We start from the raw sequence: 288,358 nt of genomic DNA on the forward strand, positions 1-288,358 counted from the left end.
ACTCACCACCAGCAGAGTCGCCCTTCTGACATTGCAAGATTGCATTGTCACTAATTAGCGACATGTCTGTGCCATGCAGATGGATTCTCTTTTAGCCCGTCACACATTTTAACCTTTATAAAATCAGAAACAAACTTGTTCTGGACAAATACACATATACATTGAAGTCATGATCATCATGCAAAAACCAATCTGAGTGTCCTCCAACACAACTCAGCTATTAAAATCCCCCAGAGGTTGTGATGTTCAACCCCTCTTGGAGGAAGGCAGTATCGCTCTTGGTCTGGCCCATCACCACAAGACCAGTAAAGCTGGGGTCCCCCACCAGAAACAAAGGTTCCAGCTGGCAGAGCTCCAAGGGTCATTTGGGCACGCAAGCCATTCCACCACGACAAGGTGGCGATACTAGCAGGAATGGAAAAAAATATGCAAGAGTATTGACTTAACTCTCTGTACTGTACTCTATTTCAGTAAAGGGCAACTGTAAAGAAGTTATGCTTGGAAAGATTGATACCATCACTGGTAGTTTTTTTCCTGATGCTCTAAAATCAAACCTGCACCTACCTACATCATTACACACATTGATGATTAAGGCAAACAGGTACTGTTTTCTGCATGCAGTAAATGGGTATACCATCTTTTTCCTTTTGCAGTCGTAATGCTTGAGCAATCTGCACAGGCAGCAGTGAAGAGTCTCACATCTGACATATTACAACAACCCTAAAGCTCATGTCACAAGGTAATAGTTGATGATGATGACAAACTCACCACCAGCAGAGTCGCCCTTGTGACATTGCAAGATTGCATTGTCACTAATTAGCGACATGTCTGTGCCATGCAGATGGATTCTCCTTTAGCCCGTCACACATTTTACCCTTTAGAAAATCAGAAACAAACTTGTTCTGGACAAATACACACATACATTGAAGTCATGATCATCATGCAAAAACCCAACTGAGTATCCTCCAACACAACTCAACTATTAAAATCCCCCAGAGGTTGTGATGTTCAACCTCTCTTGGAGGACGGCGGTATCGCTCTTGGTCTGGCCCATCACCACAAGACCAGTAAAGCTGGGGTCCCCCACCAGAAACAAAGGATCCAGCTGGCAGAGCTCCAAGGGTCATTTGGGCACGCAAGCCATTCCACCACGACAAGGTGGCGATAATATCAGGAATGGAAAAAAATATGCAAGAGTATTGCCTTAACTCTCTGTACTGTACTCTATTTCAGTAAAGGGCAACTGTAAAGAAGTTATGCTTGGAAAGATTGATACCATCACTGGTAGTTTTTATCCTGATGCTCTAAAATCAAACCTGCACCTACCTACATCATTACACACATTGATGATTAAGGCAAACAGGTACTGTTTTCTGCATGCAGTAAATGGGTATACCCTCTTTTTCCTTTTGCAGTCGTAATGCTTGAGCAATCTGCACAGGCAGCAGTGAAGAGTCTCACATCTGATATATTACAACAACCCTAAAGCTCATGTCACAAGGTAATAGTTGATGATGATGACAACTCACCACCAGCAGAGTCGCCCTTGTGACATTGCAAGATTGCATTGTCACTAATTACTGACAAGTCTGTGCCATGCAGATGGATTCTCTTTTAGCCCGTCACACATTTTACCCTTTAGAAAATCAGAAACAAACTTGTTCTGGATAAATAGACATATACATTTAAGTCATCATCATCATGCAAAAACCAAACTGAGTGTCCTTCAACACAACTCAGCTATTAAAATCCCCCAGAGGTTGTGATGTTCAACCCCTCTTGGAGGACGGCAGTATCGCTCTTGGTCTGGCCCATCACCACAAGACCAGTCAAACTGGGGTGCCCCACCAGAAACAAAGGTTCCAGCTGGCAGAGCTCCAAGGATCATTTGGGCACGCAAGCCATTCCACCACGACAAGGTGGCGATACTATCAGGAATGGAAAAAAATATGCAAGAGTATTGACTTAGCTCTCTGTCCTGTACTCTATTTCAGTAAAGGGCAACTGTAAAGAAGTTATGCTTGGAAAGATTGATACCATTACTGGTAGTTTTTTTCCTGATGCTCTAAAATCAAACCTGCACCTACCTACATCATTATACACATTAATGATTAAGGCAAACAGGTACTGTTTTCTGCATGCAGTAAATGGGTATACCCTCTTTTTCCTTTTGCAGTCGTAATGCTTGAGCAATCTGCACAGGCAGCAGTGAAGAGTCTCACATCTGACATATTACAACAACCCTAAAGCTCATGTCACAAGGTAATAGTTGATGATGATGACAACTCACCACCAGCAGAGTCGCCCTTGTGACATTGCAAGATTGCATTGTCACTAATTAGCGACATGTCTGTGCCATGCAGATGGATTCTCTTTTAGCCCGTCACACATTTTACCCTTTATAAAAGCAGAAACAAACTTGTTCTGGATAAATACACATATACAATGAAGTCATAATCATCATGCAAAAACTAAACTGAGTGTCCTCCAACACAACTCAGCTATTAAAGTCCCCCAGAGGTTGTGATGTTCAACCCCTCTTGGAGGACGGCAGTATCGCTCTTGGTCTGGCCCATCACCACAAGACCAGTCAAGCTGGGGTGCCCCCACCAGAAACAAAGGTTCAAGCTGGCAGAGCTCCAAGGATCATTTGGGCACGCAAGCCATTCCACCACGACAAGGTGGCGATACTATCAGGAATGGAAAAAAATATGCAAGAGTATTGACTTAACTCTCTGTACTGAACTCTATTTCAGTAAAGGGCAACTGTAAAGAAGTTATGCTTGGAAAGATTGATACCATCACTGGTAGTTTTTTTCCTGATGCTCTAAAATCAAACCAGCACCTACCTACATCATTACACACATTGATGATTAAGGCAAACAGGTACTGTTTTCTGCATGCAGTAAATGGGTATACCCTCTTTTTCCTTTTGCAGTCGTAATGCTTGAGCAATCTGCACAGGCAGCAATGAAGAGTCTCACATCTGACATATTACAACAACCCTAAAGCTCATGTCACAAGGTAATAGTTGATGATGATGACAACTCACCACCAGCAGAGTCGCCCTTGTGACATTGCAAGATTGCATTGTCACTAATTACTGACAAGTCTGTGCCATGCAGATGGATTCTCTTTTAGCCCGTCACACATTTTACCCTTTAGAAAATCAGAAACAAACTTGTTCTGGATAAATAAACATATACATTTAAGTCATCATCATCATGCAAAAACTAAACTGAGTGTCCTCCAACACAACTCAGCTATTAAAATCCCCCAGAGGTTGTGATGTTCAACCCCTCTTGGAGGACGGCAGTATCGCTCTTGGTCTGGCCCATCACCACAAGACCAGTCAAACTGGGGTGCCCCACCAGAAACAAAGGTTCCAGCTGGCAGAGCTCCAAGGATCATTTGGGCACGCAAGCCATTCCACCACGACAAGGTGGCGATACTATCAGGAATGGAAAAAAATATGCAAGAGTATTGACTTAGCTCTCTGTCCTGTACTCTATTTCAGTAAAGGGCAACTGTAAAGAAGTTATGCTTGGAAAGATTGATACCATTACTGGTAGTTTTTTTCCTGATGCTCTAAAATCAAACCTGCACCTACCTACATCATTATACACATTAATGATTAAGGCAAACAGGTACTGTTTTCTGCATGCAGTAAATGGGTATACCCTCTTTTTCCTTTTGCAGTCGTAATGCTTGAGCAATCTGCACAGGCAGCAGTGAAGAGTCTCACATCTGACATATTACAACAACCCTAAAGCTCATGTCACAAGGTAATAGTTGATGATGATGACAACTCACCACCAGCAGAGTCGCCCTTGTGACATTGCAAGATTGCATTGTCACTAATTAGCGACATGTCTGTGCCATGCAGATGGATTCTCTTTTAGCCCGTCACACATTTTACCCTTTATAAAAGCAGAAACAAACTTGTTCTGGATAAATACACATATACAATGAAGTCATAATCATCATGCAAAAACTAAACTGAGTGTCCTCCAACACAACTCAGCTATTAAAGTCCCCCAGAGGTTGTGATGTTCAACCCCTCTTGGAGGACGGCAGTATCGCTCTTGGTCTGGCCCATCACCACAAGACCAGTCAAGCTGGGGTGCCCCCACCAGAAACAAAGGTTCAAGCTGGCAGAGCTCCAAGGATCATTTGGGCACGCAAGCCATTCCACCACGACAAGGTGGCGATACTATCAGGAATGGAAAAAAATATGCAAGAGTATTGACTTAACTCTCTGTACTGAACTCTATTTCAGTAAAGGGCAACTGTAAAGAAGTTATGCTTGGAAAGATTGATACCATCACTGGTAGTTTTTTTCCTGATGCTCTAAAATCAAACCAGCACCTACCTACATCATTACACACATTGATGATTAAGGCAAACAGGTACTGTTTTCTGCATGCAGTAAATGGGTATACCCTCTTTTTCCTTTTGCAGTCGTAATGCTTGAGTAATCTGCACAGGCAGCAGTGAAGAGTCTCACATCTGACATATTAAAACAACCCTAAAGCTCATGTCACAAGGTAATAGTTGATGATGATGACAACTCACCACCAGCAGAGTCGCCCTTGTGACATTGCAAGATTGCATTGTCACTAATTAGCGACATGTCTGTGCCATGCAGATGGATTCTCTTTTAGCCCGTCACACATTTTAACCTTTATAAAATCAGAAACAAACTTGTTCTGGAAAAATACACATATACATTGAAGTCATGATCATCATGCAAAAACCAATCTGAGTGTCCTCCAACACAACTCAGTTATTAAAATCCCCCAGAGGTTGTGATGTTCAACCCCTCTTGGAGGACGGCAGTATCGCTCTTGGTCTGGCCCATCACCACAAGACCAGTCAAACTGGGGTGCCCCACCAGAAACAAAGGTTCCAGCTGGCAGAGCTCCAAGGGTCATTTGGGCACGCAAGCCATTCCACCACGACAAGGTGGCGATACTATCAGGAATGGAAAAAAATATGCAAGAGTATTGACTTAACTCTCTGTACTGTACTCTATTTCAGTAAAGGGCAACTGTAAAGAAGTTATGCTTGGAAAGATTGATACCATCACTGGTAGTTTTTATCCTGATGCTCTAAAATCAAACCTGCACCTACCTACATCATTACACACATTGATGATTAAGGCAAAAAGGTACTGTTTTCTGCATGCAGTAAATGGGTATACCCTCTTTTTCCTTTTGCAGTCGTAATGCTTGAGCAATCTGCACAGGCAGCAGTGAAGAGTCTCACATCTGACATATTACAACAACCCTAAAGCTCATGTCACAAGGTAATAGTTGATGATGATGACAACTCACCACCAGCAGAGTCGCCCTTGTGACATTGCAAGATTTCATTGTCACTAATTAGCGACATGTCTGTGCCATGCAGATGGATTCTCTTTTAGCCCGTCACACATTTTACCCTTTATAAAATCAGAAACAAACTTGTTCTGGACAAATACACATATACATTGAAGTCATGATCATCATGCAAATACCAATCTGAGTGTCCTCCAACACAACTCAGCTATTAAAATCCCCCAGAGGTTGTGATGTTCAACCCCTCTTGGAGGACGGCGGTATCGCTCTTGGTCTGGCCCATCACCACAAGACCAGTAAAGCTGGGGTCCCCCACCAGAAACAAAGGTTCCAGCTGGCAGAGCTCCAAGGGTCATTTGGGCACGCAAGCCATTCCACCACGACAAGGTGGCGATACTATCAGGAATGGAAAAAAATATGCAAGAGTATTGACTTAACTCTCTGTACTGTACTCTATTTCAGTAAAGGGCAACTGTAAAGAAGTTATGCTTGGAAAGATTGATACCATCACTGGTAGTTTTTTTCCTGATGCTCTAAAATCAAACCTGCACCTACCTACATCATTACACACATTGATGATTAAGGCAAACATGTACTGTTTTCTGCATGCAGTAAATGGGTATACCCTCTTTTTTCTTTTGCAGTCGTTATTCTTGATCAATCTGCACAGGCAGCAGTGAAGAGTCTCACATCTGACATATTACAACAACCCTAAAGCTCATGTCACAAGGTAATAGTTGATGATGATGACAACTCACCACCAGCAGAGTCGCCCTTGTGACATTGCAAGATTGCATTGTCACTAATTAGCGACATGTCTGTGCCATGCAGATGGATTCTCTTTTAGCCCATCACACATTTTACCCTTTATAAAATCAGAAACAAACTTGTTCTGGACAAATACACATATACATTGAAGTCATAATCATCATGCAAAAACCAAACTGAGTGTCCTCCAACACAACTCAGCTATTAAAATCCCCCAGAGGTTGTGATGTTCAACCCTTCTTGGAGGATGGCAGTATCGCTCTTGGTCTGGCCCATCACCACAAGACCAGTAAAGCTGGGGTCCCCCACCAGAAACAAAGGTTCCAGCTGGCAGAGCTCCAAGGGTCATTTGGGCACGCAAGCCATTCCACCACGACAAGGTGGCGATACTATCAGGAATGGAAAAAAATATGCAAGAGTATTGACTTAACTCTCTGTACTGTACTCTATTTCAGTAAAGGGCAACTGTAAAGAAGTTATGCTTGGAAAGATTGATACCATCACTGGTAGTTTTTTTCCTGATGCTCTAAAATCAAACCAGCACCTACCTACATCATTACACACATTGATGATTAAGGCAAACAGGTACTGTTTTCTGCATGCAGTAAATGGGTATACCCTCTTTTTCCTTTTGCAGTCGTAATGCTTGAGTAATCTGCACAGGCAGCAGTGAAGAGTCTCACATCTGACATATTACAACAACCCTAAAGCTCATGTCACAAGGTAATAGTTGATGATGATGACAACTCACCACCAGCAGAGTCGCCCTTGTGACATTGCAAGATTGCATTGTCACTAATTAGCGACATGTCTGTGCCATGCAGATGGATTCTCTTTTAGCCCGTCACACATTTTACCCTTTAGAAAATCAGAAACAAACTTGTTCTGGACAAATACACACATACATTGAAGTCATGATCATCATGCAAAAACCCAACTGAGTATCCTCCAACACAACTCAACTATTAAAATCCCACAGAGGTTGTGATGTTCAACCTCTCTTGGAGGACGGCGGTATCGCTCTTGGTCTGGCCCATCACCACAAGACCAGTAAAGCTGGGGTCTCCCACCAGAAACAAAGGTTCCAGCTGGCAGAGCTCCAAGGGTCATTTGGGCACGCAAGCCATTCCACCACGACAAGGTGGCGATAATATCAGGAATGGAAAAAAATATACAAGAGTATTGCCTTAACTCTCTGTACTGTACTCTATTTCAGTAAAGGGCAACTGTAAAGAAGTTATGCTTGGAAAGATTGATACCATCACTGGTAGTTTTTTTCCTGATGCTCTAAAATCAAACCTGCACCTACCTACATCATTACACACATTGATGATTAAGGCAAACAGGTACTGTTTTCTGCATGCAGTAAATGGGTATACCCTCTTTTTCCTTTTGCAGTCGTAATGCTTGAGCAACCTGCACAGGCAGCAGTGAAGAGTCTCACATCTGACATATTACAACAACCCTAAAGCTCATGTCACAAGGTAATAGTTGATGATGATGACAACTCACCACCACCAGAGTCGCCCTTGTGACATTGCAAGATTGCATTGTCACTAATTAGTGACATGTCTGTGCCATGCAGATGGATTCTCTTTTAGCCCGTCACACATTTTACCCTTTATAAAATCAGAAACAAACTTGTTCTGGATAAATAAACATATACATTGAAGTCATAATCATTATGCAAAAACCAAACTGAGTGTCCTCCAACACAACTCAGCTATTAAAATCCCCCAGAGGTTGTGATGTTCAACCCCTCTTGGAGGACGGCGGTATCGCTCTTGGTCTGACCCATCACCACAAGACCAGTCAAACTGGGGTCCCCCACCAGAAACAAAGGTTCCAGCTGGCAGAGCTCCAAGGATCATTTGGGCACGCAAGCCATTCCACCACGACAAGGTGGCGATACTATCAGGAATGGAAAAAAATATGCAAGAGTATTGACTTAGCTCTCTGTCCTGTACTCTATTTCAGTAAAGGGCAACTGTAAAGAAGTTATGCTTGGAAAGATTGATACCATTACTGGTAGTTTTTTTCCTGATGCTCTAAAATCAAACCTGCACCTACATACATCATTATACACATTAATGATTAAGGCAAACAGGTACTGTTTTCTGCATGCAGTAAATGGGTATACCCTCTTTTTCCTTTTGCAGTCGTAATGCTTGAGCAATCTGCACAGGCAGCAGTGAAGAGTCTCACATCTGACATATTACAACAACCCTAAAGCTCATGTCACAAGGAAATAGTTGATGATGATGACAACTCACCACCAGCAGAGTTGCCCTTGTGACATTGCAAGATTGCATTGTCACTAATTAGCGACATGTCTGTTCCATGCAGATGGATTCTCTTTTAGCCTGTCACACATTTTACCCTTTATTAAAGCAGAAACAAACTTGTTCTGGATAAATACACATATACAATGAAGTCATAATCATCATGCAAAAACTAAACTGAGTGTCCTCCAACACAACTCAGCTATTAAAGTCCCCCAGAGGTTGTGATGTTCAACCCCTCTTGGAGGACGGCAGTATCGCTCTTGGTCTGGCCCATCACCAGAAGACCAGTCAAGCTGGGGTGCCCCCACCAGAAACAAAGGTTCCAGCTGGCAGAGCTCCAAGGATCATTTGGGCACGCAAGCCATTCCACCACGACAAGGTGGCGATACTATCAGGAATGGAAAAAAATATGCAAGAGTATTGACTTAACTCTCTGTACTGTACTCTATTTCAGTAAAGGGCAACTGTAAAGAAGTTATGCTTGGAAAGATTGATACCATCACTGGTAGTTTTTTTCCTGATGCTCTAAAATCAAACCTGCACCTACCTACATCATTACACACATTGATGATTAAGGCAAACAGGTACTGTTTTCTGCATGCAGTAAATGGGTATACCCTCTTTTTCCTTTTGCAGTCGTAATGCTTGAGCAATCTGCACAGGCAGCAGTGAAGAGTCTCACATCTGACATATTACAACAACCCTAAAGCTCATGTCACAAGGTAATAGTTGATGATGATGACAACTCACCACCAGCAGAGTCGCCCTTGTGACATTGCAAGATTGCATTGTCACTAATTAGCGACATGTCTGTGCCATGCAGATGGATTCTATTTTAGCCGTCACACATTTTACCCTTTAGAAAATCAGAAACAAACTAGTTCTGGACAAATACACATATACATTGAAGTCATAATCATCATGCAAAAACCAAACTGAGTGCCCTCCAACACAACTCAGCTATTAAAATCCCCCAGAGGTTGTGATGTTCAACCCCTCTTGGAGGACGGCGGTATCGCTCTTGGTCTGGCCCATCACAAGTCCAGTCAAGCTGGGGTACCCCCACCAGAAACAAAGGTTCCAGCTGGCAGAGCTCCAAGGGTCATTTGGGCACGCAAGCCATTCCACCACGACAAGGTGGCAATACTATCAGGAATGGAAAAAATATGCAAGAGTATTGACTTAACTCTCTGTACTGTACTCTATTTCAGTAAAAGGCAAGTGTAAAGAAGTTATGCTTGGAAAGATTGATACCATCACTGGTAGTTTTTTTCCTGATGCTCTAAAATCAAACCTGCACCTACCTACATCATTACACACATTGATGATTAAGGCAAACAGGTACTGTTTTCTTCATGCAGTAAATGGGTATACCCTCTTTTTCCTTTTGCAGTCGTAATGCTTGAGCAATCTGCACAGGCAGCAGTGAAGAGTCTCACATCTGACATATTACAACAACCCTAAAGCTCATGTCACAAGGTAATAGTTGATGATGATGACAACTCACCACCAGCAGAGTCGCCCTTGTGACATTGCAAGATTGCATTGTCACTAATTAGCGACATGTCTGTGCCATGCAGATGGATTCTCTTTTAGCCCGTCACACATTTTACCCTTTATAAAATCAGAAACAAACTTGTTCTGGAAAATTACACATATAGATATAAATTGAACTCATAATCATCACAAACGTTGGTGTTTCAGGTTAACAAGTCCTGCTGACTGCCCGCCATAAAGAAGTATACCTTCTTCCCCCTTATACAGTCATCACACTTGCTTAATCAGCACAGGCAGCAGTGAAGAGACTCACACCTGATATATTACAACAACCCTAAAGCTCATGTCACAAGGTCACAGTAAGGGGCGAACTGACAACTCATGGGGCCCCTGGCCAATAGTAGATCATGGGGCCATATGTGTCCCCACCCACACTGAAGCCACACCTATACAAAGCTCAACCTACATATTGTAGTGTTTACATTATATGCATTTGTGGCAGCCATCCTCCACATATTGCACCCCAGCTGCATAGAAGGGCCCGTCAGCAAACTGCAGAGGCTGTTTGGCCCCCATGTTCAGGATTGAGTCAATGCCCAATTCTTGTTTGCAGCTCAGGCTCACAGAGATTCCCCTTGCTATTGCTGGGAAGCCACCAAAGATATGACAGGTTCAAAGTTGGCGGCCATCTGAGAACCTGTTAGGTGCCTGTAGGCTTCCCATCCATTTCTCCAGGAATCTCTGGGAGCCTGATCATTTGGTTATTAGCACAGTCTGCATAGAAGTTCCTAGCTTCATTTTGTAGAAGCTGATGGGCACTTTCAGGTATAAATTTGGACAATGTGCAGCAGCTATCTTTGTGACGCAACCAGGTGCATTTTATGAAACCAGTGGGTCTGTGTACAAGATCATAACTTGAGCCCTAAAACTAGATAAAAAGGTGTGGCTAAAAAATTGGGTGTGGTTTTCAGGGGTCTGTAGGTAGCACCTGCTGGCTTCGTAGTACAGTAAAGATTCCTGATGATTGAGGGTTTAATGTGATTGTAAAGGCTCAAGGTTTGTTACCTTTATGCATTGTATGTATGAAAGTAAAAAACCTTCTGTGTGCAGTAGATCTGGCTGTGAGTGATCCTTGTGGCCAGGCTGCAGAGGAGGGGGCGGGGCTTGCCATGCCTGCCCTCGACTGTCTCCGTTCTGTACTCAGGTTAGGGGATCTGTGTGTGTGTGAGGTGACCTTCACGTCACTGATCTATGGGGACTGACAGGAAGCTGCTGAGGAGCGCACCATGTACAGAGATCGCTCTATGACTGGTGCTCTGCAGCAATTAGAGGGGCAGTAAAAGAGACCCTCATGGGGCCCCCTACTGGCCATCGGGCAGTGCCCGAGTATTTGTATGGACAGTCCGCCCCTGGGTCATTGTATTAACATGTCCCTTCCATGCACTCTAGATACCACAGATCCTTTAGTAAAAATAGCCGAATGGGCTTCGGCAAGTGCCGCCCCTCCTCTGAATCCCCTAGCTACCGTTTCTTCCTCTCTCTGCAGGATGCCTGTGCTGTAGAAACACGTGAACGGTGGGTGTGGCTTGTGTCCTTGCAGAACAACCAAGTGCTGCTGCTCTCTTGACTGGTCAGCTGCTGAATGAGAGTACCTCATTGCAACACGCTGATAAACAAGCCTAGCCCCGCCCCTCACGGTCTGGCCCCTCCCACTCACTCTGTAGCCCCGCTCCTAAGCTCCACCTCTCTTTACAGCAGGCCCGCCCACTTGTTTCTTCTTTTTTTTCCCCTGGGTTATTCAAATGCAGGCACTCAGCCCCGCCCCTCATTCCCATCGCTCACCCTTGGCTGTATAATATATAATAATAGTGTGTCATGTATTCACCGTTTAATGTACCATAACATGGTCGTTGTATTAATATGTCCCTTCCATGCGCTCTAGTTCCCTCAGATCCTTTAGTAAAAATGGGCGAATGGGCTTCGGCAAGTGCCCGCCCCTCCTATGAATACCTTAGCTACAGTTTCTTCCTCTCTCTGCAGGATGGCTGTGCTGTAGAAACACGTGAACGGTGGGTGTGGCTTGTGTCCTTGCAGGAGAACAGCCAAGTGCTGCTGCTCTCTTGACTGGTCGGCTGCTGAATGAGAGTACCTCATTGCAACATGCTGATAAACTAGCCTGACCCCGCCCCCTCACTGTGTGACCCCGCCCCTCACTGTGTAGCTCGCCCCTAAGCTCCATCTCTCTTTACATCGGGCCCTGCCCCCTTGTTTCTCCTTTTTTTCCCCCAGGTTATTCAAATGCAAGCACTGAGCCCCGCCCCTCATTCCCATCGCTCACCCTTGGCTGTATAATATATAATAATAGTGTGTCATGTATTCACCGTTTGATGTACCATAACATGGTCGTTGTATTAATATGTCCCTTCCATGCGCTCTAGTTCCCTCAGATCCTTTAGTAAAAATGGGCGAATGGGCTTCGGCAAGTGCCCGCCCCTCCTATGAATATCTTAGCTACCATTTCTTCCTCTCTCTGCAGGATGCCTGTGCTGTAGAAACACGTGAACGGTGGGTGTGGCTTGTGTCCTTGCAGGAGAACAGCCAAGTGCTGCTGCTCTCTTGACTGGTGGGCTGCTGAATGAGAGTACATCATTGCTACACGCTGATAAACTAGCCTGACCCCGCCCCCTCACTGTGTAGCCAAGCCCCTAAGCTCCACCTCTCTTTACATCGGGCCCTGCCCCCTTGTTTCTCCTCCCGGGTTATTCAAATGCAAGCACTCAGCCCCGCCCCTCATTCCCATCGCTCACCCTTGGCTGTATGATATATAATAATAGCATGTCATGTATTCACCTTTTGATGTACCATAACATGGTCGTTGTATTAATATGTCCCTTCCATGCGCTCTCTGCAGGATGCCTGTGCTGTAGAAACACGTGAACAGTGGGTGTGGCTTGTGTCCTTGCAGGAGAACAGCCAAGTGCTGCTGCTCTCTTTACTGGTCAGCTGCCGAATGAGAGTACCTCATTGCTACACGCTGATAAACTAGCCTAGCCCCGCCCCTCACTGTGTGGCCACGCCCCTATGCTCCACCTCTCATCATAGCAGGCTCCAGCCCCTTGTTTCTCCTTTTTTTCCCCCAGGTTATTCAAATGCAAGCACTCAGCCCCGCCCCTCATTCCCATCGCTCACCCTTGGCTATATAATATATAATAATAGCATGTCATGTATTTACCGTTTGATGTACCATAATATGGTGACATGGTCATTGTATTAACCTCTTCAGCCCCAGCCACTGCATATGTACGTTTGCAGGGCGGCACGGCTGCGCAAAACCACGTTTTAAAACGTGGTTTCGGAAAACAGGTAGGGGGCGCACGTGAGGCACGCGCCCGCCCTACCTGTCCCGCGGGTGTCAGCAGCGGGTCTCCGCCGCCGCGTCACGGCCGGTCATTTCCCCACAATTCACGGTGATCGCTGACAGAGAGCAGGGCTGCATTGTTTACACACAGCCCTGCTCTGTGTCAGTTCCCTGACAGCTCGTGACAAGCTGAAGAGGGAGAGAAGAGTTTCTCTCTCTCGATCAGCCTATCCCCGTCCAGCACACACCCCCGCCCCCTAGTAAAACACAGAGTAAACCCTAAAAATGTTAACCCCTTCCTCCCCAGTGCCATTAGTACAGTGTCAGTGGTTTTTTTTTTTCACTGATCACTGTATTGGTGTCACTGGGGATGTCAGTGACCCCAAGTCAGTTCCCCCCCCAGTGTCAAAATGTCTGCTGCAGTCCCGCAGTCCTGCCATAAGTCGCTGATCGCCGCCATAAGTCGTTGATCGCCGCCATTATTAGTATAAAAAAAATAAAAATCCCAGTATCTTTCCCGCCATTTGTAAACGCTATAACTTTCATGTAAACCAATTAATTTACACGTATTGGGATTTATTTTAGCAGAGACATGTCGCAGAATGCATTTTGGATGAAATTTGTGACAAAATTAGATTTTTTAATTTTTTTTACTGGACATGTTTTATAGCAAAAAGTCCAAAATATTGTTTTTTTTCTCAAAATTGTCAGCTTTTTTTTATAGCGCAAAAAATTAAAAATGCACAGGCGATCAAATACCACCGAAAGAAAGCTCTATTTGTGGGAAAAAAAGGATGTAAATTTAATTTGGGTGCAGTGTTGCATGACCGCGCAATTGTCAGTTAAAGTAACGCAGCGCCATAACACAAACCTCTTCTGTAACCGCTTCCTGACCACACTACAGCAGAAATACTGCTACAGGGCGGCATGGGTACGCAAAATCACATATATATATATATATATGTATATATATATATATATGATTCGCGCTCCCATGGTTTTCACGCCCCTCCCAGATAGCGTCAGATTGCCCGTCAGTACACCAGTCATCACATTTAACCCCTTGATTGCCAGGAGCATGCTCATGTACAATAAACCTCCATTGCTAGTATAGTGTCTGAACGGGTCAATATCTTTGATCAGGTCAGCACTATACCAGCGTTCACATTAGTATAGCGTCCCCAAAAACGCAGCGTTAGCGGGATCAGCCCCGGCACCTGCCAACACCTGCGTGTAGCCCCTACGCTTGCCCCCCCTTCTCCCCCAGCAAGTGCAGTGTCAGTAGGTCACTGTCACTTGATACATTGCACACAAAACCGCAGTGTTCGCAGAATCAGGCCTGATCTCTGTTAGCACTTGCCGGTAAATTTTGATGACTCTCATATGCAGCAGAGTGCCAGTACTAGTGCCGCTCTACATTTTGGTGAACTGGCGAGTACCAGCGGTCTAGTACATTCTGGTCTTTCACATACCTCCTTGATTTTTGGAGCTGTTTTTCACGGAATATCTGTATGCATTGATTGTGGATCAAAGCAGTGTATATGCACAACAATTTATCACCGCCAACCCAAATTCAAACCTTGCCAGACCATTCGCATGGAAACTCATTACAGTTTTCAAATTTACATTTTTTTTGGGCCTAACCCTCAACATGGGCATTACTAAAAGTAATGAATTGCGGTTGTATTGGTCCGCAGACCCGATTCATCATATGCCCGTGTTCTCTGCTGCCATGGCCAGGCATAGATATGAGAGTATAATGTGTTTTATGCATTTCAGCGACAATACCCTCTGTCATCCTCGGGGTAACCCTGAATTTGACGGCTCCACAAAATTCAGCCCCTCACAAATCACCTTAACCTAAAATTTGCAGATGTCTATAAGGAGTCCCTTATAAAGTTTTCTGGCCGCCTTGCATTCAAACAATTTCTCCCCAGCAAGCGTGCCAGATATGGGGGCAAGATGTAGAAGACCTGTGAGAGGACAACAGGCTATACTTATAAGTTTCGGATTTACGAGGGAAAAGATAGTCACGTGGAGCCCCCCGGATGCCCAGACTACATGGGGAGCAGTGGCAAGATAGTTTGGGACTTGGTGTCATCATTTCTCCATATGGGGTACCACTTATATGTGGACAATTTTTATTCAAGCGTGCCACTATTTAGACATTTATTCAATCTTGGAACTGGCACTTGTGGCAAAGTGTGACCTAATGTGTGCCCACCATTAGAAGTGGGTGGATGCAGGGCGGTATATTCTAATGGTGGGCAGATATTTCTTCTCTTTTTTTCATTCAGTCCACTGGCTGCATACAAAAAAAAAAAAGAACATAGCATATATAACCAACAAGGACCAGCGATGTACTGGTACATCACTGGATTTGAATGGTTATACCAGGATGATGCCTACAGCTGCAGGCATCATCCTGGTGTTGTTTTTTTCAGCTGGCGATCGGTTTTCATGTAAAAGCAATCCTAGTGGCTAATTAGCTGCAAGATTGCTTTTACAAGCAGTGGGAGATGATGTCCCCCCTCCCCCACTGCCTTCCACGGCCTTCTCGGGCAGTCCCGTGCCATCAGGGGAACCTGAGAATGCAGCCGGTGTTTCTGCCAGCTGACCATAGAGCTGATTGGAGACCAGAGTGGTGACAATCATCTCTGTAGTCTAAGAATTCGGAAGCTACGAGCATTTCATCACTTCAGTTTCGCAGGATATAAACAGCACCATTTGTAAATTGGGAAAGCATCTGATCACACCGATTATGGTTTGATTAGATAATGTAAGGGCAGAGGAGATATCTAGAGTCTGATAGACCCCAGATTTCTCAAAAAAGAATATATGACAATGCCCATTGAAGTTATAGGGGTTATTTGCATTCCCTGTTATAGCATTAAAAGTGGTAATAAAAAAAAATTGAAAGGTACAATGTAAAAATAATTTTAAAAAAATCCAAATAACTAAAAAAAAAAAACAAATTGCCCCTCCTATGCACGCACACCTGTGTGCACAAGCCTTGACCCTGTGCCGTTATGTAAACAGCGGTTGCACCATGCATGTGAGGTATTGCCGTGAACATCAGATCAAGGGCAGTAATTCTAACACTAGACCTCCTCTGTAAATCTAAAATGGTGGCTTTTAAAGGCTTTTAAAGCGCTGCCTATGGATAATAAAAATGTTTGCACTTTGTCGCCATTGAACGGGGCATGCGCAGTTTTAAAGCATGTCATGTTTGGTAATTATTTACTCGGCACACCATTATCTTTTATATTTTACCAAACAATTGGCCAATATATTGTGTTTTTGTGCATTAAAAGTAAAAAAAGTGTATTTTTTTTTAAAAATTGCTTTTGAAAAATCGCTGCGCAACACTATGTGCCATAAAAAATTGTAGTACCCACCATTTTATTCACTAGGGTGTTTGCTTTAAAAAAATATATAATGTTTGGGGGTTTAAATTAATTTCCTAGCAAAAAATACTGATTTTTTTCATGTGAACAAAAAGGCTTGGTCTTCAGGTGGTTAGAAGAGTGAATGATGTGTGGCATAAACTTCTAATGCTGGGCATAAAACGCCCCCACCCTCCAAAATGCCCCCTTTTTGGAAAGTAGTCACCCCAAACTATTTGCTGAGAGGAATGTTGAATCAATAGAAGAATTTATTTTTTTTTACCACAAGTTATTGGAAAATGACAAAAATAAATATATTTTTTTTGTACACAAAATTGTCACTTAAATGATTTACTGCTCACACATGCCATGGTTATATGTGGAATTACTCCCCAAAATACATTTTGCTACTTCTCCAGAGTATGGGGGTACCACATGTGAGAGACGTTTTGGCAGTCTAGCCAAGTACAGGACCCCAAAATCCAACAAGCACCTTCAGGCTTTTAAAGGGCTTTGTTTCCTCATTACACTTCCAGACTACCTATCACAGTTTCGGAGGCCCTGAAATGCCAGTATAGCACCTAATCCACCCAAATTACCCCTTTTTGGAAAGTAGACGCCCCAAGGAATTTGATAAAAAGCACCGTAAGTATTTTGCAGATCTCATTTGTTGCCACAAGTTTTTGGAAAATGAAGAAAAAAAACAAAAACATATTTTTTCTATTTTTTTTATATTTCAAAACCTTGTGAGAAAAAATGAGATCTGCAAAATACTCACCATGCCTCTTTTTAAATTCCTTTGGGTGTCTACTTTCCAGAAAGGGGTCATTTGCGGGGGGGTTTGGGGCTATCCTGGCATGTCAGGGCCTTCGAAACTGTGATAGGTAGTGAGGAAGTGTAATGAGGAAGTTACGCACCTTCAGGCTTTCAAAGTGGTCATTGGATTTCAGGCTCCTGTATGTGTCTAGGCTCCCAAAAAGTCTCACACATGTGGTATCCCCATACTCAGTAGAAGTAGCAGAATGTATTTTGGGGTGTAATTCCACATATACCCATGGCTTGTGCGAGAAATAAATAATTTAAATGACAACTTTGTGTAAAAAAAAAAAAGTTTTTGTAATTTTCCAGAAACTTGTGGAAAAAAAATAAATCTTCCATGGACTCAATATGCCTCTCAGCAGATAGCTTAGGGTGTCTAATTTCCGAAAAGGGGTCATTTGAGGGTGTTTGTACTATTTTAGTATTTTAGCACCTCAAGAAATGTGATGGGCAGTCAGAAAGTAAAAGCTATGTAAATTCCATTATCTATACCATAGTTTGTAGATGCTATAACTTTCACAAAAAGCAATCAATATACACTTATTGGGATTTTTTTAACCAAAAACATGTAGCAGAATACATTTTGGCCTAAATTTATGACAAAATTTTAGTTTTTTTAGATATTTTTTATGACCAAAATGAGAAAATATTGTTTTTTTCAAAAAAAAATTTTTTCTTCAAAATTTTTCTGGTTATAGCGCCAAAAATAAAAAGTACACAGGTGATCAAATATCACCAAAAGAATGCTCTATTTGTGTTAAAAAGGGACATAAATTTCATTTATGTACCGTATTGCATGACCGTGCAATTGTCTGTTAAACTAGCTCAGCGCTGTATAGCAAAACAATTTCGTAAATTGCAGTATCTATACCATAGTTTGTAGACGCTATAACTTTCACACAAAGCAATCAATATACACTTATTGGGATTTTTTTTACCAAAAACATGTAGCAGAATACATTTTGGCCTAAATTTATAACTAACTTTGAGTTTACTATATATTTTTTATAGCTGAAAGTAAAAAATATCTTTTTCTTCAAAATATTTGGTCTTTTTTTGTTTATAGCATGAAAAATAAAAAGCGCACAGGTGATCAAATACCACCGAAAGAAAGCTCTATTTGTGTGAAAAAAAGGACGTAAATTTCGTTTAGGTGCAGCATTGCATGACCGCGCAATTATCAGTTGAATTAGTGCAGCGCTGAGTAGCAAAAAGAGGCCTGGTCATTAAGGGGGGTAAATCCTCAGGAGCTCAAGCGGTTAATATGTCCCTTCCATGCGCTCTAGTTCCCTCAGATCCTTTAGTAAAAATGGGCGAATGGGCTTCGGCAAGTGCCCGTCCCTCCTCTGAATCCTCCAGCTACCATTTCTTCCTCTCTCTGCAGGATGCCTGTGCTGTAGAAACACGTGAACGGTGGGTGTGGCTTTTGTCCTTGCAGGAGAACAGCCAAGCGCTGCTTTTTTGACTGGTCAGCTGCCGAATGAGAGTACCTCATTGCAACACGCTGAAGAACTATCCTAGCCCCGCCCCTCACTGTGTCGCCCCACCCCTTAGCTCCACCTCTCTTTACATCGGGCCCAGCCCCCATGTTTCTCCTTTTTTCCCTTGGGTTATTCAAATGCAAGCACTCAGCCCCGCCCCTCATTCCCATCGCTTACCCTTGGCTGTATAACGTTTCCTCCCACACTCCAAAGATATGCTGGTAGGATCATTGGCCCTAGTGTGTGTATGAATGTGAGTTAGGGCCCATAGATTGTAAGCTCCTTGAGGATTAGGGACTGATGTGAATGTACAATATATATATAAAGCGCTGCGTAAATTGATGGCGATATATAAGTGCCTGTAATAAATAAAAGTTGTTCTTTATTGCTCTTATGGTGCTCTTGATGTGCCAATATAAAATGAGAATCAAGAAAGAACATGTATCAGTGTTACTTTTGAGGTTGAGTGCCAACTGAGTGGTTTTTCCACTTATATAATATACATAATTTTCTCCTTGCCTCTTTGCTGTTTTTTGATGTCATATTTCTGTTATATGTACGAGTGTGGCGATCTGTCATTAGCGTATCATGTTTACAACATGATTCCTAATTGCTGACAGCTGAATGACTCGAATGCAGTGCATATTTAATGAGGGTAGGACGTCTCACATCTATCCGCTCCGTGAGAAGGTCGATGATGAAACGCGTAGGACGGGCTTTATTGGTGTGACGTCAGCACGTTCCCAGTGGTCGGTACAGGTTCGTTGTGATTACAGGCTGGGCTGGGTTCGTTGTGATTACATCTGATTATGCGGATTGTGCTGGTGTCAGCTGGGACACCGTTCTTTGTAAGTGTGATGAGCTTTTAATAAAGTAATGATTTTAGAGGTACTGCACCATGAGCTTTTGTTCTTTATATTTCCGAGTAGCTATCCTAATACCTAATGGAAGGTGTGTTGTTTGAATGAAGTGGATCTACAGTTTCTACTGTAGAGTATTGCTCCCAGGGTAGTGGAGATCGTTTTCCAAGCCAAGCTTTGTCTCAACAGTCTTCAGTTCATTGCTCCCAGAGCAGAAAGCGCTTATGTTGATTTATAATATTATCAGCATATTGCTCTGGTGAGTTTATTCATTTTATTTGGTGGTGGACACACTTCGTGGATTTCGTTTGAACACTTTTACATCAATAGCACAATTATTTGGGGCTTTATATATATATATATATATATATATATTTATTTCTCACGGATATTCAGTATATATATATTTTTGGACACTTTTCTTACTAGCGCAGTCTGTTTGTTTGTAATATTTATGCACCTACTATAGGGCGGATGTTGCAGCTGGTATATTTATTTAGTTATATATTTTTTTAGGATATTGTGTGTTAATCGTATATTCTTTTGTGGCGCCATCTATACTTACCTACCTATGACACCATTATAAAGTTAAAGCTCATATATCCATCTATGTGTTTCTTAAGTCCCAATATGGGTTAAACCCTCATTGAGGTGTTAGAAATCTGAAAAACCCTCTGCAGGAAACACAATAATTTCTCAGAGTATGTGACTGAACTCAATGCATTTTCCCAACACAAGGGGTCAAACTGACAAGGAGTGCGCATTGTATAGCACAGATCACAACATATTATTATGTTGTTGCATTGAATAACATTTGTATAGCTCTCTCTGTGAGATGAATAAAACACTAGATTTTTCATTAATTAGAAGGGACTCAATCCATCCTCCTTCAGCATATATTTTGCATCACATGTGCACACTCAAAATACCTTGAACAATAAAAGCAGTTGATCTCTGAACAGGAGACTAAATCTTATATAATACATTTTAAACCAACAGAGAGATTCCCAGTACACCTTTCTTACTTATCTACCCTCCCCCGCCCCACTATTCTCCCACCCTCTCCTTCCCACCCCAACCCATTTGACCCTCTTCCAAACCTTGGATCTGTTGTGGGTCTAACCCCACCCTTGATCCTTCTGTTTGGGGTTGGACTCTGTCCATAAACACCTCCTCACCTCTCCAACTCTACCCTGAGGGCATGTATTCTAGACCATGTTGTGCCCTCATTTGCCCCACCTTCAGGAAACCTTTTCCCTTACCAAAATGGTTTTATCAAAACCATTCACCCAACGCCCCCCCTCCCCCCCAAGGAAAGAAAAAAAAAAAAGACGGGGGGTGGAAGGGGGCAGGGAACAATCCAAAAAAAAAAAGGAGCCAGAAGCGGAAATGACTCTACCCAGACCCTCTCTTCTTCTCTCACCCCTATTAATGTCCTGTATGTTAATGTCTCACAATAGCTGGTTTCTTCATATTCCTTGCTCTTTCTTCTTCCTTTCCAAGTTTTCTAATTTTTGTTGCCCTCTTCTTCTTGGGGTTACTTGCTACCTCTCTTCTATCCCCAGTTCCTCCCTTATCCCATGAGTCCAGTTTGGGATTTCCCGGACTTGCAATTCTAGTTTCTCTCAGAACGCCCAGAGATCTTCTGGGAACCTTAATCTAGCTGAACGGCCATTTTTCCATCCCACCAGGCAAGCAGGAAAACCTCAATTATATTTAATGTTTCGTGATTGCATTTGCTCTAAGAGTGGTCTCAAAATCCTTCTTCTTGTTAATGTTTCTGGTGCCATATCTGCATACATTTGCACGTCCATCCTCTCATATGCTATTATGGGGATCCCTCAAATTTTCTCCCAGATTCTTGCTTTATTCTTAAAATAGTGAAACCTTACTAACATGTTTCTTGTGGTTTCCGTGGATACTCCAGGGGGTCTCCTTATCCTATGGACTCTGTCGATTTTCAATTGCTCGCATATACAGTTGTGTTCAAAATAATAGCAGTGTGTTGAAAAGAGTGACTAAAGTTCAAAATCCTTCTAATAGCTTTTATTTCCTTACACACAAATGCATTGGGAACACTACACATTCTATTCCAAATCAAAACATGAAGAGAAATATATCAAATTTGTGTTGTTCCTCTAAAAAAATTGAAGAAAAGTGAATATTAGACTGTTCAAAAAAATAGCAGTGTTTGTATTCTTCTTTACAAACTCAAACATTCACTATATAAACTGAAAAATGTTTGAAGATTTTGCTTAATGAATATTTAGCTGTATAACCACTGTGTCTGAGAACTGCTGTACATCTGTGTAGCATGGAGTCAACCCACTTCTGGCACCTGTGAACAGGTATTCCAGCCCAGGATGATTGGACTACATTCCACAGTTCTTCTCTATTTCTTGGTTTTGCCTCAGAAACTGCATTTTTGATGTCACCCCACAAGTTTTCTATTGGATTAAGATCCGTGGATTGGGCTGGCCACTCCATAACGTCAATCTTGTTGGTCTGGAACCAAGATGTTGCACGTTTACTGGTGTGTTTAAGGTCGTTGTCTTGTTGGAACACCCATTTCAAGGGCATTTCCTCTTCAGCATAAGGCAGCATGACCTCTTCAAGTATTCTGATGTATTCAAACTGATCCATGATCCCTGGTATGCGATAAATAGGCCCAACACCGTAGTATGAGAAACATCCCCATATCATGATGCTTGCGCAACCATACTTCACTGTCTTCACAGTGTACTGTGGCTTGAATTCAGTGTTTGGGAGTCATCTGACAAACTGTCTCCAGCCACTAGACCCAAAAAGAACAATCTTACTTTCATCAGTCCACAAAATGTTGCGCCATTTCTCTTTAGGCCAGTCAATGTGCTCTTTGGCAAATTGTAACCTCTTCAGCACGTCTTTTTTTCAACAATGGGACTTTGCGGGGGCTTCTTGCAGATAGCTTGGCTTCACATAGGCGTCTTCTAATTGTAACAGTACTCACAGGTAACTTTACACCTTCTTTGATCTTCCTGGAGCTGATTGTTGGCTGAGTCCTTGCCATTTTGGCTATTCTTCTATCCATTCGAATGGTAGTTTTTCGCTTTCTTCCACATCTTTCAGGTTTTGGTTACCATTTTAAAGCATTTGCGATCATTTTAGCTGAGCAGCCTATCATTTTCTGCACTTCTTTATATGTTTTCCCTCTCTCCAATCAACTTTTTAATAAAGGTACGCTGTTCTTCTGAACAATGTCTGGAACTACTCATTTTCCTCAGAATTTCAAAGAGAAATGCACTGTAACCAGCATGTACAACATTTGCTGCCTTCCTTCCTTAAATAAGGGCAATAATTGCCACCTGTTTTTCAGCGAATGAATGACCTCACTAATAGAACTCCACACTGCTATTATTTTGAACATGCCCCTTTCAATTAGTGATTCAATTACACAGAATCAGCAGCATACATGTCATGACTGTTGGGTCTGTTGGATTTCTATTACTCTACTACACCTGCTAGTAAATTATTTGCCATGTAGAAATATCATTTCTACCAAAAACAGTGATTGATCAGGTCAGTGATACTTGTCCCAAGTCCTTGTTGTATTATTTCCATATAAATTTTTAACGATTGTTCTAATTTTGCAAACATGCCAGCAATTTCCATTTTTGTCGGTAACTGAGCTACCACTTCTTGTTCTTCTGTGCTCCTTATAGCCAACTCACCGTCCATGTTTAACATTTCTTTACCCTGACTCAGATCTGTTGTTTCCACTGACAGGCTAGATTTATCTGCACTGTTATTTTCCCTTAATTAAGTGTTCTTGCATGGCAAGACCACTTCCTGTTATCTCACATATATATTCTTATTATTATAGCCAAATTTACCACCCTAACTCCTCCCACAGTTGTTACACTACATAGACAGTAATATACCAAAACGTGCGGATTATTCCCGATTGGTGTGCTATTATTTTGTGGAATGTTTCACCAAATGGTTCACGAAATATCAGCGTTTTTGGTGGTGAAAGTGGTCCCATAGGAATGAATGGCGGAATGTTCAAAACTAGAGTGGGAGCTGACAAAAGCTAGAGTGTGAGCTGAAAAATCAGGACGTGATTTCTAAACTGCCATCACTCCCTCATTTTCAAGCCTACCTACACAAATCTTATATCAAAACGTTCAGCTATCCCTGCTGCCACTAACAATGTCCACGTCTAAGCCATAGTCCTGATAGTTTTCACAATATCAACAAAAGTGCAGCGCTAAATAATAATTATTATTATTATACAGTATTTATAAAGCGCCAATAGTTCGCTCAGCATCCAGTCTGATATGTCGCTCAGCAGGTATGTGATTCGGGCGGAGACCGAGGGGGTTAGGTGGGGGGTTGAGAGATAGATTTGTGTGTCGTCGGCATAGAGGTGGTAGTTGAAGCCGTGAGAGTGTATGAGTTGGCCAAGGGAGGAGGTGTAGATGGAGAAGAGAAGGGGCCCGAGGACAGAGCCTTGAGGGACCCCAACAGAGAGGGGGAGTGAGAGGGAGGTGGTAGCATTATAGGTAACGCTGAAGGAGTGTTGTGACAGGTAGGATGAGAGCCAGGAGAGAGCAGAATCTCTGAGGCCGAGGGAGTGTAGTTTTTTGAGGAGGAGGGGCTGGTCGACTGTATCGAAGGCTGCAGTGAGGTCATTGTTAGTGGCAGCAGGGATAGCTGAACATTTTGATATAAGACATTCATTGAAACTGCACTCTAGTCACCTCAGATTTGAAGGGCAATTTCTAAACTGCGACTGTGCCTTCATTTTTAATATTTCAGAGACATACTATGCATCAAAATGTAGGTCTGGGTCTTTTGATTCTCACAATATAATGCTCTTCGCTGTAGGATTTTTATTTTTTAAAACTACGACCAATTGAAGATGCCAGTGAAGTGAGCAATTTGGAGCAGTTTGTTTTTTAACCGCTCTTCTCTGCCCTATTTGAAATCTAATTTTGAATTCGTGACACTTTGGCCGGCTTCTGGTTAAAGGTTTGGAAATAAGTTTCTACAGTAGAGAGTATTTGAGGTGATAATGCTGCTAATGTTTTTATAAATGTATGTTTTAATGTAACTGAGAAGCACTTTGGGCAACAACAATGCAATTAAATGTGCTATATAAATAATTAAAAGTTGAAATGCATTTCTCACTCTATCAAGCTTGCCATGTGCACTTTTTAATTTGATCAATTGGTTAGTGTATTGTTTACTATCTTTACTCCAAACACTCCACACAGTTACTCTGCCCACTCCATAAAGTTATTCTGTCCAGTCCAACCTTTTCACAGTTACTCCAGACACTCCAACCACACAACAGTTACTCCACCCAGTTACTCTGCCCACTCCAGTTGAAGACTACTGGTGGAGGTAAGAGCACTTCACACAATTTCCCCAGAAATTGTAACTTTTCTAGTTTGCCATTAGCTCCCCTTTGCCTCTCAGGGGCCTGGTTCCCGGGACTTTTCTCCTGTGGGGGCATGTATTTTTTAATTGTACTGGTATGTGTTTTAGGTGTTTTTACACCACCCCCTTTTGCAAGCTTACTCTTTATCTTACTCTCTTCAACTGTCCTTGTTGTCCCTTGGAATATATCTAATTTCACACCACTGTAGAGGGATTAGAGGTTATGGACCAGGTGAGACAGTACTGATGTTTCAGTTCTATACTCCACTGAGTAACCCCCTCACACCTCTTCCTAGCAACTTCTGCTTTTGGCTTTTCCAGGTTCATCTGTTTCCTCTAGTCAATTCATATACTCTACACAAATGCTTTTTGTAATTATGCTCTCACTGCTCCCTGGATCTGTGGGCTCACAGCTCTCTCCGGTTGGTCAGCTTCTTCCACTCTTCCTGGCTGTCCGTCCGTGGAGTGGGGTTTCCGGATGTGTCTGCCCGCAGCTATGATCCATCTCTGCTCGCTCTCTCCTTCTCTCAGAACGAAGCTGCGTTTCCCAGGGGGCTGCATGGTCTTCGTCTCGCTGCTTCCCCTGTCACTCGCTGACAGTCCTCCTCTCTCTGCAAGCCACTCACCCAGCGCAATGCCACATCCTCCGCCAGGCCAACAGAGCCACCGGAGCTGCCTGAACCACCATGCTGCGCCGAGGACCAGGTAATTCTGCTACCGCTCTGCCCCTTTCACTCAGGCGGGCACATGGAGATACCTCTACCTGTTCCTACTCAGCGCCATGGACAGGCTCCTCCCCCATCCCCCTCCTCCATTTCTAACCTCTCACGTTCCCCGTACCCCAACTCTTGCCCAATCCCTGCAATCCATTTATCCACACTTTCCCCCTGATACTACCACCCTTTTCCCAAAGTGATATTTAGTGTCCCTCCTAGAAGACCCCCCCCCCAGTTCATTGCACCACAAATTGGCCCTCCCACCTCAATTTGACCTCCTCAAAATTTGGCCATAAACTGCTACCTCCCCTTTCTCCTAATCCATCCCAATTGCTCACAATGGTTGACCTCTTGTACTACTTTATGTTCCTTATGTACATGTCTGATGCTAATATACCCCTTGTCTGCATATGCCTTGTTCATGGATTTCTACAATAACCTATAAAAACGTTTGTGAAAGAAAAATTGTATATTCAGAGACCCAATTACCGTTAATATATGTAGTGAATAGTATTCAGCACATTAATTATTATATGCAGATAAGCTGATCAGCAAAAGTGACAATGACACTTCCAAGGATGCTTAAGCAACTGTTATATTTTAAAGACATTAAGAGAATCAGTTCAGTCTGAATACTTAGTCTTAAATGATAAATGTGCAGGATTCAGAATACTTGATGTCTTTTTATTTAATGTACTCTGTCTGATGGTGACTCTTGGCCGCAGGTTAGATGTCAAAGTACACAGAAATGTGTTTATTATAGCTGGAGCCATTTAAATATGATGTGTATACAGCAAGTCCTGCACAGGGCAGATTTAAAGCCTTAACGCTGACACCTCCTGGCCCTTTAAAGGGTTTCTGAAGTGGTCACATGATCACAAAGCTCCCTATTGCAAGTAGAGATTATAAGCTTTCAGTTAGCCTCTAGCAACTGTGCCGGGAGTGCGCAGGGTGCACGCTCTCCACACACTTCTATTTACATTCTGGTACGCATATATGTGGCCTCTCATCGTTAAGGCCCACATGCCAAGAGGCCGCATATATGCGTACCACCAGCTTCAACAGGTTACATAACGTGAGTAGTCTACATACAAAAACTCTCACACTATATCCCGATTGGGCACTAACATATTTGTCCAACTTTTTTATTTGCTAATACAATCATATGTCACCAGAATATAGGAAGTCTTCTTACACAACAAACCCTTATTTCCCAAGGTCCTTGTCTAGGAATAACTGCTATGGTGAGACATTTCACTTTATATGCAGAACATAAATTTTGTGTTTCAGCTCTCTTGTTCTCACCACGTAAAGAGACCATTTATTAATTTAGACACAATGAGCAGTGTAATAACTAGGCATATAGATGGCCAGTTTCAGGCTAAGTGATGTACCTGTGCGTCACTTAGGATATGCATGCAGAGTGCAGCTCCTGCGACTTCTGTGTCCAACAGACACAGCGGATTGCGGTTGCCAGTACCTGGCTGCTTTAATCAGCCAGGGGATAATGTCATCACATAGCGATGACATGATCACAATGTCAACAAAGCTGTTATAAATGAACTTCATTCATAACAGCTGTCTTTCCTATAGTGAGCTGTGATTGGCCACAGCTATCACATGGTACCTAGGCCAATGACAGCATGTTGTACCTTTTGATAGGTGGTGGTCAATCACAGATCGCAATGGCAAAATCACAGCTGTTATGAATGTACCCCATTCATGGCAGTTCAAAACATTGCTGTTACAGTGAACTTCACTGTAACAACAATCAAAGAGTAAAAGAAAAATCCCTGATCATTCCCCCGGAGTAATACATTGATACTATGGTGACACTGAACTATTCTGATGAAAGTATGTACAAAAAAAGTATGTAAAATTGTTTGTTTTTTTTACATACTGACACCAGTTAGTGTCCCTATTCATCAACACATCAGTCATATGATGAGGCTGTACTGCACTAGTGACAGTATGTAAAAAAAAAAATCAGGGAAAAAAAACTGGAACAGCATTGTTCTAATAAGCCAAAAACACAGCGCCAAGTATAGCACCGATATGCCCAAGAAGGGGACCATGGGAGGTTCATGAAGTGGTCTGCTCCCACAGGGTCAAACACATAGAAACTGTCACTGAATATGGAATCATGCCAAGAGAGAAATACTGTTGCAAATGGAGCAAAACCTGTATCAGCATAATGCTCGTCAACAAATACTCCTGAAATAGCACCTGAAAAAGACGAGACCATGGGAAAAAAGATCATTGATGAAATCTTAAAGCCAAATCCAGGGAATCCTTGTCTTACACTAGCCAAATATTAGATAGGGCAATAACCCCAGCGGTATACCCAAAAAATAAGTATACTGCATATAAAAAAAAAGCAAGTAACTAGCAGAAAAAAATAAATAAGTCTCTGTAAAACAATAACAGATTAAAAACAGGTATGGTAAAGTAGGTTGTACAAAAACACAGGATCATTGTGTCACAGTTCACACAGTTAGGCAGCAGGAGCTGGAAGGTTAGGAGAGAAAAAAGGTAGAAATCCCTTCATCCAGTTAAAGGTTCAGTTATTGGGAGACTTGTGAGAAGATTTATGCGGTCGCTTCTTCTTAGGCTGACGTTGCCACTGAGGGGCCACAGGCAGCCCCAGGACAGTGGTCAATCGGGTATTGCAATGTTTGGAAGTTCAAAAGTCCCCAAGAAGTTTGGGAGATCATCCAGATGGCAAAAAAATCTCAGTTTTGTCATCCTGCAAAACTTTCAGATGGAAGAGGAACCCCCAATGGTATTTGATTTTGCACGAACGCAGTTCATCATGTTGCATATTCATCATATGGTGAGAAAGATCACGTAGTAGCTTGATGGGGCTTCATTAAACAGAACAGCATCCTGAATTCTAGCAGCTTGCATAATTTGATCCTTAATCTTGTAGAAATGGATCCGGCAGATGACATCTCTAGGAAAGGCAGAGTCAGGGTTCCTGGGAACCAGGGCGCAATGAATGTGTTCAATTGAAGAGATGAATCTTTTGGTTGTTACAAATGTTGACTAAAGGTCACAGTGGCAGCAAATAGCAAGGCTGCAGTAGCCACAGATTCTGGAAGACCATGAACGTGAGTATTGTTACGCCTTTTTCTATTCTCTATGTCGTCTTACTGATAAAATAGAAGCTGAAGCAGGACAGTGTGTTTTTTGAGGATTGTGTCATGTATTTTAAGTGCCATAGTAATGTCTTCTGTATGTTGTTCCAAATCTTCAAGTCTCACCCCAAATCTTCAAGTCAGAGATCTCCTGTTCATATGCTTTCTCCAATCTAGTGATAAGACTTCCAAAGTCCTTTTTTGTGGGGAGAGCCTTAACCTCTTCACACCATGTGCATATATGCAGCCTCTCGGCGGGTGTGCCTGAATGCCGAGAGGCCACATATACGCGTACCAAAATGTAAATAATGCTGTGCTGAGATGCTGAGAGCGCGCGCTCCCAGCACAGTTACAGGTAATGGAAAGCTCCCAATCACTACTTCCAAGATCATGTGACCGCTGTGACAGCTAAATATGGTAGATACTATAACTTTCACACAAACCAGCTAATAAACACTTCTTGGGATTTTTCTCAAATTCTTTATCAGTTTTCACATCATACAGGGATTATTGGAGCATGATACATATACAAAAATAAAAGTCGACAGCTAGAATCACCACAGATAGACCAGCAGAGATAAAGGCTATCAAAACAGCAGTCAGTCTTTTTGGGTATGAGTCTATCAGCATGGTATATCTTGACTTGGCAATATTTGCCCACTCTTCCTTGCAGAAACACTCCAAAAACTTTCATCTTCTGGTGTAGCCATTCCTATGTTGATTTGGATGTATACTTTGGGTCATTGCCATGCTGAAAGATGAAGCTCCTCTTCATGTTCAGCTTTCTAGCAGAAGCCTGAAGGTTTTGTGCCAATATTGACTGGTATTTGGAACTGTTCATAATTCCCTCTACCTTGACTAAGGCCCCAGTTCCAGCTGAAGAAAAACAGCCCCAAAGTATGATGCTGCTGCCACAATGCTTCACTGTGGGCAGGGGCGTATTTACCACGAGGCAAAGACCAGGGGTGTATTTACCACAAGGCAAACAAGGCATTTGTCTAGGGTGGCATTTTTTCAGGGGGGCAGCAGCATTTTTCAGGGGAGCAGCACAGCCCCCTGAAAAGAAGTGATGGAAGAAAGGACACACACATGGGGACCTGTGGCTGTGGGCTGCTTGATGGAGTATGCAGAGCCTGACTCTTGTTCCCGGGGATGTCCGGAGCTGTGAAGGTGAGTGTCCTCTCTCTCACTGGGGTGGGGGGTTGTGAGTGTATGAGGGGCGGTGGTAGTGGAAGGCTCTCTTGGGTGGGGGGCTGGGGTGGAGTGTTGTTGGTCAATATCAGGCTCTTATCGTGGGGGAGGGGGGTGTTTGTCCGTGTCAGGGCCTCTCTGTGATGGGGGGGATTTTTGTGTTGCCTAGGGCAGCACGAATCCTAAATACACCACTGGCAAAGACAGCGTTTGCCTAGGGCAGCATTTCACTTGTAATCCACTCGTCTCCCCCTGGGTGATCTGTGATTTTTTCCCCCATGCTCCAGCCCCACCCCACCTCCCTCTGGGTCTGCCTGCTGCGAGATCACCAAGTAGTACATACCAGAGCTCCTCCTGTTTTAAACAGTGAAGGTCCTCCCATTACAGATACAGCTGTAATAGGGGAAGCCACCTCCAGATAAAATGGTGGCCCCTTACCCCCCCCCCCCATCCTGCCAATTGTAGGTTGGGCTGAACATTACAATAATGATCCCCTAACGGCCACTCTAGGACGTTCAAGCTGCCTGTGTGCTTTATTGTGATCATCAGTCTGTCCTGCAAATAGCAGGACAAAGGGGGAAAAGCATTTTTTTTCTGCAGAGGCCCCTCCATTTACAACTGGAATGTGCTATTCGTTACAGAGGGAATTTTTGGAAAATCCTCCTGAAGGTGAAATTACTCTTACTGATCTCTGGAAGAATGTCCTACATCTAATGTGCTGTCCTCTAGTCTGAGTAGGAAGTACGGGTTTACCGAGGCAATAAACTGTAAAAATATCTTGGTCTATTCCAAGAGCGGTTTTATGTAAGTGCTTTGACCCACTATAGATTCCAGCTGTCATTCATTTTAATTGGGTGAAATGTTTTGTAACGATGGTGGGACAGTTGGTAGAGCCATTGACCTGCAGAAGTTTACAGTTAGGTGACCTTCACTGTTGCAATGCTGCCTTGTATCTCCCTGCAGGCATACTGAGTTCTAACTTTCTGAATGAAAGTTGTCACCATTACAGCTTGCTGTTGCTTTGAGTTATTGTGCTGTCCCAAGGATAACATCTCTTTTACTGCCAGCAAAGCACCAGTAGCCATAGCAAAGTGTTGTTTACCCCTTGCCTATCAATTTCATCCATTTACAGCTATAATAGTAGGCCAGAGTTGGTTTGAAGGATTGGTGAGACCAGCAGCAATTCTCAACAGCATATTTCCATGGTGACACTAACTGCTTTACCAGCTGATTACAGGGTCCTGAATAGTTTACAAGCCTGTGGTAGAGAAGAGGGTGGCTCAAAGGGGATTATTTGAAACTTCCCATTTCAGCAGGAAAGGTGATTATGAAAAGGGGTTTTTATGCTAATTAGGGTTAATTATGTTAAAATGCTGGTCTTCTCTGTCTCTGGAGGTCATGACTTCACCTTGCAGCCTTCCTTAGAGCGTTTTCAGCAGTTCATACAATAGTTTGTTTTTTTTCATTTAACATTGTAGGATCTGCAGGGCTGAGTCTTGGATTCTGACTCTTGGCAACGGCCGGAATACCGCAACGGTTCCTGCAAGGGCCGGAATACCGCAACGGTTCCTGCAAGGGCCGGAATACCGCAACGGTTCCTGCAAGGGCCGGAATACCGCAATGGTTCCTGCAAGGGCCGGAATACCGCAACGGTTCCTGCAAGGGCCGGAATACCGCAACGGTTCCTGCAAGGGCCGGAATGCCGCAACGGTTCCTGCAAGGGCCGGAATGCCGCAACGGTTCCTGCAAGGGCCGGAATGCCGCAACGGTTCCTGCAACGGCCGAAATGCCGCAACGGTTCCTGCAATGGCCGGAATGCCGCAACGGTTCCTGCAACGGCCGGAATGCCGCAACGGTTCCTGCAATGGCCGAAATGCCGCAACGGTTCCTGCAACGGCCGAAATGCCGCAACGGTTCCTGCAACGGCCGAAATGCCGCAACGGTTCCTGCAACGGCCGAAATGCCGCAACGGTTCCTGCAACGGCCGAAATGCCGCAACGGTTCCTGCAACGGCCGAAATGCCGCAACGGTTCCTGCAACGGCCGGAATACCGCAACGGTTCCTGCAACGGCCGGAATACCGCAAAGGTTCCTGCAACGGCCGGAATACCGCAAAGGTTCCTTCAACGGCCGGAATACCGCAGCGGTTCCTGCAAAGGACGGAATACCGCAGCGGTTCCTGCAACGGACGGAATACCGCAGCGGTTCCTGCAACGGACGGAATACCGCAACGGTTCCTGCAACGGACGGAATACCGCAACGGTTCCTGCAATGGACGGAATACCGCAACGGTTCCTGCAAAGGACGGAATACCGCAACGGTTCCTGCAACGGACGGAATACCTCAACGGTTCCTGCAACGGCCGGAATACCGCAACGGTTCCTGCAACGGCCGGCATACCGCAACGGTTCCTGCAACGGCCGGCATACCGCAACGGTTCCTGCAACGGCCGGAATACCGCAACGTTTCCTGCAACGGACGGAATACCGCAACGTTTCCTGCAACGGACGGAATACCGCAACGGTTCCTGCATCTGATTGGATGCAGCTGATGTTCAGCCAACAATTTTCTGCCCAAGTTCTTCACTTTTTCAATCAAGAACCATTTTAAATTTGCTCAGAGTATAGCCAGCTGCCTTGTTGCAGGGTTCTATTGTTTTCATTGAAGGGAATACAGCAGGAGGAGTAAAACAATTTCACTTAGCTGCATAGTGGCTGCAAGGGAATGAACCAGAAACTCGTAGTTCAATGACACATAAGATATAATGAACCAGCAGATGATTGTACTCATCAATAACCAAAAGGTACACTGTGATAACATCCACTTTTACCACGTTTTATCTCAATATAGGTAGTCCTAAAGCCTAGTTTGCGGTTGGGGGGGGACCTAAGCAGGTGTAAAAAAGCATTAAGAGTTGTGGTCTAGCTCTTACCAAAGAGAAACCAGGAGTGACTCAAAAAGATTTAAAAGATGTTGTTAGGATAACTTTAACATTTGCACATGTGAGTTATTGCATGCATTAAAGCTGAATGATAAATGGATGATATACACTCACCAGCCACTTTATTAGGTACACCTTGCTAGTACCGCTTTGGATCCCTATTTGCCTTCGGAACTGCCTTAATTCTTCCTGGCATAGATTCTAGTCCACAGAAATAAATGGGTGTCCGAAAAACGGACATACAGAACACCCGTGTGAAAGGGACCTCACAGTGTATGGCCAGCTAAACCCCTTGGCACCTGCAGGCTCTTTAAGGGGTACGTGACACTGGGAGGAGGGGCAGGGTTTAGGGTCATGTGACCACCGAGATTGGCTGTCATGGAGGTCACATGATTGGAAAGCTCCCGACAGCAAGTAGCAATTGGAACCTTTCTGTGAGGCGCCAGTAAATGTGCTATGAGCATGCAGGGCACGCGCTCTCAGCACATCTTTTGTTTGCACTGGGTACGCAAATATGCGGCTCCTCGGCGCCAAGGTCCAGCCGATGAGAACCTACATATTTACATGCACTCGGCGCCATGGAGTTAAATCTAGGACACCAAAGCTAAACCTGATGGAGGAATCTGTAGGCTAGTTTATGGCCAGCTTAAAGTGGCTGTAATCCTCTGACATGAAATATGAACAAAGCATATCCCTTTATAGTGTGTACTTGTCTCAATCCAGAGCACTGTGTCATTTGTCTTTGCTGCCTTGTTGCTCTGCTATCAGCATGAGTCACTTCTAACAAGTCTTCCTCACACCAAGAGGAAAAAGGAGACAGGGGAGGGGTCTCCAGCATACAGCCTGACAGTCTCAGCTTCGTTCCTATGTGCTGTGTGAAGGGGAATGTGCCCCTTCTCTACAATCAACTTTCACTTCTACAAAGTGAAACTTCAGCTTCCTGCCCCTGGAATCTCAGACAAGCTGTATATATTCTATACACATGTTCTGTCCCCCTTTGTAATGTACAGCGCTGAGCGAACTATTGGCGCTTTATAAATACTGTATAATAATAATAATAATAATACTTTGAATGTCTGTAGAAAAGAGAAGACTATAGATAAACAGGTGCAACTTATGCAGAAGGATTTGCATTATCACCATGCATCAGCTGAGGTCAGTCACTTTACTGGGTATTTACAACCACTTTAAGTTACTGCATTCATACAGGCATTTATTCACGGTGTGAACCCCAGTGGCAAGAATCGAATGATTCCCATGGTTGGGATTGACAGCTGTGTCCAGATAGCTGCAACTTCTGAGCCCATACAGTGCAATGACAGTCTTCGGTCACAGGTTAATAAAACACTGTCTTATATTTTTTTTGCTCAAACACACACACTAGGGTCTTATTTTCGGGGTAGGTCTTATTTTTTAATGTACAGGTATGGACAGGGGGTGCAGAGGTGAGCTGCAGGCAGTTGTGGATAAGTGTCAATATAGAGAGGGCTGGTTGATGACAGTTGTGAGCTGCAGTCAGGTGTTTCAGAGGTGAATTGACAGGTGAGCCACAGACAGGGTGCAGAGATGAGCCACAGACATGGTGCAGAGGTGAGCCACAGACAGTGCAGAGATGAGCCACAGACAGGGTGCAGAGATGAGCCACAGACTCGGTGCAGAGATGAGCCACAGACATGGTGCAGAGGAGAGCCACAGACAGTGCAGAGATGAGCCACAGACAGGGTGCAGAGATGAGCCACAGACTCGGTGCAGAGATGAGCCACAGACAGTGCAGAGATGAGCCACAAACAGGGTGCAGAGATGAGCCACAGACAGGGTGCAGAGATGAGCCACAGAGAGGGTGCAGAGGTGAGCCACAGAGAGGGTGCAGAGGTGAGCCACAGAGAGGGTGCAGAGGTGAGCCACAGAGAGGGTGCAGAGGTGAGCCACAGACAGGGTGCAGAGGTGAGCCACATACAGGGTGCAGAGGTGAGCCACAGAGAGGATGCAGAGGTGAGCCACAGAGAGGGTGCAGAGGTGAGCCACAGAGAGGGTGCAGAGGTGAGCCACAGACAGGGTGCAGAGGTGAGCCACAGACAGGGTGCAGAGGTGAGCCACAGACAGGGTGCAGAGATGAGCCACAGAGAGGGTGCAGAGGTGAGCCACAGACATGGTGCAGAGGTGAGCCACATAGAGGGTGCAGAGATGAGCCACAGAGAGGGTGCAGAGATGAGCCACAGACATGGTGCAGAGGTGAGCCACAGACAGGGTGCAGAGATGAGCCACAGACAGGGTGCAGAGATGTGCCACAGACATGGTGCAGAGATGAGCCACATACATGGTGCAGAGATGAGCCACAGACAGGGTGCAGAGATGAGCCACAGACAGGGTGCAGAGATGTGCCACAGACAGGGTGCAGAGATGTGCCACAGACAGGGTGCAGAGATGAGCCACAGACAGGGTGCAGAGCTGAGCCACAGACAGGGTGCAGAGCTGAGCCACAGACAGGGTGCAGAGCTGAGCCACAGACAGGGTGCAGAGCTGAGCCACAGACAGGGTGCAGAGCTGAGCCACAGACAGGGTGCAGAGCTGAGCCACAGACAGGGTGCAGAGGTGAGCCACAGACAGGGTGCAGAGGTGAACCACAGACAGGGTGCAGAGCCACTAGAAAATAAGTAAAGAATATTGGGCTACCCCAGCCCTTAGGGGGGCTGCACAGTACTGCCATATTGGTTTGAATACTAAGGTTTGAATACTAAGGTCTATGAAGATCCTTCCACAGATGCCATATCCAGTCCTTTGAGTGCAGGAGATTTATTATTCTTTTCTTCAGGGTGCAGAGGCAAGCTGTGGCCAGGGGGTGCAGAGCTGAGCTGTGGCCGGGGGGGGGGGATGTTGTGTTGCAAATCAGCTCACCTCTGCAACCCCCCAGCTGCAGCTCACCTATGCACCGTCTGTAACTCACCTGTCAATTTACCTTCCAGGTTCCAGGTCCTATATTCCCACACAGTGCACCAAGCACACTCACCTATCTGCCTCTTCCCCACTGGCCAGCAATCACCCCTGGGATATCAGCTTCCATGCATTAGGCTCCGGGACGGGATGCCCCACCCCCCACAATACACTGCACCCGCATATATCTGCTCCATCCCTGTCCCACAGTGAGTACAGAGGTAGGAGGGTTTTGTGGGAGTGGATGGTGCTGTTACTTACAAGAGGGACTGACACTTGCAAGCATAAAAGCTGTACTGATATTGGTGTGCACAGGGCCTGTGCCGGAGGTGGCGGAGCGGCGTTCCACCACGTTCTGGCTGAACAAAAGCCCTGATCACAACTAGGTCTTATACTTTAACAATTCCCCAAAATAGTACTAGGTCTTATTTTCGAGGTATGTCTTATTTTTGGGGAAACAGGGTATTTGTGACTGTCTGTACAGTCATGCAGGCCATACATGGTTCGAATTCCGAATTATTTTTCGTCCGAAAACGTCATTTGCTCGGTAATCCGATGGTGCCATCAATGATTTCGAAAATCAGCCAACCAAGTCATAACGTTCACCCCAAATAACCGGCGAAACTTCTGTTCCTTCCAAGTCACGGCTCATGCGCATATTCTTTTCGGAAAAACGATCGTACGATTTGACCATCATTGAGTAAAAAATCGGTAGTTTTTCACAAATTTTCCAACATGCCCGATCACTGAAAAGGGGAGGAACCACGAAAATCAGCCGGTGCCATTGACCCACTAACAAGAGCACAAAACGGCCAATTATCCTTAGGACTGATTTCCGGAAGAAAAATCAGTCGAATTTCGACCCATGTATGGCCAGCCTTAGCTATTATCTGCCTTGAACATGGCTGGACACACTTTGTAATTGCTGGCTGTGCCAACAGTCATGAATAGTTGCTGCGTCCAGCTATAATCACCACTGGTAATCTCTGACCGTGCACACAGTCACACATAACTGCTGTCACCAAAAGTCTGTCATTGCAGTGTACCGGCTGAGCAGCCACTGATATTTGGACACAATTGTCAATCCCAGATGAAGGAATCAGTAGATTCTTGCTGTTGGTATTCGCACCATGGTTAGTTTAGGGGTGACTGCTTCCATCCAGAAGAAACAACAGTTGGGAATGTTCATATCTCTGTATACTGATTGGCTTAGCAGTGAGTAAGTCGGTAAGAATGTGAAACAAGTAATGTCTCATTTATGATGGCACACTATAAAGGATCTTTTATTACTCATGAAATGCCAGAAGAAGGAGTTAGTTAATAATAAAACGAGTTCGGCAGAAATTCTGACGGAATAGTTTAAACAACAAATTGTGATGTGACACACTGGTCTATTTACTACGGCTTACAGCATTTAATCAGCCCACACATTCAGGTGATCTGTTGTTCCTGGTAAAGGTGTGTCTCTTTGAGGATGGTGGTAACATATTTAGTGCAGGTACATATACTAATCCCAGTGCTTCCCGAAATGAAATGATTTTCTTGTAACTGTCGTCAAAATTTTGTTTTAAATGTAATTTTAAAACTGTTTCTTTGTACCCGTTTGATGTATTATTGGGAAGAAAATGTTCTATTAAAGTGTACTTTTTAAAAGAATAATCTGCTCCATTATCTACCCTGTTCCCTAATCCCAAAAATGGAAGAAGAATGTGCAAAATGCAAATAGCTGTAAAGGCTCAAGGTGTTTTACCTTCATGCATTCTATGCATAAAGGTAAAAAAAACCTTCTGTGTGCCCCCCTAATACTTACCTGAGCCCCATCACAATCCAGCAATGTGCACGAGAGCCTTGGCTCTCTGGGGTCTCTCCCTTCTTATTGGCTGAGACAACAGCGAGAGTCATTGGCTCCCACTGCAGTCAATCACAGCCAGTGAGCCAATGAGGAGAGAGAGGGGGCAAGGCCAAGGCAGGGCTCTGTGTATGAATGGACACACAGAGCAGCGACTCAGGAGCGAGCTTCCTTAGGTGCCCCCATAGGAACTTGTTTGCTCTGGGGGCACTTGGCAGGAAGGAGGGGCAAGGAGCGCCAACGGGGGACCCAAGAAGAAGAGGATCAGGGCTTCTCTATGCAAAACTATTGCACAGAGCAGGTAAGTATTATATGTTTGTTATTTCAAAAAATGCCTTTAATAACTCTTTAAAGGATAAGTTCACCTTTTAGACAAAAATAATAAATGCACATTTTTTTGCAGGTAAAAAAAAACCTGCATACATTTATTAATTTTGCCTACAGGAGCCTGGAAAGCATTGCACCAGCATTCAGTAGATCGCTGATGCCATGCAGGTCTCCTGCAGACCTGTCAGAATATCTTTAAAGTGCAACTAAACCCAAAAACAAAAATGTAATCTAGTGTAACTCACCAATTCCTAGATGTGACGGCTGCATTCATTTTTAAGGCTTTTTTGCTTTATTTCATCAGGTGATCTAGCCAGTAAGTGTTATTTTTTAGCCTCCCTTATTCAAGCTGTATAGAAAAAGTGGCAGATCGCTGGGACAGACTATTTGACATTGATGGGGGTACTTACAGTGATCAGCCTTCATTCATTTATGTAAAAACAAAAATTTCATACAAGTTGTTTTCGCAGCTGCAGCTCTTATTTTTATTATTATTATTATACAGTATTTATAAAGCGCCAATAGTTCGCTCAGCGCTGTACATTACAAAGGGGGACAGAACATGTGACAGAACAATACCAATACAATGCAAAACATGAGGGGATCGAGGGCCCTGCTCTTTCGAGCTTACAATCTAGGATTATCTATTAAAAGACTCCTTGGTGATTCTGCCATATATGTCTATGTTTAGCCACTTCAAGTTTTAGGGCAAGACTGTCTCCCATTGTGATCTGACCTTGTCACCCTGTCACACTGGGTAGGCATGATATACAGTTGTCACTGTTAGGAAGCTAGTCCAAAGCAATGTGGTGCAGCTGAAGATGGAGTTCATGTCCAGTATGTAGGCAGGAAGTGGCTGAAAAAGTCTGGAGGAGAGCAAAAGAATTGAGATGTAAAAAAAAAATAAAAAATAAAAAAAAGGTGACAACGGTATTTCATAAAATGAAAAAAAGTCATGAGTTAAGGATGGAGCCATGGAGAATAATGTCAATCTCCTCAACCTGTATCCCAAGGTAAAGCTTGGTATGGTATGGTATTATCATCTATGGCAGGATCCTGTCTTGAGCTTGACTAATACACCAAATTTTACTGATATAGAAAAACACCCAATGAGTAAACAGGTACTCAGTTATTAGAACTCTGCTAACCACTTGCCTACCCCTTCCTGCCCAGACCAATTTTCAGCTTTCAGTGCTCTCATACTTTGAATGACAATTGCGTGGTCATGCAATGCTGTACCCAAATTAAATTTTTAACACTTTTTGAGACAAATAGAGCTTTCTTTTGGTGGTATTTGATCACACCTGGGGTTTTTATTTTTTGCTAAACAAACAAAAAAGAGGACCAAAAATTTTTAAATACAAAAGGTTTTTCTTAGTTTCTGTTATAAAGTTTTGTAAATAAGTAATTTTTCTCCTTCACTGATGGGCACTGATAGGCTGCACTGATGGTCACTGTCGGGCAGCACTGATGGACAGCACTGATGGGCACTGTTAGGCGGCATTGATAGGTGGCACTGATGGGTACTGATTGCCAGCACACATGGGCACTGATGGGCAGTATTGGCCGCAATGATGGGGCTACACTGATCACCAGGACACTGCCCTCATGATCAGTGTAGATGTCCCCTTGAAAAATGCCGCTTACCGGCTCTCCTCTCCTCACGCACTGTCAGCATGAGGAGAGGACTGCCGATAGCCGGCATTTCTTATTTACCCTATGATCAGCTGTGATTGGACACAGCTGGTCACATGGTAAAAGCAGCTGTGATCGGCCTGTTCTTTAGTCATGTGATCAGCTGTGTCTGAAGGACACAGCGATCACATATCGTGTGCAGTGCGTGCCCCAGGGGGCTCACGGGGGGTGTGGTTCTGGGAGGATGTCCATGGAAGCCCTCCTAGAACTAGCCGACCACGCTGTAGCTGTCTTTTGGCTATAGCTCGGTTGGGAATTGGTTAACAGAACAGTGGCTGCAAAACTTAAAGGAGAAGTGATTCTAAAGGAAACATTAAAAAAAATCAACATGTCATACTTACCTGCTCTGTGCAATGGTTTTGCATAGAGCAGCCCCGATCCTCCCCTTTTTTGGGTTCCCCACAGTGCTCCTGGCTCCTCTCCCTCTGAATTCCCACCATAGAAAGCCGCTTGCTATGGGGGCACTCATGCAAGCTCACTCCTGAGCTGCGCTTTGTGTGTTCGCCCCCCCCCCCTTCTCTCTCCTCACTGGCTGTGATTGTCAGCAGCAGGAGCCAATGTTTCCTGCTGCTGCCTTGAACTCCAGTGAAGACAGAGAGAGCGGAGAGAGATGCTGCTCTTGGGCACAGTGCTGGATGGTGAAAAGGCACAGGTAAGTATAAGGAGAGGCTGCAGAAATGATGCAGAACATGTATTAACATTTCAGAAAACCCACAAGAGTAAAATCAGTCTGTATATGGAGGAAAGCATGCTTGTTATACTCACTGTGGAACCTAAGGGGTTAATCCTCTGCATTGTGTAAAAAGGCTGTTTGATCCTGTCTTTTCTGATCCTCCCCTTCTTCTACTGTCCCCAATCCATCTGCTTATAGTACAGAGCTCTAGGAGTCACTCTGCACTTGCTCAGTTTAGTGGGTATGCCTAGAGAGTTTTTTTTCTTTGGGAGATTGCATGTGATCTGCACAGGGTCAATCAGCACTGTTCAGACAGAGGTTGGGGTTATGCAGCCTCATAGGAAACTCAGAGCAGAATGAAAACTCCTCCTACAAGCTTTAACCATTGTTCTGCTGGACACTGATAGAAGTCACATGACTGCTATATACTGCTGATGAGACCAAATATAGTGAATACAGGGTCCTTAGTTTAGTAACACTTTAAGGTAAAAAAAACCTTTGACCTTTAGAACCACATTAAACCCTCAACTATTATTTTAAGCTTTCCCTCAATTTTAGCCCTCATGCACACTAGGCGTTTTGATAATGCTGGTAACGTTAGCTTTGTAAAGTCGTGTTAAAAACTTGAGTTTTTCAGCTTTTTTTAGCATTTTTGCATTAGTGTTTAGCTGCGATTAGTGTCGTTTTCCTGTTTTTTTCCACGTTTTTGGTTTTTAGCATATTTTAGTGGGGTTTATGGTCAAAAAAACGCCCATAAACACTGGTTTGCGCCGTTTTACCATGTTTTGCTGTGTTTTTCAGCGTTAGAGCATTTTTACAGCTAAAAAACACCCCAGCCAAAAAACGTTGATTACAGTCTATGTGTGCATGGACACATAGGATAACATGCTGGGGGGGTTTACTGGCTGTAGAAAAAAACGTCAAAAGCCAAATACAGCATCTGTAAAAACGTCCAGTGTGCATGAGGACTTCAAGTGTTACAAAACCCAGGACCCTGCATTTACTATATCTGGTCTCCCACAGTACACACAACATGGAAATGCAATTATTTTAGTAAATATAAACTGCTAAATACCTTTTCTCATCAGCAGTTGGAGCAGTCTTGTGACTTCTATCAGTGTCCAGCAGAGCACTGGTTAATGCTTGTACAAGGAGTTTTCTTTCTGCTCTAGGAGGATGCAAAACCCCTGACCTCTGTCTGGACAGTGCTGATTTCCCCTGTGCTGATCACATGCATTCTTCCAAGAAAAAAAACCTCTCTAGCAATACACACTAAACTGAGCATGTGCAGAATGGCTACAGTTCAGTCTGTCTTATCAGGAGATAGGACATGGACATTTGAACAAAAGAAGGAGCAGAGAAGTCAGGATCAAATTGCCGTTTTACACAATGCAGAGGATTAACCCCTTAGTTTCCACAGTGAGTATAACAAGCATGCTTTACTGCATATACAGACTGATTTTACTGTTGAGAGTTTAGTAACACTGTAATAGCTGAACATTTTAGTTGACCTTTTTTTAAATCCCATACATAGTTTTTACCCTTAGAAAATACAGTATGACTGCCATCTGACTCTCTGCGTAGGCGTATAACTATCCATGCTGCTTCTGTGAACTTCTGGTTGTGGGATGAGCACTGTGCACACCACACTTGTAGGGTCTAAAGCAGAGGTGGGGGGTGCAGGAATTCTGTGCTTTACAAAGGAGGCTATCTGTGTTGGCTTTTGTCTACAGATGTGGTCCTGAGAACACAGGGGACCCTGCAAGGCAATGGAGACACCTTCTTTTTCAAAAACGAAGGATTTAAGGGTAAAACAAAACAATCGCACAGATATAAGAAGAATACTTCTACGTTTTATTTGTAGATGGCTTTTATACACTTTAATTTGTAATCAAAAGCACATTTATCATTTAAATTGTTGCTAACATAGCAAATCTGTCTTCCATCCATGCACTCATTACTGCATATTTCTTAATCCTCTCACTGCCTGATTATTGCTGGCAGAAATGACGTGTTGTATGTGCAGCATTCTAATCATGATGAACACTTCCGTTTCCTAGAGCTACACAAGAAGACGCGCTCCATTTTAGGAAATCAATTTGTAACTAATGTCTACACTTACACGGCATAGAAAGTGGACACATTTAGGAAATGAATGTGCCGTGTAGAAGTAAATCTGCCAACACTAGCAGTACACACCTGTCTACCCAGCTAGACAATGCTTCACCTTTGTAGAATCTAATCCGTAGCAGATGCTGCCTTTGGACTGCACAATTTGGGATTATTGGATGCTTGGCTCTAATGTTACATACTCAGTAATGAAAAGCACACTGTTTACACAGATTTAAAAGTAGAACGAAGCTCTTGCAAATGAATATTTTGTTTTGTAGATCGCTGTAAGTAAAATATTTATAGTTTAAATCCAGTAATTCAATATATTTTGTGCATGCCTTGTGCTGTCCACATCCTGTAAACCCGTTACATGATCCTTCCCTTGTCAGGTGCGCTCTCCAGCGGCAGATGAATGTCACCGTTGTAGGATTAGTTTACACTTGAGGTTGGGGCACAGTCCCAATGGTTCCCCCTAAGCTGCAAAGGTAGCCGTACGGGGCTTTCCATATGCCGTGGCAGCGATGCTATGCAAATGATACGGAAAAAAAGTACCCCCTTTGGATCTGCCCTGTGAGGAGGGACAGACTGGGGGGAGCCACTGCTCTCATGCAAAGCTCTGGATCGCAATGGGGCTCAGGTATGTATAAGGGGAATGGGGAGCAGGGGGGATCCCAGGCACAGAAGGTTTTTTTTTACCTTAAAGCGAAGATCCACTCAACCTATCAAAAAATAAAAGTCAGCAGCTACAAAAACTGTAGCTGATGACTTTTAAAAAACAGCCACTTACCTGTCCCTCGGTCCCATGGTGTACAGCCGGGTACCCACTGCGCGAGTAGCGCTGTGCTTTGCGAATGGTCCTGTAGTCTTCTGAGACCTGTCACGTGTCCCAAAAGAGGGAGGGTGGACACCTTCCGCTTCCAATCGCCTAGGTCAGGGGTGGCAAACTGCGGCTCTCCAGCTGTCGTGGGACTACATTTCCCATGAGACATTGCAAAGACCGGAAGTTACAAGCATGACTCTACAGGTCCCATGAGACATTACAAAACTGACAGTTACAGCTATGACTTGCAGAGGCATGATGGAACTTGTAGTCCTGCAACAGCTGGAGAGCCGCAGTTTGCCCACCCCTGGCCTAGTTGATCGGGCCGGAAGTGGGAGCGGGTACCTGTCAAAATCGAGTACCCACTTCCCCCGTTCCCCAAAGGTGCCAATCCTTAATGGGGAGTGGGGGAGCAGTCCTTAAAGTGGAACTTCCCCTTTTGGGTGGAGCTCCGCTTTAATGTATAAAATGCATTAAGGTAAAGGCTTTAGAACCACTTTAATCTTATCCCCTTTAATACAGTTAAAACATACTCAGTGCCCGGTCACACCGGTATGATTTGTGAATTGAAATTGCACCTAAAAGCTGGTAGGAGGAGTTTTCTTTCTGCTCTAGGAGGATGACCTCTGTCTGGACAGTGCTGATTGGCCCTGTGCTGATCATAGTTACATAGTTAGTCTGGCTGAAGACAAAAGTCCATCCAGTTCAACCAAAAAAAAAAAAAGTTATAATCCTACACCCACAGTTGATCCAGAGGAAGGCAAAAAACCCAGCAAAGCATGATCCAATTTGCTCCTGCAGGGGAAAAAAATCCTTCCTGATCCCCCGAGAGGCAATCGGATATTCCCTCAATCAACTTTACCTATAAATGTTAGTATCCAGTTATATTCTGTGTATCCAAGAAAGAATCCAGGCCTTTTTTAAAGCAATCCACTCAGCTGTCCAGAACCAACTCTTGAGGGAGTCTATTAGGGGGCCGTTGAGGCAATTTGAACATAGAAAATCTGTACATGGAAAGATAATGCAAGTGCAGTACTGTATCATTGAAGTGGAGTTCCAGTCACACTGTGAAAACATAAAAGTCAGCAGCTACAAAAACTATAGCTGCTAACTTTTAGAAACACCCACTCGCCTGTCCCTCTATCTATCCCGCGGTGTCCCCAACACTCCGCCCCCCCACAGACCAGTTCATCGGCCGCCCTGTGTTCCCGACTCCATAATTTTCAGTGTGGACCCCTGGGTGTGACAGCTTGCGGCTTCTCAGCTGGGTGCCCACTGTGCATGCGCAAGTAGCACTGCGCTTTGTGAATGGTCTCATAGTCTTCTGGGACCTGTCAAGAGTCCCAGAAGACTTCAGGGAGGGAGGGGGGGAGGACAACTTCCGCTTCCGATCACCTAGGCAGTGGAACTGGGAATGGATACCTGTTAATTTTGGGTGCCCGCTCCCCAAAGATGCCAATCCTTAATGGGGAGCAGGGGACCAGTCTTTAAATCAGAACTTTCCCTTTGGGGTTGAGCTCGACTTTAAGGATTGTAGAGGATTCTTTGAACGTGGAGCCTGAATCTCTATGACATTTCCAATCAGCATTGCTAGTCACGGATCCCCCTTTGCAGGCTGTGTGCAGTAAAGAGAATTTGTTATCTTATTATCCTCAGAACTTGTGATCATCCCAGCCAGCACTGAAATTATCCCTAAATGCCTAACATAATCTTCCTCATTCTGTTTCACATAATTTCTCTGCAACTAAAACAGACAAGATAACTGTAGTTCTTCAAAAAAAAAAAAAAAAGCAAAAAACAAAACACAGTTTAACCACTTACACTCTGGAAGATTTTACCCTCTTCATTACCCGGGCATTTTTGCTATTCGGCTCTGCACTACTTTACCTGGCATGCAACGCAGTACCCAAATTAAATTTATATAATTTTTTCACACAAATAGTGCTTTTTTTATTTGATCACCACTGGGTTTTTATTTTTTTTATCGTATAATGAAAAAAGAACAAAAACTTTGAAAAAAAACCTAAACATATCCAATAAAAAAATGTAAAAATCAAATATCTACATAAATGTAGGCCAAAATGGTCACAGACCACTCTATTAGGTACACCTTGCTAATGCCAAGAAAATATCCCCCACAGCATTACACCACCAGCAGCCTGAACCATTGATACAAGGCAGGATCCATGCTTTCATGTTGTTTACGCCAAATTCTGACCCTACCATCTGAATGTTACAGCAACCAGTCTGCCCATTCTCCTCTGATCTCTGACATCAACAAGACATTTTCATCCACACAACAACTGCTCACTGGATATTTTCTCTTTTTTGGACCATTCTCTGTAAACCCTAGAGATGGTTGTGTGTGAAAATCCCAGTAGATCAGCAGTTTTTTAAATACTCAGACCAGCCCACCTGGCACTAACAACCATGCCATGTTCAAAGTCACTTAAATACCCTTTCTTCCCCATCCTGATGCTCGGTTTGAACTTAATAAAGTCGTATTCACCATGTTTACATGCCTAAATTCATTGAGTTGCTGCCAGGTCATTGGCCGATTAGCAATTTGTGTTACCAAGCAATTGAACGGGTGTACCTAATAAAGTGGCCGGTGAGTGTATTCTGCTACATATCTTTTGTTAGAAAAAATCCCAAAAGATGTATATTAATTGGTTTGCGTGAACGTTATAGCATCTACAAATGATGGTAAACACACTGGAATTTTGTTTATTTTTATACTAGTAATAGTGGTGATCAGCGACTTATAGTGGGACTGTGATAGTGCGGCAGGCAATTTTACACTAACTGCCACTAATACAGTGATTCAGTGCTAATAATATATATTGTCATTGTACTAATGACACTGGCTGGAAAAGGGTTAACATTTAGGGGCAATCAAAGGGTTCACTGTGTGCCTAACAATATTTATTGTGTGTAGTATGTGCTGTTTTTACCAAGCAATGTGCCAGTTTTTACTCCTAAAGGTTAAAAATGAATCCCCAGCATTGCTGTCCCTCCTATCCTCTGACAGCTTCTATTCACAGCTGGTCCCTATTTGTGTAGTCACAATGCCAACAGTATTTCTGCTACCTGTCCTTGATTTAGAAATACTTTATGTCAACATTAATGACAGTAGGGGATTACCATGAGCCCCATTAAACGTTTTCTATGGGGGCCCCATGATCTGTGGTTATGCCCCTGATGTGATTGTATGATTACTTCATGTCTAACCTCTGATGACAGCAGTGCTGTGCCATCCCACAATGGTTCAGGATCTGCCATCTTAAAGGTCAAAACATAAGTATATACTATTCAGTCTCACAAAACCACATATTTATTGCAGCCCTTGGCAATCCTAGTCACTAACACATCCAATTTTCCATCCATTTGAGATTGTTTGAAATCTCACTTGGATGAATATAAAATATATCAAAATACTAAGTAAGTGAAAGGAGTGTTTCATGGCTTTTCTGCATTCTAGACTGTAAAAGAATTCTACATAAAACTGTAAGAACTGTAAAATGAGTTATTTTGCACACTTTATGTGATTGCAATGTAAGTGTATAATCTTTTCTGCTTTCATTGTTCTTGTTACTCTTGAAAGCGAAACCATTTTCAGGGCTATGCTGTATAGGAGGTGAAGTAATTAGCCTTGTAAATAGTATTTGCTGTGTGTACTCTTTCAATTCACTTGCACAGGTCTTTAGCATACTGTATATATAGCAATGTAAAACATTCAAGTATTTTATTTGGCTACATCAATTTAAAAACCCAGCTCTGTTTATAGAAGCCTCTGCAACAGCTCTGTGCATCCATATGCTATCATGGGCAAAAATATTGGCAACCCCTGCATTTCTGTCAGATAATGCACCACTTCGCCCAGAAAATTGTTGCAGTTACAAATGTTTAGGCATTCTCATGTTTATCTCTTTTGTTTGTATTGGTACGATACAAAAAAATGAAGAAACAAAAAGCCAAATCTGACACATTCCAACCAAAACTCCAAAATGGACTGGACAAAATTATTGGCACCCTCAATTTAATATTTGGTACCACACCCCTTGGACAAAATAACTGAAATCAATTCCTTTCTGTAACCAGCAATGAGTTTCTTACACCTCTCTACTGGAATTTTGGAGCACTCTTCTTTCGCCAACTGCTCCAGGTCTCTTAGATTGGAAGAGTTCCTTTTCCCAACTGCTTTTTTGAGATCTCTCCACAGGAGCTCTATGGGATTTAGATCTGGACTCATTGCTGGTCAGTTCAGTACTCTCCAGCAATTTGTCTTAAACCATTTCTGGGTGCTTTTTGACGTGTGCTTTGGGTCATTGTCCTGCTGTAAGATCTGTGACCTCTGACAGAGACCCATCTTTCTTACACTGGGCCCTACATTGCACCCCAGAATTCTTTGGTAGTCTTCAGATTTCATAATGCCATGCACATGGTCAAGACATCAAGTGCCTGAAGCAGGAAATCAACCCCAAAACATCAGTAAACCTCCACCATGTTTGACTGTAGGCACTGTTTTATTTTCTATAAAGGTCTCATTGCTTTTTCTGCAAACAGTAGAATGATGGGCTTTACCAAAAAGCTGTAATTTTGTTTCATCTGTCCACAGCACATTCTCCCAAAAGGATTTTGGCTTCCTCAGGTACGTTTTTGCAAACTCCAATCTGCCTTTTTTCATGTTTCTGTGTCTGCAGTGGGGTTCTCCTGGGTCTTCTACCATAGCGTCCCTTTTCATTCAGATGATGACGTACAGTGTGAGCTGACACAGTTGTACCGTGCCTGAAGGTCAGCTTGAATTTGTCTGGAAGTTGCTTGAGGTTCTTTAGCCACCATTCAAACAATCCTTTGTTGCAATTTGTGATCAGTTTTTCTCTTTCGTCCATGTCCAGGGAGAATAGCTACAGGGCCATGGGCTGTAAACCTCTTGACAATGTTGCATACAGTGGACACAGAAACATTAAGATCTCTGGAGATGGACTGCTAACCTTGAGATTGTTTATGTTTTTCCACAATTATTGTTCTCAAATCCTCAGACAATTCTCTTCTCCAGGCTCCATGTGGCACACAGAGACACACAACAGGTCAATTTTTTTACCACCTTAACTGGTTTCCGGTGTGATTTCTATATTGTGAGCACCTGTTAACTAAACAGGGGAGTTTAATTACAAATTACAGGAGCATCACTAATTTGGAACGCAATTACTTCTTACATTTTTGAGAAGGTGCCAATAATTTTGTCCAGTCCCTTTTTGGGGTTTTGCATGCAATGTGTCAGATTTGGCTTTTTGTTTCTCCACTTTTTTGTTTCATACCAGTACAACCAAAAAAATAAATGTGAGAATGCCTAAACATTTGTAATTGCAACAATTTTCTGGACGAAGTGGTGCATTATCTGACAGAAATGCAAGGGTGCCAATATTTTTGGCCATGACTGTACTTATCTACTGTATGTCTACAGATCTTGTCTTACATTTCTAAATTACACATAGCCATTTGGCATTATTGTTCAGGTAGTCCATGACTGTTCTTCTGAATTTACAGTATTTTCTATTATTCTATAAAACTGTGCAATGACATTGAAATATTATATGTGCGTTAAAATAAACATCTGTCCTAAGTAACCACATTTAAATAATGTAAAACAATGTGATAAATGTTTAATTGCCAATCTACTTACTGAGTGCCTGTTAAAAGTCTATTTCAGAAGACTAATACTTATTTTCTTTAACTACATGCTTCTTAGCCCCAACTTGTGAATTGTGATCTCTTTGATGCTTAAAACCCTACTTAAGGCACTTCCAGTCTTCTTCAAAGAGAAAGAGGATCAACATGTCATTGAAAAAGGTGATTGCAAAATACATCTAGGAAGTCTAAAGAATGTATAATTGACTAAATGAAAACTAGCCAGTGGCTTTACTGTGAAGTGTTTATACAAAATGAGCTTTGATTCATTAGATCTGTTTTTAGATAGGATACAAGTCAAAGATAGGGAATATTCCATGCAGTGTTGCCTGCCCCAGTCATCACACTAGAGCTTGTGACACATCAGTATTTACTATGACTTATATTGGCTGATCCCAGAGTAACCTAGAGAATACACCAAATATGACTAGACACATTTGCTTACTGTGAGTTGACAAATTAATCTATTGTTATAAAAGTATAATTTGGATAACTGTGGTTTTTCAGTTAGCGTAACAAAACCCGCTGGTTGCAAGCTGGGGCAAAGTCCACCTTGTGCTAAGATGCCAACACTTTTAGTGTTAGTAGTCTTTAATACTCTGCTGATATTTCCTAAGGAAGAATTTGTTCCTATCCTTTATAGTAAAGCTGACTGTAAACTAGTGGATTTTCGAAAGAACCTATGTATGAATATTACTAAGAAAGATCTCAGTACATTCAATGACTTGGCGAATGTCATTTGAAGGTACTTCAACATTTCCTTTGCTTTTAACATTCAATTTTGGAATGAATAGATGTTCTGGAATGAAAACCACATACACTGTTGGAAATTCATTCATTTGTAAAAAATGTTCCATCTGTTCCTTCGAATTTTATCATCACTGTGCACAAAAACAAAAGTTGAATTCACCCCACTAGCCATTGAAATGAATGAACTTTGTTAAAGGAAGCACCAGTCAAAAACTGTAGCTGTTGACTTTTAAAAAACAGCCACTCACCTGTCCCTCTATCCAGCGGTGTCCTCATCCCAGCTGGGTTCTCCAGCCATCCTCTGTCCCCAGAGGCGGCATCTTAAGTGTGAGCACCCAGCTGATACAGTTTGCGGCTTCACAGTCGGGTGTCCACTGCACATGCACGAGTAGCGCTGGGCTTTGTGAATGGTCCCTTAGTCTTCTGGAACCTGTCGTGTGTCCCAGAAGGCAATCACAGCGGAAGTGGGAGAGGATACCTGGCAAAATCGGGTACCCACTTCCCCCGCTCCCAAAAGGTGCTTAACAGGGAGTGGGGAACAAAGCCTTAAAGCAGAACTTCCCCTTTTGGGTGGAGCTCTGCTTTAACCCCTTCCTGCCTAGGTGTAAAACAAATTTTGCACAATTTTGCAACTTTGACATGTGTTAGTAAAACTGTACATATCATCACAACTACTTTGTGTATCCAGGTGGATTATACCATGTTTTTTTCAGGACAAATTGGAATTTCTTTTGGTGGTAAATAGTAACAGATATCTCCTGATTTTTTCATTATTAAATGAAAACTGGCCCAAAAAATCCTTTTTTAAAATTTTGTTGTATATTTCTTGCTATTACCACAATTTACCACCAAAGAACAACAACAAAATAAATTTTCCTTCGCCTGACAATCACAACGATACCACATATGTGTATGTTAGTTGTTGTTTGTGAACAGTTAAGCTGGTCTACTGCATAATTTCAGTTTAGGCTGGGAACTAAGAAATATATCAATAACATGGTATAATTAAAACACGCTCATTACAGTAACTACTTTATAGCTACTCGCTCTCTCTCTATTCCCAATCACTACTTTTTTTTTTCCTCATTGTTGGTTTATCCACATCTGAGCCCTTGTTAGCTGTCTTTCCCTAGTGCCAGGCTTTTTACTGGCTCTCTATAGCCATTCAAAAACATCATATTTCTCACAAAGCATCTCATGCACAGCTCCATAGGTAATCTACTTGTACACATCTGTCCTTCATCAATGATTTGCTTCCCTTTAGATTCTTTATAATCACTTTTATTTCCATCTCAAATGCAGGCCATAAATGGGTCGAATTCTGAACAAATTTTCTTTAGAAAATTAGAAATTTCCTGCATTTTGTAATCCAATGCTGCCACAGTTGATTTAGAACTTTGACCAATCAAGCCTTAAATTTCACCTCAAGAAAATAATTTTTGTGGCTGGTAATCTTCTTTTCCTTCCAGGTTACAGCTCAGGTTCATTTCATTTTTGATTATATTTCTTGCACGATTCTCCCATCATTGATTAGAAATTCATAAATTTTTCAAAAAAGTTTCAACATTTATTTATTTATTTCGGCTACTTATATAGCGCCATCAATGTACACAGTGCTTTACATATATGTTGTACATTCACATCAGTCCCTAACCCTCAAGGGGCGTACAATCTAAGGTCCCTAACTTACATTCATATACTAGGGCCAATTTATACAGGATCCAATTAACCTACCAGCATGTCTTTGGAGTGTGGAAGGAAACCGGAGTACCCGGAGGAAACCCATGCAGGCACAGGGAGAACATGCAAACTCCAGGCAGGTGGTGTTGTGACTGGGATTCGAACCAATGACCCTAGCACTGCCAGGCGTAAGTGCTAACCATTTAGCCACTGTGCTGCCATGCTCAATAATGCAAATTCGATGGCCGCATGAAAATTGGTCAATGCTGCAGCCCACTAATGGTGCAAAATTCGAATGAAAATTCTTAGTTATGAATTTCGAAAGAAAATTTGTTCCAAATTCAACCCATGTATTACCTGCATAAAGCTGATCAGAAATGTCCCTATATTGTCCCCAATTTGTCAGTCTGATGCAATGCTTAGGGCTATCCTAGAGGGTGAAAACAAACGGCTTTGGTATGGAACATTTTTTTTCAGTGTTGGAGAATCTCTGTGTGCTGGGTCTAGATCTTCTCTCTTCTCTGTGAGAAGACAAATATACTGCACTCTGAAGGCTCTAATAGTTTCTCTAATTGTTTGTCATTGAAATGCAAGATTTGCTGCTTCAGGATAGTCCATTTTTTCATTATTATCTTTACTCTTCTTCTATACCAGCCTTTCCCAACCTTTTCTTAATGGCACCTAAACTCTGGGAGGTTCTGCTGCAATTGCGGCAAACCACATCATGTAAAGCTCGTCACCCAAAAAGGAGCAGGAGCGCTGCATTTAGGTGCCATTGAAAATGAATGGCATCTGAACATGCATGGTACGTTTTGCCACTATTACAGTGCGTTTTGTTAGATAGCAGGCAGAATCACAGCAATTCTGCCTGACATCCCAAAATGGCAGATGTGAACAGGGCTTCAATAAAAATAAATAAAATGGAAAGCTGCTGTTGGAAAAACTCTGAAGAAATCCCATGAAAGCACATTAGATCAAGCTCAGTTAATTGAAGCAGGTCAATTCTGGCATATTAGTCCAAGGCTGGCCTTAGACGGAGCTTGATTCTCCCATCAACGCAGTCAGTGTTGACAGGAGAATCCCTCCCGTGAAACCATTGTGTTCTCCTAGCAGGGGGGGGCAGGGGAAGCCATCCCTGCCAGGAGAACACAGTGACTATTGCTAGTGACTAAAACAGTCGCTAGTAATAATTGCACATAAAATCCAGCAGGCTGGCTGTACCCAAGGAGATCAATTGATCAGCTTGGGTACATTCAGCTTGCCAATACATAGTTTGAATCTCTGGCCTAGATTCACACCATCTATGGCTGGCTTAAAACCATCATACAGTGCATCCAGAAAGTATTCACAGCGCTTAACTTTTGTCACATTTTATTATGTCACAGCCTTATTCCAAAATGGATTAAATTCATTTTTTTCCCTCAACATTCTACAAACAATACCCCATAATGACAATGTGAAAGAAGTTTGTTTTGAAATATTTGCAATTTATTAAAAATAAAAAACCCACATGTACATAAGTATTCACAGCCTTTGCTCAATACTTTGTTGAAGCACCTTTAGCACCAATTACAGCCTCAAGTCATTTTGAGTATGATGCTACAAGCTTGGCACACCTATTTTTGGGCAATTTCTCCCATTCTTCTTTGCAGTACCTCTCAAGCTCCATCAGGTTGGATGGAGAACGTCGGTGCTCAGCCATTTTCAGATCTCTCCAGAGATGTTCAATCGGGTTCAAGTCTGGGCTCTGGCTGGGCCACTCCAGGACATTCACAGAGTTGGCCAGTAGCCACTCCTTTGTTATGTGGGCTGTGTTCTTAGGGTCATTGTCCTGTTGAAAAATGAACCGTCGCCCCAGTCTAAGGTCCAGAGCACTGTGAATACTTTCTGGATGCACTGTATGCCACAATCAGTCTACCTGGTCAGGAGGCATGCAGTACAGATGTAAAGATTCATAGAGAGGAAGAGAGTCCATTCGTGGTTATTAATAACATGAAAATTCTACACAGATGGTCAAGGGGATTGATTTGAATACATTTCAAGGTAAACTAGAAAGCCTTTTTACGTTTTAGAAAAGGGAAATAAAAAGGAAAATGTCACTGTAATGCAAGAACTCACAGGGACCAAATCTGCATTACTGGAGCCATGGGATTTACACAAGAACAGAAAAAGCATGGTGTGGCATGTTCTACCTGTGTTTGGCGATGAAACAACTCGCGATAGCCAGTCAGTACTGTATTTATCACAGTGTGATGAGCATAGACGAAACTAATGGAATTTTCCTTACAGCTACTTGCTTAAGCTGATACTGGTTATTCTTATAGAAATATTTTAAAGGGTTGTATGAAGCATTGGAAAGTATCCTATTTAAGCATTAATGTACAGTTGTGTCCAAAATTATTCAACCCCCAATGCTGTAAAGGGGTTTAGGGACTATAGTGTACATTTGGAATTGTATTCAGAATCAAATCCTACAAGGACGTTGTAACTACCCAAATGCAACTAAAATGACATCAATTGTTTATGTAATACAGTAGTAAATGGTTCTTATGTGGTTTCTTCATTGCCACAATTATTCAACCCCTTAAAGACTACCACTCTGAAGAACAGAGGTTCATACAGGTGCTTTCCATCAGGTATTGAAAACACCTGTGGATGTCACCGAGCAGCAATCAAGCATAATAAGCACCAATTAGGCAGCTTTAAAATGACTGTGATACTCAGCTCCTTCTAGACATTTACTGGTGTGGTTACAAACATGGTGAAGGCAAGAGAATGGTCCAGGAAGACAAGAGAAGAGGTGATTTCTCTTCACAGGAAGGGCAATGGCTATAAGAAGATTGCAAAGATGTTAAACATACCAAGAGACACCTTAGGAAGCATCATTCGCAAATTCAAGGCAAAGGGCACTGTTGAAACGCTACCTGGTCGTGGCAGAAAGAAGATGCTGACTTCGACTGCTGTGCGCTACCTGAAGCGTAGAGTGGAGAGAAGTCCCCGTGTGACTGCTGAGGAACTGAGAAAAGATTTGTCAGATGTGGGTACAGAAGTTTCAGCCCAGACAATAAGACGCACACTGCGTAATGAAGGCCTCCGTGCCAGAACTCCCAGGCGTACCCCCTTGCTGTCTCCAAAGAATAAGAAGAGTCGACTGCAGTATGCCAAAAGCCATGTGGACAAACCACAAAAGTTGTGGGATAGTGTTCTGTGGACTGATGAAACAAAATTAGAACTGTTTGGGCCCATGGATCAACGCTATGTTTGGAGGAGGAAGAACAAGGCCTATGATGAAAAGAACACCTTGCCTACTGTGAAGCATGGTGGAGGGTCAATCATGCTTTGGGGCTGTTTTGCTTCTGCAGGTACAGGGAAGCTTCAGCGTGTGCAAGGTACCATGAATTCTCTTCAGTACCAGGAGATATTGGATGGAAACGTGATGCAGTCCGTCACACACCTGAGGCTTGGGAGACGTTGGACCTTTCAACAGGACAATGATCCCAAGCATACCTCCAAGTCCACTAGAGCATGGTTGCAGAGGAAAGGCTGGAACATTTTGGAGTGGCCATCGCAGTCACCAGACTTAAATCCGATTGAGAACCTCTGGTGGGACTTAAAGAAAGCAGTTGCAGTGCGCAAGCCTAAGAATGTGACTGAACTGGAGGCCTTTGCCCATGAAGAATGGGCGAAGATACCCGTAGATCGCTGCAAGACACTTGTGTCAAGCTATGCTTCACGTTTAAAAGCTGTTATAACTGTAAAAGGATGCTGTACTAAGTACTAAGATTGAATGTCACTTGGGGGTTGAATAAAACTGATAATGCTGTGAGCACAGAAAAGACATTTGTGGTTATTTCATTATAACTGTTATGTTATATTTGTCTGACCTACAAGTGCCTCTTTAATGTAAATGTAAGCAAGATGACTGAATGATCAAAAGCAATGTCAAACTGGCCAAAACACTCAATTTCAGTGGGGGTTGAATAATTTTGGACACAACTGTAGGTATGTATGGTTTTTTTTCATGTATATGGTACACTATACACTTGTACAGTCTCCCAAAACTGATTTGCAAGTCGTATGTCTGCTGCTTCTTAGATATTGATATACTAATAGTTGCTTGTATAAAAAAAAAGTTACTTGTCCAAAATTTCCTCCCTCTTACCTGCCAAATAATTTCACAGGGTGAAACATGAACATTTCTTCTCTTACACAGAGATGTGGGGAAACCCCATATTGCACAACACGGCTGCAAACCTTGCCAAAAAAGCCTGTGTTACACTCACACACCCAATACAAAGTACTTCATTGTGCTCTGCTGTGAGTAGCATGCATTTATTGAGGTGTGTGTTGCCAATACTTCAAAAGAAAAACAATGACGGGAAGTAAAAACAAAGATTATAACACATTTCCTCAATGTATGAAAACAATTGATAAGGGGAAAACCTTTGGACAGCATCATAATTAAATATTTAAAGCAAAAGTAAACCCTCCATTCTACATCCCATAAAACTATTTTTTTTTTCTGCACAAAAATGGGAGTTGCTGTTTAATGAGTAACTGCAGAAAAAAACATTCTCCTCTGGGTGATCTATGTACATTGCATGGATTTGAAAAAACTTTGTTAACAAATTCCTACCTTTTGTTCTTCTGCAGAAATAGCTGCTTGTTTCTCTGTGTCCATGTGGAGCATAAATCTAATGGGAGTTCTAATAAGGAAACTGGCAGGATCTGCATCCTTTTAGATGTGATTTTTTTGTTTGGGAGTATCTCACCCAAACTGACATTTTTGTTGCAGCAGATGCCCAAAATCTGACTTATATCTTAGTGCATACTTATGGGAAAATCAAAGCCAATCACAAAAGCAGGAAATTACATATTCTGTGTACAAAACACCTCCAGATTGCCATTTTGCTGAAAATTACAGAGCTGCAGATTGAAAATAAAATTTAACCTTTTAATAGCATTCAATTACAATGCAGTATGACTTGTGTAACAATTGTATATGCTATATTATTATTATTTCTTTTATTTGCAATTTTTTTTTTATCCCAGGAAAGTGGAGCTAGCCTTTAAAGAATATTTAAACCCAACATTTCATATTCCTGATATGTGCCTGCTGTACCATGTACTTGTCTGAAAATGTATCCTGTTCTCTTTGTATTGCTTTCTTTGTGTAAAATCCCTGGTGTTCCTGCCAGTCCCTCTGTGTTCCTATTAAAAACTGACCACACTTGGCATGAGAGCACAGTGTGGTTAGTTCTCTATCTGTGCTGGGGACTCCACGTCCACGTGCTCTCCTCCAGTGATCAGACTTGTCCTGACTCCCCCCCGCCCCCCACCAATGCAGCTGAGAACAGAAGGTATGTGATCACTTATATAAAAAGGGGAATAACAGTATTTATAATGTTTTTTATATGCATACACAAATGTTTTGGATTTCATTTCTATTTTAAACTGAATGGGTTATTGTGTTATGTGTTCTCTACAGAACATTGTTTTGGTCCCTTAATTTACCCTTTAAAGCAGAACTCCACCAGAAAATAAAAACTGAAAAATGCATAGCCTATAAAAAGATTAAATAAAATTCTTTTTTTTTTTTTGCTGCTTTACCTACTTTCAATCCAGAGCTGCCCCTGCACTACTTCTTTTCCACCACAAGATGTCCTCAGCATTTCAGGTTGAATGATAGCCAGCACCACTTAACCCACTTACTCAGAGTCCAGGTTATCATGTCCCCACCACAATTATGAGGTCATCTTTTTGTAACTGTTTTCTCTTATCAGCATATGAACTGATTAACTCTTTATGCAGCTTCTTCTCCAACACTGAGCTCTGCTGTACAGGGACTGCAAGAAAGCTGATACCTGATCAGATTCAGGTACATACGTTTGCTTAAAAAAAAAAAAAAAAAAAAAAAAAATATATATATATATATATATATATATATGTGTGTGTGTGTTAATAATTACATAACTGCATTCATGTGTGTTTTTTATATCTGTCTAGATTGCAGCTTTGAAACGTTTACACCATTCAAATGTCTTACTGCCGCTGAGTATCTCATCACCGTACTGTTCTTGAAGTCTTCTGTAGATTCCCATGGGTTTTACGCCTTTGTTCAAATGAAAATTCATCACCACACGCTGTTCCATGCACACACTAACCATCCTGATGTCTGCCATCTTGAATAACGGTCTCTGGACTGGCCTGTGACATGTGCGCTTCCTATCAGTAATAGGACACACTTGCCACTTATACTGCGTGTAGTACCGCTAGCATCCCTTTTTATGCCTGCAAAATTAAAAATCTCAGTTTGACTTGACCGCCCCTCGTAAAATAACTTCCAGGAACAATTTACAATTGAGTTATGCAGGCCATAGATGGGTCGTTTATCGGCCGAATTTTCGTCTGACCGAAAAATCGTCCGATATTCACACCGTTAGTGGGGCAATGCCGTCAGCCGTTTTTCACGGATCTTCTCGTTTCTTTTTATCAGTCATGCTGGAAAATCCACAAAAAACGGCCATTTTTTGTAAGCATTGGTGGCAGCAATGAACGATTTTTCATTTATCGGCCGACAATTCAGCCGATAAGCGGCCCGTCCATGGCCTGTATTAGTTTACCTTAGTGCATAAAGCATAGGGTGATACCATAAAATCGCTTAGCATTACAGTTAGATTGTAAAGTCAAATCGGAAAAATTCTGTTATTTCTTAATAACATTAACTGAAAAAGTCCCAGAAAATACTGAGAGATAAAGGAAAATGAATTTCATGATAAAAGAACAGCAAGTTCATGGTTCAGTTATTTAGCAACGATAAAGAAAATGACATTTTGAGGGCAAACGGAGAAAGTTCTACCAAACTTGTGAATATTCTCTATGCATCCACAATGTTAAAATTGTGCCTGTAATATGAATACATAATGCATGAGTCTGCAGCCAGAATTTCAACCGTCTCCCATGATCCCTTTCCTGTACAGGATTTTCTTAAAGAAAGAGTAATATATGTGACTGTGAACTGCAGACACAGAAATTTACAGTGAAATGCCACTGCTGTTGATAATGATGCTGATAAAGAAGAAAAAAAACAACAAGGAGGGTAAATAGGATTGTTGTCACACCAAGGGCCAGACATCAGTACAATCAATGGTTCAGCAGAGAGAGAAAACAAGTGAAAGTGACTGAGAGAGACTGATAACACTTGTATACTGTAATGGGCTGCCTAGTCAGTACATTAGTATGGTAATGCCATATCAGGTCATAGAACAAGCTCTGCCTGCCGCTGATAGGGAATAACCACTAACCCGTCTTGTGCAATCATTGTCACTGAAATAACAAGGCCTACTTGCATTTAGCGGGATAAATCAAATGCTATAATTAATCATTCTTTTTACATTCACAAAGTGTGAGGAGGTAAAATACAATAAATGAACTAGTGTACCTTGCCAGAGTTTGATACAAATAAAAGAATTAGGTGCCGCGCTCTATGCATTGTTTTTCTTAAAAAATAAAAAATTGTTTAAACTCATATATATTGATCTCCCTCAATTATCACCATAAATAACCATTCATGCACCTCGTGCCAATATTTAAACAAAACAAAAAAATAATATATAAGAATATATATGCACGTGAACAGAAGTAATAAGAAAAAGTGAAATAAAGAAATTTTAAAAATATAGAAAATCATATAAAAATAATAAAGAGTCCAATTATAACTCTCAATTGTAAATGAATAGTCCCAAATGCACTGGAATAGTATCCAGTTCCTTATAGATTCAACAAGAAATTGAATGCCGTATACTCTCCTTTATAGTATCCTGTGCTGTATAGCTGCAATGGTTAGCAGTAATGTGAGTCACTGTAATAGATGAAGTTACTCCTTCCCCAGCACTCTCCTTAATCAGATTCTCCTCCCATGGATCATAGGGAAAAGAAAAAAGAGGTACATAGTGTCTTATATGGGATAAAAGACTTTAATATGCACTAGTAGTACACTCACATGATGTTATAATCAAATGCGCCTTTTATATGTATACAACCGCGGGTAGCGGTGTGACCAGCCTTGTTGGTGTGCCTGCGCACACTGTCAATACTCGCCGTATCTGACTTCGGATGCGTGATGACGTCACTGCCCCTCCCCTACGTGTTACGCTACAGGGACTTGTAGCTTCCTCTGGGGGATGTAGTTTTTCTAACCTTGCCAGAGTTTGCCAATCTATGTTGGCTATTGGTAGTATGTGTTAAAGTGAACCTTCACTCCAATATTAGAATTTGCTTTATTTAATGATTCTAGAGTAGTCAAATAGCATGCATTTATTGAGGTGCATGTTGCCAATATGTGAAAAAGAAAACAATGACGGGAAGTAAAAAACAAAGATTATAACAAAGGTTATAAGTGCATTCTCAATGTATGAAAACAATTGAAGAGGAAAATCCAGTTATTAGACAGCATCGTAATCCAATCTTTAAAGCACAAATAAACCCTCCATTCTACATTCCATAAAACTAAAAAGTCTAAAAAATAAAGTATCCTGGATTGCTAAAATTCCTAGAATGAGTTTGCTCAGCATGTGAACCCCAGCAGGCTACGCCAATCTGACGAAGCCAGTGACATCTTTCTTTAATTTGGCCCTCCACATCCTTGTTGGTAGGCACTTCCCACTGCTGACGTCACTACTAAATCCTAATATAGGAATCCAAACCTCGTTTCAGAATAATTCACAGTTTGGCAATCCTAGCTTGCTATTGGTAGTATGTGTTAACCGGACCTTCACTCCAATATTAGACTTTGATTTATTTAAATATTTAAGATTCAAGAGGAATTTATCACTCTACAATAAAAATCATAAAATGAAATACAGATGTAGCCCAACACATAACAACATTCCATGTTTCACATAAAAACACACTTCCCACATATAAACCATTCACACAGTAAAATAAAATACACACCCCTCAATCTTATTTATCTCACCCCCCCTTCCAGAGTTCAAGAGCTGTATGGACCCGGGGAAGAAGATATTTTGCAGGCTGGTGGTGCTGGAGGCAATGCTCCTAAACCATCTACCAGAAACCAACAGCAAAAATGCATTACCCAGGTGAGAAGTATCCTTCACGATACTGTGGGTTCTCTGGAGGCATCTACTTTCTACCAGTTCCACCCTGGTAATATACTTCTGCGACATTTTTATCAGCCACTTTAATGCATGGAAATCATGGACTATGTACAACCATTACCACAGAAAGATGTGATAAGTCCACACACTCTCAATGGCAGCCTTGTAGAAGTTGAAAAGGACCTGCTCCAAAGAAAAACAAAGACAATTTCTGATGAGCTCAGCCCAACAGGTAGGATATATGTCCCAACCATGACAAGTCCTCCGTAACAGCTGTTTCTAGAAAACGGAACTCTGCAGTCTACAATGGTAAGTTATTTTTCTTGTGCAATTCCTTTTCTTTTTTTTTTAATTATCAGGTTCAGCTTGCCCGTCGCCTCCATTCTCACCTATGCAAGAATGACAGCATCACCAAATCTGAAGCCTCTTGTGATTTGCACATTACATATATCAGGAGGCATTATCTGCAATGCATTGGCTGGAGGAGCTGGCATGTGAACCAGGAAGAGACAACTAGCTCCCATTATGTCAGAAACAAAGATGGCGGTACAGAACCCAGATGTGCAGCACAGAGCATCAGATCCCAACAGAACAATGCTGTATTCCTCGGGCGTGTACATTTATTTTTTAAAGATAATTCAGTTTAAAGGGGTTTTAAAGGTGAAAGGTGAAGTTCCTCCTTAAAGTGTATGTAAAGCCAAAAATATACACTCTTTTTGCTACCTTTTGCTTTTGTTGTATGAAAGTGTTTTGTTATATCAGTTAGATATGTTCAAAAAAATACCTGTAATGCATGCCACATTTCAGTTCAGCACTAGATGTGAAATGAAACAATAGGGCAAAAGGAAACTTTTTTTTTTTATATATACATTGTGAGTGCATTGGGCAATGCTGACCAACAGGTCTGGTGTGAACGTGAGACCCGGTATATCATATGCATGCCCTGTATTTTGGTTTTTACCTGCTGAATGTGTACACACAAACACGAAGCAGTGGTTTACAAATGACAATGACCTATCCTCAGGTGTACTAACTGGTTTCATGTATGGCTGCTACATAGGTATGCTAACTAGCTCAGAAATTCACAAACAATTTCTCTTTCACCAGTTATTGAGAACGAAGCATCCTGAACTACTGCTAGACTGGCCTAACTCCACCTCACAGCTCTTCACAGACACTCCTAAAGATTCCTCCAAATCCTTTCCTGTCATTGCTGAGGCAAAAACAAAAGGCAGATATTCACATACAAGAAGACAGATACTGCCTCATACACTGCTCAAGAAAATGAAAGGAACTCTTTGAAAACACATCAGATCTCAATGAGGAAAAATATCATGCTGGATATCTATACTGCTATGGACTGGGTAATGTGTTAGGAATGTAAGGGTGCCCCATCGTTTGATGGAAATGAAAATTATCAACCTACAGAGGACTGAATTCAAAGGCACCCCGAAAATCAAAATGTAAAAATGATGCAGCAGGCTAGTCCATTTTGCTGACATTTCATTGCAGCAACTATAAATGGTACTCAGTAGTTTGTATGGCCCCCACGTGCTTGTATGCATCCCTGACAACATCGGGGCATGCTCCTAATGAGACAACGGATAGTGTCCTGGGGTATTTCCTCCGGGATCTGGACTGGGATATTGCGGAGCTCCTGGACAGTCTGAGGTGCAACCTGGTGGCGTTGGATGGACCAAAACATGATATCCCAGAGGTGTTCTATTGGATTTCGGTCAGGCAATCCTGGGGGCCATTCAATGGTATCAATTCCTTCATCCTCCAGGAACTGCCTGCATACTCTCACCACATGAGGCCGGGCATTGTCATGCACCAGAAAGAACCCAGGACCCACTGCACCAGTGTAGGGTCTGACAATGGGTCCAAGGATTTCATCCCGATACCTAATGGCAGTCAGGGTGCCATTGTCTAGCCTGTAGAGGTCTGTGCGTCCCTCAATGGATATGCCTCCCCAGACCATCATTGATCCACCACCAAAACAGTCATGCTGAACAATGTTACAGGCAGCATAACGTTCTCCACCCCTCACCATCTCCATAACATGGGGGAGTTATTCTGTAATCCAGAGAGATAGCTGGTAACTAATAGTACCACAAGCAGGGAGCAATGGAAGCTCACTTGATTTCTCACAGAAACCACAGGTAAAGAGAGTGGATAAAATAAGTTTAAAATGTTACACGACAGTAAAATGAGTCTGTATATGCTGTATGGCGGGGGTCGGCAACCCGTCGATCATGATAAAACCCGTGGGGAGCCGATATGTCAATTGTGACCGCGGTTCTGCCTCCCCCCAACCTTCGCCACTTTCATGTTACAGGCAAATCGGACAGCAGGAGGCAGCACAGTGCTGGAGGGCGGCAGTTGCTAGGTTGTCCTAGCAACCAATCACCAGCTTGGCAGCTCCTGCTCCCGCCTTCCAACCAGCACTGTTTTGTCTTCTGATCTCCGTTCTAATCTACACACGCTGAGAGGTGTGTGTGATAAGGGGACACAGGAGACAATGTGGGGGGGGGGGGCTTAGGAGACACTGTGGGAGGGGGGACACAGGAGACACTGTGGGAGGGGGGCTTAGGAGACACTCTGGGAGAGGGGACACAGGAGACACTGTGGCGGGGGGGCTTAGGAGACACTGTGGGAGGGGGCCACAGGAGACTCTGTGGGAAGGGGAACACAGGAGACTCTGTGGGAGGGGGGAGCTTAGGAGACACTGTGAGAGGGGTGATTTTGATGAGAAAAAGACAGGGGATACTGCTTTGGGGGATGGGGAGGCAGAGAACACTGCTATGGGGCAGGGTTGAGGACACTACACAGTGGTGGTGGTGGGGGGGGGGGGTGATGTGAAGGGGGGAAGAGGACACTGGTTTGGGGGGTTACAGGACACTACTGGGGGGGGAAGGGGGCAGATGATACAACAGTGGGGTGGGGATGTGGTGTGAAGGGGGAAAAGGGCACAGCATTGGGGATTTAGGACACTACTGTGGGGGGGAGGGGGGCAGAGGACACTGTAGTGGGAGGGTGATGAAAAGGGGGCAGAGGACATTACAGTGGGGGATGATTTAAAGGGGGACAGAGGACACTACTGTGGGGATGATTTTTTTTTTCTATGGGTGCCGAGACAATGTGTCCTGGTCTCTCGATTAATATGTATTAACGCAAGATCTTACTTCTGGAGATAATGAAAGATGTAAAAAAAAAAGAAAACCCCCATTAAATGATTTAGCCCACCAGAATGCACCCAACTGAAATATCAGTTTTCAATTGGTTGACCCTACATTTATCCTTTTTATTAGAGTGAATGAAATTAAAAAGATTTATAAATTCAGTGAGAACTTTTAGTTTCCTAATCTTTGCCGAAAATAAAATAAAAAATGTTCTAGTTTCACAATTCACCACAGCAACTACTGTCCAAAAATATTTCACTTTCAAAAGGAACCTGTCAAGACAGAAATAGCAGAACTACCATTGCAGACTTTGTTTTAATAGTGCAAGCTACTGAATGGAAACATTTATACAGCCAGTGAAGTGATGACACTTCAAATACATATTTATTAACTGAATATCTAAATAGTGCAACATGAATGACAGCCCTGGAACTTGCATCTTAAAAAACAAGTTGGCAATTTCAGCTTCCGTAGCTCTAATTTGATAGGTTCCCTTTCTATAGCTATTTCACACAAACAAACCAAAAGCAAAGACCTCTTCCTACTGGAAATGCAAGCTGCAGCAGATACCGTATGACAGTAAGACCCCTGTTTTTCTGATGGTGCAAAAATTTGAACTGATCTGAAAGTGCAGAAATTGGGGCTGATCTGAGGTTTATAGGTAAAGGAATTTGGGATGATCTGGGATCCAAATGTGAAAGATTTGGGCCTGATATAAGGTCTGATGGTGAAGAAATTGGGCCATATCTAAGGTCCGAAGATACAAATTCTAAAGATTAAGGAATTGTAGTTGATCTGAGATCTAAAAATCAAGAAACCGAGGCTGATATGAGGTCTAAAAGACCCAAAATTGGGACTGATCTGAGGTCTGAAGGTGAAGAAATTGGGGCTGATCTGACACCTGAAGGTGAAGAAATTGGGGCTGATCTTGGGTCTGAAGGTGAAGAAATTGGGACTGATATGAGGCATGAAGGTACAGGAATTGAGGCTGATCTGAGGTTTGAAGCTGAAGGAATTGGGGCTCATCTAAGGTCTTAAGATGAAGGAATGGGGGTGACATGAGGTCTGAAGGAATTGTGACTGATCTGAGGTCTGAAGGTGCAAGATTTGGGGCTGATATAAGGTCTGAAGGTGAAGAAATTGGAGCTGAACTAAGGCCGGAAGATGAAGGAATTTGGGGCTGATCTGAAATGTAAAAGTGAAGGATTTGTAGCAGATCTCAGGTCTGAAGGTGATGCAAATGCAGTTGATCTGAGGTCTCAAGGTGAAGGATTTGGACCATATCTTAAGTCTATGGCATATTATTATACACAAGAATATCCCCCTATGGGACTTTAATGCAGCAAACATATCATCACACATATATCAGTATATGTTGCTGCATTAAAGTCCCATAGGGGGATATTCTTGTGTATATTCATGTTGGGGACGAACAGCCAGCTACTTGATTTTTTTAATATGATGGCACATTATTGTTTGCTGGCATGACAGTTGTCTAATGCTTGTAAATTGACACTTAATGTAGAAAGGTTTTCTGACCCAAGTTAAAGTGAATCCAAAGTTAAAAACCTTTATTTTTAGATACAGTAGGAAAGGTTTGTTCTGCATGTGCATGGGAGTTACATCACCACAGCACACAGGATGCAATACATTTGAGCTGTGCATGTGCGGCTCAGATCACATTATCGCTGACAGTCAGGGGGAGCCAATTATGATAGAAGAAACCACTAGGAACCCTTCTGTTATTAAAAAAAAAAAAAAGTCAATGTTTTTTGAGATTTGAGTTTAACACCTCTTCAGTCACTGAGTATGCAGCTTTTATCATCTTTTAATCCTTTCCAGTGTTCCAGATTAAGTGGGTACCAGGTTTCCTGTTTAAGGGTGGCTCCTTTCTTTTGCAGCATCCGATAAAGCCAACCTAGCATGCAGGTACTACAGTTATGTCTCCCTACAATTTGTGCATCAATAGAAACACACAGCCCCACAGCCTAGGATGGCAAGGTACTCCCCTGTCCTCCTTCCTCCAAGCTAACAGACTAGGTGGAGACTTTACTGTCCATTGTTAACTCTGTGAAGACAGAAAGATCAGGGGAGCAGCAGGAGCCAGCAGCATTGAAAGATGTAAACTGCACGTGCTCGGGTAATAATTTTACCTACAATATCAGCTTACTGGTGAATATTTTATTGTGCTCAATGTGTTAGCTAAACACACTACATTACCTGAGAAGCAGAAATTGCTCATGCTTAAGGACCCCTTTCAACCTCTGGAGAAACCCTAGTTGGGAAAGGCTGTTCTAAGTTGTCCTAATTGCCCAGTTTTCATAAATAACCCCCACTGTAATTTTTTTGGCTATTTAAAAAAATGACAGCATTTCAAGCTATTTTGTGTGACAAAGCTGCAAGAAATCAAGACTACTACTAATTCAACATTTATATTTGTATGTGACAAAAGAGAATAAACCAGCTGCAGCTGTTAATCGGTCTAAAGTCATTGGACATTGTTTGCGGGTGAGTGGTCTTAACGTATTAACACACTTAATTGCCGTGCACAGCTGTCATGTCTACTTAATGTAATAACCTTCAGCAGTCATATACTAGTCACAGTATTCAGCTCAGACTCAGAGAACAGAAATGAATGATGTGCGTTGAGCAATAAACTAAAAACATTGTAAAAAAAAAAAATATGTTTTCTGTTTTACCTGCCTAAGGATAATTGTGTCTTTAGATGTACACACCATTGCCACAATTTACAATTGGGCAGGCGACAACTTTATTTGTATAATGTTACAGTTTCCTGTTGTCATCTCTCCACTTTCTGCCTACTTATTAGACTAGAACGGCCCATTTACACTTGTATGTGCAATTTTGTGCATTTAGCGTGCTCCATCATTCTCAATGCTTAATGCGCAATCACGAACCAAAAAACACACCTGTCCTACTTTTTGTCAGGGCGGCACAATATGAGCAGAAAGTCAGGAGTGACAGGCAAAAAAAAGCTGTAAAATTGAACCCAAAAGTAGTAGAGCCATCGTTGTGGCTGTACAGTGCAAAATTCCATGGCTGGCTATCCAAAAAACCAGAGAACCTCTGATCAGACAAAACATTCCACATTTTTTTTTTCCACGTACACATATATGTATTTTTACTATGCATTTAACAGCTGTCCTGGCGTTCCACTTTAAAATGACCTGTCACTACCTGGGTCTGTCTGTTGATCTGCCAAAAATCCATTGTGATTCTAACTGGATGCTGAAATGCCAAGTAAATGTTAGCTTTGGCCGATTTCTCCAGTACTAGACTACAGAACATCTCTGCAAAAATATGGGAAAGGTGCTCTCCGATGTTGGTTATCTCACTACAATAAGTTCAGAGCACACTGATATGTTGACATACATAAAGGGCAAGGGGCTCTCAGGCCTGGTTCACACCAATGCCGTCTGCAGATTTTCACTTCCTTTTGTGGTTAGGATTACAAGAACATCAGAATGTCCCCTAGGCACAGCACTACTGATACTTAGAACTCAGAGACTGGATCATTTTCACTTCACACCCTAGGCTGCCTTAAGGGCTAGGTTCACCTTTAAAAAAAAACAAAATCACTTATTTTTGCAGGGAAAAAAAAACATTTATTTTTTGCACAAGCACCTGCATAGCATTGCACCCGCAATCAATGGATCACGGGTGCAATTCCAGGCATTTGCAGACTCTTCCACCACCTCTCTGCCTGTACCTCTGTACATCCTCGCACTTCTGTTGGGAACCACAAGCCTACCCGTGACAGTGGCAGATGGGACTGGTGGTTCATTCAATCACAGATGATTGAATGACGCAGCTGTCCGAGTGGAGTCTCGCACAGCTGCATCCATTTCAAAAGGACGGTGGCTGCAGGGGAGAACACCCGCTCTCATGGGGAGAGGGGGGGGGGAGGGCTCTGGGTTTGCAGGAAGTTTGCTTATCAACATGTAATGTAACTCATAGAAGAGACATTTACACTCAAATCCATTTTTTTTTTACTTGGCCAAAGATACTTGCTCACCACACTCCCTCATCCTTCTTTGTGGGACTACTCTGGGAGCAAGACCACAAACCCTCAATGGAGATTTATTAAAGCTGGTTCACTCAGAATCTGGTGCAGCTCTGCATGATCACCAATCAGCTTTTAACTTCAGATTGTTCAATTAAGCTTTGGCAATAAAACCTGGAAGCCGATTTCTATGCAGAAGTGCACCTGATTTTAACCGCTCTAACTTTAGTAAATAAACCCCAATATCTCTCAAGAACTGGAGTAAGGTCTAGTCCAGAATAGTGAAATTCTTCTTCAAAACCAATATACTTAAATCCACTTACAAGGTTCAATTCCGATATTGAAAGCCCTTCCGTCCTAAAATGATAGATGCTTTTAAAGGCTGTGGTCAGAAAGGGGATTGTCCTCAGTATCTGCTGGACCTACTCATAACTAAACTCTTTTTGGTCTTATCCACACCCTGTTCTGGGCTTTTCAGCTGTTCAACAAAAGCCGGATATTTTTCTTTTTATCACACCAAAACAATTGCCAAACCATGTAAAAAACCTATAGTTTACCGACCAGAAGTCAAAATGAATACATTGCTTGCTAATGAGAGGTTTTCAAGAATTCCCACCAACTCTCAGCAGGGATTTCATAACATCTGGGAACCTTGTCTCTGATTTGCACTTCCAACTCAGGACCCATGTACTCTTAGCCATTTATGTACACCCCTTTCTCATATCTGGCCATCAATGGGGAACTGACTTATTGCTCTTCCCTACTCTTTTGGTCCATCTTCCCTTTTACTTTCCTGGATTTTTCCCCTTTTCTTCATCCCCAGTCTTACTAAATCTGGTCATACACTGATCAAAATTCAGCAGGGACTGGACGAATTACGATTATTATTTTAAGAACATTAAAAAATGGATTTCCCATACAGGGGCTACCTTAATTGAGTAAGGTTAAGAGTAGGATGAAGGGACAAAACCCCAAGCTCAACCTTCAATGCAATAACATTCAGGGACATTTGCTCATAGGATCATGTCCACAATACATGAGCTTCATACATTAAAATAAGGTGCTTTAAGAACCAGAAGGGAAAAACAAGAATAGGGATTAAAAGAAAGAAGAGAGGGAGAGTGCACTCGCTCATGCCCCACAGACTTAGGTCAAGAGGTTAAACGGATAAATCATAGGGTGCTCAGACTGCTAGGGTCCAAAGATGGTAAGGTGTAGGGAGCTACGGTTACCAGATTTTAAAGAAATTATGGTTGCGAATCATTGATGGAATGGACGAATTTTAATCACGGTGTGGCAGTTCCAGGTCAACAAAAGTCAATCATTTTATTGCCTTCTGTTGACGGGACAAGCTGGAAAACTTTTCTCAATCAGCGGCTGCAGCTGCAATCTGGCAAGGGTGGGTCCCACTATCAAAATACAATGCCCCATCTACCTCGCCTGCTTGCTGAATGAAAAAATACCAATCGTCTATAGCAAGCTTTAGAGTTGAGAGCCCACATTTCTTGCCAGCCTTTAAGGAAGGCATCCTTTTATGGGATCCTCAATCACCCTTTTTGGGATTCTGGTTTGTCTTGGATTGCTCTCCCTGTCTGGCTTTCCAACTGTTATTGTGCAGCCCCTGAGTGGACAACTTGTTATCCCGTTCTGTAAACCAAGCAAGAACCACTGTAGTGTGGTGCAGCAGTCCTGGTAGTACATGTACACTGCTATAGGCAAACTTTCAGTACAATAGGAAGAGGTTTTCCCAGATATTCCCTATGTCACAGTAAAACAGTTGTTCCCAGACTTTTCCCCAATGTCACAGAGATGGAAGTTGCTCCCAGTTCTTTTTTTATGTAACATGATGGGAGTTCTTTGTGGTGTTAAAAAGCAGCAAAAATTGAAATATGATAAAAAATAAATTAAAACACAACTTCCTTTTAAGTATATTTGCCATGAGAATAAAATGGAGGGGCTGACAATGCTGGTCTCCTTATGAAAATGCTATTGCCTGGCTGCATATGGCTTCAAACATCTGAGTCTCAGACCTGGAACACTAAAAGCCAAAAGTGAAAGTAAGAACAATTTCAGAATTGTTCCAGATCATTGATTCAAATATAGACAGGTAACTAGCATTGGCAATGGCAACCTGCATTTGTATTTTAGCAAAGGTTACTCAATGAAAAGGACCCAGGCTGATGTAGAAAGTTCAGGTAAGACACAGATGCCTGTGCAGTGTTGGCTTCTCTTTTTCTTTGCCTACTTGTGTCTCTATCAGTATGTAGTAATTAACTTTTATGGTTTTTTTGTGACTTCCTGATGGTGGCTATAAGTAAAGCCTAATAAATGGGAGGATGCTTTTAATCTTAAATTACAGTGTGTTCCAAGTTGCTCTCCGCCATAATGCCATCCAGACAGGTTTATATATGGGAACTGCTATTTCCGCCTGGTAATGTCATTGCTGTATACAGCAATATCCAGCTATTTTCGGACACCACGAGCAAGAATCAAGGAAGCATCAACATCACTCCCGGTTACTGTTTGACAGGATGGTTTTAAACCACAATTCCCATCATACATGTGGGCAGGATTGTGGTTGTATGATGTAATGGTAAGCAGGACAGGTATCTCCTTGCTGGTGCATATGCCTGAGAGCGGGTAGGACAGAACGAGATTCTGAAACATCTGGCTCCCACCCCCTACTGTAAGTGGCCATGTAAAGTGATGCTTCAGTTACAAAGGTTAAATTGCAAGAGCGGTGGTCCAGGAAAGTAGTGGGCACAGCAACCACCAGTCCTACATAAATGATGTAATCTAAAAAAGGGCCCTGGAAAAGCTGCATTCCAATAAAGATTCATCAGTGCCCACTGCTTGGCTTGAAAAACAAAGAACATATTTTTGGTAAAAGGCAGAAATGGACAAACAAAGAATGATTAAACATTTATGCCTGGAGTTCACCTTTAATTAAGTAGCTAAGGGGGTCTGCCCCAGTGCAGGCACCCTTCTAAAGCAATGTAGAAAAAAGCAACATCAGTATTTCTGCCCTGACAAGTTCCTTTAAAACAAACCCAAGCCAAATTTGTGGGCTGCCAATGTGGAGCTCTTCGCATGAAAATGCTAGCAGCCTGCCAAGTGCCCAGATTTAATGGCATGAATAATTTCCAAGTCACTGATCCAGAAACTTCACTGGCTGCATGCTTGCTCCAGGCCAGTGGCTAAGAAGGCATTTAAAATTGAAACAGACAACCAAGCATTTAGCTTCAGCAACCCAAATATTATTCTCTGTGTTTGTTACATTTAAAAGCACACAGAATCTGACTCTTGCAAGCCGCTGGATATCCTATCTGCAGTATCATTTCCCAGAATCCTCTGCTGCCATTACTATTCTACATGGGGGATTGCATCATTTTTTACATAACTGAATTTGGAAATGATAATCTTCTGTGTAGAACAAGCAGTTTCTTAAAACAGCATGAGAAATTAGTTCCCAGTCTAAGGTTTATTAAGATTTGCTTTTAAATTCATTGCCCCTTAACAATTGTGCATAAAGGGAGTTCTCGCTAGACTGCTTGCTTGTTTCAGATCATATCTAATTGAGGTCTGTTGTGGCAGCCCCAACAATTTCATTACACATTTATTTTAATGGCAAGGGCAGCTTTAAATGTAGCCCAGGCTACGTACATTAAAGCAGAACCTACCCCTGAAATGTAAACTTGCAAGCAAGAATTTTTATTGCAGCAGCATGCGCAGCTCAGTGTACATCCTTGGTGCTGGGACACACGAATGCCTGATTACAAGTTAGTTAAGCCTTTCTGGTCAAAGAAGCGGGCCGAAGACACGGATTGCATAAGAAGCCGGAAATAATGGGGTTTATTTACTAAAGTTGGAGAGTCCAAAATCAGACTCCCTTCTGCATAGAAACCAATCAGCTTCCAGGTTTCATTGCCAAAGCTTCATTGAGCAAGCTGAGGTTAGAAGCTGATTGGTTTCTATGCAGAAGGGAGTCTGATTTTGGACTCTCCAGCTTTAGTAAATAAACCCCATAGTGTCTGCGTTGGCAAGGAAGCTCACAGACACCACATTGGTGGTAAATAAACTCACCTAGTGCCTTATCTGCAATAAATTTGCCTCAGAACCAGTGCATTTGTGTTCGGTTCTAAAGGGATGTGGTGGCAACCCTAGTACACATGCCACACCAGGTGCTTGCAAGATGTTAGAAACCAACCTAAATTCAACTGCAGAGCTTATTGTTGTGATCTTTGAGGATGAATTATTTCAATTACAAACAGCTAGATAAGTTGGCTTGTTTGTAAAGCTCTTTTACTGTTTAAGAATTTGTTTAAACTTTAATGTCCATAGCCTGGGCAAAGGTGCATTTTAAGGGGATGGGTAGTCAGAAGATCTATAATGCAAGCCAGCCATTGTCATAAGCAAGCCCACGCATTTTAAGTTTAAGACTGGTGTGTTAGGTCACATGACCTGCGGCAACCGCATTGTGGGCATCAAAGTCAGCAGTATATTTACATTCCCTGAACACTAAATCAAAGCCCCATCTGCCATGGCTTCAGGTCACGTTCATTCAAATTAAGTCAAATTGCAACAGGATTTGCTTATCACAGCTTTAACTGTAACCTAGATTGTAAGCTCCAAGGAGCAGGGCCCTCGAACCCCTCGTGTATTGTATTGTTACTGTACTGTCTCGTGTACTGTCTCTTATTATAATGTACAGCGCTGAGCAAACTGTTGGCACTATATAAATATTGTATAATAATAACTATCTACATATAAAGCCCGACTGAACTTTCATTTTAAATTAGCCAAATGCATTCTAAGGTGCAGCGAAACAAAAGATGTGACAAGACCTAGTTTTATTTTTTTTTTAAATGCCAGCCACAGCTTGAGTAGGAAAGTCTGACACTGCCAGATGCTAATGGAGATTCTTGCCCTGTGCTGAAGCAGTGGTCTCTTTGGAGAAAGTCCAGCACACTCCCTGCTGAATCAGAGCTCTCCAATCGCAGTTGGAATGTATTTAGCCAATTCAAACTGAAAGAACAATTGGGCTTTAAGAGCTCATGTACACTGCAGCTGATAAACTCACGTTCAGGAGGTTTTCTGCATTTTTTTTTAGCAGCCCCTGAACTCTCCCTAATGATTTCCTATGTGTCCATGTACACTATGTTGTTTACAGGCAGTTGAGTTTAGTCTTTTTTTTTTTTTTTTTTTTACGCACCAAACTTGCGTTCAGGAGTAGATTTTATCAGTGTTCCAAATGCAAAACACTTGTATAAGCAGTTAACTGCATTTATAAGCGTTTGCGCTTATTAGCGTTTTTTAACTGTTCCATATCCAGATGCTGTTCAGAGCCTTTTTTCATCATCAGAAATGCATGCAAAGTGTTTTCCATGTATTCAAATGGACCTAGTACACCAGCGCAGTCATTTCCAGGTTTTGCGTGAAGGAACAAATGGTAGAACGTGCTACATTATGCTCATGATGGAATCTATAGTGAAAACAACCAGAAAAGACAGGTCATCTCAACATATACTGCTCTCTCTGTTTCTGCTCTATTTCTTTTTAAAATGTCTGAAATACTTAATTTTTTACGGTTTTTCAGTGCATTCTGGGCATTTTGGAAGGTCTCCTGAGGTTATCTTAAAAAAAAAAAAAACACTTCTAAACGCAAACGCGCATAAACGCGGTATGCAAACGTGGCTAAACAGACTTTTTTAACCTACGTTTTCCAGCAGTCAGTTTCCATCGTTCAGAAGAGTTTTCCAAACGTCCCGTGTACATGAGCCCTAACACTTCCATCTACCCTCTCTGGTGCTTTTCAAATTTTTAAAGCTAGTATGAACTAGTTTGAATATTGATTTTACATCTGCTATAAAACTGGCACTTGTATTTCACAAACGTCCTTGTATTGGTTAAAGTGGTTCTGCAGGTACAGGCAGTTTGAAGTGACAAAGAAGCAATTAATACTTACTTTTCTAGCTACCTGGCACCACCAAATATCGCTTCAATGCGGAGCAATCCCTGGATTAAAATGTATCCGAGACCTCCACACCTTACAAGATACAGCAGTAACCTGGAGATCAGCAGGAGGAATCCCTGAGGGGAACCGAGAAGATAGACACTTCTGAGGGGTCAGTCTCGAAAGACAACTTAGGCACAGATTACTCAATACTAGAGAGATGTTCAGGGGTGCGGGAAACAGAAGAGGCAATAATTAATTTGCTTTTTGTAGCTATAGAGCTTTTGGAAGAACGTTTTTTTTTTTTTAATTATTTTTAGCAGTCCCTTTAAAGCACAACATCCATAAATGATCATTTTAGCTTTAAACGGTGAGGAAGGCTTCAAACCTTTTTTTTTAAATAAACTTATGTCTGTGTTCCTAATAGGAATATATTCTCAAAATTACTCTTATGGGGTCCACACTGGAAAAGAAGGCATTCTGCACAAAATTAAAAAGGGCAGTTCTAATCAGATGCCACTTCCAGCAGTTAACAAAAAAAAAAAACCATTAATTGCCTGTTGTTACCAAGTGACAACACAGGAACATTCCCAATAGGGACATGGACAGCAATAAAAATCCAGAGGTTCTTACCCTTCATGGGGGTCTATTTATACATGTTTTCACACAAGATTCCCATAGCTTCCTCCTTTTTTTTCTAATCGGATTTGATTGGAAAAATATGAGAATCCTTGGAGAAAGTTGTGTGAAAACCTTTATAAAAAAGACCCATACTGTTTAAGCCCAAAATATTATAAATGCGAGATCTTGACATTTGCCATTGTGGGCCAAATATAAAAGTCTATCACTGTAGCAATATGAACTTTGGCTCCGTCATCCTGCTATATAGAACACACTGAATGCTCCAGAGAAATGATCTGGAGAAGGAATGAAATGCTAAAAATAACTCAGAAAAGTGTAACCACGCCCTGTGCCAGCAAAAAGTGGAACATTCAAATCATTTGGAGAGGCAGACTGCCAAATATAGTATGAGATTTCTGATGTGTGGAAAAAAAATCAGCAGCAAATAATGATTACAGAGGTGCTTTTAGAATAGGGCTGCTGTAATATGCTTTCAAGTCTCATGCCAACACACTCAAGACTCTCAGGATTTGTAAAATCACGCAACATTTTCCATGTAATCTTCATGTGCCTGCAGGCTGTGTGCACGGGAAACCCTTTGCAGCTCGCTGTTAGGGGTGGGGCTTGTTGCTAAGTGAATACGTGTTTCATAATAAATCTACTAAGCTCAGCAGCACGGCTCTGACTGCCTGCATGCTGGAATATGCCAACACAGCTCATTTCCAGAGGAAAATCCAACTTGTCTGTATAGAAAATACCATAACGGAAATGATTCAAGCACAAAGCTTCCATGAGACCATAAATCTGGCTTGATGTTAATTTTGTACTTTGCCAATTCGACATAAAAAGGACCATACCGTCTAGTCTATAGGAAAACACTGTCCAAGGTCATTTTAGGGGCCCCAAGAGTCAGCTAATTTACAAAAGCATTTCTTTACCAACAATGAATGCTTTATTGAAAGTTGACAAGTGCAACAGTTAAATACAATGACGTGTTACAACTGTTTAGAGAACATGCACAACGTATGCATACTACCTTACAGCTCGTATATTCTTTTAGATTAGCGGAAAGTGGTCAGTATCTGGAGTGTTTAAACCAAGACAAAAAAAAAATGGTGAACTGGAGTTTGCTTCAAAAGATTCTCAGCCAAGGCAAGTTTTGAGAAAGAATACAAGTGGCATGAATCTGTCATGTCCTATGTGTATATGCATCCTGTGGCTTTCAGGTTCTTGTTCAACCACAAATCCCAGCATGCATCTCCACACTGCGGAGAATGCTATGAGACCAGCGTCAACAATAACAGGAGAGCCAAGGTCTATCTACTTCTACGTCCTAAACAGTTGTGCAGGTGTGCTCTTGGCTAAACCCTTTAGTGCCAGATTAATTCCATCTAGGGTCCATCTGACTCCTAAAGAGCTAGCAGCTTTAAAAATTAAAAAAAAAAAAAAAAAAAAGACAGAAAACAAAATCAAAACATTTCAGTTCAGCCAATGGAACTAAATTTCAATCTGTACAACCTAAGTAGTACTTACAAGAGTTCTATTTTACAGAGTACTTACACTACATACACAAATATACAGTAGGCAAATTAACTTCATTGAAACAATAATAATAATAATAATAATATTCCTAGTTTCCAACAGCATCTTCTCACAACAGATCCTATTGTATCAATAGCAGATATTGCAAATGAAGGGCTCAAGCAGTAGAACACTTCAATAGCTTCACCCACAGGGAAGAAGGTGTCGTTGTGGTGGAAAGCTCCCTCAGAAAAACCATGGGTCATTTCCAGTCCAAATCAATCCACTACTGTACCACCTTTACACCTGAACATACTGGCATCATGTACAGCAGTGCGTGTTTCATAGATAAAATGAAATAAAATATTTATAAAACAAAAAATGAAGGAATCACAGCTTGCATACAATGCAGTGCTAGGTGTATTTACATTATCACTGTCCAAGCAGAACGGCTCATTTCCAATGCAACACGCCTTGAAAGAAGTATTCCTTGGAGTCCAAGTATGAAAAGGAGGTGGAGTGGAAACAGCTCTAATACTGAAAAGGGGGGAGGTGTGCAACCAAGCTGGAAGCCGCAGAAGAGTGGGAGGCACATTCGGCACCTGCTCCTTAAATATGAAGTGTAGATCAGAGGCACATCCAAGAGAGAGAATCTTATGAGTTTTGCAGTCACTGAAATTATTAGGACACTTCATAGCAATAAAAGAAGGGTGAAATGTTGGTCACCTCCTCTGTAAATGTCAAGTCCAAGCATTAAAGCACTCAGAAGCGAGTTCCCATCAGACTTTTACTATAGGTATGGTTCCAGACCTCTTCAGTATTCATGGTTGTAGTGGTGTAAAGTCAGAGTGGATCAGGCCCCATTTATGATGACTTGTTATGAGATGAAGCTGCTATGCGGAGGGTCCGGAGCTTTGTGAGGCTGGCTGTGCGGGGGTTGGGGTGCCTGTTACAGGCTGTGAGGATGAAGAGGGAGGGGAGCCGCTCTGGAGCTGCGCCTGGAACTGGGCAAGCTGCTCTGGACTTGCCAGGGTCTTCAACAAATTGTTTTCTTGTTCCAGCTGGGAGTTCTTCTCTATCAGCTCCTTGATCTGCTCTTTTAACACCTCCACCTCTTCTCGAACTGCATACATCAGGTGGCTTTTAACCAAATCCTGCACAACAAAAAATACATTTAATGTTCCAGGAACCAGATGTAGGAAAGAAAATGTGATAATAAATATATTACGCTGCTCTAGAAACAAAAAAAGGTTTGGAAGAAGGGATGTACCTTAGGGTTAGGTAAACAAAATACTGCCAAGTACTCTTGTGCTTCTGCAATTATCACTGTAGACAGCAACGATGAACACCTAACCTGCTTAAAGCTGAACTAACCTTCCCAAATACCCTCCACTGACCCACATCCACTAGGTCCCTCACCACCATCTTCCAGGTCTTCAGCTGTCTTGACTGGCTGGTGAGGGATGATGTAACTGCTGTGCATGCGCAGAAATCCATTTATCCTGGCATACAGCCATCAGGCTGAAAATGTACCCCAAGCTCCGCATGCACAGCTTAGTGTACATTTTAAAGAACACTCTGCAGAGGTGGGCCAGTCTAGTCTTTTGCATGGAGATGAGGAAAGCATGTCTCTTTTACAATAGATATCTTGCCTATTCACAACGGTTTTATTTTGTAAGTCTGGTTCTATTGGACGCTAAAAGATCATCTTAAAAGAAAAGCATGGCCAAAGTAATTTGGCTGTACTTCTCCTGGAAATCACAAGAGTGCACTTCGTTCTGCACTCCTGTGACCTGTATTCAGCTAACAGTTGGGCTCTGGAGAGATCCTGACTTTAAAGTGGTTGTAAAGGTAATTTTTTTTTTTCAAACAGGTTCATACTTACCTGCTCTATGCAATGGAATTGCACAGAGTGACCCTTAACCTCCTCTGCTTGGTTTCCTTGCAGACACGCTCCTGGCTCCTACACTCTGTCCATTGTCCCCATAGAAAGCAGTTTCCCATGGGGGCATTCGTGCAAGCTTGCTCCCGAGCCCCGCTGTGTCCATTGACACAGACAGCTGCACTTGGCCCTGCCCCACTGTCTTTTATTGACAGCAGCAGAGCCTGTGAAACCCGAAAATGAGAGGAGAGAAGAGCTGCACATGTGCACAGCGCTGGATTAAATGAGGGCTCAGGTAAGTAAAAATGGAGGGAGGAGGGGGATACTGATACCTAAATATTTTTTTACCTTAATACAAAGAATGCATTAAAGTGATCCACCCAGATTCCTTTCTGGCAGCTGGCTCAGCCTCTCAGTGCACTGCTGGGGGACTGAGCCAGTAGGTTCTGGCTCCTCCTCAGCCTGGCATTTCAGTGAGCTCCTGAATTTTTCTTTTAAAAGGAAACCCATCACAGAATTGTATAGGTGACCATCCCTGGTCTCCCTGAAAATGCTATCTGCCTGGCTGTCATGTTAATGCTTTTGTGCTGATCATTTGAGTCACTGATCAGAAACAAAATCCAAAAGGTAGAGAATTCTGACTTATGTAGGATTGTTTCAGGTTTGAATTGCAGCCAGGAAACTGACATTTTTAGAAAGCAGTCAGAACAGTAACCTCTCTATTTGCTCTAAACACAGGGGTACTTTAAGTCATTCTGGGTATACCACACATTAAAAAGACTTTATATATGGTAAGCTATAGAGTGGCAGCAACACACACAGGAGAAGCTGAGCCCTATTGTTCACATCCCACCCAGGACACTGTATACATTGAATGATTATCTCCTTTCACAATCTAATTCATATTGGGGTATGATTGAGGGTTTACACGGAACTGGCCTGTACATTGGATTACATGGCTATGTAGGGGGGGTAGTGTATCAGTGTACAGACATATGTAATACATGGAGTAAATACATAGGAAGGGGTGGTATGGGTATCCTATAGGGCAGGATGCTGATCAGGGAGACATTATACAATACATTATGGTCCTTGTCTAGGGTTACACTTGTGGTGTCTATAGATGTACAGGATGAAGACTTTCCTGCAGTATTGACATTCACAGCATTGGCCAGTACATTGTATTACATATGTCTGTACACTGCTCCCCTACAAAGCCACGTAATCCAATGTACTGGCCAGTGCTGTGTATGTCATTGTCATTACTGCAGGAAGGTCTTCATCCTGCACATCTATAGACACCGCAAGTGTAACCCTATAACACAGCTCATCATGTATTGTCTAACGTCTCCATGATCAGTATCCTGCCCCATAAGATACCCATACACCCCCCCATTACATATGCCTGTACACTGCTCCCCCTACAAAGCCTTGTAAATCCATAGGAAATGTAATGGGGGGTGGTATGGGTTTCCTACGGGGCACGGTGCTGATCATGGAGACATTAGACAATACATGATGAGCCGTGTTATATGGCTACACTTGCAGTGTCTATAGATGTACAGGATGAAGACCTTCCTGCAGTAATGACAATGACACACTGGTCTGTGCAATGGATTACATGACCATGTAGGGGACAGTGTACAGACATATGTAATGGGGGGGGGTATGGGTATCTTAGGGGGCAGGATGCTGACCAGGGAGACCATCTACAATACATGATGAGCCGTGTATAGGATTACACCTGCGGTGTCTATAGATGTACAGGATGAAGACCTTTCTGCAGTAATGACATTGTGACACACACGGAACTGGTCTGTACATTGGATTACATGGCTATGTAGGGGGGGCAGTGTACAGACATATGTAATGGAGGGGTATGGGTATCTTATGGGGCAGGATTCTGATCAGGGAGACATTACACAATACATGATGAGCCGTGTATAGGATTACACTTGCAGTGTACGTACAGACATATGTAATGGGGGGGGGGGGTGTATGGGTATCTTATGGGGCAGGATGCTGATCAGGGAGACCGCATACAATACATAATGAGCTGTGTATAGGATTACACTTGCAGTGTACAGACATATGTAATGGATGGGGGGGAGGGGTGTATGGGTATCTTATGGGGCAGGATGCTGATCAGGGAGACATCATACAACACATGATGAGCCGTGTATAGGATTACATTTGCTGTGTCTATAGATGTACAGGATGAAGACCTTCCTGCAGTAATGACAATGACACACACAGCGTTGGCCTGCATATTGGATTACATGGCTATGTAGGGGGGGGCAGTGTACAAACATATGTAATAGGGGGTATGAGTATTTTATGGGGCAGGATGCTGATCAGGGAGACATCATACAACACGATGAGCCGTGTATAGGATTACACCTGCTATGTCTATAGATGTACAGGATGAAGACCTTCCTGCAGTAATGACAAAGACACATACAGTGTTGGCCTGCACATTGGATTACATGGCTATGTGGGGAGACATTACACAATACATGATGAGCCGTGTATAGGATTACACTTGCAGTGTACGTACAGACATATGTAATGGGGGGGGGGGGGGTGTATGGGTATCTTATGGGGCAGGATGCTGATCAGGGAGACCGCATACAATACATAATGAGCTGTGTATAGGATTACACTTGCAGTGTACAGACATATGCAATGGAGGGGGGGGGGGGTGTATGGGTATCTTATGGGGCAGGATGCTGATCAGGGAGACAGCATACAACACATGATGAGCCGTGTATAGGATTACATTTGCTATGTCTATAGATGTACAGGATGAAGACCTTCCTGCAGTAATGACAATGACACACTGGTCTGTACATTGGATTACATGGCTATGTAGGGGGGGCAGTGTACAGACATATGTAATGGAGGGGTATGGGTATCTTATGGGGCAGGATTCTGATCAGGGAGACATTACACAATACATGAGCCGTGTATAGGATTACACTTGCAGTGTACAGACATATGTAATGGGGGGGGTGTATGGGTATCTTATGGGGCAGGATGCTGATCAGGGAGACATCATACAACACGAGCCGTGTATAGGATTACATTTGCTGTGTCTATAGATGTACAGGATGAAGACCTTCCTGCAGTAATGACAATGATACACTGGTCTGTACATTGGATTACATGGCCATGTAGGGGGGGGCAGTGTACAGACATATGTAATGGGGGGGGGGTATTTTATGGGTCAGGATGCTGATCATGGAGACATCATACAACACGATGAGCCGTGTATAGGATTACACCTGCTGTGTCTATAGATGTACAGGTGTGGAGGGATGGATTGCACAGGAAGAAGTTTCCTGCAGTAAGGACAATGTCACACACAGCCCTCCTACTATCATGGTGCCCCGATGAGGATGATGATGGTGGATGGAGGACAATAGCGGGATGAGGGCCCGCCCGGCGCACACCGGCTGCAGCTAGTCTGAGCAGAGCAGGTTGCCGCATAGTGTTTTCCTCTAAGTCCATGACGTCATGAGCAGAACCCATCTCAGTCCGCCCACCCTGGCTGCGGTCGGACCAATGGAGGAGCGAGTTATTTATAGCCGGGAGTTAAAGGTTCTCCTCCTGCCTAGTAACAGCGAGCAGGGAATCGCGTGAGAGAGAAGAGCCGCACCGCTCCGGGCATCGCTCCAATAACAAAGAGGAAATATGGGCCCCCCTCGCCCTGCCTCCCCCATATCTCAGCATCCCCCCCACACACTCCGCTCTCCACCTACCATGGCTTGCTCGATCTTGTTGTCGATCGCTACCACGCTGGCACCGGAGGAGCTGAAAGACAAAAAAACATCCTGATGAGTTGTCCGGTCACCATAGAGATCAGTCACACAGTGTACAGACAGTCCCCGCATCACACAGTACTCGGTGCGCCCCCCCCCCCCCCAGTCCAGGTACCTGCTGTCTAGTGTGAGGGGCGCGGCGGTGTCTGTGCCGAGCAGGGAGGAGAGGAAGGAGATGGAGAAGTTGCGGAGCTGGTACACCCCTAGATCCATGGCGGCCTCCGCTCTACATGTCCGGCCCAGGACGAGGGGCGCTCGGCGGACATGAAGCCGCTCTGGTCCTCAGGATGCTGCGGGAAGAAATGTCCCAGCTCAGCGCTTCCCAGGCTCAGCTGAGAGCCGGCCTCATTTACATAATATATGCACTGGGCGCCCATTGGCCAGCACGCCGATGGGGAACGCCCACTGTCTCTTCCCAGCAACCCTTTCAGGAGCGGGAGAGCGCTGTCCATGGATTTCATCATCTGCCCGTCTATCCGCCCGGCAGCACAGCGCTCACTTCTCTCTCCCTCCCTTACACTAGACCGGCTCTCCATCATCCCGAACGCCACTACCTCCACCATGGAAGGAGCACAGCGCCATGTACACTACAACATCCCCACCGAGCTCAGCACTGCGGGCCCGGGGGGGGGGGGGGGGGGGTTGGAGCGACTACTGCAATACACGAGCGCCCTCTACTGACCGCTCCCTACACTGCACCCTGAGTGATGTGACAACTGCACCCCTGACACATCATCATCATCCCCCTACATGCCATGTACACACCATGTCCCTGACACCTACAGGCATTCTACACATACACCACCGTCATGGCCATCTAATTAGGCTTCCTGATCTTCAGCATTCCACAAGGAGGTTCGCTCTCCTTCCTGACAGCACTAGTAGAATTGGAGCAGTCATGGCCCCTGCATGTCAGACACAAGCAGTACCAGGTTACACTCCGATTGCTCAGTACATGCTCTATGACAGTGTTTCTCAACTTTTTTTGATCAAAGCACCCTTTAAAATTATGGACACTCTTCAGGCACCCCATTCTAAAATTCCACAATTTTAAAAGGGAACCCCATTCTAAAATGTAAAAAACTATTCTAGTTTTATATAACGCAGCAACCTCCACACATGTAGGACACCCAACATTAGAGGGGATTTATTCTTACAAAGCAAATACACTTTTGCACGCTGGCACTGACTAGTATTCCAATGTTTCTCTTCTCCCTCAGTTTTTCTCCACCACTGAACTAATGTGACCCCAACACTGATGGAGGGGACAGGGAGGGTAAAACTAGGATGCTGTGCAGGCAGCCGACATCCTCCTTATCAACTGATGTCATTGGTTGTCAGGACACTGGCAGCTAGAAGGTCATAATGATACACAATGAATACCTGTGACTTTGTGTAACTAAAAGGCAGGCTTGATCCACCTGCTGGCTTGTACACAACTTTTGGACAATTTTTAGACATTCTGCCAAGGCACCCCTGAAGAAACTTCAAGGCACCCTGATTGAGAAAGGCTGCTCTAGATCATTGGAGGTCAACAGGACCTGAGGTGGCCCCCGACACTTGCCTGGGTCACACAATAGCAGGGATTTCAGGTACCAGCAGTCCATTCAAAATTAATGTTCTGCATCACACTTCAGGCCTGAGAAATGTTGGTTCTGCTGCATTTTTTTTGCTATGACTACAATGCACCCTAATGGGAAAGGTGGAACCATCGGTGCCAGTGGCCAAAACAATTCCCCCAGTAGCAGTTTTTATTACACCTCCCACTGCCACCACAAAATTGGTGGTCACCACAGCGTTGTTTTTAACCCCCTGGGCAGTGGCTGCAAAATTTTACCTAGGAACGCGCTCTCTCTCTCTCATCCAGCTAGGCCTATACTTGTAGTGCCGGTCAGAGATCACTTCACCCGACAGCGTGTGTGTATGAAGCTTTTTACAGCAATATACTGATTATCTGCATTTTGATTCTATTTCTGGTCAACGTATACACTATGGTTTATAAAGTTTAGGTGTACCAGAACAATATGGGAAACAGTCCATTGTTATGTCCAATGTTCGCCATGATCTTCTCTAGGATCAGTGATAGGACCTGGCTTCTGCTATTGTTGGGGCGACATTATATAAACAGGGAAAACAATGAAATTGGAACTGAAGCCTGGAGAGCAAATCAGAAAAATGAGAAGCCTGGCTACTAAGGGTTCATTGAACAGTGAGCAGTAGTAGCTTGATCTCTCATCTACATTAACCACCAATGCAAGGGAGCAATTTTTAAATAAGGACTTGCTGCTACACTGACCCCTTATGTTCGAGAACACATTTTTTTTACTGTCTTCATTTTGTCTGCAGTTATTTTACAACTATTATTCCTGAAAAAAGAAGAATTGACATATCTGTAAATTCTATACAGTGGGGAAAATAATTAATTGATCCCCTGCAGATTTTGTAAGTTTTCCCACTTACAAAGAAATGAGAAGCCTCTAATTTTTATCATAGGTATGTTTTAAATAGACACAGAATATCAACCAAAAATCCAGGGAAAAAAAAAAAAAAAACACGATACAAAGATTATAAAATGAGATGCAGTTCAGTGGGTAAAATAAGTATTTGATCCTCTACCAAACAATAATTCTTGCTCCCACAGACTGGCTATGTGCTCATGGTACACAGATTAGTCCTTTCAATTTAAACACTTGCCCTCCAGAGGATTTACCCCCCTTCCTGACCAGGCTATTTTTTGCTCTACGGCGCTGCGTTACTTTAGCTGACAACTGCGTAGTCATGCAACGCTACACACAAATTAAATTGGTGTCCTTTTTTCCCCACAAATAGAGCTCTCTTTCTATGGTATTTGATCGCCTGTGCGGTTTTTATTTTTTGTGCTATATAAAAAAAAAAAATCGACAATTTTGAGGAAGAAAAACAATATTTTTGACTTTTTGCTATTAAACATGTCCAGTAAAAATGGAAAAAAAAAAAAAATCAAATTTCGTCATAAAGTTAGGCCATAATGTATTCTGCTACATGTCTTTGCTAAAACAAATCCCAATACATGTAAATTAATTGGTTTACGGGAACGTTATAGTGTTTACAAATGGTGGTATATATACGCTGGGATTTTTTTAAAAATTATTTTTACTAGTAATGGCAGCAATCAGCGACTTATAGCGTGACTGTGGTAGGCATTCTGACACTGGGGGGGAACTGACTTAGTATCACTGACATCCCCAGTGACACCAATACAGTGATCAGTGCTAATAAAAAAGCACTGACACTGTACTAATGGCACTGGGCAGGAAGGAGTTAACATGTGGGGTGATCAAAGGGTTAACGGTGTGCCGTTTTACACTGTTCTGTGTTAGTGTTTCTCTATAAGCACACTGCTTTGCATGGCTGGACCCGATAATTGACTGTTGAAGCCGCGAATGGCGGCGCAGGCAGGGCACGCCCTCTACCTGAAACTGCAAAATCACGTATATATATATACACACACACACACACACACTTTTGAGCACCCATGACGACCTGTAGCGGTACTTCTGCTATAGGGCGGACAGGAAGCAGTTAAGACGGTGCTCCTAACGACAACTCGTTATGTGTATAAAAGACACCTGTCTACAGAATCTCTTTCTTCCATTCAAAGCTCACCACTATTGGCAAGACCAAAGAGCTGTCAAATGACGTCAGGGACAAGATTGTACACCTGCACAAGGATGGAAAGGGCTACAGGACCATCTTGGAGGACAGTACGGGCACAGGCAGAATATTCATATTTCATGGGTTATAGGGGTGTACACCTTTAGGGTGACTGGACACAGGAAAAGCTTTAAAAGGACACGCCTCCTTTGTATCTCTACCCCACTCTTGGAGTTCTCTGTTTTGTAGCAAATGATGGAAAGTAAACCAAGTAATTGAAGGGAGGGTGCCCTCTGCCCTGCCTATGCTTATGGATATGGAACAGGCAATACAAAATTCCTAACAGTACAGTACAGTACAGGATACAGGCAGAATATTCATACGTCATGAGACATTCCCAAGCAATGAACAGGAAGGGTAGGCAACAATGAAACAGAAGTGTAGCCTACCAACAGGCCCAACAACAAGGGTCAGAAGCCCCAATCTTAGAGTCACTGGGAGAACCTTGTGCTCAAAAGCTGGTGCCGAAATGCTCAGCAAATCCCCACAGATCTGATGGAATGCGCATGTAAAAGTGCAGGAAGAGCTGTAACTCTAAAAATGTTAACTCATCCAGATTTTGTATCCATCATGCAATGGTAGACTTTGAAGCAGGGTGTCCCTTGCGGGTTTCAGAGAAAAAAAAGACATACAGGGAATCAATCTTGAGCAGTAGTCTTGAGGCATACCCTAATGGCTCTATGCCCAGGGAATGTACAGAGATTTTGTTTGGATGCTTAGGAAAAATGAACCCACCTTCTGGAGAAAGTATGGTCTTGGACAAAGACATCTTTGCCATTGTGAAATATGAGGAAAGGCTCTTTAGAGGAAAGGCAGCAATTCATAAACATGCTCGGCAGACAGGAGAGCAACCGTAAAGAATACTTTGCAATACAGAACCTCTAGGGCACACTGTATGTCAAACACAAGGCCGTGGGGCCATATTCGGCCTGCCAGGCCTTATGTGGCCGTTACTCTCCATTATGCCACCTCCGGCTCTCACCCTGCACTCCTGCTGTCACTTTTAAACACAGAAGCCTTCTGTGTTTACAAGGGACAGCTTTGTTCAGCAGCTCCCAGATCTAACATCCCTGCACGCGCTCACGGCAGGGACAATATCTCTGAGGCTGATCTCCCTACAATGGGTGCCACCTACATAGGGAGGTACGAGGGGGCATTTGTCTGGGCCAGTTTGTTGCAATTAGAATCACGGTCTTCCCCTGTTGCTCTATTGTCTTGAGCAGAAGAGGTAGGATTCACACTGTAGGGAAGGCAAATATTAGACTGAACCGAGACCGGGGGGTTAGCAAGGCTTCCGAGGTTAGAGCTAGGGGATCCCTGGTTCTGGTAACAGAAGTAAATTAGTTGTTGAATCCAGTGGTTAGGATGCTCACATTCAGACGCCCCCATTTTTGGCAAATTAGACTTAAAGTGGTTATAAACTTCAGACATTAAATATGAACAAAGCATGTCCCTCTATAACGTGTACTTGTCTCAATAAAGAGAACTAGGTATGAGTTCTGTCTGTGGCTTCGTTCCTCTGCTATCTTCATGTGTCATTTCTGACAAATTTTCCTGACACCAAGCGAATAATGGTGACAGGAGAGGAAGGGACCTCCAGCAGATTGATAAGTCTCAGCTCTTTTCCTGTGAACTGTGTGGAGGGGGATGGGTCTTTTCCCTCCAATTGGCTCTCAGAATGCTCCTCCCTGAGCTCTGCAATATGTAATTTCAGCTCTCTGCCCCTTTTTATGAAGCATTATGAATTCTTGACTTTGAATGGATGTAGAGAAGAGAAGATTGCAGACAGACAGGTACAATTTATGCAGGAGGATTAGTTTAATCTGCATCACCCAAGGCCAGTCATTTCATGGGGTACATGTAAGGGTTTACAACCACTTTAAGACATCTGGATGAAGAGCCCATTTTCCTTGATAGTCCACATTCTAGGAGTGAACAACATGAAACATATTTTCTCAACTACCAACTGGAGAGATCTCTGTACAGCAAGTTTCTATCCAAGAAATTATCTGGTTTGATTTCTTCAAAGCAGCCAGAACCCTGGTAACCCCCTTGATAGTTGATGTACGCCACCACTGTGGCATGGTCTGCCCCTTCAAAAAAGTGGAGGTGGTGTAAAGGCCTGGAGCATGTGAATTTTTTGTAGATATTTTCTCATAGCCAGAAAGGAGAGGGGTCTTTCAGAAGGTGGTCGCCTGCAACTTGGATGCCTTACGTTCAGAGCAGAACAAGCAGAGGTGTTAAGACATGTGTGAATTTGGAGCAGAGGATGGACCAAGGGCAGTGTGACAAACTGGAAGGTTGCGTGCCAATGCAAAGAGTTTAAAACACTGATGAGGTGGGAAATGGGAACATGTAGATAGGCATTTTGAATGTCCATAAATGCCATGCATTCTCCTTTGCTTAGTGAGGAGATTACTGACCTTGTGGATTCCAATGAAAATTTTTGGAATTTGTTAGGGGATTTTCAATTCAGAATAGGACGATAACCCGTATTGGACTTTTCCACGGTAAACAGCTTTGAGTAAAAGCCTTTGAACCTGTCTTATGGCAGTACTGGCAAAAGGAATTCCTTGGACAGAAGATAGTTCATGGCATTCTGCAAACTTAAAAGTCATTGGTCAGTTTTTGGTGGATTTGAGAGGAGAAAGACTGATGAACTCTATTTTGTACTCCTTTGAAAACACAGACTGAACCCACAGGTCTGGATTGTCTGTGACCCAGGGAGATGCAAGCTGTAACAGATGTCCCCACATTTCCTTCATCATGAAGAGGGGCTTTGGGAAAGACTTAAAGTGGTTGTAAAGGCGCAAGGTTTTTTACGTTCATGCATTGTATGCATGAAGGTAAAAAAAATCCAACTCTGTGCAGTAGCTCCACCAGCCCCCCTAATACTCACCCAAGCCCCCTCCGATCTAGCAATGTGCACTGGAGTCTTGGCAATCCCAGGACGCCCTCTCCTCGCTGGCTGAGACAGAAGCAGGAGCCATTGGCTGGTGCTGCTGTCAATCACAGCCAGTGACCCAATGAGAAAAGAGAGGGGGCAGGGCTAAACCACAGCTGTGTGTGTGACAAAGCAGCGTGTGCCCCCAAAGCAAGCTGCTTGCTGTGGGAGCACCCAAAAGGAGGGAGGGGCCAGGAGTGCTGGTGGGGGACTTGAGAAGAGGAGGATGCGGGCTGCTCTGTGGAAAACCACTGCACACAGAAGATAAGTATGATGTTATTTAAAAAAAAATCCTTTAATATCACTTTAATGACACAGATAGGCCAAGTTGTGCGCCGAAAAGAAGGGCTTAACTTAGGTTTTGAAGCTGAAACCTGGTGCTTTGTAGTGGACAGGTGCTTTGTTTTTAGAGGATCTAGGGACTCCTGAAGAAGATGGCTTTGGGACCTTTCGCTGTGGAAGGAAAACCTTTCCACCTGTGACCTCTTAATGAATTGGTCAAGTGCTGTACCAAACAAACATATGACTTGTAAAGGCATACATATGAGGTGCCTTTTGCAAACAGCTTCAGCTGTCCAAGCTTTTAGCCATAAGATTCTGCGCATGTTAATGGAGACCACTTCCCGTCCGAGCCAATTCTGACAATTCTCTCATACATGCAAAAATCAGCATATTTTTGAAAAGAAAATTACTTAAAACCCCCAACATTATATATTTTAAGCAGATACACTGGAGAAAAAAAAAATGAGTTTTGCAATTTTTTTTTATGTCATACAGTATTTGTGCAGCAGTTTCTCAATTTTTTTGGAAAAAAATACACTGAATTTTAACGAACACAAGCACAATATAATATCCATTTTTTTACATAAAAGATATTATGTTGAGTAAAAAGATACCAAACATGTCACGCCTTAAAATTGTGCATCCCTGTGGAATAGTGACAAACTACAGTACAATAAATTATCCATAGGCGACTCTAAAAAAGCCTTTACAGGTTACCAGTTTACAGTTACACAGAAGGTCTGGCACTAGAATTATTGGCATTTGACATTATGTGTGTGGTGCGCTCTCGTTCGCATTTGTGCGTGAGCACGGTGGATGGGGGTACTTTACATTTTTTTTTATCTTATTTAAATGTTTGTCTGTTTTTTTTACACTGTACCTTTAATTTTTAATCAACTTTATTACTATCACAAGGAATGAACTTCTTTATGGTGAGATCTCGGGTTTATTAGACCACAGATCTCTCTTCTGGCCTCCAAAGCATCTGATCAAACAGAGACACCCCCTTCCACTGACCTTAAAAGTGATCCAGTGGCTGTAAAGCCACTTGGATCACTTTTATTCAAAAGAGAAACAATACCAGAAACATGACTGTAGCTGCAGTCATGATCTGTATATAACCCCTTCAACCCAAGGCCAAATATAAACAGCCTACAGATGGGAAGTGGTAAAGCCATTCTGGAAATCTGTCTCATGACATATTCCAGAGCATCTACACAGAAAAGCAGAACAGAAAGTAACTGCTGTAAATGCTGTGACACAACGCGATCCTGAAATACAGGGACATGTTGGTTATCCATTGTCCTAGTCCAGTTAGCTGCAGTTTGACATACTGAAATTACATCAACTTCTGGTTGCAGAGCTGCGACTGCAATATTAAAGAAAGTCCTTAGGAGTGTCTCAAACCTTTTATCTGCACAATCTTCACAGCAAGATGTTTTAGACAGAAATAGCAGAATTAACTACAGGAATAGCCAACTTCTTTGAGAACACTTTTTCCACTGGACAGAGTTCAGTAAATATTTTTGGGGGAGTGAAAATCCTTTCTGGAATGACTCAATTGTCATAGACTGCACATTCTATCTGTTCTTGAACAGGAAATGTTTGGCAGGATTTTGCAGAACTCTTTGTACCCAAAGGGCTGGCGAGACAGAGGAGAGTCAAGTTGCATAAAGCCAAGACTTTTGTGGACAGATGCAAAGAGCTTTTCAATGTTAGCAAGCATGTTGTGAGAAGCTTCCTCTTCAATATTATGACAATCTGGGGAGAAAATCTTCTGCAGCTTCCTCTCAATATTCTCTTCATTCCCTTCTGTGTTTGTGCCCTCAGGGACTGGCATATCAGGATCCTAACTACAGCTGAGAAACAGGAATAGGAGTAGAGGTGCAGTGTTTTGGGGGCCTGAATAGAGGTGGCTATAATAAAGCTGTAATCTGTCCAAGGATATGTGACAGAGATGCCAAGAAATCTGCTTTGGTCAAATAGGTTGCATGCTTGAAATGGAGCTAGAATTAGATATTGAGACCAGCGTTAGAGCAGACTCTTGCTTAGTTTGTAATGTATTCACCTCACTGTGTAAACGGTTACATAGCTCTGATTTAACAATGGTAAAAGATGCTGGGTAAACCTGTCTTACCCATCCACAATGCTGGACTGTAACTAAAGTCCAGACTTCACCTGTCATGGTGGGCATACACCCAAAGGGGTCTACAGGGATTGGATTCCACAGAGATGGACCAGTGCCAAGATGAACACCCATGCAGGATCCAGCGCCTGAAGCAACCATTGCAGGCTGTCCCCACAGCATAGGGTCCGGGTATGGCTCCTAAGGCTTAACTTTGAAGTTGTGCTGATCTTTACATGGCTTCTGTGCTAGCATTAGATGGCAGCAAAGGCTTGATTGAAGAATTGTTAAAAAAAAACTAGTTAAGCTAAGGGTGATTTTCTTAATGGAGGAAACGTTCCATTACCTTCAGACACTAGCACCGAACGGAGGACTCACAGAGAGGGTTATAGCGGAGGGGCCTGAGGGGATGTGTGCTCTAAAGCTTTTTTAGTGTTCAATCACCTGAAGGTTGATGCCTATAACCTATAGTTTATGAATATTCTGCCTCTGTCCTGTGCCGAGCCAATAAGAAATTTTGTAGGGAGTTGGTAACAAATTTGTCGATCTATGGTGTCAAATATACTAGCCAAGCCTCAATTATTTTATTTAAAACTTTCTTAGACATTATGTGACTGTACACATATATATATATATATATATATTTATTTTAAATATAGATAAAAAAAAAAAATTTAACAAGGATACCCAAAGAACATGAAAATGATTTAAAGGGTTCTTTGGGGAAATATGTTGGAAAAGGCTGGTTTAAGAACACCTCTCATACTTTTGCAGATCACGTGCTAAACAGGCCTGAGTAAGCACCTATTAATGTCGGAAATGTCAGAAAAGGGTCCTTACCAGGTACCTCTATTGTGGTGATGTGATGAATGGTAAGGGTAACTGCAGAGCCTAAAATACATTTAGATTTTTTTAGTGGCAATCTACTCCAAATTGGTGTAAATATGATCTCTCACTACAAAAAGGGCTTGCAGGCTGTGGCAGGCAGGCGTAATGGCAATAACCCAACCACTATGTTTGCTCGTCAAATCACTCAATGGTGAATGAATGGTTGTTGTGAGTTACCTAATTTTTTGCATGCATGCGAAGGGTACACAGCATTAACAAAGTATCATCCTTTTGGCTTTATTGACTACCTTTCTCACAAGTGGTATAAAATGTATATGCACATGCACCCACAGCAGCTTAGCAAACAGTATTATTGCAGACTGTGACCAGCCAATGTCAACTATCATTTTTCATTTAATGGTTAAAAAGAAAAAAATGGTGCATCTGTGGCCATGATACTTTGTATCTTTTGTTGGTTTGATCGATAGCCACAGAATTTAAACAGAAAACAAAAAATGTAGTGTGAATGAACTTTAGGCCTTTTGCATATGAACGGAATAAAATTTACTAATGTGTATATTCAGGATCTTGTTGACAGAAAGATCCTGAGTAAAAATGTTCCGTAAAGACCTTGTATATATACACACACACACGTAAATGTACTTGTGCATATACATGCATAAAATTCTTCCAAATCCTCTTCTAGTTGCCAGTGTTGCAATATATGCATGTATACATGCGTATGGGTGTAAATTGCCACACTCAAATGTTAAATTTTCTAATATTTTTTTTTAAAGCTCTGTACTCATCGCTGTATAACTGATTTTTAAGCAGGTGTGCATTGTTCCATAGTTCAGATCAGTAAAAAAAAAAAAAAAAAGTAATTTTTTTACTCTTGTGTGCAAAAGACCTTAGGCTGCATTCCCACTACTGTGTCAAAATCCTGTACTTGCCACATTTTTAATATGGCTACCCTTTTTATTTTTATCTGTAATCCTGCCAGACACACATCCTGGGCTGCTATGCTCACTCCCCAACCGTGTCTCTAGAGGGAGCTATGGTTGCAACCAGGGGTTGACCAGACTAGGAATTACAAACGGAAGACAACACTGCTTTTTTTGCTTGTTAAGCTAACAAAAAAAAAAAAAAAAGGAGAAAAGGACACTGTATTTCTGACAAGATCAACATTTATGTTCTAGACTTTCGATAAGGTTGATAGCCTGGAAAATGAAGGAGTTGGAAAGCTCACAAAGCTGCCTACAACACCTTGCATTTGAACCTGGCATCCATAGATGCCCACACATCCACCTTATAAAATCTGATTAAGGTATTAGCCGAAGCCCAGGTTGCAACCTTACAAACCTGATGCCTCCAAGAGGCACCCACTGCCATAGTAGAATGGACATGGGCAGGAAAAGGGAGAACCTTTCCTTGAGGACACAAATAAAAACTGGGCAGGATAGTTAGAGGAGGGGGTTATTGCCCCTAGAGGCTAGCCTTCAATTCTGTTTGTCTAGTCTTCTACAGGCAGTAAAAAACTCTTCAGCTCTTGAATGTGAATTTTAGTTTCTCTTAATAGATAACCAATCAAAATCTTGCTCTCTTCCTCCTGGCACAACAGCCCTTTACTGTACCTTGACCTTCTGTAAAAATTGTAGCTTAAATATATCTATCCCAAAGTGTATTTGGTATCTAAATTAAAACATTAAAAACAAATGGGCAACCCCCACCTTGCATCCCAAAAGCTACATGCCATTTTATACTCAATTAGAGGATTACGTATCCTTTTCTTGTGTGGTCACAGTTGGAACTGGTTTCAACTGCGATCTGTGTCTCCCGTTGGGAAGTTTTCCTCTCGGATACCCATTACCTGGACAAATGAATCGGAGAGGAGCGTGAACACAGACACCATCACTTTGCCAAACTCATGTGCATGTTAGCTTATAGCCGATATCTGTACTGGTTACAAAGGAGTAGAAGATGCAAGAGAGTTCAGATAAGGAAGGTAAGTATAAGGGAGCTTTGTAGATGCACTGTCACTTTGCACTTTATGGGCAAGTCCCATAAAGTGACTTTAAATATATGTCTGGGACAAAATGAAAAACATTCATTTCTGCAATACATGCATGTCTGTGTGTTTTGCCTTGTCAATAGAGAAAAATACCTGATTATCTGGTCAGAAATCCAGTGAGCTACTAACTTCTGGTTTAAGTAGATCAATCTGAAATTCCAAACAGTGCAGAGAAGAACTTGGCAGGACAGACAACACTGCTTGGGATTCCAGTGCAGCACAGGCCTAGTTTTGTCAGCTTAAACAGCTGCTCACTGGATCTATGAAAAAAACAGGTATTTTCTTGTATTTGCAGTTTGTAAAGTGATAAAACATGGAAAAACGTGCATATATTTCAGAAATGTACTGATTTTTTTTTTTTTTTGCTGAGACATACAAGTTAAAATGAGCTTATACTCTAATTTACTGTATACCTTCAAATATAAAATATCCTTCATACCAACAGATGCCCGCAGATGTCACCAATAGCACAATTAAAGTTGAGCTCTACAAACAGCAAAAGTCACAGGATGATAGATTATTTATATATCTAAGCACATGCTGGATCACACAGAAGTCGCCAACTGTCTGCAGAGTCAACAACTAAAAACCTCCAACTGTCATATGGCCTTCGGATTAGCACAACAACAGTGCATAGAGAGCTTCATGGAATGGGTTTCCATGGCCGAGCAGCCGCATCCAAGCCTTACATCACCAAGTGCAATGCAAAGCATCGGATGCAGTGGTGTAAAGCACGCTGCCACTGGGACTCTAGAGCAGTGGAGACGTGTTCTCTGGAATGACGAATCATGTTACTCTGTTTGGCAATCCGATGGACATGTCTGGGTTCGGCGGCTGCCAAGTGATCAGTACTTGCCTGACTGCATTGTGCCAAGTGTAAACTTTGGTGGAGGGGGGATTATTTTTCAGAGATTGGGTTTGGCCCCTTCGTTCCAGTGAAGGGAATTCTTGAGGCGTCAGCATACCAAGACATTTTGGACAATTTCATGCTCCCAACTTTGTGGGAACAATTTCGGGATGGCCCCCTTCCTGTTCCAACATGACTGCACACCAGTGCACAAAGCAAGGTCCATAAAGACATGGATGACTGAGTTTGGGGTGGAGGAACCTGACTGGCCTGCATAGAGTCCTGACCTCAACCCGACAGAACACCTTTGAGATGAATTAGAGCAGAGACTGTGAGCCAGGCCATCTCGTCTGACATCAGTGCCTGACCTGACAAATGCGCTTCTGGAAGAATGGTCAAACATTCCCATAGACACACTCCTAAACCTTGAGGACAGCCTTCCCAGAAAAGTTGAAGCTGTTATAGCTGCAAAGGGGGGGGGGGGCAACTCAATACTGAACCTATGGACTAAGACGGGGATGCCATTAAAGTTCATGTGCGTGTAAAGGCAGGTGTCCCATTGCTTTTTGGCAAGTGTGTGTGTATGTGTCTTGTTCAAGTCAAACTGGCACTTTTGAGTTTATAGAATAAAAAAAACAAATTTCAAGGAGTGGAAACTATTTATTTTTCAACATGCTCCCGATACATTTATCCCAGCGTTTAACAAATGCCTAGAAAGCTTTGGCATAGAAAGGTTTGTCAGTATGTTTGAACCATCTTAGGACATCCTGATTCACTTCGCCATCATTGTGTTCACCTTTCCCGCAGAAAACTTTGTCACTTATGCAATGTCATGACAGGTCATGTGTCAATTATGCAGGATCTGGGGTTCCACGTGCTGAATGTTCACAGGAATGACTGCTGTGGGCTGGGAACCACACGGCCGGGACCGTCACCGATGGACGTACGGCCAACTTTAAAATGTTAACACGATTCAAACGTCTTACGGAGGCTGAGCGTCTCATCACCATGCTTGAAGTCTTCTGTATACATCTGCAGGTTTTACACCTTCGTGCACAGTGAAATAACTTCATCACCACATGCTGTTCCATGCACACACTAACATTGTTGTCTGCCATCTTGATTAAGGCTAGGTTCACAACTATGCAGTTTGCGTTTGAGCTGTTTCTGCATTGCGTTGCATTTTTGCACCTGCGTTTATGCGTTTTTTTCTTCTTGTTGCTAGACAGATTTAAAATTCATCAAAAACCGATTACAAAACGCATCAAAAATGCACTGCATGCTTTTCTGCAGTATTTCCATTGACATCCATAGAACCAAAAACGCAACTTTCTGCGTTCATAAAATTCCCTGACCCTTTCCAAAAAAGAAAAACACGAAGATGTGAATATGTCCCATAGGAAATCATGTTAAATGGACTGTACTGCGTTTATCAAATGCTCAGGTGTAAACCTAGGGTGACAGTCTCTGGACTGGCCTATGACATGCGTGCCGCCTAGCAGTAATAAGACATACTTGCCATTTACTACTGCGTGTAGTACCACTAGCATCCCTTTTTATACCTGAAAAATAAAAAAGTCCCTGTTTGACTTGAACGCCGTGTGTGTATATAAATAAAATATAAATTCTGCAATGCAGCCAGGTGTGGTAAGCTGCGGCATAACACAGACAAGAAGCATTTTACCACATTGCACTGAAAGGCACTGCATATAACCACAAGGCAGCGTGCCAAGCAGAGATGTGAATGATGTGTCACTTAGAAACACTTCAAATAGAGAGGAAATAGTGAGGGTTGCCTTTGAACTGACAGCGGAGCGATTCCAATTGGTCAAAGTGGCCACATGCTAGCATGTTACCAATGGAACTGCTTAGATTCATCCCAGAAGCCACGAGAAAGAAGGGGAAGCAGAGTGGGGCTTTCAAATCCCCAGACCACTGCATGAGTAGTGACAGCTAAGCCATCACGGAGGTAAGTACACCAGGGACGGAGGTGGAGTTGATGGGGTGTTGGTTTTCATTATTTGTGAAAAGGTGAACTTACACTGCAGTACAAAACGTTAATTAGGTCACAACCCGTAATGTAAATCCCTGTGTAAATCTCAAAACTGGTTGGACAAAATGAGAAATTCTTTCACAGGTAAACATACATACCGTATATGTTTATTAGTGGTTTGTCTAGAGTACAGGTTTAAAATGGTTTGTAAAATAACCAATGTCCTGCACAACAATGGACATAGGCATTTTGGGCTGATCTGATTCTGATGAGAATGTACACTGTTCCTTCACTTCAATATCTTATCTCTGGGGCCTGAGGCGCTGTATGTAAATAACAAACTGTAATGTATACTGGCACATTACAGAAATTGCAGCTGCGTAGGTGTTCTGGGAAAAGGAGAGATTTATCACTGCAGTATAGAAACTTTGTCATTTAAAGCGATACTTATCAATATCCTCTAGTCTCTAAAATTATCCCTACAAATCCACCTACCTTCTATCTGCCTTGTAACATCCTCTGAACTCCCAAATCTCTCCTTTCCCCCCTAACTTCTGTTTGTTTGGAATGACCAGTGCACAGCACAATAGTTTTGGTCATGTGCACTTTTCTATGTACACTACTAATCCCAAAGTCCCTAGTATTCTTTGGAAGTGATCAAGAGGGAGGTTGCCATGTTCTACGTTCCTACATACTGTGTGACCATGGAGAATGGAGATTAAAAAAAAAGAAAAAAAAAAAAATTTGGTTTGGAGGAGGCTGACCGTAACAGAATTTACCTTTTTGAGTTACTACCTACTTGAATAAATTTTTATTTAAATCAGCGTTTAGTGTCACTTTAACCCACTTTGTAAGGTGAGAAGGCAGAGGCGAAAATATTGTGTGTCTAGACAGAATGACATGATAGCAGTGATTGCTGTGAATCCTAGCTCATCGTATGATTGTCGCATGGCTTGTGCTGCCCCTTGAATTAACTGAAAAATAAAGTCCAAACAAATTATTTGTGTAGTAACAACAGTGCAGCAAGGACATACAACCCAGAGCAGTACACATAACCAAGCTACTGAGCAATAAACTAATCTCATGGGTATACTCATGGATTTCCTTTTACAGCCTGCCCCCTGGGTAATGGTGCGTTATTTATATGCCAAATTTTCCAGCTAAATGTCACGACAGGCTGTCATGTTTTTATGGTTAGAACAATCTGCTATTTCAGTTTTTGATAGATGCCGTCTCCGAGGGTCAAGAAATCTGCACTTGAACTCCTGAGTTGGTACACTTGTGGCTATTAGCCAAATTAGAAATGGTGTAAAGAAAAAAAAAGAAAAAACACCTTTCACATCTGGGGATCCAAGCGGTTAACTGCTCAACAGACTACGGCATCATACAAGCAGCCCACCATAATATCTTTGCAGTGGTCTCCCATGATGTTGAGTGGAACCTGTTTACGTTGAGTGCCTTTATGGTAGAAACTGACAGGAAGGAGTTACCATCCAGCTGATCAATATGTTGCAGGGAGCACTGCCAAACTAGTGGGCTACACTTGTATGAGGCAGGCAATCACAGGAGGTTATATATTAACCTCCCTAGCGGTCTGATTATGTCCATATTTCTGTGCTCAAAGCGGTACATTTTTTTTGCATGGAAATATGTATTTTTTTTTATTGTAGGCCTGTATTTATTAGGAATAACTCACTGAAATCTGTCCGAACAAAAGTCTAGTAAACATCCTGGGTATGTTACAATTTGAAACACGAAATCATAAATTATAATTTAATAACTAATCATAAAAAAAAATAATATAATAATAATAAATTTAATTCAATAATGTAATCAAACCAAAAACACTGAAATTTGAAATATAGCGCCAAGTTCGCACATCACTGAGCAAAGTCGCAGAATCGTTTTCAGTGTCTGATGACGAATATCCCCACGAATCATTATCACTCAATTCTGCAAGTGGTTCTGATTCACTATTGCTGTTCTCTAGCTGGTCTAAAACCGCTTTTGACCTAAAGGGACATTTTGGATTTTGGACGCCATGGACATTTCTCAGTTTCCAGGCAGAAAGAACAGTAAAAATGCAGGCAGGGCGCAGGACAAAGCACTAGGGACAAAATGTATGTGAAATGGTTTGATACAGTAATGTTTTACTAAGTGACATTCACTCAATACACTAAAATCACAGTTTGTCATTTTCAAATTTCCCGCCGTTCCATTCCCCTACGTCCCGACGCTCGCAGGGGACGGAACCCAGATGACGGCATCCACCAGAGGACATTGCCGGGGACGCTGCAGGAGGGACATCGCGGGAGCGCAGGACAAAGTAAGTGAAGAACAGATCCCGAAGCAGCGCCGCATGGTAAGCCCGAGTGTAGCTCAGGGATACCGCTTGTGGTGCTGAAACTTTACCCCGAGCTACACTCGGGAATACCGCCAGGGAGGCTACAAACTGTCCAACTCCAATCCATAAGGGACACATATAATCCATGAACCAGAGACAGGCACAACTATCTTCCTTAATTAACTATCTTGCCTTTTTGCTTGTTAGTTGTGGGGACACAAGAAATCTTGAAGCTAAAAAATTTTTTGAAGGTGCAAGTTTTAAAACATTATTCCGACCCTTTCTTCACTCATTCTAGGTCATTAACTCATAAAGAAGTATGTGGACATTAGGTGTTGGGGCATCTGATATTCACAGACTTCTTCCATGTCATGTGTAAGAAAATAGGAAATGCAGTACTGGAATATGCAACCTTAACAAATTACCAATGGCAGTTCCCAAATTACTTTGACTACTCTTTATCATATTGTGGCCTCTCCAACAACATTGAAATTCCTCAAATACACAATCCAACTGCCATCTGAGTCATTAACATGAACCACAGTCTATGGAGCAAGGTGCAAGAAGCTTACTGCTGACACCTCCCATAGGAAAAACAGCCATCAGAAAATGTTCCAAACTTATCATTTCCCATGACAAGCCATGGCCATAGGTGTGTGGATACCTCAAAGACAAGACGCTGTCAGCTAAACCAGTCACAGCAGCCAATGGTCATCTCATGTGTATTGGTATCTTCAGATAATTCTGCAGATCACTGGTTCTTGAGAATATTTGTATACTAGTGGATATGGATGTTAAAATAGCCTCAATTATGAATGCAAACCTGACCGAAGCCAAAAAGTTGTCTGAATGTCAAATCCACCTTAGCAATATGGCTAAATTCTCACTTGGCTCTCTCTCTCCAGATAGAATTCGAGGGAACAGCTATATCTTAAAGAATATGAACACCCAACATTTAATATTCCTGATATGTGCCTGCTGTGCTTGTATGAAAAAATATCCTGTTCTCTTTGTATGAAATCCCTGGTGCTCCTGCTAGTCCTTCTGCTCTCCATGAGAGCATAGGGTGGTCAGTTCTCTAGCTATGCTGGGAACTCATTCTGCTCTCCTCCAATGATTAGATATGTCTTGACAACCCCCCCCCCCCCCAAATAAAAAAAAAAAAAAAAAAGTCTTTCACTGGGAAGATTGGTGTTCTGCAGTTTCTCCTCCCCCAGCTCTTTTGCAGCTGAGAACAGAGGGAATGTGATCACAAAAAAAAAGGTTGGGAAAATATACATTTTTTTTTTAAATATATATACACAACTGTTTTTCCTTTCTTTTCCATTTATAAAACTTAATGGGTTGTTTTACAAGGTGAGGGTTTACAAATCACTTTAAGGTGCCTCAGGGGCTAATACGGATTGTGATGAAGCTTAGCCCTGAAGATATGAAAGTCAGGACACCAGTAAGAAACTAGTTTCAGAGAGACCAAAAAGGGGAATGGCAAAAAAACAAAAGGGTAACATTGAGGTTTAAGAAGAAAAAAAAACAAACATTGATTTTTTTTTTTCTTTTTAATAGGCCAATTACTTATTTGGCTCCTATGAACTGGCACCGTGGCGCTTTTAAACTTTTCAGTTCTGACTTTTTGTTGCTAATAAATATTGAATGGCATGAACTATTTATGTGCTGTAAGACACTTCATGTGATTACATTAACCATCTTTTACAAGCAATATAAAAAAATAAAAAGTTTATGAAGCACACACATTGGCACAGGTACACAGCATGTGCATACACCTAAACATTTACTCTCTCTAGATACACTGAAACACTTGCTTCAGTGGATGTTGCAGTGAGTTTTTATTGGTCTTCATTTGAATGACCACTAGGAAAGGACAGCTCCATTCACCAAAAATATGCTATCCAGAACAATGCACCATAGTGCAGTGGTGAGATCAAGTGACACTGAAAAGGTATTTTTCAAAGCCCAAGCAATTTTGTTTCTCTAGTAAAATGCAGCTAAATCCATGAAAACATAAAATGCAGCTGATGTGAAAAGAGCGCGAGAACGATAAGTCTCTTGGAGAAGGTATTTATGTGCACGAGCATAAGCCTCTTACAGTGTAAAGTTGTGCAAAAATCCTACTACGTGGTCAATTTTACCAATCTGAAAATTTGGTGCGTTAGGAGATGGATAGAAAATGCAACAACTAAATTTTATTTGCATCAAAATGACAGTTCTACTTCCTGCTGGTCTCAAAAGTTCAACTGTCAACCCTACTATATCAGTACTAGTAATATTTATTACGCTTGTGCCAACATTTCTTCTTCTTGAAACCTCCTAAAATTGGTTGAAAGATTTAAAAAATTCAGAACAAAATTAATAGACTTCTACATCAAAAATTTAACAGCATGGCTGGTATACTTTATACAGTTCTAAAGATTGGGCTTTGAAACCATGAAGAACTTCTACATTGCATTCTATTTCTATAAATCGAATAGATACTGGGAAAACGCTGTATCGCTGAAGACAAATGCCAACATTGCCATCATAAAATCAAACAGCCTTTTGCTCTTGCTATGTAACTCCATTGGAGAGTAGAATATATACTTTCCACATTGCTACACAGCCTTCTGAAAAACCTTTACACCAATGTGACATTTCAGGAAAATGCAAACACTTCGAAAGTTTCAACCTTTAAGCAGAACTGGAATTTAAAAAAAAAAAAAAAAAAAAAAAAAAAAAGGAGGCAGTTAATCCTTTACCATAACCACATTTTATGAGCAGAGAGATTAAAGACTTCCTCACCTAGCAGCTAGCCTATAAACACCAAGGGCATTATTTTATCAAAGCAACTGTCAGCCGTTTATTACAAGAGGTAACAACCCAAAGACAGGCAAGATGCACTGTATTTCATTCATCATCAGTTCAACTAGAATACTTAATCTAAGCCAAACAGCATCTGCCCTAGACGAAACACTGGAAGCCTAAATATGAAAATACCTTTTGAGATGCTGCTCCAGTTCCAAGACCAGCACCTTCATTGTCACTATGGAAGAGCCCAGGCTATGGCGAAGGGTCCATTGCATTGAGATTTCGAGCATAAACCTGCTGACTAGCTCAGGAGTGAGCCCATCATGCTGTATCATTTCACAAATCTTCTAGGGCTGCCTTTTCTCATCTCAGTGTTCAGCATGATGTGATTCCTATGCAAAATGGGAGGGGGAAATATTTTTGCACTAAAACACACAGCCCCTGTATGTTTGGCGGGGATGTTCATGCCTGGCTTGCTTCAAGATCAAGAGAAGGAAACAAGGGCAGATGATGACAACACAAGCAGCAGGTCACATGACCACTGTGTTACATAAAGCATCAAGAGAGATTAAAATCTTTACGACTGGGGGATTTCACATCTCAGCAAGCACAGGCGCTCACTCCTTTCAACGGTGGGCTAATCCAGTTACGAAATTGCCACTCTGTCCCAGAGGAGCCACGTTACTAATTGGCACAGATTTTCCCCTTATAATCCACTTACAAGGAATCTGTTACTACATTGCACTTTAGGTTGTTAACCCCAATTGACTAGTCAGAATTAGGATGGAAGGCTTCCTTCAGTGACATACGGCTGCACAACATGCAAAAAGCAAAGCAATCGGATCACCCAGAACTGAACAGGTTAAGGAAATCGACTCATTCCAGTCACTAGTAATTATCAGTTGTGCAGAAAGTCCCTGTCTTGAAGCATTATCATCATGATGAACATAACCTAAAAACAAGTCATGGCTGTGCAAAATAATGTGCAACGCCTTATGTAGGAGGGCTTAACATATTCCAACTGTGCAGGAATGGCTGGGAGTGCTGGAAGACAAACCGACTGCATTGCACGTTTTAAAAAACAAATATGCGCCATGGGGTTGGTTTACTAAAACTGGAGGGGGCAAAATCTGGTGCACCTGTGCACATAAATCAGCTTCCAGGTTATTTTGTCAAAGCTTGATTTAACAAACTGAAGTTAGAAGCTGATTGGCTACCATGCACAGGTGCACCAGATTTTGCACTCTCCAGTTTTAGTAAATCAACCCCACGTGTATTAGAATGTATCTTAATAGAAAAGCAAAAATGTAATGTATTGTAGTTGCATACAGTATGTATATATATATATATATATATCAGGGGCGGACTGACAACTCATGGGGCCCCTGGGCAATAGGGGATCATGGGGCCCCTGTGTCCTCACGCACACTCAAACTACACCCAAAAAAGCCTATGCAAGGTACCAGGGGCATCTCATGGGGCCCCCTACTGACCCCGGGCCATCGGGCGGTGCCCGAGTGCTCAAATGGTCAGTCCGCCCCTGATATACATACATACACACACACACACACTTTATTCCCCTTTGTTTTGACCTGCTGATCCTGCCATTAACAAACTTACTGTCCAAGAGTGACAATACTCGCTGCACTGTATGCATTGAGAAGCAGCTTGTCACCAAGACTGGCTTTTACATACTGCATTTTCTAACTACCTTACAGGTCTGAATACAAATTAAATTAACAAATCTGAAGAAGACATCTGTATCAGCTACAAATCTCTACAATTATTTTCTCTTGGGCTTGTAGACAGCTACAGAGCTGCTGGCTACAAAGCAGTTTATTGCATTTTATTTTATGCAGCTACAAACTGTTGGTGTGCCCTGGTCATTAGTGGCTATATTGGATAACTTCACTAGCCACTTAAAGCGGATCTTCATCCTTTTTTCCAACTTAGTCTAATGTTAATATTCAGGCAATGTTATGTTTGGCTAATTTTAAATTTTTTCAGCATAAATACCTTTATTTTAATCTTCTGATGGCTTCCAAATTCGGCCGCCTAGGCAACAGACGACACATTGATTTGCCTGTTGACTCCTGGGACATTGGCATTCTCAATCCCAGGAGTCTTCAGGCATCCTAAGAATACTTTCTGCACCACACAGTGTAATTGCTGCTCAGGTTCCAGAACTAGAGATGCATACTGGGTAGCCATCTGCACCAAATCCTGAAAGAGCAGGTACTGGCTTCACGTGCCCTTAAATAGAATGGCCGCCAGCACAATGGGGCTCAAATTTAACATGCAAACACATGCTTTTATTAAGTGTTCTTGCATGGCAAGACCACTTACTGTTATCTCACATATATATTCTTATTATTATAGCCAAATTTACCACCCTAACTCCTCCAGTTTTTACACTACATAGACAGTAATATACAGAAACGTGCGGATTGTTCCCGATTGGTGTGTTATCACTTTGTGGAACGTTTCGCCGAATGTTTCACAAAATATCAGCGTTTTTGTGGTGAAATTGGTCCCATAGGAATGACTGGCGGAATGTTCAAAACTAGAGTGGGAGCTGACAAAAGCTAGAGTGTGAGCTGAAAAATCAGGACATGATTTCTAAACTGCCATCACTCCCTCATTTTCAAGCCTACCTACACAAATCTTATATCAAGATGTTCAGCTATCCCTGCTGCCACTAAAAATGTCCACGGCTAAGCCATAGTCCTGATAGTTTTCACAATATGACAATTTGTTTGAAACTCACGCCGCCCATTGACGTTCATTGAAACTCCACTGTAGCCACCTCAAATTTGAAGGGCAATTTCTAAACTGCGACTGTGCCTTCATTTTTAATATTTCAGAGACATACTATGCATCAAAATGTAGGTCTGAGTCTTGTGATTCTCAATATAAAGCTCTTCGGTGTAGGATTTATAGTTTTTAAACTACCACCGTTTGAAGATGGCAACTGCCAGTGAAGTGAGCAAGTTGGAGCAGTTTGTTTTTAACAGCTCTTCTCTGCCCTTGCTGTAGAGTGAGTTGCCATAGGAACCCAGGTGTGTGAGCAGGCAGCAGAGTGACAAGCCACTCCACCCAGTTACTCCGCCCACTCCAGTTGTAGACTACTGGTGGAGGCAAGAACACTTCACACAATTTCCCCAGAAATTGTTGCTTTTCTAGTTTAAAATGAATAGCCTATTCGGACAAAATGACCAGTACAAATTGGGCGGATGAACTTCATGCCATTACTGTACGGAGAATGTAGTTCCTCTATAAGCTAGTCATTTCATAGCCAGCTTTAGACTCACTAAGCATAATGTTAGTTTTTATAGTTACAGAACCCCAGTGTAAACTTTTCTATGGTGTCTAATAGCAGAGCTGCTCAGAATCTCTACAGATCATTTATAATGATGTTTCTGAAACTGTAAGGCCTTCAAATATGTAAATTTGCTGATCTCCTAAACGTGACACCAGAACAATTTGTTGTCTATGTCTACTTCACACTAAAGGGAATCTCTAATGGGAACCACCATTGCTGACCTTGTTTTTCATGGTACAGGTCTGGGGAGCGGTCTTTATTCTTTCATTACTCACATCCGCCTCCACTGACAGCTGTTATATGCTGAGTAGGGAAAACATAAAGGAGGGCTTCCTTTTTGAAATTTTCCAACATGGGTAAAACTCTTTGGCATTGTGTGAATATATAACTACAAGTACATAAAATGCTGAATACCAGCTACCTCTGAATTTGTATGAGGCACAAAGATTTTAATAACTGAACACAGAACTCCTCTCTGTCAAGGAAAAGGTGACATGTAGTTGGTAAACTGTTTATGACAATAACTAAAACATAGCATGTATGTATGCATGCATGCATGCATGCATGTATGTATGTATGTATAACCTTTAGATGAAATACTACCCCCATATTTGTTAGACTAAAACTTTCTGTAATGATACAAAAAGTATCCTTCTGAAAACTAACATCCTTAGTGTTCAACTTATAACTAAAACACTGCAAGTAGACATTATTGCTGATGTTGAGAAATATGGATGCACTGCACTATGTGTGGTACAAAGAAATCTATTTATAATGCATCTACAAATAATGAGTATAAACCGTTTAAGTGATGCATTTAAAAAAAAAAAAAAAAAAAAGGCATTTTGAGGGAAAAAATTGCTTTTAGGTTCTTTAACCGTCTGAAGATTTTCTTCTAAAAATATACTGGATAACATTCATTAAAGTGAAACAATACTCACCTCAGCTCCAGCGATGCAGAGTCCTCAAGCTCCCCACCCGGCCGCTCACATCTTTGGGAGGCCAGCTTCCGTGTCTCGATTGCCAGCCACTATCATAGGCTGGGATGACGCCATTTCCGTGTATGCACGGGCGGGATGTTCTGTTGGATTCGGCATTGCTGTATCTGTACAGTCATCTGGGCATGGTCGACTCACTGTACAGGAGCGGACAGGCAGGTAAGTAGCTTTAATGCAGAAGAGACAAAGCATTAAAAATATTGCTTGTCTGCCCATTTTAATGCCTTAGCCTAAAATTCCACTTGGACCAATTCTGCAAAATGTTACATTGCTGTAGTTCACAGGCTTGTATGTTATCTCATCCTAGCAGAATCTACTACAAATGGAGCAAAACGGTACACCTGCAGTTGGAATACCTCTACCAAGAGCAAATATGTTTGCTGCCATTGCTGCTGCCTGGTTGTCCATCATAAATACTTCCTGCCACAACATGCTAAGCCATTGGTTTAGAATGACAGCGAAGAACTAGCCTATGTACAAGGACAGTTCTAAAACATCACTGCTAAAGGTATCCTTTGACCCAAACACCATGTCATTTTGAACAAAGTCTTGAATTTTCATCATTTTAGTGTTGTTCTGTGGTTTGTTGACACCCCAAAATGGTGCATGTTTGTGCACACTATACAACTATTATGTATGTGCCCTGTTCACATTATACATGTATGGCATGTATGTGCAGAAAAAACGCAGCTTAGACATGGTGTGAACAATTAAAAAATACTTTCACTTTGCCTATTCAAACAAAATGACATGTTCTCTTAGGAGAGAAAAAAAAAAATATCCCACATGTACACTCACTGATACTATCCTCCATGCTCATATACCGCTCCAAAAATGTGGTCCTTGTGAATACTGGAAGCATGTGACCTCTTCCCTTTCCTCCCAGGATGCAGTGCTCAGGCCTGTGCAGCTAATCTCCAGGCCCAAACATTGTCACCAAGGCATCTTCCTCTGTGCCATACCTCTGTTGGAGCCAGATTTGGACTCTGCGCCAAAAGAACAATGGCATAGAAGATAGATTGAGAAGCAGGGAATGGGCAAAGTGACAATCCATTTAAGGCCAAAGTCAGTACACTATTAGTGTATGTTTGTGTCTATTAAGTTTTTTTTTTTCTTTAAAATGAATATCAACATGTAGCACATATGTAATAGGGAGAATTCCTCCTTGTGGAGGGGAATCATGAGCAAATAACAGAATTAAGAATGCAGAACACTTTCTGGAGTTTCTAGTCACATCACTGGCAACTACACTACTCAAAACAATGAAAGGAACACTTTGAAAACACATTACATCTCTATGGGAGAAAATATCATGCTGGATATCTATACTGATAAGGACTGGGTAATGTGTTAGGAACGTAAGGATGCCCCATTATTTTATGGAAATGAAAATGATCAACCTACAGAGGACTGAATTCAAAGACTCCTCAAAAATCAAAGTGAAAAAAAATGATGCAGCAGGCTAGTCCGGTTTGCTGAAATTTCACTGCAGCAACTCAAAATGGTACTCAGTAGTTTGTATGGCCCCCACGTGCTTGTATGCATGTCTGACAATGTCAGGGCATGCTCCTAATGAGACGAGGGATGGTGTCCTGGGGTATTTTTGTCCCAGATCTGGAACAAGGCATCACTGAGCTCCTGGATAGTCTGAAGTGCAACCTGGCGGCGTCAGATGGACCAAAACATGATATCCCAGATGTGTTCTATTGGATTTAGGTCAGGCGAGCGTGGGGGCCATTCAATGGTATAAAATTCCTTCATCCTCCTGGAACTGCCTGCATACTCTCGCCACATGAGGCCGGGCATTATTATGCACCAGGACCCACTGCACCAGCGTAGGGTCTGACAATGGGTCCAAGGATTTCATCCCAATACCTAATGTCAGTTAGGGTGCCATTGTTTACCCTGTAGAGGTCTTTGCGTCCCTCCATGGATATGCCTCCCCAGACTATCACTGACCCATCACCAAAACGGTCATGCTGAAGGATGTTACAGGCAGTATAACGTTCTCCACGGCTTTTCCAGACCCTTTCACATCTGTCACGTGCTCAGGGTGAATCTGCTCTCATCTGTGAAAAGCACAGGGCACCAGTGGCGGACCTGCCAATTCTGGTGTTCAATGGCAAATGCCAATGGAGCTCTATGGTGCCAGGCAGTGAGCACAGGGCCCACTAGAGGTCATAGGGCCCGTAGGCCACCCTCATGAAGTCAGTTTCTGATTGTTTGATTAGAGACATTCACATCAGTGGCCTGCTGGAGGTCATTTTGTAGGGCTCTGGCAGTGCTCATCCTGTTCCTCCTTGCCCAAAGGAGCAGATACCGGTCCTGTGATGGGTTAGGGATCTTCTACGGCCCTATCGAGCTCTCCTAGAGTAACTGCCTGTCTCCTGGAATTTCCTCCATGCTCTTGAGATTGTGCTGGGAGACCGCAAACCTCTTGGCAATGGCATGTGTTGATGTGCCATCCTGGAGGAGTTGGACTGCCTGTGCAGCCTCTGTAGGGTCCAGGTATCGCCTCATGCTACCAGTAGTGACAGTGACCCTGGCCAAATGCAAAGCGAGTGAAAAACAGATGAGTAGAGAAAAAAAATGTTGGTGGCCTCCACCTGTAAAACTATTCCTGTTTTGGGGGTCGTCTCATTGTTGCCCATTTAGTGCACCTGTTAATTTTATTAACACCAAAGCAGCTGAAACTTATTAACAACTCCCTTTGCTACTTAACAGACCAGATCAATATCCCAGGAGTTTAATTGACTTGATGCTATACTCTGATCAAAAAGGGGTTGGGGTTGATTTACTAAAGGCAAATACACTGTGCACTGCAAGCACAGTTGCTCTAGATCTGAGGGGAAACTCTGAAGTGAGAGAAGCTCTGCCGATTTCTATCATCCAATCAAGAGCAAGCAAAAATGGTGTTTTTATATTTTCCTTGCATATGACTGGGTATTCTTTGAGCCGTGAGATTTACTAATCTCTGGAGCAACTGCACTTGCAGTGCACAATATATTTGCCTTTAGTAAATCAACCCCCACATGTTATGTAATGCAATCTGCTGCATTTTTAGAAAAGACCCCTGGACTGGAAAATCCAATTGCTATATAGTTTGTGTACTCCACTGTGTTGAGTTGTAACAAGTAAGTAAAAGGTTCTGCAGGCTTACTTTAGGTGGGTTGACTTGAAGTTTGGCAATTAAGTCCTTTCAAAAATGAAACACAACACACCTATACAAAGCATGTGTACTGGTCTGACAAGCCCTTAGCAGGTAGATTTATCTTTCAGTCAATAAATGGTGGGTACAAGAAAGTTACATTATACACAAAGTTTCAGTAACTATATACAATACGTGCAATACCCAACAGTGGATTGGATAAGAAGTTTATGGTTGCACATGCAGAGTTGATATAGGCATACACAGAAAGTTTGAAGGGCTGAATACTGCATGTCAGCAGTTAATTCAAAACCTTCAGAGATCATCCAAACTTTAAATAAGTCTTTTTTGCAGAAAGGATAAATGGTAGGAACATCCATCAAACCCATAAGAAAAGCAGAAAAACAGGACCTATACTAGCACACCTTGACATTTTGCTCATGCTATGTGCATTCCAGAAACCCAAGTAAATGATGCAGCTAGAACGAAAAAGTTTAAAGCATCACTCCACTTCTTTCCAAATAGGACATTTCAAATTTTTTATTAACTTACGATTAAATCCAAAAAAACACTTAAGATCACAAAATTCTATAATGCAAATATGTGTATACCCGTTACTAGCACCTTCATTGCATAATAGTACAGAGGGCCAGTAAACAAGGGTAATTTCGGGTAGTAGAACATAAGACATTGCTCAGCAATGTGCAAACGTACACTTCAGGCATATTAAAAACCAGTTCAGTTCTTAAACAAACTGGATTAGTCAAAGGGCAAAGCATTGTAGATGGTTAGAAAACAGCCTCCAGCTACAACTGAATATGCCTGAAGTACAAAGATCTGCTTTCTTCAGCTGTCTGATTCAAGAAATCAGAACCATGCTATGCTTGCCCCCATTGTCCCTGCCTGCCCTAACTTTTATGTAAAGTGACAGGTCTCACAAAGAAAAATGACAATACTAGTATATCACATTGGCCCAAACTGGCATGTCTCATTCACTGCCAAGCCTGACTGTACCAGTACATACCTGCATGGTCTGAAAATGTATCCCTTACAGACATTGGTTTGGCTCTAGTCCATGGTATTACCAAAGATGACTCAGTTTCCTGGGTTTGGGCCTTTTGGGATAAGATCACTTCATCTTATGATAAAATACCTATTACTATGGAACTGGATAAAATAACATTTGTATATGTGCTGGTTACAGATTACCCAAATATTGTACTTGTATACTAAAAGTGTATGTTTCACTTGTTAAAGTGCATGCAGACAGAACTGCATTAGGTTCCTACAAGTCATCCAACCTGTCCAATGGTGTGTAGATCACAGAAATGTCATGGTCAGTTGCAGTCAATCCGGGTCAACACTGACTATATACAGTACTTTATTATACCAGAAGTCATCTGAAAGCAGCAAGAATGTTCTCCTTCCTGTATCAGTATACCGACAAATGCTGTCACCTTACAGATAGATGCATAAAAATTATGTCTTGACCCAAGAAAAAAATACCTGCCGACTGTGCTACAATCCCAGTGACTTTGAAACTTTGTGCGCTGAGCTAAAATCTTGAACAATGTTTTCAACCTGTTTATACAAGAAAACTTATTCCTGCGCCAAAACTTTCCAAATAACACTCTAAAAATGCTGCTGTGCCAATCGTAAAAACACAAACAATATAAATATAAATAAACAGCGCAAATTTAGATAATCAATATAATAAATCATATAAAATAAGTGCATAAATTATTCGTGTTTGCCCTTAATCTTAAACGAAAACACCCAAAAGTCCATGTGCTGAAAACATAATTAAATAGTTGAAACAAAAGTGCAAACTTCTTTTCTTCAAAAAATACTTTCACCTTCCACCCGTGCACAAACCAACATCGAATACACTCACCAGAACTTGGTGAGTAAAAGACCTTTAAGGAATTTTTAGGGATCCTAAACCCTCTTTGGTGCCACGCTAGGGAAAATCTTCACCCTCCGAATAGACTCCACCATCCAACCAAAAGAAAAAAAAAACTCACATAGCATAATATTGTCACACAATAGTAACTTTTTCCAAATGGAGATTAAGGCCACTCACATGTTAAACACTTGCTAAAGGCATGTTTATTATGTATAAAAGGCTTCAGTTCCAGCAGATATACAAACTTTTTCCTTCCAGGACTCTCACATCCACAGTGGAACAAAGACAGGACTCCTCTTAGACCAAACAGTGAACCAAGATGGCCGCTGGAACGCACCGCTCAGCGTGCGTTCCAGTCACCGGAAATGACGTCAGGCGCATGGAGTGTGGACCGGAAATGCGTCAACGCGTTTCGCCCCTCCCATAGGGCGTTATCAAGACACCCATCTCCCGTCCTCACTTTTTTATTTTTATTTTAGTTTTATTTTTATTTATTTTTTTCAATATATATTTTTTTCAATATATTTTTTTCATATATTTTTTTTATATTTTTTTTATTTTATTTCATTTTTATTATTTTTATTTTGCAATCTGTTTTTAGATAGATATACATTTTTTATATTAAACTATAAAGATATTGTTTTTATTGGAATTGTTTACATTAATTGTCAGAATTCATTATGTTGCTATGTTGATCGGCATTTTGTAAAGGTCTCTCACGTCTTGGAGTGGGAGGAGCAGCCTCTGAAATTATCCTGGGAGGTGGTCTGACCAATTAAATCGGAGGGGAGGGTATTCCATTGATATTTAAGTCAGTGAGGACGGGAGATGGGTGTCTTGATAACGCCCTATGGGCGGGGCGAAACGCGTTGACGCATTTCCGGTCCACACTCCATGCGCCTGACGTCATTTCCGGTGAGTGGAACGCACGCTGAGCGGTGCGTTCCAGCAGCCATCTTGGTTCACTGTTTGGTCTAAGAGGAGTCCTGTCTTTGTTCCACTGTGGATGTGAGAGTCCTGGAAGGAAAAAGTTTGTATATCTGCTGGAACTGAAGCCTTTTATACATAATAAACATGCCTTTAGCAAGTGTTTAACATGTGAGTGGCCTTAATCTCCATTTGGAAAAAGTTACTATTGTGTGACAATATTATGCTAAGTGAGTTTTTTTCTTTTGGTTGGATGGTGGAGTCTATTCGGAGGGTGAAGATTTTCCCTAGCGTGGCACCAAAGAGGGTTTAGGATCCCTAAAAATTCCTTAAAGGTCTTTTACTCACCAAGTTCTGGTGAGTGTATTCGATGTTGCTTTGTGCACTGGTGGAAGGTGAAAGTATTTTTTGAAGAAAAGAAGTTTGCACTTTTATTTCAACTATTTATTTATGTTTTCAGCACATGGACTTTTGGGTGTTTTCGTTTAAGATTAAGGGCAAACACGAATAATTTATGCACCTATTTTATATGATTTATTATATTGATTAATCATCTAAATTTGCGCTGTTTATTTATATTTATAATGTTTTCAACCTAACAACTCTCTTTGGTGAACTACAGAACACCTTTTTCCTATACAGTGTATATTAAAAGGAAGAAATGTTTTTGGTCTTAATCAGGAGATTGGGCTACGGTGACAATGCTGTTCCTCCATAGATACAGTGCAGTGACTGTTGTCAACCTGGGACAAGAGGAGTTCTATAACTCTCAACCCGTCCCCTGCATGCCAGGGTTAGCTCTGGACTCTGAACTGATCTTTCAGGCCCACATCCAATCCCTGTCCAAATCATGCCGCCTCAACCTCCACAACATCTCCAGAATAAGTTCTTTTTTTAACCAAAGACACCACAAAGCTTCTAATTCACTCCCTGGTTATCTCTTGTCTTGACTACTGCAATGCACTCCTCACTGGTTTACCTTTACATAGGCTATCCCCCCTTTGGTCCATTAGGAATACTGCTGCCAGACTCATCCACCTTACCAACCAACCAACCATTCAGTGCCTGCTACCCCTCTCTGCAAATCCTTCCACTGGCTTATGCTGACCCAACAAATAAAATTCAAAATACTAACTTCTTACAAAGCCATTCTCAACTCTGCCCCCAGCTACATCACTAACCTGGTCTCAAAATATCAACCAAACCGCTCTTTTTGGTCCTCCCAAGACCTCCTGCTCTCTATCTGCCTTGTCACCTCCTCCCATTCTCACCTCCAGGACCTCTCCCATCCAATGGAAATCCTTAACCCAATCTGTCCGACTATCTCCTAATCTAGCCATCTTTAGATGATCCCCAAAAACCTTTCCCAGCTCATCCCCCCCAGTTATTACCTTTTATATCACTTGACCCTCCCTCTCAGGTTGTAAGCTCTAATGAGCAGGGACCTCTGATTTCGCTTGTACCCAATTGTATTGTAACTGTAATGTCTGTCCCCATTTTGTAAAGTGCTGTGAAACGGTTAGAGCTACATAAATCCTGTATAATAATAATAAATATTGCCAGGATTACCAAGTGAAAACTAAATCCTGAAAAAAGAAAAAAAGTTCAGCCAGCCATCACACAGAAGGATGGATAAGCTGTAATATTACATTTGTGGGGGTTTCCATATGCTTGAAAAGGTTAACAGATGCACACATTTGAATGCAAACATATGATTATCGTGCTGCTTAAAATATAAACAGAAATCTCACCTCCCTCATATAGCGTACCTACATCCTTTTCTACTTTAGACGAAAAAATAAATATCATAGATGCACATGCATCAATTACTGCATCCAATTAACCTAACAAGACACGCTAACACAACAAGGACATACAAGCTATAATTGTGTCCAAGTAAGATTTGATTCAGAGTCTACATACGGATTGTTCACATCACATGGTTGCAAAATAATTTTTTTTTTTTTTTTAGGATCAAAACACCTCTACAAAAAAAAGTTAATGACAGAACACGTTACAAATTTAAATCTGTAAGTGCTCTTGGTGCAAATGACTAATAAAACGAGGACTAGCTTAAATGACAGGGTGGACTTGGTAAAAACTTGCGTGCTACCCAGCAAGAAAATAATATGTAATCTTTATTTAATTAGTGTACCCTGGCATTAAATTTATATAAGCAGTGAATTCAGCCTGGCTTGCCAGAAGACAGACATACACACCTATAGTCATGCATACCTATAAGAATAGGTAAAGGTTTGCAAGATTCAGAAATCGTCAGAGAAGAAATATTAAGGCAGAACTAAAGTGTATTTTTAAAACATTTTAAGCAGGTAAGCATTTATCGAAGATATTGGGTATGCCTCTTCTTCCATAAAATCTTCTGCCTTACCTACAAGTAATTTTCTTCTGAAATGCACGCATGCCTTGGGTAACCGGGATAAATTAACGCGTTATATCATCCTGGACAAGTGAAAGATGACCAAAGATGAGGAGATGAGGGAGAGTACGGATGTCACAAAACCCAAGGGGGTGCTATGGCAGGTAAATGTACTATAATTTGCAAGTATTCTGTGCATACTTACATATTGTGGCATGCCCCCCCCCACCACAATACGGACTTTAGCTTCTGCTGCTACTAGTAGTGATAAACTAAGTAGCACGGCGCAGAATGGAAGGATCTTTGTGGTTAAAATTCAAAAAGATAAACAACTAAATATAAAACTCCAACATTGTGCTTGCAGTTACGTTATTATGAAAATTACAAGACTATTAAATGTCACCATTGGTAGTAACAATGTTATTACTATTAGAAATGCCAGAGCTACACTTTCAAAAAGGCTAAAGCAAGATGGGGGATTTTTAGCAGCCTACCCGGGACTAAAATCACTATCAATCACTAGAAGTAGCAATCTGTAAATAGACAATGCAATTGTTCCTCAATGAAGTAAGCCACACCAGTAGAAAGTTGTAATTTGTGGACTTTATCAATTTTGTACGATCATTCACACTGATGGCTACAAGATACCACTGATGTTACTTGCTTACTTTGGCTATAGCTAAAGCACAAAGCGTGAATAATACCACTATAATATATCAGTTTCTCTTTCTTTTAACATTCTACAGTATTATCTCAGTTTACAAATTTAATTCGTTCTGCAGGACTTTTTGTATAGCGAAACATTCGTAAACTGAAACACTGTTTCCCATAGGAATGCACTGAAAACCAATTAATCCGTTCCGAAGGTCAGAAAAACAGTAAACGCTACTAAAATACTGCATGAGTTATTTTATTAACTCATGAAGTATTTTAGTAGTGACAACCATGTGTTAATGTTTCAGCTGTCAGCGGGGTTCCCCACTGACAGCTGAATGTAAAAGAATTGCCAGCAATAAAAAAAAAAAAAAAAAAAGCGTGAGGGTCCCCCCAAAATCCATACCAGACCCTTATCCAAGCATGCAGACCGGCAGGTCAGGAAGGAAGGGGGGGAGAGCGAGCGCCCCCCCCCCCTCCTGAACCAACTAGACCACATGCCCTCAACATGGGGGGGTGCTTTGGGGCAGGGGGCTCTCATGTTGATGGGGACAAGGGCCTCTTCCCCACAACCCTGGCCGGTGGTTGTGGGGGTCTGTGGGCAAGGGGCTTATCTGAATCTGGAAGCCCCCTTTAAACAAGGGGGCCCCCCCAGATTCCGCCCCCCCCGTGTGAATGAGGATAGAGTACATGGTACCCCATCCTCATTCACAAAAAAACAAAGTGTAATGTAAAAAAAATACAGGACACGGTCTTTGACAAGTCCTTTAATAATAGAAAAACATAAAAGAATGTCCCCCGCAGTATATCCAAGGTCAATCACAATGTCCACCACCACCGACCCAAAAAAAGGAGGGGGAAAAAAAAGTTCTGTTCTCGACGCTGGCTGCCAGCCTTCTGCTTTGAGCTGGCTTGACAGTTCTTAAACATGTAAGAGGCGGGGCCACCCGGGACATCAAGCATGTGACCCACCCCATATGACATCAATGATGTTACATGGGGCAGAGTCACTCGCGTGATGTCCCCGCCCCTTACATATTTAAGAACTGTCAAGCCAGGTCAGAGGCAGAGGGCTGGCAGCCAGCGTCGGGAACGGAACCTTTTTTTTTTTTTTCGGGTCAGCGGACATCGTGATTGACCTTGGATCTACTGCGGGGGACATTCTTTTAGATTTTTATTTTATTAAAGGACTTGTCAAAAGACCGTGTCCTGTATTTTTTTTTTTTCACTACTCTTTGTGTTTTCTGAATGAGAATGGGGTATCATGTACCCCATCCTCACTCACATAGGGGGGGCCAGGATCTGGGGGCCCCCTTGTTAAAGGGGGCTTCCAGATTCCGATAAGCTCACCCCCCCCCTTTTCTGACCTGCTGGGCTGCATGCTCGGATAAGGGTCTGGTATGGAATTTGAGGGGGGGGGACCCCCTCGCCAATTTTTTTTCACATTTTGGCATGGGAGTTCCCCTTAAAATCCATACCAGACCTGAAGGGCTTGGAATGGATGGGAGGGGGGACCCCATGCCATTTTTAATGATTTTTTTTAATTGCCGGCAGTTCTTTTACACTCAGCTGTCAGGTGCCAGTTTTTAAAATGTAATTACCGCTTTTTTTTTTTTCTTCACTATACAGTAGTTCAATAATTCAGCTGTAACTTTCCCCCTCCAGCTAAAAGAGATTTTAGTTTATTCCCCCAAGTTAAAAAGAAACAAAGTTTCCTTTCATTGATATAGCAATATGCAGCGCTAGTATGCTAATAATCCAATAACAAGATATATAGTGAATGGATGCATGATAATATCCAAATATTGCACTAAAATTATCAAATAATTTCAGTGCAACATTTGGATATTATCATGCATCCATTCACTATATGTCTTGTTATTGGATTATTAGCATATTAGCGCTGCTTATTGCTACATCAATTTTATCAGAGGATTTAGAGGTTCTATCCTTTATGCTAGCAGCTTTTTTTGTGTGTTAATTATGCGCTCACCTATTCTATATTCATTTATCAATGTTTCCTTTCAGTTTCTTAAAAGATACAAAGTTTCCTGTAACCCCAGGGAAAGTGACAGCTAATGTTGTGAGCTATAGTGAAGAAAGATTAAAAAAAAGGCGGCAATTGCATTTAAAAATCAGAACTGACATACACTTCCTATTGTGAAAAACATTAGTAAAAAATCTGCAAACCGAGGAATTATTTTCAATGGATTTTCATTCGTAAATTACGTTAACCGAGGCTTTCGTAAAACAAGGTATTACTGTATATGTAAACCTACTACTGCTTTCCCTCCCCTCAAAGCAACCACAGTCTATGGTCTGCCACCAATCCTTACATGCAAGACAGAAAGGGCAGAGTCTAGCTTGCCAACAGAAGCTTTTGGTCTCCAAACAGTAGAGGGTTGTGTTGTCCACTTCCTAAGAGTCCCCAGCAGTGCAATGTTACAGACTGAATCATCTTGAAAACTTCTTTTGCTCGATTACGCTAGGTTCACACCTATGCATTTGCTGCAGCTTGCATTTCCGTGGACACAGCAGCCCATTCATTTGAATGGGCTGCTGTAACCGGCGGGAAGTGCAGGAAAAAGGTTTCTGCACCTTTTTAAAGGCCAAGCTGCTGAGAAATCGTATGGTGCTTTTGCACCATACGATTTCTCACACCCAAAAACATGCTGAGTTTTCAGATGTGTGAGGTGCCATCAAGAATGAATGAATGGTAACTGCACATCTGCAAAAGACCAGCAAATTTTGGTTGCGGGTGAAGGAATAGTTACACACTATTCTGCACCCATAACAGTGTGAATCTAGCCTTAAGGTATATGCACAGGGATACTTTTTATGTAATTAGATTTCATAAAGGACAGTATAAAGAAGATCTATATCTTAACACTGCGAAAGGATCTCTACAACCCACTACGGATAAAGAACACAAAGCATGCAAATTTATAGTGTCTCAAACTACTAATGTAGGTGAGCAGAAAGGAAAAAAACTCTCTAAAAGAAGTAAGAACCCCTTTCCTTGGCTGGACATAGGCATAAGTTCTTAAGAAAAAAAATTAAATTAGAGCAATATTTTCATACCTCTGTATGGTTTGCTCCAGTGCCGACACCTGCTGACTTCCAGACCCAACAATGACAATGGCGAAAGTATAGCACTTTTATAATTCCTTTCTCTGGATAGTATATCCAAGAATCATCCTCCCTTCTTACCAAGGAAAAAAATTTTAACAGGTTGGAAAAGTCCCCATATGTCACAATGACCACTTTCAAGAGCTGTTATTGCTCAATATGACCTCAGACATCAAGCTCCCCTCCCAAGGGAGTAAATGAAAACTACATCACAACAATGAAGTATTTATTGGGAGTACCATTTGTGCTACTCTGGCTGTGTGTGCCCCTCTGTGTTACCATATAAGCAGGTATATTTAATGGGTCAAAATGTTTGTGATCATAGATTTTATAGTACCCAGCAATAAGGCAGAACATAGGTCTAAAGATTTTGGTAAAATACAGAAGATTTAGGAGCCTGCATTCAACATGTAACAGCTAATCCTTCTGACATGCATTGCACTGCCTCATGAACTACAGGCACCCTTGAGAGACAACGGACACAAAATGGAACAAGATTAAGCAGACTATTACATTCCAATGATGGCCAAACACAATACTGTCTCAATTGCTTCCTTGTTGTGAAAAACTTTGGTATCATACTGCTTTTGTTTTTGCAATCGAAATATAGTTGAAAATTATTAAAGCAGTCTTAAAAATGCTCTGGAGTGTTGATGAGGTCAATATTGACCTCACAACCATCAGGTCCAATATCTCTGGTGAGTTTGGGACACTGGGTGTGAAGTGGAATACAACACTGATTAAACTGTTAGTAAACTTTTTTTTTTCCTTTTTTTTCCCTTTTTTTTTACCTACAGGTAAGCTTATAATAAATAAAGAGAAAGTGCTCCTGCACTTATGGATATTTTCCACTCAACAACACAAACTAGACCTAATTGCAGTAGTCTTCCAATTGTATAAAATTATAAAAAAAAATAAAATTAAAAAACAGGTGAACCGTGCATGGCCATAAACATGTGCATAGTTTAGACATATCATAAACCAGTCCCATAATTAGTGTAAAAGAAAGTGCTCGTGCTTGTTTTCAACTTGTAGTCAATATTCTGATTGGTGCTCCACAAAAGTGCCCCACATGGACTGACACTCACCCTCATTCCATGACCATCCATCTCTAGAGTGGTCATTAACGCTTTGCTGGACAATTCCAGTAAGTCAATGGTCCCCAGATCCTTTAACCTGTGATCATCTATGCTTAAGGCGGTCCATGACATATATGGAACAATTTTCCTACATTACCATAGGAGGTAATGTAGGAGTAGAGAGGAGACATGTCTGTGGGTTGCACGTGTGCTGGGAGCGGACAAACATCTGAAGCTGGACACTGCTACCTTTGGGTATATGGCAACACATTTCATTGATGCTTGCGGAGCTGTGGAGACGGCGGGCATTTTTGGAAAATGTTCCTTATATGTCACGGACCGCCTTAAGGATAGATTATCACAGGCTAAAGGATCCGGGGACCATTGGCTTACTGGAATTGTCCCGCAAAATGTTAATGACCACTCTAGAGATGGGTGGTCATGGAATGAGGGTGAGTGTCAGTCTATGTGGGGCACTTTTGTTGAGCACAATGGAGCACCAATCAGAATATTGAATACAAGCACGAGCACTTTCTTTTACACTAATCATGGGACTGGTTCATGATATGTCTAAACTATGCACATGTTTATGACCATGAGCAGTTCATCTGTTTTTTAATTGTATTTTTTTTTTTTTGTCACAGTTTTACACAATTGGAAGACTACTGCAATCAGGTCTAGTTTGTGTTGTTGAGTGGAAAATATCCATAAGCGCAGGAGCACTCTTTATTATAAGCTTACCTTTTGTTGAGCACAATGGAGCACCAATCGGGATATTGAATACAAGTTGAGCACAAGCACTTTCTTTTACACTAATTATGGGACTGGTTTATGATATGTCTAAAATATGCACATGTTTATGACCATGAGCGGTTCATCTGTTTTTTTAATTTTACGCTTATAATAAAGCTTACCTGTAGGTCAAATGAATATCTCCTAAATGTGCACCGTGAGATATTCCAGTGAGTGGCAGCGGGTGACATTAACGGTCATTTTTTGTTAATTTCACAGACGATATAAGCACACGGGGATAAACATTTGAAGGCTAATTATTTATGATTATGAGGAGGGTTTGTGAAATGTTTTTTCCACTTTATTGGAACTGGTCTGTGTATTTTGTATGGTACAATATACCAAATGTTTTAACATATAATTGTTATACATGGTTTAGTAGCGGATTTACAGTAGATAAGTGCAGTGCATTATTTTAATTTTATTTCTTAATTTTATGAAGTGATTCACAAGGATGCTAGCAGTTAGGAGTGAGAGGTAATTTAGTCATCAATTGTGCAGACACTATATATTTATTTATTTAAATTCTCTGGTTGATATGCCTAGAAGTTCCAGAACTTCTAACAAAACAGCCAAGTGTGCAGCCGGCATTAGAACTGCTCACAGCACTCCATAAACTAGAAATGTGAGCTTTAGCACCATCTGGTGGTAAAGTTCCATAATGAACATAAACAAGTAATTCCGGCTGTGGATGACACCGAGTTAACAATATGTACAATGTCCTCTTCCACTACGCACAATCAGTGCAATGTTGGTATATGAATCATCTTATATAAAAGCAAATCTACAGTATATCCACTTTTATTGATTAATATACTCCTTTTTACCTTCAAAGAATAAAGGCTAAGTTTACCTTTTCCAGAAAATCGCCTATGCAGTTAATGTGCCACAGTAAATATTCAAAATAACCGACAGTGTAAAATGATTTTTTGTGTTGTAGCAATAGGATCGGGTGTAGAGGCTGCTAACAGAGATTTTTGGTCAGGCTTCCAGGGAGGCCCAAATGGCCGGACTATAAAATACCTGCTGGAGACCCTCAACTTCAAAGGCTTTTTTCTGAAAAATTTGAACTTGGCCTTTAAAAGTAGAACTATGGGCAAACTAAAAAATTACATACTGTATACGGATGCAGGCTGCCAGTAGCATTAACACAGCAGTCTGTTTTGTTATCAGTCCCCCCACATAGTCGTATTTACCTGGTGATCTGGCCAGTAAATCGTATTTTTCCAAAGTCCTCAGATGGCTGGGACAATACATTTAACACAAGCAGAGGTGCTTACAATGGTCAGTTTATATTCGCATACTGTGGTTAAAAACCTTACCCCAACAGAGAAAATCTGTAACTGCATAAAAAGCCTTAGCTGGAATTCAGCTTTAGTTTGTTAGTCACTTATGCAAAATCCAAAATTCCGTGGAATCCGTGCTAGTGATATCCGTGATAGGAGCCGGTAATATGATTGCACTCACCAGAAGCACAATATTAAAGCGCATGTGTATATATTATCCTCTGTGGATATCTGGGTACAGGTAAGGATGGTGGAATCATCTCGCACACAGTCAGCACACAAGGCAACTCCAGACCTCTCTCACAAGACCCTCTCCATGATACTCCCACATCACTGGATAATACAGCTCAGAATCAAGGATATCTCAACCTAGATGAGAACGATGCAGCCCCAGTTGCTGTAATGTGGATATTCCAGGAGGCTTCAGGGTAATCTAGAACACACTGTGGATGTGTAGTGGCTTGTCATTAGTGGCCAGCTACTCTATTGACAAGCCAATACACATCCAGTGTGTTCTAGATAAACCTGAAGCCTCCTGGAATATCCACATCACAGCAACTGAAGCTGCATCATTCTCATCTAGGTGGAGATATCCTTGTTTCTGAGCTGTATTATCCAGTGATGTAGGAGTATCATGGAACTGTTCCTGGATGCTGAGAGGGTCCTGTGAGAGAGGTCTGAAGTTGCCTTGTGTGCTGACTGTGTGCGAGATGATTCCACCATCCTTACCTGTACCCAGATGTCCACAGAGGATAATATATACACATGCGCTTTAATATTGTGCTTCTGGTGAGTGCAATCATATTACTGGTTCCTATCACAGATATCACTAGCACGGATTCCACGGAATTTAGGACTTTATTTTACATTGCTAATTATAAGTCAGAATATTTCATCAAACACTAAAAGTTACTTTTTTACCTATATATTTATTGACATATTTATACGTCAGTTTGTGACGATACACTGTATATTTTTATATCACTTTCAGCGCAATCAAGCACTCATGTCAGTCACTTTATGTCATTTTACCGCTTCATTTTTAATTTTTATTCATTTTGAAGGTGAGAGGTTCAACCTTAATGCTAGCAGCTACTTACAAACAAGCACTCACTATTTCTTCATTTACTTCTGCAAAATCCATTAAAGTGGTTGTTAACCTCAGACATTAAAGGATAAGTTCACCTTTTAACGAAAAAAATAAATAAATGCGCTTTTTTTTGCAGGTAAAAAAATGTGCATTTATTATTTTTTGTTTATGGAGCTTCTAAAGCATTGCATCAGCAATCAGCAGATCGCTTGCTTGTACATCCCGTACGAGCAAGCAGATACCACTGACAGGAAGGCTCAATGAACTACCACGGTGCTGTGGAGCCGGTCAGCCGGTGAGATCATAACCCTAAATATGGGTGTAAAATGTTACGAAAGGTGAACTTATCCTTTAAATATGAACAAAACATATCCCTTTATAGTGTGTACTTTGAAGTGTAATTTTAGGTCTGCTGCCTTGTTCCTCTGCTGTCACTTCTGACAAGTTTTCTGAACACCAAGAGAAAAATGGTGACAGGAAGGGCATAGCCTGTGATTAACAGCCTTAAATCTGTTCCTGTATGCGGGATGGGGGGGTAGTGCAAGTTGTTGAGGCTGGATGTGCATTGCGTATTACTAACTTTTAGAGCTGCATGTGCCCAGGACAAATGCCCTGAACAGAGACTTCTTGTGTTCCAGCATTTGTCCCTGGGTGCATACTGCCCTAAATGTTAGTACCACTTGGTGTAACATACAGCTTTCAGCCTCTCATGCACAGGAGACAAACATCCAGTGTGCAGGAGGCCTATGGCACCTTCAACACAGGGCCGACTCAGTCGAGCAGATCTGTCCACTGATGCCCGCTGAGCAGGCGGATGACAGGTCCATGTCTGCTTAGCTTGTGCAGAGTGGACACAGACACAGCCTGCTGTTCTCCAAGGGGTGGTCGGATGAAAAACAGACAGCCTGTCCATTTATATCCAACTGTTATCCAATCCACTAGATGGATGGGGAATGGATCTGTTTTTGGCAGACCGGATCAGATCAGATGTAGGTGGGTGTAAACGAATACATGTCCATTTACATGAGCCATCCCATAGAGAACAATGAATACTGAAAAATGGACAGGTGGACCCGATCGATCCACTCATGTGAAAGGCGCTTGTCCTCCTCTAAATAGATGCAGACTGCAGCTTTCTTCATTAGTACACTGAGATTTACACAAGTGGTTATAATAAAGGCAGACCCCCCCCCCCCCCTTCCTTTGAAACAAGTGTGTGAGAGAGCATAGTGACACAAGCAGTAGATTCTTCAAAACAGAGTAAGGTATAAATGTGCGTAATTGGAATGAACAGACATCCATTATTCTTTATGGCCATATGCTCCACTGGGCTTCTGGAATGCTGCATAGTGTACAAATCCAACCGTGAGCAGGCCACAGCAATAAAATGGCTGGGTTACCTTCATGTGAGATTGTTAACAGCTACCTTTACTCTAAATCTCAGCAAGAATGTGGGAGACGGAGTATGCATTAAGCTGAATAGGCTTATCTCTTGTCTTGCCCACAGTTCTCACTAGCTTCTTCCAACTAAACCGCAGAACACAGAATCTATTATAACTCTTGGGATTAAAAAAAACAAACAAAAAAGGTATAGACTTCCCAAGTAGTTTTTGTATAGGCTGCAAAGACAATTGCATCTTCATGACCTGCACTGAAAATGCAATTTTACTAGTCTTCTTTAGTCTGTATAAATTTTACATATTCCAGTTTAATTTTCACCTGCGCCCGATCAAGTGAGATCACTAATGAGGCCACATATTGGTTTGCATAAATCTTCCTGGCCGGGCCACAACATGTGCGTTGCAACCCCATTTGTTTCTATGAAGAGTTAGTCTGGAGGACAAGCTCATACTCCAAAGCTTTCTATAGAAACAGATGGGAGTGCAGAGCACATGCCTGGCTGCTCTGGCACTACATCATAAATGTTAGTTCTGTTTCACAGGGGCTTCAGCTTGTATAAGGGCAGTGTGAACAGCAGGCTTTGCCAAAGCATTTGCAGAGCTTTCAGCAAGCTTTGCTGAAGCTTTTAATGTACCATCCAGCTCCAGTATATAAATGTTGAACACAGATCCTAATGGGAGTGCTGACTGCCACTTTAAACAAGCTGCTAGCAGACTTCAACAAGTGTCAAAAAGTGCTGAGGCTTGCCAGCAGCATGTTTAAAAGTAGCAATCAACACTCCCTTCAGGATCTGTGTTCAACATTTACAAACTGGAGCCGAATCGTACTTAAATGCTTCAACAAAGCTTGCTAAAAGCTCTGCAAAAGCTTTACCAAAGCTTGCTGTTCACACTGCTCTTATACAATCTGAAGCCTTTGTGAAACAGGCCATGCAGTTTAAAATGCTCTTATTGCTTTGTGCAAATCACAGGCTCATGTTAAGGGCCTATGCTGACAGGCTTTTGTTCATGTCAGGTGGGCTTTTAATTCCTATACAAGTCTATGGGAATGCAAAAACCTCTTGAAACATGTCAAATACTGGTAAGAAGGTGGCGACTGCAAGTCAAACCCTGACAATGAATTCTCACTTATCTCAGCAGCAGCTTTAAACTGATGTCAGACTGGTGCCATCAACACCCAAAGCCATTGACACCAAGTCCAACACCTGTGCTTTGTCTAGACTTGGAAAGGTAACAAGTTGACTTGATAGCAGGAAACACACTTTTATATACTATGGCTCTCTTGCTTCCTGCAGAGCTTATAAAAAACAAAAACCAGACCAGCATTTCTGTGCATAGGACCAGGGGAAGTGTCATCAAGAGAACCTGTTATTTGTATTAGTCGTCTTATTCCTTTGTATTTTCAGACATAGGTCTACTTCATTTGAGATGTTATGCTTTTCCTGGTGAGATCTAGTACTGAAGTGTGATCATTCAGAAATGAGGCAGCACTATGAGCAGTAATACAACCGAATGGTCCGACTTTGGTCTACTAATGCCTAAGAAGATAATATTGCAATGATTTTAAATTTCTTTCTACACAGATGTCTAGCTATTCCACATGTCTGCAAAGACTAAGGGTGGAGTTGTGAGCAAGTCTGTAATTCTATGACTTTACAAGTGTAAATTAGTAGAATAGACTTTATATATACTATAATAACTAATTCTCTAAGCATCAACTATTTATACAACACACATAAAGCTCCTTACCTAAACCAGTCAAAAGGAGAAGTCATCGCCAATTCCACAATGCCAATGTTGAGGAAACAGGAGGAAGGGAGGAGAGAAACAGAAAAGATGTAAAATTAGCAAGAGACTTATCTGGAAAATACATTTGGCAGGTAAACTTTTCATGAACATGACAGCACAAGACAACGATCACAAAGTCATTCCAATAAAGCAAATTAAATACTCTATCCAATTCCCATCTTCTACTTGCAGGATTTCCTGGCAACAGAGAAGCAGGAATAAGCAGAACACCTTGGAAATGCTGCGTCATCACCTAATGCTGATTGATAGTACATCTTCATTTACGGCAAATATGTCAGAAGAGACCATGAAGGTCAATACTGATAATTGCTTATGAAAATGCTAGTTGCCTGGCTGTAATGTTGACCACCATTCAAGAGGTCAGTAACCAGGAACAAGCATACAGCCAACGACTTTGGATATTACTCGATTTTACTGAGCTGCATGCTTGTTTTGTTATTAGTTCTAAATACTGAAGCTAGTAGGTCACCATAAGAAACAGCCAGTTTCCAGGAGGGAATCAGCAATAACAGCCCTAAGACTGCCTCATGACAGGTTTTCCTTGGGATAAATATAGGCTGAAACTACAGCTCCCCCTTCCAAAAGTGCTATCTGCCTGGCTGACATGGTGATCTAATGGTTTCAGTACTGACATTGACCTGAAACAAGTACGGTGATCAAAAATTTCTGACTGTCAGACTTTTGTGATTCAGATTGTCAGATTTTCTGTGTACTTGTTCCAGGTCAATATAAGCCTGGCAACACAGACTACCATGCCCTCAGAGCAACTGACAGAAGTGCTGTGATCGGTGCAGATAGCTGCCCTTGCTCTACTCTACTATACTGTACAGCTTGGCCCCTAACCACAGGTGGGAAGACCAGTTCATAATAGACCATGTGCCCCCCCCCCCCATAGAGAGTTGCTTTTTAGAAGCTCGATTTTTAGATTTTGGAGCCAAGTTAGATGCAGAATTTAATGGGACTTCAATGGAAAGGAGTATTTCAGCAGTGTGCCACTTCAAAATTCCCTGCTATCCAAAGTGAAAGCAGCACCTTCAGATCAACCACACAAGGCTGAAATAATTCTGGGTGAATTCAAAACACCTAAAGCTTCCTAGAAATGTCACTGTCCACTGAATGCCCTAACAGCTCAACACCCAAATCAAGTCAATCTACAGATCACTAGATAAAGATAGTTCTTTCTAAAATAAAAAAAATAAAAAAACAACCACACAGAAAAAAAACCTAACATTTTTATGTCAAATAATTTGGAAATTTCATTTTTGATGCAATATATTAAGTTACGAATCAAACACTACCACTAAAAACACGTGAACATGTTTTAGAACAACAGACATCCTAGTAATAAAATACAGAAAGTTTGGTGTTTAAGTGATTACGTTTATTGGCCAAGTTATTAAAGATACAAGTTTTAGGGATAACTCAGAAATGATGCAAGTTATCATGGTACCCTTCCATGCTTGTCTCCAGGACTTCTCCAGAGCTTCCCCCATCCTCTAGAACTCCCTACCTCAATTTACCAGACTATCGCCTATTCTACTCACTTTTAGGCGATCTCTGAAAACCTCTCTTCAGGGAAGCCTATTCTGCCCTCAGCTAATAATGGAATCTTCTACTCTTCCAAACAGTCCATCCCCCACAGTTACTACCTTTTGTATCACTAGCCCCTCCCTCTTAGATTGTAAGCTCCAAGGAGCAGGGACCTCTCCTGTATTGTCTCCCGTTATAATGTAAAGCGCTGAGCAAACTGTTTGAGCTATATAAATCCTGTATAATAATAATAATACCCGATTATGACAGGTACCCGCTCCCACTTCTGCTCTGACCACCTAGGAGATCAGAAGCAGTTTTTGTAGCTGCTGACTTATTTTTTTCACAGAAGACTGGAGCTCCGCTTTAAGTTAGCCATTAAAGCTAATCACTTAAAAGCCAAACCTTCTGCATTAAACAATAGCTACCATGGTACAAACACTATACTACTAACAATAAAATGAAAAAAAGTTGTTAAAAGTAGATAGACAGCCTGCATGATTGTATGGTTGGACATGTTTTGAGGTGACAATCTGATTTCAGGTTTAAGGAAAACCCTTTAATAAACTGAAGATAACATTTAAGATTCAAGATCTAGTTTTAGGTGGTAAGCATGGATAAAGTTGTACTGACAGAACAATGCTGCCACATAGTGGACAAATGTAGATATTACTACATTTCATTAAACGCAATGACCATGACACTGCAACTACATACACACCTTACTATTCCAGTGAACTGTGACAGACAAACTGGAAGCATTATGTTCTCCCTTCATGGAGCTTTTGAATGTGTAAGGGTATTTTAAATTTGGTTTCTAGAAGACGATTTTTTAAAGAACAGATTTCAGCTTACCTATAGTAGAAATGTAGATGTTGGCAGACCGATTCAAGCTCTAAAGCTAGGCAAGAACCAGTTCACATCTGTGCGGTGTGTTTTAGGAGCATTACTATTAAACACTACAAGACCTGCATTTTCATGAGAATGCGTCAAACATGTGTCAAGCAGGATTTTTTCCTCTTTTTTTTGTAACACACCACAACTTTTATATCACATGATCTTTGATTTGTACCAAATATGCCTGAACATTTATTTAATAGTTTAAATATAGAAGTAAAACTTTTTTTACAAGCCTGGACAAATCAAACTAGGCATATCAGGAAAAAGGTAGGTTTACCTTCAGCAAAATGTACTGCATTTCACACCTGCAAATCATAGTATTTCCATTATTGTTTGTCTAAATCAGATAGAGATAGATAGATAGATAGATAGATAGATAGATAGATAGATAGATCTCTATATATCTATATCTATCTCTATATGGTTTAGACAAACAATAATGGAAATACTATGATTTGCAGGTGTGAAACAGGTTTCATGTTGAAAGTGGAAGTGAAGTAACATTCTTTTGCTTCCACTGTGAGACACCTAGCCAATAGGTGGGAAGCCTCACTTTCATCAGGCTCCAAAATCTCAACTGTTAAGCATCAGAGCGGTCAATATAGTCAACTGACCGAAAGAGATAAAAGGACATTGCGCAGGATTGTGACCCGGAATAAGAAATTATATATATACACATACATATATATATACACACACATACATGAATATATATATATATATACACACACATACATGAATATATATATATATATATATATATATATATATATATATATATATATATATATATATACACATACATATATATATACATATACACACACACACACAAACTGTAATGGCATCCCAGTCTTAGTCCGTAGGGTTCAATATTGAATTGGCCCACCCTTTGCAGCTATAACAGCTTCAACTCTTCTGGTGAGGCTGTACACAAGGTTTAGGAGTGTGTCTATGGGAATGTTTGACCATTCTTCCAGATGCGCATTTGTCAGGTACTGAGGTCAGACGAGTAGTCCTGGCTCACAGTCTCCACTCTAATTCATCCCAAAGGAGTTCTATCAGGTTGAAATCAGGTGCAGGCCAGTCAAGTTCCTCCACCCCAAACTCACTCATCCATGTCTTTATGGAGCTTGCTTTGTGCACTGGTGCACAGTCTTGTTGGAACAGGAAGGGGTCATCCCCAAACTGTCCCCACAAAAGTGGGAGCATGAAATTGTCCCCAATGTCTTGGTATGCTGACGCCTTAAGAGTTCCCTTCACTGGAACTAAGGGGCCAAGCCCAACCCCTGAAAAACAACCCCACATCATAATCCCCCTCAACCAAATGCTACACTTGGTACAATGCAGTCAGGCAAGAGTGTGAGTGTGTAATATATATATATATATATATATATATATATATATATATATATATATATATATATATATATATATATATATATATATATATATATATATATACATATACACACACACACTTGACTGGCACATTTAAAGTTGTCCCTGCTCCCACCCAAGCCTAAATGATCAATTCCCTATTGTCATGGACTGCACAGACCAATGTGAAGCTGACCCCCCCTTCACCCACCATACACTCAGATTACAGCTGAACTCAAGCTTTTTGCCACTTTGAAATAATTTGGACAAAGCTGGTCCAAACAAAGTATTACCTTCACTAACAGATGTGCCTGCTGTATAAATTCTATATAGCCTCAGCTACATACAGTATACAGTACTGTGTTCCGGCAGAAATTGGATCGGGGGAGCTCAGTCATGCACAGGACGCTTTGTATTTTCTGAATACTGAGTGCAAGGCTCTCTTTGATTGACTGGGTTGGCGATTGTAACTTTATCAGCTTATCTCTCTACCTCAGCCAACTCAAGAGGAAACCTTGTATTCATTCAACAAATACAAGGCTTCTGGTTAATAGATAAACATCGCTCAGCCCAACTCAATTTTAATCCAGGAGTGTGATGGGAAGACCTTGTGCTGCTGTCAGATCACAACACTGTATACTGTACATAGCTAATGCTACATACAGCTTATACAGAGCATGCAGTGGACACATCTGTTAGTGGAGGTCATCTAGACCAACTTGGTCCAAACAAACCATTTTAAAGTGACAGAAAACTGGAAGCATTCAATTGTCTAGAGGTGTGCCTGGTTTCATTTAAAATACAGTATAGCTAAGGATTGCTTGCATCTGATAGCTTTACTTTGAACATTTTAAACAAGGTGTGGTGTAAAACACAGAAATACTAGGCTTATGTCTTGCTCTCCCAGCAGCTGGCCCTCTCCTCTGCACACCAATATGTGTGCACCTTCAGTGTCTTCACGTACAATACTGGTGGGATGAATGAACAATGACGGTATATCAGCACATTGCTATGGCCATTTTTGTGCCCCCCCCCCCCCCATGTGCAAGTGCTCTTGTAAAAAAGGATTACAGGAGACTGGTATAAGAGGAGTCTGATAAATATGCTAGTTTGATAAAGCATTCATTTTTCATGATTTTAAAAGATCACCTGTAAAAAATTAAACACAATTTTTGTTGTGAGTTTTTGTGCATTTAGTAATTTTTTTTTTCTTTAGGAGCCTGCAGTTGATTGCACCTATGATCAGCAGCTTACAGGTGCAATGTCAGGTTCTTGAAGACTTGCAGTACAACTGTCTACCTGTACCTCCCGTATGGATAGATAGTTACTAAAGTTCAGAAAGAATCAATGAACCAAGAGTGCTCACCAGCACCTTTGCAGTTCATTGAGAACTACAAGCAATCTGCCAGTGTTCCAGACAGTACTTGTAGTTCATTTATTCGCAGATTGCTGTGAATGAATGAAATGGCTGTGTGGGGAAGAATATGGGTGTAACATCACTAAAGGTGAACTTATCCTTTAAAGAAATACAAAAGTAGATGGAAGCAAACTTCAATTATATAGAAAACTTGATTCAAACACAGATTGAAAGTAGATGGAAGCAAATTTCAGTTATATAGAAAATTTGATTCAAACACAAATCTCTACTGGATTATATATGGGGAGCAGCATTCTCAGTAATGTATTCTGCAAATCCAGTCGGTTTTGCTGCTACTGAGTTTCTAATGCATAATCTGCTCGTTTATCCCATTCAATTCTCAGACTGTCCAAAAGGTGGCAGAAGCACCTCATTTATCATCAGTAACATTTCATGTACACAGCGACATCTAGTGCACACATACATGTTGCAGACTGCTTGAAGTATTTTATTGAAGAACAAGGTCTGAAACATTTCAAAGTGTTACCTAACTTTATGTAGACTTTATTAAGAAGAAACAAAAAAAAGATAAGAAAGATAATCTTGTACAATACATTTCTGATGGTATCAGTACCAAGTTGTTAGTGTCACACAAGCAAATAAAGTACTATACAAACGGGCAGCACAGTGGCTAAATGGTTAGCACTTCCGCCTGGCAGTTGTAGGGTCATTGGTTCAAATCCCAGCCACAGCACCACCTGCCTGGAGTTTTCATGTTCTCCCTCTGCCTGTGTGGGTTTCCTCTGGATACTCCAGTTTCCTCCCACACTCCAAAGACATGCTGGAAGGTTAATTGGATCCTGTCTAAATTAGCCCTTGTATGTGTATGTATGAATGCAAGTTAGGGACCTTAGATTGTGCACCCCTTGAGATTTAGGGACTGATGTGAATGTATGATATATATGTAAAGCGCTATACAAGTACCTGAAATTAAATAAAATAACCTGAGTAACTCAAGTGCAATTAAAAAATCCATATTCTTCCACATGTGATTATTTTAGGCATTGGTGTATTAAAACATGTTAATGTGGGTTTCAAAAACACTGCAAGGTTAGCAGAGATCCTAAAGCAGAACAAGTACAGATAAATTGCCCTGAATGTCTCATTTAGGAAATCACCTGATTTATACATTAGCAGCTTCCAATTTCCAGAAATGGTTAACAGGTTGTACTTAAACATTCAGAAAGATTTACAAAGATCGGAGGTAATTTTTTGTGACTTTTGTGACAAATGTGACTTGTCATGCGACTTTCGACACAGTCACATGACAAGTGGCAGCCCCCCTCTTTTTTTTTTTTTTTTTAATGGCATTCATTCCTATACATGCAACTGAAGTTGCAGCGACTTTAAATAGCTCCTGCACTACTTTGAAATTATATTCTTGAGATTTGAGTGCCACAGAGTAACAGTTGAATAAAAAGTCATACTCCAAAGTTACACTGGGAGTCGCACTACTGTGAACTGAGCTTTTTTTGTAGCACTTTTCATGCAGATCTTTGATGCACTTTTCATGCAGATCTTTGATGCTATGTTACTTCACAAACGTAGAGAGAAGTAGTTCTACCTGTGCAGCATGTAAAGGTATAAAGACTAAGAGACCCTTGATTTGTATACATATTGAGAGCAATAACAAATAAGCACTGAGACTTTTCAGGTGCTAAAATCTATTACTGTGCTACAAAAATCCAAAAAAAAAAAAAAAAAATGAATATCTAAAAACAGTTTTTCTCTTATAAAGGCTTTCAGATACAAAAGACTGTACGGTCAGAAACAAACTCCCGTGGTTGAATTTTGCCTATAAGGCTTACCTATAGATACAGTAAATATCTCCTAAACATGCACCATTTAGGAGACATTTACTCTGGCAGCAGCCGGTAACATCATGGACGCATGCACGCTGAAGGAATGGCATACCTGTGCCGTTCCTTCAGAGCCCTGTGCTGTAAAGAGTGACGCGCATGCACGCAGGAGTGACATAATTGCGGCTCGGCCATTCATACCGCTGAAGCCTACGAACCTGGAAGGAATACCAGGTGAAGATGGAGGTGCCTACAGCGATGACAGCACGACATTGGGAGTGCTTTGTTTTCAGGTAAGTCATAATGTGCCAGTAATCACTGCATACTAGCACAATATGATAGAAACTGCTCTGAGCCCAATTTTTTATTTTTTTTGTGATGCGGTTTGCTTCCAAGTTAAATGAAGATTCTTAATTCTGCTATTGTACAAGAAAAATTTTGGAGTTTGTCCTTTCCAAAATTTACATTTGGAAAGTCTGAATTTGATATCGAAAGTTGTGTATGAACTATATGAATATTGAACGTTTGTGCCTCGTGTTTTTTACGATTTTCTCATTTTTCTCTTCTTAGGTTTGACCAAGTGTTGAATGCACCAATAGCACATCCTGCAACATTCAAAGAATTAGGTACTGATTTTTGCACACACCAGAGAAAACTACTGACAGTGAATGCTTACAGGCTGTGTATTAGACACAGGTAGGCAGTCAGAGGGTTACACACTGAAAAACTATAATTTGCACACTGGAAGTGGTCTTGAAAAAGGTGGTGACACAGGAGCTGTAAAAGTTATATACAGTACTTACCTGCTCTGTGCAATGGTATTACACAGAGCAGTCCCTTGCCCTTTTTTTTTTTTTTTTGGAGTTTCCTGCTGGCTCAGTCTGCTGCTTCTCCGGCTGCTGAGGGGGCATTTGTACAGGTGAGCTCCTGAGCTGGGCTGTGTGCATCCATAGACAAACACACATCCACTCCCAAGATCTGACTGACAGCAGGGGGAGCCAATGGTGCTGCTGCTTTACCTTATTGCTGAGAATGCAGTAAGGTTAAAAAAACAAAACCTTTTGCCTTTAAAACAACTTTAATACATGCAAATCAGATGTACGAATATTGAACGTTTGTGCCTCGTACGGAATATTTTTTATGATTTTCTTATTTCACTGGCTCAAAGTCATTGTCGGGCAGTGAGAATGGCACTGCTTGGACAAATCCAGAGAGTCAGAGTCAAAAGTTAAAAAAAAGGAAGAAGGAAGGACTACCAGTCCCTACATTTTAAATAAATTGCATCCCAAGTTCTTTAAAGGCAGCTAACTCAGAGGTAATTGGGTTTCTCTGGTGCCCATGTACAACAGGACATCTAGTTCTCTGAAAATATTGATGTATGAATGCAGCCCTCCATTCATATAGCATGTTTAATTGATCGATGGTACAGTATGGGCTTCTATGAATGGAGGAGCTGGTTGAAGGCATGTAGTTGGTGTGTGTGTGTGTATAATGTCAACCTCAGCTATTTAGCTCTGTATACAGGCATTTCTCAGCAAAGAAGTTAAAGCGGTATTAAATGCTAGACATTTTTTTTTTTTGCCAGGATACATTTTCTGCACTAATGTTAAAAAGAAACCCCAGCTACTTCTCCATGCCCCCCCCCCCCCCCAACACTTAGCAGCAGTCTCTTGACATTGCTGATTGGCCCACCAGGATCTTTGCTGCTTCATGGTTCTAGAGGAGAGTACTGAGGGCTGCAGAGTGATAGGTTTCTACTGTCATTAGTCAAATTACTGAGTGGAGGAGGGAGCAGTGGTGTGGTTTGTCAGGCTCTCTGTGTGTCTATGAATGCACACACCACTGGCAGGGAACACACACGAACAGGTTTCTCCTTAGCAGTCAGGCAGCTAAGGAGACACTGGCTGACAAGATAGTGGGGCAAAGGGCATGCCAAATTTGTTTTGAATCTAGGAGTCAGCTACAAAAAGCTAGGGGCCAGTTTTTCTATTTTTACCCAACAAAGCTTTATAACCATGATGCACACAGAATAACTAATGCCAAAGGAAAGGGGAGTGTGGGAGAAGCCTTCTGCACAGCAGCAGTGGATCTACTGGGGGAATGGGCAGATAAAACATGGAGGTGACCGTAAATGAAGAAAAAAAATAATTAGCTTTTAGATGTTAACCACTTGACCAGGCCATTTTATGCTATATGGTGCTGTGCTACTTTAACTGACAATTGAATGGTCATGCAACATTTTACACAAATTAAATTTATATAATTTTTGCCACATAAATAGAGGTTTCTATTGGTATTTGATCACCACTGAGTTTTTTGCCCTATAAAGTGAAAAAAAGACTGAAAATTTAGGAGGAATTTTTTTTTTTAAACTTTGTGCTATAAAACATATTCCATAAACAAATACCAAAATGTATTCTGCTACAGGTCTTTGATGAAAAAAGACCAAAAGGTGTATATTAAATTGGTTTGCATGAAAATTATAGCTTCTACAAATGACGGTATGCATACTGAATTTTTTTTTACAGTGATCAGTGCTAATAAAATGCACTCACTCTGTACTAATGACACTGGGTAGGAAGGTGTTAACAGCTGGGCAAATCAAAGGGTTAACTGTGTGCATAGGGAGTATAATGTAACTGCATGGTGTACGGTTTTACTAACAGACGTGCTGGTTTTTGCCTCTCCGCTTTGCAGAGAGCCAAAAAAAAAAACAAACAGCACATTCCCACTGTCAGTAGAGAGATCTGTGTTTAAAACAGATCCCTCTCCTTGCACTCGCTCCGACGAGCAATGACCGGTATGTAAGGAAGCTAGCAAAACCGCAGCCAGGAGGGTGGGCGCAGGTGCGCGACCCCTACCCTGAAAAGCAGAATCACGCGCCCCCTACCCAGAAATGCAGAATCACGCGCCCCCTACCCAGAAATGCAGAATCACGCGCCCCCTACCCAGAAATGCAGAATCACGCGCCCCCTACCGAGAAATGCAGAATCACGTGCCCCCTACTCGGAAATGCAGAATCACGTGCCCCCTATCCAGAAATGCAGAATCACGCGCCCCCTAACCAGAAATGCAGAATCACGCGCCCCCTACTCGGAAATGCAGAATCACGCGCCCCTTATCCAGAAATGCAGAATCACGCGCCCCCTATCCAGAAATGCAGAATCACGCGCCCCCTACCCAGAAATGCAGAATCACGTGCCCCCTACCCAGAAATGCAGAATCACGCGCCCCTTACCCAGAAATGCAGAATCACGCGCCCCTTACCCAGAAATGCAGAATCACGCGCCCCTTACCCAGAAATGCAGAATCACGCGCCCCCTACTCAGTAATGCAGAATCACGCGACACCTACCCAGAAATGCAGAATCATGCGCCCCCTACCCAGAAATGCAGAATCATGCGCCCCCTACCCAGAAATGCAGAATCACGCGCCTTATGCCAACAGTGACTGGGCTGACAAAATCTGTCGAGCCCTGGCATGGTAGTGGATGGAGATGCATCGAACTAGAGACCAGCCTGATCAATCTAAAGTTACGCTGTTAACTGTGAAAAGGAGGCAATAGTTACTGTTAGGTGGAAATATTACATATGAAATACATGCAATAATTCATATTATGCAACGAAAAACCATAGCAACTGAATGTTTGTTCCTGAGAAACTATATAAAAATATCAATACATGCTGCTTTACAGGAAAAGCTTTAAAAACAATGGCTACTACAAAGTCAGTGGTGTTGGGTATTCTGCCTAGAAATAAAACCGCAGTACATGACCTGGATGTGTCAAGAGGAAAGCAGACACTGGACCTCACTATACTACCAAAGACACATTTTCAAGGAGTTTTTAGAAGCTCTTATTTTTAACAGCACTATAATTAGAGTAATTTACAGGTAGAGTGCCTGAGCACCTATTAAAGTACTGAGTCTCAAGATGTTGAAAGTGTATCTAATAATAGATGGAAAATGACTATTTACTCCGCCATCTTTTGTCAGTCTGCACTAGGTAGACCATTATAACCGCACTTCACATTACATTAATAATCTGCATTAATGGGAACTACTATTAAATTATAAGGCCTTTAGGAGTGGAGAAAAAAGGTTAACATGTAAGTGTTGACCATGGATTACTATGGAGAGAGCCCCATTTCTTGATGCAGCAAAGATATTATATTCTACTTTCAATCGTGAGCACATGTACAACTTTTTCATTTCATGTTGGTGTGTGCTTATTTTAGTTCACACCTCTACGGGCTCCATATTCCAGTCATGAGTAGTATGTGGCTCTAAATACTCAGATACCGATATGTATCAAATTTATCATGCCATCCTAACTGTATAAATCAAGTTGCAAACTGCAGATATCAAAGAATGTTTTGTTTTTACCTGGCTATTGATAAAACCTGCATCAGAGTAAATTCATGCAGTAAACCCATCACAAGCCTGGACTCAGAGCATGTTGAAAATGTATAAACAGAGGTTACAGTCAGTGCAAATTCGAGTCAAAACAATCAAGAGATCCCGTAGATACGGGCAGATGGAGATACATGCAAATCTTAGTTTTCCTGGAAAAGTCACGAATAGATCAGCCTCACCACCTAAACCTCTACATTGGCCAATAAGGCCTTCCCTTGCATTTAGGCTCTAGTCACACCTATACACATGTGCATTTTTTCATGGTTTGACACATTTTTCATTATAGGCAACACTCTGTGTGAAGCCTTCAAGAATATGTAAATCCAACATTTCATATTCCTTATGATATGTGCCTGCTGTACCGTGTACATGTATGAAAAGTATCCTGTTCTCTTTGTATTGCTTCCTTTGTGTGAAATCTCTGGTGCACCTGCCAGTCCTTTTGCTTTCCTATTAAAGACTGACTACACTAGGCTTGAGAGCACAGAATGATCAGAAATGTCCTGACACACCTACCCCCTCCCTCCGCCCTTCACTAAGGAAGATCAATGTACTGCCATTTCTCCTTCCCCCAGCTTTTATGTTATCACTTATAAAATAGGAAGAAAAAAAAAAAAAAAAGTATTTAGAACATTGGTTTGCCTTTTACTTCGGATTTAAACTGAATGGGTTGTTTTATAAAGTGAGGGTTTACAATCACTTCAAGGCTTCACACCATGCATGCATAAAAACTGACGGAAAACATGCATATTTCCCTTGCAGAAACACAAGTTTACATCAGTTTTCATGTGCATTTCGACACTACTATCATGCCAGTTTTTCTTCTGTGTAGAGATATGTAATAGATGTTTTCTGCAAGGGCAAAAAGGAAACGGTTCTCTATGTGTCCTGTTCACACCACAATGTTGATGTCACATCAGTTGCAGATTCCTGTGCAGAAAAAACACACACATGATACTAGTGGTGTGAACAGGGAACAGAGAGCAATTATTTTCTTTGTGCTCTTGCAGAACGTGTACAAGACTCCTGTCTACACATGGTGTTAACAAGGCCTAAACCAACCAAACTCAAAACATGAAAAAAGTCAACTGAGTCACTGGGGGGGTTTGCACAGCTTCAAAAGATACCCCTCTCCTTGTTTCCACAAGTACAGTTAATAAGCCCCACTTAGAGAGGCACACACACAGCAGCGTGGGCTAGAGCAAGGCATTTACATATGGAGTACCACATGTTTAAGGCCTAAGGAAATGTAAAACCAAAAAATGCATATGCATCTTAGTGACCACTTTTGATTTTTACATTGTTTATTATCTGATAGATGTAATGACAAATACACATTAAGAGGCTGCAGCCTTAAAGTGTTACTAAACCCAGGACCCTGCATTCACTATATCTGGTCTCCCACAGTACACAACATGGAAATGTGATTATTTTAGTAAATATAAACTGCTAAATACCTTTTGTCATCAGCAGTATATAGCAGTCTTGTTACTTCTATCAGTGTTCAGCAGAGCACTGGTTAAATTTGTTAGAGGAGTTTTCATTTTGCTCTAGGAGGATGCAGAACCCCTGATCTCTGTCTGGACAGTGCTGATTGGCCCTGTGCTGATCACATGCATTCTCCCAAGAAAAAAAAAAACTCTCTAGCAATACACACTAAACTGAGCATGTGCAGAGTGTCTCCACACAATATGTTTTATCAAGAGATAGGAGGGGGACACTGGAAGAAAAGGGAGATCAGAGAAGTCAGGATCAAACAGCCTTTTTACACAATGCTGAGGATTAACCCCTTAGGTTCCACAGTGAGTATAACAAGCATGCTTTACTGCATATACAGACTGATTTTACTGTTGTGGCTTTAGTAACACTTTAACAATTAAAATTAGAACAAGGTGTTTTTGTGTTTAACCCTTTAAGGACCATAAGATTACAGAATGCCAAAAGAAGCAATTTTTTGTTTTTAAAGTTTGTACACTTCAGTTGCTGTAACTAAGCCATTTCATGAAATAATTGGCAAAAAGCTAGATCCATTTGTTAATAAGAACTAATATTTTGACTCAAACCAAAAAAAAAAAAAAGTATTTTAAGTTCTTAATCAGCTGATACAGGCAATTAAAAACATGGGACAAATATGTCCCTTGGTCCTCAAAGGGTTAAAAAAAAAAAAAAAAAAAGTAAAAATAAGTATTTGACTGCAAGACTTCTGGTGTGATATGTAAAAAGTACAGAAGCTGGATCAAGCAAGTTACTCCACATTATTCCAGAATAAAAAAATATTCTAACAATGCAGTGCCCATATATGCATATCTTAGCTGTCCTGCCTTTGATCTTCAGTAAAGTATAATCTGTTTGACAGCCAAACAATTATAAATGAAGCTTTTGTTTTCAGCAAGCTGTGCCCCAAGGAAGGATGGTGTCCTCTAAGTCCATTTCCACTGTTTAGATTGACAAGCTTCGAGGTAATAAAGCTCACCAATTAACCCATACATTACAGTTGCCTTTTCTTTAGGGGTTTTTTTCCCCTACTACCTTGAGAAAAATCAGACCATCAGAAGATAAGACCACAGGACATAGGAAATGCCATTTATCCTTCATGTACATCATGGGAGGACAACAGATGTACTGCGACACATGGGGGGGGGGGGGGGGGGGGAATATAGCAGTGAGGCAGTAAAGCTTTTCAGCATGGGAAGTTTGACATGTTTGTAAAAATACAACTCACATTTCAGATGTGATCAGGAAAAGAGGTCTACTACTGTAGTCCCCCAACTAGTTTTGCAATGCCAAGGTCCTGACATGAATGAAGGATCACCACAACTTTCATATTTTCACTTTAAACCATCATTACATTATAGGAGGCAACAAGTCACAGTGTCTACACTGGTACAAAAACAAAAGGGCACCAATTCCAACGTATCCATTTTTTTAATACTATTTGAAATGTCTATCTGAGGTTTGCAGCTACAATCGCCTATCGATCAGACATTGAGATGAGATCAATCGTGGATTATGTGCACCTTATGCTGGTTAAAGGTTTTATCAGGCAAGACCACTAACTGTGACCAATGAAAACTGCTGAGGTCTATCAAACACTGCAGTACTGTGGCATATCAGACACCTTTCCCACTTTATAACAAAGGTCCACAACTTTTTCACTTCCTGAGGCACACTCCAATTTAAAGAGGTGGTCGTGTGCCATAAAACACAACTACAATTTAGTTAAACAGGTCTTCTTTTAGTCTCTACAGCTTTAGTTACATTACTTACCTGTAACAACTTATGTCCCATGATGTGCTGGATTTTGTAGCAATCTTCATTGCAGAGCTATCCTGTACTCTTCCTGCTGCTGAACTTTCAGCACTGTGGTGGTTAAAGCGGAGCTCCACCCAAAAGTGAAAGGTCCGCTTTAAGCCTTTGTCCACCCGCCCCCATTCAGGAATGGCACCTTTGGGATGACAGGTACCCACTCCCACTGCGATCGCCTAGGCGATCAGAAGTAGACGTTTTCCACCCTGTAGTCTTCTGGGACACGGGACAGGTCTCAGAAGACAACGGGGCCATTCAGGAAGCTCAGCGCTTCTCGCGCTAGCTGTGAAGCCACAAACTGCCACAGCTGGGTGCTGACACTGAAGATGCCGGCACCAGGGAGAGAAGACAGCCGGTAAAACCAGCGGTGATGAGGACACCGCAGGACCGAGGAACAGGTAAGTGTCTGTATTTTAAAAGTCAGCAGCTAGTTTTTGTAGCTGCTAACTTTCATTTTTTAGGTGGAATTCTGCTTTAACAGCTTCTGATCTCTGTGCTCAGTTGCACTAAAGCTGATCCAAGGAGGACACCCCCTCCTGTCCTCTCCTCCAGCAAGAAAAGTTATTTCACAGATTACTCTGCCCTATAACATTATCTGTGAACGGCGGGACTCGCTTTCATTCACAGATCATCAGAGAAATAACTACAACGAAGGAGAGGGAAGGGCGGTGCATGTCCCCAGAAGATCATCTTTAAATGCAGTATTAAACCCAAAACCAAAAAAGTTATAGATTTACTTACCAGTAATTAGATATGGTGGCTGCATTAATTTTCTTTCTTTTTTTTTTTATGTTTTTTTTCCCCTCTGTTTTCACCTGGTGATCTGGCCAGTAACATCCCTCTTGTATTAGAGAGCCCCACTCTGGATGAAGGAGCACAGGGGTACTGTTGGACAGCAGAATTGTAGGTCTGGAGGGGAGTGTTAATGTATCTAAATATGCTAGTCCATCTAAGAAATTGAAGTCAAACTCCAGTTTACACTGCAGGTACACAAGCAGTTACATAGCAACAGGATTTTTTTTTTTGGGAGGCGATAAAGGATTTACATGAATAAGTAAAAGCTAATCATTGTACGCACCCCTGTCACTGTTAAATGGTTTGTCTCAACAATCCAAACTGGATACTTACTGGGTGGATCACTAGATGAAAATGAAGAAAATAAAACCAAAATGTTTGCTTTTGGGTTTAATACCATTTTTTCCCCATAAAGCCATTTATTGAGGTCACAAGAAGAAAATACAATGCTATACAGAATACAATAAACGTGACCAATTTTACATAATAGGGGTTACATACTATCATATATGCTTATTACAAATACTGTAAACACAAGCAGGCCTCCCAAGGTCCCTACATCATTCAGTGTCCCAAGACGCTTACCTCTCTCAGTATACTACTAACCCTAAAATGACAGAGCTGGTGGTAAGGCAATCTATATAGGACTGAATGGAAAGGGGGGGGGGCAGCTCAAAGTGTCATATAGCAAGAAAGAACCTGAACTAGAAGAGAGAGAGAGAGAGAGAGAGGGAAGGAAAGAAAGAAGAAAAAAAGGGGGGGCAGCTCCAGTCCCCCCACCCTCTCCCCAGGACAGAAGAGGAACCCCTCTCCCCAGGACAGAAGAAGAGTAACCACCCCCCCCTAGTCATTTTGTTCCTCCAGCAGGCAGAAGGGTTATGGGGCATCTCAGAGCACTTGGGATAAGCAATGTTCAGCTACATGTACCAACTTAAATGTATGTTTTGTATTGTGCCGTAGTCTTAAAGTGGGTCCAACAGGCCCATGTGGTAACAAATTGGGTAAGACGGTCTTGTGAAATATGAAGAAGTTCTTCCATTTTTTCAATATCAGTCTAGAAACCATTCCCTGATTGCTGCAACACTTGTAGAACGCCAAAGTCTGGCTGCATTCACCATAAACATGGCTAAAGATTTATGATTATTATTATAATACAGGATTTATATAGCGCCAACAGTTTGCTCAGCACTTTACAATATAATGGGAGACAACACAGCAACAATACAGTTCCATACAAGAGGGTTAGGAGGGCCCCGTTCCTTACAATCTAAGATGGGTTTAATACCATTTTAATGCAGTTGAGCGCAGAGATCTGATGCTGCTAACCCCCACAGCACCAAAGTTCACCAGCAGGAAGAACACAGGATAGATCCTGGGAAAATTCTGGACATTGGATGAATGTCGGGGAAATACAGCTATAGATAAAACGGGTATAAAACTTATGTAGGAGGGAGGATTGGTTTCAGTCTGGTGTATCAACTGAGGCCAGTCAATTGGGTATATGTATGGCCTTGCAACCACTAAGCAATTTTATGAAAATATGATTTTATGTAACCACTATATAGCTTTATGGCAAAGAAAATTTTCTATTGCAGCATTAAATTAATATTAATATTAAAAATATACTGTCAAAGTGCCAGCTGCTAGAACACAGTCACTACAGATGGATACCAACCATTTCAAATTATCTTTTTTTTTTTTTTAAACACAAAATAAATCCTTTGCCCTGGAATTATCATAAGAAACACTGGTAATAAGTGGGTACTATATACACAATACAAACCATGTGAAAAAAAAAAATCTCCTCCAAGATATTTAATATTCCTCAACCATTCAGAAAGAAGCCATCAAAACAAGGCTAACAAGAGAGTTGAGTAAAAGCAGAATGAGGTCACCATTCATCCTGGGTGACTCAAAAAAGTCCAGTACAAAAGAGCTCCACTACAGCACTGTCTGATGTCAAGCTGGATGTAGCAGACTTTATTCTGTTGCTTTCTTTCTGTGTCCGGACAGCCGAACATTAGCATATTTGCTTACTGTGAAGGATTAGCTTGGAGCCTGGAATCTCATTTTATACCGCTTTGTATTGATAGTATAAATACAGTAACCAAGCCAAGCAAAGTCCTCTGCTAGGCAAGTTCAACTGAAAGCTTTTACCATAAAATATTCAGAGAAAAATTTAAATGATGGAATACCAAAATTAACAAACAGGAATTAAAAAAAAAAAAAAAAAAAAAAAAAAGCAAAATCAATTAAATCTCAGCTAAAATTATGGTTTGACAGTAAGATCTATGGATAGGTTTTTCGAATAAAAAAAGAATCCCTTTATGCAATGCCCATGTTTATCCCTGGCAAGTGCAGATTTCTGCATGTATTCATTTTGTAAACAATACTCAGACCTGTTTCATGTATAGTTTAGCAACTCTTTAAACTTCTGAATTTACCTAAATAAAAAAGGCCATCCCAGGGTACACACACCATTTGTTGAGAAACGGACTTGCAGAAAGCAATGCAGAATACTCTGTAGAAAAGGTATGGGAACCATGCAGGTGGTCTTACACATGAAAGTATCTAGATCTTTCCTGGTTAGCTTTTTTTTTTTAAAGATATGTAAAAATTCATGTTGCTTTTGTACAACCTGATTTATCATCTCTTAGAAATCCAGAAGGAATAAGGAATGCCACATGCTATTAAAAATATGCCCACTTGAAGTTTGGGTATCCCGAGAAGGTAAAATTAAGTGTCTTAATTCAGCAATGAAATTATTATTATACAGCATTTATATAGCGCCAACAGTTTGTGCTTTACAATATAAGGGAGACAGTACAATTACAATACATTTCAGTACAGAAGGAATAGGAGGGCCCGGCTCGTGGAGCTTACAATCTAAAGGAAGGGGGAGGCGATACAAAAGGTGATAGCTGCGGGGGATGATCTGGTGGAGGTGATTCAAGTACAGTTCTTAGGTGGCGGTGGGGTAGGCTTCCCTCAATAAGTGAGTTTTCAAAGATCGCCTAAACACAGACAGGGTGGGGGCTGACAGGACATACTGTGGTAGGGAGTTCCAGAGGATGGGGGAGGCTCTGGAGAAGTCCTGGAGGCGAGCGTGGGAGGAGGTGATGAGGGAGCTAGAGAGGAAGATATCATGGGAGGAGCGGAGTGAGCGATTTGGCCGATACCTGTGGATGAGGATGGCGATGTAGCTAGGGGCAGTTTTGTGGATAGCTTTGTAAGCTGTGGTTAGTATTTTGGATTTTAAATGTTGAAATGCACAAAGCCAACTTGCTCAGAGCTTTAGTTTTTATGATTTTTATGCGGCATAGATTGTAGTGGCACCAAGACATCAAGCATCAAATATGCCAAAAAGCCTTGTTTCCAACAATCTGTATTTATTAAAGGAAAAAAAAAAAAAGCTAATTGTTCAAAATCAATACATATTTACAATTTTGCCACTATTCCCCTTCTTTTAGGGGAATCATCAGGCCATTAATTTCACCTGCACACTCACTGACTTCAAATATGTTTGCTGGGTCTCATTTGATGCACATTTTATGCTGGTCATAAATAAGTCAAAATTCGACCAATTTTTCGTCCGAAAATCGGACTTAAGAATAATCGGCCGATTTTCGCTCTGTTAGTGGGTCAATGGCACTGGCCGATTTTCGTGGTTCCTCCCCTTTTCGGTGATTGGGCATGTTGGAAACCTGTGAAAAACAACAGATTTTCAACTCAATGATGATCAAATCGTACGATCGTTTTTCCGAAAAAAATATACGCATGAGCCGTGACCTGGAAGTAAAAAGTTTTGCCTGTTATATGGGCTTTATGACTTGGTTAACCAATTTTCGATGGCACCATCAGATTACCGAGCAAACGATGTTTTCGATTTTTGGATGAAAACTCGTTCGGAATTCAACCCATGTATGGCCTGTATCAGAGTCTTCTTAAGTACTGTTTCCAATCTATTTACCCAATGCTTGGCCTCATCCATACTCCTAAGTCACCACTACCAGCTGCATGCCACACGGTTGTAAGTCCTGGTCCCAAGAAAAAACTTTCTTCCCTTTCACCCAGTACACTCTCTAAAACAGCATTTAAAAGAACTGCAGACAAAGTCTTATCCACGCCCCCTTCATTTCTGGGAAATAAGCACAGGCAATTTACTTGTACAGCAATTTACTTTTTTGGCGACTGTATGCAACACGTGCTGTTCTTCGGGCACCAAAAAGTGCTAGAGATTTTATTACTCAGCACACAGGATCTGCTAAGCATCTATGTGCACAAGGCCTATGTTTTGCAAATGGCAGTGGAAAAACCTGCACTGTTAAGCCTTCAACACATTATGAGAAAAGAGGATGAACGATTGTACGTTTTTCCACAAAAGGTGCGTATCATGATGTAACCGACAATAGTATTACTTGCACAAAAATTCTTGAGTGACAAAGGCAAAATGTAGCTGTGTTGTAGAAGAGGAAGTGTAGGGTCGTTCTTTACGTCTGATCATGCGCGTTTTTTTTCTATTTGAGCCACTGTGCTGCCCATTTGTATAGTACTTTATTTGCTTGTGTGACACTAACAACTTGGTACTGATACCATCAGAAATATATTGTACAAGATTATCTATCTTAACTTTTTTTTCTTATTTTTTCTTCTACATAAAGTTAGGTAATACTTTTAAAATTGGGCAGCACAGTGGCTAAATGGTTAGCACTTCCGCCTGACAGTACTAGGGTCATTGGTTCGAATCCCAGCCACAGCACCACCTGCCTGGAGTTTGCATGTTCTCCCTGTGCCTGCATGGGTTTCCTCCGGGTACTCCGGTTTCCTTCCACACTCCAAAGACATGCTGGTAGGTGAATTGGCTCCTGTCTAAATTGGCCCTAATATGTGTATGTATGGATGGGAGTTAGGGACCTTAGACTGTATGTTCCTTGAGGGTTAGGGACTGATGTGAATGTATAATATATATGTAAAACGCTGTGTAAATTGATGGTGCTATACAAGTACCGGAAATAAAAATACATTTCCATACGATTACTGTACAAAAACAAAAAGCGTACGTTCACATACAATAAAACATTTTCTAGCTTTCACCCTTGGTTTTTGTCATCTGAAAAGTTGGAATCACCTGTCGAAAGCACTATAGTAACAATCAGATACTCGGCAGATCGTTCCTCATACGGAAACTTTCATACAATTTTCTTATGGTGTTTTCCAGCCATTCGTGGGTCTTTAGCATGACCACCAAGGAAACAAACGTACAGCAAAACACAACAGCATTCTTACTCCGTATTTGCAATCCAAGTTTACCCTTCACCAATACAAAGGGAAAGAGCTATGTTTGCAGAAATAAACTGCTAAAAAGTTTCCTGTTGCCAAATTTGTATCAATATTCTTTTCAAGCATAATAATTGTATTAATCATTTTGTGACAAACCTTAGCAGATGGTTAGGAGAAACCACTCATTCAATGCAGCAAACTTACTGTGAAGCTGGAAAACCACAGAGAGGGCAGATGAATAATGTATGAGCCCAAAAGCATTTCTCAAAGTCCATTCATTACATTTAGTCTATTGTCTACACACACCAACATATCAGTGAGCTAATAGAAAATAGAAATATGCACATATAATGGTCAACTATTTTCTGCAACCACTTCCAAGAGATCGGGCAATTGAAAACGATTTTCAAATTCTATAGATTTTTTTCTTTTTTTAATCACATTAGGATCACAACTGTTTGCATGTAAAAGTAGAACATGCTGCAAACAGAGCAGAGCCAAGAGGAAACTCCAAAAGGATGACTAGGTGGGGTTATAATCACAGAGGAAAACCAGTCACGGGTCTATTCAACATGCTGCTGCATTGTTTTTAAGAGAGCACATAAAGTACTGCTTGTCCTCAAGGGATGCGCTCCCAGAAGATATCCTTGGAAAATACACAGAAATGATGCCCGATTATGGTAAACCTCAAGAAATGTAATGCAAAGTGACAAACTGGTAACCAAGAAATAAATCTTCCTAAACAGTCTACAAGTGTTTATGATTTACGCCATCAACAAAGTTATTATGATCATTCACCCTATTGCCTTAGTTTTGTTTGTTTTACTGAAGGGGATCTTCCATTAACCACTTGCCCTCCTGAGGATTTACCCCCCTTCCTGACCAGGCCATTTTTTGTGTTACTGTGCTGCGTTATTTTAACTGACAATTGCGCAGTCATGCAATACACACTGGGATTTATTTCTATTTTTACTAGTAAGGCAGCGGACTTTGACACTGACTTGGTGTCAATGACATCCCCAGTGACACCAATACAGTGATCAGTGCTTAAAAAAAAAAAAAAGCACTGACTGTACTAATGGCACTGGGCAGGAAGAGAAGAGGTTAACATGAGGGGCGATCAAAGGGTTAACTGTGTACAGGGAGTGTTTTACTAGTGGGCCGTGTCAGTGTGCTTCACTGTAATTACAATGCTCTGGATGGCTGTGCACAGCACAGCCATCCAGAGTAGTGTGCCTGAGCTGACAGGGAGGAGAACTGTTAGTAAACAACAGTCCTCCTCCCCGTCGTAGATCTTCGGAAATCACCGGGCGCCGGCGAGTAATTACCAGCTGGGACCCAGTGATTGACAACTGCGGTGCAGGTAGGGCGCACGCGCGGCTCGTGATGTATGTGATTTTGCGCACCCATGCTGCCCTGTAGCATTGTTGCTGCTGTAGGGCGGATGGGAAGCTTTTAAAATGGAAGATCAAGTTATGATAGCACCTTCCGCCTCAAATTTAAAAAGCTTGTGAAAAAAGGGGAGAAAAAAAAAACCAAAAAAAAACACATATATACACACACAACATCCCCTGCTTCTGAGCAATTTCTCAAGGGACTTTCTACCTTATAGCGGACTCCTGGGAAAACTAGGTCTCCAATGATGTACTTCACACCTCCTGGAAGTGTTGGACTGAGCAGTACTTTCCAGTCCTTTAACCCTTCCACTGCCAGGTGTGTGCATCGTATGGACCTACAACACTGCTTCCATTAGGCCAGGTCCATATGACGTATGGACCTCCATTCCTTCTCTGCTATAAGCTCATGGTCACTTTATAGCAGAACTGTTCAGCATACTCTGCTGAACAAACCGATAGCTCTGATCAGCGGCTAACAAGTCACTGATTAGAGTTATTCACCTCAAATGTAAACCACTGCCGCCACTTGTCTCCAGCCTCTCCACCTCCCAACGCCGCTGTTTTTTTAAAAATAAATGCCCCTCACTCTACATTCCCTGCCCCATGGAAGCAATACAGCAGGAATTAAAAAAAAAAAAAAAGTTACGATTTGTTTGTGTGCACTGATAATGATTTTAGTAAATAACGATTTGATGAACATTTGCGTAACTACTGCAGAGCCTAAAAAATCAGTAGCACTTTTTTTTTTTTATTCTACAGGTCATGTGCTTTCAGAAAATGTATAGTTGGGGGGGGGGGGTGGTATTTTCAAATTCTGAAAGGTTTAAGTGAAAAATGGTAACCTTCAGATTTTGAGACTAAATTGTTTTTAATTTACAGTTTTGCGCACATTCTGTTTTTATCATTGCACAAAAATGGTGCAATTTAAAATTTACAAATATTTTTCTCACCTACCAACGCAATACAGTTTTAGCTTTTACATTTAGTAGGAATTTAGCATGAATGTTATAGAATTGTGCCATGTATTTATCTACTAATAATGATTTTGGTGTATTTTAAGTGAAAATAGCATTTGTGTAACTACTGTGGGGCCTTAGAAAAAAAAAAATCAGTAGCACTTTATTTTTATTCAACAAGTCATGTGCTTTCAGAAAATATATGGTTTGGGGGTCTTTTACAAACTCTGAAAGTTGAGTGAAAATGAAAACCTCATATGGTTGCAGGAAAGAAAATGGCTCCATCTATGGCTGGCTTAAAGCACTGAATGATGCTTGGAATTGCACCAGTGTTGAATATATTATGGCACTATCCCAATATTGTGTTAAAGGGGATTAAATTAAGTAAAGTGATCATTGGAAAAAATATGGGCTATGTCAGTGTTAATCTCTTCTAGAAAAAGCTAGTTATCTAGCTGTCTGGCTTCAGATTTCTCCAAGTCACATACCCAGATCCTAGTAAGGATGCAAAGTAGAAAACAAAAAATGCTGCAATACACTAGTATTATTACGTGGTCAAAAGCTTTTGACTTAAAATACATACATACTGTGTATACTAAGAGAAATAGGTAGGATGCTGCTGTTTGTGTCCTAGAGACCCCGTCAGTCACCTGGGCCATCTTTATCAACAATATCTTTGAGTCACCGACTTGGAAAAAGCATGCAGTAGGCAAAGTGGGACCTAAATGAGGATTCTTGATATGCAGAACTTGTTCCAGGTCAGGAACACAAAGAACTGAAGCAAATGGATTAACAGAAAACAGCCAAATAGCATCTTTAAAGCAGAGAAAATCATTGTTAGCTTACATGTTCCATCAATGCATATATCATTTAGAACTGCTAGAAACCAAACGATTTTCATTGAAAGGTTTCATCTCCTTCTCTGCACATGCTTTTACAGCTTTCTGGGATTTGGTGTCCACCATGCTGAACTAGGTATAGACAAACATTATATTAAAGCATACATAAATCTATGAAAAGGGCAATGATGATGCAATGTGTATAAACCAGTAGCAATCACTTTAAGGAGCCACATGAGGAAAACCAAAATTCTGATTGGTTGCCATGGATCATGGTACTTTCCACTACCTTTTCTTAGACCTGCATGAGCAGTTTGTGCACAGGGAGAGATAAACTGAAGAGGTTGCAATTAAGGTTGTATTTATATAGGACTGAATTAAAAAAAGGGACTAGCAAGTGGGTGCCCTTTGTGGGAACAGGAGGGATCATGATTAAAGCAGCCCATAGTTAATTTTTTTTGTCCAAGCAGCAGGTTGAATGAATAAAAAATTGACTAGATTCCCCCATCCACACATCTGAGGAGGATGGGGGAATACTCCCCACGCAGTGGTGTATTTAGGTTATGTGCTGCCCCAGGCAACACAAAATTTGGCTCCCCCCCTACGGAGAGACCCTGACACCGAGCAGCCCCTCCCACCCCCACAAAGAGAGCCTGACATTGACCAACAATACCCCAGCCCCCCACCTGAGAGACCATTCCACTACCACCGCCCCTCCTGCACTAGCAACGCCCCCCCCCTGCGAGAGGGAAGACACTCACCTTCACAGCTCCGGACATCCCCAGGAACAAGAGTCATGCTCTGCATACACCACAAGCAGCCCACAGGCTCTCTCAGATCCCACCTGGTCCATATACTGCGTGTTCCTTCTTCCATCCCTTCCTTTGGGGGGTGGTGCGGCTCCCCTGAAAAATGGTGCGGCTCCCCTGAAAAATGCCGCTGCCCCCCTGAAAGATGCCGCCCTAGGCAAATGCCTTGTTTGCCTTGTGGTAAATACACCCCTGTCCCCACAGAGCTATTGTATTCTGACAGCAAAGGGGGACTTCCCCCGCCATCAGAATACACTGATCAGCATTGCAGGCTGTAAGCCTGCAGAGCTGATCGAGTGGGGACAATCTGACAGGCCGGCCACTTTATGGATTGACTTCTGTACAAGCAGCCTGCCAATATATGGATGGAAATACGTCCTGTCCTTGCTGAACCAGCTGAATTTCGATCCAAGTATGGCAGGCTTAAGGCAACAGGAAACTAGCAATGGCAAATTCTGTTTATTCTCAATGCAGGTTTCATTTATTAAGAAGATCATAAGGGTATAGGGAAAAAGGAACATGAAGAGAAAGGTGAAGTACACTGATGAAAAAGATAAGAAAGAGTAACATTTGTGGAGGGAAATGAAGGGAAAAAACACACAACCAAAGATCTTCAGTGAGGTAGTAGGAAAGTACCAGGCAGAAGTTCCAAGTCATGTGGACCACTGCCAACATCAAGATCATTCATGTGGCTTTTTGTGAAGATGCTTCATGCTATGAAATGGGAATAGTGATAGTTTTTCAGCTGCTTGAAAATGTTCAATGACTGGAAACCTTCCAGATAAAACACACAACTACGCACAAACAAGCCTGGCACTGTCCTGTTCACACTTCATACAGAATAATGCTTGGCTAATGTATATTTCAATAGCACCATGAAATTCATAACAATATTGAAAACCGTGCTGATACTTTAACCCAAAGAGCTGTACAAGTACAATTAAATAATCCATGTGTATTCTACTGAAATGACAGGGAAACACAGCACATGTCTGCATGCAGAACTGCTGCCGAACGAATGTACACAAAACCTGTTCACAGAAGAATATGGAAGACCACCTGCTGACTATTTTGCCAATTGGATGAGAGCATCAGGGAGCAGACACTGCTTCACTATTTAAAGTGGACCTTCACCCCCAATAGACAATGTGGGTATACCCAGCTTCAAGATTCACCCACTCCCACCATTGGTTATTTAAACAAAATTGATACATATGTAAAACCCTCACCTTGTAAAACAACCAATGCAGTTTAAATTAGAAATGAAAAGTAAAATGTTTGTGTATAGATCTAAAAAAACAAAAAAAGATTATAAACCTCTCTTTCCTTTAAATAAGTGATCACGTTCCCGCTCTTCTCTGCTCCATAGAGAGGTGAGGGTGGAGAAACAGCAGTACACTGATCTTCCCAATGAATAGCTGTGTGGGGTGGGTGCCTCAGCACAAGTCTGATCATAGGAGAGCAGACCAAGTTCTCAGCACAGCTAGAACACTGACTGTGCTATGCGCTCATGCTTAGTGTGGTCAGTATTCAACAGGAAAGCAGAGGGACTGGCAGGAACACCAGGGATGGCAATACAAAGAGAACAGAATACTTTTTTTTTTTTTTTTTACACAAGTACATTGTACAGCAGGCACATATCAGGAATATGAAATGTTGGGTTTACATAGTCTTTAGGTGCTCACTTTATGGTGCTGCAGGGCAGTACTTCCTCCTTTTCTCACTTAGGCGAGAATGACTGTGCACATGCATGCGCAGATATGCTGAAGGGTTATGCTGAGCAGAGAATATCAGTGCATTTGCACTTGTGATGGTTTTCATAAGGGAAGGTCTGGGATTTATTTTTCTGCACATGCATAAACACAGTTCAGTGCATGCTCAGATGCACATCAGAGCACCTGTGCGCACACCGAACAATTGAACAAGTAGGGGCACCTGTGGAGCGAGGTAGAGGCACGATCAGGGGGAACAATCTTTTATCACACCCTGGGCAGTAATTGCATAAGCTATATTGCTTTGACTGGAGAACAGGGAGGTCAGGGCCCTGCTTTTGCTATCTGGCAGATGTAAATGAATCTCAAAAGGTGGATGAACAAAATAAAAAAAAAAAAAAAAAAATCTTCAGGCAGCAAAGACACACTTTTCAAAATTTCAAAAAGGTGTCAAGAAGTGGTTATAAATCTTATACATGAAAAACAATCAAATGACATCCTTCTATAATGTGTACTAGCCTGAATCTAAAGCACTGAATCTAGTTCTTCTCTGGTCACTCTGCTATCTGCATGAGTCATTCATAGATCTCTAAGCTGACACCTCAGCCTCCTGGGAGACGGTTCAACCCTCCCCTCTGCAGTGTAGGAGGATGTGTTTCATCTCTGTATAGCACCTGAGGCTAGTCACTTCACCCAGTATATGTCACCCCTGGTTCACATCTGTGCGGGTGGAGCCATTGCGGGACCTGCACAAATACCTGCAGCTGTTCCACCCACACAGAGGAGTGCGGGACCTGCAGACGGATGCCATTATTTCTAATGGCATGCTGCCCGCACTGGAAATCCTAACTGTACTGGGAACCTCGGTCCCCATGCAAGCAGCAATTTCCCAAGCAGTGCAAGGAAGTCTTCCCTGCGTGTACCAGGGCATGGGAGTCCATTCAAATGAATGGGCCCTTGTGCCCGTGCAAATCGTGGCCAGCATGTCCGCACAGATGTGAACCAGGGGTAAGGGTTTGCAACCACTTTATGGCGCGTCTATTTTTGCTTTAAAGTAGTTTTATGGTCACAGCATACACTTTCAGAACATTAGCATTGTAATAGCAATGCAAACAAAAAATGTTTTTTTTTTTTTTTTTTTTTTTTTTTTTTAGTATTGAGTGCACTGCCTGTCTGCTAACCATCTCTTTCCACAGCTTCCTGAAATCCCTGCATGCTCTTCAGCTTCTCTGCTGTACAATTTCTAAGGACTACATATCCCATGGTACCCTGCTGCCTGCAAGCAGTGACTCCTGACACTCCTCCTCTTCCATGCACTTCTGTAGTTCAGAGGGCATGCTCTGTGAAACGTGTAACACAGCAGTGCCTATGAACAGGACATTCAATGATGTAAAATGTGTAGGGATCTTCACAGAATAAGTTTACAAGCTTCAAGATTGTACAGATTATAAGGAGCAGGTTAAAAAAAACTGAAATACTATGTGTGAATATAGGATTTCCAAGTTTGGCCACGGATAAACGTTAAAGGAAGATCTTCAGCAATAAATGTATAAACTGTCACCTTAAAATACCACAGTTATAAAAATATATTACAAAGTGCCTGGGAAATCATTTACACTTTACAGTGCCTGAGTTGCAGAAAAGTGTAAAAATATAGGATGTCTGTGTGGCTTTCATTACCTCCTTTGTTAATATTGACAGTCATGGCACCATTGGCAAACCTGGCATCCCTGGTTTCCCTACAAGTGTGAAGCTTCTTTCCTTTGCTACTCGATATTGCTGACATCTAGAAATCATTGAGCACTTTCACCCTCTTAATGCCAAGGCCAATTTTCAGCTTTCAACGGTGTCGCACATTGAATTGTGCAGTCATGGGACACTGTACCCAAATGACATTTTTAGCTTTTTTTCCCCCACACAGTTTTCTTTTGGTGGTATTTGACAAATTTTGAAAAAAAAAAAAAACCCAAAAGAAACAAAAAACATGTTTTCTTCATTTCTGTAATAAAATTTGCCAAATAAGTAATTTTTCTTCTTCATTGTGTGGGCTGATGAGGCTGCATTGATAATGATGATCAGTGTCCTTATTATCAGTGTAAACATCCCGTCACATGAAAGCCAGTTATCGGCTTTCTTTTTCTCAGCGCTAAGGAAAGCAAGTGCCAATAACTTGCATTTGTTTTCATGTGATCAGCTGTGATTGGACATAGTTGATCACATGGCAAAGAGCCAACATCATTGGCTCTTTACCCTGATGGGTGATGTGCTGTGTCTGAGGGACACAGCTCACCACCAACCGCTGCTTTGTTCACTGAGAATGGAAGAGCGTCATATGACGTCCTCCCAGAAGGAGAGCAATCCTGCCTGGCTGTAATTCTACAATAGGCTGGGTGGGAACCAAACACTATTGAGTCAATGACCCAGAACAAAAAGGTGCATGAAATTCACTTTCTCAAACAACATGGACTATTTCTAATCCTTATGCTGCTACCATTGGTAGATACACAGCAAAATATATCATATTTACGTGTTTTAACCTTTTTTTTTTGCATTCCTTCATTTCCTAGTTTCCATGCCTAGGCAAATGATGTCATACATCCCAGGAGTTTTCAGAAGGGGAAGGAGGGCTCTCAGCTCACCCCATGCCCAAGTTGAGGACATATGGATTCCAGGAAGTAACCACTACATGAATCATCTGCCCTTACTCAAGATGGCCACTGCCAGAAATGCCAGGTGGTGTTTGTTTGTTTTTTTAAATGATTTCTCAGCAAAATAAAGCATGGATACATGGATGGAGCAGTTTATTTTGAATATTAATAAATTAATTATATAGAATTTTTGTTTGTGGTACTCACAAACTGCAGTGCAGTTCCACTTTAATCTGTGATCTCCCCAATCACAGCCTACATATTTCTCTGACATGCTGAGTACTAACAATTAGTTTTGTTGTCAATAGATCATTTGTGATCCAGTTATTGTTCATTAAGTCTTGGCTCATGGAAAGTGGTCAGTTAAACCCAAGGTCATGCACTCCTGTTAGTCACCTTCTCAGCTTCTTTTCACAATGCAAACAGGAGCCTACAGCTAAACAACCTGAGTATACACACAAACATTTACTTGTATGACTTAGCCGATTAACATTTTAACTTCCCACACATGACTGATTAACAAGAATGTTGTGATTTTACATTGTTCGGTTTCATGTGAGGGACATTGCTGGTTGAGGGAGTACTCTGTAGTTCACAGCAGCTTGAACTGACAGTGTAGATAGCCTTTAAACAGTATGGTCTCCATTTGTGAAGCCATATAAGTGGTATGTAAAAACCCCCAACAATGAACTTCTCCTATTTGCTTCCTTTTGGTTTGTTAACTATACCTTTAGAACAAGTATAACCAAATGTTTTTAAACATTCCAAAATGGAAAAAACTAAAAATTAGACCCCAGATCTCTCCTCTGCTCTCCAAAACAGCTTACCAAACAGAGATCGGTTTGATTGGCTGCTTTACAAGTGGGTAACGGCTAGCAAACAAACCAACACCAGAAAAGACAAATTCCTTGTTGCTACTGGTGACACAGAGGAGGGGAAGGAACTAGAGTTCCCCCCAGTCTTCATCCGATGAGACAGGTGGAGATGGGGGGAACCCCTTCTGTCGCCTGTAAAAGTGATCAGGTGGTTGTAGAGCTGCTCACTTTAACCAGAAAGCCCATCACCTACTCTAAAGAAAACCATCAGGATCATGGCTGCATCTGCAGCCATGATCCTGATATCACTGCTCTTGAATGAGGACGTGTATACACATACTGCGGACGGGAAGTGAATAAATAGAAAAACACCACTTGAAGATATGCTGCATTATGTAAAAGCCCTTTTACAAATAAAAAGCATGAAATATTTTTACACAAAGTAAATTTCTCCACCTATAAAATTAGATTGCCACCTGAACGTGCTGTCACCATACAAGCGTACAAGCGTCCTGATCACCGCCACACCACATAGCAGGGTCCTGATCACCGCCACACCCCATAGCAGGGTCCTGATCACCGCCACACCCCATAGCAGCGTCCTGATCACCAAAATGACTTCTTCCTCATACATGACAGTGTTGAGACCTAGTGATTGGCTGCTCAGATCAGAGCTCTGCACCCTGGGAGGTCAGGTGTTTGCCCATACCTGGAAGGATGGTGCTTTGTTGGTAACAGTAGTGAGCGATCCTTGCAAAACGTGCTGGTAACTAGACTACTTTACCCTGTATCACTGTACCAAGTCTTAAAAATCATCATTAACCACTTTAAGACCAGGCCTTTTCTGACACTCTGTACACATTGTTTACAGTATTTTGTACTCAAAAATTACTTAGAACTGCCAAACCCCAAAGGCCCTAGAGAATAAAATTGTGGGTGTTGCAATTATGTGGCACACGGTATTTGCACAATGTTTTTTCAAACAACTTTTTTTTTTTTTAAATACACTTTTTTGAATTTTAATGCAAAACAAAAACACAATAGTATAGCCAAATGTTTGATAAACTTTAAAAGATGTTACACCAAATAGACACCAAACATGTCATGTTTTAATGCAGAAGAGACAAGCTTGATCTCTTCTGCATTTAAGTGATTGTAAATCTTAAATTTTTTTTTTCTTTTAATAACAAATGTGTTACCTGCCCTGATCCTCCTCTTCTCAGCTGCTGTTGCTCTTGTGCATCGCTGGATTGAGATCAGGCTCAGGTAAGTAGAAGGAAGGGGGGGGGAGCAGCACACTGAAGGTTTTTTTTACCTTAATGCAGAGAATGCATTAAGGTTAAAAAACCTTCAGGCTTTAGAAACTTTTTAACCTCCCTAGTGGTCTGATTATGTCCATATTTCTGTGCTCAAAGCGGTACATTTTTTTTAATGGAAATAAGTATTTTTTTTATTGTAGGCCTGTAATTTTTAGGAATAACTCACTGAAATCTGTCCGAACAAGAGTCTAGTAAACATCACGGGTAGGATAAAACTTGAAACACGAAATCAAAAATTATAATTTAATAAATAATCATAAATAATATAATAATAAATTTAATTCAAAAATATAATAAAACCAAAAACAGTAAAATTTGAAATATAGCGCCAAGTTCGCACATCACTGAGCAAAGTCGCAAAATCGTTTTCAGTGTCTGATGACGAATTTCCCCACGAATGATCACTCAATTCTGCAAGTGGTTCTGATTTACTATCGCTGTTCTCTAGCTGGTTTAAAACCCGCTTTTGACCTAAAGGGACACTTTTTGGACGCCATGGACATTTCTCAGTTTCCAGGCAGAAAGAACAGTAAAAATGCAGGCAGGACACAGGACAAAGCACTCGGGACAAAATGTATGTGAAATGGTTTGATACAGTAATGTTTTACTATGTGATTTTAGTGAATGTCACTTTGTCATTTTCAAATTTCCCGCCGTTCGGTCCCCCGTACGTCCCGACGCTCGCAGGGGACGGAACCCAGATGACAGATGCCGGCATCCGCCGGATTACATTGCCGGGGACACTGCAGGAGGGACATCGCGGGAGCGCAGGACAAGGTAAGTGACCGAGGGATCGCGAAGCAGCACCGCATGGTAAGCCCGAGTGTAGCTCGGGGTTACCGCTTGTGGTACTGAAACTTTACCCCGAGCTACACTTGGGGATACCGCCTACCCCTGTACAGTGAGCTGAGCACAAGTAGCTCACTGTATAGATTCAGCAATTACAAAGCTTATGGAACACCTGTGCACGTCATCTCGGCCTGGCCAGTCACAGTGGCCAGCAATTGAGACCCAGAACCCGGCTGTCTGAAGAGGTCAGCGGCTAGTGGGGAGGTCTGGGATGTTGCATTGCTGGAATGAAGGCAGGTATAGTTTCTCTTTAAATATACCAAAAACTGAAGCAAACTCCAGCTAACACTTTTTAGGCAGTTACAGAAAACAGCTTTGTTCCTTTTGGGAAAAAAGGTTTTACATCAATAAAAGCTGTACACTATAAACATCCCTGCTAGTGTTGAATGGTCTGTCTCAACCCCTTAACCGCTACATCTGCAGGACAGCTTGTTTAGAAGAAAAACAGACTCACTGGCAGGATCACCAGGCAAAAAAAAAAAAAAAGCCTAAAAACAGAAAAAACGAATGCAGCCAACACATCTAAAAATTGGTAAGTTGCAATATAGTAAAAGGTTTGCTTTGGGTTTAATACTGCTTTAAATAGTTTGTTTGGACCAAACTGGTCTAAACTATTACCCTCACTATAAGATGCAGCAGTTGTGTGTGTATGTAGCTGAGGCATAGAGTGGTGTGTTCCAGTCCTGAAACAAAACTGAGTCAGGATGGACGTTGCTCAGCCATTCACAGGGAGCTTTGTAGTCTATGAATGCATATAAAGCTTCCTCTGATTGGCTGAGGCAAATAGGTGTTTACACTATTTGCATTTAAAAATACAATTACTCTTTAGTAATGATAAAACTGTAGTAGATAGAGTTTCTTATACTTGTCTGAAGATCAGCTTTAGGGCTCATTCAGATGGGAAATTAAGCCCATGAGTGCAGAGCTGCTGGCAGATATGTGGCATCCAACTCAGTGTTCGGATCCATGCACCCGCTCCAACCCACACATCAAACCTTGACATTTGACGGTGTCCATTTAGCCACGGGATGTCCATCCACTTTCATGGGCTTCCCCCACACATCTGACAGCAGCTCTGAACTTATGGGCTTAATCGACCATCTGAATGAGCCCATAAGCATTACTAGATTTTTACATTATTTCAGCCCCCTTTTTTGTCTGCATTAGCCATGGCCTAAGCCAGACATCGCTCCAGCCTACCTCCAAAAGGTCGGTTTTCAGCAACTGTAACAAATCATATTTTACATTACAAATTGGGGGGGATGCTCTTCTACCACTTAGATGACAATACTGGATTTTCAAATGAAAAATTAATCTATGCTAAAGTACCAACCTCAAACTAGAAGTCATTTGCAGACTATCATTAGGTAGCAAGGTGGGCAGTACACTACCATACAGGTGCACACATTTCTAGGATACAGGAGTAAAGGTTGATACAGGAGCAAACTTTTCCAGACACCATTTGCAGTAGGACTGCCTATCACTTTTTATATTTATCGTCTGGTTGCATTAAACACATCAGAATTATTTCTAGCCTTGCTAATACTGCTTAGTAACCACTCCAAGAACATATTAAGCAAATGAGCAGATTAATGATTTTGGAATCCTTTAATAGACGTCAGAAGTGCAACTCCAGCTTAATGACAAATAAGTGGCTTGTATGTAGGCAGATCTAAATCTCAACCCTTCACTACGACAGTTTAAAATGGCTACTTATTGATTTCCGTTAGCCATGAATCAAACCGCTTTTGTATTAAGGGAATAACATACAGATGCCAAAATTGACTCATGATTTTTCTCCTACTCGACGTATATCTAAACCCTAACAATACATTTCTCTTATTTGCTTTTTTTTTGTTCTATTAAAAATATACCAAATAAATTGTTTTGTTACATCTGCTTGATAAGTGCAAAAAAAAAAAAATGCTTATCCTGCCAGACATCTAGTACTGGGTGGTTTGTAGTGCAAATTCACACTACCCATCTGCGCTTTGACTAGTGTTACAACACTCCCTCATCGGAATATATCAATGGATGGAGCAGTATTTTCACCTCCCTGTAGTTCAGGGCTGAACTAGGTAGGGGTTATACCACTAAGGATGACTTCACACTGCCCCTCAGCGCTTTGGGCAAGTTTTTTTGTGTATGTTACTGTGCTTTACCATAGACTTTAATTATCTGCTGTGGTTTTCATGTGCTTTCTGAATGCATACCAAAACAGCAAGACATAACAGAAGTCTATGGGAATGAAAACCAAGGTTAGCTGCACACTGGGCAGTGTGAAGCCACCCTTAGCCTCATCTCAAATAGTTGTATAACCCTTACCGAGTGCAGCCTTGAACTACAGGGAAGTGCTCTGTAATCCTAGCACACATTGTGTCCTAGGGTGACAACACTGCTCCTCCATAAATCTAATACAAGGAGTCAGTGTTGTCACCTTAGTACAAGGAGATAAGTGTGTTACTGGCAGGATCACAAGGTAAAGAAAAAAAAAAGGAAATACACCTGAAAAACGATGTATGTATGTATGTATGTATGTATGTATGTATGTATGTATGTATATACATACATACACACACACAAATATATACATACATACACACACACACAGTTGTGTTCAAAATAATAGCAGTGTGTTGAAAAAAGTGAATAAAGCTCAAAATCCTTCTAATAGCTTTTATTTTCATACACACAAATGCATTGGGAACACTACACATTCTATTCCAAATCAAAACATGAAGAAAAATATATCAAATTTGTGTTGTTCCTCTAAAAAAAAATTGAAGAAAAGTGAATATTAGACTGTTCAAAAAAATAGCAGTGTTTGTATTCTTCTTTACAAACTCAAACATTCACTATATAAACTGAAAAATGTTTGAAGATTTTGCTTTCCTTTGAATCACTTAATGAATATTTAGTTGTATAAGCACTGTTTCTGAGAACTGCTGTACATCTGTGTTGCATGGAGTCAACCAACTTCTGGCACCTGTGAACAGGTATTCCAGCCCAGGATGATTGGACTACATTCCACAGTTCTTCTCTATTTCTTGGTTTTGCCTCAGAAACTGCATTTTTGATGTCACCCCACAAGTTTTCTATTGGATTAAGATCCGGGGATTGGGCTGGCCACTCCATAACGTCAATCTTGTTGGTCTGGAACCAAGATGTTGCACGTTTACTGGTGTGTTTGGGGTCGTTGTCTTGTTGGAACACCCATTTCAAGGGCATTTCCTCTTCAGTATAAGGCAGCATGACCTCTTCAAGTATTCTGATGTATTCAAACTGATCCATGATCCCTGGTATGCGATAAATAGGCCCAACACCGTAGTATGAGAAACATCCCCATATCATGATGCTTGCGCAACCATGCTTCACTGTCTTCACAGTGTACTGTGGCTTGAATTCAGTGTTTGGGGGTCGTCTGACGAACTGTCTCCGGCCACTAGACCCAAAAAGAACAATCTTACTTTCATCAGTCCACAAAATGTTGCGCCATTTCTCTTTAGGCCAGTCAATGTGCTCTTTGGCAAATTGTAACCTCTTCAGCACGTCTTTTTTTCAACAGTGGGACTTTGTGGGGGCTTCTTGCAGATAGCTTGGCTTCACATAGGCGTCTTCTAATTGTAACAGTACTCACAGGTAACTTTAGACCTTCTTTGATCTTCCTGGAGCTAATTGTTGGCTGAGTCCTTGCCATTTTGGCTATTCTTCTATCCATTCGAATGGTAGTTTTTCGCTTTCTTCCACGTCTTTCAGGTTTTGGTTGCCATTTTAAAGCATTTGCGATCATTTTAGCTGAGCAGCCTATCATTTTCTGCACTTCTTTATATGTTTTCCCCTCTCCAATCAACTTTTTAATCAAGGTACGCTGTTCTTCTGAACAATGTCTGGAACGACCCAATTTCCTCAGAATTTCAGAGAGAAATGCACTGTAACCAGCATGTACAACATTTGCTGCCTTCCTTCCTTAAATAAGGGCAATAATTGCCACCTTCACTAATAGAACTTCACTAATAGAACTCCACACTGCTATTATTTTGAACATGCCCCTTTCAATTAGTGATTCAATTACACAGAATCAGCAGCATGCATGTCATGACTGTTGGGTCTGTTGGATTTCTATTACTCTACTACACCTGCTAGTAAATTATTTGCCATGTAGAAATATCATTTCTACCAAAAACAGTGATTGATCAGGTTAGTGATGTCTGACTGCTATTATTTTGAACACAAGTGTGTGTGTGTGTGTGTATATACACACAGACATATATACACACACGTCCAGCCCAAACCTTTTTTTCTGTCCTGGACAAAGCAGGATAAGGAACAGGACTATCAAGGGCTCCATTAGAGATTTCCCCTTCACTTCCTGTCCTGTAGATAATGGTTACCAGACAGGAAAGTGAGAAACAGAAGTAAAAGTAGTTCTAACCCCTAACTGGAGGATATTAAGCATGCTAAATATCATGCTACATATCATCCAAAAATAAAAATCTGCGTCAAACAACTGTTATTTAAAAAATAAAAAAGCGGCTTCACCAAATTCTGGCGTTATTCCCTCTAGTTAATATTATTACAATTACTCAAGAAGCATTTGTGGCACACTTGATTCTGATCAGTGACTTGTCCACCAAATCTGGATAGTTCTAAAATGTGCCGATTTTACATTGTGAGGAACCGAATGAGCCAAATGTAAAAGTGGAGCTAATTAAAGATCTGCTCTCTTTTGGCGCATGGAAAAACTGGTTCAGAAAGGTTTTGTGAAAGGGTCTCATGTGCATTCTAAAAGTTGTGCAGCATAAGCCAAATTCAAGTACAACTTCTACACAGAAGAATTTGGCATATTCTTCACCACTTTTAGAATGCATTAGAGATACTTTTGCAAAATCTGCCTGCACCAGTCTTTATGAATTCCAGGGCCTGTCAAATCTGCCTGCACCAGTCTTTATGAATACCATGGCCTGCCAAATCCGCCTGCACCAATCTTTATGAATTCCAGGGCCTGTCAAATCTGCCTGCACCAGTCTATGAATTCCAGGGCCTGTCAAATCTGCCTGCACCAGTCTATGAATTCCAGGGCCTGTCAAATCTGCCTACACCAGTCTATGAATTCCAGGGCCTGTCAAATCTGCCTGCACTAGTCTTTATGAATACTAGGGCCTGTCAAATCTGCCTGCACCAGTCTTTATGAATACCATGGCCTGCCAAATCTGCCTGCACCAGTCTTTATGAATACTAGGGCCTGTCAAATCTGCCTGCACCAGTCTTTATGAATACCAGGGCCTGCCAAATCTGCCTGCACCAGTCTTTATGAATACTAGGGCCTGTCAAATCTGCCTGCACCAGTCTTTATGAATACCAGGGCCTGTCTTTGTGTTTCACTACTTATCACCTTCAGCCTCTCTATATTCACTTTTTGTCTTCATGTATACAATCCAGTGACAACTGGGTATCACTGCTGAGTACAGGCTTCCTAATGGCGACATGCCTGCTCAATGAGCACAACCACCATAATCTTTATTGGAAACAACCGTGACAGGGTGACCACGCAGGAGAGCAACTGAGAAGTTCAGAGAGTGTTGTCACCTTAGATTGTACCCCCCCTTGAGGGTTAGGGACTGATGTGAATGTATAATATGTATGTAAAGCGCTGCATAAATTGACGGCGCTATATAAGTACCTGTAATAAAATAAATCTTACAAAGGGAAATGTCTGAACAATGTTTAAGTAGTACCACCAGGTCTAAAAGTTTAATAAAGCTGTAAATTTAAAAAAACACTGAAAAACTTGAAACCACATTAAATTGTTAAAAGATTATATTACATTTTAGTGACTGGATTTACATTTACTTTAAGTAAACAAAACAAAAAAAAAGTAAGCGTACACTTTAGGGTTAGTAGGCTGTACATGGTCCACATCACTACAAAGCTATTTATATCTGCTCTATACAAATAAGTCCACCACACTGACACATAAAAATAGCAGCAGGTTTCCATTACATGTTCACTTCAATGGCCTGGCTATAAACTAAAGCCACCAACACTTATCTTCAAATGTGTATGCAACAGAAGAGGTCAATCCCAAAGGATGTCAAATGTAAAAGGATGAATGGAAACTATTTAGATTGCCGAAATAAAATAAAAGCTCTGGCAAATCACAATCAATAAAATATTGTTTTAAACCATACAACAAAAGTAGCACTACATTCATTGCTGGGAATACGTAACAGTGGGCCTTATCTTAGTTGTACCCAAAAGCAGCAGTTGCTATATGAATTGGGAGCATAAATTATGCAATTTCTTTTTTCCTTGGGGGAAGTTTTCCACATTGATAAATAAGCAATTAGGTACCAAAGACAAAGCGGACCTTTCAGAACAAAATGAACTTCCTCTAATATGCCTCCACCTCTCTCCCTATTATACAATAGCAAATAGTTTCCTTAAGTTTTTCAATGGAAATATCTTTTCTTTTTTGTTTTTTTTAGGCACTAAAGGGAAAACATTTCTTTAGTTTAGTTCTGTTTATTGTATGGGTATGACCAAAAGTGAAAAGAAAAAATCCCAAACTTTGGGTGGCACCAGAATGGGAATATAGGTTGCATATTCCAATGGGGGCACTGGTTCTGGTGACCCTGTTTACAGACAGCCTCTCTCTCCTTTTACAAGGCTTTCCTCACTTCCTGTTGTGGTTATGGGACAGGAAGTGAGGGAAAATGTCCCCGATGGGACTTTACTGGCAAAAAATAAATTTATATATAAAAAAAAAAAAAAAAAAAAAAAAAAAAGACAGCTGTTATAACCTGCCCTTACGCTATACAAAATAAAAAATATTTTACTTTACCAGTGGTTGCTGCTTACTGATTCCTCAGGTGAGGGTGACGGTTATCAGACACCCACAGCCTCATGGAACATCCCTGTCACACATTCCAGGAGGCAGTGTTTGAGTAAAGTATCACACTATTTTGATGTAGAGTGCAATACAAATTTTTGCGATCTGGCAAAAAGACCTGTAGTATGCCTGAACATGCACAAGATCTTGTATTCTATGAACTAGGAAGTATATATTTTTTTTATTGCCATACAGGCACAAATATTAGAAAGGCTGCACTTGGTTAAAAATCCTACATGCTTGTTCAACCTATGCAAACTAACATGTAAAACACTAAAATGACAGCCGGAAAACCAGCATTTTCAGAGGGAGGTCAATAATGGTGACCCCATATTTTTCCCATGAAAATTTCTTGGTACACACTTTCCATTGCTGGGCTCCAGAGTCACAAATCAGCTGCTCTGTCACAGGGACTGATGTGAATGCTTCTATACTCCAGCTGTTGGATGACCCTTTACCAGCTTCAGCACCTCATATCCAATGCACATGCCCCCGCAATTTCTACATTTGTCTACACTGTCCTCTCTCACCCAGTCTGCCAATACTTATTCCTTTGAAATCAAATGTTACCTTAGTCTGATCACTTTTGACATGCTTATTTGGTTAATAGTTTCTTATGGCAGGGTTCTTCACATCTCTAAATTTGTCTCCGCTCCTAAAATGGGAAAACCTAATATCGCCCACATGGTCCACATACAGTTGAAATTTAAATCATTAAGATTTTTCTGACACTAGAGACACTGATGCAATACAGCCCCCATTTCTTCTTAGTGGCATGGATTGGGGAGGACTATACACATACAGAGGGACATATGTGAGTACATCTGTACAGGTTATATTGTACTATACAGTGTCCACACAGATGACGTTTTATAAGTATATCCTTTAATTGGGGGAATGGTTTAACAGTAATGTCTATATTACGTTTTTACATATATTAAATTTGCAAAATGTTATGATCGCTTTTTTTTTTTATTAGTGGACCCTCAGCTCATGAGAGATGCCCACGCTGTGACAAACTACTGTTCGACTGCTTGTTAACCAATTGAGGACTCTGGGCATTCTACACATGCAAAACAAACACAGTTATAGTACAAAAGGATGTCTATCACATCTAGTCCTTCTGCCCCTGAGCCGTGTCCCCTTTCAATTGTTAGCAATTCTTGGCTCTGAAAATGCAGTCTGGAGTTCCTGTGTACATACAGCAGTTGTAACATCTGCAGCTGCCAAAAAAAAAAAAAAAGAAAAACAAAAGGAAAAACAAAAAACTAAAAACACTTCTGATTCAGTGATTAGCAACACTGTTCAGAGAAACAAAATATGCCCTCCAGATGTTCCCGGGTGTCTTGATCTTTCTACCAAGTTTCCTCTGTTCGGTCGCTTGAACGGCCGGGGTGTAATGATGTCACTCCCATGCATGCACAGGGGAGTCACTTCATCAAACCAGAGTGGCTCGCAAGTGCGGCTCAGTGTACATGTTACCACTGACAGGCAGGGAGAAGCACGTAGGACAGAAGAGACCACCAGTCATAAAAACCCTGCCTGTCAGCGTTTAAAAAACAAAAAACAATTATAATTCTGCTTTAACCACCTCCCACCCGCCATATAGTAATGTGACGGGCGCAAGGTGGTTCTCTCGTTCTGAGAGGACGTCATATGACGTCCTCCCATTTTCACTGCGCATGCGCGGCTCAGGGAGCGCGCAGCGATCGGCGGTGCGCTGTGTCCCACGGACACAATGGATCACCGATCACAGAAAGAGCCGAAGATGTCAGCTCGGTCATGTGATTAGCTGTGTCCAATCACAGCTGATCACATGTAAACAGGGAAATGCCTGTTATCGGCATTTCTCTCCTCTCGAGCTGTCACGCTGACAGGTCGAGAGGAGAGCCGGTAATCGGCTTTCCGCGAAAGGGACATGTACACTGATCATCAGGGCACTGATAATCAGTGTGCCCTGATGATCAGTGTAGCCCCAGCAGTGCCACCTGTCAGTGTCAATCAGTGCCTCGTGCCAGTGCCACATCAGTGCCCATCTGAGCTGCCTTTCAGTGTCACCCATCAATGCCAGTCAGTGCCACCTATCAGTGCTGCCAGTCAGTGCCACCTATCAGTGCTGCCAGTCAGTGCCGCCTAACAGTGCCAGTCAGTGGCGCCTAACAGTGCCAGTCAGTGGCGCCTAACAGTGCCAGTCAGTGGCGCCTAACAGTGCCAGTCAGTGGCGCCTAACAGTGCCAGTCAGTGGCGCCTAACAGTGCCAGTCAGTGGCGCCTAACAGTGCCAGTCAGTGGCGCCTAACAGTGCCATGTGTCAGTGCTGCCTTTCAGTGCCCATCAGTGATGCCTGTCAATGCCCATCAGTGCCACCTACCAGTGCCTCCTCATCAGTGCCACCTATCAGTGCCCATCAGTGCAGCCTCATTAGCGCACATCAGTGAAGGAGAAAAATCACTTTACAAAATTTTATAATAAAAACTAAGAAAAAACTTTTTTTTTCAAAATTTTCAGTGGTTTTTGGTTTAAGATAAAAAACCCAGGAGGTGATTAAATACCACCAAAATAAAGCGCTGTCACAAAAAAAATGATAAAAATTTAATATGGGTACAGTGTTGTTTGACCGCGCAATTGTCATTCAAGGTGCGACAGCGCTGAAAGCTGGAAATTGGCCTGGGCAGGAAGGGGGTATAAGTGCCCTATAGGCTAGTGGTTAAAGCTTAGGTACATAGTCTGTGCCTAACACCCTTCGCATTACATTTTCAGGAAAGATCCCTGCCCCACCAAGCTTTTTTCATTCAGAAGATTAGTGGCCTTGGATTTACACCAAGACAAAACAGGCATTTAGAGGAAAAACGGTTTTCAGCATTTGATTATACTAGTAATTTTTTTTTTCTTTTGCTCAATTTAGGATGAGTCTGGAGTTTCTCTTTAGAGGGAACCTGCATGCAGGTATGTTGACATATAGAGTAATTTAGGATCCATGAAACTTTGAATGTGCCAACGTGCACATCGGAAAGGCTTCAGGACTCCCAGGGATGCACTACAAATTAATTTAACTTTTAGATTTTATATGTACAAGTGTGCACATTACACGTTTGCCTGAGATTTAGCAGCTTAATAAACACAGGCAACAATAGGGCTAGCATGCAGCTTGCCACAACACTAATCTTCCATGCCTACTGCCGTGTACACTCCAGATTTCTGCAAACATGATGAAGTATGAGGAGCAGAGGCATATCCATATAACCCAGCAAGAGATTTCATTTTCTCAAAAGGCATCTCTTAGGAGGCACAAGAACAAGTGCTTTAATAGCCTGAGCAGCAGCTTTCTCTGCACAGATGCTGGATGTGAAAGTGAAGCAAAGTGCGTTCACATTACAGCCCAAGCAGCACAGATGTTCAGACAAGCTGTTAAACAACCAATCTCTAGGGGGAACCATCAATACTGCTTGTACTAGGCTTGCACTTAGCTGGTACATACATTATCAAGTTACTGGGATTTTTTATTAGGCGCTTTATGTGTCTTTCCTTTTTAATGGTCTAGAAATAAATAACTTAAAACCACCTATTACATGAAAAAATGGTAACATTCACACAAATTAGGCTCTGACAGCCCTAGCGTTAGTAGATGCATACACACAGTATACATGAAGGGCAAAATCTACAATTCAGACCTTCCGTACTTCACTCTCTACCACATAGATGCGTAGATATGGACTGTCCATCAGAAAAGGTATATTTGAGCAGATGCAGCCATAGACATAAATGTTCAAGTCACCTGGGGGGGGGGGGGGTGTCTTTAGCTGCCTGGAATAAGTCTGAACTTCTTGTGGGTTGCTGTACCTTTATTGATAGGCCTAAAATTATATTATATTATATATGACTAGTACACTTTTTTGTTTCAGCAGCTTGTTTAGGCTTCAATCACAAGGGCATGCATTTATAGGAAAGTTCCAAACCCACATACATACATGTAATGATTTTAAAAACTGTAGCTTCTATCCTCTGCTTGTTCAGTTAGTGTTACTAAGCCCAGGACCCTGCATTCATTATATCTGGTCACCCACAGTACACCGAACATGGAAAAGCAATTATTTTATATAGCAATCTTGTGACTTCTAACAGTGTCCAGCTGAGCACTAGTTGTAGCAGCTTTCATTCTCCTCTGACTGTCCTATGAGGCTGCATGACCTCTGACTCGCTGTCTAGACAGCGCTGATTGGCCCTGTGCTGATCACATGCACCCTCTCCCCCCCAAAATAAACAAAAAACCTCTAACACCACACATTAAACTGAGCGGGTGCAGAGTGTCTATTAAGGCACGAGCTGAGCACACGTTAAAGCTTGTAGGGAGGAATTTTCATTTGGCTCTGGCTGTCCTATGAGGCTGCATTACCCCTGACCCTCGGTCTGGACAATGATTGGCCCCATGTTGATCACATACACCCTCCCCCAAAAAATACTTTCTAGCAATACACACCAAAACAGAGCATGTGCAGAGAGTCTCCTAGGTCTCTGTACTATCAGCAAAATGGATTGCAGACAGTGGAAGAAGGGGAGGATCAGGGAAGACAGGCTCAAACAGTATTTTTACTGTGCGGAGGATTGACCCCTTAGTTTCCATAGTTCGTATAACAAGCATGCTTTAAATACATATTGCATACTGGTTTTACTGTTGTGGGTTTAGTAACACTTTGAGCCTGGAAAATTAAAGCTAGAAGCTGATCAATGCATGCACAGCTGGTCCAGTTTTGTTAAAGTATTACTAAAGGCAAAATGTTTTTTTTTTTGTTTCTTTAGATAGAGTAGAGAGGTATTGGAACACGTATTAGGTTTTCATAGCTGTCTGTGTCCCTGTTAGAGAGATTCACCCTCTATGTCTTGTTTACAGTTATAATTGAAAAAGAGAAAGTAAAAGAAAATCCCATATAAATATATATACACATATATACACACATATACATACATACATACATACATATATATATACACACACACACACATACATATACACACACATACATATATACATACACATATACATACACATATACATACACATATATATACACACACACACACACACACACACACACACACACACACACCCTGTTCCAAATTATGCAAATTATATTTTTCTCATTTACCTAAATAATTGATGTAAATAACAGTCAGCATAATTCTCATGTTATCAACTATTAAGAGTACAATTCACTTTTTATTGAACAAACCTCCTAATGATAACAGTATTTTTTTAAACATAAACTTCCAATGCACTGTTCCAAATTATTACTAACAGTAAGTTTCAAAACACTTTATAGGTTGTAAAGAACTGATAATTGTCATTTGTTGTGTTTGCAGCATATTTACTGAAATCAAAAGCTTTTTCAATCAAACTTTTAACAACATTTTAACTTTTTTAAACATTAGAACAGGTCACGTTACATTGTAACATAGGACCCCTTATTTGATAGCAGCTTCACAAGTCTTGCATCCATTGAACTTGTGAGTTTTTGGACAGTTTCTGCTTTAATTTGTTTGCAAGATGTCAGAATAGCCTCCCAGAGCTGCTGTTTGGATGTAAACTGCCTCCCACCCTCATAGATCTTTTGGTTGAGGATGCTCCAAAGGTTCTCAGTAGGATTGAGGTCAGGGGAGGATGGTGGCCACACCATGACTTTCTCTCCTTTTATCCCCATAGCAGCCCTTGATGCAGAGGTATTCTTTGCAGCATGAGATGGTGCATTGTCATGCATGAAGATTATTTTATTACGGAAAGCATAGTTCTTCCTTCTGTACCAGGGAAGAAAGTGGTCAGTCATAAACTCCACATACTTTTCAGAGGTCATCTTTACACCTTCGGGGACCCTAAAGGGGCCGACCAGCTCTGTTCCCACGATTCCGGCCCAAAACATGACAACAACACCGCCTTGCTGACGTCGCAGCCTTGTTGGAACAGGGTGGCCGTCCACCAACCATCCACTACTCCATCCATCTGGACCATCCAGGGTTGCACAGCACTCATCAGTGAACAGGACTGTTTGAAAATGAGTCTTCATGTATTTTTCTGCCCAATGCAGCCATTTCTGCTTGTGAGCGTTGGTTAGTGGTGGCCGAATAGAAGGTTTATGCACAGTTGCAAGACTCTGGAGGACTCTACACCTTGATGTCCGTGGGACTCCAGAGGCACCAGCAGCTTCAAATATCTGTTTGCTGCTATGTAATGGTATTTTAGCAGCTGCTCTCTTGATCCGATGCATGGATCTGGCAGAAATCTTCCTCAATGTGCCTTTATCTGCACGAACCCGTCTGTGCTCTGAATCAGCCACAAATCTCTTAATAGTGCGATGATCACGTTTAAGTTTTCGTGAAATATCTAATGTTTTCATACCTCGTCCAAGACATTGAACTATTTCACTCTTTTCGGCAGCAGAGAGATCCTTTTTCTTCCCCATACTGCTTGAAAATGGTGCTCTGCTTAATAATCTAGAACACCCTCCTTTAGTAGTTTTTCCTTAAATTGGGCTTACTGGCCAATCTAATTACCACAGGTGTCCGAAATGGTTTTCACGATCAAAAGAGCCCTGACACACAATGCCATCCATGAGTTACACTGAAAAACAAAATATTTAATCTTTGTGACACTTAAATAGAATGTGCATAATAATTTGGAACAGGATGTGTGTATGTGTGTGTGTGTATATATATATATATATATATATATATATATATATATATATATATAGTGATAGGGTTTATAATCCTCACTTAGTCTATCCACAATAAGAAAAATGCAAGTTAATTTAAAAGAGAAAAAAAAAAAAAAAGGAAAAATTGATCTAGAAATAATGAAGTTTGCTTATTCTTCCCAGCTCAATGTTTCCACTCTTACAAGTAAAACAAAAATACAAGAGGCCCTTCTGAATGTGGGCTTGAAGTGACAGTCAGCACTCCCATTTAGATTTGTGCTTATCCTGCCCATAGTGGCTTCAAGTTTTGCAAAACGCACGCTGTACACAGTGCTCTTACCCTAGGTTCGCACCTAAGAGTTTTCTGCTGCGTTTTGCGGCAATGCAGTACGGTCCATTTAACATGATTTCCTATGGGACAGGTTCACATCTCCGCGATTTCACCTGGTGCATTTTTTGGAAAGGTTCAGGGACTTTTTTTGAATGCAAAAAGTTGTGTTTTTGGTTCTATTCAATGGAAACGCTACAGAAAAGCATGTAGTCGGTTTTTGCTCCATTTTGATGTTTTTGCCATGTTTTTGATAAGTTATACGTTTTAAATCTGCCTAGCAACAAGAAAAAAAAAAACAAACGCAAAACACATCAAAAACGCAGGTGCAAAAAAAGCAAAACAATGCAGATACAGCTCAAACACAACCTGCATAGGCGTGAACCTAGCCTTATGCTAGCTGAAGTCTATATAAACAAGGTAGTTTGATACAGAGCACCATGGGTTAGCTAAAAAGACAGAATATCAAAGTAACTCACTCTCCAGCTGGCCTTATTTCACTCACTTCAGACTGAGCCTTTAAACAAGGGACAAGCTACCCCTATGACTCATACAGTACCGTGTGTAAAGTTTAGCTTAAAGGAGAAGTACAGTCAAAGCCAGCAATGGGCAAACTACGGCATGCGGGCCGTATACGGCCCGGCGGACCTTTTAATCCGGCCCGTGGAGCGTGGCAAACATCGGCTGTCAGAATGTGTGTAGGCGGGGCAGCGTGAGGAACGTGAGGGGAGCTAGGCTCCTCTCACAGTCCACCCTGAAGACCGGAAGGCGCGGGAACACGGCAAGAGGAACGCGCGGAACAAAGGTAAGTGAATTGACACAGGGGGGACTTGGCTTACTACTTGGGGGGGAATAGTACTGTGGGGGATGAAATACTATATGAGGGATGAATTACTATGGGGGATGAATTACTATATGGGGGATGAATTACTATGGGGGATGAATTACTATATGGGGGATTAATTACTATATGGGGGATTAATTACTATGCTTACTATGGGGGAATATTACTATACTTACTATGGATGACACATACACATCATTCATCTACTCTTGGTCCGGCCCCTGGGTCCAATATATGAACCCATTGCGGCCCTCAAGTCAAAAAGTTTGCCCACCCCTGGTCAAAGCTCTTGGCTGTACTTCTGTGAATCACAGTTCTTACACTTAGAGCTGACGTGGGGACCAATACTGCATCCATCTAGGCAAGTATAACTCAGAGCAAAGAAACAAACCCACACTTCTCTTTTAATCTATTGATCTCTGAAAGCAAGTTCCCATGATGAGGAGAAACTAGAAAGCACAAACATTCACTTAAATGGGTCATGACAGGCAAGCTCACGGATCATGACGGCATCAAGACAGTGCCATGTGCATACCCATCCGCTGCCTTTGCAGGTTGTGGGCACTTCAATCACAAGTCTAAATGGGCACCTAAAAAATAAAAGTCAATTTTATTTTTTTTAAAGTAACCATAATAATCTCCTCGATTGTAAACTGTAACGAGCAGGGCTCTCGGTTTCCTCTTGTATCAAATTGTACTGCAACTGTAATGTCTCCCTTATATTGTAAAGCTCTGTGCAAACTGTTGGCGCTATATATATCCTGTATAATAATAATAATAATAAAAATGTACACAGGCACTATAGATTCTCTTTAACCACTTGCCCTCCTGAGGATTTACCCAGCTTCCTGACCAGGCCATTTTTTGCATTATGGCACTGCATTACTTTAACTGACAAATGATTAGTCATGCAACACTGCACCCAAATTTTTCACACAAATTCAGCTTTCTTTCGGTGGTATTTGATCACCTATGCGTTTTTTATTTTTTGAGCTATAAAAATTTTTTTTTTTTTTTTTTTTTTAAAAGCGACAATTTTGAGAAAAAAAAAAAAACTATTTTTGACTTTTTGCTATTAAACATGTCCAGTAAAAAAAATTTAAAAAAAGGTTTTACATGAATAAATAAAAGCAGATCATTGTAAGCACCTCTGGCAGTGCTAAATGGTTTGTCTCAACACTCTAAATGGCCACTTTTTCAGGACAGCTGGTGCTGTTTAAAAACAGCACACTTACTGGTTGAATTTCCAGATGAAAATAAAGGAAAGGAAGACTAAAAAAGAAAACTAATGAAGCCACATCTAAGAAATGGTATGCTGCAATATAAAATGTTTGCTTTTGGGTTTAATATCGCTTTAAAGTAACTGCTCCAAAGGGGTACAAACTCCCCCAAGAATGCAATGGGGAGAGTAGAGTGCACGTGGACCTGGCCAGCAGGATTTTGACAAGCAGATACAGATTTAATATCTCAATTGATTGGGGACAGGCAAATATGACATCTATGAGCCACAGCCTGCAGTGAGAAATGTATGGACAGAAAAATAGAGGTCCGTAACCTGGTAATAAATGGCACGACCACTCCTAAAATCACACCATTAACCCCAACAGGAACCTTTCGAGTCAGACATCCAATCTTTCTTCTCTGACACCTTTTACTAACTTACCTGTTCCTTTCCTTTTACAATTCTTATTACTCCCTCTCACATGTTGTACAATCGCACTGTTGACCCCCTAACATCCCTAAATGAATGTCTAGATTAGACAAATAAAGTCAAGTGGTACTATGTGACAAAACACAATAGGGACAATGTCAATGGTGTTCCAGAAGGCATAGTCTATCTGCAAGAACAGTCTATGTTTGAACAATGTACATACATGATGTAAACCTGTCAACTACACTCCTTGTGAAAAGCATTGTGTTGCATAACATTAATGCCAATTGTAAAATGTCTTTGTTAGACCTTATTCACACAGCCACACTACAAAATGTATCTGTGTGAACAAACAGTCCTTGCATGGGTGTATTTTGCAGCACACACATGTGATCAAGGCCTTATACTAAAATCATAAAATCAATGAAAGAGCAATGCTATTTGCATATCTAAATGAAAGATTTTCCTCCTGAGGTCAATGTTTGATTGGACATCAAGCTTTTCTACCTTAACATGCTTCTTTTAAGATATTATGGACAGATTACAAAATGGAATTGCAATGAGGCAAAATGAACCAGTGCAAACACTGAAATAAATTAAATATAAAAGAAAGAATCGAGTAAAGAAGAAGTAGTAAACAAATACCTAACATATCACAACCTTAAATTGTACACACCTGTGACAGCAACAAACTACCCATAATTGTCTACATATACTAGAAAAGCCTTCACAGGTCATAAACTTGTGGTTGTAAACCTCAGAAATGAAATATGAACAAAGCATATCACTCTATAGTGTGTACTAGTCTCAATTAAGAGCACTAAGTGTCATTAATATTTGCTTTTGGGTTTAAACATGCTTTAAAAGTCTGCTCCAAAAGGGTACAACTCCCCCTAGGATTCAAAATCAGCAAGTGTCATTTCTGTCTTCTGCCTCCTTCCTCTGCCATGAACAAGTTTTCCTGACGTCCAGAGAAAAAAAAAAAAAAAAGGTGAGAGGGAAGGGACCTCCAGAACACAGCCTGCGATGGACAGCCTCAGCTCTGTTCTTGTGTAAGGGAGGTGTGTCCCTTCCTTCCATTCAGGCAGTCTTCTCCTGTCAAAGTCAAACAGCTAGCGCTGAGATATGTAGTTCCAGCAGCAGTAAACTAATCACTCTGGGTCACTCACTTGGCACCTCCACCATTTACAAACCGCTTATGAATGCAAGGCGTTCTGTGACTGGAGGAAGGGAGGATTGTGACATTCATCAGCAACTCCCAACTTTGGCAGCTGAAAGGAGCCTAGAGTCAAATACTGGCAACTAGTCCTTTGGCTTTTGTTTGCCTTGTTTGGGAACATATTTTACACTTCAGGTGCTCCTAACAATGATTAAATGCACAAAAAAGGCAGAAACTCCAATAATTAAGAAAAGCACAAACCTGCAGCACACAGATGTGACTAAGCAATAATATACATACAATGCACCGCATGAAGGAAACACAGGTGAATGTTCCCTTTATTTGTAAAGCACTCAAATATTTAGCACTCTGCTACAAGAAAAGACAACCACAATTAGTGCTCAACACCACTTATACAAGATAATGTAATGCTAATTAAAAGGGATAATAACCATTTCACACATAATCAACAATTATTTAAACTTTCCTATATGGCAGGTAAATAAATAAGCCAAAATAGGGAAAGACTAGGTAAATGTTACTATAGGAAATTACTATATATGAAACATTTCAAGGTGTACTACATACAGAAATAACACATACGCATGGGACTCTCAATAAGTAAAAAAAAGTTAAGTAAAAGCTGTGAATACTGAATCAAGTATTATACACTATAAAAAGTACCATGACCTCAAACACAGGAAGGAAAAAAATTGAATGGGCCAATTGTGAAGAGAACAAAGATTCCCAACTATAGATAGCTATAAAGAGGGACTTGGAAAAAGAAGACAGCCCATAAAATCTGATTTGCACATAGCTCAGAACTAGGAGCCCTTCTGGGATTGCTCTAAACTCAACAGCCCAAGTAATAACTTAAAGCAGAACTACACTTAAAATAAAGTTCTACCAATTGTCCTCGGACACCCCCTCTTCTGCCTGTATGGGATGTTTTTGTTAAGGAAGTGGATACCCATTTCTGACAGATACCCGCTCAAACTTCCGCTTGGACTTCCTAGGCATTAGAAGTAGAAGTTTGGCCTCACTTTGCAACCTCCTGGAGCACATCACAGGTCCCAGAAGGCTGCCCAACCATTCAGAAAGTGAAAATCGGGTCTTGCATGCTCAATGGGCAACTAGCTGTGAAGCCATAGGGAGCCACAGCCAGCTTCCCACAGTTAACATGGTAGTGCTAGGTACCCAAAAACTGGCAAATAATCACACACCAAACAGAGCATGTGCAGAGTGCCTCCTAGGGCTCTGTACTATCAGCAGATGAATTGGGAACTGTGGGAAAAGGAGAGGAATAGAGACCACAGGATCACACAGTCTTTTCATGCAATGTGGAGGATTAACCCCTTAGGTTCCACAGCAAGTATAACAAGCATGCTTTACTGCATATACAGACCAATTTTACTGCTGTGGGTTTAGTAACACTTTAAGCTTACACATATTGGTCCAAATCCTAATTCTGTGATCTGTTTGCTTCACCTCATACCACTTGCAAAGTCTAGGAACAAATAGAAAAAAAAATAATATCTTTAATGGTTCATCTTCTTGATGTGGCCAAAGCCTGCAACCTGTGCACATGGAAGAAAGCTGATGCTCCTGCAATAGCCCACTGGATTACACAGGCAGGACTGTATGCAGGTATCACTTACTGGACTATATATTAAGAAAGAAAGAAAGAAAGAAAGAAAGGAAAAGAAGAAAAAGAAGAAAAAAAAAAAAAAAGTTTAAGAGTGAGTTATTACTTATTTAATTTTGCTCATTTCAAAAGCACGAAAGGTAAACATGAAAAACTAGCATTACTTGCAAAATACACTTTAGGTTGTCAGAGCAATGTTAGCTTACATAAATTCTCTGTTTTGCGCTGCTTTTGAAAGAGAAATATGTAATGCCCACTGGTCACAAGACCCAGTTTGAAAACAGTTCTTGATGGCTAGCCAGGGAAGACCAAGCATGCATAGAAGAGGGGATCCCTTCATACATGTGCACTTTATCAGTTTTTAGCTTTTCAAAAGAAAATATAATATTCTCATACACAATATCTACAAAAGAAAAAAAAAAAAGAAAGTACTGATTCAGAAATGTACAAGTTCTTTATATGTACTTCTATGGGGTGCAGAACTGCACTCTACAGTACTTTGTTTTATGGCTTGGGGCAGCTTCAGATATCTGGAATGTAGCTGAAGCAGTCTTTCTACATACATGCAAAAGCACATGGTAAGAATTGCCTTCTCCATGTGTTTTACCTAGAGATCATTGCACAGATGTACAAAAAGGAACATGCAATGGGAACCAGGGAAACACACACACACACACACACACACACACACACACACACGTGTTCCAATCACCTCCATGGTCACAGGTGTATAAAACCAAGCACCTAGGCATGCAGTCTGCTTCTACAAACATTTGTGAAAGAATGGGTCACTCTCAGGAGCTAAGTGAATTCAAGCATGGTACCGTGATCGGTTGTCATCTCTGCAAATTTCCTGGCTACTAAATAATCCATGTTTCACGATTAGTGGTATTATAACAAAGCGGAAGCAACTAGAAACAACTGCAACTCAGCCACAAAGTGGTAGGCCATGTAAAATGACAGAGTGGGGTCAGCACACAGTGCGTAGAAGTCACCAACTGTCTGCAGAGTCAATAGCTAAAGATATCCTAACTTCGTTTGGCCTTCAGATTGGCACAACAGTGCGTAGAGAGCTTTATGGAATGTGTTTCCATGGCCGAGCAGCTGCATCCAAGCCTTACACCACCAAGTGCAATGCAAAGCGTTGGATGCAGTGGTGTAAAGTATGCCACCACTGGACCCTAGAGCAGTGGAGACGTGTTCTCTGGAGCAACAAATCACACTTCTCTGCCTGGCAATCCAATGGATGGGTCTGAGTTTGGCGGTTACCAGGAGAACGGTACTTGTTTGACTGCATGTATGTTATGGGGCTGTATTTCAAGAGTTTGGCTTGGCCCCTTAGTTCCAGTGATAGGAACTCTTAAGGTGTCAGCATACCAAGACATTTTGGATAATTTCATACTCCCAACTTTGTGGGACCAGTTTGGGGATGGCCCCTTCCTATTCCCACATGACTGCACACCAGTGCATAAAGCAAAGTCCATAAAGACATAGATGAGCGAGTTTGGGGTGGAGGAACTTAACTGGCCTGCAGAGAGTCCTGACCTCAACCTGACAGAACACCTTTGGGATTAATTAAAGTGGAGACTGTTAGCCAGGCCTTCTCGTCCAACATCAGTGCCTGACCTCACAAATGCACTTCTGGAAGAATGGTCAAACATTCACATAAACACACTCCTAAACCTTGTGGACGACCTTCTCAGAAGAGCTGAAGCTGTTATAGCTGCAAAGGGTGGGCCAACTCAATATTGAACCCTACGGACTAAGACTGGGATGCCATTTAAGTTTATGTACGTGTAAAGGCAGGCGTCCCAATACTACTGGCAATAGTGTGTGTGTATATAATATACACACAGACACACACACACACACATATATACATACATATATACACATATACATATATATATTTTACACACATATATATATTTTACATATATATATATATATATATATATATATATATATATATATATATATATATATATATATATATACACATACATACATACACACACACACACACACACACGGGTAAAAAGTTAGGATAGGTCAAGGCAGACTGGGAGAAAAAAAAGAGAAAAAAAAAACCTAGAAACAAATAGAAAACTAAAAAAAAAAAAAAACTTTTTTTATATCCCTGGAAGACATGAACAAAGTGTTGAAAAATAATGGTTGACGTGCCAGAAATGTAGAGCACTCCTGACTTCCTGTTTGAGCTAACAGTCACTGGAATTCATAGAGAGAGACTCTTAAATCTTGCTGTGCAAATAAATGTCAGTGCCTGTAAAAGATTTATGTACCTTTCAGAAACAGGTACATTAAATGTATTGCAAGAAGGCATGGTGAGATGCTGCAAAGAGGCCAGAGCATAAGTCGTGTTTAGCCTAGGGCTGTGCCCTTGATTGCTCGGATGCTGTCCTATGTGCAGGCAATAGCATCCTAAAGTGTAACTAAAGGCAACGCACTTTTTTCCATCCATTTTGGAGAGTAAAGCCTAGTACACGCTACTATTTTTTTTCCGTTCAACCCAGCAAACTGAAAAAAAACAACCAAACTGACAGCCCAGGAGGAGCCGCTGTACTAACCGATGCTATTGTGTTCTGACAGGGCGACAGCCCTCCCACCAGAACACTCCAGTCAGCGCTCTCAGCCTTTGGCAGATCTCTTTTGGTCTCTATTCAACCGGCCGACATTCGGCCCTTTGTGTACTAGCCTTAAGGGAGGGTTAAAATCATTGTCTTTTTTTTTTCCCCATCTGTGTCCCAAAAGGGAGATTTCCCCATAGCTGAAACAGGAAGTGCGAAAAAAATCCCTTCAAAGTGAGGAAAATCCCATGGTGTCACCAAGATCACCAAAACTAGCTCCCCATCAGAAGATATCCCCTCTATTACTGTTCTGATGTCGACTCAAAATTTGAGATTTTCTTTCACTTTCGATAGTAGCAGTAAACAGGAGAAATAGAGAGGGTGAATGTCCCTAATAGGGGCACAGACAGTGATAAAAACCTGACAGGTGTTCTAATCCATCTCCACTCCATGCAAAACAAAGTTTTGACTTCACTGTAACCAATAAACCTTCTCTGGCCACATTCAGCTGCTGTTGGGGAAAATTCCTGTCCCGACCAAACATGGCCATTACTAGATCTAAGTAAAGTTGCCAGCCACATCCCCTGCCGCTTTGTTTACGTGGTCAGTTCTTAGCTGGAAAAATCCCAAGCCAGCCACTGGCATCCTAGCAATCCATGCGCCCGGAGGAGGAAACTCACATTCAGGACAGCTTCCCAACACAAACATACCCACACTTGGATCTCTGACATGTACCTCTACGCCAAATTAAAACTGATCTATATTATCTCCAATGTGTTTATCTATGAACTGCTGGCACTTCCTATTGAATCTGTCTCTCATAGAGACATCCTGAAAAGTAGCATAAAAGATATGGTCACAAAGCTTTCACACATTACATTCAAGGCAACTTAAAAGGACCATACCACCAAAAAGAGTCATGAATGCTTTACTGCAGGGGTGTCAAACTGGTGCACCTCCAGCTGTTGCAAAACTCCAAGTCCCATCATGTCTCTGCCTTTGGGAGTCATGCTTGTAAACGGTCAATCCTGCAATGCCTCATGTGACTTGTAGTTCGGCAACAGCTGGAGGGCCGCCAGTTTGACAGCCATGCTTTACTGTATCCCGGTGTCTTTTAAAAACCTAACCACAAAGTGTCACTTCATTTCTGAAAGGGAACAGCCCCTCCAACCACCCCTTCATCTCCATAAACCCTCCATAAGTACAGGCAGTGGGCACAAAAGAGTTCACAAGATTTCTGGCAACAAGTATTTGAGTCAACAAGCATTTTAGTGCACTTAACAGATAAAACATCTACTTTCAATCGTAGCAGATCAAAAGGGAGCAATAAGGGAAGCTCAAGATAGGATTTCCATACACTTTAAAGTGGTAGTAAACTTTTTTTTTTTGGACTTGTTCCTACAGGTAGAGCCTATAATAAGGTTTACTTGTAGGTACAGAGAGTATCTCCTAACCTTGCGGTGTTTAGTAGACATTCACCCAGCATGCAGTAAGTGACGTCACCAATAATGCGCTCTGAAGGAATGGTATCGTTCAGAGCGGTTTGCTGTGCGCTGCAGTAACGCAAACGCGGCTCAGCTAGTCAGGCGCCTGGAGCACAAAAACCCGGAAAGAAGACTGGGTGAAGATGGACGCTCAGTCAGTGGTGACAGCGCGCCACTGGAAGGCCATTAAAGTTGAACTTTACTTAGAATTTAAAAATGTGCAAACAGCCAGGCTTAGAAACTTACATTAGAAACATACTACTGAGTGCCTCTCTTGCAATAAAGGATTTTTACCTGTCTATTTGCAATCTTTTTGACAATGTACACTGAGCTGTGCATGTTGCAGAGTTAAGTCATCCCGGCATGGCCAATCAAAATGGCCAAAGATGACAAGCAAAAGAGGTCTGTGCCAACGAGGAAGTGCATGGATGGCGTATTACTAGAAGGAGGGAGAGTATAGTTCCACTTTACAGTTAGACTGCATTCACACCTGAGCGTTTACAGGGAGCATTTTATTCTTTTTTGTTTTTATATGTTTTTTCCAGCTTACATGTGGGAGGAAGAGGGAGGAGAGAATCGTTTAGGTTTAAAAAAAAAAAAAAAAAACCCATTACATTTTCAGAAGTTCCCACTGAAATCTGTGGGGCAAAAAATGCCCCAAGTAGCTTGAGTTTCCTAAATCAAGCTGTGGACACCTGAGTACTCAATTTAAAAGCATGGTATTTTAGTTGAGTGTTCTGGATCTTTAAACTTCAAGCTACAGAATGCTCAGGCCCAAAGCATTGCTTTAAAAGGATGGAAACTAACAATGAACTTCTATCTTCTCCTTTTCAGTCAATTAAATTTGCTATTGCATAGTGCTTTGTAACATCTGTCCAATAAATGCATAACATACTTATTGATCCTGTTCTTTAATTAAAGGTGTTCAAAAGTCTCAAGGTTTTCAAGCCAATCAGGAGAGTGAGGGGGTGGGGCCAAACCATGGCTGTGTGTGAATGGACACGCAGAGCCGTGGCTCGGGAGCATGCCTGTTCAGGTGCCCCATAGCAAGTTGTTTGCTATGGGGGCACCCAAGAGGGGCCAGGAGCGCAGGCGGGGGGACCCGAGAAAAGGACGATTTAGGCTGCTCTGAGCAAAACCACTGCACAGAGCATGCAAGTATAACGTGTTATTTTTAAGAAAAAAAAACCCCAACACTTTAGTATCACTTTAAAATGCCTCAGTTATCTCTGTGGAATACCAAATGCATTTCTCCCAGGTTATGAAGATGAAGGAGAAGTGTTCTCTAGTCCTGTGCTTTGGTGGTAATGTTGTTGCTCCATAAATACAGAACAGCGAGTGCGCGTTGTCACCCCAGGACAGGAAGTGTGTTACTGGCAGCATTACAAGATAAAAATAAGAGGGGGGAAAGCCTGAAAAGAAAGAAAAAAAAACAAAAAAAACAAATGCAGCCACCAAATCTAAAGACTGATGAGCTGCAATATATTACATGGTTTGGTATTGGGCTTAGATAAAGTCCTCCACACAACCTGATAATTGCAAGACCACTTAAAAAGCAAATAGTTGAAAGGACAAAACTAATCACATCTCAGAAGGTAAACTTGTTGAACTCTCTTTACTACTTTTTTCTTAGCACAACTATCAAATGTTAGGCAAATCAGAAAATCAAAAAAGATACTGTATATAAAAACATGATATAAAAACGTGCTATACAACATCTATACTAGTAAGCCATGATATTAAAGCTCTTTTCTATATGCAACATTTTCTTGGCAGCTTGCCACTGAATCTCCTATGTCAGATTAGCTATTTTAGGCCATAGCTATGCTGACAATTGAATTCTTGAAGTAAGAGAATGGCTTCCTGAAAATACAGGCAGGATGAATGAGTATCTTTCATAGAAAGGTTCTTTTTCCCTCTTTTAAATACCCAGCCTTGCAATTCAGCACTCTGAAATGTGGACGTTTCTATCGAGTACTTCATCATTTACAGTGAACTAGACCGAAAATGGTTCCTGCGCATTTTAGGAAAGCGCACAGAAATAAAGTGTGACAGATATATAGTTGCTTTAAACCATCACTCTTGTAATATACAATTCTGAAGGCCAAATGCTCAACCAAAAAGATCAAATACTCTAAAGTGCTTGTAAACCCTTTCATATACCCTGTGAAGTGACTGGCCTCAAGAGATATACAGACATGAAACAACTACCACGTAAGTAGTACCTGTTTATCTATACTCTTCTCTACAGCTATTCATAATCTAGAATTTATACAGATTGACAGAGTTCAGAAAACGGGATGTAGAGCTGAAATTACGCACTGCGGCGCTCAGTGAGAGAAAACTCTGAGACTTGATTGGAGGGAATAGATACACACCCTACACACATCTAACAAGAACAGGAGCTGAGGCTCTCAATCTGCTGGCAGTCACCTCCCCTGTCACCGTTCTCTTGGTGTCAGGAAAATTTGTCAGAAGCGATTCATGCAGACAGAGGAATGAAGCAGCAGACATAAATGTTGCTTAGTGCTAATTGAGACAAGAACACTATAAAGGGATATGTTTTGTTCATATTTCATGTTGGAGGATTACAGCCACTTTAATGCACTTGTATGGTTGTGGAGGCTCCATCAATTTGCTCAACTTCTTCCATAAGGACCCTTTAGGTGCTTGGTTACATTGGTAGCAATGAAGACTTTGATATGCTCAAGCTTGAACTGTATTGTTTGGAAGTTTAAGACTAGTTCATGTTATTAAATTAAAATAGCAAACCAATCCTCTCAACTAGTTAAACTAGTTAACTTTCATTGCATTGAAAAGCACTCTTCAGGTCCTTGCGCACATGCACTTGAATGAGCTCACACACATGCATCTTAGGAAACAATGTGTTATATTGTATAGACAAAGAACTTCATGCATATAGCCAGCATCTACCTCAATAGTAAATTAAGAGTAATAAACACATGGACAATGCGGGTCAGCGCACAGTGTACCTAAGGAAGTATAATCTGCACAGCACTCTGATCCATACATTTATATAGGCACATTAGAGCCTGAATTTACCATAGGGATAAATGATATCTGTATGCATGTGATCATGCGTGTCTACAGCAAAATGCTATATGAGGAAATAACAAGCAATTTATGGGCACAACCAAACTATGCATGTGCAAGGACTTTCACTGCTAGCACATAAAAGGGAGGTAACGTCATTCAAAAGAATGTATGTGCCTAAAGGTGACTGTCACAAAACCAAAACAAAGCACTCCTAGCAAAGAAAAAAAAAAAAGTGAATACTTTACTATCCCCCCACCCATCTTTGCTCTCTTGAAAGGACTACACTTGTGTTAGATGCCTGCTCCCCTCCGCATTCTAAGGTCTCCTCTTGCTGAATATGTCGGTACAGGACAGAGTAGGGACAGAGAACCAGGGGTCCCAGGCACCCAATACACCGAAAAATGTGCACAATGAAAATGTTTGGTAGCAGAAAAGAGAGCAAAGATCTGATGCAGCATGTGTAGGTAAAAATAAAATTATATATATATAACATATACACATATATACACACAGCACAGTGGCTAAATGGTTAGCACTTCTGCCTGGCAATACTAGGGTCGCTGGTTCAAATCCCAGCCATGGCACCATCTGCCTGGGGTTTGCATGTTCTCCCTGTGACTGCGTGGGTTTCCTCCGGGTACTCCGGTTTCCTCCCACTCTCCAAAGACATGCTGGTAGCTTAATTGGATCCAGTCTAAATTGTCCCTAGTATGTGTGAATGTGAGTTAGGGACTTTAGATTGTACACCCCTTGAAGGTTAGGGACTGATGTGAACGTACAATATATATATGTAAAGCGCTGCATAAATTGACGACACTATATATAAGTACCTGAAATAGAGAGAGAGAGATAGGAGAGTGATTGTTTGCATAAAAGTTAGAGAGTCTGCAAACTATGGCATAAACTGTATACAGGAATTTGTATTTATTTTTTATACTAGTAATGGCTGTGATTAGCGACTTATAGTGGGACTGCACTAGTGCACAGACACGTCTCTATTTGTCCTGTTTACCATCATCATTGAAAGCAAAAGAAAATCCTTAATTTTGGGTTGTTACCAGGAGAAATCTTCCAATGGGGACACTAGTTCTGGTGACCTGTGGGTCCCCAAGGAATTCCCTTAGTTTGCTGTAATTTTCTCCAACTTCCTGTTTGGCTATGGGACAGGAAGGGAAATCTCTGTAATGGGAGACAAATGGTGGAAAAAAAAAAAAAATCTGACAGGGGTTCTAACCCTTCCTTACTCTGTCCAAAATGGAAAAAAAAAGTTTTACCTATAGTTCTACTTTAAGTCACTGGCATGGAGCACATTTACAGATCAGGAAAGTTAGAGAAAAAGACAGACGTTCCACGTGATCTGAGGCTTAAAGTACAGAAGACAGAATCAGTTTGACAGCCAGGCAATTACAGGATCAGCAAAGTTAAACTATGCTTCACTGATGAAAGGCTTCCTTTACAAAATAGTGCATGTAGCATGTTCAGTGCAGCGTCCACCTACTAGAAGTGTAACAGCATTGTGAGCATTCTGGAAACTGTGGGTTAAAGCATCTGTTTCTTTTCTGCAGAACAATACCGTCCTAGCAGTAAAAGTGTTCAGTTCTAAAAGAGAATAAGAATTTAGGACAAATAGTTTGTATTGCCCCTTAGGCTTAAACAGTCAAGACACAACCTTTCAATGCAGATTGTAATTCATTTTGTATTTGTAATTCATTTTGAAATAAACCAAAAACTAAAATAATCAGGTTACATAAGCGTGCACAGGATCTTATAACTGGGGATTGTAGCTGTGTTCAGAATTAAGCACATTCAATATCATGTTAAATAGGAGTCAGTACACACCTGCCATCATTTAAAAGTGCCTCTGATTAACCCCGAAGTTCAGCTGTTCTAGTAGGTCTTTCCTGACATTTTCTTGGTCGCATCCTACAGCAAAAGTCATGGCCACAGAGAGCTTCCAAAGCATCAGAGGGATCTCATTGTTAAAAGGTATCAGTCAGGAGAAGGGAACAAAAGAATTTCCAAGGCATTAGATATACCACGGAACACAGTGAAGACAGTCATCATCAAGTGGAGAAAATACGGCTAAACAGTGACATTACCAAGAACTGGACGTCTCTCCAAATTGCTGAAAAGACAAGAAGAAAAACTAGTTTGGGAGGCTGCCAAGAGGCCTACAGCAACATTAAAGGCCTACAGCAAGTACTGGCTGTGTGATACATGTGACAACAATCTTCTGTATTCTTAATATGTCTGGGCTATGGGGTAAGTGGCAAGAAGGAAGCCTTTTCTTACGAAAAACATCCGAGACCAGCTAAATTTTGCAAAAACACATTTGAAGTCTCTCAAAAGCATGCAGGAAAATGGTTTTGTGGTCTGATGAAAACAAGGTTGAACTTTTTGGCTATAAATCCAAAAGATATGTTTGGCGCAAATACACTGCACATCACCAAAAGAACACCATACCCTCAGTGAAGCATGGTGGTGGCAGCACCTTGCTTTGGGGCTTTTTTTCTTTGGCTGGAACTGGGGCCTTAGTCAAGGTAGAGGGAATTTTTGAACAGTTCCAAATACCACTCAATATTGGCACAAAACCTTCAGGCTTCTGTTAGAAAGCCGAATATGAAGAGGAACTTTATCTTTCTGCATGACAACGACCCAAACCATACATCCAAATCAACAAAGGAATGGCTTCACCGAACGAGAATTAAAGTTTTGGAATAGCCCAACCAGAGCCCAGACCTGAATCCAATCGAAAATCTGTGGGGTGAGCTGAAGAGGGCTGTACACAGGAGATGCCCTCGCAATCTGACAGATTTGGAGTGTTTCTGCAAGGAAGAGTGGGCAAATATTGCCAAGACGCATACCCAAAAAGACGGAGTGCTGGAATAAAATCAATCAAAAGGTGCTCAATAATCAATATGTCGTCACCCTAGGACAGGAAGACCATTTCTGGTAGAATCACTGAGTAATGCAGGCCAAAGATGGTTCGTTTATTGGCCAACATTTCATCCGAAAAACGAAACATCGTTCGCTCTGTAAACCGATGTTGCCACCAATGATTGCGAAAATTGGCCGTTTTTCACAAATTTTCCAGCATGACCAATAAAGGAAATGAGGAGGAACTGCAAAAATCGGCCGATGCCATTGCCCCACTAACAGTGCGAAAATCGGCCGATTATTCTTTTGGACAAAAAAAAAAAAAAAAAAAAAAAATCGGCCAATAAATGTCTATGGCCTGCATTAAGCTGAATGTTTGTTCTATAAAGCCCATCTCCAACTTTAATCAACAACAGAGAACAACTGAAATTCCGAAAAAGTTGGGACACTGTGTACAAATCTACATAAAAACACAATGATTTTCAAATCTCATAAATACATTCACAATAGAAAAGAGAAAACATACCGAGAAAATATACCATTTTAAGAAAAAAAAAATTAATGACAGCAGGGTGGATTTAATTAAAATTACTAGTGAAAAGGCTCGATTTAAATTATAATTTTTATAGGGCATCTCTCCCGCAGCGACTCTGACCCGCTGTAGACTCACTGACAGTCCCATTCACTTTAATGGGACAGCTGGTGATGCAGCAGTGACACAACAAGGTGAGGGACGTGGCGGCAGCAGGTGAGTGGATGTCCGCTAACAGGTGCTGCCATGATGGATCTAAAATGACAGGTGCTCTTTAAATGTAAGGAATCCGACTCATTCTTGCTGGTAGTTAGAATCCTTAATATTTGCAAACCAAATGAAGGTTTCCTTTTTAGAATAATAAGCTGTCAGGTTAATAAAACAGCAGTATTAGAACCGATTTTAGGTTAATAGGTTAATCACACATAGCTGGAGAACTACTAAAATTCTTTTATTTCATGTTTTTTTTCTCATGGTTACTGTGAAATTGTGTGAATGCATCAATGCAGTGTGTATGTTATCTCAGCTTGCAGAGCTTGGATTCACTGAATTAGTCTACCAATAATGTAAATATTGCAGAATATACAGCCTCATGCTACCCAAGCTCTATTTCATGCTGAATAAACAAAATTATTAATGTATCTTAAATAGAATGCTTTTGGAGTAAATTTGATAAAGATCAAAAAAATCCTATTTAAATAAAAAAAATCTGATTTTGATTTTTTTTTTTTTTTAATTGTTTTTTATCCACCCTGGATGACAGCAACACGTCTCAAAGTTGAGAAAAGGCAACAAAATGCTGGCAAAGTGGTACTAACAGTGAAGAGCTAGAAGAACATTTTGCAACTAGTTGAATTAATTGGCAATAAGTCAGTAACATGACTGGGTATAAAAAGGGTATCCTAGAGAGTCAGCGTGTCTAATAAGTAAAGGTGGGCAGAGGACACCAATCTGGGAAAAATTGCACCTTAAAATTGCAAAAGACCTTAAATATATAATCTACAGTACATAATATCAAAAGATTCAAAGACCCCGGAGAAATCTCTCTGCAAGGGACAAGGCTGAAATGCAAGCGATACTGGATGCCCGTCATCTTCGGGCCCTTAGACGGCACTGAATTAAAAACAGGCACGACTGTGCCACAGGACATCACTGCATGGGCTCAGGAATACTTCCAAACATTACTGTTTACCGTGCCATCCAAAAATATAAGTTAAAGCTCTATCATGCACAGAAGAAGCCATATCGAAATGTGATCCAGAAATGAAGCATCTTAACTTTTTTGGGATTGGGTTTGTACATACATTGCTGTGCTTGGGAATCCCTCTCCTGCGTTGCAGAAATTTCAGCAAAAAGGGGGTCCCAATCCTCCTTGAAAGTAAGGTGGTTCGGTATACTGCACAGGTGAATGAAATACTGAAGTCATAACCAGGATGACTGTGTTCAATGTATGTATCTCAATGCACAATTTTAACTAGAGTATCTTTAAGCCCAATAGTCTGCTAAATGGAGGATGGAAATATTAAGGATTCCTGGTGACGTGTGCGTGAGACCTAAAACTGTTGTTCAAGACTGCATTCTCATCTGTGTATATGAACATACTGATACCACTGACATTTAATGGGAGAAAACAAAATATCAACAGGCATGTGCGCTGACATGCAATGAAAGGTGCATGGGATGCCCAGGCTGAGGTATGTTTTCATGCAGTTTCATGCTTTTCAATGTAAAAACACACTTGTCTAGAAACAGAAACCTGAATGTAGCTGACCTCTCTTGGGAACAATACAAGAGCAAAGAAGTCTTGCAGAATGTGCCTAAAGCAATACACAGGATCAAAAGCTGCAACAGTGTTGCTGGTGCAGAGAAACTACTGTAAAATATACTGACTAATGTTAAATGGAACCAGCTTTGATAGGTCTCTATAAATTACAGATGCCATAGAAGCATTTACGGCTATAAATTTACATTTATACAGCATATCGTACCTAGACAAACACTAAACAAAAGGCTTTATTACAAATTCTAGTTTAAAAACAAACACGTCACAACATTTAACACCATATTATGGCTTCTATGGACAGTATCTCTGTTTAGTTACTACGTGGCGATTCCTTTTATCTCCTTACCAATAAACATATCATTATAAAAGCTGTGTGTGTAATGCATGTATACACACAGTAGACATAACATCCAGACTTAGCACAATCATTAATAACTACAGCAGTCATTTGGGGGACATGCAAGCAAGCTCAAACAGAATTTTGAAAACCAATTAAGCAGGTTCTAATCTTCTCCACTTCAATTAATCCAATTTATTTATAGAGATAATTGTGCTTGTCCAGTTTTCACTTCGTGGGTGGAAAGAATGGTGCCCATCTTCAAACCTTCTGGATGTATCCAACACATATTCCTGCAACATGGATGCCCCTTGCTTCCTCAAAAAGAATGAATGAAAGAAACAGACAGCCTCTAGCAGGGCCTCTCAACCAGGTTTCCATAAAACCTTTAGGTCATTAACCACTTGCCTACAGGACACTTATACCCCCTTCCTTACCAGGCCAATTTTCAGCTTTCAGTGCTGCCGCATTTTGAATGACAATTGCGCGGTCATGCAACATTGTACCCATATGACATTTTTATATTTTTTATCATACAAATAGAGCTTTCTTTTGGTGGTATTTACTAACCGCTGGGTGTTTTATTTTTTGCGCTATAAACAAAAAAAATTTTTTTTCTTTGTTTCTATTATAAAATGTTGCAAACAGGTAATTTTTCTCCTTCACTGATGTGCGTTGATGAGGCTGCACTGATAGGCAGCACTGAATATGACACTGCTGGGCTGCACTGATGAGCCCAGGTGGGTGGCACTGCTGGGCACCGATCATCAGCGCCCTGATGATCGGTGCTGATCCCTCCTCTGACAACTGTGACAGCGTGAGGAAAGTGCAGCCGATAACCGTCAATTGCATTTCCCAGTGATCAGGGTGTCATTGGACATGGCTGATCACGTGGTAAAAGGCCGCTGTGATTGGCCTTTTACCATATCAAGTGATCAGCTGTGTCCGTAGGACACAGCGACCCCAGAGATCGCTGGAGGTGTGCAGGAGAGCGCGTTCTGGGAGAGCATCATATGACGCCCTCCCAGAACTGGCCAGCTGCAGAGAAGCCGTCATTCAGCTATCTGCGGTCGGAAAGTTGTTAAACACTTTCCTCCTTCCTAACAAGGCCATGTTTTACTATTCGGCACTGCGCTATTTCAGCTGGTAATTGTGAGTTCATGCCACACTGTACCCAAACAAAATTTATGTCCCTTTTTTTCCTTTTCTTTTTTAAACACACAAATAGAGCTTTCTTTTAGTGGTATTTGATCAGCACTTGATTTATTTTTTGTGATGAAAAACCAAAAAAAGACTGAATATTTTTTTCTACTTTCGGCTATAAAAAATATCCAACTCAAATTTAGTTATAAACTTAGGCCAAAATGTATTCTGCTACATGCAAAATACTCACCGTGCCTCTTTGCAAATACCTAGGAGTGTCTACTTTCCAAAAAGGGGTCATTTGGGGGGCTTCTACTATCCTGGCATTTCAGGGCCAACATTACAAGCGGTGCCACACATCACACACTCTAATTACTTGAAGACCAAGCCTTTTCTGACACTCTGTTAACATGAAACAAAAAAAGAAGCTTCTTTCCAAGCCTAAAATTTACGTGCAGGATACACCAGTCATTTCTTATCTCTCATGAAACATACTATATTACTTGGAAAAAAAATACACACTGGAGGAAGAGTTTCTGCGTAAACCTTCAACACTATCAGTATGGCCACTGCTGCTGTAGTCACCAGAATCTCCCAAGAGCAGGTTTTCCTGGATGTCACAGTTGTAATGCAATACTATTGTGTGAAAAAAAATTCAAAACAAATACATCAAATAGCAAAAATAGAACTTGTTTGACTTGCTCTGAAAACTGCAGCATGAACTACAACTTTTTTCTAAATTGGCATTGTTTAATGATATGTGGGGGTTCTAGTTCAAGATTGTGCCAACACAAGTCAAAATTCATTGAACACCTGAAGTGCTTCTGTCAGTACAGTTCTCTGCATGTACATAGCAGGCACACTGGACATGGCTCATGCATCATTGATTTTCCCACTCTCCAGAACCTACAATTTCCTTTAGAGGGCTTATAAACACACTTCCACAACACACTTATGCTGTGCATTGTGGTGCATTATTTTTGTGTGTATTGCAGCCCACTCAATGCACAATCATACATGCATTACTGAGCAATGCAAAAGCACCCCTTTACAAGTAAGGTACCGCTCCCACTTCTGCTTCAACTGCCTAGGTCAGGTGTGTCAAACTGGTGGCCCTCCAAACTACGTCCCATCATACCTCTGCCTGTGGGAGTCATGCTTGTAATTGTCATTCTTGCAATGCCTCATGGGACTTGGCTGTTACAGCCAAGTGCCCACAGTTAAGATGTCAGCGCTGTGAATCAAAGATGGGTGTAGAAAACGGTTAGGATGTGCAGAGCACTGGATCGTGGGGCAGATGAATGTCTATTAAACGTTAGCAGCTACACTTTTTGTAGCTGCTGACTTATAATTTTTTCAAATATGACTGGCGATCCTCTAACTTTGTATTGACAGCCACTGCAGACAGCAAGAGTGGTCTGATTGGAATGCAGTGCAGGAAACCACAAGGGAACACAGGTTACATGCTCTGCATTCTAGTGTGAACGAGCCCTTAGGGTTAGGTATTTATTACTAATCACAGATATCCCCGTTGTTGCTTTGGTCTACCTTTTCTTTAGAAGGATGTCACTGTTTCTGTTCAGGATTTATATAGGGTTAGCATCTACTTCCTGCTTAACACAATCATGTAAATGCTGGTCTTCACACAGATCGGCTCCTGCTTTAACCTCTCACCATGTCCTGCTACAATGTTATATTTTGACCACCGGGATCACTTACAGGATCTCACAGTACAACCCTCACATTTGTATAAATATTTTATTCTATTTTTTTCATGTGACAACACTGAAGAAATGACACTTTGTTACAATATAAAAAGTAGTGAGTGTACAGCTTATATAACAGTGTAAATTTGCTGTCCCCTCAAAATAACACACAGCCATTAATGTCTAAACCGCTGGCAACAATAGTGAGTACACCCCTAAGTGAAAATGTCCAAAATTGGGCCCAGTTAGCCATTTTCCCTCCCTGGTGTCATGTGTCTCGTTAGTGTTACTAGGTCCCAGGTGTGAATGGGGAGCAGGGGTGTTAAATTTGGTGTTCTCTCTCGCATTCTCCTGCTGGTCACTGGCAGTTCAACATGGCACCTCATGGCAAAGAACTCTCTGAGGATCTGAAAAAAAGAATTGCTGCTCTACATAAAGATGGCCTAGGCTCCAAGAAAGTTTCCAAGACCCTGAAACTAAGCTGCAGCACGGTGGTCAAGACCATACAGCGGTTTAACTGGACAGGTACCACTTAGAATAGGCCTCGTCATGGTTGACCAAAGAGTTTGAGTGCACGTGCTCAGCGTCATATCCAGAGGTTGTCTTTGGGAAGTAGATGTATGAGTGCTGCCAACAGTAGAGGTTGAAGGGGTGGGGGGTCAGCCTGTCAGTGCTCAGACCATATACCACACACTGCATCAAATTGGTCTGCATGGCTGTTGTCCCAGAAGAAAGCCTCTTCTAAAGATGATGCACAAGAAAGCTCGCAAATAGTTTGCTGAAGACAAGCAGACTAAGGACATGGATTATTGGAACCATGTCCTGTGATCTGATGAGAATAAGATAAATCTATTTGGTTCAGATGGTGTCAGGCGTGTGTGATGGCAACCAGGTGAGGAGTACAAAGACAAGCGTGTCTTGCCTACAGTCAAGCATGGTGGTGGGAGTGTGATGGTCTGGGGCTGCATGGTGGTGGGGGTGTCACGGTCTGGGGCTGCATGGGTGCTGTCAGCACTGAGGAGTTACAGTTCATTGAGGGAACCATGAATGCCAACATGTACTGTGACATACTGAAGCAGAGCATGATCTACTCCCTTTGGAGACTGGGCCTCAGGGCAGTATTACAACATGTAAAAAAATAAAGGTGCAGCGCTTGTAAAATCAACAGTATATCACTATTTAAAGCACAAGTACAGACGTCAGGCGTTGATAGCATACCCCTATGAGTATGTGCGTAGCACGAAACACGTCAGGGAGGAGCTACAACGCTGTGACGTCACGCTGCTGAGACCCTGTGGTGGTCCGGTAGCCATCTTGCCGACACACGGTCAGTTTTTTCTGTTATCTACCTATACCTTGACTTGGAAATTAACATTTTGAAGCAGTATCACGCTATGTGGCCTCCTCCTTTTTTGGGCTCTTTATGAGTCCAACCATCTGCAGAGTTCTGTGCAGAGGAGACGGAAGCGGCTATCATCCAGGAGGTACCCAGGGAGGAATCCATATCAGATGGGAGAAACCCTCTTCAAGGTGTTGCAGCTAACCCAGTGAGACATTGTTTTCCCAAATGAGCAAATACTTTGTGCATCTGGTGAGTGAGCAATTTACTTATTTATCACCAGAAGTGGCTGGGAAGAAATCCTCAACACCATATTTTATATCTTGACCATTACATCGACATTTGATTGTGCACCATATACTAAGTTATACGCTTTTTTACCGCATGATATATACTGTTGATTTTACAAGCGCTGCACCTTTATTTTTTAGATTTTGCTTTGGGAAGGTTGTATTGGTACCTTTTTTGGTGTCCCAGCTGCTTTGACATATAGCACTCACTTTCATCTTTCCATTTAGTATTCCAACATGATAACGACCCCAAACACACCTCCAAGACGACCACTGCCTTGCTAAAGAAGCTGAGGGTAAAGGTGATGGACTTGCCAAGCATGGCTCCAGACCTAAACCCTATTGAGCATCTGTGGGGCATCCTCAAATGGAAGGTGGAGGAGCGCAAGGTCTCTAACCAGCTCCGTGATGTTGTCATGGAGGAGTGGAAGAGGATTCCAGTAGTAACCTGTGAAGCTCTGGTGAACTCTATGACCAAGAGGGTTAAGGCAGTGCTGGAAAATAATGGTGGCCATACAAAATATTGACACTTTGGGCCCAATTTGGACATTTTCACTTAGGCGTGTACTCACTTTTGCTGCCAGCGGTTTAGACATTAATGGCCGTGTGTTGAGTTATTTTGAGGGGACAGCAAATGTACACTGTTATACAAGCTGTATACTCACTACTTTACATTGTAGAAAGTGTCATTTCTTCAGTGTTGTCACATGAAAAGATAGAATAAAATACTTACAAAAATGTGAGGGGTGTACTCACTTCTGTGAGATACTGTAAAGGCTGATTTTTTTAAATTGTAAAAAAGGTATAGATTTTTGAAAGATTATACTGCTGCTGTATTTTGTACCACGTCAGGAACTTATTGACGGAGACTTGAAAAGAATAAAACATCTACTTTGTAGTGTTACTAAACCCAGAACAGTAACATCAGTCTGTATATGCAGTAAAGTATGCTCGTCATACTCACTGTGGAACCTAAGGGGTTAAACATCCGCAATGTGTTAAAATTATGTTTGATATTGTGTTCTCTGATCCTCTCCTTCTACTGTCCCCAATCCATCTGCTGATAGAACAGAGCCTTGGATGCAAGCTGCACATGCTCAGTTTGGTGTGCATTGCTAGAGAGCTTCTTTTTTTTTTAATCTTGGGAGAGAGCAAGTGATCAGCACAGGGCCGATCAGCACTGTCCAGACAGATGTTCAGGGGTTATGCAGTCTCAAAGGACAATCAGGGGAGAATAAAAACTCCTCCTACAAGCTTTAACCAGTACTCTGCTGGACACAGAAGTCAAGACTGCTCTAATTGCTGATGAGAAAACATATTCAGTAGTTTATATTGTGTACTGTGGGAGATCAGATATAGTGAATGCAGGGTCCTGGGTTTAGTAACAGTTTAATACCCCCTGTACATATAAAGAAAAGGGGCAACTTGTAATCATTGCTGCAACACAATGTGTTGATTACTGATCCTCTCATTTGGCAATCAAACAATACATATAGCTGTACAGTGTTGGTACTTTAAGCCTGAAGGCATTGCTGCTACACATAGCTAGAGTACATGACAACTGTATCATAAACGGAGACTGCAGTACACAAACTAAATCTTAATCATTTCATACACTGAACACCTATAACACTGATACAGAAAGCAACGTGCTGCAAACCCTTCCAGCACTAAAAGGTGCTCTAGGCAAAAGGCCTTTTGTTCTCATCTGGCAAGAGCATCATCAACATTCCCTTTATAAAGAACAGCAGTGGAAATTCACTGGCTTAATTCTAGATCACAAGTATAAGGAAGAGCAAGAACGGCAGCTTCCGAATGCTGCATGTGCCTGCAGTGAGATTAAAGAATAAACCTAGGTGTGCTTAGTAAAGAAATCCAGTGTGAATGCACTTTACTAAAAGCCTCAGATTCCATCCCGATCACCACCGAGTCCTGTAGAGGCACTGAAGCCAGCAAATGTAAATCACTGAAAACAGACAGGGAACTGTCCATTTAACTTTTAATTCATAAGGAGCACAGCACTTTTGTACATGAGATGTGTCTAAACATCCTCCATTCTTTAAAGTGATTGTAAAAGGCATTTTTTAAATTAAGAAACATGTCATACTTACCTGCTCTGTGCATTAATTTTGTATAGAGCAGCCCCAATCCTCCTCTTCTTGGGTCCCCGGCTGGCACTCCTGGCCCCTCCCTCCTGCCAACAGCCCACAGAGTGAGCAGCTTGTTATGGGGGCACCCAAGAAGGCTTGCTCCCGGGTTGCTGCTCCGCTTGTCCATTCACACACAGCTCTGAGACTCAGCCCTTCCCCCTCTCTCGTCTCAGCCAACAAGGAGGGAGATTCCCCAAAGTGCCAAGGCCTTCGTACACATTGCTGGATAGCGATGGGGCTCAGGTAAGTATTACATGGGCTGGGAGGGCTGCTGCACACTGCATTTAACACCACTTTAAGCTTCATGAGTACCTATGAGGAATGAGCAGGGTCTAGATGAGGAAGATAGCTTAGTGATATCCTGCACCATTAACATGGTAGCTGCCTCACAGTGGGCCTAAGCCAAACTGCATCTGCAAGGAAGCCCATTGTCAGTGCTTTCTTATTCACAGCCAACTTGTCTTACAAGGTTTAAAGTGGTTATACAGCCTAAACGTATTTTACCTTAATGCAGTCCTTCCAGCACTGTGCACGCCTGCAGCTCTTCTCTCCCCTCACTTCCTGGTCTCATCAATTTTGCCAAGGTAGCGGGAACCATTGGCTCCTGCTGCTGTCACTCAAAGCCAGTGATGAGGAAGCAGGCGAAGCGGGGCAGGGCCAAGTCCCGATGTCTGTGTTTACAGACACAGACAACAGTGCTAGGGAGCAAGCACACAGGTGGGCCCGCATAGAAAGAGTTTTCCTATGGGGTACAACTGAAAAGAGGAGGAGCCAGGAGCACCGGCAGGGTACCCCAAAAAAGGTTTGGGGCCGCAACGTCCTTGCACAGAGCAGGTAAAAGGAGAAACCCGTTTGCTACAAAAAAAATAAAAAATACAACACACATCTGTATTTACAATGACTTTAAAAGGATAGCATTTGGCAGAGTAAAAGTTTGCTATAAAAGAAGCCTCGGTTTAGAGACAAATAAGATTGCCATTGTTGAAAATTTAAAGTCTAAGTTCACCTTCCTCAACATTTTCCAAAATCTCCATAAGCAATTCAATTTCAACTGAATAGCATATGAGCACTCCTCCTGTTTCAAATTCTGCACATCCTCAAATTCCACATGGAACGGTGGCCCCTCAATCTTCCTCTGCCCTGCCATTTGCAATACAGGCTTGACACCACAATTGTGCACCTCCTAGTGGCTGCCATGAGCCATTTAGGTAACTAGCATTTTCAGAAAGTCAGCAATGACAGCCTGCATACTATCAGCACAGGTTTCAGATCAGACCCGACCCATAGATTGCCATCATTTACTATTAGTAAGCAAAGCCTGCTTATATAATTAGGTATAGCTTCCCTATACACACAAAAGAGGCTTGTAAAACATCAAGGATACTTTAAGACCTATACAACCTACAATGGGTGCTGTATCCAACAGGAATGCAAACTAAACAACACAAGGCTTCCATTACTGACCCCCCTCTGAAAATGCTAGTTGCCACTTTCTTAATCTACAAGTTTGTTCTAGGTTTCAAACTCATAATCTAATCTGCATGTTTAGTTTCAGAAGTAATGAATCCTCGGAGTCTGCATGAAATCAAGGGCACTGTATATTAATAGAAATCAACAATGGCAACATCCATGCCAAATGGTTACAGCTTTTTTTTCTTCCTCTTTTTCTTGGGGGGGGGGGACCCCTATTCCTGGGGGAAAGTACATATAGACAATATCAGTCTGCCTCAAAAACATACAGTGTGGGTGCCATGCAATGATTTACATGCCGGGTTCAATAAAAACATAAGTCACCTAGCTACCCCCTCATAGCACAGAAGGTGTCCCTAACTAGGTATAGCCATTCCTGAGCGCTGGAAGAAATGTATTTATATTTTAAGAAAGAGGAGCAATCATTTTACTATGTATATGCTGGAGTCCCTAGATGAAAGCTGGGCTGGGACGAACAGAGTTTTGATCTTTTCTGCTGACAAACCTATTAGTCTACAGGCGTTCTTCACAGCTGCTCAAAATATAAGTAATCTAAGCACCAATCATCTTTGCTGGATGTGTATCAACCAAGAAGAGGAAGAAGGCTGCAATAATGATATCTAGTTGGTACCATGCACAGAACCTCATTTCAAATGGCAGAACTGAAAATGACTGAATCAAGAGGAAAGGAAGAATTTACATGCTACATAGATTTAACCAGAATATGCCTTCTGTTCATGTGACAGCTACACAACCACAGCTTCCTCTATGCTGCAGTGTATACACATGGCAATCAACTGCAGTGTTACAAAACTTGCAAACTCGGGACACATTTTTCAGAATGCTGTAGTTCGAATAGGTCTTTACTAATGAAGTCACCCATTCTGGTTGGTGGTGATCCATTGCAAGCTTTCACTATGTACAGTACACCACTTTAAAAGAATCTGATTATATATATATATATATATACACACACATATACACACACATACACACATACATACATATACACACACACACACACATATACACACACACACATATATACACACACACACACACACACACAGTAGAATTTGGTGCAAATAAAAGTTTTTATACAAATTTTCTAATTTGTGTCTTGCCCCACTGACATTAGGAGCTCATACTGAATGACCCTTTTGGTGTGTTAGAGGGAGGTTGAGTAGTCATTCATTTACTAGCATGCTCCTGAAAGGCCGGCAGTATGCAAACAGATGTGGACGTCACTGTAAAACCAAAAGGCTTGCTGGAGTAGACAGTACCTTGGGGTACAGAACAGGTAGAAAAAAAAAAAAAAAAAAAAAAAAAAACACGTCTTCCACATGGTGTACTTACTTTGTAACATGACTGAATTCTACAGTGTTGAAAACAATTATACACTAAACCCTCAAACCAGGTAAATACAATTGTTTAAAATGGAATACCTGCCTAACACGATGTTTAAAAATGTCCCCTCTCCCCTCCTGCTACCCAACCAGTGTAAAAAAAAAAAAAAATGCATATACATACCTACCTATTTTCGGGCTGCTCTGATCCAGTCATGTGAACCCCTGTGCTAGTCAACAGCAGCTGCAGTAGAGAAGAGAGCACGACAACGCCTGGGAATACCAAGAGCGGAGGCAGTACCCATATGCTCCCATACCGCAGCTGTTGTTGGCGCTCCCTCCTCTCCCCTGCAGCATCCACTGACGGACACAGGGCAGCTGGAGCTCAGGTGAACGGACTGAAGAAGGCTGAAAGTAGGCAAGTACACACTTTTTTTTTGCACACAGGTTAGGCAGCATAGGTAGAAATGTGAGGAGGAGGGGGGGTATATTTTAAATAAGTTAGTGTTAGGCAGGTATTCTAATTTAAGGCATTACAAAACAGTAGGCGTTTTTTCAAATTTCACACAATCATTCCTCAATCAACTCCAGTTAAACCAAGTAACAAAAAAAATGAAAGGTTTAAAGGAAAGAGGTCATGAAAGGAACATGAAGCCTGTCACCACTTACACCTCCATTTAAAAATGCTGGTTTCCTGACTCACATTTTAAATAAGCTTCATAACTCTGAGTCAGTGACCTGGAACGAGAACGCACTACAGGTAAATGAGAGAAAAAAAATTAATTAATCTGCATACCTGCATTCCAGGTTAGTGACTCAAAGTATGGAAAGCCACTGGCCTTAAACAGCAGCTTTAAACAAACACAATCTCTATTAAATCTACTAACAACTATGTGGTACAAGGGCCTGCCAAACTGGATACAAATTAAATGTTTTTTTAGGTTGGCCCTCATATTACAGTATCAATATGTAAGAGATTGTACTGTCAGACGGTAACGTGCATGGCCACCCTAGAGAGTGACAATTAGGACTTAAGCCATACATCATTTTTCTTCATTGGAGGGGAGGTATTGGGAAATGCCCATCTATGTTTATAAATCTTAAGTACCCCTAGACATGATAATACAGTAACCCAATAGTCAGTAGATAGCGGTAGACAAGCAAGTGCCAAAGTAAACACCTATTTTTTAAGGTGTGTTCAATTTTTGCCTCTATGTCTGTCTGCCATCCTAGGTTTATGAATCAAGTGGCATGGGGTGGCACAGAGGGTTTTACTCAGTTTGTTGGAGTTTTTATGTAATTTACGTTCGGAAGAATGCATAAGCAGCAGACAGGCTACATTATTCTTGGTTTGAAATAAAAAGGTAGTAAACACTCAAGGATTTTTACCTTCATACATTCTAAGCATGAAGGTTAAAAACCTGTGCACAGCAGCTCCCCCAGCTCTCTCAATACTTACCTGAGCCTCATCGCGATCCAGCGATATGAATGACAGCCTAAGCTGTCCTAGGTATCTGCCTCCTCATTGGCAGAGACAGAAAGCGGCAGCCAATCTGTCTATCACAGCCAGTCAACCAATGAGGGGAGAGAGGGGTTGAGGCCAAGCCGTGGCTCCAGGTGTGAATGAAAACACGGAGCAGGGGGTGCCCCCACAGCAAGCTGCTTGCTGTGGGGGCACCCAACAGACAGGAGGAGCCAGGAGAGCATGTGCGGGACCTAAATAGAGGAGGATCCAGGCTGCTCTCTTCCCACTGTAGGCAAGTATAGACATGTTTGTTATATTACAAAAAAAAAAAAATGAACCTTTAGAATCACTTTAAGGCATATCTCACTGCTGAAGTCCCAGACAGTCATTTCACCTGTGTCTACCCACAGGTAAAATGTATGCTTTACATAAAATCTGTACCGAGAGAATGTTGGTTGAATGCTGATCCAAGAGCTATTACTTTATAGGAGAGACAGACCCAGAAGTACACAGTCCAGGATTCAGTGCATCGCTAACTTTCTAATCTGCATCATTGTTCTGTGCTGCAAATGCATGCAGAAGCAATTAGGTGGCCCAAATCAACAAGAAAGACATTAAGAGATGCTAAACTCTAGGTTATTATTGTTGTTGAGTGTTTTAACATCCTCATTACTGCCGCCATTGGAGTATTTATAGCAGCAGTCAAAGGTTAAAGTTTATGTAAACCTCATCAATTGACTTTTGTTATTTGCCCCCTTTTGGTCCATTTAACATACAAATAAAAAAGGGGGGGGGTGTTTGGATCTGTTTAACCACAAGCCTACAGGGCACTTATACCCCCTTCCTGCCCAGGCCAATTTCCAGCTTTGAGCGCGGTCGTACTTGGAGTGATAATTGCGCAGTCATGCAACACTCTACCCATATGAAATTTTTATCATTTTTTTGTGACAGAGCTTTATTTTGGTGGTATTTAATCACCTCTGAGTTTTTTATTTTTTCTTAAACCAAAAACCACTGAAAATTTTGAAAAAAAGAGTTTTAGTTTTTGTTATAAAATTTTGTAAATAAGTGATTTTTCTCCTTCACTGATGTGCGCTAATGAGGCTGCAGTAATGGGCACTGATAGGCTGCACTGATGGACACTGATGAGGAGGCACTGATGGGCATTTACAGGCATCACTGATGGGCACTGAAAGGCATCACCGATACATGGCACTGATAGGCAACACTGATAGGTGGCACTGAAAGGCAGCTCAGATGGGCACTGATATGTGGCATTGATGTGCACTAGTAGGCAATGATATGTGGCCTTGATGGGCACTGGCACTGGGACGAGGCACTGATGAGCACTGACACAAGGCACTGCTGGGGCTACACTGATCATCAGGGCACACTGATCATCAGTGCCCTGATGATCAGTGTACATGTCCCCTCCGCGCAAAGCCGATTACCGGCTCTCCTCTCCTCTCGAGCTGTCAGCATGACAGCTCGAGAGGAGAGAAATGCCGATAACTGGCATTTCCCTGTTTACATGTGATCAGCTGTGATTGGACACAGCTGATCACATGACCGAGCCGACATCTTCGGCTCTTTCCGTGATTGGTGATCCGCTTTGTCCGAGGGACACAACGCACCGCCGATCGCCGCACGCTCCCTGAGCCGCGCATGTGCACTGAGAATGGGAGGACAACATATGACGTCCTCCCAGCACGAGAGAACCACCTTGCGTCCATCATATTACTATATGGCGGGAGGTGGTTAAAAAGCGAAAACAAAAACTGTCAATGCTGTCAGAAATCCAGTGCTGTTCACTGTCCTGTGCACTCTTCAGTATTATCTCAGGTGACTATTTTCTTACTGCCAAGGTTAACTCTGAAATGCAGATGCAGAATACCTCTCTGCTATGTTATTGAGATAGGGAGAAGAGAAGCCTCTCTGTCCTGTCCTAGGGTGACAATGAGTGGTGTCACCCTAGAACAGGAAGTGTTACAGACTGACCATGTAAACAAAAAAAAATGCAGCCACCATATTCGATAAATGATAAGCTAGAACGTTACACTTTTGGGCTTAGATACAATTTAAAAGCAGTGTTTCTCAACCTTCAGAACTGAGCACACAATCTTGGAACATCAGTCTTAGGGCTCATTCAAACCAGAAGGTGCATCTGAGAGTGCACACTTTTTTTTTTTTTTTTTGCATATTCCCACACATTGCATTTTCAATGGGTTGAAAGATGCAAAAAATGTAGAGCATGATTTTCAAAATGCTACTGCACAAAAACACATGGTACCGAACTTCCATGCGTTTCAGCGGGTGTGAACACATGCACATTTGGTAGATGTGTGGGGGTGCCATTAAGAATTAATGGCATCTGGGAATGTCTGCAAAAGGCAGTGCATTTTTGTGCAGTGCAGGAAAATGCCTGATTTTACATGTGTTACCACAATGCACCTGGTGTGAACCTGATAGCACAAATTCCCCCCAAATCCCCAGCACAAACCCTCTCATCCTAAGCAGGTTTTGTTATCCTTAACGCTTTGTTCCCCCTGTACAAGTACAATATATTCTTACATAGTTACATTGGTCCAACCTGGATATATACCGTATCTGGCAGGTTCCCTGAAGCTGGAATTCACTGAACTGGACACCACTACAGTGATCTCCAATTGCTTCTGGGTCCCATGCTGATTGGCTGGTCTGCAGCATTCTAAACACAGGAGGGTGGCCACTCACATGCATTTTCTCAATTAATGCAAAGTGTTTTATGATTGGACCAGGTGGAGAGTGTGATTTCACCACCCACCTCTTCACCTTGTCCAATCAGAGAATGCTTTTCATTTGGAGAATGCAAAGCGTCCTCTGAATGGCACTGTGCTCATCTTCCATTTTCACGCATCCATAGATTTACCTTAAATATGGAGAGAGTGTCCCTAAAAGTTAAGTTCTGGTTGTATATTGGTGCCTTGGAATGGTTCTTTCAATACCTAACTTTCGAGAAAAAAAAATCAATCTGCTTTAACGCACATATTGGCTTATTGGGTTCTCTTCAAGCAAACAATTTCACAGGTGTACATATAAACCTTCTAAGCACAGACGATTCCATCTACTGCCTCAGTTGCCAGGAAACGGTTTATTTAAAGAGACTACACAAAACCAGACTGATATTTAGTGCCCTTTCAGTTGTAATTGTTTAAGCAGAACATTTCTTCTTCAGTGAACTGTAAACACTACACACATCCATTGTTCCCTCAAGTACCTTAGTGCAGCCAAATCCTCCGGGTGACCTTGGACAAGATACAACCATATAACAATCTATACACCCCGCAACACAAACACACTTATTAGACACTAAACTGCCTTTTTCAATAAACACAGAAAATTGTGAAAATGACCCTGTCATCAGGATAAAACAATGATGCAGGAGAGCCCTGTAACAGAAGATGCTTCATACTTGCCTGATTGCTGGGCACAGATTTCAATCTTAGCTCTTTAGCAGATCTATGAGAGTTGCTGCTATCTGACACATCTGAGTGCGATATAGATTGTTCCCCTCCCCCGGTGCACTGTGGTTTCACCCTCCCCCTGATATGTTGCTACTGTGTCCTGTAGTGCTCAGTGGGAGAAACCACAGCATGTGTGGGGGGGACATTATCTGTACCTATGGAGAAGTGGGATTGTCACGCTAGTACAGGGAGTGCATGGAGTACAGAAAAGTTCCCCATCTTCATAACACAGGCAGAGGTGTTCTGTAGTTCACAGAGGTAAAAGGTCAAGGCTGATAAAAATGACAGTGCAGCATTGTCATCTCTACTGAAGGTATGAGCTCACTAGATTTCTGGCATGACTAAAGGTGTCATAATCAGTATTTTTAGAGACAATAAATGGGCAGCTGTACGGAATATGTTTTTGCGCACACGTGCACTTTAAAAAGGCAACTCTAGCAAGAAAGACCTAATCCACAAGTGACCAGATAGACACTGAAAAAGACACTAAACAGGCCTTACAATAAATACAACCATTGTCATGTCTAGCCAGAAATGCCGCTACAGTATAACAATTATGTGCCCCATTTAGTCAAGCAGAGTGAGCAAATCTCAGGAGCTATGTAACCAATGCGCCTTAAAAATTACACCGGGCACCTAACATTTTAGGGTTTTTCTTTTCTCATTGGCACGGAGCTGGCTCCTATAAAAAGAAAAAAAAAACCTATTTCCAGCTGGCTCGTCAATTGGACAGACATTCCCTGTTTATTTGTCCAGCCCGGGCTCAAGTATGTGAAAACACAGATTTGTATACATGTAGCAGAATTCAGTCTCTGATATGTGCATAAGCACCTCATAAAACACCAACCAAGAAGCAGCATATAAGGTTTAGGAAACATAGGTCCACTCTGCTTTCTTAGTCCTGGACACCATGTGCAAGGCCAGCCACAACATGTATTAAAGTGTTACTAAACCCACAACAGTAAAATCAGTCTGTATATGGAGTAAAGCATGCTTGTTATACTCACTGTGGAACCTAAGGGGTTAATCATCTGCATTGTATAAAAAGGATATTTGATCCAGACTTCTCTGATCCTCCCCTTTTTCCAGTGTGCGCCCCCCCCCCCCTCAATCTCCATATCGCTTGGCGGCACTATGCACATGCTCAGTTTAGTGTGTACTGCTAGAGAGGATTTATATTTTCTTGGGAGAGTGCATGCGATCAGCACAGGGCCAATCAGCACTGTCAAGGTGGAGGTCAGGGGTTCTGCATCCTCCTAGAGCAGAAAGAAAACTCCTCCTACAAGCTTTAACCAGTGCTTGGCTGGACACTGCTAGAAGTCACAAGACTGCTCTAACTGCTGATGAGAAAAGGTATTTAGCAGTTCATATTTACTAAAATAATTGCATTTCCATGTACAGTGAGACACCAGATAGAGTGAATGCGGGGTCCTGGGTTTAGTAACACTTTAACCAAGTAGAAATCAACACATGAGCAATTACTGGTGGCACTACATTGTCAAAAGCACCACCTTTGCCTAACCAAAACCTCATCTGAGTTTGGTTCATTAAATCTGATTAAAGGTTTTCTGAAATTTTAAGTAGTTTGTTTGGACCAACCTGGTCCAAACTATTTCCTTCACTATGTGCTGCAGTGTCTCCAAGCACTGTATGTACTATGTGTAGCTTCTGCTAGACACTACATTACAGTACACAGTGCTGGCTTCCAGCTGTGAGACAGAGGCTTCCCATCTCACATCAAAAAACAAAACAGTCCGTCTGAGTGGCGCACTCAGCCATTCATAGGGAGCTTTGTTTTATGTGAATGAATACAAAGCTTCCTCTGACTGGCTGAGGTGGAGAGGCAGGCCAATGATGTCACAATCTCCGCCTCAGCCAGAGGAAGCTTTGTATTCATTCAGAAAATACAAAGCAGCCTATGAATGACTGACCACTGCTCAGACCAACTATTTTATTTCAGATGTGAGTTGGGAAGTTTCTGTCTAACATCCAGAACCTGGCACCGTGTACTCTACCTAGCTGAAGCTACATGCAGTACATACAGTGCTTAGAGACACAGCAGACCCTTGTGAAGGAAATAGTTTATTTGGACTAACTTGGTCCAAATGAGCTATTTAAAGTCATAGGAAACCTGTAGATCAGCGTTAAGCCTGGACACCACCTGGATTTTATGGGCCAAAGGTTTACAATGGAGAAATAGGCCAGATGAATCAGAAATCATGGACATCTTAACTTTTCAAAGAACAATTCACCATCGACTGCCAACAAATAGCTACTTTCACACTTTCCTTGCTGGCTGGAGCTATGATATACTGTGAATCATTCTCAAATGTGATATGGCACTCAGTATGTGCTTGATATATATACACACACACACACACATACACTATAATATATATACACACACACATATATATATATATATATATATATATATATATATATATATATATATATATATATATATATATACATACATACATACACACACACAAGATCATAAATGAATCCGAAGATGAAAAGCAGCTATTGAAAAGGGCATTGCATAAAAAAAATATGATGCACTCAGTCAAAAAACCAACCAGCTAAAGTATATACCAAGCCAGTTTTGGATACACTAGAGAAGAATCACAATCCCTGTGCTTTTTTGTGCTGCTATTTAGAGCTTGGTAAGAAAACGTCCTCTCACTTCCTGTTCTGCTGACAATAGTGTCACCTGACAGGAAGTGAGGGCAAATCTGCAACCAATAAACAGTCAAAGACTAGACTTTCCCTTCTCTAATAAAGAACATAAGTTTTACTTCAATTTAGTTGTACTAGAGATCCCCTTACTTTCTGTCTGGTGAAATGTCAACAGGAAGAGAAGACAAGATAAGTCGCTCTAGGCTTTGTTCGTATTAGGGGCCGTGTTCTGTGGGTAGGGCAGTCCACTCATTTTAATGGGCTGCCCTACCTGCAAAATAAAAGCCCTGGAATCTTTATGGCACCACAGCTAAAGAGCAACTTGTGTTCTCGCATGTCGGGACACCAGACGTTACGATCTGCTTGTACAATCTCCTTTAGATTTACCAGCAAGTATGTAGCACAAGCAGCTGACCGACTGAATATTCACAGATTTGGATCGACCAATGCGATGCAATATGGAGGACCTACCAAATCTTTCCAAAGTTAATGGTAGAGGGAATGTAGGGTCAGATTGTAAAATGTATAGTGAGCATAATGAAGCCCCAGTTGGGCATAAAAACCTGACATTGGTTCTAGCCATTCCCCACTCTATACGAAAACTATTTTTTTTTTTTTTACTTGAAATACACTTTAACAAAAGGGGTCTCCATTTTCACAAAATATGCTTTGACGTGCAACCAAAACTTTTTTTATTCTATTTTGGATAGGAACCTCTGTCAGGATTTTAATGCTGTCAGATTTTTACTTTGCAAGCAAGGTTTTTCCTCACTTTCTTGTCCTGCTGACAACAGTTTCACCAGATGGGAAGTGAGGGAAAATCTACAAGGACATAGTAGTGGTTGTAGCCTTTAAGCTGTGTTCACACTTGCTTTGTCAGCAGGCGTCAAACAGGCGTTTGGGAAGCGTTTGACGCCTAATGACAAAGGCTCGTCCTTGTTGTTTGCAGAGGCTGTCATTGCTGGTGTTGGCTCAGACACCTTTCTTGTGAGTTTACATCTGTATATAATAAAGCTTATGTTTTAAAAAACATATTGCACCATTATATTTCTTCTTGTTTCCCCGAGCATTGACTTTATTTATGGAGAGAGAGAGAGGATGACCATTTGATATCAGAGTTTTGACACAGCCTGCTAAGTTGTATGTCTGGCAATACATTCTCCATGTTTTGCCATGTTCATGGACAGACCACAGAATATGTCAACAAAAATCCAAGCAGGTTTTTCCTGCTGTTATACTTTTGCAAGTTAAAAGGGGCAGGGACGCCCACAAGGATTCTAAAATTTTAAATTTGATAATGTTGTGCGCTGCGGTGTTATTCAATCTTAACTGCACCCCAGTGCACTTTTCTAACAGATATACGCTGCAGTACCACTACAACACATTACTGTGTGCGGACAGTAAAAAGCACATTAAAACGAATAAGCTGCCTTAACACAATGTATACTAATGCATGTAAGAAAACGCAGTGCTAGGATGAACCTAGCCTATGTCAGCAACCCTAATCATTACATCTAATTGCAGTCTGTAAAGAGATCTATGACCTGGTTGCACTGTCTGGTAGGAGTGTATGGATTCCAAGAATAACTGAACAGTTACAAAAATCAAGTATAGTAGAACAATTCACGTACTGTATATGTATATATTTGGCCAGTTACCTGACGTTAAACAACTTGGTCCAACTTTAACCACAGATTTTAACAGGTTCCCACCCGTCCTATAGCCAGGTGGCAGCCTATAAAACCCCTCATCCCTCCGGGTGGACGCCATATGGCGTCCTTTCAGGCATGCGCAGTTTGCATGCCTGCAGAGCCGCGCGATCTGTCGCCGGCCGTGTACCTCGGACACGGCCAATGACAGATCTGAGTACCGCCCCCGTTGCCGGTACCATGTGACCTATCACAGCAGGTCACATGACAGTTGTATACAATGGATGGCTTCATTCATGCCATCCATTGTATACTAGTGTGTCTTGGTGTGAATGGTCACAGCGATCACATGCACAAGCTGGGCCAGTCACAGCCCAGCTGTGTCATGTGATTAGCCGAGGCCAAATTACAGCTAAGCACAAAAAAAAAAAAAACCCTGAATGAATCAATGCATTCAGGTAAATGCTTGCTTATAGCAAAGTAATTCTTTGCTATAAGCAAGCTGTGTAAAAAAAAAAAAAAAAAAAAATACTGATCATTGTACTACTTTGGACATAGTGAAATATGAAAAAAAATTCCAAAAAAGAAAAAAAGAAAAAATGTAATAAAAAATTAAAACATACTATCACCAGTCAGTGTCCCTGATCACCGCCATGCCAGTTATATGATGACGCTGTACTGCACTGGTGACAGTATGTAAAAAAAAAAAAAAAAAAAAAAAAAAAAAAAGTGAAAATAATTTTTTTAATTTTTTCATTTTCCGAAAAATTATGACAAAAAAATTACTTCAAAAAAACTCGCCATGCCTCTTATGAAGTACAACGGACTGTCTACTATGCAAAAAGGATCATTAGGGGGATATCTGTACTGTTCTGACATTCATGGACCTCAAGAAATTAGATTGGCTGTCAGTACTTCAGGATTGATCAATATTCAGATCTATACCATAGTTTGTGAACTCTATAACTTTCCTACAGACTAAAGAATACATCCTAATTTGGGTTATTTTCACCAAAGACATGTAGCAGAATACATCTTGGCCTAAATTTATGAAGAACAATTATTTGCAAACTTTTATAACAGAAACGAAGAAAAACGTGTTTTTTTTTTTTCCCAAAATATTTTTTTTTGTTAATTTAGCAAAAAATAAAAACCCCAGTGGTGATTAAATACCATCAAAAGAAAGCTCTAGTTGTGTGAAGAAAATGATAAAATTTTAGTTTGGGTACAATGTTGTATGACCGTGCAATTGTCATTCAAAGTGTGAGCGCTGAAACCTGAAAAATGGCCTGGGAGGGAAGGGGGTAAAAGTGCCCGGTATGGAAACGGTTAATCTACAAGAAAAGTTTTTAAAACAAAAAACAAAGTCCAGATTTCCCATGTTAAATTTCTCCAATCATTAGTTGGCCACGCATTACATTCTGATCGTACAGTTTTCATACACTTTCCTTTAGGCCTTGTTCACACGGGCGTACTTAATCGTATGCCCCTGCGAGGGCCTTGTTGCCTGCAACGGGATATAAAAAGGTAGGTATACATGCATCCCCATACAGGTAATCTTATTCATGTCAATTGGGACACATCCACTGCTCCCAATTATAGTCATGGGAGAGTGGGGACCTGCACCCACGTGGCTGTCAAATTATAGCCGCTATGTCCCGCTTGACATGAATGTGACTGCCTGTATGGGGATGCATGTACACTTACCTGTATATCTCCATTGTGGGAAACAAGGCCCTTGCAGCTTGTCATTGTTGCTATGGACAGTGCTTTTTGCTTTTCTCTTTAAAACTTGTCCTTAAGATTAAAAACAAATCTGTGGTTACAGTTGGACAAAAGTTGCTTTAACTTTGGGTAAGTGGTCAAATATGGCCTTCACAGGGGTGTTCACCTAAAGTGGTTCTAAATGTTTAAGGTTTTTTACCTTCATGCATTCTATTCATGAAGGTAAAAAACCTTCTGTGTGCAGCAGCCCCCCAAAGAGTTACCTGAGCCCCATCTCAATCCAGCGATGTCCACAAGAACCTTGGCTCTCTTGGGACGCTCACTCCTGATTGGCTGAGGCAGCAGCCATTGGCTCCCGCAGCTGTCAATCACAGCCAGTGAGCCAATCATGACGGGGGGGGGGGGGGGAGAAGAGAGGTGAGCCACAGCTCTGTGTGAATGGACATGCAGAGCTGCAGCTCAGGAGCCCGCCTACACAGGTGCCACCATAGCAAGCTGCTTGCTGAGGGGGCATCCAACAGGAGGGAGGAAACAGGAGCTCTGGCGGTGGACCCGAGAAGAGGAGTATCCGTGCTGCTCTGTGCAAAACCACACAACCACAGAGCAAATATGACGTTTTTTTTTTTCCTTTTTATTAAACAAACAACTTCAGTATCACTTTAGGTACGCCCATGTAAAGAAGGCCTTAGATCGGGGGTTAGCAATGCGTCGACCAAGGTCTACCTGTCAACCGCGAGCAGGTGACAGGTAGACTGCGAACAGGTCCCTCTCCCCCAGCCTCCTCTGCTGCCTCAGTGCACAGCAGGAGAGCAGAAGGCAGCAAGGCTCAGGACAGAGGGCAGGAGGAGGAGCTGGCCAAATTAACTTTTCATATTAACCCGAAGGGAATTGGTTGCCAGGTTGGACCTAGCAACCAATCACTTGCGGGTTATAAAAAAAATGAATTTTTCTGCCCCTCCCTCCTACCCTGGTGCCCTAAGGCTGCTGCCTAAGCAGCCTTATGCTGGCACCCAGCTGCTTAGGCAGCCACCTTAGGGCACCAGGGTAGCTGGAGGGCAGAAAAATCCCAATCCTCAGCCAGCTACTGGGAGTTCAGATTTTTAAAATACCTGCCTTTTGACGATCCCCTTTATTATCCTCCTGGAGCAGCTCAAAGCTAGCATCTCCAGTTCGCCCTCCCACCAGCGTACAGCTGCTGCAGGTGGAACATCCAAGGGATCGGTTCTAGTAAAACTCCCCCTCTGCCACTTCCACCCTTTTTCCTCCTTTTTTCTGCTGCCTGGCCCTTAGCCCAAGTGCTCCACTTTTAACAGGGCCCCTAAAGAAATTGTGAAAAATCTTAAATAAAAATGTAAAAATAAAAACTACTGACACCAACCTCTGCCCTACAGACACTGTCCACAACCCTAATGGCTGACACTGTCCATTGTTAAGGTAGGTTAAGTTTGTATTTTTACTGTAACATTTGTTTGATTATATTTTTCTACATTTTCCTTGCTATTTAGTTAGGCCTTGCTAGTTAATAATAAAAAAAAAAATTAAATGGCGCTAAACCCCCCTGACCTTTGATCTCTCATGTTGTTCAGGTAGATCCCCACCTCTCATAGGTTCCCTACCCCTGCCTTCCATCCATCAACTATGGTAGCAACAGCCCTAAAACAATCAATTCCATGTGTATCCAGTCAGAATGACTCTTATACAACAGAGTTGTTGGTGGAATTAACCACTTGCCGTCCGGCCGCTGTATATAAACAGCCAGACAGTGGCAGTCCAGGGGCGGATTGCCGTTCACAAACGGCGCCCGCCATTTTGGACTGTGCGTGCTCCTTGGGAGCGCGCAGCACCGCGATCTGGTGCTTGCTGTGTCCTCTGGACACAGTGAAACAGTGATCGTCGTACGGGACCTCTGTGCGAGGTCCCGATCATGTGATCCCTGATTGGCCAATCAGGGATCACATGAACAGTAGTAAGCAAGATGTCACTTCTGACATCATTGCTTACTACGTGTGAAATCTGTGAATGTTCAGAGATCACATGGTACAGGGCTATTCACAACAGCCTTGTACCATGTGACAAGCTGTGACCAATCACAGCTCTCACAGTATCTCTCAATGGCTGCAAGAATGCAGCCAGAGAGAAGGGGAAATATGATTGCTTTTACAGCTTTTATGGGTGTAAAAGCAATTAGTGTAAAAAAAAAAAAAAAAAAAAAAAATCTTCATCACCCCCCAAAGTAGTACAGTGTCACCATGGTGACACTGTACTACTAGGATGACAGTATGTAAAAAAAAAAAAAACACACACATAAATACAGAAATAAAAATATAAAAAAATAAATTTTTAAAATTATCATTTTTGGTTATAAACTAATTTGGGTTATTTTTTTTTTTTTACTAAAAAGATAACTGAATACATTTTGGCAAAGATTTATGATGAAATATTATTTGCAAAATTGTATAAGAAAAACAACACTTTCAAAATTTTTGGACTTTCATTTATATAGCTAAAAAAATAAATAAATAAAAAAACCCCAGTGGTGAATAAATACCACCAAAATAAAGCTTTATCTGTCTCAAAAAAATCCTGAAAAATTCATATGGGTACAGTGTTGCATGACCACGCAACTGTCATTCAAAGTGTGAGCGCTGAAAGCTGAAAATTGGCCTGGACAGGAAGGGGGTGAAAGTGTCCGGACTTGAAGTGGTTAAAGGATCTTGCACACAAACCACAAGGTATATGCCCAGCTTTACAGATGGTACTATAAAACTGGCTGCATAGACAGCATCCCTATTTTCCTTCTTTCCTTTTCCTACAGCAGCATTTCAAAAGAGAACCTGTAACCAACTTAAAAAAAAAAAAAACTGCAGTTTTTTAACCAACCGAAAAAAAAATCGAGCATTTTAAATGCTTACAGTGCTTTTCCTTTCTATAACAATGTACTGACTAGTAATATCACACTGGAAATACTAGCAAATTTTACTACTTTAGATAAGTCGATTCATTGCCTAGAACACCCCTTCTGGTATTGTCAAATTTACTCTGTGCTGGCCAAGCTCTTCCACCCCTACCCTACAACATAACCTTTTATGTAGCTTCTGGAAGAGGAGCTAAAAGGAATATTATAGCGTGATTTAATTGACAGCTATGAGTCTGTTGACATCACATCCAAGATGGCGGTGCCCAGGAGCAGTGTCCGCAATTTTGAATGCAAGGGAGCCTTTTACAGGTTAAAAGAAAAAAAAAAAAAAACCACATATGAACCCACAATCCTATGGGAAGATTGCTGTTGAGATTAAAGTGTAGCTCTAGCCTTAAATTATTTGGTATTTTAGACACACTCAAATTTTTATGACCGACTGTGCCCCATTGCAAGACTGGTGTAATTATCACTTGTCTGATTAAGGGGCCCAGTGCAGCTCAGAAACACTGCCTTAATAAAGCTTTGAACATGTTTTAAGAATCCTTGGTGTGCTGGTGACATTTTCACTCATTGACAGACTGGCCCCTCAATTTGTAATGGTGACCCTAGCCACCAAGAAAGAATATTAAAGGGCCCCCCAAAATTTTAAAGTTGTTTGCAGAAAAAGAGGCAAGTGGAAATCTTCCAAGGTTTTACCTCAAGAGAGGAAATGAAAAAACTCACTAAAAGGCAAAACTATTTCTTAAGTTTTAGATGGAGAGATGGATTAGAACCCGTCAGTTTTTATTGCTGTCTGTTTCCCTTTAGGGAGATTCACCTTCTCAATTTGTCCTGTTTACCATTATCATTGAAAATGAATGTAGAAGAAAATCCCAAATTTTGGGTTGTCCCCAGAAAAGTAATAGAGGGGGAAATCTTCTAATGGGGACTCCAGTTCTGGTGACTGGGGGTCCCCAAGGTATTCCCTTAATTTACAGGGATTTCCTCTCACTTCCTGTTTGGCTATGGTACAGGATATGAAGGGAAATCGCCACAATGAGACAAAGATGGCAAAAATAAACCTTACAAGGGTTATAACACTCCCTTACTCTATCCAAAATGGGGAAAAAAAAAAAAAAAAGTTTGCCTATAGTTCTACTTAAAGGAAAGCTTCCCCAGTGGTATACAGAAAGCTGGAAACCCCCAGCAGGGGTTTGAACTCTTCCCAACTTAATCCATAATTACCAAAAAAGGATTTGGTTATACAGACACTTTAACCGTTCTGGTAACAGGAACCACAGCAGCCAGCAAGGAATGTGTATTCCACACACCTGGAAAAATGGAATTGGTCCGGCGCAGGAACACCTGCTAGAGGGTGAAATTTAACCAACTGGCCAGCAAGCATGTATGTATAAAGCAGCTTTTTTCACAAGTTAATAGATTTCAAAAGTGACAGGGTCACTTTAAGAAGAAATGCTACTGATGTGGAATCTGATTTTGACATCCAAGAATCGCTGCAACTGTGTTGAAGTCAAAAGTCCACACAGTTTACCTTAAAGATTCCAGGTATGGCTATAATATACATAGTTACATTAGTAGAGTGTGGATGAATGTAACTATGTTTATATCATATACCTGATTGATGCCCCTGGAAGCTGGAAATCACTTAAATATGCACTTCAGTACTTCAATGATCACCACTTGATTTCAGGTCCCACATTAAGCAGCTTCCCTGCTGAATTCTGAAGAGTGTCAGTTTGACGTCACAGCCCTGCCTCTCCACCTCATCCAATAAGTGAACACTTTGCATTAATTCCAAATATGCAAAGCATTCTCTAAATCAGTGGTTCTCAACCTGGGGGTCGACTGACCCTTTCACAGGGGTCCCCTAAGACCATCAGAAAACACATATTTCCGATGTGTAAAGAGCAGCTACTGTGTAGAAAGCAGCTGCTGTGTTGAAAGCAGTAATATTGGAGGTAAAACACTTCATGAATTCTAATTACTGGGTAAATAATTTTATGGTTGGGGGTCACCACAACATGAGGAACTGTATTAAAGGGTCTCGGCATTAGGAAGGTTGAGAACCACTGCTCTAAATGGTGCCCATGCCAAGAAGGTGACCTGTGTTCACAATGGAGCAGGGCAGCCACTCAACACAGGACCCAGAAGCAAGTGAAGATCACTGTAGTAGCAGTTTCTATTTCAGGGATAGCCAGCTTCCAGGGGCACGAGCCAGGTATGGCATTTTTATTATTTATTTCAGGTACTTGTATAGCGCCGTTAATTTACGCAGCGCTTTACATATATATTGTACATTCACATCAGTCTCTAACCCTCAAGGGGTGTACAATCTAAGGTCCCTAACTTACATTCATATATACACATACTAGGGACAATTTAGACAGGATCCAGTTAACCAACCAACATGTCTTTGGAGTGTAGGAGGAAACCGGAGTATCCGGAGGAAACCGGAGTATCCGGAGGAAACCCACACAGGCACAGGGAGAACATGCAAACTCCAGACAGGAGGTGCCGTGGCTGGGATTTGAACCAACGACCCTAGTACTGCCAGGCAGAAGTGCTAACCATTTAGCCACTGTGCTGCCCAGTGTTAGACTGGTCCAAGCTGGGCCAATATAACGGTGTATAAAATATCCATGCCTGGAAATCCTCTTTAACCCAAGTTTCATGTAATCCAATGCAGCTAGCTTCTTAGAAGCTCCTCACGTGCCCCTCTTGATCCATTTCCTCAGGTCACACAATTGCATGCTGTGCAACTTCCTTTCTCTCTGCGCAAAGGATAGCAATGTGCAAGGATTTGGAATAGCTGCCCTGCAATGTAAAACATCTCAGGCGTTCCCAATACACTCGGATACTAGTCACATGAGTATTTTATGAACTCAGTTTGCCAAAAACCCTCATGCCTACATAAAAGAAAAAAAAAAAAAAAAAAAAAAAAAGGAAGAAGGACCTCCTTAGTAACATGGCCTGTATGTACCATACACATTCCTCTTAGATAGATGTAGATTTTAAAAAGGAACTGAACTTTTCACCCCTGAAAGTTAATAAGAAGGTAGATATGTCAGCATTTACATACATGACTTGTTTTAATAGTTTATGAGAAAGCGGCCTGTGAACATGACGTTATATAACTAGTGAACAGCTCTGTTCATATAATATAGATTAGAATGAACTAACCCACAAAAACTCTAAATAATCACATGCTCCATGTTAAAAATACCACTGAAATAGATCACTGTATGTATAAATGATCAGTGACGCCACAAAGCTAGCCCAGTTAATTGATTATGAAATGTTATAGTTGCTATTAGAAGGTCAGCTTTAAAGATGATGAGCTGGGAATGTATTTTTAATGCCGATCCTGGGTAGAAGCACAGGAAAATACATACAACACAAAGGGAAATCATGACATTCTGATTCCACCAAGTGAATAATACAGGATGCCCGTCATATTTCAAGGACAATAGACCCTAAATTATGCAGTCAGCAAACAAGTATTTTTGTGCTGAGGGCCTCCAAAACCTCATCGTTTGTGATAAGCCTGCAAAATCATTATTAACAAAATGAAATATTACAAAACAGTTTATAGCAATGGTGGCACCAGTAGTCTGCTCTTACCTGTCATCTTCACCATCAACTAGAGGTGTTGTAAGCGGTAGAGACTTCAAAGGAAGCAAGGATCCAGACCCTTGGAGGTTACTACTATCCAATGTGGCTCCTTCACCAGCATGTGGTAAGCCAACCACTGATTGCCCCAACCGGCGGGCTTCTTCAATTTGACTGGACATTGACTGTACAAGCGACGTCCCCAAGAACTGAACAGCACCAGCAGGCATTTGGAGCAGCACATTATGAGCAATGGGCAAATGTGCTATTACTGGAGCCTGGCTTCCACTTTGAACTAAATTCCCATTTTGTGCAGTTGAAAGTTGAGTAACAGTTGGTGGAGGACCTAAAGTAGTTGTTGCAGGAGATATACCAGGAGGAATACTTGCATTCAGTTGTGGAACAGCAGGAACATTGGTGGCTGCTGGTATAGGGCTAACAGCAGGTACTTGTTGAGTGGTCATTCCCTGTACTGCAGGCTCCAGAAGCTGTGTCGGAGGCTTTGAAGGGAGTAGAGGATTCTGAGGGGCAATCAATACAGGCTGTGGATGAGCAGGAGCACCCACTGGGATGCCCTGTGCAGGTGGCAGTACCTGTTGTGAAGGTGCTGGAACATTCTGCTGTAGGACAGGTGGTGTAGCCTGACTAGCCGATGCTTGATGCACTGGTGTTGGCAGACTTCCTTGCTGGCCCACACCTACAACTTGATTACCTGTTGCAGACATGGTAGTCTGGGCATGTACCACAGGTTGAGTTGGAGCTACGCAAGTTGGTGGAGGCTGTGCTGGTGAAGACTGCATTTGCGCCTGTAAAACTTGTGCTTGGACAACAGGGACTGTAGTTGTACTACCAACTGCTGCTGAATTGGATTGTACAGGGCCAACTGCTGTTTGCAGTATTTGTGGATGTTGTAGGTATTCTGGCAAATTCCCTGGAACAGAACTTTGATTTGCTGGCTGAGTAGGAGCAGTTTGTTGGTGTGCATATTGCAACTGTTGAGGAACAGTTGGCAGAGTTTGAATGGGTTGTGTCTGTTGAGGATATGGCAACTGTTGTGGGATCATAGCAGGAACTGCTGGCTGTTGATGTCCTAAAGAGGATGCTACACCAAGAATGTTAACAGCAGCAGGCTGAACACCTACAGCAGCGGCCTGGACTCCAACAGCTGGATTTAGAGCCGTTGTGGCAACCTGTCCAACCTGTTTCTGTGGAGAGTAAGTCACATCTTGTGAATGAATATGCAATTGTGCAAGCTGAGGCTGTGAAACACTCTGTGGTATATTTGAGGCAGGAACATTCTGGGACAGAGGATTGCTGAAGTCCATCTGCTGAGGACCCAAGGTTTGAAATCCTTGCATTGCAGGGGCCCCCATCTCTCCACTCCCAACACTTTCTGTGTAATGACTCAGAGTGCTGATATTGCTACTGACTGAGCTCCCACTGGTGCTCTCTCGCTCAGACGTCACTTCAAGTGGGTTTTGTTTAACACTCTCTACTGCTTTGTTGACGACAGCTCCCTCTGAAGCAGCTGCTGTATTCTCTTTGTCATAGAACTCCATACAAGTCCATCTGCCCTTTTTGAAAGGTTCGGAACTAGAGTCCAATTTGACAACCCTAAACCTAGATGTGGCAGCTGAAGGTGGTGCCTGCTGTCCTGAAGGCAATCCAGGTGCTGACCCAACAGCTGCGTTGGAAACATTGGGGAGATTAGAGGAGGCAACACTACCATTTCCAGACAAACTTACATTTGAATTAACGAGTCCAGACACAGCACTGACATTGCTAGAACTTGTAACATTGGTTGAGTTTACATTTACAGTGGTAGGCAAGGGACCTGTAACACTTATATTCTGAATATTAATGTTGTGAGAGGTACTACTCCCTGGGACAGGATTGATACCAGTACTTACAGGACCGCTCGCCTTACGTGTTATAGGTGGGCCAGTCCCCATGTTGGGACCAGAAGGTGCAGAAGAGGCTGGTCCTATGGTCACTGCACTGTCGGTACTCCCCTGGGTTGCCAGTTTGATAGGGGCTGCATTCTGAGAGGTCCCGGATAGCGGTCCACTGGACAAGCCATGGTGCGTTACCGTAGGAAGTCCATGATGATGATGATGGTGAGGATGATGAGGATGATGGGGGTGGTGTACATTTCCATTGATCATGATATTTTGTTGAACATGGGATGGTAGAGGTTGATGATGAAGATGTGGTTGGTTTGGAGACACAGCTCCTGGTGTCTCAGCCTCTTGAAAATTATTCAACGTCTCCTCGGAGGAGCTTCTCTCAGGACCACCAAGGTCTGTGGCTCTGGATAAAGACACGTCCAATATCTCGGAGGAAGACAGGTCCTCAGTGTGGGACTCATCCAGGTCGTCGTAGCTTTCCGTGTCCTCAGCGATGCTGTTATTGGAGCTCATGCTGGCGGAGATCTGAGCCGGGGTGACACTGGTGATCTGGAAACCACTCTTCTTCTTGATCTGGGCCCCAGGCTGGGGCATTAGGTTGAGGGTCTGGGGAGGAGGAGGATGCTGAGGTCCAGGGGAAGAGGAGGAGGCTGGGAGGGGAGGTTGCACCAACAGAGGAGGCTGATAGTCCTCGGAGGGCAGCAGATGGCCACCACCTAGTCCGGGCCCACCTGTCAAAGTCAATGGAGAGGGGCTGGCACCGCTGCCCCTCCTGGGCACATCTGCCGGGTGCGCCATCTTCCTGGCGGAGAGATCAGCAGATGGATCGGGCTGGTGCATTCTCCTCCTCTATAGCCCACCCACCTTTACTCCTACTAACGTGCACGATGTCGGGAGGAGGAGGAGGGGGGACCGGCGATGATCGCTGGAGGACAGACGCAGTGTCACTGATCACACCGATCACCGGGACTCCCTCGAATGATTCTCAGGGGGAGAGCGGAGCTGCCTGCTGCGGGGACGATGCTGCTGCAGCCGGTGGACGCGGCCATCACTGACAGCCATCAACACTTCTCCTGCCCGGGGCCCGGCGGCGGCCCCATCCTCACCCCGGGGAAGGAGAAGCGGCGATGTCGGTGTTCCGGTTGAGGCTCAGCTGCTGTGTGGAGGAGGCCGGCGGCTCCCGGAGGACTCGTCTCTCTCTCTGTGTGTATGGCTCCCCCGTGACTCTGCCTTTCTTTTCTCTGGCTGTGTCTCTGGGCTCCGGCTCCCTGTTACACGGCGCCTGTGCCTCCCTCCCCCTCCTAATCTAGCACGGCATTGGACGACTGCGGCCAGGAGCCGGGGAAGCTGCTCACCGAGGGGAGGAGACAGTGCTCTGGTAGGTGGGCGGACGGGCAAAATGGCGGACGGACATGCGCGCTGCGGGCCGGCTCTTGGGAAACTGTAGAACAACGGCCGGCCTGCAGAGGGAGGAGAAGAGCCGAGCATGACGCAGCGGGCTCGCCCGAAGCTCCACGGAGATTGCCGAACGCTTGGGCGAGGGTTTTCGTCGGCGCTCGGCTCCTCCGAAGGGTGACGTCAGTGCAGAAGTGAGGCAGACGTGTCCTGCTTGTAGAGATTGTGGAGAGGAGAGTTCAGCGAGGAGGACTCGTCCATTGTGTGGGGCGGGGGACACGTGGAAGGGTGTCTGCTGACCAGTCATGGAGCGTAGAGTACTGCCAGCTCACTCCCAGGGAGGCCAACGAAATCACTGACATGGCATGGCATCATATCTGCTTCTATCATGAGTCACTGGGAGATTCCCTGTAAGCAGGGGTGTCACTGGGAGCCCCTCTACATTCAGGGGTGTCACTGGGAGCCCCTCTACATTCAGGGGTGTCACTGAGAGCCTCTCTCTACATTCAGGGGTGTCACTGAGAGCCTCTGTGTACATACAGGGGTGTCACTTGGAGCCTCTCTCTACATTCAGGGGTGTCACTGGGAGCACCTCTACATTCAGGGGTGTCACTGAGAGCCCCTCTCTACATTCAGGAGTGTCACTGAGAGCCTCTACATACAGGGGTGTCACTGGGAGCCACTCTACATTCAGGAGTGTCACTGAGAGCCTCTACATACAGGGGTGTCACTGGGAGCCACTCTACATTCAGGGGTGTCACTGAGAGCCCCTCTCTACATTCAGGGGTGTCACTGAGAGCCCCTCTTTACATTCAGGGGTGTCACTGAGAGCCTCTCTCTACATTCAGGGGTGTCACTGAGAGCCTCTCTCTACATTCAGGGGTGTCATTGAGAGCCTCTGTGTACATACAGGGGTGTCACTTGGAGCCTCTCTCTACATTCAAGGGTGTCACTGGGAGCACCTCTACATTCAGGGGTGTCACTGAGAGCCTCTACATACAGGGGTGTCACTGGGAGCCACTCTACATTCAGAGGTGTCACTGAGAGCCCCTCTCTACATTTAGGGGTGTCACTGAGAGCCCCTCTCTACATTCAGGGGTGTCACTGAGAGCCCCTCTCTACATTCAGGGAGTCACTGGGAGCCCCTCTCTACATTCAGGGGTGTCACTGGGAGCTCTTTTCTACATACATGGTTGTCACAGAGAACCCCTATCTACATACAGGGGTGTCACTGGGAGCTTCTCTCTACATACAGGGGAGTCACTGGGAGATTACCTCTAAGCAGGGGTGTCACAGGGAGCCCCTATCTACATACAGGGGTGTTACTGGGAGATTACCTCTAAGCAGGGGTGTCACAGGGAGCCCCTATCTACATACAGGGGTGTCACTGGAAGCTAATCTGTACATACAGGGGAGTCACTGCAAGCTCCTCTCTACATACAGGGGAATCACTGGGAGCTCCTCTTTCCGGACAGGGGAGTTACTGGGAGCTCCTCTCTACGTACAGGGGTGTCGCAGAGAGCCCCTATCTACAAATAGGGTTGTCACTGGGAGCTTCTCTCTACATACGGGGGTGTCACAGAGAGCCCTTATCTACATACAAGGGTTTCACAGAGAGCCCCTATCTACATACAGAGGTGTCACAGAGAGCCCCTATCTACATACAGGGAAGACACTGGGAGCTCCACTCTACATACAGGGGCTTCACAGAGAGACCCTATCTACATACAGGGGTGTCATTAGGAGCTTTTGTCTACATACAGGGGTGTCTCAGAGAGCCCCTATCTACATACAGAGGTGTTACTGGGAGCTCCTGTCTACATACAGGGAAGTCACTGGGAGATCATCTCTACGTACAGGGGTGTCACTGGGAGCTCTTTTCTACATACATGGGTGTCACAGAGCCCCTATCTACATACAGGGGTGTCACTGGGAGCTCTTTTCTACATACATGGGTGTCACAGAGCCCCTGTCTACATACAGGGGTGTCACTGGGAGCTTCTCTCTACATACAGGGGAGTCACTGGGAGATTACCTCTAAGCAGGGGTGTCACAGAGAGCCCCTATCTGCATACAGGGGTGTCACTGGGAGCTCCTCTCTACATTCAGGGGTGTCACAGAGCGCTATATACAATCAAAAAGCAGGTGCCATACTAGTAGGTACATAAACCTCTAGTAATTTCTCTGACTCACCGTTAGTATAGGTGTGGATTATTAACCAAACACAATGGGATAAGAAAAAAAGCAGTTGACCTAACAAACTGCAAAAAGTCGGTATTAGTTTATCCCAAGCAGAGTAAATAATGCATCAATATGAATGCAAAAAGTATCTTTATTATATGATCCCAAGGATCATGTGAAGAATAAGCTCTTCTCAAAGTGAACATACAATCAGCCAAACAACATTAAAAAACAGTGTGATAAAAACATTTGTCCACGCCATACACATAGCTTAATTAGATGTAGCATTAAATGGGCTTGGAAACCAGATAATACATAACTTCATAAGGATAATACCAGCTGTGAAGGGAAGAGGGCATGAATAGCTACAAAAAAGAGATCAAATATTCTCATGAAGAAAGATCAAAGTGTTGCATCCTCTTATATTAAGTTCCATGCTGGTATCCAGTGGTAGCATAAACAGTATAGTAGAGACTGTCTCACTGCTTGAAGACATCCATTGACCATCAATAGTGTAGTGGTGAAAACGGTAAGGCAGCAGATTGGGTCAGTCCTGTAATATCAACAGTAGTCAATGAAAAGATGAAGCAGTGGATGAAAATTCAGTGCACTGGTTTGGATATAGAGGATGAAGTCATACATATGGAAGCATGAATTACGGTCATATGACATAGATACAATAGGATATGTAGGTCCAAGGAACTTGAACATCAAAGACTTAGATATCTCACCATCAAAGTTTCAACCGATCTCTCATCGATTATAGAGCAGTTGTGTATGAGAATCGCTCAGTGTCATCTAAGATGGATAGACAAAGATATGCCAGAAAATGGATGAAACAGTAATATAACCTCCGCTCAGTATTCTGGAGTAACCTCCCCAGAGAGAGAGAGTGATTATCTTGTGAGTGCAAAAAGTCCACGGTGATGGATATCCTATAAAGGTATTCATAAAGAGTCCAAGAACAGCTTTAATAGCAGAGCGGACAAAGTGAAAGTGGATTTGCATAGGAACCTAGTGTTACGGTAATTGCGGAGTGATCACTAACTGCCAGCTTCCAATATTGCATCTTCCGGAATCCATATGACGATATAGAGCATAGTTTTCTTATGTATGGCTTTTAGTAATTACCGGATCGAATCCTTTCATTGCAGCTATAACATCATCAGATGTAAGTAAAGGTGCTCAAAAGGCATAGAACCGCTGGTACTGGTTTCCGATTCGCCATGTGGTTTCCAGCGTGGAGGCATATAACATGCGTCATCCCCAGCATGGAGGCCTCAGCGTATGTGATGCGTGGACTTGATGATGTCACTACGTTGACGCGTTTCGTCCACTTCATCAGAACTGAGAGGGGACAGTTTTCCGTTCCTTATATAGCATGTAATTTGCATAATAAAGACATTATAGCATCCTCTTGTGTTAAGAAATCATCATAACAGTATCTCAAATTTTAAAAGAACAGACTGCAAAAAACCTTAATTGGTCATCAGTGGATGACATACAGAGAACCTGGCTTTTCGCTCTTACATTTCACAAGTCAAATCAACCTTCTGACAATAGAAGAAAAAGGAAGGAATAAATTAGAAAGATAAGGAAAAATCAGAGGGAGAATTAATTGAGGAAGACTTTAAAGTTTAGTTCCGTATTTAGTCCCTGAGGTATTAAAGTCCCAAGTGTATAAATCCAGAATTTTTCTTTTTGTAATAAAACTCTATCAAAATCTCTTCTAGATGATAAATTTAAAAGGAAAATTCCTTTCACTTTTAACCCTTCCGTCCTTCCATGATGTACTTTTTTAAAATGTGCTAAAGTGTTCTCTGTTTCTCAGTTTTATTCTTCTGATCATTTCTGATATCTCTCAAATGTTCTCAAAATACATATCCTCAAAGGTCTTTTTGTTTTACCTATATAGGATTTCCCACAAGGGCATTCCAACATATAGATTACTTTGCTACTAGAGCAATTAATGATACTTTTAATTTGAAATGTCCTTGGATTTGTCTGCATTGGAGAATCTTTAACTCTTCTGTACAAAGGGGCATATTTGGCAGTGACCACATGGGTACATGCCTGTCGTCTTCCCCATTTTTGTTAACCAATTCTCTTTCGGAATCTTTTTAAATTCAGATTGCACTAAAAGGTCATTCAAATTGGATGTCCTTTTGGCCACCATTTGAGGTCTAGTGCCTACTATCTCCACAGTGGAGGAGTTGGCTGTTAATATATGCCAGTGAATTTGCAACACATTCCTAACTTCTTTCCATTGTTGACCAAATTTAGTTATGAACCTTACAGGTTCAATTTGTTTATTATTGTTATCCTCACTTTTATTTTCAGTTCTAAGGAGATCTCGTCTTTCTATATTAGAGGCCTTTGACTTTGCTTTTCTTAAAGTTCTATGCGAGTAGCCCCTCTCCCTAAACCTCTGGTACATTTGTAGAGCTTCTGAATGAAATTGAGTTTTTTCTGTACAATTTCTTTGTAACCGAAGGAATTGTCCTACAGGTACACCCTGCTTCAGTGATTCAGGGTGATGGCTGCTAGCATGTAACAAAGTATTTGCTGCTGTTTCTTTTCTATCAGTTTTAGTAATCAAATTATTTCCATGAATAGAAACAAAAAGGTCTAAAAATGAGATTTCCTTATAGTCATAATTAAATGTTAATTTGATGTTCCTATCATTTAAATTCAGTTGGATTAGGAATTCCTTTAGTTGATCTATGGTGCCACTCCACAGCATTAAAATATCATCAATGTACCTAAGCCATTGTATTACATGGCAGAGCGAAATAAAAACGAGAAGCGCACAAACCTTGCGCATTACCTCAGTAAACACAAATTTATTAATAAGAAAGGTACTCACAAACAGCGAATAAAATCAGGCATGTAAGTCCTCACAGGGACTTCAGAGATAGAGAGCCAGTGCGAGTCCCATCGTGGGGTTAAGCACTCAGACGCGTTTCGAAGGCAAAACCTTCTTCATCAGAGCTTGGTTTGGCCTTCGAAACGCGTCAGTGGAACTGAGTGCTTACCCCCACGATGGGACTCGCGCTGGCTCTCTATCTCTGAAGTCCCTGTGAGGACTTACATGCCTGATTTTATTCGCTGTTTGTGAGTACCTTTCTTATTAATAAATTTGTGTTTACTGAGGTAATGCGCAAGGTTTGTGCGCTTCTCGTTTTTATTTCGCTCTGTAGTGTTGGTCGGGCTTCCCCAGCCTTGTTTGGAGCCGCACAACCTTTGAAGCACTGGTGGTCGCTGTTTTTCCAGTTCTGGTTCCATCTATGTGCCACCCGCCTGGGTCCTAGAGCGCAGAAGAATTCGTGTTTGGTCTATTGTATTACATGGCCCAGGTACAAAGGAGAAACATAGACCTCTTCTATTTCCCATAATCCTAAATGAAGGCATGCATATGCCGGGGGCCATGGACCACCCATTGAGGTGCTACAGATTTGTTGGAAATAGGTTCCCAAGAATTGGAAACAATTATGCGAAAGTATAAGTTCCAAAAGATCCACAATGAACTCATTTTGAGCTCCAATCTGTGGATAGTGTTGTCCAAGGAAATAGGCCACTGCTCTAAGGCCCCAATTGTGTGGAATCGACGTATATAGTGATTCCACATCGATTCCTACTAGAAGAGTGTCACAGGGAACTTGAATATTTTCCAATTTAGATAGACCATCCCTAAGACTATAGGGCAGTAACCATATCCTTGATCAAATCATCCAGATATTTACCTATCTTTTCCAAAGGACCATTCACTACCGAAACTATAAGTCTTTCTGGTGGTCTTACAGGATCCTTATGTATTTTTGGAATCGCATAGAAAGTAGGGATATTATATGTATCAATCTTGAGCGTATAATATTACTGTTTAGTCTGTAAGTTGGTTTCATAGGCCCAGATCACTTTACGATTTAGCACATTAACAATTTTAGAGATTAGGTTTTCCGGCAATCTAACATAGGTATTCAGATCACCCAACTGTCTCAATCTGCTGCCTTATCATTTTCACCACTACACTATTGATGGTCAATGGATGTCTTGAAGCGGTAAGACAGTCTCTACTATACTGTTTATGCTACCACTGGATACCAGCATGGAACTTAATATAAGAGGATGCAACACTTTGATCTTTCTTCATGAGAATATTTGATCTCTTTTTTTGCAGCTATTCATGTCCTTTTACCTTCACATATGGTATTATCCTTATGAGGTTATGTATTATCTGGTTTCCAAGCCCATTTAATGCTACATCTAATTAAGCTACAGTGGGGATCAAAAGTTTGGGCACCCCAGCTAAAAATTTGTATTAATGTGCATAAAGAAGCCAAGGAAAGATGGAAAAATCTCCAAAAGGCATCAAATTACAGATTAGACATTCTTATAATATGTCAACAAAAGTTAGATTTTATTTCCATCATTTACACTTTCAAAATAACAGAAAACAAAAAAATGGCGTCTGCAAACGTTTGGGCACCCTGCAGAATATATAGCATGCACTGCCCCCTTTGCCAAGCTGAGACCTGTCAGTGTCATGGATTGTTCTCAATCATCGTCTGGGAAGACCAGATGATGTCAATCTCAAAGGTTTTAAATGCCCAGACTCAACTGACCTTGCCCCAACAATCAGCACCATGGGTTCTTCTAAGCAGTTGTCTAGAAAACTGAAACTGAAAATAGTTGACGCTCACAAAGCTGGAGAAGGCTATAAGAAGATAGCAAAGCGTTTTCAGATGTCAATATCCTCTGTTCGGAATGTAATTAAGAAATGGCAGTCATCAGGAACAGTGGAAGTTAAAGCAAGATCTGGAAGACCAAGAAAAATATCAGACAGAACAGCTCGCAGGATTGTGAGAAAAACAATTGAAAACCCACGTTTGACTGCACAATCCCTCCAGAAAGATCTGGCAGACACTGGAGTTGTGGTACACTATTCCACTATAAAGAGATACTTGTACAAATATGGTCTTCATGGAAGAGTCATCAGAAGAAAACCTCTTTTACGTCCTCACCACAAAAATCATCTTTTGAACTTTGCAAATGAACATATAGACAAGCCTGATGCATTTTGGAAACAAGTTCTGTGGACCGATGAGGTTAAAATTTAACTTTTTGACCGGAATGAGCAAAGGTACGTTTGGAGAAGAAGGGGCACAGAATTTAATGAAAAGAACCTCTGTCCAACTGTTAAGCATGGGGTTGGATCAATCATGCTTTGGGGTTGTGTTGCAGCCAGTGGCACAGGGAACATCTCACGAGTAGAAGGAAAAATGGATTCAATAAAATTTCAGCAAATTTTGGATGGTAACTTGATGCCATCTGTGAAAAAGCTGAAGTTAAAGAGAGGATGGCTTCTACAAATGGATGATGATCCTAAACACACCTCGAAATCCACGGGGGATTACATCAAGAGGCGTAAACTGAAGGTTTTGCCATGGCCTTCACAATCTCCTGACCTCAACATAATTGAAAATCTATGGATAGACCTTAAAAGAGCAGTGCGTGACAGACAGCCCAGAAATCTCAAAGAACTGGAAGACTTTTGTAAGGAAGAATGGGCAAAGATACCTCAAACAAGAATTGAAAGACTCTTGGCTGGCTACAAAAAGCGTTTACAAGCTGTGATACTTGCCAAAGGGGGCAGTACAAGATATTAACTCTGCAGGGTGCCCAAACTTTTGCAGACGCCATTTTTTTGTTTTCTGTTATTTTGAAAGTGTAAATGATGGAAATAAAATCTAACTTTTGTTGACATATTATAAGAATGTCTAATCTGTAATTTGATGCCTTTTGGAGATTTTTCCATCTTTCCTTGGCTTCTTTATGCACATTAATACAAATGTTTAGCTGGGGTGCCCAAACTTTCGATCCCAACTGTATGTGTATGGCGTGGACGAATGTTTTTATCACACTGTTTTTTAATGTTATTTGGCTGATTGTATGTTCACTTTGAGAAGAGCTTATTCTTCACATGATCCTTGGGATCATATAATAAAGAGACTTTTTGCATTCATATTGATGCATTATTTACTCTGCTTGGGATTAACTAATACTGACTTTTTGCAGTTTGTTCTGGTCAACTGCTTTTTTTTCTTGTGTCACAGAGAGCCCCTATCTACATACAGGGAAGTCACTGGGAGCTCCTCTCTACATACTGGGGAGTCACTGGGAGTTCTTGTCTACATACAGGGGTGTCACAGAGAGCCCCTATCTACATACAGGGGAGTCACTGGGAGCTCCTCTCTACATACAGGGAAGTCAATGGGAGCTCTTGTCTACATACAGGGGTGTCACAGAGAGCCCCTATCTACATACAGTGGTGTCACTGGGAGCTCCTCTCTACACACAGGGGAGTCACTGGGAGTTCCACTCTACATACAGGGGTGTCAAAGAGACCCTGTATCTACATACAGGGGAGTCACTGGGAGCTCTTGTCTACATACAGGGGTGTCACTGGGAGCTCCTCTCTGCATACAGGTGTGTCAAAGAGAGCCCCTATCTACATACAGCGGTGTCACTGGCAGCTCCTCTTTACATAAAGGGGAGTCACTGGGAGCTCCTCTCTACATACAGGATAGTCACTGGCAGCTCCTCTCTACGCACAGGGGTGTCACAGAGAGCCCCTATCTACAAACAGGGTTGTCACTGAGCGCTCCTCTCCACATACAGGGGAGTCACTGGGAGCTCCTCTCTACATACAGGGGAGTCATTGTGAGCTCCTCTCTACATACTGGGGAGTCACTGGGAGCCCCTCTCTGCATACAGGGGAGTCACTGGGAGCTCCTCTCTATATACAGGGGTGTCACAGAGAGCCTTTATCTACAGTACATACAGGGGTGTCACTGGGAGCTCCTCTCTACATACAGGGGTGTCACTGGGGGCTCTTTTCTACATACAGGAGAGTCACTGGAAGCTCCTCTCTATATACAGGGGGTCACCTGGAGATCTTCTCTACATACAGGGGATTCACTGGGAGCTCCTCTCTACATGCGGGGGTGTCACTGGGAGATTCCTTCTAAGCAGGGCTGTCACAGAGAGCCACTACCTACATACAGGGGTGTCACTGGGAGATTGCCTGCAAGCAGAGGTGTCACAGAGGGCCCCTATCTACATACAGGGGTGTCACAGAGAGCCCCTATCTACATACAGGGGTGTCAATGAGAGCTCCTCTCTACACACAGGGGAGGCACTGGGAGCACCTCTCTACATACAGGGGTTTCACAGAGAGACCCTATCTACATACAGGGGTGTCATTGGGAGCTCTTGTCTACATACAGGGGTGTCACAGAGAGCCCCTTTCTACATACAGGGGTGTCACAGAGCCCCTATATACTTACAGGGGTGTCACTGGGAGCTCCTCTCTACGTACAGGGGTGTCACAGAGAGCCACTATCTATATACAGGGGAGTCACTGGAAGCTCCTGTCTACATACAGGGGTGTCACAAAGAGTCCCTATCTACATACAAAAGAGTCCCTGGTAGCTCCTCTCTACATACAGGGGTGTTATAGAGAGCCCCTATCTACATACAGGGTAGTCACCTGGAGCTCCTCTTTACATACAGGGGTGTCACAGAGACCCCCTATCTACAAACAGGGTTGTCACTGGGAGCTCCTCTCTACATACAGGAGAGTCACTGGGAGCTCCTCTCTATATACAGGGGAGTCACTGGGAGCTCCTCTCTACATACCGGGGAGTCACTGGGAGCCCCTCTCTACATACAAGGGAGTCACTGGGAGCTCCTCTCTATATACAGGGGAGTCACTGGGAGCTCCTCTCTGCCTACAGGGGTGTCACAGAGAGCCTTTATCTACATACAGGGGAGTCACTGGAAGCTCCTCTCTACATACAGGGGAGTAACTGGGAGCTTCTCTCTGCATACAGGGGTGTCACTGGCAGCTCCTCTCTACATACAGGGGTGTCACTGAGAGCTCCTCTCTACATACAAGGGAGTCACTGGGAGCTCCTCTCTACATACAGGGGAGTCACTGGGAGCTCCTCTCTACATACAGGGGAGTCACTGGGAGCTCCTCTCTACATACAGGGGTGTCACAGAGACCCCTATCTACATACACAGGTGTCATTGGGAGCTTGTCTCTACATACAGGGGAGGCACTGGGAGCTCCTCTCTACATACAGGGGAGTCACTGAGAGCCCCTACCTATATACAGGGAAGTCACTGGGAGCTCCTCTCTACATACAGGGGTGTCACTGGGAGCTCCTCTCTACATACAGGGGAGTCACTGGGAGCTCCTCTGTATATACAAGGGTGTCACAGAGAGCCCCTTTCTACATACAGGGGTGCCACTGGGAGCTCTTGTCTGCATACAGGGGAGGCACTGGGAGCTCCTCTCTATATACAGGGGAGTCACTGAGAGCCCCTACCTATATACAGGGAAGTCACTGGGAGCTCCTCTCTACATACAGGCGTGCCACTGGGAGCGCCTCTCTACATTCAGGGGAGTCACTGGGAGCACCTCTCTACATACAGGGGAGTCACTGGGAGCTCCTGCCTACGTACAGAGTTGTCACTGGGAGCTCCTCTCTACATACAGGGGAGTCACTGGGAGCTCCTCTCTACATACAGGGGTGTCACTGAGACCCCTATCTACATACACGGGTGTCACTGGGAGCTCCTCTCTACATACAGGGGAGTCACTGAGAGCCCCTACCTACATACAGGGAAGTCACTGGGAGCCATGTCTTGGTAGGTTTGCAGTTGTGCCATACTCTTTCCGTTTTCGGATGATGGATTGAACAGTGCTCCGTGAGATGTTTAAAGCTTGGGATATTTTTTTATAACCTAACCCTGCTTTAAACTTCGACAAATTTATCCCTGACCTGTCTGGTGTGTTCCTTGGCCTTCATGATGCTATTTGTTTACTAATTTTCTCTAACAAACCTCTGAGGGCTTCATAGAACAGCTGTATTTATACTTAGATTAAATTACACACAGGTGGACTCTATTTAATATTTAGATGACTTCTGAAGGCAATTGGTTCCACTAGATTTTAGTTAGGGGTATCAGAGTAAAGGCAGCTGAATATAAATGCATGCAAATGTGGAACATTTCAAGGGGTATGAATACGATTTCAAGACACTATAAAATGTTTGCAAACATCCATGTGGCCTTACCTATAGTGAAATATGTCCCACATCCTGCTGGCTGATGGTTCCTGTAGAAATCTTCTCTCCAGTGATGCCCAGTCCTCTTCACAATGCTGAACTTTCTGTGCTGCAGGGATTATTAGGTTAGAGTCTAATGCTGAAGAAGGTCCTCATGGAGGCCCGCCCTTTCTGTTCTCCCCTCTACTGACAAAACTCTTTGCATTGCTTTCACAGAGTGCAATGCATTCTGCCTCTCCTCCATGAAAAAAACATGTTACATTCTGTGAAATCAAAGTAAGGAGTTTTGCCAATGGAGGAGAAGTCCCCATGGGGACCTTCTTCATTGTCAGCCCCACAGCTCTGGAAGTACAGCATTGTGAAGAGGACCAGGTTTCTTTAGGAACCATCAGCCTGTAGGACATGGGACATACTTCATTACTGATAAGTTATGTGACTGCAGGTGCAGCAAAAATGCAACTAAACTTCAGCTTTAACCACTTCAGCTCCGGAAGGGTTTTACCCCCTTGATGAGCAGGCCATTTTTTGCTATTCAGCACTGTACTACTTTAACTAGTAATTGCATGGTCATGCAACACTGTACCTAAACACAATTTTCATACAAATAGAACTTTCTTTTGGTGGTATTTGATCACCACTGAGTTTTTTATATTTTGCTATATAAACGAAAAAAAGACAAAACATTTTGAGAAAAAAACAATATTTGTTACTTTCCGTTTTAAAACATATCAAATAAAAAAATCTAATTTCTTCAAGAATTTAGGCCAAATTGTATTCTGCTACATGTCTTTGGTGAAAAAAATCCCAATAAGTGTATATTGATTGGTTTACATGAAAGCTATAGTTGGACTGTGATAGTGCAGCAAGCAATCTGACACTAACTGACACTGGGTAGGAACTGACTAACTGCCACTGACATCACCAATAACATTAACACAGTGCTCAGTGATAATACTATACTACTATACTGTCACTGTAATAATGACACTGGCTGGGAAGGGGTTAACATCTCAGGTAGTGAAGGGGTTAAATGTGTACCTAACAATGTGTATTTTGTGCTGCTTTTTACTCACTATCTCTCTGTTTCTTCTCCCTGCTTTGCTATCCGTTTCCATCCGACCGCCCCAAAGAAAACAGTGGGCTGCATCTGTGTCCGCTCTGCATATTGGAATGGACATGGACCTGTCATCCGCCTGCTCAGCAAGAATCAGCAGAGAGATCGCCACTGAGTGGGCGGATCCGTTTGACGGAGTCCGCCCCATCTGAAAGGGGCCTTATGGAAAAAGCAGAAAATAGTTTTGAAGTTACTACAAGTCTTTATTTTTAACTCCATTTTTTTTCTTTTGAAACATATTTTTTGCTCCTCCATAAATAGTGATGTTTTCTGTTCCTGTCATTAGACACATTAGTTAGTTAGTAGTAGGAATGTTAAAGGAACAAACACCTGTGCAACAATTTCTGTCAGTTGACAGAAACATACACACGACATACCACACAAAACAGCAATATTCTATGCAAGCAGTGAATTCAACTGATCTGTGAAATAGAATGTTAGCGATTAAAAAAAATCATATTCCTGTGTAAAGCAAAGTGTAAAGCAGGGGTGCACAACCCATGACCCACTGACGTGGCCCCCAAACTTAAGCCAAGGCAACCCAAGCTCAGGTCAGCAACCCTTTGATTGTGTTGCGGGTTTGCCAACCCATCATCCCAAGACAAGAGTGCAGTGAGCCAGCAGCAGAGGGAGCAGGAGCTGCATAAGCCGATGCTTCCTCTCTAATGCTGACTCCTATCCCACGTGGATTGATACCAGGTGCACTCCACCTCTAATCCTTTCTAGCAGCCTGGAGTGAAATGCCAGCATCAGCTACAAGAGGAAAAGAAGGTCCCTGTATACACAGGGCATACAAGCTGTAGAGAAGCCATGTGGGGGACACAGCAAACATTGTAGTATTTCAAATATATGTCAATATATTTGGGAAGAATACTTTTAAAATATATTTCAAATATATTTTTCTTCCATATGGGCTATGTCAGGGGTGGGGTTTTTCACAGTCAGGAGTGGTATCCAGGTCCCTGATGCAATGTGTTTTTACTTTGTATGTTTTTCAGGAATAAACATGTTTTTGAAGTTAGCCTTTTAGGTGGGTAGCCTATTTTCTTTTTCTTTGGTTTTTCTATTTGTATGTTTTAGGCAGCATCCTGCCAGATAGTTCTAGAGGCACCTCACCTTATATCGAATTTTGGTGGACTCCCCAGCTTTCCTTTGCTCCCTTTTTTCCCTCTTTTTTGTAAAACTCCATAGTTTATTGTGGCCCACAACCAGTTACCAAATCATTTAACTGGCCCTCACTGTTCAAAAGGTTTAGCACCCCTGCTGTAAAGGCTTTTTCCTCTTCTCAGGTCCCCTACCGGCACTCTGGGCTCATCCCCCCTGCTGAGTCTCCCCATAGAAAGGTGCTTGCTATGGGGGCGCTTTTGCATGCTCACTCCAAAGCTCTCTCTGTGTGTCCATAAGCCAATGGCTCCCACTGCTTTCCCTGAGCCAATGAATAGGCAGAGAGCCAGAACAACAGCCACACTTTTGCACATTTTGGGACTGGGTAAATATTAGGGGGAGCTGAATACTAAAGGTTTTTACCTACATGCATTGTATGCATGAAGGTAAAAAACCTTCAGGCTTTACAACCACTTTAACACATGCATGTTTGGTTTGAACCTAGTCTAATATGACATACACTCTACACTAAAAAGGCATCAGAAGTATTTGCATTGTGTCCTTTACATCCCAGGATACAGTTTATTGTAAGGTATACAGTAGAACAAAAATGGAGAATACACAAAATGGACTCAGAAGAGTAAAAGGAACTAGAGAAGTTATTGCAGATGCACGCAGGGTCATTAGAGTAGTATTATACCCCAAAACAAAAGTGTAATATATTTAAGTTTACCAATCCTTAAATGTGGGGGGCTGTGTTACTTTTCTTTTTTGTTTTTTTTCTTCTTTATTTTCACCTGGTAATCTAGCCTGTAACACAACTCTTAGGGTGTCTCTGGATGGAGAAGCAACAGAGACACCTTTGAACAGCAGCACTGTCAGTGTTGGGAGCGGGTAGTTACATGCAGATTTCTATGGACTTGACTAACTAGTTGACTAACTAACTCCAGCAGTTACAGAAACATTTCTTTTTTCCTTTTTGGATAAAGGTTTTACATAAATGAATAAAAGCTGACAATTTGTAAGCACTCCTGTCAGTGGTAAATGTTGTCTCAAACCTCAAACTGTCACTTTTGCTGGACAGCTTGGTCTGTTAAGAGACATTACACAGACTGTCTGGTATTTTGCATTATTGTTGTAGATCCCCATAAACCAGTGGTGGTCAAATTAATTGATACATGGGGTTTATTTACTAAAGCTGGAGAGTACAAAATCAGCTTCACTTTTGCATAGAAACCAAACAGCTTCCAGGTTTTATTGCCAAAGCTTCATTGAACAAGCTGAGGTTAGAATCTGGTTTCTATGCAGAAGTGAGCCTGATTTTGTGCTCTCCAGCTTTAGTAAATAAACCTCATGGTGTCTCAGGTCCAACAGAAACATATACCCACAGTTGATCAAGAGGAAAGAAAAAAAAACCCTATATAAAGCATGATCCAATTTGTGTAAGCAGGGGAACTTTAAATTCTTTCCTGGTTTCCCAGAAGGCAATCCAATATTCCCTGAATCAACAATCCCTGGTGTTGTTCCCTATAAATGTAAATATCCAGTTATATTTTGTGCATTTAGGAATGCATCCAACCCTTTTTATAATAATCTACTGAGGTGGCCAGAACTAGTTCTTGAGGGAGCCTTATTCAATGTTTTTTACAGCTCTTACTTTGATGGGTCGAGGTTTGTATCTCCCAATCTAATCCAGCTGTCTGGATTTGGCATTGTTGTCTGGGATATCTACTTAGTAGCAGTTTACATGTTTTTACCAACATTTCAATTTCTTTTAATTATTCTGCAATACCTACAACCAATTGATTCATGTTATATTGCATATTATAAAAAAAATCCTGGAATATACCATAATATATGGAGGTTCTTTTGTGCTCCAAAAAAGTTTGAATGATTGAGATTGACTTTTTCTGTATAGCTACTATATTGAACATCTTTGGTTCTAATGGGTTTTCCCTGATCATTCAGTGGAGAAATATTCAGGTAAGGCAATTTAGATGTGGCAAGCCAGGGATCACATATACCGTAAATATATATAAAAATGTATTACAAAACTTCATTCTATCTTTTAAACCTCAATAAAATCATATAAAGTAATAACAAACACCATATTATTCATAGTATATAGTACAATGGATGCACTTCAACTCCAAAAGGGCATAATGGATCAACGCATTTCACAGTTTTCTGCTTCTCCAGGACCCTTTTCACAACTGGAACAATATTTTAATAAACAAAGGGTATTACATATAAGGCACATATGTCCCTGTATATTATTCTAAAACCCTCAAACGGATAGTAAATACAGGGTTATTGCATCCAAACTCTTCATTTCACAAAAATGGCCACTATCAACTTCCTCATTTGGATGGCTATCCCCACAACAATATCATATCAAATTAATCTCCAGAGCAACTCATTTGTTTTAGTTATTGTCCAAACTAATATTATGCGACTGTCGTTCTTTAGTGACCAAATGGAGGCCAGGATAGGCAGTTAAGTCAATGCCAAAACCAAAGGAATTCACATTATAGACTGAACCCCCATCATTATTATTATACAGGATTTATATAGCGCCAACAGTTTTCTCAGTGCTTTACAATATAACGGGAGACAATACAGCAACAATACAGTTCAATACAAGAGGGATTTGAGGGCCCTGCTCCTTGGAGCTTACAATCTAGGAGGGAGGGGCTAGTGGTACAAACAGTAGTAACTGTGGGGGATGGACTGGTTGGAAGAGTAGAAGATTCCAGTATTAGCTGAGGGCAGGATAGGCTTCCCTGAAGAGATAGGTTTTCAGAGATCGCCTAACAATGAGCAGAGTGGGCGATATTCTGATAAATTGGGGTAGAGAGTTCCAGAGGATGAGGGAAGCTCTGGAGAAGTCCTGGAGATGAGCATGGGAGGAGGAGACAAGGGAGATAGAGAGTAGGAGGTCTTGCGAGGAGTGGAGAGTACGGTTTGGGTGAAATGCCTAGTATAAGGCTTCCTTAAATTCTAGAATATACACTTTATCCACAGCACCATCCTACCCAACAGGTATTTGCACGCCATTGCTAGGCCATACGTTGGATGAGGCTTATAGTTGTTGGGTGGCTCATGATGACATTTAATATGATATATACGTTTTCCAATATATTTTTATATACATTTATGTGTGATCTCTGACTTGGCACATTTAAGGTCCCATTTAAGATTGCATGACTCCTGGGCCCTTTAAGAGAGGGGGTGAGGGATTATACATTGTTATAAGGGATAGTTCCAGAGTAAGGAAAAATTTAGTTAACCTCACCCACCTTTTCTTTGGATAAATAATCAGATAATTTTATGTGCGTGGCTTTCCCTTTAATTGTTTTTATATATGCGGGCTCTCTTAGGGCTATAATCAATGTTTTGTCTAAACTAATAAAGTTAATATAGTTTTCTACATTTTTGTGGAACAGTAAGCTTTTTGTGTTATATTATCTGTATTATGTATTATTGTCATCCCTAGGCTACCATGAAATTGACAATGTTATATCTATTTTTCTTCCTATATCTTATCCTATCCCACTGCTCCCTATCCTTCTACCTACAAAGTGAAAAAAAGTGTTGAGTAGGATGATGCTGTGGACAAAGCATAAATTCTACAATGAAGAAACCTTATACTAGGCATATATTAGGGTTGATGGGGTTTCAATCTAGAATTTTATGTGAATTCCTTGGTTTTGGCACTGATTTAGCTGTCTATCCTTGCCTCTATTTGGTCACTCAAACAAATGAGTTGCTCTGGAGAGTTACGTCTTATAATGTTTAGTCATCGACATGCAGCATATTTGAAGAAAAAGAGTCATCATCAATGGTACTTATTTAAATTCTTAGGTATGTTTGATTAATAAATAGTAGAAATAACATGCTTAGGAAGACTGTAATTTATATTTATGCATACAGGTAAAATCCTATAAGAGTAATGACTAAAACCTTTAATCTTAATTCTAATGAACAGAAGATGTCAACTATAATTAACAGACTGTTTGAACATTTTGCCTATAAAGCATTTCCAGTATAAGTAGCATAATTTACAGTGGCAGAGCTAGATTATTCACCAAATAAAAAAGCACCCAATTTAATTCCTAACAATGGAATTTAAAAAAGCACAGAAAATGGGATGGGGACCTAGTCAGCTCCGATATGAGATCTGGAGGAGGCTGCAGGGATGGCCGGCTGTTTTTATGATTGCTAATATTAGGGTTAGTCCATGGTGGTCATGGTGGGGGATGTGTCAGTGGAGGTGGCAGGGAGATTGTGGTGCTGGACTGTTGTGGTGGTGGCAGCGGGGGGGTTGTTGAGGGATCAGGACCACTGATAAGGCAAGGAGGACTGGGCCTGGGCAAGGAGGACGGCTGTAATGAGGGGGATTGATCGGATCTATATAATTGCAAGCTGTCCAGACCTTAGAGCAGCGGGGACAGTGGGCAGCAGAGTCTCTACCTTTGCCAGATCCTGAAACTCCCCCTCTGATATCAACTTGCTGGTTCGGTTAGAGCAGAGGATCCCAACGGCTGTATTCAGCTTCCATCCAGCCGAATGCATGACAGCGGTCTGGGCGCTGTCCACTGATCCTCTCCCCTGCCTGGAGCACAGGTGCATAGAACCAGTGTAGATTTTAATAAAGTCCTTTTTACTTACTACACTGCATAATAGTCCTGCACTGTTTCTCCTCCCTCCCCGTTTTTGTTTAGATACATATGAATCTCCACCTCCTGATTTGGGAGTGCAATTTGGCCATTTGGCAATTCAAAAAAAAAGTAAAAAAAAAAACCACACAGGTGTTGGTAGCAAGGGTATATTTTCTGCCATGGCTGCTGGTATTTTCAAGAGTGGGGCCCTGTCAGGTAGACTGTATAGGGCCCCATGGGTTCAAACAGCAGCCTTGGGGGGGGCAATTTTTATTGTTGCTAGGACAACATGTCAACTAATTACACCACTGCCAGTAGTCCTTGAGACGGAGCTGTACAAGATGCCATCCTCTTCACGTCAGGCTCACTATACAGGTACGTGACAGTATGTAAATCAGATGTACTGTATGTAACTCGGGGACTGCCTGTACTGTACCTCCTTTTTATTTACAGAGTATAACTCTGCTAAGTTGCTACAAGCGGATTAACCACAGCACCTATAATTTCCATTATCTGTAAAGTCTAGATATGACATTCAGCAATAACTACACATCAACATTGTTAAGACAATCATCATTGCAATAATTCTTTAAATTTGTTTCTAAATACCATTTTCTGATTAGTTTATTTGCAGCACATGACCTTTCTCCCAGCAGCTCCCTACAGGAGCCTCTGTTAATCTACAGCAGTCCAGGAAGCTTGGCTGTCTATATAATCACAAGCAGGCTACTTTAGAAAACACTGTACATCAGTACCGCATGCTGTACATTGATAAAAAGGGGAAGTGTTGGTTGCCATGACGCAGATAAATCAGGAAGTACCCTGTAGTTTTCATTGTTGTGATATTGCATGAAGTTAAGACCACTGGCAGGATCTCATATGAATTTAAATTTAGTGGAGGGAAATAATAAGAAAGGGAATGCATGACACTTCACAATAGTATATGGAATTATTATACACCTGATGTTAATTTGGACCTACAGACACTTTAAAAGAGAAGTTCAGGAATATTATAAAAAAAAATCATACTCACCTAGATGACTGCAGTACCAATCCCAGCTGCACATAAAAACAAAAGAAGACAGCACCTCTAAGGGTAGATTTCTGGTAAATTCTAATAATGCAAGTTAAGGCAGCTCACATAAAGGTGACTTGTTAAAAACTCATCAAAAGCCAGGGGATCTGGTCCATCATGTGGTACGGTGATTTCTGCGATGAATGGTGTCTAAGTCCAGTGTGCCTAGAGGCAGCTGGTCGGTGCCTCTGTCACTGGGAGCCGGGAGATGGAGCGCACCATGGACCACAAGTATCGGCGTTGTGACATCACCAGTGGGCAAAGAATGCGTAAGGTCTGCAACAGACATGCTCTTTTGTCAAGCTACTGAATCTCAGCTGCAGCTGTCCCCTGCCAGATCACCCTTAGAACTGAACTGATCAAACACAGCTGATCGTTCAGTTCTCCACTTTGAGCAGAGCGACGTCACCTGTCATCATCTCTCTGCTCTGCCCCTTCAGTGCTCACTACAGCTCCGGGCTGTGGAGGCGGCAGGAGTTACTGGCTCAGAATCTCAGTGGCATGCTGAGAGGCTTAGCCAGCTACTGGTCCAGGTATCTGTGTGGATCCCGACTGTAAAGTCAGGATCTTTCCAGAGCCTGGACTGGCTGAATGATGTCAGCCGACAGCAAGCTTTAGCCTGCTGTCGACTGAAAATCAGTCACAGGCGTGCAGAATGAACTGCACTCCTGAGATCCATAGGAGACGTATAGCCAAAATAGCTTTGGCTTTATTTTTCCTTTAACACTTATCAAAGTAGATTTATCCTCCAACTTCCACTAATGCTCTCCAGCTCAATTAACTTATGACATTTAAAATACATTATATTAGCACAAGTATTGTGACGCCTGCCTTTGCACTCATATGAACTTTAATGGCATCCCAGCCTTAGTCCGTAGGGTTCTATAGTGACTTTGCCCGCCCTTTGCAGCTATAACAGCTTCAACTCTTCTGGGAAGGCTGTCCACAAGTTTTAGGAGTGTGTCTATGGGAACGTTTGACCATTCTTCCAGAAGTGCATTTGTAAGGTCAGGCATTGATGTCGGACGAAAAGGCCTGGCTCACAGCCTCTGCTCTAATTCATCCCAAATGTGTTCTGTTGGGTTGAGGTCAGGAATGTGTGCAGGCCAGTCAATTTCCTCCACCCCAAACTCGCTCATCCATATCTTTATGGACCTTGCTTTGTGCACTGGTGTGCAATCATGTTGGAACAGGAAGGGGGCCATCCCCAAACTGTCCCCACAAAGTTGAGAGCATGAAATTGTCCAAACTGTCTTTGTATGCTGATGCCTTAAGAGTTTCCTTCACTGGAACTAAGGGGACAAGCTCAACCCCTGAAAAACAACCCCACACCATAATCCCCCCTCCACCAAACTTTACACTTCGCACAATGCAATCAGACGAGTACCGTTCTCCTGGCAACCTCCAAACCCAGACATGTCCATTGGATTGCGAGACAGAGAAGCGTGATTCATCACTCCAGAGAATATGCCTCCACTGCTTTAGGGTCCAGTGGTGACATGCTTTACAACGCTTGAATTCACTGAGCTTCTGAGAGGGACCTATTCTTTCACAACAGTTTGAAGAAGCAGTCTGCATGCCCAGGTGCTTGATTTTACACACCTGTGGCCATGGAGGTGATTGGAGCATCTAAATTCAATGATTTGGATGGGTGTCCCAATACTTTTGGCAATATAGCGTAGATGTCAACCCTTACTAAATTCCATTTAGTTTATTAAAGCTTAAACATTTGCCATCCTTTGTTGCATCTCATTGCTGTTGATCTCCTGAAGGCTCTTTGTATCTGTCACGTACCTGTTTGTGGACTTCGAGATGATGTGGGTGGCCTCTTGCACAATTCCTATCCAAGCACCCCTGGTGGTGGAGACAGGGACTGCTAGAGCAGCAGAAGGACATACAGTAAGTGCCAGAAAGTTGGTTCAACAAACTTGAACTTGGAGGTATTTATTCACCACTGGTTTTTTATTTTTGCTTAACAAACTAAAAAAAAAAAACCAGAAAATTTTGAAAAAAAAGATCTTGTCCAACCCGTCTGGAAAAAGTCCGCACCGGAGGTCCTGTAGGGGGCAGACCTTAGGTGGTGTCTTTGCGTCCCCAGCTATCCTTAAAGATAAGCCCCTAGTATCGGTTACCCTTTACTGGTCTGAGTTTTCCATCGACACCCAGGCACTAATCGATTCTGGGGCTGCAGGCTTGTTCATAGATAGTGCCTTCATGTTGAAGCACTCAATACTGTTGCTGCCTCATGCCTCCCCATTTGCCATTGAGGCTATTGATGGGAGACCTCTACAGCCTGCCTATGCGACCCATTAAACTGCTCCATTGACTATGGCTGTAGGGGCTCTTCACCATGAGATAATCCAATTCCAAGTCATTTCCTCATCACATTACCCAGTTGTCATTGGTTATCCTTGGTTACAGAAGCACAATCCTTCATTTGGTTGGCGTAGAGCCCAGGCTCTGCCATGGTCACCACAATGCACTAATACTTGTTTTCAGAAAATGAGTAGGGTCATGTGCATGTCTTCAGTCTCTTCTTTGCCAGAGGAGCACCAGGAATTCTGTGATGTCTTTGACAAAGGTCAGGCTGGTATTTTGCTGGCACATCAGCCTTATGACTGCACAATTGATCTTCAGTCTGGTGCCATTCCTCCTCATGGCCAGGTTTACCCTCTGTCTGTCTTGGAGTTTAAGGCTATTGAAGGAGTATGTTGCGGATTCACTACCTCAGGGGTTCATCCGCAAATCCTCTTCTCCTGCTGGGGCTGGGGGATTTTTTTGTGAAAAAGGAAGAGTGGTGAACTGAGACCCTGTATCAAATATAGGAGTCTCAATCGAATTGCTATTAAAAATGCTTATCCGATCCCATTGATAATGGAATTACGTGACCACCTCGAGGGAGCAACAGTCTTCACTAAGATTGATTTGAGAGGGCATACAATCTCGTGAGGTTTAAAGAGGTCCACAAATGGAAAACTGCATTCAATACTAGGAGTGGACACTACGAATACCTCGTAATGTCCTTCGGTCTCTGCAACGCTCCTGCAATTTTCCAGGAATTTATTAACCATTTCCTCCGAGATATGCTGCAGCAATGTGTGGTGGTTTACCTCAATGATATTCTCATATATACTGAATCCCTAGAATACCACCACACAGACATCTTCCATGTGCTACAGAGGTTGAGAGAGAACACCCTGTAAGTTGGAAAAGTACGAGTTTCATCGTAAACAGGTAAAATATTTGGGTTATGTCATATCTGCTGCTGGGTTTTCAATGGACCAAGAGAAACTATCTGCAGTCCTAAAGTGGCCTCGACCCATAGGTCTACGTCCTCTGCAACGTTTTGTTGGCTTTGCAAATTATTATCAGAAATTTATTCGTAATATCTCTTCTTTTGGCAAACCCTCTGACTGATATGACCAGAAATGAGGGCAACCCACAGAATTGGTCTCCGGATTGAATTAAAGCCTTTGATTCTCTCAAGGTCTCTTTTGCTGCAGCCCCAGTGCTGGCACATCTTGATCCTACTTTACCCTTCTTGAGGTTGATGCGTCTTAGATTGGAGTAGACGCTCTCCTGTCTCAAGATCCTACCTCTGTGGGCCCTATACAACCTTGTGGATACTTTTCTAAAACATTGTCTCCAACAGAATGCAATTACGAAACTGGGGACATAGAATATTAGCCATCATTTTAGCTCTTAAAGAATCCTCGAGAGTACTACTGTGCCGGTCCTCATTTTGACTGAACCTAAAAATCTCACATTCTTGTCTGAGGCTAAATGCTTATCTCCTAGAAAGGCTTGGTGGGCCTTTTTCTGTCAAGCTTCAATTACATAGTCTCATTCTTAGCCAGTACTAAGCATATAAGGGCAGATGCATTATCATGGCAGTGTTCTTCCTCTTCCAAAATGGAGTCTGTTTCTACTGTGATACCTCCGGACCGCATTTTGGCCACTATTCGCACTAGACTCACTTCACCTTTGGGTGAGAGAATTCTGGTTTCTCAGATCCATTCTCCTCCTGGAAAACCTCATGGCCACTGCTTTGTAGAATCTCCGCACTGCTTTGCTCCAGACCTACCATTCTCCCAAAGCAGCTGGGCACACACACAGCTGGGAAAGATCAATTCATATGGTCTATGCCTCAACAATTATGGTAGTCTAGTCTCCACGCTGATGTAACCATCTTTGTAGCCGCTTGTCCTGTGTGTGCTCAGAACAAAACACCCCAACACCTTCCATTAAGCCTTCTACAACCCATACCCAGAGGAGAGAGGCCTTAGACCCACTTTTCTATTGATTTTTTTGTGGCTTCACCTAACTCCCAGAGCAATACAGTTATTCTTATGGTGGCTGCTTGATTTTCAAAAATGTCACATTGCATTCTACTAAAGAAGTTGCATACATGCACAGAACTGGCATCAATATTCGCTCAGGAGGTCTTTCGGTTACATTTGTTACCTAAAGTTATCATATCAGACAGGGGTAGCCAGTTTGTGTCCAGAATTTGGCAAGCCTTTTGTGCACAGTTGGGAATTCAGCTTTCCTTCTCCTCAGCATATCACCCACAGTCCAATAGGGCCACAGAACGGGCCAACCAAGCCTTGGAACGGTTCCTACATTCAGACCACTATAACAACTGATCAGACCTGCTACCTTGGACAGAGTTTGCTCACAGTAACACCATCAATGCCACCTCCTGATTATCTCTGTTTATGGTGAACTATGGGTTTCAGCCATCATGTTGCCTGATACAGCTGTTCTGCAGGGAATTCCTGCGTTAGAGGAATGTCTTCGGGAACTCCGTTCCACTTGGGTGCAGATCCAAGAATCCTTGCAATGCTCCAGGGAGAGGTATAAACCCCATGCTGACTGCCAACACCTACCTGTGCCCTCCTACTAAGTTGGGAAGAGGGTCTGGCTGTCTTCCTGTAACCTCCAACTCCATGTTCCCTCACTAAAATTGGCGCCTTGGTTTATTGGGACTTTCTGCATACTCCGTAGGGTTAACCCAGTGACGTATTAGATCTTCCTTCCAACATGCACATTTCCAATGTATTCCATGTTCCCTTATTAAAACCTTTGGTGTGTAACCGCTATACCTCCTTGGTACTAGGCCCTAGCCATGTTCAGGTTGACAGCCATGAGGAATATGAGATACAATCTATCATTGACCCTTGTAGGTTTCTAGTTCACTGGATTGCTTACGGTCCGGAGGAACGCTCTTGAGTCCTCGGACATACATGCTCCTGCCCTCCTCCATGTTTTCCATATATGTTTTCCCCTCAAGCCTAATGCCCCCCCGAAGGGGAGGGATTGTTAAGGAAGGGGTACTGTCAGGGCTGGGCTCCTGCTACTTAGCAAGCAGCTCTTTTCTTTCACTGCTCAAAAGCTGCTCAGCTGTCAGTTAATTACCACCCACTCCTTGTCTCAACAGTGACTCACTTAGATTCCGTTACCTACCTCATTAGTCCAGCCTACAACCAATCCTTTTTGCTATGTTAGCACCTTGCGTGGTCTATAATCTCCAGTGTGCTCCTGCCTGTGTTCCTGTCTACAACTAGGTCTAGCTTACTTCTTCTCCAATTCCTATTCCTCATTTTAGCTCCTGTCTACGCTGATTTCTGGTTTCCTGAGCCCGGCTCGTCTGATTACCTGCTCCAAACCCTGGCTTCTGTTTCTGACTAAGTTCCTGAACTGTGTTATTTTTGCTATTTCATTAAAGGTGTGATTTTAACTGCACTTACTGTCTCCGCCTGGTTTATGGTTCCTGACAATTCCACCTAATAGTCATTAGGGGTGTCTGAACAGCCCTTCTCCGTGAGTCGACCCCTGGTCTGTACTCCTACCAACAGAACCTGGCCACGTACCTGTTTCTAGCAGCAAAACAATCAATAGTCAGGGTCTGTAAAAACCTTTGATTTCTTTCTGAGCAGGACTATTTGAATCTGATGTTAGTTAAAGAGAAATTTTCAAGTGCTCTTAAAGTGATTCTAATCAGAGAAGTGTTATTGCCATAATGCATTCACGTAAATCATATATATCATGACACTGTATTTTGTTTTGTTTGTTTGTTTGTTTTACCCCTGTAAGTACCTTATTCCTGCAGTACAGTTGTGTTGTAACATGGTCCTTTCCTGTTCTTTGGCATCTGCAGTGAAAGATCCTTGGGAGGGGCTTCTGTTACTACAGTATGAGTCTGTCTGCACAGCCCTGATTGGTGCAGGTGGTCACATGACTAAAAAAAAGTTTTCAGAACAGCAATTCAAATGAAATTATAACTATCAAAAAACTGTTTTATAGCTTCTGATATAACTTTATTGAACATAAAACAGCTTTCATTTTGTTCAAATGGCATCTGCATCCAAGGCTCTTTATTTACTTTATGGGTATTAGTAATTACATTTAATATTATTAATACTGATTTATATTAAAACTAAGCTTTTTTATGAGTTTCTTAGTGAATGTTATCAATCAGCATACGAATCCTGCCCCCATAGTGTTTAGCAATCAGGGGACATGGAGGAGGAGGAGGGAATGAAGTGTCATTTACCACTGTGTATAAGCCCACAAATGTGATTCTATAGTCATGTGGGCTACACAGGTAAGAAAAAGGAGGAAATGAAGAGCTTAGAAGAGAACTGAAATTGAGCATGCTCAACAGAGGACACCAGCTGGTCTGCACAATCTCAGCCTGCAATGAGGACAAAGAGAAGATAGGAGGGACAGCTGCAGGTAGGATCAACCAGGTATATTTCACTTTACACAAAATGAACGCTTTTGTGGCTTTGTGAGTATGCACATTCTGCTATATAGCATGTAACAAGAGTTTTTCATAGTCTGAGTTTAATGACACTTTAACTCACAATCTACATTTATCAAAATATGGGGACCATGGCTTACCCAAGCAATACCTTCACTGAACCTTTCTAGCATGGAAGTTTTATAAATTTCTCCCTCCAGTTCCTTTGACCAGAGTCAGTAGGGGATATGACCCCAAATTCTTTCTTCTTTCTGTTCCCTTTTCTCTACCTCTCCCCCCTCTTCTTCTGCTCTTGTTTTTTCATCCCCAGTCATGTAGGTCTCCAGGACAATCCACCCTGCCTGCAAATCTTCGTTATATTTACGACTACAAGGGTAACTGTTCAGTTTTGCCAGCTTTGGGTTGCTTACATCCTATGTTCTATCCTTTATATCTTTGTTTCATTTCCCATGTATTTTGACCTTTCTGCTTTAGCTTCTGTGTGGGCAATTTGTTGTTTACCTCGAAAACTAATAAAAAGCATAAAATGCAAAGAAAACTGCTTTAGAATCTCTTCTAATCTCCCAATCATCGGTTATCTATTTTATCTGGTTCCCTAAAGTGTATGGGGATCCAAACTTTATTTGCTTACTTTTGGTCTATTAAATGTACTACATATACCTATATTTTGTATATACAGTCATGGCCGAAATTGTTGGCACCCTTGATATTTTTCCTGAAAATCAAGTATTTCACACAAAAAAGGTATTGCATTAACACATGTTTTGCTATACACATGTTTATTCCCTTTGTATGTATTGGAACAAATATAAAACAGAGGCAGAAAAGCAAATATGACATAATGTCACACAAAACCCCAAAAATGGGCTGGACAAAAGTATTGGCACCCTTAACTTAATATTTGGTTGCACACCCTTTGGAAAACATAACTGAAATCAGTCGCTTCCTATAACCATCAATAAGCTTCTGACACCTCTCACCCGGAATTTTGGACCACTCTTTCTTTGCAAACAGCTCCAGGTCTCTCTTATTGGAAGGACACCTTTTCCCAACAGCAATTTTAAGATCTCTCCACAGGTGTTCAATGGGATTTAGATCTGGGCTCATTGCTGGCCACTTCAGAACTCTCCAGCGCTTCTTTGCCATCCATTTCTGAGTGCTTTTTGACGTATGTTTGGGGTCATTGTCCTGCTGGAAGACCCAGGATCTTGGACGCAAACCCAGCTTTCTGACACTGGGCCCTACAGTGCGACCCAAAATCCTTTGGTAATCCTCAGATTTCATGATGCCTTGCACACAGTCAAGGCACCCAGTGCCAGAGGCAGCAAAACAACCCCAAAACATCATTGAACCTCCACCATATTTTACCGTAGGTACTGTGTTTTGTTCTTTGTAGGCCTCATTCCGTTTTCGGTAAACAGTAGAATGATGTGCTTTACCGAAAAGCTCTATCTTGGTCTCATCTGTCCACAAGACGTTTTCCCAGAAGGCTTTTGGCTTACTCAAGTACATTTTGGCAAACTGTAGTCTTGCTTTTTTATGTCTCTGTGTCAGCAGTGGGGTCCTCCTGGGTCTCCTGCCATAGCGTTTCATTTCATTTAAATGTCGACGGATAGTTCGCGCTGACACTGATGCTCCCTGAGCCTGCAGGACAGCTTGAATGTCTTTGGAACATGTTTGGGGCTGCTTATCCACCATCCGGACTATTCTGCGTTGCAATCTTTCATCAATTTTCCTCATCCGTCCACGACCAGGGAGATTAGCTACAGTGCCATGGGTTGCAAACTTCTTGATAATGTTGCGCACTGTGGACAAAGGCAAATCTAGTTCTCTGGAGATGGACTTGTAACCTTGAGATTGTTGATATTTTGCCACAATTTTGGTTCTCAGGTCCTCAGACAGTTCTCGTCTCCTCTTTCTGTTGTCCATGCTTAGTGTGGCACAGACAGACACACAATGCAAAGGTTAAGTGAACGTCTCTCCTTTTTATCTGCTTTCAGGTGTGATTTCTATATTGCCCACACCTGTTACTTGCCCCAGGTGAGTTTACAGGAGCATCACATGCTTGTAACATTCTTATTTATCCGCAGTTGTGAAAGGGTGCCAATACTTTTGTCCAGCCCATTTTTGGAGGTTTGTGTGACATTATGTCGAATTTGCTTTCTTTCCTCCCTTTTTTTGTTTTGTCCCAATACACACAAAGGGAATAAACATGTGTATAGCAAAACATGTGTTAATGCAATACGTTTCGTGAGAAATACAGGATTTCCTGGAGAAATATCAAGGGTGCCAACAATTTCGGCCATGACTGTATGTTTGATAGGTGCAAAAATTGCTGTTGTTCTCACTGGAAATCCAGTAATGTGCTGTTAACTCTACAGTTTTTAATAATGAGATAAACAGATCTTCCCATCCACACTATAGAGCGCGGATGGAGGAATCTCCCGCTGCGGCTACTGTATTCTGACAGCCACAATCGGCACCCATCAGAGTACATGAACAGCTGCTGCATCTGATTGGATGCAACCTCTGTTTGGCTGTCAAATTTCTGCCAGACTCCTTTGATTGAAAAAGGAGATAATAGGCAGGATGCAGCCACCAGAGCCACCAGCGTAGCGAATTTCAGCCGGCTGCTCAAGAACCAGCCAAAATTCATATAGTGGGTTTACAGCCTTAGGTGACAAGATACAGAACAGCAAATTACTCTTTTTTTGCTGAATCACCAGGGTAACATAAAAGAAAAAAAGAAAACTAATGCAGTCACTACATCTAAGGGCTAGTAAGCTGTGATTATTATATTATGTTCTTGGGTTTAGTTATACATTAAAAGTAAGAAAAATATAATGTAATACACAGTGTTTACACTACACATAAGGTAAACAAAATGCAATACAATTAAATAGTAAGATTAAGAGATTAGGAAGAAATATGCTTTTAAGTGTTATGCACAGTAACTAGACAGTGTTATTAATCTATTGTGGTTCTTTGTTTTAGCTACATAGAATTTCAATTCAGACTAGGAATAAGTGGTTAGCCGCAGTATGGTACATTGCTTCAAATACACTACAATATGGCTACTTTTTTTAACAAAACAACATACTTTTTATTGCTTAGCAAGAATTTTACATAAGATCAACCAACCTAATATCCATTAATATTTGACCTTCAGAGCCAAAAAAAAAAATAAAAACGGATTCCAAAAACTTAAAGTGTGGAATGTGATGCATCTGGTGCTACCTATAGTTTACAATACAGTCCACGATAAAAAGCAGCTTTTCATTTACTTTGGAATGTCCTTGGGTCTAATCCGGTCTTGAGCACCACCACAGGTAATAACATTTATATTAGATACAGACAGCCTTAGTATAAAGATTCAAAGATTCTCTTAGATCTCCATTGTGAAGAAAAAAAAATAAACTTCTCAGCATAATAGAATAGTACTGTATCTTTTGAGTTCATCAAGTAAAATGGTTTGTATTGAAGTAGAATACAAAAGAGCCATGTGTTTTGTACACTATATGTACACTGATTTACACAACAAGATCCAATTTGTGAAAGAGCTTTAACAATCCTACTTGAATTCCCAAGGGACCCAGTTGTTTGGATATGTTCTATGGTTTGCAAAGTAAAAACACATTTTTGTGTTTGTGCTGTAGCTCCAACTTAGGTTGAATCCCAATTTATGGGTGTTCATATGGGAACAATCAGCACTGAGGCCACTGCCCTTTCTGCTTTTTGCACTCTGCCATCTATTCTTCCAGCCCTGTGCTTAATTTGTTCTACCTCCTGTTACTTTCCATGTACTGAGAAGGCTTCATTGTATGGAAAGGATAGACCACCAGCTACCCGGTATTTTGGAGAAGAGAGACTAGACTAGAGTACTAGTTGTCACCTTGCGTTGTTGAGAATGAAGGTACATTGGAGATGAGGCTGGCATGTCTGAACTCAGTCTTTCCCCCAGAAGAGGCACGGGCAGTGAGCTGAGCATAGGTTAGTTGACACTTCTCCCCCTGCATTCCTAGTCATGGCGCTTGTCTCAGGAATGAGCTGTTTCTCATCTCCTTTTCAGCTGGTGGGACAGCTGTCTGACCATTCAGCTAGCCTTAAACAACACTTAGAAAGACAAGGCATAGTACTGCATATACTTTGATCTTGGGGAAAAAAACATGTAAGACGACTTCTATAACTGTGGATGATACAAGTGTAATACAATGCCTACTGAAATACTGTAGATCTAGCTATTTATATACTTTGCCCATTTATATAGTAGTGACACTTTTACGCAGCACTTCACCCATTCTGCTTGGCAAAAAAAATAATAGAATTAGGAGTCAGAAATATGTAGTCTGCCATTGCTGGTCACTGTGAAAATGTTACTTGCCTGATTGTCTTGCATATTACTTGTTTCAGTATTGTATGAAGCACTAACCCAAAACCCTAAATACCCCACGAACCCTGAAAAATGTTTCTTTCTGCCTTTTTGGTAATTCAGTGCACCTAACGTGTTGTGGTGCGGTGCAACGCAGGTGCATTGGGGTGCCCTTCACAATTAATGGCACTACAGCATATTAACACACATAATGTCCATTATGGAAATGCAATGCTGTAAATGAGCCCTAACAGGTTCCAATATTGTGGACTTTTCGGAAACACTTAGGGGTGTTTCTAAATACATTGCAGAGCTATATGTCCTGCGAAACTCTTCTGCAATTAAAAGCTATCCTATTCACAAATATTTAATTTCTATGTAAATTTACACTTTAACTGTTAAATTGGTATTTCCGTATTTGGGAAACAAAATGTCAGTGTAGAATAATCTCCAGAAGCACTTTACTACTTAGCTATGCTATAACTAGGCTCATCCTGCAAAATACTAAACAATGAGACACAATTGGGTTGATTTACTAAAACTGGAGAGTGCAAAATCTGGTGCAGCTGTGCATGGTAGCCAATCAGCTTCTAACTTCAGCTTGTTCAATTAAGCTTTGACAAAAAAAACTGGAAGCTGATTGGTTTCTATGCAGAGCTGCACCAGATTTTGCACTCTCCAGTTTTAGTAAATCATCCTCAGTATTTCTTTGTATAGCATGTTTATTACATTGAAATATAAATGCATTACCAGCAAATAACAAGTGGAGTGTAACCTTCTTGACAGCAGAGGTAGTGATGAAAGCTGTAGGCACATAAACAGGGTTGTATTTACCATAATGGCACTAATGGCCTATGCTAGGGCAGCGCTATTAGAGGGAGCATTACCAAGATTTCATATCATTTACTTGCATTCTCCCAGTCAGAGCAGACATATCACCCTGTAGGGATTCCAAGTAATAGCATTACAATGCTTGCTAAATTGAAATGTACATATACAAATATGAATATACATTTTTCCATATACAGTACATAAGGTACCTATATATTCTATAGAGCACAGGTATCAAACTGACAGCCCTCCAGCTGTTACCAAACTACAAGTCCCATGAGGAATTGCAAGATTGACAGTTACAAGCATGACTCTCAAAGGCTGAGGCATGATGTCACTTGTAGTTTCGTAACAGCTGGAGGGCCGCCAGTTTTACACCCCTGCTATACAGTGTAACCCATTCATATCTGTCCTGGCCCTGGTGCAGCTCAAGAACAACTGCACAAACATATACCTATAAACAAGGATCAAAAAAAGCCAAGTAGAATATCAGTATATTTTTACATTGTGATGATGCACACAAAAAACATTCAAACACAACACAGATAGTGTTATAGCAAGAGCCTAGAACTTTAATACTGCAAGGAATTACTGATAACAATAGCAACTGCATTGTAGGAGATTACTTTTTCTGAGCTCTTTCATGAATTTGAAACTCTCTCCTTTCACAGCTATTATTGCTTTTCATACTGGATTTCAATCCCATTTTCATTATGCTTCCCCCAGCAAGTTGAATTGTAGATCCTTTTCCTAATGTTACCCACTCCTTTTAAGTCATTGATTACTTGGTTGCACCCTCTCACTGAGCAGCTGCTCCTCCATTGACTACTGGATGTCTCAGCTGGACACCCTAATATAATATAATGATCTTTAGTATCCCCTTGCACACCACTGTAAAAGCAAAAAGGGGCTGCCTATGGCTCTCTTAGTTGTAGTGCAGACCCCAGACCGGGCTGGCTATATTATCCCAGGTTCTATTCCCTATTGGATGCTCAGAAGCCAGGCACACAGCAGCTTCTCATTCTCTTCACCAAATAACCAGGCAGTTAGTGTCATTTTGAGATTTATTGCTCAGAAAACTCAGATAGGGTAGGCCTTGGGATACAAGCACAACTTTAACAGAGGACTCTTATAGTAGTACTTAACCTTCTTCAGATAGACCTCTGCAACAGAAATGTGAACATACAGTTTCAAGGGGATCTCATACTGGAAACAGCCCTGAATCTGGCAATCTGGAAAAGTCCCTCCAAGAAGAGGTAAAACAGCATCAGTCTTTCTAGGGTCTCTCACTCTCTGGCCTCTGCCCACTGTGTCACTTTCTCTTAATGGTTCTTAGCAGTAGGTCTCCAGCTCTCTCTGGGCTGTGACCTGAAACAACCTCCTGCAAGCCTGAGCAGCTAGCCCAGGAGGGCAGACAGCCCCTCCAGGCTGGGTACCTGTCCACCAAGGCAAAAGACACTGCTGCTCTAGGCTCTGGACTATTTATACACACGCCAGCCCCCTGCAGATCATTCAACCAGGGAATATCCAGTATCCTGCTCCACTGGCTACAGAGGAGTCAAATAACTAAATTTACTGATTCCTATTAGCAGCCTAACTCAGATGGTACTACATAGCTTTCTCCCCATCTTCCTTGTTTTCTGTGCTGGTTTAGCCCAGTGGCAGTCCTGGGGGGACCACCCCAGGTACAGCCATGTTGGGGGGTGCTTTAGGACCAACTTGACAAAAAATCTCCAAAGCTCTTTCTCAGCTCTGATGTGTCACATGACACAGACTAGAGGAAGCTTAGGAGGACTCCCCACACTCCACTAGGCATTGCTCTCTCTGAGCAGAAAATGGAAAATGGTGGTTTGTGGTGGGGAACAGGGTTTTTTTATATGCTTGATTATATAGTGCCTTGAAAAAGTATTCATACCCTTTGAAATTTTCCACATTTTGGCATGTTACAACCAAAAAGGTAAATGTATTCTATTAGGATTTTATTTGATAGACCAACACAAAGTGGCACATAATTGTTCAGTGGAAGGAAAATGATAAATGGTTTTAAAAATTTTTTACAAATAAATATCTGAAAAGTGTGGCATGCATTTGTATTCAGCCCCCTTTACTCTGATATCCCTAACTACAATCTAGTGGAACCAATTGACTTCAGAAGTCATCTAATTAGTAAATAAAGTCCACCTGTGTGTAATTTAATCTTAGTATAAATACAGCTGTTCAGTGAAGCCCTGGGAGGTGTGCTAGAGAACATTAGTGAACAAACATCATGAAGGCCAAGGAACACATCCGACAGGTCAGGGATAAGGTTGTGGATACGTTTAAAGCAGGGTTAGGCTATATAAAAAAAATCCCAAGCTTTGAACATCTCACAGAGCACTGTTCAATCCATCATTTGTCCACAGGACAACTATTAGTCATGCACTCCACAAATCTGACCTTTATGGAAGAGTGGCAAGAAGAAAGCCATTGTTGAAAGAAAGCCATAAGAAATCCCATTTGAAGTTTGCGACAAGCCATGTGGGGGACACAGCAAACATGTGGAAGAAGGTGCTCTGGTCAGATGAGACCAAAATTTAACTTTCTAGCCTAAAAGCAAAATACTATGTGTGGCAGAAAACTAACACTGCACATCACCCTGAACACACCATCTCCACCGTGAAACATGGTGGTGGCAGCATCATGTTGTGGGGATGCTTTTCTTCAGCAGGGACAGGAAAGCTGGTCAGAGTTGATGGAAAGATGGATGGAGTCAAACACAGGGTAATCTTAGAAGAAAACCTGTTAGAGTCTGCAAAAGACTTGAGACTGGGTTGGATGTTCATCTTCCAGCAGGAAATTGACCCTAAACATACAACCAGAGTAACAATGGAATGGTTTAGATCAAAGCATATTCATGTGTTAGAATGGCCCAGTCAAAATCCACACCTAAATCCAATTGAGCATTTGTGGCAAGACTTGAAAACTGCTGTTCGCAGACACTCTTCATCCAATCTGACAGAGCTTGACCTATTTTGCAAAGAATGGGCAAAAATTTCACTTTCTAGATGTGCAAAGCTGATAGAGACCTCCCCAAAAAGATTTGTAGCTGTAATTGCAGCAAAAGGTGGTTCTACAAAGTATTTACTCAGGGGGACTGAATACAAATGCACGCCACACTTTTCAGATATTTGTAAAAAAATTTGAAATATATTTATAATTTTCCTTCCACTTCACACATATACAGTATGCCACTTTTGTGTTGGTATATCTGGCACTTCTATGGTAGAGAGCTCTATAAAACCACAGCTTGGGGTTCCCCAGGGCGGGGAATCTAAGCCCCAGCCTGTTCACCAGAGCCCCTGATGGTGGGGATAGACTTGCAGCAGGCTGGGACCAGGTTGCGGCCCCCAGGTATACCCAGCTGAGGTGGAGGAGACCACTAGCGGGAGCAGGGTGCAACGGAGAAGACACAGGGAATCCAATGGGCAAGCCGAGGTCAGAACAGGCGAAAAACTAGCAAGGTCAGGAACGAAGCCGGGGTCGGTACACAGATAGACAACACAGGATACACAGCGTAAACACACAGGAGCTCCAACAACACGAAGTTGCTCAGGCAATGTGGCCTAGTCTGAGCATGTCTTAAATAGACAGGCAGACAAGGAGGCGGGACAGGAAGTGATGGAAGGGAAGGACATTAAACCCAGGGAATAGCAGACGACGCCCACAGCTGAGCACAGACAAACACACATGTGAAGGAATCAAGAGCAGCAAGGAGGTAAGAATAAACACACAAGAGGCTGCAAGCTAACTTGTGACACTTTCACATAAAATCCCAATAAAATACATTTACATTTTGGTTTGTAACATGGTAAAATGTGGAAAATTTCAAGGGGTATGAATACTTTAAGGCACTGTATAAAACATTCAAATGTAGCCCTACCCAACAGCTGACAGGGAGAAGAGCAGCTGCAGTTTCACTCCGCCTGCTGTTGTTTCTGTGTGTGCGCTCACAAAGGATTACTATACAGTCACAGTTATAACAGAGACTTACTGTGGAACTATTACAGCCAGTGTTACAATTATTCCGCCCTCCATCCACTAACAGGCACCCGGGGAACATGCATTGCAAGAGACTTGGGTTTGTATGGACTGTAGTTCACTGCAGACACTCAGCCAGGGGCGGACTGACCATTTGGAAACTCAGGCACTGCCCGAGGGCCCGGGGTCAGTAGGGGGCCCCATGAGATGCCCCTGGTACCTTTTTCATAGGCTTTTTTGAGTTTGGGCAAGGACACAGGGGCCCCATGATCCCCTATTGCCCGGGGGCCCCATGAGTTGTCAGTCCGCCCCTGGACTCAGCCATCAGTTTGTTGAGAACTATAGTTCCCAGGAAAGGGACATTAAAGAGGAGGAGCTGTAGTAGTTTTCCCAGGCTGAGATTGGAAGAAGGCTCTTTTTCTGCAGGGAGACCAGTGCGATCAGTGGAGCTGGCGCAGATGCTATTCTGGAGCCTAAGAGTGAGACCTGGACTGCTGTGCAGTTAAAGAGCCAAACACTGAGGACACCATCAGAGAGAGACAGAGAGGGAGAAACCCTTTTGCCTGGCGCATGAATGGAAAGCATTTTCTTACACAGGAAAGGTGAGCGGCTGCTGGCTACACATGCACTACATTTACTAGAGGGATAGATTAGCAGGCTAGGAACACTTTATCATTGCCCTGTGGGCAGTAATGTCTGGTGATATCACATCCAGTTCCTGGTGGTAAGCTACGGTGACCATCTTTGATGAGGCATGACATATGTACATGTCTATTGATTCAGGGTATTGTGTAAGTGCAATTTTTATAAGTTTTTATGGTTAATTAAATGGAGTGTTCACTATATGGAGCCCTCTTCTTCCTAACTCATGCCACTTGTTGAGACTATGTTCGGATCATATACTACCAGTGTGGAAGTTGTGGAGGCTATTTAATGAGGAGGAGAGCTGCAGAGAAGCAGGAGTGAATGTATAGCGTGCTTCTGTTGACTTGCTTGGTAAACAAGATGTCAATACAATCTGGTGAGTGCAGTGTGTTACTTCTATCTTTAGGATTTTTCCTCTGCTTGGACCAATCTGGCTTGGGAGTATCAGCACTTTTTTTTGGCACAGAAAGGAGAGTGAACTGTTATGAACAATGAGCACATACACATTTGTATTTTATGTCATGAACTTTGATTTGTGGAATACTGTACTTATTTTACCACACTTGGTTCACCATTTATTAGTTTTCAGAGCACCACCATCCCTTGTATCTAGGTGATATATGGTTTATGGTCTATTAGGTGGGCAGCAGCTACCAGTATTGATTTTTATTGTTTGGTTTGTCATTTGAAGTATTTGTATCACCATCAGCTTGGGTACATTGGGGTACAAAGGAGAACTTTTAAACATGGTTGTATCAAACATTAGAGAAGTGGGATGTCCCTGCGTTCCTAAGAATCAGTGAGAGTCTGAGGGGACCTGCCACAGAAGTGGTTCGCAACTTGAAGCTAGGAAAAAGGACTGTACAGCTTTAAATTACACTCGGGTTCTGTATGCTGTGTTCGAGAGTTGAAAAACATTCTGATTTAATGTATTAGTTTGAACACACCTATCAATACATTGGGAAGAAGTTGTCAGACTACATAATCCAAGTAGACAGGATTCTGCACCAGATCATCCAGAAGAAAGCAACCGACCCACGGAATTCTGACCCAAATACTACAGGGAGCCCGTCCAAACCATCCCATTGTCCTAAAGTTGCTCTTGAAGGACTCCAGAAACACTCCCACCTATCCACAGTTCGTAAAGGAAGTCATGTCGTAGAAACTTTGTTGGAGGAGAAGAATCAAGATTTACTGAATTTCCTGGGACAGAAAGGGAAGGTCCTTACATGTTCTGCTCGGGTGGGAGATAACTTCCGGAGGATGATGAGAACAAGTCAGTGGGCGAATCAGGCGTAGAGGTACCGAGAAAGATCACATCCCATGTACCATCTGATCCGACAATGGAAGGTCTACTGTTCAGGTCATGCAGACTCATATGGCAATGCATAAGACAGTTATGCAAGTGATGGAGACTCAGGCAAGTTTGCAGAAATCCCGCATTGATGTGCAACAGAATGTAGCTGCTTTGTCCTCGGAAAAGGAGTCTGGGGAGGCTGAGTAAGGTCCCATACCACCACCCTCTGAAAAGAGATGCAACAGCTGCAGGAAGCTGGACACTAAAGAGCATAATGGGGAGGCGCTCCACCTAATGCTGTGAAAGAAGCCTTGAAGGAGCTACAGAAGCTACTATCTGCTAAGCTGGATGGAAACTTTGTTAGCTCCACTTCCAGAAAGTAGAAATGGCAACAGAGGCCTACCCAAGGTCCCTCCTGTCATTTCTGAGAAACCGTCCAAGTCACATCCTTTGACTTCTGATACTCCATACAGAGAAAACAATGCACACCAGCCTCCTAAAAATAAGTTGAGACATCAGCACAAACAGCAAGCTAAAAATGGAGCTCGAGTACAGACTGCTCAATCTGCCCTGCCTTAATAACTGGAGCTGCGGAAGGTTTTACCCCCATCATGACCAAGCCATTTTTTGCTATTTGACACTGCACTACTTTAGCTGGCAATTGTGACACTGTATGCAAATTAAATTTATATAATTTTTTTCTTTTGGTGGTATTGGACCACCACTGGGTTTTTTATCATATAAATGAAAAAAGATCAAAATTTAAAAAAGCAAAAAAAAGCAAAAATATTTTCTACTTTCTGTTATAAAACATATCCAATAGAACAAATCAAATTTTTACGTAAATTTGGCCAAAATGTATTCTGCTACACATCTTTGGTTAAAAAAAATCCCTATAAGTGTCTACTAACTGGTTTGTGTGATAGTTATAGCATCTACAAACTATGGTATGTATTTGTAAATTGATCAATTCCGATGTACTGACTGTCTATCTCAATTCTTGAGGCCTTAAAATGCCAGAAAAGTACAAATGCCCCCCAAATGACCCCCTTTTGGAAAGTAGACAGTGTGAAGTATTTATTAAGAGGCATGGCAAGCTTTTTGAAGTTGTAATTTTTTGTCAATTTTCTTGAAAATGAAGAATTTAAAAAAAATTTGGGGTTTTTTTTTTCACTTCTTTTTTCATACTGTTACCAGGGCAGTACAGCACCATCATATGACTGGTGTGGCGGTGATCAGGGATACTGACTGATAACAGAGTATTTTTATTTATATATATATATATATATATATATATATATATATATATATATATAAAACATTATACTGGGGGAGGGGCCTGAACATGGCGTAATGAGGATGCATGGGGTAGGAGCTCTTAACCCCTGCCCAGAAGTAATGCACTGATAGGCAGCGAAGCCCTACCTTATCCTGGTTTTCTCAGGTCCTGTCGGTGGGTCCTGTGTGCCCTGTGAGGGATGTTGGTGTTGGAGGAGCCGCAATGGTGAAGGGAGGCAGGACCAGAGAGTGGAGGGTGCCGTGTCTGCCCACGTGACAGAGGCAGGAAACTCTGGGAGGCTCCGGAGATGCAGCTGCAGTGGACAGGAGAGGACTTAGTCTGACCCTGAAAGCCCTAAGGAGTGGTCACTCAGAGCTGTTGCTAGTAAACTCTCCTAAGAAAGCATGTCTGTTTCAAAAAGAGGGGGGTCAACTACAGTTATATGACAGGGGTAGTGGTAATTTTTTCTACCAGAGAAGCATAGAATATCTGTTAGCTGCCTTGCATGATGACTATGGTCACTTAGGGCCACAGAGGACTTTCAAGTTAATGAGAACCCGGTTCTACTGGCCTTGTATGCAGGCTGAAGTTGACAGTTACAGTACTGTCACTCCTGCATACACTCCATAAACAGATTTTGCCCTCCAGAGCCAAACCAATAAGCCACCCCCATGGAGTTGGTATGCATTTATCTCTTGTGTTTAGAACCCTGTTTGAGGGGACAGGAAAATGTCCTGATGGTGACAGACCATTCCAACTGCTATGCGCAGGCATTTCCAAAAAGACTAATGGGCATCTACAGTAGCCAAAGCCTTGATGGAGAAGTTTTTCAGTCACTATGGATCACCCCAACAAATCCACTTTGACCAGGGAGGACAATTTGAGAGCCTTGTCATCTAGTAATCACTTGATCACTTAGGAGTTCAAAAGTCCAGAACGACCCCTTATCACCAACAAGAGGTTCCACAGCCTGAGAAATTCAAAATCACCCTTCTCAAAATACTTGGTACTATTACAATGGAGAATAAGCAACACTGGGGCAGACACATTTCAGCAGTTGCGCATGCTTACAACAGCGCCAAGAACAACGCCACAGGCTATTCTCCGTACATGCTCATGTTTTGCAGGGAAACCTTAATGCCTGTCAACCTAGTTTTCAGCATGTGTTGCTGGGTCAGACATCTGTTACATCTCAGAGGGAATGTGGATCATCTCAGAACTTAAAAGTGGCTTATTTATGGAAAAAAAAAATTGGCTTATGAGAAGGCCAAAGTTGCATCAGATGCCTGAAGTCAGCAGAAAAAAAGGAACTTTGAGCAGGACTGACAGCAAGGTGATTGGGTACTTCTGAGTAGTTTGGGATTCCTTGGAAAACACAAGCTAGCTGACCAGTGGAAATCCCAACCCTACATCATCTGCAAGCGTCTGGTTTGTCAGTGTACCAGATCCACCCAGAGGGGAAGACAGGTCCATTGATAGCCTAGCATCATAGCCATATTCTACCTCTGAGAGAAGCTATTCGAATGCCTCAACAGACTGATCCATCCCCTGACAGTTTATTCAAGGCAAAGACCCAATGACAGTCTTCTCCACCAGTTGTCGAACAGGAGGAAGACAGTGAAGAGGAAGACATCTGCATGGAATGGTTGTGGCCATAGCAAGCAGCTTGCTATGGGGTGTCAGACACCGCCCAACGGGATCTCTAGTGATCCACAGAACTGGATTCCCCAGGACGCGGAGTCTAAGTCCCAGTCTGCCTTTTCACCAGAGCCCCTGATGGTGGGGATGGACTTGGAGCAAGACTGAAACCAGGTCACGACCCCTGGGTGCACCCAACTATGGTAGAGGGGTCCCGCTGAGGGTATGTGCCAGGTGTGAGCCTGCTGTGAAGGGGTTGACAGGTCCAGGTCCCGAGCGGGATGGATGACAGTCAGGAGTGAGCATAGTCAGACTAGCCGAGTCGGTAACAGTGGAGGCGGATAGGTACCAAACAGCAGATGGAGAGTAGCCGGGTCACAAGCCAAGGTTCAGCAATGGGAGGTCCAATAACAGTAATGACAGGCAGAAGAATAGTCAGGGACGAGCCAGGGGTCAGAGCAGGAGAAGGTCAACACGAATCAGAACAGGCAGGGTCGGCAACAAGGAACGCACTACAGGAACACAGGTAACAGGAACTAGACCTTTCGGCAATGTGAACACTGCCTGGCCAGTTTAAATAGTGCGCCCTGCACCGTCATTGGTGCCAGGCGTGTGCCCACGTGCGCGAGTGCGCATGCGCGGCCGCAATTGCCGCCGCGGATGTCCAGGTCCTAATGCCTGCATAGTGATGCGCCTAGGCGATCTGCGCATGTGCAGATTCGTGCGCCGCGGCAAAACCCGTGGTCCTTGACAGGGGGGTACACTGTGTTCGTCTGTTGACACACACAGTGTAGCTCAACCCCACCTCCTGCTCTCTGCTCACAGGATTTGATTGACAGCAACAGAAGCCAAGGCTCCTGTTGATGCCGAGCCTCCTGTGAGAAGTAAGAAAAGAGCAGCACTGCTGCAGATCGGCACAGCGTTGGATCGAGATTGGGCTTTGGTAAATATTTCAGGGGGGCTGGGGGGAGCTGAAATGAAAATAGTTTTTACCTTAATGCAGAGAATGCAGTAAGGTAAAAAAAAAACCTTTTGCTTTTACAACCACATTATTCTACAAGATTTATATATAGGTAATAAAGTCACTCTTTGAGTTGAACTACATGCTTTTGGGCAAGTGGTGAAGGTTTAAACATAAAAATAAATATAAAATTAAACCTAAAACACTGTGAGCTGGTGTCTTAATACAAATACAGGTTAATACATATTACGAGTGCAAAACATTAAAGTAATTCCTCATAAAACAGCGCTTCACACACCAAAATTACAAAATTGCAAAAATTGCATCAATAAATCAATTCAAATATAATGTATCAATCCATGCATATTAACCACTTGCCTACAGGGCACTTATACCCCCTTCCTGCCCAGGCCAAGTTTCAGCTTTCGGCGCTGTGACACTTTGAATGACAATTGCGCGGTCATGCAACACTGTACTCATATTAAATTTTTATAATTTTTTTTTAGACAGAGCTTTGTTTCGGTAGTATTTAATCACCTCTGGGTTTTTTATTTTTTGCTAAACAAACCAAAAACAACTGACTCGGCACTGATATGTGGCATTGATGTGCACTGGTAGGCACTGATATGTGGCATTGATGTGGCACTGGCAGGTGGCATTGATGAGCACTGACAGCTGCCATTGATGGGCACTGACAGATGGCACTGCTGGGGCTACACTGATCATCAGGGCACACTGATCATCAGTGCCCTGGTGATCAGTATACATGTCCCTTCTGAGGAATGCCGATTACCAGCTCTCCTCTCCTCTCCAGCTGTCAGCGTGACAGCTTGTGAGGAGAAAAATACAGATAACCGGCATTTCCTTATTTACATGCGAACAGCTATGATTGGACACAGCTGATCACATGACCGAGCCGACGTCTTTGGCTCTTTCCGTTGATTGGCGATCCGCTGTATCCGAGGGACACAGCGCACCACTGATCGCCGCGCTGCGCTTCCCTGGAGCCGCGCACGCGTGGTTAGTGGGAGGATGTCATATGATGTCCTCCCAGAACAAGAGAGCCACCTTGCGCCCGTCATTTCCTTATATGGCAGGTGGGAGGTGGTTAAATTAGGACCATCAATTATCTCAAATACTCCACATTGTCCACCACCAAGTGAATCAAGATGCAAAGAGAGAAGTCCACCATTCAATGTCCTTCTACACATAAAGTCTCTTATGAGAAGACTTCAACTTCAGGTATTCCACTTTAATCACCACAGTGCTTTCTGTGAATCACTCTCCCCTCCAGACACCCTACTCACCAGAAAGATGTGTTTAATTAGCATGAACACTAATTCACCCAATGGTTAGTTGGTCCTTGGTGTCCCATCTGCTCTTTAAATCGGTCCAATCACTACAAATCACAAGTGAGAAACACAAACACGCCACATAGCTTAATCTTGTTTACTGATTTATATTTCTAATTATAATATAATTTAATGCTTACTTAATATCAATATATATGTGTGCCTAACAAAAAATTTTCAATGAAGTATTACTTTATACCCAACAGCCAATCTGTCACTGCAATGCTACTAATACACATTTGATTTTTAGATAACTGCTTCCTATACAGTAATAAAAAAGCTTTCAATTTTATACACTCTAATTTGGTTTAAACACAAATATAGAAATGTGCAGTACTTGCAGAACTTCTATCAAACTGTCATAAAAGGAAAGGAAAATACAAAATTAAAGATGAACTCCAGACAAACAGCTAAATACATGGATGAAATACATACAGTATGAGGCCTGGTACATACCAACGCATTTTTTAGTGCTTTTTGCAGAAACGCGCTACAGTCCATTTAACATGGTTTCCTATGGGACACGTTCACGTCTATGCTTTTTTGAGCAGCTGAGTTTTTGGAGAAGGTCAGGGACTTTTTTAAATGCAAAAAGCAGCATCTTTGCTACAATAGAGTTCAATAGAGACACTGCTGAAATGCATGTAGTGCGTTTTTGCCACTTTTTTTTCTGCCCAGCAACAAAAACATTTCCCTTTTAACAAAATACAAAAAAAGCAAAATGCAAAAAGCATTGCAAAAACGGATCAAAAGCAAACTGTATTGGTGTGAACCAGGCCTCAAGGAGCTGTTTGGCTGACAAAAGATATCTTTCTTGGACCACTGATTTACTTTTTCTTACAAAGAATGAAAGGGTTGCAGCACACTGACGAGCATAGTATCTTTGTGCAACTCTGCTCTATCCTACCATCTGCATGCTTATTTTTGCACAGTGCAATACACCAGACTTGGTTTGTTATGCTGCTTCTATGCATTCTATGCATGAAGGTAAAATAGCTTCTCTGTGCAGTATCCCCCCCAGCCCCTCTAATACTCACCTAAGCCCCCTCTAGATCCAGCAATGTGCACTGGATTCTCAACTATCCCAGGACTCCCTCCCCTCAATGGCTGAGACAGAAGTAGGAGCCATTGGCTCCCACTGTTGTCAATCACAGCCAGTGAGCCAATGAGAAGAGAGAAGGGGAGGGGCAGAGCCATGGCTCCATGCGTGAATGGATACACGAAGCAGTGGGTGCCCCCATAGCATGCTTACTGTGGTAGCACCTGACAGAAGGAAAGGGCCAGGAGCGCCGGCGGGGGATCGAGAAGAGGAGGATCCAGGCTGCTCTGTGCAAAACCACTGCACATATCAGGTAAGTATAGACCTGTTTGTTATTTAAAAAAAAAAAATAAGCCTTTAGAATCACTTTAACTTAAAGTGTTACTAAACCCAGGTCCCTGCATTCACTATACCTGATCTCCCACAGTACACTAAATATGGACATTCAATTATTTTAGTAAATAAAAACTGCCAAATACCTTTTTTCATCAGCAACTAGAGCAGTCTTGTGACTTCTATCAGTGTCCAGATGAGCACTGGTTAAAGCTTGTAGGAGCAGTTTTCATTCTCCTCTCACTGCCTTATGAGATTGCATAGCCCCTGACCCTCTGTCTGGGAAGTGCAGATTGGCCCTGTGCTGATCACATGCACTCTCTCAAGAAAAAGAAAAAACCCTCTAGCAGTACACACCAAACAGAGCATGTGCAGAGGAGGAGATTATCAGGAGATTAAATGGGGAACGTGGAAGAAAGGGAAGATCATATAAGACAGGATCAAACATCCTTTCTACACAATACAAAGGATTAACCCCTTAAGTTCCACAGTGAGTATAACAAGCATGCTTTACTGTATATACAGACTGATTTTACTGTTGTGGGTTTAGTAACACTCTGATGACACCCCAAATGCAGGTTACAAATGCATTATGTTTGCCCATACCAGATCGCATGGTGCAGACGTACCCAGCAATCTGGTTGCAGTGCATTTCCAAAAGTAGTGCATGCACTACTTTTGGTGCGGTGCGATTTCAGCTCAATCAAGGAATAAATGGGCTGAAATTGCACCGTACAGAACTGCATGTGAATCACACAAGAATGCACAGCGCATTTCTGTGCGATTCCCAGTGTGAACCGGCCCTAAATACTGGTAATTTTGTTACTCTTGCTAAATATTAACATGTGTAGAGTCAACTGAAGCAGTCATAAAAATTCCTGGGAAACATATACATATGACTGTAACTAAGATTGTATAAGATCGTCTCTTTTCTCCTGATTGTCTGAGGATCGCAGTCATTTACCGGCCCCCTGGGCCCAATTTCACGCTTTCTTGATGACTTTGCAGCATGGCTACCCTACTTTCTCTCCTCTGATGTGCCTGCCATCATCCTTGGTGACTTTAACATCCCAGTCAATGTTCACAACTCTGCCACCTCTCAACTACTCAACCTAACTTCCTCTTTTAACCACTTGCCTAACAGGCACTTATACCCCCTTATTTACCAGGCCAATTTTCAGCTTTCAGCGCTGCCGCACTTTGATTGACAATTGCGCGGTCATGCAACATTGTACCCATATGAAATTTTGATAATTTTTTCTCACAAATAGAGCTTTCTTTTGGTGGTATTTAATCGCCACTGGGCGCTTTACTTTTTGCGCTATAAAAAAAAAAAGTGCAAAAAAATTTGAAAAAAAAAAAGTTTCTTTGTTTCTATTATAAAATTTTTCAAACAGGTATTTTTTCTCCTTCACTGATGGGCACTGATAGGCAGCACTGATGGGCACTGATAGGTGGCACTGATGGGCACTGATAGGCAGCACTAAAGGGCACTGATAGGCAGTACTAATGAGGTAGCACGGATAGGCGGCACTGATAGACAGCACTAATGAGGTGTCACGGATAGGCGGCACTAATATGCAGCACTGATAGGCGGCACTGATAGGTGACACTGATGATGGGTACTGATAGACGGCACTGACTGGCATCACTGCTGGGCACTGACTGGCGGCACTGACTGGCACAACCCCTGGGCACTGATTGGTGGCACTGGTGGGTGGCACTGGTGGGTGGCACTGGTGGGTGGCACTGGTGGGTGGGCACAGGTGGGTGGCACTGCTGGGCACAGGTAGGTGGCACTTCTGGGCACAGGTAGGTGGCACTGCAGAGTGGCACAGGTGGGTGCACTGCTGGGCACAGGTGGGTGATCTGCTGGGCACAGGTGGGCGGAGCTAGTGGGCGCACTGCTGGGCACAGGTGGGCGGAACTTGCGGGTGGCACTGCTGGGCACCGATCATCAGGGCACTGATCATCAGTGCCCTGATGATCGGTGCCGATCCCCGCTCTGACAACTGCCGGTTCTTGGCAGTACTTTCCTCACGATCTGACACCGTGAGGAAAGTGCAGCCGAGAACCGGCACTTGCATTTCCCTCTGATCAGCGTGTCATTGGACACCGCTGATCACGTGGTAAAAGGCCGCTGTGATTGGCCTTTTACCACATCACGTGGTCAGCTGTGTCCGTAGGACACAGCGATCACGGAGATCGCCGGGTGCGCGCCCCCTGCGGTCGGCAACTAGTTAACCTAACACAATGATCACAATCCACCACCCACTCCAATGGAAACACCCTTGACCTTGTATTCACCCACCTATGCACTCCCTGTAACCTCTCTAACACCCCTTTTCCTTTCTCTGATTACAATTTTATCAGCTTCACACTCTCCCTGCCTCCTATCTCCCATGCCTCCAACCAGCAAACCACTACCTGTAGAAACCTCCACCACCTCAGCCTTGACCTTCATCACTCTGCTACTGAGCGCCTCTATGATAAAATTGCACCCCTGTCCTGCCCAGACCTGGCCACATCTGCCTACAACAACTATCTATCATCCTCCCTGGACGCTCTTGCTCCTCTCTCTACATGCAGAACCAGACCTTGCCTGTCACAACCCTGGCAAACAGATGACACCAGAAGTCTCAAGAGATGCAGCCGCACTCTTGAGCGAATAATATTAGTAGTAAAAGTGAGCGCTATCCAAACAGCAGCTGTGCACTCAAGGTAACCAATGTACGCTTTATAAACAGAATAAATAAACAGTGCAGCGCTAGAAATATGATTAAGAAAAATGGTAATAAAATCAAAGTTCTATGAAAACACACTCACCAGAAGTATATTGATTATACGCGTTATATTTCATATCCAGAGTTATCCCCCTCAGGTATAGGTGTGGTCAGATTAGGTAATCCTCCCTCAGGGTGGTGATCATCAAATGGCCAAAAGTTAGTTTCATTTCAATACCCCGATGTTCTTATAGTTCTATTTTGTTTGCAAACATATATTTTTAATCAATAAATCTACAATTTTCAATACTACACTATCGGCATCCTTCCCTGACTCCCCGAGAGGAGTATTTATTCACAGAACCCAGTATTATGATCCAGTTACCTTATCAAGAGGAGGAAGACATCCTGTAAGCAGGCAGCTCCTTCTACCCAGCCCCTAATAGGGACCTCTGGTTACCTGGATCCGAATAATACTGAGGGAGGATTACCTAATCTGACCAGACCTATACATGAGGGGGATACCTCTGGATGTGATATATAACGCATATAATCAATATACTTCTGGTGAGTGCACAATTCAGCTATTTCTCACGGAGCACCACCATTGATTCTATCAGTCACCTGGCACTCTTGAGCGAGCATGGCGTAAAACTAAATCCCTAAAAGACTTTTCCCTCTACAAATCCACTCTTCTCAAATACAACTCCAGCCTCCACGCTGATAAGCAAACCTACTACAACACTCTCATCAAGACCCTCTCATCCAATCCTCGTCAACTCTTCTCTACCCTTAATTCCTTACTCCACCCCCTACTGCCTCCGCCCACCAACTTACTCACTGCACAGGAGATTGCCAGTCATTTCTAGAAGAAGATCGACACAATTCGTGATGAGATCTCCAGTGTCAAGCTTCCTCCTTCAACCAACATACCAGGCCCAACACCACACTCAACACTCTCCTCCTTCAGCTCTGTTACCACCAAGGATGTTACTGAACTCCTTTCCAAGGCCCACTTCACCACCTGTCCCCTGGATCCTGTCCCCGCACGACTGTTGCAGCCTCCTTCCTGCTCTATCCTAAACTCTCTAACCCACAACTTTAACCTCTACCGTTCAAACATGCACTGGTTACCCCCATACTCAAAAAACTCTTGCTGGACCCCACCTGTTTGAATAACTTAAGACCCATCTCCCTACTCCCGTTTGCCTCCAAGCTTTTCGAGCGCCTTGTTCACAACCGTATAAACTGCTACCTCACTGACAACAACCTTCTTGATCCCCGACAGTCTGGCTTCTGCCCACAACATTCCACAGAAACTGCCCTACTAAAACTCACTAAAGACCTACTAACTGCTAAAACCAATGGCCATTACTCCATACTCATACTCCTTGACCTTTCCACTGCCTTTGACACAGTCGACCACCCGCTCCTCCTCAGTAAACTCCACTCCATCGGTCTCCGTGACTCTGCTCTCTCCAGGTTCTCCTCTTACCTTTCTCAGTGCACTTTCAGTGTCACATACAACTCCTCATCCGCCGCTCTGCTCCTTCTTTCTGTTGGGGTACCCCAAGGTTCTGTTCTTGGGCCCCTCCTTTTCTCTCTACACTTCCTCTCTGGGCCAACTGATAACCTCCCAAAGCTTCCAATACCACCTCTATGCTGATGACACACAGATCTATCTCTCCACTCCCCAGCTCACCCCCTCAATCTCCTCACGTATCACAAAGCTACTAAGCTGCATATCAGCATGGATGTCACATCACTACCTTAAACTCAATCTTTCCAAAACTGAGCTTGTAATATTTCCTCCTCCCCGATCTCCCACTCACGACTTTACCATTAAGATCAACAGCACAACCATTGGCCCTTCCCCTCATGCCAGGGTGCTAGGTGTAATCCTAGACTCTGATCTCTCCTTTGGGCCCCACATCCAATCACTGGCTAAATCCTGCTGCCTCAACCTCTGGAACATTTCCAAATTCCGGCCCTTTCTATCCAATGACACCACAAAACACTTTATCCATGCTTCGGTTTTATCCCGACTTGATTACTGCAACTCCCTCCTCACTGGCTTACTGTTACACAGGCTATGCCCCCTTCAGTCTATTATGAATGCTGCTGCTAGACTCATACACCTTACCAACCAATCAGCGACTGCTGCCCCTCTCTGCCAATCCCTTCACTGGCTTCCACTAACCCAATGTATAAAATTAAAAATACTAACCACAGCTTACAAAGCCATCCACAACACTGCCCCTAGCTACATCGCCAACCTCATCTGCAGATACCACCCACTCCACTCCTCCCAAGATATCTTCCTATCTAGCTCCCTCATCACCTCCTCCCACGCACGCCTCCAGGACTTCTCCAGAGCCTCTCCCATCCTCTGGAACTCCTTACCACAGTATGTCCGGTCAGCCCCAACCCTGTCTGCCTTTAGTCGATCTTTGAAAACTCACTTATTCAGGGAAGCCTACCCCACCTCCACCTAAGAACTGTACTTTTATCACCTCCACCAGATCATCCCCTGCAGCTATCACCTATTGTATCACCTCCCGCTGCTGCCAGGAATTCTGATGAGATTGCTGCCAGGAATTCTGATGAGATTGCTGCCAGGAATGCTGATGAGATTGCTGCCAGGAATGCTGATGAGATTGCTGCCAGGAAGGCTGATGAGAGCAGAGGAACTAAGCAACATATACGGCGAGACCGCATGCTTGTTGGAGAGACATTTGTTCTATTCAGAGTCACCAGCAGATGCAAAGCAGACCCGGGTCGGTAAGATCGTGCACGCACCTCATTTCAGTGTTGGCACCTTGAGACTGAGTCCAGGCCTACAGTTAGTTAGGGTCTCTGTTTGTGTCAGGCCACAAGTGTTGTTACTGATTATTGGAAGGACTCCACAACTTAAAGTGACATTTCACATTGGAGAGCTGATAAAATCCTACAAACTCAAGCCAGACTGGCGTTTTGCTCAGAAGGAATACTCAGGCACATGCTACAGGACCAGTTATGGGAGGGGGAATACTGTAGATTTGTGTAAGATTGTAAGCTGTTGTGCTGCACCGCAAGCTAGCCCATACTGTACACCCATACACTGATTCTTGCTCTTTTAGGGTAATAACAGGAAAGGTGTGGCAGCTTATTTGTGCCCGCCAGTAGGTAAATTACTTCACTTTCTACCTTCATCCATCAGAAATCGCCGTGCTGTGCAGCACAAGAGTCTCAGCTGGGCTGGGTGTATGTAAATTTATTGTATGTTTCCAGCATTTGCGGTTGTGTTTATTTGCCACATCTAAGTAAAATTCTGTTGTGGCAAAAGCTGGTGTTGGGGTTGCTTTCCTCGTTCGTGACTTCACTGTATCCTGGAGAGCCCACCCCAGTACACGGCTTACACAGCCACCCACTGCCCTCTCTCCCTGTGACAGCAGTACGGGGAGAAGTTTTTGAAAACAGCACGGCAGTGCAAGACTCCGCCCACACTGCTGCATCGTTCAGTGAGTGAAGGAACTAAAAGTACTGACATCCTTTGTGGATGTAGGCTTGTAGTTCTCATTGAACTACCATTGAGTCTTTTTTTCAGTGTAAAACTGTCTGTTCAATTACACTGACAGTCTGCAGGAGACCTGCATGGCATTAGCGCTGGTTGCTGGTGCAATGTTTTCGAGGCTCGAAAGGAAAAAAAGTAAATGCTAAATTTTTACCTGCAAATAAAAATGGGCATTTATTTATTTATTTAACCACTTGCCCTCCAGAGGATTTACCTCCCTTCCTGACTATTTTTTGCGTTACGGCGCTGTGTTACTTTAACTGACAATTGCGCGGTCATGCAACGCTGCACCCAAATGAAATTTACGTCCCTTTTTTCCCACAAATAGAGCTTTCTTTGATTTCCTGTGCATTTTTAATTTTTTTTGCTATAAAAAGAAAGACTAACAATTTTGAGAAAAAAAATAGATTTTTTACTTTTTGCTATTAAACATGTCCAGTAAAACATTTTTTAAAAATCGAATTTCATCATAAATTTAGGCCAAAATGTATTCTGCTAAAAAAAAATCCTAATATTTGTAATTTAATTTGTGTACGTGAAAGTTATAGCATTTACAAATGGCGGTATATATACTGGAACTTTTTTTTTTAACTAGTACTAGGGTCATCAGTTCAAATACCAACCACGGCACCACTTGCCTGCGTGCCTCTCTCTCTCTGTGCCTGCGTGGGTTTCCTCCGGGTACTCCGGTTTCCTTCAACATTCCAAAGAAATGCTGGTAGGTTAATTGGCTCCTGTCTAAATTGTCCCTAGTATGTGTATGCATGAATGTAAGTTAGGGACCTTAGATTGTATTCCCCTTGAGGGTTAGGGACTGATGCAAATGTACAATATATATATATGTATAGCACTGCGTAAATTGATGGCGTTATACAAGTACCTAAAATAAATAAATAAATAATGGCGGCAATCAGTGACTTATAGCGGGACTGCAGAGGGCATTCTGACATGGGGGGAACTTACTTGGTGTCACTGACATCCCCAGTGACACCAATACAGTGATCAGTGCTAATAAAAAGCTCTGACACTGTACTAATGACACTGGGCAGGAAGGGGTTAACATTTGGGGCGATCAAAGCGTTAACTGTGTGCTGTGTGTGTTTTACTATGGGGCTGTGTCTGTGTTTTCCACTGTAAGCACACTGCTTTGTATGGCTCTGCTATGCAAAGCCATGCAAAGCTGTGTGCTGGAGCTGACAGGTAGAAGAACTGTATTGTTTACATACATTTCTTTCCCCCTTCGGTAATACTCGGTGATCACCAGGTGCTAGCGAATAATCACTGCTTGGGACCCGTTGACTGACAGCCAAGGCCGTGAATGGCGGTGAGAGTAGGGCGAGCAAGCTACTTGCGAACGCACCCTACCCAGAAATGCAAAATCACGTATATATATACATGATTTTGCACGCCCCTGCCGCCTTGTAGCAGTATTTCTGCTATAGGGCGCGGTAAAGCAGTTAAAGTGAACTTATCCTTTAAGGTACACTTTCCTCCAAAATGAACCATGATCTTGTAGAGCTCTGTGCATAAGTTCTAAGTTCACATTTTAAGTGAATTCTGAATCAAAACACATAACAAATAAATGCAAACCACAAAGATATCATGCTTAATATTTTATTTTAAATATTTAATTTCTTCACTTCCTGTCTCACATGCAAAATTAAAGAATGCTGTAAAAATACCACAGTCCTCTAGGCAAAAATTCTTTAGCATTCTTCTAAACACAGGAAAGATCATGGTTCATTTTTATCTAGACAGAAATGTACAGTTACATTTTTTTGGGTAGCCTGAATGTTTTCTTTCATAATTATGTATGTAATTGTATGCTTTGGGACTTTACCCCAGTTTTCAACAAATGTTTTAACAAATGAATTCTCCATTAGTGTTTGCTGACACCTATACACTTGTCCCTATTCACATGTGTCAGGAATGTATGTTAAACATATCACACATTTACATTCAGGATACTAATGACTTTATTCACACTGCAGCATTTGTACCACAGTGGCTAAACAAAACACTTTTAGTTGATTAGTTACAGTACAATTTGTTACTTTTCTCACCATTTTACATGATTAGAATATAGTGTCCAGGGTTCTCAACTGTAGTCTTGTGCTATCTCATAGGTTATGATGTGCCTACAGTATTGTACCCAAATACTACTTAGTATTAGGCATCAAGATATGCAACTTACAATATTGTTATACAGTATTTAAGGTATTGGTTATCCCAACAATGATACAAAGTAGAAGGCAGAGATAGAGAAAAAGAGCCCAGTAAAGGGTCATGTTTGTGGAAAAAACAGGTCAACTAAAAGAAGCCTACTGTACCCCAAAATAAAGAAATATTGGCTTGTATATATCTAAGTAGTGGCAGGTTTTAGCAGAAGTATGGTTACAGAAGTAGCCATTTTTGCATTAAAGCAGATGAGTTTTGCATTAAAGCAGATGAGTTGGGGGGCCCCCATAATCAAGGCCATGATACACCCTAATAATAACTTAGTTCAATGGCCAGACAGCACCTTTGTTGTTTTTATCAGTAAGGCTTGATAGCAAAACCCTGATGTCCTTTTAAGAATACTTCAGACAACGGAGTTATACTGTAAATATGATGTCATTGTGTTAGTATTGCTGGTTGAAACACTTGTAATCTCCCACCGCTTTTGAGAATACAAATTAGCTAATATGTATTACTATTAGGAAAGTTCATAAAAGTGTGGAAACTTTCCAGATGCAAAACACTGCAAAAACGGGATTATAATAAATCTGGACCTATAGGGCAGTCAGATGTACATGTGTGACCCAATCTCCCATAGGTACACTGAACTTCCAGCAGATCCATGAACACCAACAGTCTGTTGAACAGAATTCTTGCCATTCTTGGCCATTAACCACTTTCCCTCCTAACCAGGCCATGTTTTGTGTTACAGCATTGCGTTACTTTAACTAATATAATATATGAACCTCCTGCGCTTCTACGCCTAAACTAAACAGATCTAAAGCTGCCAACATCCAATCATATACCTGATGATAGATGGAAATATAATGACAGAAATGATGTGGCACTACTAATTATAAAAAATACCCTAAACATGTAAAAATATTATCCTAAACACATAAATGAATACATAAATAAAACTAATAAATACATCAAGTGATAATAAAGTGAATGTGATAAATGACATCAATGAGTGACCAAATAAACATGCATCTACTGGTGAGTCAAAAGTATCTCTAAGCACAATGTGTGTGCACTCAATGCACCAAACTGGAACACAAACCCACCAATCTGGACTAAAGCTGGCCATACACTACACAATTTTCTTGCAATTTTCTGTCCAATTTTCTTTAGATTTACCTTCAACTATGTAGTGCAAGGGCCTGCCTAATTGGATACAATTGAAAGTGTTGTTTAGGTTTGACCTCCTATTATAAGGTTTTTGGTAAATCTAAAGCAAAATTCTCAAGAAAATTGTATAATTTATGGCCAGCCTAAATCTCCAATGAACAGGTGATCGTGAATCATCCAATTAAACCAAATTGGACCATAATAAGTGCTGCCTATCAAACTGAGAGTGAAAACCCACATAAACAGATGCATAGACACATAACACTTATACAAATCCCCTGTACTACATACAGTATACAGTATATATATAAAAAAAATTATATATATGATAATGAATTAAACCAAACAAATATACCAATATATAAACAGTGAAAAAAAGAACCCCACATGCCGTGCAAATATATACAAAATGAAATGATAAATCACACTAGTATCGGACAAATGTACCAGCATGCATAGAGTGCTAATATATCACATGCCGTGCACATATATATATATAAAAAATTAAATCACTCTAATATAAACATGTGTAATCACACAAATAATGTTCAAGCTGGGTGTAATCCACCATATATATAAAATATAAATTCCCATGGACTTGAGTAATTTGTGTGCAAGGTGACAAGAGGGCATCCACTGATGGTAAAAATGTGCGCTCACCTCCCCAACGCTTTTAGGATCACTAAATATGGATCCTTCATGTATAGAACTCCATAACTGCATCACTTTCTCCTTGGTGGCATCCCTCTTTCAAACAGGTATGTATAATGGCAGACCTCCTTCCCTGTGATACCGTAAGTATGGCCAGTAACTCTGTAAAATTTAAGCAGAAGCTGCAATAGTATAATACTGTTTTATTATCGTGTTACTTTAACTGACAATTGCGTGGTCATGCAATGCTGCACCCAAATTAAATGTATGTCCTTTTTTCCCCCACAAATAGAGTTTTCTTTCAATGGTATTTGATTGCCTTTGATTGCGGTTTTTATTTTTTGCGCTATAAACAAAAAAAAGGCAATTTTGAAAAAAACAATATTTTTGACTTTTATCTATAAAACATATCCAGTAAAAAAGTTTAAAAATCAAATTTCGTCATAAATTTGTTAAAAAAAGCACTTACACTGGGCAGGAAGGGGTTAACATCTGGGGCGATCAAACGGTTTACTGTGTGCTTTACTGTGTATACACACTGCTTTGTATTGCTCTGCTATGCAGAGCAATACAAAGCAGCATGCTGGAGCTGACAGGGGAGAGATCTGTATCTGTATTGAGAATCTCTGGCTGGGACCCTCCAATGGCGGCACGGGTAGGGAGGCGCGGACGCACCCCTACCTAGAAATGCAAAATCACGTATATATATATATATATATATATATATATATATACATGATTTTGTGCAGCCCTGCCACCCTGTAGCAGTATTTGTGCTATAGTGTGGCAAGAAAGCAGTTAAGAATGGACAGGGAGAAGATGAATTATTATTATACAGGATTTATATAGCGCCAACAGTTTGCTCAGCGCTTTACAATATAACGGGAGACAATACAGCAACAATACAGTTCAATACAAGAGGGTTAGGAGGGCCCTGCTCCTTGAAGCTTACAATCTATGAGATGAATGACAATGGCAGTTGCTGTCATCTCCCCTTATCTTATAAGGGAACTGTAGCAATCATGGTAGGTTTTCTCACCTGCTTGATCATCTGTTTCTGCAGACAGAAAGCAGCTGACAGGATCAGGAACCTTCATTACATGCAATCTCATGCCTTGATCTGCCCATAATTATGATTGTGGTTATGCTATCCTGCTAGCGGTTAGCTGACAACTAGCTAACAAAACTGACAGATGCAGCATTGTGTTTCATTCCAAAACTGAATTTACTTCCTGTGAATAATCCTGTAAAACTGCAATACAATTACATAAACTGAAATTATAATATGTTTGTACACGTCTCTCACAAATGCCTACAATTAATACATTTCTTGCAAACAGCTACCTATAAATCACTTTGAATGCATCTAAATGCTGCAATGTACCTGGTGATGGAGCCTGAAGTGCAGGGGAAGGCCTCTTTTACAGCTCTGGCTCAGGAGCCCTGGTAAAATAACAGGGAGTGGCAGAACACAGAGTGAACTAGCGCCTGATAAGACTTCTGCTGGTGGATGCTCATGTGTGTCTGGGTATGCAGGAGCAGCTTGCTGATGGAATGCTGGAAGAAGAGCAGGAGACAAGCAGGGCTCAGCTGGTTCAGGTGCAGGGAGCAGGATAAAGCTAAGGTCAGACAGTTCAGGCTGGCATCTAACAGTCATATCAAGCATAAACGGCAGGCCTGAAGAATAGTCAGGAGTCAAGCCAGGGGTTGGTATAGGCAGCATTCAGGCAGTCAGTAGCAGATGAGGTCAGCAACACAAGAGCGATACAGGAACAGATGCACTAATGCTAGGGAATGTAGTAGACCAAACAGCACTGACACAACTAGTGCAGTTTAAATAGCCCACCTGGTGCCAATGTGCCTTCAGGCACACACATGCGCTCGCCTGTGTGCATGCTCGCGCACTCACACCCGCTAAATTGCCATGAGCAGGGCTTAAAGGAATCCTGCGTCTGCACAACAGTATGCGCATTCCCTGACAAATGCGATCTAGCTACAGTATGTATGTGACTTTAACAAACACAATGAAAGAATTTAGAAGCATATGTGTATTAAGAAGAATGGAGGACACCTTCACTGGTGTTCTTCTAGATGCTGAAGAGGCTGCAGTGGTTTATGGGAAATCTTTATTTTTTAACAAACACTTCCTGTTATTTATTGATAAGGGTGCAATTGCAGTGAACTCCCAATAGATAGCTCCCTACTCAACACAATGATGGTATACGATATACAGAACAGTGGTTATGCTTCGCATATGACATACTACTTTTGCATGGTCTGAAATTAAAGTGTATGTAACCCTAACAATAAGTTATCGTATTTGCCCCCACTCGCTGCCCACCCACAGTACATTTACTGTGGGCGGGCGGCACAGCGACGATGACCAATCTTAGCAATCACATAATATTATGTAAGTAAACTGTTATGAATGGCTTTCATTCATGAACAGCTTACCTACAGTTGTGATGCTATGATTGATCCACAGCTATCAAATGGTACCTGTGATTATCTGTAGCCAATCACAGCATGTGAACAGTAAGCAAGCTGTCATGAATTGGAAGTCATTCATGACAGTTAAAACTATTGCTTATAACAGTGATCATCACTGATAGCAATAGCAAAAGAAATCCTTGATCACCCCCCCCCCCCCCCCCGAGTAGTACAGAGTCACTATGGTGACACTGAATTACTCTGACGAAAGTATGTAAAAAATAGTAAAACTGATTTTTTTTTATACATACTGTTACCTGTCAGTAGTGATGGCCTTGATGTTCGACTTGAACATTGTCTGTTTGTGTGTTTGGTGAACACACAAACAGTAAGGGCGGTTGGTAGGCTGTTTACCTGCTGCGCCCCACAATGCACTACGCTCTCACAGTTCATTGTGATTGGCCAAAGCAATGCATCTTTGGCCAATCACAGCATAATTGGGTGGAGCTAGCAGTGACGTCACAGGAATTTTGTTTTTGTTTTTTTACTTTAGGCAGTGCAAAATGACTGCCCCTTTGAAAATTGTACTTTATGAAAAATTGTTTTAATTGATTTATGACCCTCAGGACAGTACCCGAGTCCCCATACCCCTTGCATATATATGCCTTCAAAATGGGCACTTTTGAATTTACAAGTTTGAGTCCCATAGACTTGCATTAAGTCTGAAGTTCACAGTCAAACTTTCATTAGCTTTGAATGTTCAACCATGAACTGAACAGGGGGGTGTTCAGCCCATCACTACCTGTCAGTATCTCTGATAATCGCCTCACCAGGCATATGATGACCAGTATGCTGTACTGCATTAGTGACAGAATGTAAAAGTAAAATTGTGAAGAAAAAACAAAATTTTAGTTAATTTCTTCATTTTCCAAAAAATTGTGACAAAAAAAATTACAATTTCACAATTCTCACCATGCCTCTTACCTTCAGACTGTCTACTTTCCAAAAAATAGATATTGTGTGGGGTATTTGTATTGTCCTGGCATTTTAGGGCCTCAAAAAATGAGATAGGCCATCAGTAAATCAGGACTAATCAATTTTCAAATATATATACTATAGTTTGTGGACTCTGATTTGGGTTATTTTTACTAAAGAAATGTAACAGAATACATTTTGGCCTCAATTTATGAAGAAATAATTTTATTGCAGAAATGAACAAAAACATTTTTTTTTTTATATAGCAACATTTTTTTAAAAACTCAGTGGTAATTGAATACAACCATTAAAAAGCTCTTTGGCCCCTTTCATACGGGGCGGACCCATCAGTGGATCTGCTTGCTCAGTTGGGGATCTCTCCACTGATCCCCACTGAGCAAGAGGATGACAGGTCTGTGTCTGCTCCCCTGCTGCAGAGCGGACACTGTCCTCTATAGACCGCCTGTCCTTTTCCATCTGATTGCCATCCCTTCTGATCCGATGGACGGAAGGGGAACAGATCCCCATCCATCTGTTTTTGGCGGATTGGATGTCGGTGGGTGTAAATGGATGTGTCTGTCAGTGGATCCGCTTGCTCAGTTGCTGATCTCTCCACTGATCCCTGCTGAGCAAGAGGGTGACAGGTCAGTGTCCACTCTGCTGCTGCAGAGCAGACACAGACACAGCCTGCTGTCCTCTATGGACCACCTGTCCTTTTCCATCTGATTGCTATCCCATCTGATCCGATGGACCTCCCGACAGATCCCCATCCGTCTCTTTTTGGCAGACTGGATCAGATTGGATGTTGGCGGGTGTAAACGACCTGATCGTAATGTCCATGTGAAAGGGGCCTATATGTGTGAAAAAAAATATATACATTATATTTGGATACAGTGTTGCATGACCAAGCAGTTAAAGAAGCACAGTGCTGAATATAAAAAAAATGATGTGATAAAAACCTGGAGGTCAAGTGGACAAACAAACATTTTTTTAGAGTCCAACAATGCTTATTAAATATGACAAAAGCCTGGCTTGTAGCAGGAGAAACACAAAAAAAAATAACATCTGAAATTGGCATTTTCTGCTGGTTAGATTTGTGAGTTAAGTGTTAAAAACTTGATGAACTGGGCCCTTTGTGTTTGTATTTGGAATTTTCCAAAGCACACAGCATTTTTTCTGACCATCCTTGGATATACTGTGCATCGGTATTCCCCAAAGCCAGCATTGTACTATAAATTAGATCTCAGCAAAAATCTCTCAAAGACAAAAATGGTTTGTGCTACTTAAAGAAGTTTTCACATGATTACTAAGAGACTACTCTTGCAGTATATTTCATATGTGGAAACTGGAAGCTCCTTCTCCATTCAAGTCTGTAGAACAGAGGATCAGTAATACTTAATGTTAGCCGATTAAATTGAGTCATAGAGTAAATGTAAAAGTTCGATAACTATAATGCATGACTGCAATTCTCCTGTGCAGCAGCTCTCATTAGAATGGATACAAAGAAAGCAATAGGTTGCACAGTTTTAGTGATTATGAACTAAGAAAATAATTTCTGTAGCCTTTGCTAAATTCTTTGCAATACTAATTGCAGGAATTAACTTGAAGGTTAACTGCAGGTGAAACTAAAAGCCTTTGGCAAAACCCTCTTGACCACTAATCAAAGTGGCTTAGTAGTTAGCAGATCTTCCTTGCGATAAGATAAGAAAATCGTACAAAAATTTTTGCGGATCCACTGATCTAATGATTTTCTCTTCATTGATGAGCAGGATGTTTTAACCAATAACGATATTGTGAATGAAAAAATCCAGTTGAACACCAGTGAAAAATGTTGTCGTTTTGCATACGAATGACCGATTTTCTATGTGGCAGGTATGACGGTCGTGCGAAAAAAATCTATCAAGCGCTATCACGCATGAGCGGAAACAGAAGATGACTCGGATGTTTATGTCTAAAGAATCTTCGTAAACACAAAGGAAAAATCCAAATGTTATAAGTAGATTGGCCTAATGAGATAATGAAACCAGAATTCTGCATATTATATTTTATGTATCACTATTTATGTATATAGGTAATGTAATAAACTATATTATACTCATTGCTGGTAATTGTTGTGTATATCGCTCGTTCTGGCCGGAAGGGTGTGGCTACAAGGTCACATGCACACTACATCGCTTCCACTTGTACGGAAGACGTCAACACTACGTATTGCCCAATGAAACATTTTTTTAGATTGGTTAATGTGGGCCACAATTTCGACCAATGAACAAATGGCTCTCGGTCGTCGGATGAACGATCGGTCAATTTTCTAATCGTGTATTCCCACCTTACGTTTGAATTCCAGAAGCAACACTATCCGCATGAAGTTTGCCTATTCTCTTTCTGCTTGTTTGGGTGTCCTCTGGGTACTCTGCTTTGCTTCCACACTCCAGACAACTTGGTAGGTTAATTGGCTCCTGTGTATGTATACAAGTAAGGTAGAGACTGATGTCAATGTACAATATGTGAAGTGCTGTATAAATTGTCGCTATATAAATATGTTGTACCTGACATAAATACATTTTGATTGCACAGTTTTATGGATTAGGGGCAAAAAAAATATTTCTGCAGTCTAAGGGCTCTTTCATATGGATGTTGCAATCGGGTCCGCCTGCACATCTTTCAGGTGGACCCGATCGAAACTTCCATTCTCCTCTATGGAGCGGTGGGTGTAAATGGACATGTGTCTGTTTACACCCTCCGACATCCAATATGCCAAAAAAGGGATGAATGGGGATCCAATTTCCCTTCTGTCTGTCAGATCAGATGAAAACGGACAGGTGGTCTGTTTTCATCCAATCCATTTCATCCATTGAGGAGAGCAAGCAGCTCTGTGTCTGCTCTGCAGCAGCGGAGGGGACACAGAGCTGTCATCTGCTTGCTCAGCCAGGATCAGAGGAGTGATCCCTCACTAAGAAAGTAGATACGCTAAACGGGTCTGCCGCTTTGAAAGAGATTGATGTCAATGTACAATATGTAAAGTGCTGTGTAAATTGTCACTATATAAATATGTTGTACCTGAAATAAATACATTTTGATTGCACAGTTTTATAGATTAGGGGCTAAAAAAATATTTCTGCAGTCTTCGCCTACATCTTTGTAATACTAATAGCGGGAATGAACTTGAAGGGTCTTTTCACACGGGCATTCTATTTTTCATCAGTTCAGTAACGTTTTTTCCAAGAAAAAAACAGATCAGTTCACATCAGTTTTTCATCCATTTACATCCGTTTTTCACCAGTTTACATCCATTTTTTTACATCCTGTTCCAATGCAAAAATGGACCGTATGTCCGTTTACATAATTTTTTCATCCATTTACATCCATTTTTTTGTCTGTTCCGGGTTTTTTTACGGAAGAAAATAGGGTTTTCTTCCGTTCAAAAAAATGGATGTTAACGGATGCGGACATTAACAGATGTAAACAGATGATCATCCGTTTACATCCGCTGGTCCATAGAAATACATGGGTGCCCGTTTATCATTCGTAAACAGACAGATAAAAAAAAGACATACGGAACTCCTGTGTGAAAGGGGCCTTGGGGTAACTGCAAGTAACCCTCCTGACCCCTGACCAAAGTTACTTAGTGGTTAGAATTTCTGCGTTGCACCACCTGAAATAAATATATTTTGATTGTACGGTTTTAATGATTAGGGACTAAAAAATAATCCCTGCAGTCTTTGCCTAAATCTTTGCAATACTAATAGGAATTAACTTGAAGGGTAACTGCAGGTGAAACTAACAGCCTTTATCCCAACCCTCTTGACCCCTAATCAAAGTTGCTTAGTGGTTAGCACTTCTGCCTTGCACTACTGGGGTCTTTAGCTTGAATTCCAGCAACGACAATATCTGCATATGAAGAAGCGGATGCCGCTTAAAACTGATCCCCAATGTCAGACAATGATGGCATGTGAGCTGCCACTCCAGCCACTCCCTCTGATGCTTTTCACCCCACCCATCGGGGCTTCCCAGACTGCGGGGCAAAACACATCAGTGGGCGTGGCTGGAGCAGCAGCTGAGGCCACCTACAACATGCCATCATTGTTTGACTCTGGGAATCGGTTCTTCATATACTGTATCAGTTTCTGGAATAACCTGGAATCACGGCTCTATCCCACATGCACACGCCCACAGCGACTAGCTAACCGAGGCGTGCACGCCTGGCCGTGACTTGGGGTAAAGTGGGAATAAGGGGGACTTACTTTGAGCATATACAGGTGAAACTCAAAAAATTAGAATATCGTGCAAAAGTTCATTTATTTCAGTAATGCAACTTAAAAGGTGAAACTAATATATGAGATAGACTCATTACATGCAAAGCAAGATAGTTTTTCATAATTGTGATGATTATGGCTTACAGCTCATGAAAACCCCAATTCTACAATCTCAGAAAATTAGAATATTGTGAAAAGGTGCAATATTCTAGGCTCAAAGTGTCCCACTCTAAGCAGCTAATTAAGCCATAACACCTGCAAAGGGTTCCTGAGCCTCTCAGTCTGGTTCAGTAGAAATCACAATCATGGGAAAGACTGCTGACCTGACAGTTGTGCAGAAAACCATCAATGACACCCTCCATAAGGAGGGAAAGCCTCAAAAGGTAATTGCAAAAGAAGTTGAATGTTTCCAAAGTGCTGTATCAAAGCACATTAATAGAAAGTTATGTGGAAGGGAAAGGTGTGGAAGAAAAAGGTGCACAAGCAGCAGGGATGACCGCAGCCTGGAGAGGATTGTCAGGAAAAGGCCATTCAAAAGTGTTGGGGACTTTCACAAGGAGTGGACTGAGGCTGGAGTCAGTGCATCAAGAGCCACCACACACAGACAGATCCTGGACATGGGCTTCAAATGTCGTATTCCTCTTGTCAAGCCACTCCTGAACAACAAACAACGTCAGAAGCGTCTTACCTGGGCTAAAGAAAAACAGACCTGGTCTGTTGCTCAGTGGTCCTAAGTCCTCTCTTCTGATGAGAGCAACTTTTGCATCTCATTTGGAAACCAAGGACCCAGAGGATGGAGGAAGATTGGAGAGGTACACACTGCAAGATGCTTGAAGTCCAGTGTGAAGTTTCCACAGTCTGTGTTGATTTGGGGAGCCATGTCATCTGCTGGTGTTGGTCCACTGTGCTTCATTAAGTCCAGGGTCAACGCAGCCGTCTACTAGGAGATTTTGGAGCACTTCATGTTTCCTTGCGCAGACAAGCTTTATGGGGATGCTGACTTAATCTTTCAGCAGGACTTGGCACCTGCCCACACTGCCAAAAGCACCAAAACCTGGTTCAATGACCGTGGGATTACTGTGCTTGATTGGCCAGCAAACTCGCCTGACCTGAACCCTATATAGAATCTATGGGGCATTGCCAAGAGAAAGATGAGAGACATGAGACCGAACAATGCAGAAGAGCTGAAGGCCGCTATTGAAGCATCCTGGTCTTCTGTAACACCTCAGCAGTGCCACAGGCTGATAGCTTCCATGCCGCACCGCATTCAGGCAGTAATTGCTGCAAAAGGGGCCCAAACCAAGTACTGAGTATATATGCATGCTTATACTTTTCAGAGGTCCGATATTGTTCTATGTACAATCCTTGTTTTATTGATTGTATGTAATATTCTAATTTTCTGAGATTGTGGATTTGGGGTTTTCATGAGCTGTAAGCCATAATCATCAGAATTAGGACAAATCACGGCTTGAACTATCTTGCTTTGCATGTAATGAGTCTCATATATTAGTTTCACCTTTTAAGTTGCATTACTGAAATAAATGAACTTTTGAACAATATTCAAATTTTTCGAGACCGGCACTTTCACAGCCTGCACTACCTCTGGCCACCACTAGAGAGAGACTCCACTCCAATCCAGCTGGCTGACCACACACAGGCAGATATAAATCTTATATACAATCTGGTGAACTCAAAGGGTTGAGGAGCAGCCTATCAATTGGCACACCCTTCTAGGATTCCTCCAGCTATCCTACAAGCTAGAACCCCGATGGTAATCACCCTTCCACTGTCCAAACACCCCCACACAAGACACACAACAAAAGGTAGCTTGCCACCACCCAACAGTTTATTCGCAGACTGGTCTGCTGGGCCACCACACACACACAGATCTCCATCTGGCAGATCTGCTACTTTACAATCTGCATGCAATCTGCCAACACGCAGTGCAATTGCATACAGATAGGCAATGAACTTGACCGAGCATATAAAGACACTGCAATACAATACAATCTCTCTGGAGATATGAGCCCGAGCTTAAGTACCCAGAAGTCACTTATTAATTTTATGATTTAATATCCCGAAAGTGTGCAGTGCATAAAATGTGTACAAAGAAAAAACAATTACAGAAAATGCAAAAAGACACACAATTGGCTATTGACTATAAAATAAAAGGGAATAAAAACAGAAATAAAACTTTTACCAAGAGTTATCCTGCGACTGGAGCAAGTCAGAGAAAGTCCGCGATTCGCCAGTCAAATAGAACCGGCTCCGTACGAATTACCCCGTCCATATCTCAGGGTCCTCAATTTATTGAAATATGGACGTTGGCTGGACATTAGCCCTTGGCCTATCAACCCTGAGGGGTGTTCCTGTACCAGCCCACAGCACGTTCTGGGTACTGAAGTGCCCAAAGTCTATTGGACCAGGAACGGTTTGTATCACCAAGTCAGGGATAGAATTTCTGACACCAGCACATCAGTCCGATCGAGACAGTACCAATCGCTGTTCAGCTGTCGCAATCAGGCGCCATATAACCGTTTTCTGCATTTCTCTGGGATTCTACATAGGCTAGAAATACAGTTTTACATGCAGATGTAGCCTAAAGTGTGTCCAATCAGAAGGAAATAGTTTCATCTCTCTGCAACTAATATTTTAGTTTTCATGAGAGATTAAATATATTCGCTTGATCTGTGAATATACCTCAGAGCTTGGCAGACAGATCGGAGCCCTCTCCTGGTCTCCTGCTGCTTCTCGAAGCCGAAATGGCTGGAGCTCCTCTTTTAAACTTCAAGAAGGTGGCAAAGTCTGACTACATAGGTGACAATGTTTTATTGGCATCCAGGTGTCACCTCCAGCCTAGAAGCTGCTCTATCCTTTCAGATGCTAATTGATGAACATATGTCTCTGACTGAATTCTGAACACTTAACTTATCTTTAATAACATGGAACTAAGCTAGATATACAATGACATATTTCGACTGATCACATCTCAGCTACTCAAATCTTACATTTATGTTACACCTGGGATGCTGCTCCCCTCTTTTTTCTCTGCCGGCGGGGTGACTTTTGCCTGTACTGAGCCTTGAGCAGCACCACAAGTCTCCCACATGGTTTAAATGACAATATCTGGTTTCCTCCCACTCACCAAAGACATGCTGGTAGGTCAGTTAGCTCCTGTTTAAAAATTTGACCCGTTTGTATGCATGTGTTATAGGGCCATTAGAGCTTGTTTAGGATGGGGACTGATGTGAATCTACAATATGTAAAGCGCAGTGAAAATTGTTAGGGCTATATAAATACCTAATAATAAACATATTACAGTTGTTTCGCAGGCATCTTGCCCAGACAGAATGATGACCAGCTCATACCTAGCCCAGTATATGCACCAAGCCACACATTAATTTTTGCCATTGAGTCCTGTGCATATATGAGGACTAGAATACCAGCTTTCATCATTATAGGGCTTCAAAAGATGTAACCTCTGTCTGCACCAAGGAAGGTTTTACCCAGTCTGTAGGTAATGTTACTAATTGCTTCCCTGCCACCCTATAGCAGAACTACTGCTACAGGGCAGTAGGGCTGGGCAAAATCACACACACACACATATATATATATATATATATATATATATATATATACATGCTTTTGCATCTCCAGGTAGGGGGCGCACTTGCGCTGCCCTACCCGCGCCACTGTTGGCGGCTACAACTGTCAATCACCGGGCCCCAGACGGAGTTTCCCCGCCAGCACCCAGTGATCGTGGAGGAACAGTGACGGGAGAGATCAGTGCTTTTTATTAACACTGATCACTGTATTAGTGTCATTGGATGTCAGTGGCAGTTAGTCAGTTCCCCCCTAGTGTCAGAATGCCCACTGCAGTCCCTCTATAAGTAACTGATCGCCACAATTACTAGTATTAAAAAAGAAAAAAGAAAAATTCCAGTATATATACCGCAATTGTCAGTTAACGTAATGCAGCACAGTATCACAAAAAATGTCCTGGTCAGGAAGGGCGTAAATCCTCTGGAGGGCAAGTAGTTAATAAAGCATCCCAAAGAACTGTTTGGATAAGCAAATAAGTTCATTAACTGAAAACAAGCATTTAGACTTTACATTTCAATAATTTAGCACAATCAGAGCAACATTAGTTGATTGCTGATTGGTTGCTTTCTGAAAATGCATCTTACATATACAGTTGCAAGAAAAAGTATGTGAACCCCTTGGGATTACATGGAGTTTTGTATGAATTGGGCATAAAATGTGCTCTGAACGTCATCTAAGTCACAACAATAGAAGAACACAGTCTGCTGAACATAATACTACACAAACATTAGATGTTGCCATGGTTTAATTGCACATAACATGTAAACATTCACAGTGCAGGGAGGAAAAAGTATGTGAGGCCCTAGCTCAGCAATGGGCAAACTACGGCCTGCGGGCCGTATACGGCCCGGCGGACCTTTTAATCCGGCCCGCGGAGCTAGGCTCCTCTCACAGTCCGCCCTGAAGACCGGTGTAGCATGAAATCTGTCTCCTATGAGGATCTGTCCCCCTCGCCGTATCTGCGCATGTGCCGGAGATCACCGATCGGCTGCTAATGCCTGAAACTGGCACATGCGCAGATACGTTGAGGGGGACAGATCCTCATAGGAGACAGATTTTCATGCTACACCGGAACGGCGCGGGACACGGCGAGAGGAAAGGTAAGTGAATTGACACAGGGGGGACTTGGGGACTTAATATGGGGAATGAATTACTATATGGGGGATGAATTACTATATGGGGGATGAATTACTATGGGGGGATGAATTACTATATGGGGGATGAATTACTATGGAGGGATGAATTACTATATGGGGGATGAATTACTATGGGGGATGAATTACTATATGGGGGATGAATTACTATATGGGGGATGAATTACTATGGGGGATGAATTACTATAGGGGGGATGAATTACTATATGGGGGATGAATTACTATGGGGGATGAATTACTATAGGGGGGATGAATTACTATGGGGGATGAATTACTATGTGGGGGATGAATTACTATGTGGGGGATGAATTACTATGGGGGATGAATTACTATGGGGGATGAATTACTATAGGGGGGATGAATTACTATAGGGGGGATGAATTACTATGGGGGATGAATTACTATATGGGGGATGAATTACTATGGGGGATGAATTACTATATGGGGGATGAATTACTATATGGGGGATGAATTACTATATGGGGGATGAATTACTATGGGGGATGAATTACTATGGGGGATGAATTACTATATGGGGGATGAATTACTATGGGGGGTGAATCACTATGGGGGGATGAATTACTATATGGGGGATGAATTACTATATGGGGGATGAATTACTATATGGGGGATTAATTACTATGCTTACTATGGGGGAATATTACTATACTTACTATGGATGACACATACACATCATTCATCTACTCTTGGTCCGGCCCCCGGGTCCAATATATGAACCCATTGCGGCCCTCAAGTCAAAAAGTTTGCCCACCCCTGCCCTAGCTTAATGACTTCTCCCAGAGCTAATTGGAGCCAGGAGTGAGCCAACCTTGACTCCAATCAGTGTGATAAAATTGGATGTGTTGCTGACAGCTGTCCTGCCCTTAAAAAACACACACCTGTTTTAAGTTTACTGGTTTCAAGAAGCACTGTGTCAGGAATGGACTTGCCAGTAATGGTGGGACTCACCTGCCTTGTGCGCTGCAGTACCAGGGCTGACCAGCGGGTGCTCTCAGCAATCAGAGACTCAACCCTGTAGTCAGCCAAACACCTGAAGCTGATTATGCAGGTGTATTTAAGGGATGGCCAGACCTGCAGTCTGTGCCTTGGTGTGTACTTTTCTATGGGCCCCTGTATCTTGTTACCTGCATCCCTGTCCCTGTTCCTGTCTGACTGATTCGTTGCTGACCCTGCCTGATCCGGACCTCTGCTGACTTCTCCTGTTTGATCCCTGGCTTGTGACCCCGACCACTCTCTGCCTGACCCCCTGTACCTACCTGCCCGTTAGTTGCTGTACCCGGCTCGTGACCTGACTACTCTCTGCCTGCTCCTCCTATTCCTACCTGCCCGATTGTTATTGACCCGGCCTGCCTGACGACGCTTGCATTGTATGTATTGTTATCTGTGGGTGGTTTGGTTTGGTTCGTTTGCACTGTGTTATGTTTTAGTATTGCACTGCGTTTATGTATTGTTAGTGTTAATAAATTATATTGTTTATAACATATCTGAAGCCTGAGTTTCCCTGCGTCAGTTCACACACCTCTGGTCATACCCTGGAGCCCTGACACACTGTCTGATGTAAACCATGCCTCGCAGAAAAGAGCTCTCAGAAGACCTACGATCAAGAATTGTTGACTTGCATGAAGCTGGAAAGGGTTACAAAAGTATCTCCAAAAGCCTTGATGTTCATGTGTTCACGGTAAGACAGACTGTCTACAAATGGAGAAAGTTTAACACTGTTGCTACTCTCCCTAGGCGTGGTCGTCCTGTAAAAATGACTGCAAGAGCACAGCTCAAAATGCTGCATGAGGTAAAGAAGAATCCCAGAGTGTCAGCTAAAGACCTACAGAAATCT

The 288,358-nt window shown here is 42.0% G+C and overlaps 1 protein-coding gene across 1 annotated transcript; it reads right to left on the reverse strand.

Moving 5' to 3' along the window:
* Positions 1-75,557: 75,557 nt before the first annotated feature.
* Positions 75,558-219,960, reverse strand: TSC22D1 (TSC22 domain family member 1). Its single transcript, XM_089678686.1, has 3 exons — positions 216,728-219,960; positions 81,793-81,844; positions 75,558-77,303 (listed from the first exon to the last, which is right to left on the reverse strand). Exons 1-3 carry the CDS (start codon positions 219,460-219,462, stop codon positions 77,043-77,045), a joined length of 3,048 nt encoding a protein of 1,015 aa, XP_089534812.1. The 5' UTR covers positions 219,463-219,960; the 3' UTR covers positions 75,558-77,042.
* Between the last annotated feature and the right edge of the window lie 68,398 nt (positions 219,961-288,358).

This window comes from Staurois parvus, unplaced genomic scaffold (assembly GCF_062004578.1).
Source record: "Staurois parvus isolate SC_StPar_1 unplaced genomic scaffold, SC_StPar_1.0 ptg000017l, whole genome shotgun sequence".
NCBI classification, from domain to species: Eukaryota; Metazoa; Chordata; class Amphibia; order Anura; family Ranidae; genus Staurois; species Staurois parvus.

Coding starts and splice junctions, on each gene's coding strand:
- TSC22D1 (XM_089678686.1), bottom strand. CDS start 219,462: ATGCACCAGCCCGATCCATCTGCTGATCTCTCCGCCAGGAAGATGGCG. Junction 81,845..216,727: donor GTTGATGGTGAAGATGACAG/GTAAGAGCAGAC, acceptor TTTGTCTTTCAG/CTCCTCCGGTGCCAGCGTGG. Junction 77,304..81,792: donor ACAAGATCGAGCAAGCCATG/GTAGGTGGAGAG, acceptor TTTGTTGTGCAG/GATTTGGTTAAAAGCCACCT.